This window comes from Pseudopipra pipra, chromosome 1 (genome assembly GCF_036250125.1).
Source record: "Pseudopipra pipra isolate bDixPip1 chromosome 1, bDixPip1.hap1, whole genome shotgun sequence".
Taxonomy (NCBI): domain Eukaryota; kingdom Metazoa; phylum Chordata; class Aves; order Passeriformes; family Pipridae; genus Pseudopipra; species Pseudopipra pipra.
In genome coordinates this window covers 25,786,396-26,053,383 of record NC_087549.1, presented here as the reverse complement: position 1 = coordinate 26,053,383, position 266,988 = coordinate 25,786,396, and the positions used below count along the sequence as shown (strand labels likewise).

At 38.5% G+C, this 266,988-nt stretch overlaps 3 protein-coding genes and 1 long non-coding RNA gene across 12 annotated transcripts; 3 read left to right on the top strand and 1 right to left on the bottom strand.

Moving 5' to 3' along the window:
* Positions 1-86,814: 86,814 nt before the first annotated feature.
* On the bottom strand, positions 86,815-159,012 carry LOC135411609 (uncharacterized). Its single transcript, XR_010429225.1, has 8 exons — positions 158,620-159,012; positions 138,285-138,575; positions 127,287-127,427; positions 126,472-126,666; positions 111,343-111,469; positions 110,950-111,060; positions 106,683-107,003; positions 86,815-93,172 (listed from the first exon to the last, which is right to left on the bottom strand). It is a non-coding gene; the product is annotated as an uncharacterized LOC135411609 (long non-coding RNA).
* Positions 159,013-159,325: 313 nt separating this feature from the next.
* Positions 159,326-180,696, top strand: RIPK2 (receptor interacting serine/threonine kinase 2). Of its 2 annotated transcripts, none has more exons than XM_064649333.1 (11): positions 159,326-159,516; positions 162,363-162,516; positions 163,706-163,861; positions 166,154-166,311; positions 170,372-170,421; positions 170,771-170,932; positions 173,799-173,884; positions 174,065-174,154; positions 174,574-174,679; positions 177,553-177,735; positions 178,888-180,696. In XM_064649333.1, exons 1-11 carry the CDS (start codon positions 159,326-159,328, stop codon positions 179,211-179,213), a joined length of 1,662 nt encoding a protein of 553 aa, XP_064505403.1. In that variant the 3' UTR covers positions 179,214-180,696. The 2 variants fall into 2 exon arrangements, with proteins under 2 accessions (XP_064505403.1, XP_064505413.1); XM_064649343.1 differs by lacking the exon at positions 178,888-180,696 and adding an exon at positions 178,547-178,854.
* Positions 180,697-184,567: 3,871 nt separating this feature from the next.
* Positions 184,568-207,905, top strand: LOC135411587 (Y+L amino acid transporter 2-like). Of its 4 annotated transcripts, none has more exons than XM_064649382.1 (11): positions 184,568-185,792; positions 191,808-192,088; positions 192,269-192,786; positions 195,897-196,022; positions 199,125-199,269; positions 200,157-200,280; positions 201,024-201,127; positions 201,438-201,534; positions 202,442-202,591; positions 204,838-205,021; positions 205,755-207,905. In XM_064649382.1, exons 3-11 carry the CDS (start codon positions 192,285-192,287, stop codon positions 205,844-205,846), a joined length of 1,524 nt encoding a protein of 507 aa, XP_064505452.1. In that variant the 5' UTR covers positions 184,568-185,792; positions 191,808-192,088; positions 192,269-192,284; the 3' UTR covers positions 205,847-207,905. The 4 variants fall into 4 exon arrangements, with proteins under 4 accessions (XP_064505452.1, XP_064505436.1, XP_064505443.1 ...); XM_064649366.1 differs by having other exon boundaries at positions 191,805-192,088; XM_064649373.1 differs by lacking the exon at positions 191,808-192,088 and adding an exon at positions 186,537-186,578.
* Positions 207,906-244,391: 36,486 nt separating this feature from the next.
* Positions 244,392-264,290, top strand: OSGIN2 (oxidative stress induced growth inhibitor family member 2). 5 transcript variants are annotated; one of them, XR_010429211.1, is made up of 7 exons: positions 244,392-244,611; positions 247,418-247,572; positions 251,467-251,603; positions 253,547-253,738; positions 254,414-254,505; positions 256,434-260,614; positions 260,675-264,290. XR_010429211.1 is itself a non-coding variant. In XM_064649308.1 (6 exons), exons 1-6 carry the CDS (start codon positions 244,568-244,570, stop codon positions 257,479-257,481), a joined length of 1,668 nt encoding a protein of 555 aa, XP_064505378.1. In that variant the 5' UTR covers positions 244,392-244,567; the 3' UTR covers positions 257,482-264,290. The 5 variants fall into 5 exon arrangements, 1 of the variants encoding a protein (XP_064505378.1); XR_010429215.1 differs by lacking the exon at positions 244,392-244,611 and adding an exon at positions 245,016-245,138; XR_010429216.1 differs by lacking the exon at positions 244,392-244,611 and adding an exon at positions 245,050-245,142.
* Positions 264,291-266,988: the final 2,698 nt, after the last annotated feature.

The following is a 266,988-nucleotide window of genomic DNA, read 5'->3' as shown; positions in this document are numbered from 1 at the left end:
TTTTCCTTTCCTTTCCTTTCCTTTCCTTTCCTTTCCTTTCCTTTCCTTTCCTTCCTTTCCTTTCCTTTCCTTTCCTTTCCGTTCCCCTCTCCCCCTCCCTCTCCCCCTCCCTCTCCCCCTCCCTCTCCCCCTCCCTCTCCCCTCTCCCTCTCCCTCTCTCTCTTTTTATCCAGAATTTTTGCTCTGGTCTGCCAATATCAAGTTTTAGCTGAACATGAGTCCTTAACACTGCCCATCTTTGTGAATGTACATTTCTTGGTGGACATTGGCCCTTAATCTCTATTCTGATAACAGAAGAGGCAGAGCATCATAGGATGAATGCAGACAGAAACCTGTCAACAGCCCTCCACTATGCACTGACATAATTATCAGAGTTTACATTAGAATTAGAACTTCAGACAGAATAAAAGGGAGGAAAGAACAAAGAGAAGGCTGAAGGTGATAATAAAAAATGAATGTATACCACACTTATTTTTTAGCTGCTAAAAAATACACATTGACTTAATTAAGAGAAAATAATATTCTTTAGCAGTTGGAGTCTTAATCTGCCATTGTTTTATTAAAATGCAGCATGAATATTAAATAGTAGATGACTTCACCTTCCCACATTAAGAGCAAAGCCACTTGTTTTGAACTCTTGATATGGTTTATTTGCTTTTTATTTCATATGTGTGTGTTTTCTCTGTTAACATTATTCCTGATGCTGTGAGATCTAATAGAGAACTGAGATTCACCCTGAGTGGTGGTGTCTGATGTCCATTTGGAACAAACTCAAAAAACCTAAGCAGTCCAGGGAAAACTCCAGCTTCTTTGTGATCACCACCTGCCAGGAAGCCAAGCCCAGCTGCAACAGAATATTGAAGTTTGGCAGATCTCCATCACAAGAAAGGTATGATTTTTCTCAGATTTATTTAACTCTTAAAGATTCTGGCAATGTAAGCAAGCTGATAGGCTGCTTAGAACAGAGAAGATTCTATATGACCAGTGTCTAGGAACAAAAACATAATTGATGAAGTATTTCAAATTACCTTTTGAAAGATCAGGTAGGTCAGTTCAACTGAATAGAGGTACTTTATTTGAAATACAAGGATAATGCAGTTGAATTTCATTAGAATTTACAAAAGACTAGTTTCAAATAACATGTGTAGCACTACTTTCAGCCTTGACTCAGCAGACCTTTAGGTTCTTATTTAACTTAATGTATGTACTTCAGTTCAAATGCCGGACCAAGGCCCTTGTGAGCTTATATGGACTCCTAGAAAGCACCTGAAAGAATCATTTTTTAAGATGCTGAGGCAGATTTTAAATGAAAGTTTAGTTCCTGGTTAGAGTAACTACAGACCAGAGGGTTAAAATGTTCAATGGCTTGACATGCTTCATTTCTACTGGCTTCTTGCAGCAACAGTGGACAATGAAAATTATAGTCTTGGTCTGATCCCTGATGAATGCTTGCCCACATAATTGTATTGGCTGCAAGCCTGGCCCAGCTGGGAGACAAATGACAATGAGAGTTAGAAAAGTGCAGTTGCTGTAGGTCAGGGCTGATGTCTTCACATGGCACTTGCCTACCTTTTCTTCCCCGTGATCACTAGAGATTTCTAACCTACATAATCCATATTTCATGGGCATACTCAGACACTAGCAAATAAAAACTCCCTTTAGCCATAGGGTTAATATGAATGTTTAGATGTCAGCTATTGTGAGCTAAGCTTCTCAGCTGCTACAGGTGTCTTTATATTGACATTCACTTTAGTGGTTATGTTTTGAAGTCTAAAAAAATAAAGCCAATCACCTCAGTTACAGAGTCTTTGTCTGAAAATACATTTTCCGTGCCTCCTGCACCTTCTGATCCAGAGCAAGAAAGGTAAACATCTTAAATTCACTTGAAATTTTATCGAGGAAATCTTAATTTAAATGCAATGACCTCTTGTTTCAATATTGTATATGTATGGCTGACTCCTAGCTATCTTGTAAGCTTCTGCAATTGGAAAAGCAAACATTTATCTATTATCTGTATAATTGGCTTCTTCTTGCACCTCTCATATTGTGAAGTGGAAAGGGTTAGCCAGTCTTTTATCCAGATGTGACGTAATCAGTGCCTTACAGAGATAACTTTCCATGTGGACATTACCACCTCTTGAGATGCAACTAATTAGTTTCTCCAAAGGAGCTATTGTAGTGCATGGGATATGTATAAAGCATAAATTCCCCATAGACTCCTATTTGTTGCAGCAAATGATACATAATTCTCCTCTACTTAAAATTGAGTGCGATGTTCATATCAAAATCCTCAACATTTTATTTTCTCTTATGTATATGACAACTGTGGTCACGCTCTTGATTTAAAGTGAACAAAAAAATTTCAGTAGCTGGGTGTGGACATGCAGATTGAGATCTCTGTAGCTGGAACTTCACAACTGCTTTACTCCAACATAAGGGAGAGTTGCCTTTCACATCGATGCGCTTTCTCTCTCTCCTAATCTGAACCACACATTCCTGCCTCTCCTTTGCACCCATGCTGAATGTTAAGCTGAAACAAGAAACTAATCAGGATGGAGGGAGGTTGAGAGACACATATTGGTTAATTCTTTTCATACAGATTAGTTCCCTGAACCAGGTCACTCACTTCTTAAGTCCCCAACAGTGGACATGTCTGGAAATGGGACAGAGGGTAGGATTGCTTGTCTCATTCCATTTAGGTTGGCTCTAAGTGACTATGTAATTGCTATCTTAACTAGATATTAAAAATAGCTTTTTTTTTCTGTAGCTTATGATTGCTGAATTGGAATCTAACTTTAAGTTTCATGCTAAAGCAATTTCCTAGTATTTTTGTTTCTTGGTTGACTTCCTAGAGTGTCAGAGTCAGGGGAACTGTTCTTCGTAACAATTTCACTTAAAAATATTTAAGCATTTTAAAGAAAATATTCGTTGTTGCTAGGAAATATTGTTTGTGACCTTTTTATTAAGCAGCTACAGCACCTCAGGGAAGAAAAAAGAAGCATAAGCTTGGCAAGGAGTAAAACTCCAGGTAAGATTTGTGTTTTTATTATTCCCGAAAGAATTGGACTTGATTTAACTAAGTTATACAATATATAAAGGACTCTGTACATGGGCTGTGGAGTATATGAGACGATAAAATCGGCTTATTCTGCTGTTCCATTAGTGATGAGACCAGTGGATATACTGAGAATGATATGTCTTGATGCATAACGAAGAATAGGGCACATTAAAGAGGATGGAGGGCTCCAAAGTGCTTTCCTAGCATAATGGAAGATAAGATGCAGTTGTAATTTCCTTCTTCATCCTCGGTGGGAATACATGTGAGAGCTTAACATATTGTTGTAAGGAAGATATACCGCTCTCCAAAGGACACCTGAGAGATCTTCAGAATCAGCATTTTTTAAGTCATTTTGCTTTTTGTATTGAATAGATGAAGATTGCGAAGCCAAACTCTGTGGGAGGTGGATAAACAAGACAGGGTCATGCCTGGATGGTTGCATATATTGCATGATACATAGTGTAGGTCTGTTATCCAGACACTATATGAAACAGGACACATTTTTTCATCCATTTTTCTTCCATAAATACTTTCTAAAACAACCCTTTGAAACCAGCTGAGCAAGCATTGGCATGGCAGAAATGGAAACTCAACATGTTATTCCTAAGGTTGCCTGTCTCACCTTAGTGGTGGCCATTTGCACATATTTGCTGCAAGGAGGCATTTCTTACATTCAATCACATTGATTTTCTCTCAGAAGAAGAGACATGTTACACAGAAATCCCCAAAAGCTGTATTTATATCTCCCTTCTCCTCCTTCAAAACTCCCAGATTTCATGCCATTGTTAGTTCTCTGCTCTCTTCTTGTTAAATCATCTATGTCTATATCTTCACAAATATTCTCTTTTTTCCTTTTTTCCTAAAAAATTGTTCAAGTTTATATTTGTCCTCTATATTAATCATATATTATTCTATTGTTATCTAATTAACAAATGTTATCCTACTTAGTGCACAGGCACTAAATTATGCAGTCTCCTTTCCATAAGATAACTGCTCTCTCCGACCTACAAGCACAACTGCTCCTTAACCTAGTTCTGTCAGAATAATTTGATTTGTAAAATCCTTGCAGAGGAGTCTTTTAGTAGGTTTTAAAAACCAAATTCTTTTGACAGAATCAGGTTGGGGGCAGCTACATGTGTAGTTATATTAGCAAATTTGAGCAGGGGTGGTAACCTTCGGGGAAGCAGAAGGGAGAGTAGCTGGTGATGAGCCATCTACATTATCTCCATGTTTACATTATCCACATATCTATCAACAACCCTACCAACATCTGACTGCACCCTGCCTATTAAGATTGTCATAAATTTTTCTCTTTTGTCCAAAATATCTGTCATTGCTGACAGACCTGCAACAAAAAACCACAAGACTCTTGCTCCATTACACTATCTGTCTAAATCTGAATTTTCATCTCCTCAGCTGATTTTCCTTATTCCCTTTTTTCCTCATTCTACTGCCAATTTCATTAATTTCATTAATTTCATTATTTTTTATAATGTCCAGTTCTTCTCTTTAAAAATTTTGGTCGTCATTTACATCTCTCCTTTAGTCCCTTTCTCAAAGCAGATTTTTTCCTCAAATCTTATTAAACATCCTCTTTCTTGTTTTAATTAGGTTGTGAACCTTTAGGTCAATGAACATGACCAAAGTGTACAAAATGCTGTTAGTTTGCTGGTCTGCCAAATTATAATAACAGCAATAGTCAAGAGAATTCTGAAATTTGAACACAAGATAATATGTAATGCTTCAGAAAGTAAGCTGAAACAAAAGAATAATTATTTAAAAAGTTTTAAAGGAAGACAGCCTGCAGCACTGAGCAATTTAAAAAATTCAGAACAGCCAACATGGAGTGGGCAAGGAGAAAAGACAGGTCAGTCTCAAGACAGAAAAGAAACTTCACACCCAAAGCGCCTGATGATTCAGGCATAAAAGTATCTGCAGTTCAGGAAACTCCTAAAATGTTGTAATCGCCCCAGAGCGTACACAGGATAAAATTCCACCCTGTCTTAATGACTGCGAGCTGCTATATGTATGGAAATGAGTGAGCTCTGTGACTGAAAACTGGTTTTAGGAAATGAATATATTCCTAGACAGGAACTGGTGAAGACTTTTTTGATACCTGAAAGGCACAATCCCTCTCTGAGCAAAGTAATTTCTGGTGCTGTTTGAGTAGGAGCAAAGTGATGGAAAATGTACTGCATGATGTTTATCTCTGTACACAGCCCATGACAGACCGAGCTGGTAACCTAGAAAATGCCTTGAAATAAAACATGGAGCAAGGGTAAAAAAGTGGATATGTATGAGAAAGAGAGAAAGGGACAAGAATAGTGAAACATAATATATAAGTATTGTTGAATTACTTTTGTATAAATAGACTATTGTATAAATGGAGTGTCAATCTGTCATTTCAGTTCCCTCCCACATTCAAATCTGAGCCCTATTTCTTCAGTTCTCCACCCTGCTTATGTACTGATACACAGCCATCTGCCAGGTGGCTTCCTCGGTGAAGTACAGGTTTAAAGGCAGTCCTGATTCAAGACCCATCACTGCATAATGGAGTTTCATGAGGCAGTACTGAGTAGCTGACACTGTGAGGTTTTTTTGTCTCTCACTCTCCTGTTCTCTACCTCACTGAGAACTTCTTAAAAGCTTAAACCATAAAGGTCCTCTACTTTTAATTTTTTTCTTTTTTCCCTTTTTTTCATTTTTTTTTCTTTCACCAGGACATATGAATGAGTTTGAAAAAAGCAACAAAAGGTTTGGCAATGGAGCTCAGCAAACAGTTGAACAATTGGCTTTGGAAGAGGATTTAGACTATAGTGGTAAAACAATGAGTGTTGACCTGGAAAATCAAGATACACTAGGTATTTCAGGGCAGGAGAGGGAAGGTTATGCAAGCTGGTCAGGTGGAAAGAGATCTAGTGGTCAACAGCTTAGTGACAAAAACAAAAACAACAAAAAAAAAGGAAGGATTTTACTAAAAAAAAAGTTTTGCAGAGAGGAATGTACGGAGATATTAAAAAAGAAAGAATGTGGCAGTCAAACCAATGAAAGCAGTATCTCTTCAAGGTTCAAATTGACTGGAAATAAATTTATCAGCAACATAGAAATTAACTGTTATATTCAGGGCTCAGACTAGCTAAGAATGGGATAGGAATCTCACAAAATAGAGTTTTATCACTAAAAATTGTAAATATATTATTGGGAATTTTTTTAGTATAGTTTATGCATGCAACTTGAAAATAATACATTTAATAAAACTACATTTTACAGTATAAAGTTCTCCTTGTTGTTTTTCCTGCTGCCAGTCTTGGGGAGATCATGCACAGACTATTTTGTCAGGCCTGCTAGTGATGGAGACTGATTACATGGAATACACATTCCTGAACAGCAGCAGATGGGAGCTCTCCAGTGAGGAGAGTGAAGGTAGCTCCTTAAAATCTCCAGATTAGGAATAAACTGCAACAGCGTAACAAAGATAGATAACTCTCTTTCCAGAGGGATTTGTTTGATCAAGATATTTCTGAGTGTGAAGGCTGTGATGAAGATAATTGAAGAAGCAGAATTTAATACCTGTTCAGGTGGAAGAGGAAAATAATACCATAGATCCAAGTATAAATAATCAGGAAAATGAGTGTGCATATTTAACTGTTCATATACCTGGGAAATATTAGGTTCTAGCTTCAAAAATATATAGACAGGGTGTAGATGTCCAGCTGTCATTAAGGCACATAAGCCCAGCCTCAGCACCTGCTATCTAAGTAGTGTTATTTAAATGAAAGCCAGTCACCTTGTAGCTCCTGTCCAGAAGCATTAGCATTTCTAATAGGGCTCAGCAAATTAGCACCAAGCCAAAGACTATGGACCTGTCAGGATCCACAAGCACATTTTTTGGAGCTGTGCTGAAGTACTTCAGTTACTCAGTCAAATATGCTACTAAATATACAAACAGACCCAAAACAGCTGTAAAAATACGTAATTCTGCTCAGCTCCCTTCTGCTGTTGAGTCTTTCCCAGGATCATGCCACTTCTCTTGGTCTTGATGAGTAATTCTAACACCATACACCCACCAGACTTGGACCACAAAGTTTCCAGCCATGTAAAAGCATGCATTTTCAGCCAACTCTCTACCAACTCTCATCTTCACCAGCCCCGGCAACAGCACCAGCCAGCATTCATTTCACCACAGACATCTAGCTATGTCCTCCTTCTTTCTACTTCTGGCCTCTTCCCAGACACAATTTGTAGAAAACAGAGGTTCAAACCCATGTGCACTGTGGTGTGATTTGAGCTTGTACATCTTTTCTTCTTTATATTTGAAATGTCAATCTATACAGAAGCTTGAAATGTTACATATTAGTTGTTTGTGGTAAAGCATCAATTACAGTGATTTAAAGCATTTATAAGATTCCCCCTGAACTTTTTCAGGGCTAAATATTCACAGATATCTCCTTGTTGTCTCAGATTCTCTAAGTCCTTAATTATCTTCATGGCCCTTTGCTGGACATGCTCAAATATATTCCTCTTTCTCTTGTACTGGGGAACCAAGAGGTGGGCACAGCTGTCCAGGTGTTCCTCAGCAGTTCTAAACAGAGGAGAAGGATCATCTCCCTCAATCTGCAGGCAACATTCTTCCTAATGCAACTAAGGGTGCTGCTGGCCTTTTCCTGTGAGGGCATATCACTGTCTCATGTTCAACTTGCCCATCAGGCCATTTTCTGTAAGGCTGATTTCCAGCCATCTGTCCCTCAGCCGGCACTAATGTAGAGGGATTTTCCACCTCGGGTGCAGGATTTAGCACTTCTCTTCACTGAGCTTCTGACATTCCTCTTGGCTCATTTCTCCAGCCATGTTGAGTGAATCATCTTAGTGGCAACACAACACTCTGACACATCAGCCACTCCTCCCAGTTTTGCATTACAGCAAACTTGATGGGAGTGGGCTCTCTCCTGTCATTCTGGTCATTAATTAAGATGTTAAACAGCATAAGGTCCAGTGCTGACACCTTGGATACAGACCTACAAACTGGCTTCCAGTGGTTCTGAGTTATTACTGGGAACTAATAAATTCAAGCAGCTGGACTTCATGCTATTGGTCACAATCAGTTCAGTCGAGTTTTCAGTCAGTCTCACTCTCTGTCTACATATCCAGCAGTTTGTCTATGAGGATTTTATGAGACACTGCAACAAAGTCATTCTAAAGTTGAGAGAAACAATAATCAGGTGCCTTTCCATCTTTCGTCACACCAGTCATCTCATCATAGAGAACAATCCAATTCGTTATACATAATTTCCTATTCATAAATCCATGCTGACTCTACTCAGTCACCTCCTTGTCCTTCATATGTTTGGAAATGTTTCCCAGGATTATTTGCTCCATCACTTTTGAAGAGATTAAGGTGAGGGTCACAAGTCTGTAGCTCTCCTGAGCCTCCTTTTCAACCTTCTTGAAAACAGAAGTGACATTTGCTTTCTTCTGATCCTTGAGAACCTACGCAGAGTGCCATGACCTGTGAAAGTTAACCAAGAGTGGCTTTGCAATAACATCAGCCTCCTTCCTTGACCTCATGCACCCTAAGGTCAGTTCTTCCTTGTTTTGCAAGTGCAATGTCAAGCAGAACATCTGCCTTTGTCTGCTTCTGGATGACCTGTGCTGTGTTGTCATCAACATACTCCAGAAATTTCCTGGATCACTTGTACTCTGCTGTGTTGTCCCTCCAGAGATATCAAGGTGGTAAAAGACATCTCTAATAACCAGGGCCATTGAATATAAGGCTTCTTCAATTTACCTGAAGTCTACATCAACTTCATTTTCTTGATAAGGCAGTCTGTAAGAGACATCACATCACCATCCATGTTGGTCTGTCTGATAATCCTAATCTATAAATTCTCAACTTGTTCTCAATCCATCCTCAGGCAGAGCTCCAAGCATTCCAGTTGTATTTGCATATAAAAATTAAAATGCTCATTAGTTACCTAATTTCAAATCCAACTGATCAAATCGGTTCTGCCTTTCTTCTTTTTTTCTTCTCTTTTCCCACTTCTCCATAGAATTCATACCAAAGTCAATATATGTTCCTGTGCAAGGGAAAACCGTTTTAATCTCTCTCTCAATCTCTCTAATGCTCTGTATTGAAAGTACAAAAGAGATGGAATGAGAGAGTTAAATGATTGCTCTTATAGCAAAAAGAAATTATGGAGGAATAAATTCACACTAGGAGTTTACCTCCTAGAGTGTCTGACTGTTTATAGCATTGTAGAACAGATGGATAACTCACACAAATTTACTCCATTTTAGCTGCATGTGCACCTACAGCTATGAAAATTTCTTATTGTGCTTTTAAAAACCTACTAACTTTTTCTCCTTCACAAAGTTTAGAGGGAAAAATGTGAATTGTGGGTGAAATTTAGCAGATTAAAGCTTCAGATAGATCTACATTATGCTAAGCGTGAAAGACATCTTCAATTAATGGTTTGCTGTATCTTAGCTGGCATTACAAATCTTGACTAAATAACTAGGACAGTAATGTGTAGGATGTGTGTGTAAAGAATAGGCTGCAAATTCAGGAAACACTGCAGAATTTCCATGGGCCATGGTGCAGAAACCTAATGATCTTCTTCCTTTCATCAGGCACAGTTTGTAAATGACTTAGGCACAGAAATACATGCAGTACTTCAAAATAATTTACCTCTACTGCAGGACCCTTAATGCATTGACAGCATTGCTTTTTCTCACAATGCCTTAAAAAGTCCCCTTTTTCTTTTTAAATTCTCATGCCTTTTCCTTAGTATGTGATGCTTTAGTTATTGGGTAAATCCATTATGATCTCACAGCACAGTTCCTAGCATCACAAAGGGTATGCACAATGAAACAACTCAAGCTACAGCAAAGTGCTTATATAAAGATTGCTTAACCTAAATTACTTCAGTGTTCATATTTCTTTATCTGCTTTACACTTGGGGCATTATAGTTTTCATTTTCAACCACATCTTGAATTAGAATTAGATTTGAAGAACAGAGGCAAAGATACTTCATATTTAAATTAAACAATTGAACTGTAATTGTTGAAACAATCAGCCACATAAAGAAAAAGCATAAAACAAAAAACAGAATTTACTGTGCAGAGATCAAAATAAAAGGCAAAAGATGGTTTCAAGGGACTTCAGAAAATGAAGTAACAGATAATATAAGCCTTAAAGGATATTCACAAGGAATTTAGCATCACATTGTGCATATGATATAGGAATTGTCAGTAGGTGCCACTTCACACAGAGAGTGTGAAAAAAGAGTTCTCAGATGTACTGGGTAAATAAACATTCAGCCACAGAGTTTGGATGAAAGTCAGAAAGCAACATGAAACTATAGACCAGAAACTCAAAAAATGAGTCTCTGATTTGTCTATGAGTATTCAAATCTAAATATATCACAGAATCACAGAATATTCTGATATGTTGTGCTAATTTGGTATGCAGAGTCAGAAATCAGTTTTTGACCAACTAGTCCACATACATATAGTTTAACCACTCCACATAAGCATTTCTTAGGACTTTGGAGTTTGGACTTCACATGGTATCATAAGGTTTTTAATTAAGAAATAAAATCAGGTCTTCGGTGATAATTCCCATGTTGCATATTGTCACTAATAATTAAAGACAGGATGCACAGTTCCAATCCTAAAGTTCTCTCAGCTTCAGATTTCTGCAGGATTTTTTCCACTTCACTCTTATGATTATGATGGAGGCCATCTCTTATGTAATGCAGTGCTTTTTTTCTCAGATTTGTTAACTGGAAAATCTAGAAATGTCACATCAGAGACATGGGAATATCTAACCTGTTAAAGCTTCACTCATGCTACCATATATATATATTTTTCAAAGTTATGGTTATAAAATGCTGTCTTTCTTTCATGGATTCTATCAGGTGATCCCCTCTTGCAGAGGCATTCTGTACACCTTGCTTTTCTTGGGTGACTTAAATGAAACTACTCCCTCAGGAGTAAACTTAATCCCTTGAAAAGTGAACCACCACTTAATTTACACTCAAATCAAAATTGTGGATGGAGACAGCTGGGCAACAAACCTTGCTAAAAGGGAACAGGAAGGTCTCCATCTAACTCTATTTTTTTAATAAATCCCACTTTTTTTGATACTTCATACATTCTGACTGTAATTACTCTGCAGAACCCTTTTTCAATCTGTCTCATAACGAAGTCAGACCATATTGGCATGCACTTTAGGCTTGCCACAAAGCAAGAGATGCCTTCTTGAAAGAATTTGAGAGGAAAGTGACCAAGAAAAATTAATAGATTTTTTCTATCACAGAAGTAATAATGCTGAGATTTTTCTTCCTGCATATGGTCTAGTTTTGTGGAGTATTAAAGTCAACTGCATTATTTCTCAGGTGTAGTCTTTACTGTGGGTTGGACAAGTCTCTCTGTTCCCTGAGGCTCATACATTTCAGACTATAGCACCTCAAATTCTGCATGTGCAGTCCAAAGTACAGTACCTATGACACACCAAGACTATATTAAGCATTTAATAAGTTTATTGACATTGATAAAATACTCTGTTTGGTATTCCCTTTAAGTATAGCTGATTTAACTTTCATACTGCAAATAAAATGCACTTAAACTTATCCTGAAACAAGTAATCAGCTAAAGCATAGGACACATCTTATGCATTCAAAGAAATATACTGAATCTGTTGCATGTGCTTTACCTTTGCATGTCTGCTTCAGAGTGGGGAGAACGCATTTACAGCAATACTGAGCTCAAAGTGCTCTAGGAAAAGAGATAATATCAGTCATCAAATCTGGGGGAAAAGTGAAACAGGAAACTTTCTGTAGTCCCAGAGTCTTAACTTCATTATAATTAAATTAGCAACAGAGTGACCAGTGACCCTCTCTAGAACAACTACCACTGTTCTGCTAAGTGCAATATTTGATTGACTGGCAATTTTCCAAAGTCAAAATAAGGCAAAACAATTCCCCCAGTTAAATTCAATAGACACTTCAAAACTAATGACCATAAAGTTCTGAAATGAAAATAATGCTATTGTGTCCTCAGTGATAACACTTTGTTCTGAGAAACTGATTGGATCACTCACTGTGACAGATTTGTTTTCTCCCAGGACACAATTGAATAAAAGCTTTAATTTCCTGGATCCCTAAACCAGATCTTTCCCTGCATAGGCATGACAAGCATATAATCTTTTTTAAAAATAAGACGTTAATGAAGAAAATTTCACTGTGTTGATAGTCTTATAAAACCAGTAATCTTAGAAGATTGATCTGTGTGTATGTCTCCTGTTATATGTCAGACTAGGTAAGGAAGACACCATTTCTGACATACTAGGGACTAGAATTATAATTAAGTGCTTTAATATTCAGATAAACTTTAGTGAACCTCTATAGTTTTTATCACACTCAAAGTATTTACCATTTATGTAGAAAATTAATGGGCTATATTGTAAAGATAGATTACATTTTTTTAAATATTAAAAATTAGATTCAGAATATTTTTTCTGTTATGCTCCCCTCTACTTAACACTGTACTAATCTGAGCCCTCTTTTTAGCATAAGGAAATAATCCAAGTCACTGAAGATATCCTATGGGTAGGAACCGCTAACACGGAGATCTTTCAATTTCTATTGATTTAGGTGTGCATCAAAAAACTGATTCAAATAAATTAGTCTTTTTATTGCCTGAAATGGATTTAGGAGCAGACCTTTACATGACAGCTGAGTGTACGCAGCACCTCATAGAACTAAGGTTCCCAAAACAAAAAGTTGAGCTCATTAATGAAAAATCAAAATGCTTTCATTAGCAGTGTTTTATATCTTTGCCAGAACAAAGTCACATTATGTGTGTCTGAAATAACTACTTTCACATTGGAATGAACATCTTATGAATTATTTAATTAAATGACATCTAATGTACTTTTCTCATGGACATTCAGGAATTCTTGAAGGGGTAAACTTTTTAGACTTTTTTAAAGTGTGCAAGAAAACAACTATATGAGAGGGAATAGGGATAGCAGACACATCCTTTGGACTACTTAGAATTGGTATATTTTCCTTTCAAACTATATCTGTACATATATCCACATTTTATTAATTAATTTTAAAATTTAAAAAAAATTTTTAATTATTTGGCACTATATATCAAACATAGCTTTGAAACATATTTACCATTAATTTTTGTTGTCAGTTTTCATTATCTATTCATATATCCAACATCATGGTGGAACTAGAAAAATCCCAAATTTACTATGAAAACAATGTCAAATATGAACACATAACCATCAGAAAATCAGAAAATTCTGTACTGAATAATCGATCTTCGAAAACAGTCAAGACAGCAATATTTCAGGGCCCATACATTCTAAAGTAAAGGTAACAAAGCATCAGATATTGATCTTTACTGGGGATTTCAAGTGATTTCCTAGGTACTTTCAATTCTTTTCAATATCATACCTAAAATATTTTACTAGTTTTTTTCTAATGTGTCATTTCTACACAGTCCCTTTAAATTTAGCATAGTGTGTTAACTCCAAAATGTTTGTTTTGAAAATGACTTTCTGTGTCATTTATCCTTGTGTTTGGCAAGTATCCCTATTTTCCAGCTTCCCATGCTTTGGCAAAATAACTCACAGAATCATAAAAACATGGAATTGTTTAGGTTGGGAAAGACCTCTAAGATCATCAAGTCTAATCATAAACTTATCCCTGCCCAGTCCACCGCTAAACTGTGTCCCTAAGTGCCACATCTACATGTCTTGTAAATCCTTCCAGGGATGATGATTCAACCACTTTTCCAGGCAGCCTGTTCCAGTGCTTAACACCTTTCTGGTGAAGTTGTTTTTCTTAATATCCAATCTAAACCTCCCTCAATACAATTTGAGGCCATTTCCTCTCATCCTGTTATTTCGGGGAAGATTCTGACCCTCACCTAACTACAATCTCCTTCCAGGTAGTTGTAGAGAGTGAGTGATAAGGTTTCCTCCAGGTTAAACATCCCCAGATCCTTCAGCCGCTCCTCATGAGACTTGTGCTCCAGATCCTTCACCAGCTTTGTCGCCCTTCTTTAAACATGCTCCAGCACCTCAATGCCTTTCTTGTCATGAGAGGTCCAAAAGCTGAACACAGGATTTGAGGAGTGGCCTCACCAGTGTCAAGTCCAATGGGATGATCACTGCTCTGGTCCTGCTGGTCACACTGTTTCTCATCCAAGCCAGGATGCCCTTGGCCTTCTTGGCCACCTGGACACACAGCTGGCTTGTGTTCAGCTGCCCATCAACCAGCACACCCAGGTCCTTTTCTGCCAGGCAGCTTTCCAGCCACTCTTCCTCAATTCTGTAGTGTTTCACGGGGTTGTTGTGACACAGGTGCACAGCAACTTTGCCTTGTTGAATCCCAAACAACCAGTCTCAGCCCACCGATCTAACCTGTCACTATCCATCTGTAGAGCCTATCTACCGTCAAGAAGATTAACACTCACACTCAACTTGGTATTGTCTGCAATTCATTACTGTTCTGATGAAATCTTATTAAAATACTAGAAATATGCTTTGCTATCCGAATGTGTTAAGTGCTTTTTGAGTTTTAATCTCACACACATTTTTGGTTGTTTTTTTAATGGAAATATTATTTTTCTTTATTAACTGTTGGACTGAAGAATTTCTATTCTGTAACATGGCTTACTTTGCAATCACTCACCACCCCTTGACTTTCCATTCCAAGACTACAATTGACAAAGATAGGCAAGAAGATCAATCTCACAAATATGCAGTCTTCTTCCTGATTCTCACAATATGGAAGAAGAGAAGGAACAAACGGAAGGAAGAGAATAAAGGAAGGAAGCAGGCAACCCAAATAAACCTGCAAATGTCAGAGTCAACTCGGAGCAGTGATCCATGTGGGTCTCTTCCAACTCAGCATATTCTGTGATTAATCTTCAGCTTTCCTAACTCCTGCATCAGCTGCTTCATATGGTTATATATTATCTAGTCCAAAATAAACATTTTATAAGAAAATTATAAATACTGTAAAATCTCAGATTTATAGGGTATTCATGGTTTTTTTTTTTTTAAATAAGTAATTGGTCTTTGGTTGAGATCAGGAAGCCCAGGTCTTTTGATAGTCTGGTCCTAGTTACAAACACAGGGCTCTGCGAAATTTGATCATGAAGACTGAGCTCTGAAATCTTAATAGCCTCATAGGAAATTATGTTAACATTAAAATCTTAAGCCTATGAACAACCTTTGAATAAAAGATAAGGGGATTATTTTGAGAAACTAATGACTAGGTTTATTTCTGATGTGGTGACTTAGGAAAGAGCTTGACTTTCCTTACAAAGGTGCTAAATATGTCAGTATATTGTGATTTTTTGTTTTGATTTGATTTGTATTTTACTAAGGCTGATATGGTTTTAAGAATTTTGGAAAATTGCCATCAACATCCAGAAATACATAAAAGATTTAGAGAAGCATAGAACAAGTGGCTGAAAAAATCCAAAGGGACCATGGCCTTAAGTATATTTTCCCACTAAGGTAATCATGTTCCCTGAGAATAACTCCACTGTGCCGCACTCTCACCAGCCTGTGTACAGCTGCATTAATGTTGAAGCTTAAGAGCCCAAGTTCCATTTTCCATGTAGCACAGGGCAGAAAGGATAAGCTAGCTGGCACATTACTGTAGCCCAGTGAATCCTTGTGCACAGGTAGACGCTCAGGGCTTCCAAGTGATATTCCCAGGACGCTGTACATCTATGCCTGTGCTTTTCAGTTGTATTTTCACAGCTATGTTGCATTCAGTTTTGAAGCTTACACGATCACTGCAGGCTTGGGGTTCCCCATACTGAATTCTAATATTAATGGTACATATCAGTTAAAATTGCTTTGAAAATAAATATATATGCATATTTCAAAATATTGAATATAACCTAACAAAGCTATCCGTTTAAATCCATATGAAGTGTCTATACTTTAGGTATCTCCATAGTAGATATCAATCCACATTCAGTGTAAAGTCTAGTCACATCCATTTTCTTTCAGAAATATGCACAGCCTTTAACATTTTCATTTGAACTGCTATTGGGAAGGTGACCTTGGTCAGTTATATAACACAGTAATGTGGCACTGCATTTGCTTACTGAATTTAGTCTGGTCTGAAATCTGGCAGCTCCTTTTCTCCAACCCAAGCCATTAAACTTTCTTTTCCCCTTCTTTATTTCTATATCTCATCACAATAAATATGTGGGGAAATGGAATGAATGCACAATTGTAGGTAACAAGCTGCAACTGTTGTTTCTTTAATGTTAAAAATCACTGTAGCAAATTCTATTGGTTTTCACAATTAACCTTCAGAAACTACTGCATCTATTGTGTTTCTTGATCATTGAGACAATTTCAGTATTAAATACATGTGCAATAAAGGAACTGAATGACCTTGATGTAGTTTTAAACCAAAACATACAGAGTGATATATTCTGATTATTGAAGCTCCTTAAGAAACAGGAGAATATTGAAATGTATTGCCTCGCGTACTTTTAAATAGTCTTGAATGTTTATAATAAATATTTATAATAAATAGGTTGTCATACATCAGTTGGAAATGAGCTGAAAAAAGAATTCAATGTGAATATAATACAGGAGTTTAGTGGAGGACTTATCAGACACTCGAATCAAGAATCACAGAATATGCTGAATTGGAAGGGACCCACAAGCATCATTGAGTCCAACCCTTAGCCCTGTACAGGACTATCCCCAAGAGTCACACCATGTGCCTGAGAGTATCATCCAAATGCTTCTTGAACTTCAACAGGCTTGGTGCTGTGACCACTTCCCTGGGGAGCCTGTTCCAGCAACCCTCTGGATGAAGAACCTTTTTCTAATATTCAAACTAAACCTCCCCTGACACAATTTCAGGCCATTCCCTTCGGTCCTGTCACTGGTCACCACAGAGAAGAGACGAGTGTCTGTCCCTCCTCCTCCCCTTATGAGGAAGTTGTAACTGCAATGAGGTCTCCCCTCAGTCTCCTCTTCTCCAGGCTGAACAGACCAAGTGACCTCAGCTACTCCTCATACGGCTTCCCCTCGAGGCCCTTCACCATCTTCATTGCCCACCTTTGGATGCTCTCTAAGATCTTAATATCTTTCTCATATTGTGATGAGCAAAACTGCACACAATCTCTTTGGCTTTCAAGTTTGGAAGTGTTTGCCTAATTATGCAAAGCTAATTCTCTTAAATATGCTGATTCAGAGTACTTCCATTGAGGCATTCAAACAATTCAATATGAAACGGTATAATTAATTAAATTTGCCTGCACACAAGTATTTTTATAGAAGTAGATAGATTTACTTCAGCATCACTGCAAATAGTAAGACAGTTTTTTTTATTGTTATTATTATTTTAAGGGGGAAATACTCTGTCAAAATACATCCAATAAAGCATATAATGACTTTACAATGAAAAATTAAAGATGGAATTTGGAAACACATAGTTCCAAGTAATCTGTAGAAATAGGAGAGCCATTAAAAGTTTTAATTAATTCTTTCAATAAACACCTAAAAGGCTGAAAACAAAGGAATGAACTGTTTCTTCTAGTGTATGTCCTACCTTTTTACATATATCATTTTAAAAATAAAATATTAATAGTTTATATCAAAGATTATTGAATTGGTAAATAAAATACTAATAACCTAGCTAATTTGTAACTAATATCGTATCTGTATTTTGATATGTGGCAGCTACTAATTTCATGGCCACATACATTATCTAAATTCCTTGAGCTGAGATCTGTGCTCTAGAAATCAAGAATGCCAAGTCCATATTACATCTTTCAAAAGGTGCAGCAACCTATCGCTGCAGTAGGCAGCTTGCCATAAATACTAGCTAGAGCTAGAGCAAAATTCCAGGAAATGAAGATTAAAGGAAACCACTTTGAAATTGGCTGAGCTGAGCAAATTAAGGAATTCATGTACCTCCTAATGTTGTAAATCAACTTACGATGTACAGTCCCTGGCTATTTAATTAACAGCTTCATATTCTGCTAGCAAAGGAAGGGTCACAAGGACAAGATATAGAATGTGCAGTAATTTCACCAAGGTCTGCATTACTTCTAAGGCCAAAATTCTGGGTTTTTTCAATTAATATAATTCCTGAGTTATAATCAGAAAGATGTTTTTCAGCTTCTTTCTTCTTTACTATTTATTTAATTCCCTTTACCTCTTTATCTGTGTGTTCATACCCGCTTTTCATGTTCCTTTATAGACTTAGTCCTATGGTAGCTGATTAGGTCAGCAATTCTTCGGTTTAATGTACAAAGCTCAAATGAGTGCAAAGTGTAATGAGGCCTGACAGCATTCAAAATGATAGTTTTTAAGCTGTAACAGCCATCAGTTCTCTAGTTAAATGAGTACTTGCAAATGGAACACATAAATGTAGATGTTTATTCATGAGAGCTTCATGTACAAACAAGGATATTTTTGCACAGTAGCAAATGTGCAATAAACCTTCACAGAAATATCAGAGGCTATTCCAAACCCCAGAAATTAAGCTGTAGTTCTTCATTCTCCCTAGAAAACAGTATTCAGAATGAAAACTTCAGATTGTACATAAAAACAAAACTTTGAAAGTACTGGGAGAATTTAAACAGTGAATGTTGAGCTTACTAAAAAAAAAAGCTGACAGAAAAACAAAAATGGGGATTAATAATAAGAAACAGTACAGTGTGATAATTCATAGATGGCAGTTTGGGGAAGTAGGGATTTATAGACCTGAATCCTTCCACCCATCTGAAATAATGGACTCTGCACAAGTTTTCTAATCATTAAGAGATAAAAGGAAGCATATTTTCTTCCAGACATTTTCTGGGAAAATATAAATTGCAGAAAAAAAACTACCACCACCACCCCCCGTCCTGTCTGGAAATGAAGTGGTGTTCTCTCCAAGTTTAAAGTAAAAGACTAGTATTTTGCTGTTACAGTTTTAGAAGGATCCTAATCTGAATCAAGGAACTTGATCTAATTTAAAACAATTAAATATTTTCACATATTTGACAGCAGTTGGGTTTCCAGGAAATTCATTCTCGTTATTGCTTTAGCATGCTGTGATTGTTAACTGCCACATGCAGATGGTGATATGGAAAACTAAATTTTCTATAATTCTTTATTCTGAATTTTTATCTAAAATGGAGGTACTCTGGACTTCCTTAACTGCTCCACGAAGGTGTTTTTTACACAGTTAAAATGGATGCAAAATTCATGTAAATAGATATAAAAGTATAGCTTGCTACTAATAATACACCATCAAGCACCCATAAATTAATATACAGCCTAGAGCAATGCATGTGGCTGAACACAACTGAATTAATCAATTGTTCAATCATTCTACAGCTTTAGAATTATTTATAGAACCCTTTCCTTACAAAATCCTTTTTTTTCTCTCAGTATTTCCAGAATATGTATGTAAAATAATCTGTGGACAGATCTGACTATGAGAAAATTAATAAAAGAGAAGAAGAAATAATTTTCTATGATTTGAAAGAATAATTTCTGTATCAGTTTCCTAGTCTTTAAACTAAAGCAAGAGATAACTGGGTTTCTGATTTTTTATTGTTACTACTATTGACAATTAAGACAACTTGCTTAAGAATGAACTGAACATCAATAAGGCATCAGTGAAGAAACAGAAATTTCAGAATGTTCTTAAAAGGTTGTGGGAAATGAGATCCAAGTGCACTAAAGTCTTCTTCACGCTGTTTCCTCCTAGTTAGGTATCTGTTACCACTATGATTACTACAGTCAGGGTCCACAGTGAAGTTCGGTGCAGCTGGAAATAATTTCCTGAAAAGAAAGCTGACACAGAAGGAATATCTAGATACTTATCTGCTGGCTCCCTTTCTAAATCAGTAGTAAATTACATAATATGATTTGACTTCAGCCCATGGTGAAAACAAGTTTTTACTCATTGACCACCCATGGCAGATATGAGAGAATATCATTGTCCCGATCAAGGCTAATAATTTTTTCATGTTCTGATTCATGGAACATGTTGGAGGAATGTAGTCCTCTTCTTCCCTGTAGAGTATATATGTATAGTCATCTTTTCCCATCCTTCAGAAGGTCATTCTCTTCAACAATATGTTATTATAGAACTAATACTTAATAAAAAAAGATATAATGCCAGAAAGCCAAAAGACTTCGGTTCACGTCTTTTTTGTTTTATTTTAGTACAAAGTATACCATGCCGCAGGAGTTGGAAGACAAAGAATAATGAATTATCTGTAGGAACTGTGCCAGAAATCTGGTTTGAATGTTTATCACTATGTTTTATCATATGTTGATATATATAGATTTTCTAAGATGTCCCTCAGATTTACACACATTCTAAAGTAAACAAATCTGCAATGAATGTAAGCGAGTTGGTCCCCTCTCATTTTTGTCCCAGTATGGCAGTAATAAAAAATCCATTTCACAACCACTAAGTATATTTCTAAGTGCTACTGAAAATTGGTTTCCATGTGAAAACATTAATTAATGAAAAATAGATTTTCAAAGAACCTATCCAAAAGTCCAGCAGAGATTTTCTGATATAGAAAAGACCTTAGCTAGTAATTTCACAATCCAGGGCATTTATATTGAAGTTATAAGGCTCCCTTTCATGTCAGATATTATTCAAGATAACAATTATGTACCACATTTCCATTGTTTTATGAGCATGAACTTGAGTTCACCACAACCTATTAGTTTCTTAATATATATCAGACACTTGATACGCTATGAATGATCAGTCTTCCTACATGTGCTTATCTGTACTGTTTCTTATCTGTTTGTCACTTATCTGTCTGTGGGTATATGTTAAAAAAAAAACCAAAAACAACAAACCTCAAAGAAACCTAGATTAAAGAAATTCCCAACCTTCAGGATAATATTTCTCTATCAAGACCTGTGTTTTTAACATGTGGGAAGAATATTACCTGCTCTTTTATTGAGATTCATAATTTTCTACTCTTCTAAGTTAAAGTGAATTGTTTTATCTGGGTGTTGTTGCTTATGATCACTGAGCAAGTTCCCCAGAAACTTACTGATGTTAGTGTCATTACAATACGTGCATCCACTGCAATTTCAAACCTCATGTGGCATCCGAGATCCTCATAACCATTATCACTTTCAAAAAGCACTCTATTAAACATCGTCATTAGTGGTCCTCATTTTGTTATTTCTAATTTTAAACATTCAAATAGATGACATTCCAGATCCATACACAACACACAGTGCATGAGGTTACAAATTCACTTCATGATAGATATTACATATGAATCCCATTTACATGTTAAAGCAGAACTGAATATTTAACTGGGAAGTTACTCTGCATGCTGGAATGCACATGTTGACTTACTTCAAAGAGAGTAATTTCCCTGCAAACATAAGTCATGAGATATTTAAATGACAGAATTTGTTTTCTGAGTCAGAAATTATCAGGGCACTCTGTGCATCTTAAAACAGACTTTCCAAGTGCAAAGATAGAGAAACTCAAGTACCACGCAACGATGCTTTTACACGTTTACATGTATTTACATGTTTGGTTGGTTGTGTAACCTTGACCTCACTGACCATAATGAATTATGTTTCCCCCAAAAGGATCATAATGGCTATCCAAGTGGAAAAAAAAACCACGAGAGATGAAATGCAGAGTTCATCAAAACTAGCAAGTAATTTCTGTGGGATATATATATCTATTTGCATTATGTAAGGATGTACGAGGACTAAGTACGTTGTCCTTATGGTAATGTCCAGTACTGAAAATAGATTACTACTATGTTTGATTGTGTACATATTTTTATACTTTTGTTAGTTTTATCAGAAAAAAAATAATAATCTCAATGCATGGAAATTACTTCACTGAAAAATTTGATTTCTCACTCCATCAAAACTCATTGAAGAAAGGTCCTTTTCACAAAGAAAATGGAGAAATAGATAGGAATTGCATTTAATCATGTAAATATGATGTGCCTTTTCATTTCAAGTGCTGTCATATCTTCTCCCAGGATATTTTTGCTTCATTGCCTGTCATATTTTAGACTTGAAATATCATCTGACATTGATCAACATCCAAACTGAAATCTGAGTATCATATAAATCATATAAAGGAAGGTAAAGGAAGAAAATTGGCTAATGCCAAAGGACACTTCTAGTTTCAACATCTTTTTATTATCAGATTTCTTTGCTTTTCATTAGGATCCCTACAGATTTATGTGTCTGTGTGTATATTTCTTGAGCTTAAGTAGACTTTGTTGAACAGATCCTTATGTGAATATTTTCCAACTCAAAAGCACTGTATTTCTGGAATGTCCTACAAAATACGTGATAGACATGGTACTGAATGCTTGAAAAACTTCTAATTCACATGCAGGTGATCTAGATTAACAATGTACTTTGACTTCCAACGAGGTATTTCAGAAGAGTAAAATACAGTCTGCCTCAGCTTACACAGTTTGAGAAAAAGTGTAGGAATTTTTGTTATACTGTTTTTCCATTATCTATTTTGTAACTCGTGTAAAAACACAGTATAAAAGACTCAGTAAAATATTAAAAGCAATGAGCATAAATTGAGTACTTGCTTCATGATAAGTGACCCTGGGGAAATAGTAGAAAAGAGAAACAACTTTTCAGACAAAGGCTTGTTGTTGTAGTTTTGTATATGAGCACCAAGAGTTGGGAGACTGCCAGATGAACCTTCTGAATGAGTTCCCAACACTGCTCACACTTACTTCTTTTCACCTTTCTTCTTTGGATTGTTCATCATCTTTTCACCCATAAGCCAAAGGTACATGGTATCTGAAACAAACTGAGTATACTAACATTGAAGAAAATGCGTGAGGAGTATGAGGACAAACTGGAGTAGGAATGGGGGTGGAAGTGGTGCAGACAAGGTCCCTCATTTAGGTCTTGCTGAGGAATGAGTCGATTACAGGCGTTCTCAAAAAGAAGTTGTGATATGCAGGCAACCTACAGGCTCAGGTGACTGGTCAAAAGTTCTACTACCTCTAAAGAAAGCTTCTTAAACTCTTCAGAAGAATTTCTGTGGTGATAACCTGTGTCAGTCTACTAGACTTCCTTGACCCTCAGTCCAAGTGTCATGGTACTTGTAAATATGGATGCATTCTATTTTCCCCCAAACTGAGTAGTTGTATCCAAAATGCCTATGGTAAGTTCCACCTGTGACATGTTCTCCTCAAGTTGTACCTTCTCATGGTCCGGCACTGTCTGGTACTAATGGAGATTGAAGTGTGATAGCAGTTCAGCAGATCATACTTTGACAGTATAGAGGTAGCATCTTTGTCAGCTGTTTTTTTGCAAACAGTGCCCTGAGAAAATACATTTCTCTTCTTTGTTTATTATGTCCACAAGTGATCCTCTGATTCCCAGCCTTATCTACGTAAGTCTTGCAATTTATTCAGTATTTGAAAATAGCATTTCCCAGGAGGCAGGTCACCTCTCAGTGAACTCTTACCTTTTTATTTAGAGGCACCACTGGGTTACCTTCCTTCCATTTCTTTAGCAACTCTGTTACCGAATCAAACTAACAAATACATCAAGGACCCATCTCAGTGGTCCAACACGTTCGTGCCATACCTATGGCCTTAATTCATAACTGAGTTACCGATCCTTCACCACTCTCGTCATTGTTTCTAACATTGAAACAAGGCACTTCCATTAAAATTAACACACCATTTGTATGAAATGTCCTCCCTTTGCAGCACTCAAGAGTGCTCAAATAATAAAAAACATTAGTTCTTTAGTATTTGAGTGTTAGATACGAGGCATTATAAGTCCCATGAAATTTAGTAATAAAAATGCAGTCATGACAGAAAGATCAAACTTAAGCCAAAATCTCCAGTGTGATTTGTGCCACAGAAATAATGAATGCAGGATGCACCTGATGCTTTTCCTTGTCTTTCACAGCTTTCTGTTTTTGGAGGAAGGAGAGGAAACTTGTGTTTACACATTCTTTATTTAATGAGTTATATATTTTCAATAAAGACATTTATCAAAATAGATGCCTAAGCAGAAGATTCCACATCACTAAGTATTTAGAAAATCTGTATTATATCATAGCTGTGCATATGCTTCAAATTAAGACATGGTTCTCATCAGTGTACATATGTTACCAGATTAGTGTAGTTAATATTTTCTCACTGGAAGGGACCGCAGAATAGCAGTGATCAGGATATAAATATGTTCTGACTTTGCTATTTATCCAGAACCTCTTCATCTTCTCTAAAAAAAAAACATCAATGAACTTCAAATCAGATGCAAATATTGCTGCAGTAAAACTGGCCAAACTGCAGTATTAGTAACTGCAGTTACTATAAAATTTTTACTCCCATAAAAAATAGGAAGAGACTTTGAAAGAGAATAAGTCTGATAGTCTTTAAAACAATGCTTAATCATAAACTTAAAGATGCTGAACTTGCAACTTGGGAAAACAACAGAATTAATTTTGACTACAATTTCCAAAACATATTGATTAAAAAGAATGCCATGATTGGGATATTTTGGAATGGAATGGCTTGTGAAGTGTGGCAGCAGCAACAATACTGGTTTCTTCTTTTTGTAGGAAAAAACCCCCATGACACTCAGATGTTATTTCAGCAACTATTATCTAAAATGTAATCATTTTCATCTGATGTAATTTTATCTTTTATTTCAGAGTTTCAGAGAATGGAGCTAATCAATTCTAGAAGTTAGTGTAAGGTTACAGTTCTCTAAATAAAAAATGGAATTGTATCAAATTATATTATGAAGTCTAAGATTCATCTTAGATTCTTAAAATCTAGTATTAGCACATTCGCAGTCACTGTTGATTTGCAAAAAATGAGAGAGATTAACAATATATTTGCACACAGATTTGGCAGCACAAATATCTTCATAAAATCATAGGATGACTGAGATTGGAAGAGACCTCTGAAGGTCATTTGGTCCAAACTTCATGGTCAAGTTGGGACATCTATAGCTAGTTGCCCTGGACTATGTCCAGATGGCTTTTGAATGTTTCCAGGGGTGGAGATTGTGCAACTTCTCTGCACAAACTGGTTATCTTCACAGTAAAAAAATGTTTCCTTATGTTAAAAGGGAACTTGCCATGTTTCAGTTTATGCACATTTCCCTGTTTTTCCATAAGAGAAATTACTTTTGAAGGAATATGATATATATCAGGCATATGATGTCAAAAAACCCCCCAACCAACCAAACAAACAAAAAAAACAAAACAGAAGCACCTTAACTATATTAGATGACCTAAGTTTTGAAGAAAGATTACCACAGAAAAATGCTACTGATCTCTACTATCAACATGCTAACCTCCACCTTGTTTAAAATACTGTTTTCTTTAGTCATACACATTAATATTATTCTGTCTTCTGGTTACTAAAAAAATTATCAATTTTGTGAAAATACGTCTTAAATAATTCAATAATAACCTTTCCTCTGACCCTTAAATATAATTATCAACAAACACAGAAATTCATTTTTTGTTACTTCAAAACATATATCACTGTGATTGTCCCTCTGACAACAACCAAGTTTTGAAAACAACAGGTCAAGGTCCATTGCACATCATACCTTCTAATTACAGAGCAGCTAACATTTCAGACTGTAATTTCCAAAGGAGGTCAGTGTAGCCAGCTCTTCTGCTTTCTGGCTTTCCTCAGAGGTCTGTTTTCTAGCAGAGGTCAGCTTCATTTAGAATGTAGGTAAGGAAATGATTTTATTTCACAAACATACTCGTCGACCTTTACTATCCTTAGTTTTCCTTAATAGAAAGGATGGGAAAGTACTAGTCCTTCTTTTTTTTTTTTTTTTTTAAAGAAAACAAAACAACCTTATTTGAACTTTTAAAAGATTTTTCTCTAGTGAAAACTTGTTAAATATTAAATTGGTAGGCACGAAAACTAATGCAGCAGTGGTGGTCTAAATCAATGAAAACAGAAAGTCCTTTTTTCTATATTCCCACCACTGATTATGGAAAATTCAGAAACTTTCAAAAATATTGATGCCAATTTTATGCCCCAAAACAAGGCGCGGAGAAACTGCTCAGAGACAGAATTTCAGTCTATAAGCAGGAGGTATTTATTTCACGGCCGGGGAGCAGCCAGGTCGCCCTGGACAAACTGCTCCAACTCGAGAAACACACAATCCAACTTTTATACACTCCTTGCTAAGCAATTACATCATATATTATGAATATTCATTACATTGCAACATCTACTTTTAATATTCATAACAGGTGGAGTTGAGGCGGAGTTAGAGGCGTGGTCCTTAATTTGGGGAGAACTTCGGTGGGAGTTCCGGTCTTCCTTCATCATGAACCTCGTGTCCTTTTCATCATCATCCTCCTAAACTTTTGAACCTTCCCTAATTTGGGTAGCTTCCTTATGAATTTGGCAGAGAGTTTCGGTATTTGGCACCAATACCTAATTTCTTGGCATGTCCCTCTCTTTATCTCTTTGGTTTCCTCCCCATATGTCTCTTTTTGTGTGTACTAGCATTTTCTGTTCATGTTTATGTTCTCTTGTGTCAGAGCGACCCGTACCTCAGTGAATTTATTGCCTCCGCTTTCTTAATGCTGAATTCTATGTGCCTTGCTAAAGCTTGCTTCTACATTTTGTGCTTAACTCTTTATATTGCTTAAATTCGCTTTTCAGGTGTTACCTGGCTTCATTTCCCCCCTTTTCTTAGAACTTACGAATTCCTTCGTCAAGTTCTAATCCTAAAGGGCGTTGATATGCTTTTATCATTGCCCAGATCATTTGGGTTCTCTTGACCATGGACCTTAACTTACACCACAGGCATATGTTCATGAGGGTTAACAAGAGCATGCCTATAGCTATAATCAATATGGGGTGTACTAGGTAGTGAAAGACTTGAGTTGCTGTTGGAGAGTACCCTGTGAAAATGTCCCACCAGTGATGTTGACCTACTTGTGCAACTTTCGTCAAGATATTCTTTATACCTTCTGAATTATGCTCTACTTGCCACACCATGCGTTGGGTCGTTTGATTCACCTTTTGAGCTAACTTTCTTACCTCAGGATGCATAAGCATTTCTTTGAGAAGCTTAGTATCCATGCCTATCTGTAGTTTGGGTACTTCATGATACAAAGTGTACTCAGCTTCGATTAACTGCTGTGTGGTTATGGGTGCAGTATAGCTAAAGTCACAACCTACAATTTTGGTGAAGTTACATATACAAAAGTTAGTATCATTAGTCACTTCAAGACAATTATCTATTACTACATCAACACAAGGGGTTCTAATACAAGCGCATCCATTTCCTATATAGAATACTTGTGATCGGGTTCTATTGTGCGGAAGCATTTCAAAAGTGCATATACTGTCTTCAGCATCTAAGCATAAGTCTTCAGCTTCTACTATGGCATTTTCGCAAATATAACCTAATTGTCCTTTAGGAATACATGCTTCTGTGCTAATTGATTGCCACTTATTCTTAGTGTTGTCATAGTTTGCCCAGACATTATGATCTACAGGTCTGACAATGACATCTTGATGTATAGTTCCTAATGTTAGAATGGGGAAGATAGCTCTCTCTTCTGCAGCGCTGATGGTGAGGACATAGGCCTCAACATGTTCTTGTTGTGGATCATAGGTAAAATTAACTAATTGCCACCAAGCCTGGTGGTCTATTTCAAATCGTGTAGTGGAGCTATCTCTTAATATCGTTTCTCTTATTTCTTGAGGTAGTATACCTGACATCCCTTCTCTCAATATTCCTGCCGCTACTGACTGTATCCATTGTTGTGTTTGAACGCACTGGATAGCAAGTGCAACTTCTTTGCTAATATCTCCAGCGTAATCAGCAACCTTGACAAAATCTTCAGCGGTGTGGTCAGCTATTAGAGCCATCAATTTAACTACTAAGGATTGTGTTTCTGCTAAAGTTAGCATAGATGAGCTTAAAGGTACTTTAAGCTTACCTAGATTGGAAGTGACGGTACTCAACTTATTTAGTATTACCTCTTGGTCTATGGTGTTCATTATACCAAACCCTGTGCCAATCCATCCACTTATATCTCTTTGTGTTCGTTTGTGAAGTGACCTAGTCGCTAACCAGGCATTCCAGCCTTTGAGACTTTGCTTTAAATCACCTTCGAAAGGTAGTTCTATGTAAGCATTAGACCACGGTCCTTCAGAGGTAGAGTTTTGAGATAAAACTATACTTATCAGAAGTCCAATGATCAATGTTGAAAGAGCCGGATTCATGATGCCAGGTCTTCTTGCTTATCTTCCGGAGCTTTCTTGACTCGAGAGTAGTGAATCCATGTAGGTCGCTCCTTGATCCTAACCGCGGTGAAGGTGGTCAGCAGCACTTGGAAAGGTCCCTCCCACTTTTCTTGTAGGGGTTTTCCTAGAAGATTCTTAACATACACCCAATCACCGGGGTTAAATGGATGCAACTTACAGTCAGGTTGCTTGGGCTGGTGTTCTATTACTACTGAAGCATTTTATCAAAATGTTTTCCTACAGCAATTACATAATCATATATATATTGATTGCCTATTTGGTCTACAGCATCACTATTTACAATTTGCATAGCATAAGGTCTACCGTACAGAATTTCAAACGGGCTCAACCTTTCTTTTGATCGAGGTTTGACCCTCAATCTAATCAGAGCAATAGGCAGAGCTTGATACCATTGTAAGTTAGTTTCTTGACATATTTTAGCAATTTGTTGTTTGATGAGATGATTCATCTTTTCCACTTGCCCACTGGCTTGTGGCCTGTAGGGCGTATGCAATTGCCATTTAATTTGCAATGCTTTGCTTATTGCTCTCACAACTTTTGCACAGAAATGTGTACCTCTGTCTGAGGATATACTCCTTGGTATTCCAAATCGTGGTATAATTTCGTTTAGCAAAACTTTAGTTACCTCCCTCTCCTTGTTTGTTCTGCAGGGAAATGCTTCAGGCCACCCAGAAAATGTATCAGTTAGTACCAATAGGTACCTATACCCCCCTTTTCTTGGGAGTTCAGAGAAATCAATCTGCCATACTTCACCTGGGAATTTACCTCGATTTATTGCTCCCTGATGTATCTTGGTCCCTGTATTTGGGTTATTCTTCAGGCATCGTTCGCATTGGGTTGTAACTTGTTTTACAGTAGTAAATAATTTTGGCCCTGCTATTCTAGTTTGCAAATACTGGTAAAGCGGGTCTAAACTCCAATGTGTTTTCTCATGTTCTGTTTTCACAAATTGCCACATTAATTTCTCTGGTATTATTAATTGTCCTGTTTCTAATTGGCCCCATCCATTATCCAACAATTTACCTTTGTTCTTTTGAATCCACTTATGATCTGAGTCTTGATAATTTGGTTGGAAATCAGTATCTAGTTCCCCTGGTATTAGAGCTGTTATAACCACTTCTTCAGTTCTTGCAGCAGCTAATTTAGCTTCTGCATCAGCTCTCCTATTTCCTATTTCTGGAACAGTGTTACCTTTCAGGTGTCCTTTGCAATGCATTATGGCCACTTGTGTTGGGAGGCTTTCCTTGTGCCGTTTCTTTTAATGAAGTTTGCACTCTCTGTTCTATTATTTCCTCCTTTTTCATGTCCTGCCTTCCACCACCATCAGAAATGTCCCAATGGCCTTCTTGAGTGGAATAAATCTATTCCTCTCCCTTAGGACAACTAAGTCCCAGCCTGGTTCCCCCTTTTATTAATTTTTGCTACCCATAGTTGCCGAGAACCCGTGTTGCAAGTGTTCAGTTGTCTAGAGCCATAGCAGACTTTGTTGACAAATGAATGGTAGCTTAAGCTTTGAATCATACGGCCTTTATATCGTGTAACTTGGTAGCATTTTGCACACTCGTCAGACAGGGCATGAGCCCAAAAGCAGCAGAGTATCCAAAAGGGTCCAGCATAACTTAAGCCTCCACGGCCCATGCCCAAACGGGGTTGCATCCCGTGGCTGGCTGTCAGTGGCAGGTTCAGAGGTTAACCTGGTCTTGCCCCTTTTAGATTTTCTAATTTAATTAAGGCCCAGTTTTTTCGTTTCTAGGTAAAGGTTCGCTTTATCTCACAACAACGGATTCTGTCAACAAAATTATTCCCACTAATTAGTCAATATATAAATTGCTAGCCATTGTGACATTCTTTACATGGGATCTATAAAGTTAAAGTCATCCAGCAGGCAGTCAATTTGGGCTGTTTCTTTCCCAAGTCTGATTCTAAATCAATATCAATATATTTCCTAACGGCATCTTTCAATCTGCTCAAAACGTCTGTGGGCTTTTGCTTTTGCCTGGTTTCATACATTTTGACCCGACTTATTTCTCTTGTCGTTTCCTCTACAACAGTACAGCCCGCGACAAACTTCGGGGTCTCTCTTGCACTTTCTTACACTCTCTTGCACTCTCTTACACCCTCTTGCACTTTCTTACAGCTCTCATATCAGTAGCGTCACCAACAGAATCAACTGCCTGAGCACTCATCAGTGGTGCTGAGCTACTCGTTCTCAGAAACACCTCTACATTTGGGGCCGTCGCCCCCCCCTGGGCTGAAAGCGGCTTCAACAAAAGTTGATTTCACTTGCACCTCTGTGCGTACTCCAACTAAACCGACAGGACTCACTCCCGCTGGACCCGAGCTAACTTCTCTAGAGGCTTTAATTTGCCTAATCCCTCCCGGTGCAGCCAGATCCACACCAGGGGGTCCTTCAATGGCTCCTTCCTGCTCAGCCAGAGCCGGTCCAGGAGGAGTAACCACCACCCCGGCAGTTCCAACTCCCCTCACCGCTGCTGCAGCAGGGAGTCCGATTTGTGGAACTCCCGGGCTACTCTCTCTCTCGTCAGGTGATATCAACATATCTAAATCATCCTCTCCCTCCTTGTCCTTGGTTCTCCGTTCAGCAGTCCTGGTACAATATGAATAGCCAATCCCTTCCTCTCGATCGTTCTTTAAGCTTTCGGTATCTGTTTTATCCTTATGCTTTCTGTCCTCTTTTCTTTCATCCCTTCTTGGTTTCTGGCAGGCTGCTTTCTTTACTTTGCTGGCCTCCCATTATTATCGTAGGGCCTGGTGATGTAGTGATAGATAAGGTTTGTGAGAGGTAGGGGCTTACCAGACAAACTTATAGGGTGCTCTTCCAGATTTTTCTACTATCTGTGCGTCAGTAATATACCAGCTAATCTGGGGATCGTGTTCCCAAACGGGTATCCAACCAAGGAACTCTTCCAATACTAGAGGATCGTATCCCAACCTCCCACTCTCCTTTTCTATTTTTCTTATGAATTCCTTTACGTGATATTCTATTATGTCAAGCAATTCTTGTCTCTGAATTCGTGCTTCTATGTCCAATCGGGCTAGGCTTCCACCAATGTGTTCACACTGTGTAGCTTTCGGTATGTCAGTAAATTCTACTTTAAATCGCAATACTTTCCTTATCCTATTCCACCGTCTTAGAGTATTTCTGATTCTGCCCCAATACTTCATGTACGCAATCTCCAATCGCTTCGTCCGTTTCTGGCCTGGCTCCTCGCGGAGAACAGGAACCGCAGAGCGGGACTCCCTCTCGCCCCGCAGCAGAGCCGCGTCTCAATCACACTTGCATTCACACTTGCACACTTGATATAGGAAAACTTTCCTACCTTCTGGTTTCTATCTGAGCAATCTTGCGTTACCAAGCTAGGTCGCGAGATGGCGCCGCAGACCGAGAGATATGGCTTTGCTGTCGGCTGTCCGATTTATGTTACCACAAACTCACAGGATGTTGCTGCAAACTATAAAACACACTTCTTACAGAAAATGCAACCAAGATGTTACAAATACCTGTCTATGAGTATGGCAACAATAAAATCTCACCCACTTAGTTTCTGCCAAATCCTGATTTGACCAACAGCGTATACAGTAGAAGGTAAGGGTACGATTGAGCGCTATTTCTTGTGTTCCTCTTGGACCCAGAATATATTTACCACAATTGTTACACAAAGCTCTAACATACAGTGAACAATAACAGAAAGGACAGATTTTAATCCTAGGATTTATACGTGCCGGCAAGAGCTTATTCACTTTTATAGAACTGAGATTGCAATCATTTCCCATATAGAGTTAAAAAGACGTCTTAAGAACTATACCATATATGAAAAACACAACATCTAATTTTTTTTTACAACAGACAAACAAACTGCTGCAAGCAATGAAACAGCTTATTTTAGTTTCGTTTTACTCGTTGACAAAAACCAAAACATTTAGCAAGAGAAACCGCATTCCAAGAATTCTTTGCTAGTACAAGGAGCTTTCTGGGTCCTAAAGCTCCTAGAAACTCTCAAACAGCCTCGGAAGAATTAAAAATGGTTAATTTTCTGAATCGAGCACAGTTTCCAATGCATTACCAGACAATATCTTACACAAAACAAACAAACAAACAAAGAATGATCAGGGTAAATTAGAGCAAGAACATTTGCAAACAAGACACAGAAACATAAAGGGTGAACACAGCATTACAAAGAAAAGACATTTACACTGCAGTGCCGGGACTCTAACCCGTTTAGGGACTCTAACCCTTTCTTGGCAGGACTCTAACCTGCTCTCTTGTTTACACTGCAGTGCCGGGACTCTAACCCGTTTAGGGACTCTAACCCTTTCTTGGCAGGACTCTAACCTGCTCTCTGTTTACACTGCAGTGCCGGGACTCTAACCCGTTTAGGGACTCTAACCCTTTCTTGGCAGGACTCTAACCTGCAACTTTCAATACCTGGGACTCTAACCCAGCTTTAGGGCTAATGCTGAGGCGTCCCCCAGCTCCCTTTTGGGCGATAGCGTCCTATCCCCACCAACTTAATTACCTTCTTTTATAAACTGCAGTTCAAAACATAAATACCTCTTAATTTGAAGCAGGAGGTTCTTGTCCACCGTTGCGCAGATCCAAGGGGTCTGGGAGACTCTGCCGACAAAAATTCAGTCGGGGGGCCCTGAGAGCGTCCCGGCCCCTTGGGTCCTGGCTCAGGAAGACCCCCGCTCCTGCCTGGCTCGCCAAATTGATGCCAATTTTATGCCCCAAAACAAGGCGCGGAGAAACTGCTCAGAGACAGAATTTCAGTCTATAAGCAGGAGGTATTTATTTCACGGCCGGGGAGCAGCCAGGTCGCCCTGGACAAACTGCTCCAACTCGAGAAACACACAATCCAACTTTTATACACTCCTTGCTAAGCAATTACATCATATATTATGAATATTCATTACATTGCAACATCTACTTTTAATATTCATAACAGGTGGAGTTGAGGCGGAGTTAGAGGCGTGGTCCTTAATTTGGGGAGAACTTCGGTGGGAGTTCCGGTCTTCCTTCATCATGAACCTCGTGTCCTTTTCATCATCATCCTCCTAAACTTTTGAACCTTCCCTAATTTGGGTAGCTTCCTTATGAATTTGGCAGAGAGTTTCGGTATTTGGCACCAATACCTAATTTCTTGGCATGTCCCTCTCTTTATCTCTTTGGTTTCCTCCCCATATGTCTCTTTTTGTGTGTACTAGCATTTTCTGTTCATGTTTATGTTCTCTTGTGTCAGAGCGACCCGTACCTCAGTGAATTTATTGCCTCCGCTTTCTTAATGCTGAATTCTATGTGCCTTGCTAAAGCTTGCTTCTACATTTTGTGCTTAACTCTTTATATTGCTTAAATTCGCTTTTCAGGTGTTACCTGGCTTCAATATGATGTCACAGCTCTTAACAATTTGGCTAATGTTACTGATTATTGCTTGATTCTCTAAAATAATACTCACATAAGTGCATTATCTTATTCTAAGGCTCAATAAGCAGGTGGAATTTAATTCAAAGAATTGGTTATTTGCAAAGTGTGAATGTTCCTGAGGATCTGGAGTTTAAACTTGCTTATTTTACATGACCACAATGGAGTTAGATACTGGAGTTGCCCATTATGAGGTTTGGTATGTCTTAGTGAAACTATCTGATGGACTAAATCGGTCTGAACACAGTAATTCCACTTGTAGAAAAGGGTATTATGGATTCATCCCTCTGAATCGGTTTGAGATCAATGCAGTGCAGACAAAATAAAGTACATAATCAGTTACTGTCACATTGCTGTTTTGTTCTGCTGCCTCCCAGCATTGGTGGTTGCACATCATGCTGAGCTGCAAACAGCTGGGTACTGGTGATGTTATTTCTGAGAGTCGTCTATCTGCCTGCCATAACAGGATCATCTTTCCACAAATTACTTCTGTGCATACTTAAGAAAACTAACAATGACTTTCATTTCTCAATGCAACTTCAAATATTCAGAAAGTTCCCAATCACATTTAATATATTTTTCATTTTCCTTGTAATATTCCCCAAGTTCAAGATGAAAGAAATTGCATATCAATAGCAAACTAACAAGTTTATAGTTGGCCATATTGTTTACCTTATTTTTGCAAATTGTATGCAGCAGACAATTCAATGACCTCCCAAAATCCCAGCCCACTTTCTCAAGTCCAATTTTACATAAATCATCTCATATTTGTTGTTTCCTTCCTATATGAGCCTGTTTCTCATTTATTCCTGCACAATGCCCTGAATCTTGTCTGATATCACGTGTCTTAGCTGTAAAGTTGATAATTTCCTTCTCTGAGAACAATCAGAATTACAGCTGTTTATGTGACTGACCTGCTGCCTTTTATAGTCTGTTTTAATTGGTTTAGCTTTCTTATTGAATAAGCTTTCCATCCTTCTCTACTAGCACTATTTGACAGTCTACCACAGATAGTGACTCTGTTAGTTTCAAAACCATTGCATATAATATGAAATAAGCATAGTATATTTTATAATGTATATTGTATTTTTCTGTATACCTTGTAAAATAGCAAAAATTATACTATTGTGTTGGGGATGTCGTCAGTGCTAGCAAAACCAAGAGTGCTTTTAATTCTGTTTGAGAAAGTTCTAATCAAGTACAACCAAAAATATCCCTCTAAATCATCACATTTAAAATAATATTGACTATTAGGAAAATAAAATTAAAGAAGCATCATTTAAGAGTGGAATAGATATCACTTGAGGATAAAAAAAAAAAAATTAAAAAGTAAAAAAAAAAAATTAAAAAAAAGAAAAAAGCCCCTCAGTTTTACTAAAATGTTTATTCTGGATTAAATTTTAAAGAAGCAGGTGAAAATTTCTGGAGTATTTTTACATTGTAATCCATGAGTCTAAACAGCTGTAAACCTGGTAACAAGTACATAGCTCAGGGCCTGGTATGAACCTCATCTGTCTTTGTTGCCTTGCTAAAGAAAAAGGAAGAAAAAGTATAAGCTGCAATCATACTTCACACCATGTATCTTTTTACTTCCCAGAAAAAAAAGACAGAGGTACAATTTATTGGCAGAGATGTAGTCTAGGCCCATTAAGAAGATACATGTTCCCTGCAGAAATTCTGAATTTCTGAGTTCACACTAAAATGTGAGCACATTCTGAGTCTTTCCTGATAAGTAACTGACTCCTTTTAGTAACAGTTGGCAGAAGGAAGCTGTTAATACTTATCAGTTCTTGGTTCAACAGCTCCCAAACTAAATCCTGTCTTTTTTTTTTCAGTTTCGTGTAAGAAAGCACTGTACTATTTGGAATGTACTAAATAGCACAAGGCATGAAGCTTTTATAACAAAGACTGGTAAATGTAAATAAAATGTTGTTGTTCTATAAAATGGTATTTTATTATATATCAGGTATTATTCACCTATTTTATACTATGTAATATGTATATTATGTATAATATATTTTATATTCTCATTGTATTCTATGTGTTATATGCTATTATAGTATATAAATTATTGAATTGTGTGTATATATATATATCTATATACCTATTAAAAAATGTCCTTCATAGGGCTGGAGGACAATATAAAATGCTAGAAATTGCTGTTTAGGAGTTTTAGAATGCTGGAGTAACCTCAATGTCGACTTAAAATTGATGGGAGGCATTGGAGACGTCTTAAAATTCTTTATGGGACTGAGGATCACCACACTGTAGAAGATGACTAAGTCTCATTTCTTGCACTTCTAAACTGAGGAGCTAGTTTGAAAACATTGAGGCTCAATTGGTTTGTCACCCATCCTTGGAGAGTATCTCACTCCCTGTTATTTCAAAGAGCAATTAAATAACAGCGGTGGCAGACAGACGAAAGTATCAGGACTGAATATGGAAGAGTACCCTATGCTGCTCTGCATTGAAAGTTCTTTGCACTTTTGGGTTGTAGTACCTAAATCTAAACTGCTGTAACTAACACATAGAAACTGCAAAAAGGTATATATTCATGAAAGGCAGAGTTAGGCAGTTGGAGTCTAAGTGGGTATAAAAAAGTTGTATTCAAACTGCTTACATGTTCTTAGCCTTTGCAGCTGTAATCATGCTACATCAGAGATAAACAGGAAGAGCTCAGTCCACTTACTATCCATCTTACTGTGGCTTCCTCCCACTGAACCCCCAAAGCCACACAGAGAGAGGAGATCTGCACACAACTTGCCAGGGACCCCTCTGACACTGCAGGATTTATTCCTGCCTTACACATCTGCCCTCTATCAGAAAGGCATCAGGTGGAGCAGCCTCCCTGTTTACCCAACACGTGAGGATATGAGTCCTTGAAGGATCTTGTAACCTTCTTTGAAAATGCACTTAACTTTTCAGACCTTCACTACTGTGCTGAATTAGAGAAAGCCTGAGGGCTTCCCTGTAATCTCTATGTACATGAATTTAGAAGAAAAAGGGGAATTCACACAGCCCATTGCTGTTGTTGGGAAGTCCATTAAACATTTGATGAGCCTAAAATAAATGCAACAACCTATGATCTATTAAAACAGGAAGAGTTAGATGTTGGTTTCAAACATTTGGAGGAACAATTATAGAAGTAAAGCATGTAAGGAACCATGTACAGAATGCGAAGAAGAGAATTGCCTTAAGGTAAGTCTTTCTCTGCCATTACTGGACAGTGCACATTTTTTTCTGTTATCGACCAACTATATGCAATAACTTGGATGCCTTAAGGAATGTAAAATTGTGCTAGAGGCCCATGTTTAGGTTATAGACACCTACCCAAAGCGTCGTGAAACTCTTATTCTAGTTTTTACATCTGGATTTGTCATCAAAACTTCAGAACAACTGAGGTTCTTGCTCCAGTGTTCTATTTCTCCCAAGGCAGTATTACTAATATATTTGTTTACTCCTATATGTACTTATGGCTTTTATGTTTACTGCTGAAACTTGAAAGTGTGTCTGAAGATCTCCCTTATTTTTCTGCTCAGTCAAGGACCTCAGCATTCTCATGTAGTTTTAGCTATTCTATGAAAAAAAAATGCCTGTGTCAGTAACTTTCTGAGCTAATAAGTCTGGAAATATGACACCCTTCCTATTTACATCTAGTCTCAGGAAATCAGTTGACTTGTGAAAAATGAGCAGTCTGAATACAAAGAACACTGAAAGAGAGTCGTTACTTTGAGAGGAGAGATTTCATCTCTACACCTTTTCCTCTTGCTTCTGCTTTTGACCAAAAAAAAAAGGTCAATGGCTATTGTATTTGGGTGGAGTGGAAAATAATGTCAAAAGTTAGGAATTAAACTAATGGAATATCCATCCTGTGTATAAAAAAAATATATGCAAAATAAGGGATAAACATGTATAAACACTTTCATATGCGTGATCCTTCTGTGAACTCTGTGCGTGTAGTACTTATTTCACAAGAAAATGCATAAGTATTCCTTAAGCACTACGGCACATACCTACATAGAAGAACACGAAGAACTTTTCTCTGTGGAGGAGACACTGCATCAAGTACACACTGACAGATTGCATGTCACCTCGCTTAGAGTGAGAAGTGTGTTTGACTACATTATAAAAGACTTCAGAATGTTGGTCCACTTCAGTCTGCATCATTGTGTGAATTGCATTACTGCCGATGATATACAGAAAGGTGACAGGTAATTTTATAAAGCTAGACTATCATTTCAAATCATCAATAATCTCACTCATCACTGATTGACAGTGAGAAAGTGGACCTCTGAAGCTACACTGTCTGATCCACTTTACAACATGAATATTAGAGTGGCTGGGACAGAGTTGAGCACTAGATAAGAGAATCAGGGGTTAAAGATGATGACATTAACAGAAAGACAAAAGTGTACCAGGCTGCTGGGGCAACACAATTTAGCCAATAAAACTGTCTTTCTTATCTAAACAAATATAATTATCTGTCAGTGTTAATTATTGTACTAGGGTCTAGATTAATGGAATCCTATGATGTAGCTTTTGTCACCTATACTTCCATCTTGTTCAAATTTTATGTAAATCCTCACCCCTATGTATAGAGGAATGCTGTCAAGATGTGGTTTTAGTTTGAAAGAACTCATGCATTTATCAGGAATGAGGTCACTAATAAGTGTTCCCAATTAGAACACTTCTCATCTAGGATTTAAATATATTCCTGCTGTGTTTGGAGCCTAACTATTGCAGTGTTGTGACGCTGTGGGTGGAGAGCCTTGTGCTCCCCTCCTGCAGATAATCCAGGACTGACTCTGACCCATCTGTTTTATTTGTCCTTGAGGACAGAATTAGAAGATAAACAAATCACCATTAATGATAAGAGATAATTTGGCTTCAAAAAGCCCCTCATTTATAACAACTGGAGATGTTGCATTATGTAAAAATATATATATTCTAATAGAAATTTTTTTACCTTGTCATTGTCCCTTTAATAATATGATGGTAGCATAGCAATGCTCAAACTCACTCTTTCTTTGCCAGCAAGAAAATATAGAATAACTCCTAAATGTACTGCAAATTCATTTTTTTACAAAAAAAGTCTTGCAAGTGACAGACAAAGAACACGTGGAGGAGGTAAGAGACTACATGTAGTATGAAAATTGTGATTGTCTTGAGTTCTTACTCTGATTTGCTCTGCCCTTGTCGCCTTTGTTGGTTCCTGGTATGGTGAGCAGGGGACAAAATTCAGAGTGTAGCAGGTCACAAGGAGTGAACTCCCCCCATTTGTACAAGGAGAGGTTGTTACATAGAAGGAGTTCATTAAAAAAAAATAAAAATAAGAATACAAATACAGTGTCACTCAACAGATCAGAAGCAGAACACAACCAAAACCTCACTGTTCTGGCACATCTGTACTGAGTTTATCGGTCCAATTTTTTGATATCCACACTTATTTAAGATGTTTAATCATCCTTGCCCTCAAAAGTTGCCTCAAAACCTTGATAAGAACAAGCCCTTGGGCATGTCCTATTTTTTTCCAACCAAGAACATACAGTAATTTCTGTAGTCTTGTGCAATTTAATAGGCTTCATAGAAGTCTTCTGTGTGTTTATTATCACAAATATATGACTAATTTATTTCATTACATTTTGAACAGTTTGAGAAAGAAAATAATGCTATGTCTTCTAGCTTAAAATTTCCATGACAAGATGTGTTTCTTAGTTTTATCTGTCCCAAGAATATGGTATCTACCCACAGTTTCATTTGTTTCACATAAATATCTTGCCCTATTGAAACCTTGTTTAAAATGAGTCAAACAATGATTTTTTTTTTTTAATTCCAGTCATTCAATAAAGTTTCATCCAGAAATTAAAAGCTTTTGAATTCTGTCTTCTTAAATCGCAACAGCCAAAGGGGGTCATAAGGAGCTTACTTCCAGTTAAAGTACCAAGTTAGGGACTCCTGGAAACTGAAATTATATCTTAATTGAATAATATCTTAATTCAAAAAACCTACAAACATTACAGTTATTTTATCTACCATTTAATTTTCTAAAATCAGAAAAAGGAATCTTTACAGTATATCCAAAAAAGAGAATGGGGTTTATTCCACGTCTGTGAAATATGATGGGAATAGTCTACCATGCATATATTTCAGAAGAAAGCAATGTTTATGGGATGAAATAATTTGGGATCAACTATCAAGTCTGTCTTTCATTTCCTATTCATTCAAGCAAACCTCTAAATTATAAAACTGGAGAATAATTTTGGTCAGAAAGGGACCTCTGCAAGTCCCTAATCCAACCCCCATGTTCAGAGTAAGGTTAACTTTAACTAAATGAGATTGTTCAGGGCCATGTCCAGCTGAAGTTTGAAAGTCTCTAGGATGAAGATTTCATCACCTCCTGCTCCAATATTTGGGAGTTTTTTATCTTGTATCTATCTGGAGTTTCACTTGTGGCACCCTGCCTCCGCTGCCTTTTGATGTTTCACTGTACACCTCAGAGGGGTATCTGGATCCATCTTCCCTAGAAATTCTCTAAACAGTGGTCAGTTGTGATTCAACATCCTCCAAGCCCTCCCTTCTCCTGGCTAGTCCACCCCAGCTGCCCCACAGGAAACAGGCTTAAGGCCCTTCACCACCTAAGTGACCGTCCCCTGGCTTCTCGCCAGCTGGATGATGTCGTTTCTGTTACAGGTAGTGGGTAATATTGGGCACTACATCCTGCATGTTGGGTTGTATTCCAGTCCTCACAAGGGATGAGCAGAGGGATCCCGCTCAGTCTCCATCCTTGGAGGTCTACAAGCCCAGACTGGGTAAGGCCCTGAGCACCCTGGTATCACCTCACGGTTGACCTGATCCCATGCTGAATTATCCTATGTCCCTATGAGTAGTGATCTCCCTTAACCAGATGTCTGCAATTCTGCTGGGGCAGCCCAGTAGGCAATTAGCCTTGGTCACTCAAAAAGCACATCTTATTCATGCCTCTGCTGTTCTTGAGAAACTGAGATAACAGGAGGCATAATATGCCCCTGTTTCACTTGGAGTACATTCATTATGTTTGAATAGTGAACTACTTAAATCTAAGTGTCAAAAATGTAAAAATGACTGGACAGTGCAGGTTAAATATGACATATGCAACAATGAGGTTATTTATTTCTCATTAAAAAAAAAAATTCAATTTTATTTTCCTGTCAACATCTATTAAGGTGAAGATGATTCCACAGCATATGAGTGACAGCTTATTTGTCTGTAACAAAACAGCTCTCATTCCCCTTCAACCATTTTTTTCTAAATGAAAAGCAAATCACAATTTTTTTTGCAAGTTTCTGACCTTTCTATGACCCTATATTTACTTGCCAAACACATGTTAAGGTAAAGTGAAATCGCTTTTATTTCTGATATAGAACTACACTCTCTGTGGCCAAGTACTTTGCTAAGAAATAGTACCTCATCCATTTTTCACTTTTGTAAAAAGAACAAAGAATCTGTTCATTTTACAGAAAGAAAAAAAGGACCAGGCATTATTTATAACATCTGCCAAAACTCTGGCCAGGCAAGCACCTGTAGCAGCTCCGGAGGAAGGGTAGTGTTGGCTGTATTTTCTCAACTCCTCAGTATACACATACTGGAATTTCTAAATGTATTGATGGCTTTTTGCATATCAGTAATAAAGAACAAGAGAACAACATAACAATTAATGATGTTATACAGTCATGCACTATTACAAGGCTGCTAAAAAATTCATTGAGTGATTAATCAGCTGAATGATTCATTTTCCTTGGAGATCTAATGAACAATTAACATTGATTAATGAAGCTGCTTTTTTTTTTTTTTGAGAAAATATAAATTGAAATGAACAAAAATATTGTCTGTCACCAGGTTGTCCCTATGAAACTAATAAAAAATACAACATAATAATGGAAAAAAAAAAGAGATAAATATCAGTGTAAGAGCCGGAGAGGGAAACGTAGCAGCTCTCTTGATCTAGAATCTATACTGTTTTAAAAGGCATCTCTATATTTCAAATTTCTAAGCATATTTAAGACATACAGTACCTTGCTGGCAACAGTGGACCCACAATGGCCATTAAAACTGTGATGTGCATCCTTGCTTTATGATTTGAAGGACTCCTGGTCTTAAAGAAACATCCCAGAAAAGTGTGAGTTGTCCTCAAAACTGAAAGATTGTCACAGAAACTGGTCTGAAATCTACAGAAGAGATGAACAGTGGGATATCTTCTATTTGATCACTTCGAAGATTCCTGTAGGTCCCTGAAGCAATAATATTAAACTCCATACTGTCCTTCAACACACCCAACTTTCTTACTATTTTTTGTTTACAGAACCATGATATTTACAAGGCCAGACCACTGGTATTTTATACAGAGCAGTGGGTACATTCTGATTTAATTACACCCCTTTTGAATTAACTCCCTCTCCCACAAAAAGGGACTCAATTCCAGGATCCAGGGTGAAACAACTTTCAACCTAGAGATGGCATAAGGAACCAGAGAATACTCTCAGGTAGATGCCAGTTTTCTGATCTCTGGACTCTAAGGGCATGATTGCTTCTTAGGGGGATGGCAAATTTTGATTGGAACTCTTGGAGAAAAATCAGACAGATCAAATAATTTTTCCACAACTCTCTTCTACAATGCAAATAATAAATATGTTTTTTATTTGGATAATACATTTCCTATTCTTTTAAGGGTTTGCCATGTTCCTGTGATAGAACAACTATTGCTTAAGTTTTACCAAATACTTTGATTGTTGCAATGTATCTATCAGAACCACGCAAAGGTGGTGATTATACTAACACTTCTTACCCTCTGGACAAGAAAACAAGGTAAGATGCTCTTTACAGAATGGTAATTTTGTGCTGCTACTACAAGAGCAAAATACAGGCTAAAGAGAAAAACCTGGGGAAAGAAACAATTTAGGAAAAACAGCTCACTGGCTGGTGAAGATTTTAGCGCTCTTCAAACTAAATATTGCTGCTTGGTACACATATGAGATGGTGCTGCCTATCCAGGGCCTAATTTTGAACTCATTAGTGAGCTTAAAAACTCATCTTGCTTTTAATGGTTCTTGCCTTCAAAGACATTCGCGTCTGACAAAGTATAACAGTAGTATGTAAATAAAGAGAACTGGGAAAAGTAAATAGGAAGGAAAGAAATGAAAAGGTGCTTTATGCTGCTGTGTTAAAGTCAAAATACAAGGGCTTCAGCAGCAGAAGTAAAGCATAACACATCAAGGTTTTCTTTTTCTTTTTTCAGTTTAGTCCCTTGTCTTCCCTCCAGCTCAACAGCTGCCTTCATCAGTGTTCAGAGGTAGCTGTGCCCCTTTCGGGTTCAGTTCTCGAGAAAAGGTCAACAAGAGGCAGGAGAAAACATTAAACAACTCTTTATTTACCTTTTCTCATCAAATATAAAGCTAACACTCTCCTGGTACCCACAAATTTCTGGAGACCATAAATGCAGGAGGTCTTAGAAACAGAGTTAGTCAGAGAAGCTGATAAAGGAAAAAAATAGCTACAACAAAGGGATCAAATGAAAACATATCAAGTGCACAAAGTTTATAATTTTTTTTATTTATTTATTTTATTTACATTTTTATTTATATATTTTATTTATTTATATTATTTCCCAATTATTTTCTATCTTTTCTCTGTTCCTTTCCCAACAAAAGAGTCGCCAAAACAAAGGCTAAGGCAATGACATATGATAGAGTTTTTTTGTTAAAGAGCAACAAAACTTTCTGTTTACACTGGAAACAATTGACTATGCTTCTCTGCTATTAACACACCAACCACAGTACTGTGGGATGATTAGTATATGTGTACTGACTTCATACACAGGCTTTAATCTCCTCATCACATACCTGGCTACATATGCCCTGACTCAAGTCTGGTGCAAGCCTACCAGCTTTTTGGGATGAGAAACTTGAACAAGAGGAGAGAAACACAATGTCACAATGAAGAGAACATGCAGAATGGCACCACCAGCTCACACCTTTGCTGTCCAGTGATTTGGGACCCATCTTAAGCAGGCCCTGCTCACCTAAGGTTGTAGAGATGCAGCTCAGAAGTGTGATATGACTGGAAGCAATCTACTTCTGCGTGGCCACCACTTGCCCCCTTTCAGACCTTCCCATTACTTCTGCCCAGCCCGTCAAGAGACCTCGGCTCCCAGACTTGGTCTCTACCTTGCTGCCCCCTCTTGCTCATGTCACAAAGTACAGGTGGGTGTTGACTTCAGACTCTCACACCGGCAGGGAGTGTCCCAATGATACCCTGTGTAGTTACCCCTTTTCAGAGTAGGTAGGGAGGGAGAAGCAAATAACAGCATCTCCTTGCCCCAGGGTAAGAGGATAGATGGGTGTTCCCTGTCATGCCTCTTCTCAAGATAGGTTGAACAGGGAGATATGTTCAAAAAATTTATTAGAACTATTTTGAAGTGTGTTCTATTCCTTGAATATCCAGGTGGTTTATTTGGGAAGAGTTTTGTTCATTGTTGGATGTTTCTGTCTGCCCTCTCAGGTCTTGGCAAGATATTTATGTTTTCCTTACAACCTCTTTATCTAGAAGTTAATAATGGCTTTTGGCATCTGTTCTTTTCCCCTGTTTGGAAGTACTAAAACAAATAATTACATAATTAATATTCTTCCTTGGTAAGTAACTTATTTTTGTCACTCAATTTTAAGTCCCACAGTCCTCTTCAGGCTTTTTTGAATCCATTCTCATTTCTACAGAAAGCTCATGTACATCCTTCTTTTCATCCCTGTGGTTTGATTTCTTTTTGCTTTGTTTTACAGTCTGAACTTTGATCTGCAATTCTTTTGGTTTTCCTCCATACTTGAATGATTTCCTGCATGAATCATACAGATTATGAGCTAGGCTGAATGCTACAAAATGTAGAAATATAAGATTCCTCCCATAAATAAGGTCTGCTACAGTTCTGTAGTTGTAAACTAACATGCCTGAATTACAAAACCATTGGCTATCAAGTGCCTATAAAAGTGATGCCACAGAATATATGCATAGGCCTCTTCTAATTTTAGAGAAAGTCCACAATACTTGAATTATTCAGAACAAGTTAAGCCTCATTTTTTCTGACTCTTAAGGTCCAAGGATGCATAGTCTGTGAATTAGTTTGATAACAGTATATTTAAAGGGGTACTAGTCTTTTTGCCACAACTGTGTTGCTCTTTGAGGAGATAAGCACTGATTTACAGAATCACAAAAATGCCTAGTTGGAAAGGACCCACAAGGATCACCCCCCTGCACAGGACCACCCCCAAGAGTCACACCATGTGCCCAAGAGTATCATCCAAAAGCTTCTTGAACTGCCAGGCTTGGTGCTGTGAACAATTCTTAACCTTGCATTTATTCTTTCCATTCTCAGAATTCTTATTTAAAATCTTCACATCCCACCAGAACTGATGGGAGATGTATTTCATTGTATTTGAAATTGAGAGGGAATATACATCTCTAAGCTTGCATTTTTAAAATATCTTATGTTAAAAAAAATGTTTGCTGGCACAAATTTATCGTCTGTTATCAAATCTAAATCAATAATGTAGGTACAAAAGCATAACATAATTAAATAAATAAGAAAGAGAAGTCAGAATATTTGTGGCCACTGACTTCCCTCTTCTTCTCTCTTTTTAGTCCATGACAGAGAAAATCTACTGATCTTTTGATCGTTGTTTCTGGTTTATTTGAGTGAAAGTCTAACTTCCATCTACTCCTCTACTTCCAATTCATGATGTCTCATATTTGCTTTCCATCACAGTTAAGTACCATGGTTCCCTTTTTCAAATTCTTCTATGCTTCAAGACATTTGAAATTTGGTTGCTGTCCTTAAGGGGACTGAAAGGTTTGCTGTAATAAGTCCTATCTTCAGCCTTCGTCAACCTGAAATCCTTCACATAAATGAACAAATATGGCCTTGGTGTTTTAAACATAAAAAAATTCATAGCCTGGAGGAGGTTTTCTAACCTATTCCACACTGCATGGAGTAGTGGCAGTCAAGATTTGAGCAATCTGGTCTAGCAGAAGGTGTCCTTGCCCATGGCAGGGGGATTGGAACCAGATCAACTTTAAGATCCCTTCCAACCCAAACTATTCTATGATTCTAAGCAGCAAACTTAACTACAAACAGACACTGAATACAGAAGAAACCAGTTACTGATAATGACACAAACCTTTTAAAGCAACCTTAAATACTGCAGAAAAACAGCAGACAATCAGTTTACATTATGTCAGTTTTTGACCCCCATCCTTGAGAGCTCTAGTATTTCCTAACACTCCCCTAACAGTAACTTTGATGAGCATCACCACAATAATAAGTCAGGGGTGAAAGACAGCAGGAGAACTGATGTTCAAGAAGTATATTTAGTGACACAATGAACTGCTGTCATAAAGAAAATCAAGTGAGTGACCAGAAGAATGCAGGAACTTCTAAGATGTCTGAATGCAAAAAAAAAAAAAGTCTGTGACATTTCACTGAGCAGTCTCTGTTAAAATAAGTTTAAAAAGTGGGTAGCATTGTGTTAGATGACGTTATCTCAAACAACTTTCTAAATTTTAAAAAAATAGTGCGAGATTGCAGTGGTAGGATTGTACACCACCTGAAAGACGGTGGGAGGATTCTCCTTATCCTTGGTGGTGCCTTTGGTAGCATCTGCAACAACTAAAATTCAAAAGGGTGAACAAAAATGAGTTTGCATCGTGGATCTGCCGTGAGTATAAAATGGACCAAGTAGAGAAGATACAAGTAGATACAAGCAAGTGTATAAGAGTTTTAAAGTTAAAAAGAAATCTGCAAGACTACATACTAAGAAGCACCTATGGACATAAGGAACATCTGTAATACAGCACCAGGAAATAAATCCATTTGAACAAGAACAATAACAGCACAAAGTGAGGCAATTAATCTGACAAATGCTAATGTGGGTACATATCCACTCCCAGGTGGGAGCTAAGAACACTCCAGGTTATGGTACTAGCTGAAAAACACACAGATGAAATCTCTATGGATTTGGAGAGCTAAGCAGAAGAATGCATCATCTTTGCCTCGCAAAAGGATTTACTGACCTTTGTCTTCATCCTGCACTGGCAGGAAAGCCCAGGGACGGCATAGCTAGCTACCATCCCTTCCTCCCCACAGAGCTCCCAGCACTGGGAAGAGGAAGGGTTCAGGGCACTGGGATTGCATGTCAAGAAGGGGCTGTAATTCAGAGTTATGCTTGAAAGAAGGGACATAGAGAGCCACAGAAATTGTGAGAAACTGCTATGCAACTTCCAGTGTTGTCAGCATTGAAAATACACCTTAGAGTCCTTTATTTTTGAGTGCTTGCACTGTGAAAGATATTTCAGATATTTCAGATATATTTCAGATAATAGGTTCTCAGTGGTTTTTGAAAGTCAGGTTCTTTGATGTGCATTAAAATGAACACCAGTATTTTGAGGCATTTAAAGTACCAAGTCACTTGTGAAAAAAGTTTTTAAGCCTTTGTCTCCATATATACACACTTAGCAACCCTTGGACGTTGGCTACAGAAATGATTACAAAAGCCTTAAGCACTTTTAAAGCCCTGACTATCAGTGACCGGAAAGTTTATAACCTCTCTTGAGCCTTGTTGATGGAAATGTAATGAAATACTGCTCTGGTGCACAGCTGACATTTTCAGACATTTGGATCTTGAGTTTCCCCAAAATCCTTGATTTCTACCAACAGAAAAACTTGCTGCAAATCCTTACAGAATCTTTCATTAACTCTTTTATAGTCTGCAACATTAGTTACTGCTGTTGGATTTTCTTCACCTTCTTTGAGGAAGGGGTATCAGCTTAAAGCCTTACCATGGGCTTTCTGCTTCCAGTCTGGCTTGCAATACAAAGTTGCCTTTATTGCATTATGCCATGCATCACTCAGTGTATTTGGTGAATTAAAGTCACAGAACTAACAAATTAGCAGGAAAAAAAGGCATAATAGTGTTACTGTTCAATGACAAATGTGAAGAATTCAGCTCAGGCATATGAACATCTCTTAAAAACTAGGAGTGAGGAGGGAAAAAGATAGCAAAGGAATGTACTGAAGCAGATTGAACATCTTGGTTCTTTGTAGGGTGATGTGGGCTCTCCTGTGTCCCAAGAGGTTGAATAACAGCCATGCTGGTTCTGAGCAAAATATTCCGGTAAGTAATTACTATTTCCTGGAAATGGATGGAGCCAAGAATTCCTGGAGCAGTTGCATGAGTGACATCTAAAGCAGCAATAACAGCAGGGCATGATAAAATCCAACTGTTTATTCAATTCCATTCTGCTTTGTTCTGTTACGAGCCCTGTTGAAAGCTGCCTTTCAAGTGTAATGGAACACAAGAGGCATATATAAACTTTGATTTAACTCATGTGAAGGAGATAAGGGAAATGCTCACTTCAATTTAGCAAAGGAGAAGCATTCGCTCTTTCATCCTCATCTCACTGGTTTAACACCTGTAATATTCCTCAATAAATGACATGCAGCACACTCATGCAATTAAAGCAGTGTTATAAAGATGACCAGAGAGCTTAGTGACTAAGCAATGTTATTTTAATTATGTATTCCATTACTGTCCATTGTTAAACAGAAAGTATCATGCAGTCATTGAACAGGAGCAAAACATTTCAGATGAGAGGCAATACGTTTTAGAAGTGGCAGGATAAAACTGCAAAGACATAGAAACACTGTGAATTGTTTCTCTGAGGTGTAGGGGCATGTGTCCTTATATAATAAGGAAAATACACACTCCTCGTGGGGTGGTAAAACAAACTTGGCACTGCTTTTATCCCTGAAAACCATGTGACTTCTTTGACCAGTGAGGTTGTCTATGTCAGTGCATGCTCCCTCGGGCACTCTTGCCCTGGTACATCCCCTGTACTTTAAACACTCCCCCTACACCAAGGCACTGACACAATCAAGAGACTAATATTCCCTGAAATTATGTGTAATGCAGGCAGATATCTATGAAGTTACAGAGGGAGGACTGTGTTATTCACAGATCTGAGACTTTGGAAAATGTGTTTGGGAAAGCACTTTTTCACGTGTGTGTAGGAAAGGACTATGTAAATAAGAGATTGAAGATTTTTGTAAGTGACTGGGCTTTTCCACTCTATCACTACCATTCCTCTTCAAAGCAAGACAGAGGAGAAGTTTCAGTGATGGTTCTACATCCTCCCTTCCTCTCTTTGCAACCAAACCATTTGAAGTCCTGTTTAGTGAGATATTTGCAGCTTGCAATAGGCCATTTGAGTCATATTTCACTGAGTTAAGTTAGGAAATTCATCAGATTTCTAAAGGGCAGAAAAGGCTGCATGGTCAAGATGCAATAGCGAGTTAAGAAGCTTGTAGACCTAAATGTCAACAGAAGAAGGCAGTAAAATAAGGTGAAAAGTCAAACAGCAACTCTGGAAAAAGGAAAATATTTTAGTAAATATGGGTAAGTTGTATGAAAGAGGTTTATATGTGTCAAATTGTCACAAGGAGAGTGGAAGGCTTTTAGACAGAGTTTATTAAAGAAACCCTGCCATTGAGTCATGAGGCGCAGAAAGAATCCCTTCGCTTTCTAAAATCCTTTTCAGAGGCAATCCAATCTTAGCCTCAGCTTTTGTCAACAGTTAAAATTCAAGGAATTATAGAAGTGTGATTAAATCACTTTGTCCCACAGGTTTTAATGATGACAAATCAGACATATTTAAGTAAAATGAATTATTAATATGACAAATGAACAGACAAGTGAACAGACTGAAGATCTTAATCATAATTATATTACTGCACAGTGCAAAAACTAAAACCTACTAGTGAAGTACATGATAGCATAAAATAGTATAGTGCACTGTATCAAAGGAATTATATTAAAGCACTAGTATCAAAGCTAGCAAAAAGAAACAATCAGAGAAAAAAAAGAAACTTAGAGATTGATGCAACTTACCACACAACAATATTGGGCAGATCTCTCTCTTTCACTTAACTGCTAGGGAGCACCCATGACGAGGCATCCCTGCTTCATCGGAGAAGCTCTACAGACTTCAAGAAATTATGTGGAAGAATCTGCCATATGAAGGTTGGACTGGGCTTTTATAAAGTGATTGAGTGCTAGTCATGTATTTACAGGCCAACTAGCAGCTTATCTGTCCAATCCTGCTTCAAAAAGCAGGATGTGTGTTTGAAGTTTTGTGAACCAGGCTGGTTTTAGCACAATCAAACACTAAAAACATTACCATGGTGTCAGCGGTAACTCACCACAGACAGCTTGCATTGTTTGAATCCTCTGACTGGATTCTAGGCCTTACCAGGGTAGAACATCCTGCCACAGGTACCAAGTAATAAAATGCTTCCAGTACTTAAAATGCAAAGGAATCCATAAAGAAACATTCAAATTAGATATTATCCTGTTTGGAAGCAGTGCAACATATAGAGCAAATAAAAATTCATTTGCTTTAGGAATAGATGTGTAAGTCTGTGCTTGAAAATAGCCATTTCAAGATGCAAGTCATTCGCTCCTCCAAAAGAATAAGCCATAAAAAGAAGTAGACTCTCCACATGGCTCTTCTGAACTCTCCTTCAAAAACAAAAGTTTGCTTCTCCAAAGAGTAACATATTCTGCTGCTGTAAAGTCATTACACTGGAATTGCTTATGGGAGGGAAACAAGGAAGTACTGAAGAGATTTAAAGCATAAACGAAAATACTTGCCCTTAAAAATTCTGTGTGTGTCTTGGAAAACTCCATCCCTTCCATTTTAGAAAAAAAAAGGACAATAATGGAATTATGGTAAATCCAATCTATCTGTCCATCCAAATTGGACAGGTACTCTTAGTTTTACATGCCTTTTCTACATGAGAATATTCTGACGAAAGAAATTTCTTTTAAAAAATTAGAAAAAATAATGTCAAGAAAATTTGAAAATCCAGAGTTCAGAGCCATCTCATCTCTATGATGAAACTCAGAGCCGAGAGCTCCTACATTCAGTGAAATTTTGGATGAGAGAAGAAAAATCTCAGAGGCATGTAGGAGACTTGTTTGTCTAGCTCCCATTGCAAGTCTCCTTGCAGACTTCTCACCTCCTTATATGTCTTTGAATTCCTCCCAACACACAATGTAGCAGAAATGTTAAAGTTCTGGTGGCCTTTTCTGCATCCAGTCATTCATATTTACTTTATTATGGGTGAAGGCAGAAAAAACAAGTTAGGGGACAAAGCGAATTACTCAGCAGTGCAGTCTAAGATCTATATCAGTGTCTCTGCTTTTAAATAACTTTGTTTTTATTTTTGAGGAAGAGACACTCAGTCTGGAATAAAAGTTCCTTTCTTATCTATTGCTCTGATCCAGCAATAGATACTGATTTTCACTCAGTAGGTGTTTCTATGTCAGGCAAGTTTCAGCAATCATGCCAAACTGATTTGTCTTTGCAATTAGATTTGTCTGGTTTCTACCAGACTGCCCAGAACATCTGCTATCCTGCGTCTAGTGTTTGCCAACACAGGAGAGCCTGTGTTTTCACTGAAGCAAAGATAATGTCCAAATAGTTCTATTTTGCAGTTCCAGGACATAGATTTCTAATAAAAGCACTTATTGCAAAGCCCACTCACATCAAAGAATGCATTTCAGAGGACTATGAGGCAGTTCAAGATTCAGATCCAAGATTCTCCACGGTGGCGAATGTTTCTCATTGTATATAAGAAGGCCACTTGTAAAATCGAGTTTCAGCTTAGATCTTACTTTCTACACAGTTTTTAGATCTTTGGTTTCATACTTTTAGATTAATCTATGCATGGGTCTTAAACATTACTGAAAAAGAGGCTACTGACTCTCAAAATTACACAAACCCTTTTCAAACTTGAAATTATCAGAACAAGCATGAGCAGTTGTTACTATCTTTCTAAGAGGAAAAAGTCTCTTGGATATTTCATGATAGAATTACATGATGTTTACTTACCTTAATATCTCCCTATTTCAAGGAGGTTTGTTTGTTATTTTAAAGAATGTTTACATATTTTATTAGCTCTGAAAAATCAGCACCATGTCTGGCAGGTAATTCCCATAATAATGCTACCATAGAACACTAACAAAACAAAGATTTAAGGCTTTGAGTGCTTTCAAAGATTAATCTAATTACTTACATTTGGTTTTTGCATGGAATTTAAGACCACTTCAGCCTTTGACCATAGTCTAGCAAAGCCATGTAACTTTAACAACTCACTACTGCTAGCAAATCAGATGCAATAAGAACTTCAATCTAAGTTTTTAAAAAATTTCCTTTTTCTATGTGTTTACTCCTGTTGCACACAGAAATTCTCCAGTGCTTATTCTGCAAAGCTGCCTATAAATATTCCCACAGAAATGACCACAGCCTTCAGGTCTGAAAAATTCACAGATTTTGAAGGAACTGTCAGATGCTCAGGCTTTCCTTAAGGAAAGTCCTTGCCATCTTCCTGCCACAGATCCTTCCATTTTTCTGGCACAAAGGTGTGCTGAGAGAGACTTCCCTTCCTGTTTAGAACAGTCATGAAAAGGCAAAATCCTGTAGTGACTCAAGTTCCTCCTATGTGAGGCATATCCAAAGTGTACATAAAGAGTAGTCCTGGCTCCACAGACTGTCAATAGACATTCCCCAACTATGCAAAATCACCCAGAAAGAGAAGAAAAGTCTCAGTCACAGCACTCTTAAATTAATTACACACTATGTTGCTCTAGAGAGGTATAAGCAAGCCAAAAGCACCACAAAATAAAATAAATTCTGCCACAGCATTTGTATATAGCTTGTAAACAAAAGCAAAATTTTTCTTCCATTTACAGTAAAACACTTTTAAGCTAAACTTGGGATTCAAAAGAAGATATTTGGACCTCAAATGCTTGTGAAATTTCTGCCTGATGGAGTGTGCAAGATTCAGTTATATCCTTCCATAAAAAGTGCTGTTAGGCTCTTAATTTTATGCTAGCATTACCCCATACCAATGCTAACAGGTGGTTCTGGAGCTCAGGCCAAGTGATAAAAACCTCCTTTTGGCTCTTGTTCTTACATTTCTGAAGCATATGACTTGCCCTGACCAACATCCTGCTACTTCAAGGAAGCCAAAGGCTCTTTTGGATTTACAGTTTTCCTTTACTGAATCTCACATTTTCATGTGAACACACCCCTCAGAATTTTGAATTAGCAGCTCCTAAGACAGAGGACTGGAGAACCAAAAATGCTGAAGAATTCCAGCCACAAGGGCAATTCCTGAAATGTGTATGACCACACATGATAGTCAAACTAAAGGTTCCCCAAGACAGCTGTTGTCAGACCACACATTGGCACGATTTTGGTAAGTGACCTCTCACTGTAAAGCATCAGGCCCATTGCTCACTTTCCCACAGGTCTGACATGATTTAAATAGGAGAGATGTAAAACAAATATGTGTAACAGAGCTGATGTACTAACTTATTAATCCTACCACAGGAAATCTTATTATTGATCTGCATTTTGGTTAGATTGCTGTTGACCAGTATCAATTCTAACAGTCATGTGCTTATGCAGTTGACAAAGTTGCTGATGTTCCCAGAAAGGATACAGAGAATTGGATTAGTCACAGAGGCTTAGAAAATGGAATATTGAATGACCGATTTTATTTTTAATAACCAGTCACTGCTTCTTCATATTTACAATTTTTAAAAAGGACTTGAAGGCACAGGTTCTGATTTTGCATATTTCCCTGTATCTCATAAGCACCAGTAACTCTACCCCCTTTTTTAGAGCTACTCCATATCACCCTATAAATATTAAAATATAATCTGAAACATATTTTTCTTTCATTTAATTTTCCTTGGAAATTTATCAGTTGTGTTTGCTATATGACTACTGCTAAGCACTAACATGTGATGCAGTGTGATGCTAATGAGCGATCTGAAAATATGGATTGCAACAGAGTACATATACTGTTACTCCAATGAATCGAACTGATTGTAGAAAGCCATTTTTATAGTTGAACTTCAGGCTAATACTGCAGTAAGTACAACTGTTGCTAATTCAGAAGCTTTGTTGTTCTTACGCCTGTGTATTTTTACTCAGCTAAACAATGATCCAAGTGAAAAATACATCTTTCTCATTTTTATAACATAAAAAAAAAATGTCTCTCTGAATGTCTTTTACTTTCCTGAAAGCTGATACTGACATATTTTGTACACGAGTGCAGTGAAAACTTACTAACTCTGGACACTTTGGTTTACTAGTCTTCATTCAGATGAGTAAAAATTAGCATTTGCATTGCTTCAGTATCTTCTTCTGCAAGTACCTACTTTTCACATTAATACGTCAGAGATTTTCAAAGAAAAAGGGAAAAAAAGAATCTTAACAAAAGGGGTAACAAAAGAAACAACTATTTTCAGGTTTGTGTTTAAGCATAAGAAATGTGGTCACAGACAGCTTCTCTAAGAAGGACAGAAAGAAAAGATTAAGGGGTTGAGCAATTGGTTTGGATTAGGATTACCATCATATTGAAGTTCCAAAGCTAAGTGGGCCTTTTCCCCTCTCAAGTTTTAGGAATCAAAATGTTCAGAGACTTTTCTGAAAGCTTCTAAGCTGACTTAGGGTCCTCTGTAGGTGACAAACTTCCTCTCTAAATGACACTCTGCTCTTAGGACTACAGGATGAGTGATGGGGTTGGCTTTTATCTCATCTTGGCTGTAAACCAGTGGTAACCCCTGGATTTCAGTTCCAATTACTTTTCACTCACAGTACTGTACCCATGAGCAGCCCCAATCATGGCACTGAAAGCATTGCTTAGTCTATATTTTTCCATTGCTTTCTCTTTGCTTTACTTACAAGGGATGACATGGATAAAAATTGCAGGAAAACACATTTCTGTTTCCTGACAGACAGAAGTGATTCTACATGAGCAACTGAGTGATGGGGATGGGGATTTACCAATACAAGGTGAAGAGAGCTGGGGGCCACTGATTTTGAGTAATAGATTCAGATGGGGCAAGGACTCAGAGCTGAATGAGTTATCTTCATAATCAACCATTTGGCACCTTATTACTGCTCCTTAGAGGAGATGACAGTTTTGAAAGGATAAGAAATATATTCTCTCAGTTAGTAGAAAAGGTGGGAAGATCTGTAATGCAGAAAGATAAAAAATTTTGTATTTTATACTGATAACACCCTGAGCAGATTTTTTTAAGATTTGGAAAAAAATAGGTTTTCCCCTTCTATCTTCAGTGATTAGAATGAGGGAGGAATTTTAACACCATTACAATATATAGCACTGGATTTTCACTTCTCAAAGGGAAAAGTAAAATTTGAATGTTGATATCTATAGTGCTCTGAATGACTATACAGCAGCATAAAAATTATTTGAATAAACAAACCAAAACCTCACCATAGATAAACTTGGATGTTAAAGGGCCTGGAAAGAATAGGATCCAGCTGAATGCACTGTGGAGCCAATTTATGTTCAACTTCCTGGACAAGCCTGCTACATCCAGAATTCATTTGAAATGATCTACATATGTTTACTATTTTTACAGTGCACCTACAACACATCTGCTATTCTCCAAGCTGCTGGACTCACTACACATGTCCACCCAAGCATTCAGATTTTCCAGACAGAGATATGTGATCATGTACATAAGTGAATTAGTTCATTAGTACCCACAGGGAAGTATCTGCGTTCACTAAAGATGCTGTGAATCTGCATATGAAAGTTGTAATGGAAAATACGTCAAATGGAGTTCCTGCCTCCCACAGTTCTTAATTCCATAAGAATGACAAGATAAATCTCACAAGGTCTTCTTATTTCATTATCTTCATCTTCTTAATAAGAGTTGGCTAAGAAGGAGAGGAAACTTGTGTATTTCAAAACAGAGATTCATTTCATCAGTGATTCAGAGAATCACTAATGAAAGTATTTGATGCCAATAGAAAATATTGCAATACATACAGAAATACATATATTAAATACATGCCTATGGTGTCACAAAGACTTTTCTCTGATAAACTTGCATTTTCCCAATTAAGAACAAAATTTAATTTTATGCATAAAGTCTGTGTGCACCTCTTTTCCTCTTCTGGCTTTGACATCATCCTGCAGCTCTAGTTATTACTGTGTAATTGTCTTGAAATGTAGTTATTGTTAGGAATTGTTGCAGATGTTCCCTGTGTAATTCAAACTAAATGAATATAGAATTAAATTACCACTGCAAGGCTTTACCCGTGCAAGTTGCAGCAGGAATGGTAAATTATTCACTCTCTTTAGAGGAAACTATCCAAAAATGTAATGGGATGTTAAGTAAGCAGTATTTCTTACTGGGTAATCTAGAAAGATTCAAAACAGGATGTCAGAGTTAGTGGTGAATAGCTTAACATATTTTCCCCATGCAAGAAGTGATATTGAAGTACCATTGCGCTATGACTCTGATTTGGGAAAAGTCAATAAAAAAGCACCAACAGCTGCCTCAAAATTTATTGGGACTTGGAATATTACTGTGGACTGGAGGAGTTTGTGGCTATTTTATATTATATTCTATGGTGTCTAGGACTTTCGATTCTCTTTGGGCAAGATTAAAATGTGCTAAAGAATCTGATGACTGTATTTCCCCAGCCATCAGACCACAAAGAGGTAACAAGTATCAAATACATCATTTTGAAGTGAGAGTCTAGATCACCAGACCCGTAACTCAGACCAGCCACACTGCTTACAATTGAAAAGATGTGTATTAATATGCAAGTTATGTACAACGATGTGGGAAACATCAGCATTTCATGGTGCATTTCAGAGCTGGTGTTCTGTTAGCACTAATCATGAGTGATACTTCCATTCTATAACTATTCAAAGGCCAATACAGAAATGAAAAGAGCATTTGATGGCCTTAAAGGAGGTATAAACCCAAAACTATGGGTTCAGTAGAGAAAGTGCATCTGCCAACAGCTTTCAGACAAATGCATGTGGATTAGAGTACTCAGAGAGAATCATTAATGATTCCACAGCTGCGAGGAATGAACAGCCCATGAATGTCTCTGCTCTACCTTATTAGCATCACTTTCTTTCTCTTTACAAAACAGACAGAGGCCATTCAATTCTTATTTTTCTGAAAATGAAGTGTCATTAACATTTTGGACAACTTTGGACCCTGAGTGGGACCAAATAGCCTGTGTGTGGGAAATTCAATGGATATACCAGATGAAAAATGTGAAGTTACATGTATCTGAATGAACTTTGGGCTGTTTCAAACAAGCTGGGTTTTTTTCTTGTTTTGCTGTTTCCCATGACTATTCTGTGTTTCAAACATTTAAACCATGCTAGAACTGACACGTTCAAATAAGTCTTTATTTTATGAACACAGCTAATATAATCCATAAAATCTGGATTTTTTCCAATCTATTCCTTTTATTCCTGTAGAAGTGATAGCTGTAACAGCTTTCCAGGCTTCCACAGAAGACAGTGAAAAAAATCCCATCAGCTTTAAAGGGTATAGATTTTCCTTCTCAATGGAAGTGAATGTTACTGGGGTTTTGCTTTGTTGTTTTTATTATTAATATGCATGATTCATTACAAATTTAAGCAAAATCTGGATTCTACATTAATCTCTAACTCTTTTTAGAAAAAGCATCAGGAGTTTTGTATCCAAACTTGGATTTATGCCCAAAGCAGAAACTAAACTTCTTCTGCTTCAAAATCAGGTTCAACAGATGTTACAGCAGATACCTTACAAGCATGAACACTGAACTATAGACTTGCACAGACTGATTACTCGCATGTAAGAGAAGCAAAATAGCCACAGAGTTTGACTTGAGTTAGATCATTAGTTCCACCATTAATCCTTTGGATCAGTCAGTGTATAGGGAGAGAAAGCATATGTTCAGAGCATGAACTTGGATGATGCACTTTGCCTCTCAAGTTCTTCCCCTCAAGCCCCATGAGATACGTGGAGCACTAACTTCCAAAGCTGCTCTTTAGCACCTAACCTATTCCTTAAGACCTCAGCCTTGTACTTTCTTGTCTTTTAAGCAATGCAGAAAAATGTCTTCTGAAAACATGCTCAAAACCTTAAGGTATATATTAAAGCTAAGTGCTGGTTTTCTCTGAAATCAATTTATTTAACAAAATGTATAGGTTTATAAATAAAAATGTAACAATAAATAGGTTAAGTACATAGATTGGAATAGGGAAATGTAACTTTATTTTTGCTGAGTTTTAATGATGTAATTTTACTAATTCAGCTGTTACTGAAAAATATTTTTGAAGTAGCATATGTAGAAGATAATAAATGTTATTCTAGGCCATGATTCTATAAAATGTTCTGCAGAGATCCTCTAACCTTCCTGTTGTGGTAGTTTGAGACCCTCAAAATCCAATTCCCGAGTCCAAGCCCCCCTCCCACAATTCACGCCAGTGTGAGATGGGTTTTTCCAGACACGACACAAGACTCAATATGGGAGAAAGGGAATTATATTACAATCACTACACAAATAAATATTATAATACATTATATATATAATCCTAATTATCTTCCCTATGATAAAGCAGTATTTACAATGGATCAAATCTCTTCTCCCTCCAATACAAGCCCAGAAGGGAAGAAGGAAAAGATCCTTTCCACGTTTAAGGCAGCAGCCCCTCTTCTTCCATGCAGCAGCTGGATCTTTTTCCATTACACACAAGGGATCTCCTCTCACCCCTTCTCAGCCCTTCGACTCCAATTGAAGGTCTCTCTCTCTCCCGTGGGCTGCGTAGCAGGGACAGGCTCACTTCACCACGTCATATCACGATGTGCAGGGGGTCTTTGTGACGGTCCCTTTCCTCAGGGGATTTACCTCTAAGTGAGAACGTCTCGGGCAGCTTTCAGTTGAAAGTCTTTGCCTCAAGAGTTCTACCAGAGCTCCTGTGCTCTGTCTCAGGCTGCCAGCTTGGCAGCAGCAGCAGGGGAGCCAGGCCATTTCCCCGCATTCCTTCTGGCTGTCCCAGTCCAGCTTCAGGACATCTGAGCTTCTTAGCTCCTCTTGCCGGTACTGCTGCATTCCAAGACTCCCCTTAAGTGGGAGTCCACCACCCCTCCTCTCCAGGAGGTGTCTCAAAAGGGGCTTTGGGGGTTTTTGGTTCAGTTCTTACCCCAAAATTCTGTCCGTAGAGCTTAGTTCTCTCTCTCTCTCTCTCTCTCTCTGTCTCTGTCTCTCTCTCTCTCTCTGTCTCTCTCTCTCTGTCTCTCTCTCTCTCTCTCTCCATTAGAGATCTCTGTCTCTCTGCTTAGCTGCATGCTTGTTTCTGCTGCTTCTTATCTCTTGGCTTTCTGTCACAGTTCTTTGCTCACTGCTGCTTCTGCCGCCGCTCCTGCTGCCCACTCACAGTGGAGAAAAACTCCCAGCTTCTCAGTTACAGACCTCAGTCCAGTTTAACACTGTTTCTGAGTTTCTGCAACTGCCAGCCGGGGGCTGGGGGGCCTGGGCCCCCCAGCAGGGCTCCTGCCCCTTCCTCATGGCTTCACAATATGGCCACTCTTCTCTTCAACTACCTCATCATCCAGTTTGGTGTGATATGTTTTAATTTTGCAGGAGCGCTGATTGGGTCAACACCAAGAGAGACACCACCCCCTGAGGGGTTACCATATTTTTAACTCTGGGGGAAAAAACACTTTTTTTCCCCACCACACTGTCCAGCATAGGCTGAGTGAGAAGTACAGCATGGACTTCCAACGACATGTGAGGCCACTTTCTTACATAGTTTCAATATACAATATGCTGTTGAAGCAAATCACTTCATACCTATTCAGTTTATTAAACTGTTTGAAAATTAGTTTTGGTATTAGTATTTTGCATCTCTCACCTATTCTCTTTCCAGATTACAACAATATGCACAGCTTTCTTGTTTTCATAGGGGGTTTTGACAAACTTGCAAAAACACTCGTGTTCTCCTGAACAAAACTTTTGAATGCCTCTGCTGATATAACATTTATTTGCAAGTTTCTTTATTATCTGTTGTCCTTTCATTTTTTCATTTCTTGTTATAAGCATCATCCTCTGTGCCATTAAGATCTGAAAGATGAGTGATCATGTTCAACTTTTTTCCTTCTTTACTATTTCCAAGATGCATCCAAGTCTTATCACTTCTTTCTGTCAAACATTAAAGACTTCAACCTCTTGTGTAGGTCTTAATAATCAAAATAAGCTTTTAGTTGTCTCTACCTTGATGGCTCTAGCCTTCAAATATCTCTTCTCTGGTGGTTTTGTTTTTTTGGTTTTGGTTTGGTTTGTTTTCCGAATGCTGCCAAAGAGATCTTTCCTTTGCATAATTCTGATCTTATGTTTTAAACACACATCTTGAAAATTCAAACATCAGCCTCTTTCTAATCAATCCTCTCTGCTCTAGACCACTTTTTCTGATGACCCCACCAATTAAAAACATTACTTTTAGGATGTCCTCAAGAAATTATTTGGGTGAGAGAAACTTATGATGAGTAAGACTTCAGTTTAACTCTGTTTAACTGTGCCAAACTGCACAGAGCACTTTCAGTAACTAGTGTTTCCATTAAGGCATGCTATTTTGGTATCTAGCTGAATCAGAGTCCAAATAAATGTAATTTTAATTTATCTTTGTGTAATACATCAGATTAGCATTTCTAGACTACCAAAATCATTGTTTGTGCTAAACAAATAACACTAAGCCAGACTGCTACAAATTTTTACCGTGAAGTTTTGCAAGTGCAAAATATCATCTGTCGAAAGATTGCTTTCAAAGCACTTTACAGACATTAACTAATTAGACCTAATGACACTTCTCTGGAAGTAATGAAGTGTAATTAATTCCCTTTTGTGAAAAGGGAATTTAAGGCACAGAGAGATCAAATGATTTTTCCAAGGTCAAGAAGAATGTTACAGAAGATGTGGGAACAGAACTCAAATGGTCCAGTCCTCCAAGACTGTGCTCTAGGCAAAGAAATACAGCCATCAGCTGTGGGAGGAGGACAGCTCTTCCCTTCCTTTCTTTGTTATTACAGAAGTATGGGAAATTAATTACTGCACAGACATGGTTTCATTAATTCCATACTAATGGCCGCCAAAGTAACAGTCCATTAGGAAGGAAGCTATCAGCCTCCTTCAAGTTCTGTGTGTAAACTGTGGTGAAGAAACTGTGTATTTCCAAATTATCATTCTGCCTAGGACAAAGTATTTTTTGTGTTATCCATTTTTATTGATAATGTCATTTTCTATTTATTGTAGAGTCGTGTTTTTAATCCTGAGCATTTGTATTCCTCAGAATTAAGTCTTATGGTGACAAGTAACAGGCCACAGAATTTAAATTTATATGTAAAATGTTATCTCAGTGACTTTTGTAGATACGTAAATTCATGTCTTAGCTTTGCTATAAGTTTTAAGGATTCATTTTTTTTTTTAATCTAACCGTGTTGATGGGTCCTTGGGAGGTCTTGATACAAGTAAGGGCACCTGAGTCCCACTGGATGGAGAACAGACAGGGAATGAGTAGCTCCATAGAGGCATATCCTTTGATTTCACACGAACTGTGTGCCTTGATGTTTTGGTCATGTCTTAACCCACTCTAAGTAACATTGATACAATGAAGCATAAAAAAAAAGCGAGCTACTGAGCAGAACCTGTCTGCCTGTGTCTGCAACTGCTCTATTGAAAGGTTAAGAAAATGAGAACTTAGTCTTTGAAGATTTGCTGATGGGAATTGATTGACTGTAAGTTGTTGGGAGAATAGAGATTGTGTGAACAATTTCTGTTGCATTTCTGTGAGCCTTGCCTTGGCATAACTCGGTGCAGACAGTAAAAAACAACTACGTAGCTAACATGGCTACAGGCTTTGAAGTTAGAACAAAGAAGGCTCCTTGCCAAGGTTAAGGTGGAGTTTCAGGAGGGTGAACATGTGCCCTCAGCTCATATGGACACCTGTTGTGGTCCAATTAGCAGTGGACAACAAAGTATGTTTTCCTTATGTATCCAATGCTGTGTGAAGAAGAATCACACGTCTAGGTGTAATAAGCAGTATATAAAGTATCTTTCTTCTAATAAAGCCGACATATTGCCGACCATACTGGCCTGTGAGCAGTCTGTCTGTGCCCCTCTGCCAATAGTAAGTTTCTTTTACATACTTGTTAGTGTACTTGCAATGTTAACTGGCTTACTGGATAGAATTTTCTTGTAGTTCATACTACAAGGTAACCAACATAATCACTGGAAGCTATAGCTGGACTTGCTGAGAGAGGATCTACAGGGATCTTTGTGCTAAAACCAGTAAGACAGTGTCTTTCCCACTCTCCTGTATAACCTGATAGGAATTTGCACCTCACTTTGCACTGATAAATCACTGATCAAAACATATAGCTGTGAACAAAGAAAGCAACACCCCTGATGTACGCAAATGTACTTTTGTTTTAAATAGCCACAGATCTTTTTGCTGTATTCACCATGATGGATTTAGCAGCTGAATCAGGCAACAAACAGTATATGAACCAAAAGGCAGTTTATAAAAGGTTTCACATCTGGACATAATTTTTTTTTCTATAAAATAAGAATTTATTTTATGACTTTATAAATTGCAGGTCTTAAACTCTTCATTGTAAAATCATCTATAATCTAACCACAGTTCTTTTAAAGACTACAAAGAAATGTTTTATTTTAAATGGATGCCATCGACTTTCCCCCACACTGACTTCTCTTCTGACAATTATTTTCCACTGATGCTGTAGCTATTAGCAGTGTGGCAGCACTTGGAACTTGAGATCAAGGTACAGTACATTTGCTGCTGCTGTTGTAAAGCTTTGCTGTCCTCAGTTTGAACCTAGGTGAGTGAAAATGGCTATTTCAGAAAACTAGAGATATAATCTGCAGGATTCCAGATATCCAGCAAGGCTGTTACAGCCTAATATTTTAGTATCTAATTCCAAGGGTATGCAGTAACAGGCAGGGCTCAGAACAACTCCCATCTGGCAGTGCTTCTAAAAGAAATCAGATGTTGTCTTAACTGGGTTCCAAGTTTACAGATGTAATTGTGTACTGATGGCCATGTGGGTTCTTAAAACATAACATCTAAATAATGGACATTTAACATGTACCTTAAGGTTATAACACTAACTCCTTTCTCTCTTTTTGCATCAGAGCTGTCAAGTCCTGATCCAAACAATTATGTGTTTGCCTATCTTTTCACATGGCCCAGGTGTCACAAAACATCAGTGATTTCTTTGTCTAGTTGTATTATGTCTTCAATTTCTCCCAGTACATTCCACACTCACTTCAGTTTTCTCAGCTTGTACCTTGACCCCGCAACTAGTCATCCAACCCCACAATAAGCATTAATATATGAGAGAGCAACACTGCAGCTCCTCCTTCCTCTGCTCCTTTCCTCCCAGACTCTCTACAAGGTCACAACTCTCCTAGTTAAGGCTGGTAGTCCTACTCACCCAGTCATTGTTGAGCCTATAACCTTTCACAAGATGCTCCACTGGTACATATGCATCAGCTCCTTCACCATTCTCACCTGGTACAAAGCAGGTACAAAGCCTGACTATTGGTAACCAAGAAAGAGTGGAGAAAGTATTTTGCTGATCATTCAGAAGATCTAGGAGGTACTCTAAGGGCCTGAGGGAAAAATTCTCTTCTGGTGTTTCCTGAGAGTAGTCATCCCTCTGTTGTACACAGACCTCCACATATGAGAAAAAAAACCCTTGCACGTGGGAGAGGAAGTCACAGCCTCTGGTCCAGTGGTCATATCCATCTGCCAGATTTCTGCCCCCAGACATTTCAAGGACTAAAATCCTTCATCCTTGGAAAATAATTTCTTTATTTTTTCATTATACTTGTATTAGTCCACAACATATTTCAGACTGTCTGAACAGTTTGTGTAAAATCCATAGAGACCAATGAGTTAAATATCCGTTCAGAAATGTGCAACCTGAAAGCAGAGGCTTAAAAATGGAGACAGTTTGTCAGCAGTCTCTTCACTGCCTCTCACTAATAATATGATTGCATTGTAGCACTTGTAGCACAAACTCTTGTAATGACATTACCAGAATTGCTGTGGAGGCATAATATTTTAAGGGAACATTTTTGATATCCATAAATTTGCCTGTCAAAGTTTTCATGACGAACCTATTTTTCTCCTAGCTTATGAGAGAAAACTAGTAATTTTCTGGTGCATGTTTATGTTTTCTTATCTCAGAAACAGATTGAATTTCTCTCTAGTACCGTAGAATTTGAATTAATTTCACTCTAATAATGTAGAATTTGAATTAATGCTTTAGCTTTAATTTACCTTTCCCGTGTGTAAAATAGGAATATTTATCTATGATTCATTTAATATCCATCTTTCAAAAATGCTGCTATAACAATACACAACAATTTGGAAAAAGAAAACAGAAGAGTCTCCAAAGTGCATTTTGTTTAGAGGATTATGCCAAAACACATATCACTGACAGAGCTACACTAAAAAAAAATTGATTAACTGCAAAACCAGATTAAAAATTACTTCACTGGCCCATACTGCTGTGCCTGATTTGGGCAGCATTCAAAAATCATGCTTAGTAAATGACCAAATAATACAAAAAACTTCTTTGTACGTTTGAACTATATTTGAATCAATCTTCCAGAAAACCAGAGGCCACAACAAAATGATGATGAATGGATATTAAAGAAAAAATGCAAATTAAGCACTATAAATAACTGATAGGTCTGTGTATTGGTGGGATACACCTCATTTGTCTTCAGCTTACTCAGTTAGTTTGAGACATGTAACTGGTACCACTAGGCTGCTGTTTACCTGCCTTATTTTAGACAAGTACCTTAGGGTGGGCTGAGCTGCCTCTGAGACTCATAAAGAAGGAACCTGGCACACTAGTTTGGAGTGTATAGAATAAATTGGGATTAACTGTATTTAAAGGCCTGTACATGTAATACTGATGGTGTTTTTTCTGTAAATTCTAGGGAGACCTGACCACCTCAGTGTAGTATGACCAAATCAGAGGTCTAATCAGGAGACTGGTCTAAATTTGAGAACAACTTTTCATTATAAGGCAAAATTCTCTAGTTCTCAAAGTGAAAACTGCTGCCAGAAGTGATTTTCAGCTTTGAAATTATATCTGGCAAGATCTTTGCCCAGATTTCAGCTAATTATACAGTGAATGTTTAAAGGCAGTTTTTAATTCCATAATGGACCCACCACAAGATTTTTTTTCTAGAAAAAGTGCTGAATATAGAGTACATGCCACTTTTCCAGAGAGATGAGTGTAGAAAAGACTATAGCTGTCAAGAAACATCTTAGTTTTATCCAAAGTAATAACTAACCAAATTCAATTTATCTGCAATAAGGTTTTTTTCAGAAGTGCTAATAAACTTAGAGGGAAGAACTTTATAAGGAAAGCACACACACAGATACACCCATATGCATAACAAACCTACAGACATCTATATGTCTTCTTCAGAAAGCATACATTAAGCTAGACAAACACAAAACACAGTGTACTCTTCTGGATGAACAGCTGGACAAGCTGGACAAGATGTTCTCAAATAGTCAAGTTGTGTGAAGCAGATTATATGTTTCCATCTTTAACTCAGGATTTGCAATAAAACCATACAGAGGGACCACAATCTTATCTTTTGTTAAACAATTGTGTCTCGAGGCCAGTTCTTAGCCTGTGCCCTCTGTTCCCTTAAGGCGCCAATTGTTTTTTTCAGCTACCTGCTTCTTCTGTGTTCTCATTGCTATGCTTGTACCAGTTTTACCCAGCTCTCAAAGTTGCATTTATTGAAGGATTGCTAACTTGCTTTCAAGGTGTGCCCATATTTCCATTTTTCTGTGCTATTTTATTGAGGATGTGCTCCACAGGAGAGCAGAGAACGCCTGGTTCCATGCTCCGGTTCACACACGATCCTGAAAGCTCAGCCTGGTGACACGTCTAGCCAGTCATGGTTGCAACTTCCTGTTAAGATGAGGATTTTGAACAGCAATGGCTAATATTACCGGACCATAGGGCAGTAAAAGCAGTTCTTCTCTTAGTCCTAAAAAGCCTATAAAATGACCTGCTTCAAGGAAAAAAGAATGAGAAAGCATACAGCATAAAGATAGGTATTTGCCCATGTCAATACTCTTTTTTTTAATCCTTGCTCATCTCAGAAAGCTATGCTTGCACACAGTGAAAAAAATGTCTTTATTTACTTTATTACCATATCAGATTGATGGATATGTATTTGCCGCTTTTCATGTGATCTGAACGTAAGCATCCCTCAACCTCTTGCTGTCAATATCAGCCTTGGCAGGGCCTGGGCTGTGTCCTGATGGTCTTTACGAACCACCCTGTTATCTAAGATATTCCCTCAAACAGCTCCATAGGGTGCCAGTGCTGACTTGGAAACCTGGAAGTTTCTCTAAAAGAGTTCTATACTTTAATTACATCTACTTTAATTAAATCTACCTAGGCAGTTCCTGAGCCAGGGCCTCATTTTCTCACACAATAAGGGGTGGAGAAAGTTTTCAGAGTGGAAGTCATGAACCTCTCCCTTTCACTATCAGAGTCTGAGAGATGCCCAGTAGCTTCTGTGACTCACTCTAATATTATAAATCAGTGGGCTGTCATGGTATTTTCAGATGCCTGCTGTCAGGAACAGAGGAAAAATCTGTATCCTGCCTTCAAGCCAGGAAAATAATTCAGGAAATGAATGCTGCATTTGTGAAGAGTAGAAAATGTTATAGAGTCAAAATTTTCATTTCCTGCAAATCTTTAATTAACGTTCATACATCAGGAACTAGCACTCACATCCAAGCTATTCACATATTTTTTTTATCTTTTCAGTGCAGTTGCACCAAAATCAGTCCAGTTCCTCTTTCTAGTTCTGAACCTATTACAGAGAACCTGCGATTCCCTTCAGCAGCTCTTGAAAACCAAGGACACTGGTCTCATGTTAAGCTGGTCATTAAAAAGAACACAATAGAAATAAAAGGATTCCATGAGATTTGAGAGCTTTCTTTAGGGAAACGTTATCATAATGACGCTGTATTTACCCAAACTTACAAAAAATACATGACATAGGCACAGAAAGAAGAATTCCTTGAATAGACCTTCAGGTAGTCAGTGGGCTACCTCCTAAACGACACATTTAGGACTCTCGGGCAATCCAGAATGCAGAATATGTACCAGTTTTTCTTTCTTATCTGATAGAAATTCATATCAGAACACAAAAATATCATTTCGGCTTCTTAATTTGCATAATGTGGTCATTTGGAAATAGTTTCGTTCATCTGTAATCTTTGTAGAGGAGGTTAAGAAGTATAACTTGGAACAATAAATTATCTAGAACTGATAACTGCATCAAAATTAAAATCTTCCAGTGTGTAGGGAGAAATAGACTTTGAACTCAGAGACATTTTAAACCATAAATTACTTACAAAGGTGCACAGGATCTGGTCCACACAAAGTCCTCCTGCAACTTCCTTAGCAGAGTCTATGGAAAAGAAGACATAAGACCGTATATTCCACATATTTCCATATGTTTCCTCTGACAAGAACTCTGCTGCTGTTCTAGCCTCAGTCATGGTTAGGAGTCTCATGCTCTACCGACTGAGCTAGCCGGCCTCTAGCCTCAGTCACAAGAGATATAATACGGATCTTCTGTTTCCATCAGAATTAGTAGGATAAAATGTCCTCTGACCCACAGGTTCCATGCAGTGGTCTCCCTTGTCTGGAGCTTGGGAAAAACAACAGTATCACATTTACTGAAGTTGCTGGGAATTTTGACCCTAACATCACTGTTAACTATCTCGTGTTTACCATCAGATCCATTTCATGGCCTAAGCTAGGTCATGGAGTCTGAAAACCTTTTAAGACAAACATGTTCAAATGGGTTTCTATCCTTAGGATATATAGTCGTAAGCAAACATATGCGCCAGCAAAACAAGTGTTCATCTAGAGATATGACTCATCATACACCTGTGGGACTAATAGGTGGTTTCAAATTTTGTATTTAATCTTAAGAAATTTTCTGTGCAATTATTACCATTATAGTCATTATTAACATTGGTAGGGGATCTCTATAGCTACACAGGACTATATTTGCTGCTTCTGGCAGAGCAAACAAAAGCACCGAGTACAGTGAGTGTTTTTGGGAACTACATTGATGCTTCTGAGCAGAGTGTTGCTTTGTTTTGTTTTGTTCTGCTTCATATCTCTACCCCCTGCTGCATCCTGGAGTTTGTTTTTCTATATTCTTTCCTTCCTTGTAGTTTAATTAGGTGAATTGAAGTGAACAAACAAAGCCTCACACACTTGTAAATTGCCATTTACAATACTAAGCTTTCAACATCCATGGAAATTGCTTTTTGCATATTTAATTTGCAGGCTGTATGTAAGAGGAGCATAACCAGAGTCTGTTCCATGGAATTATTAGACAGGTGAAAAATAAGGTGCAATAATATTGGACTAAATAGAACAAAAAAGCAAAAAACAGCTAGTGAGAGCAGATTACTTGGTGATAGTTATATGCCTTACAGCAAGGAGCACTATTCTGATCCCCCTTGAGCTGGCAGAAGTGTTGGCAGGAAAAACAGTGTTCGCACTTGAAATTGCAATACATTGGGCAAATGTCTAAGATAAATAAATGGACCCAAGCATGTCCAGTTAGTGATTAGTTGCCTTCAGTGGTTTTTTTCAACTCTCAGCTTTGGCAGTTAGTTTGTGCTAACAAAATCAAAACCAGTCTTTTATTATCAAGTAGGGACATCATACTCGATAATATATTATGAATTAATACATGCATTATCAAGAATGGACATCCCTGAGTATCATATGATCATTGTAATCATGACGATATAAAGTAAATTATTTTAATCTTCCATATGTAGATAGGAAAAACACACCAAAAAAATTATATAATTCTGTCACTAGTGTATGAAGGACTCCTAGTATGACAATGGTTAAAGGAAACGAGAAGATGGAGGCCTGTTCAACAGACAAAGGATCAACAAAGCTGTATATTTGTGCTGATAAGGAACATTTGAAGCAATAGAAGTGCCATGCCACATGAAATCACATTTCAACTCAAATGCCTTGAAAGATGATTGCTGGTTCCTCAGCAGAAAGGGAATAATTTTGGAAAAATAAAGCTTTCAAAAACCTGAAAGCCCAAAATGTATTTTCGCGCCTGACATAATAAAATCTTTATTTAGTTTATGTTCTCTGACCTGCCCTACTCCTGCAGACAATATAATAATATTGTGGAACAGCTAACAGGAATTAAAAGACATTTTTTAAAACCTCTGGAATCCTAAAATTTTGATGCCATTTACTGGTATTTCAGTAAACTCTTATTAGGCACTATGAATCTGTTTACTGATGCCTGAAATCTGGTTCTGCGACAATTATTGCCCTTTCAAAATGTTATCCTGGTTTCAAGAACACCTGAAAAGCATAAAAACCTTGTTTTTCACTTGATTCTTTTGACATTGTCTTCTCACTCTCAGCTATGACAACTTTGAGCTGTTACCTTTCGAAAAATAAGAAATTTTAATCATACTTTTTTCAGAATTCCTACTGACAATCTCTTCCCCACATTTATTAACACTTATTATTTCAGTCAGTTCTGCATCTGCTTACTTTCTAAGGCAATATACAGTGCATCCATTCATTAAATCTCGGGAGTCACGTCCCTATTTAGAAACTGATACTGCCAATGCAGACATCCTATTGTGAGACATTTATTTCTTCCAAGATTGATTATGGCAATTTTTATTACATAGATTTCCTAAAGCTGTCTGACTCAATTTATAGTTCCTGATGGTTCCACTCTTCTTGTCCCTAAAGCTGCAACACCTTGCTACCAATTTGATTTTTATGAAGACAATGCTCTGGTAATATGTGAGTGAAAACCATACTTTCTTTCCAAGGTTTCCACACTAGTTTCAATCTTTCACTGTTTTCCAGTTACTGGCCTGGCTCCTTGTCCCCAGATCTCAGATCTGCCTAGGGGCACAACATTCCTTCATTTCACTCAAGTGTGGAAAATTCTTTCTGCTGAGTCACCAGGTTCATAACACCATAATATTAACATTTCAATCCCAAAGACTCCCATGAATATATCAGCCTTGATGCTGATGCTGTTAAGGTCTAGCAAATACTTCTAGGAGAGTCCAAAGCCAGTCTGAAACGTGACCTGGTACCTTCGACTAGGTCTACATTAGAAAGGAGCCTGGTCCAACAGAAGCAGATTTGTTTAGCAAAAAAGCCTCACTGAAGTCCTCTTTTGGAGGAGTTGAGAGGTCTGCCTTCAAGTCAACGGGAATATAAACTTGGAAATGGCTGGACTGTTTTCATCTGGCAACTCCTGTTATTTGCTGATAATCATTCATAGCAAACTCTTGTCCCTGGAAACCCTTCAAAACAATGCTCTAAGGAAATCTTCCTGGTTGTCCCTGTTGCCAGGCGTGTTCTCTGAGAGACTTTTACCTCTGTAGATCTTGTCATGTTTTTCTTGGCTTTAACCAGGTGTAAAAGTGTCAGCAGAACTTTTTTCTTTGAAAGGTGCCAAATAGGTCATTAAGCTGGTGTTGAAAGAAGTTCTGTGGCACACACAGTCAGGTATCTCTGTCCTTGTGGAACAACATAACAATGTTCCAGCTTCTCTCTGTGGAGAGGCCTTCAAACTGCTTTCTTGTAAACCATCTGCTAGTGGTTGTGTCAGAGTTGTTGCTTTGCATGTTTAGTTTTTTACAGCAAACACCACAAATGTACTTCTGGGAGGACCTGAGTTGGTTTCATAAATCTCAAAGACTGAGAGGATGCTCCCAAGCATCTGGAAGCAGGAAGACCAGGTCTGCCCGTGGAATCACTTATGTCAAAAGGAACTCGCTAGCAGGAAATACACTGTGAAGGTGACATGTTTGGATAGGCAGATGCACTGGTCTACTCTCTCATCTGCACCTAGTGTTCTGGCCCTGTCATTTTTATCCTCCACTTTTCTCAGTGTCTAAACTGGTTTAAGAGCCTAAACATCTATTTCTTTGGTCTGTAATATGCAAATGATATTGTGTTTACTTGGGCATTTTCTAACACTGGTTAATTTCTGCCTTATCTCATCTGAGAATAGTACTTACCAGACTAATTTCTGAATTATAGATGTAACCAATGAATTATCCATGAAATTATACCAGAAATTAATTTGGCCCATTATATTTAAAAATTTATGTGAATATAGGCTCCATCCCCCTCATTTAAATATTTCCTTCTCTTGCTTAGATATACAAGATCTGAGGCTGAAAACAGCCTGATTATCATTGTACTGGAGTACAGTATCAATTACACTTAGGCCCCCACAGAGAGGAAATCAGCCACTGTAGGGGATTCTTTTTCCAAATTGGATTTATTTGAATACAGAAAATGGAAAAATACATAGAAATCCATTATTTCAAACATCTGTCTGTATTAGAAAGCCTCCACTAAAATCACAGGATGTGTCATAATTAAATGGCTTGAAAATAATTTCTTGAGTGCAGAAATTTTATATTCAGTCATGCATAGCAGTGCATAAGAGGCTTTCCCCTCAAAAAGCTTCTTTGCATTTCGTTATTACACTCTCAAGAAAACAAGATCCAGTATGAATCCAAAACAGAATTAAAACTTTTGAGCATTCAAAGGTTTTATTTACAGAGATGGAGGTAAATAACCTATAATTTCCTAGGTTCCAATGCCTGAGAGTTCTTTTCTTTCTGCACTGATGCTTAACTCACATATAAATAAAATGCTTGCTGATCAACTGAGTAATGGAATGATGCCTTAAGGTCCATCTAGTTTTTTGATTTTCCTAAGTTTTATAAGCTTTATAAGTAGTTATATAGTAGAAGTAGATTTAGAAGCAGCAGCATTTATTCCTTTACCCTTAGCATAGTAACTACACACATTCCCCAACCCTATTACCCCATTCCATGCTCCCCATATCAATTATCCCCTGAATTCCATTAGAAAATGTTTAGTCTCTTGTCAAGGTAAGCCTATTTTATTTAGAGAACACTTGTATCCTGACCTAAACTGGAGAGTACAGTCAAACTCTGGGTGACTGTGTGCCCTTTGTGCTCTGAAGAAGATGATGGTTGATGAAGAGAGGGTCCCAGAAAAACCCCCAGCCCCAATTCCCAGGGGGTGAGATGGGGGTGGATCAGGGCAAAAGCCACAGAGTGGGAAAACCTCGGATTGGACAGGCAGCATTATAAATTGTAACCTCTGAGACACAGGACACACGCGTCTTGTAATCTTATGCCTAGGCACAAATTAAAACCCTTTCCTTATCTCATCTCCAAAACTAATTTGCCTCAGAGTTTTTTTCTCCCTGAATTTTCTTTTAGGCATCAGAACAAAGATGAGTTTGAGTGGTAAGAATTTGCCACCGCTCAGACCCTGAGCAAAGGTTTCTTCTACATGAAGAGAAAGACCATGACTTTCCTTGTGTATCCTCACCCAACACACCAGAGGTGGCTGCAGAGAAAGTGTATCAACAAGCATTCCTAATACGAATCTAGATTTGGGGATGTGAGTCAGGGGCCTACATACATGTTTTGCAAGCAGTGCATGAGGTCCTGAACATCTGACACTTATGTAAGTTATAATTCCACATTGCTCCCTCAGGGCAAAAACCTTGCATTTCTGTGAATCCCTGTGAAAAGCAGTATTTCTTTGCAAGATCTAGAGCTAAAACCAGAGATGAAGGAATCAGGAGGAGCCAGGTAAAATGTAATTTAAAAAATAACTTCTTGAAGTTGCAGTTTACAGTGATTATGGATGGAGATCAACTAAATATCTTGGCAGAATGACACTCAGTCTATTTAAAAGAAGACACAACTCTTTTGTGAGTAAGTGGGAATATCATATCACAATTGTGCAACAACATACTTAGACTAGGCATTGAAGTTTCCCTCTGTTCCAAAGAGATATTAATCATAGCAGGAAAAAGGAATGTATTTGTCTGTCATCCTTAGACAAAAGTGTTAAAATGTATAACAGTTTAAGCTTCACATGACATCAACACTGTTTGGCTGAAAACCTTCAGATCTTTCAGTCCTGTATAAAAAGACATCAGTTTTTGAAATGTACATGCTAAAAGAAGTGCAGGGATATGATGGTTGTGAATATAGAAAACTATTTGTACACAATCAAGTTAGGTAATGGTGCAAAAAATTGCTCTATAAATCAATCAGCCCTCTATACTTGTTTCATTAAGGAATAATATAGCTCTGATATCATTTCACTAAAGTTGGCTAAGCTTCTCATATTTGATTTCCATCCAATTTTTTTAGTCAAACTCAGCATTTTAGAAACAAAGGAAAGAAAAAAATCCAGTGCAGATGTACATTTTCATGATGTTTAATGCAGAACAGCAAGGTTGCAGTACATTAGTCATCATGGCAAAAAGCCTATATGGAATATTAACTAAACTTTGAAGAAAAGCTGTATTTGTTCTAAATGCCTATACCGGTGTTTGCAGAACATTTGAATATTCCAAAGTGGGTGTGAGAATTATCATTAAGTCAGAGTTTTCCTGGCTAACCTCTCCCTACAAACTGTTGCAGCTCTAACTGATGGCAATATGTAGCCATACACTCAGACCTTAAGGCAATTTCAGCCTAATATTGCCATCTTGATTTGTGCAAGTTTATTCTGAAATGCTGTGTACAGAATGAGAAAAACAGCCATTGATATTTCCTGGTTCATGAAAACACCTCATTCCTGATCCACCTTCTACACATTCTTCTCTTGATCCTGTTAACAACCCACAACTCTTAGAAAAGGTGTTAAGCTCCTTCTGTTACCATTTAGTTCAATGGGGTGACAGGAGATTTTGACCAAACGTGTGATCATGTCACATTGAAGATCACTTAACTTTTGAGTGAGATGAGATCATGTGGCTCCTTATAATCAGCTTGTATCAAGTTTAAAAGGATGCATACATTTCATGCATACAATCATTAGTCATCTGATATATTAAAAAAAACCCCACCCTTAAAAATATCAGCTTACTCCCAATCCTCTGCTTTGATGATTTAAAGTAAAATCCATCAGACTTACTATCCTGGAGGTTCTGTTCTAAATGGTAAGCTACAATATCTGTTCTAGAGTGCTCAGAAGTCATACTGATACATAATGGATAATTTCCATTTCAACTCTTGGATACATGAAAAATCATGCAAATAAGCAATTGTCACGATAATGTGCTTTTAGTGCTGAACAAGCTAACAATTGTTAAGTAATTTTTGACACTGATACCACGTTATTTTGTAAGTTAAAGAAATAAGATAGGTAAATGCATGTTTTTAAACATTTTTCTTTATGTAATCATATTTTCACTCCATTACTGATCTTTATGTCTGTATCCTTAATCCATTTCAACAACATAGTTTTTTATATTTTGTTTTTGTTCATTCTTATAAATTTATTCACTTGCATTTTTACTTGCCTTTTTCCTCATGCTGAGATACATTTCTCCCTCTCTGTACATCATGATGAACTTTTTCTTCATTGATCTGCTGATCTGAACAGAGCTTCTTCTCTATCTTGACCTATCCTTATTTCAGCCCACAAATAATTAGGTTCCACTTAGTTCTGAGGAAGGCAAATCTCATCTCGGAAAAGAATTCTCCAAGTAGTAAATAGATCATGCAAGAGTTAGCAAGGTCCACCCCATTTATCAGAGACTCCTGAACCAACCAGCAATGTACTCCTTCCCATGCTCTCCACTACATGATACAGCAAAACCTGGCTATCTCCACTCCTCAGAGGCCCATCTCCTACAGACAAAGATCAGTGTAATTTGAATTTCATGTGTTCATCCATGTGCCAAACACTCACATCCAGATTCCTGGGTCTGTGTCCACACTGCCTGGTTCACATGGCTCTTTCAGACTTACTATCTCCCCCATAAATCCTTTCAGCTCTTTGAAGTACATGGCCCTGATCCTCAGACTTCAAAGCATATTCCAATCTGAATAAACACATACTGCCTAAATCAATCTCCCTACACTCTGCAGTTTTACTGTAATGAATAGGTTTGATTTTTTTTTCTTTTTCCTCTTCCCTTAGTGGAAGGCGTAGAAGCAGGTGTTTTGCTGATGAGAAAAGTGAAAAAACATTATGGTTTTTCACGCCCTCTACACTAGGTCAATCATCATCAGAGTCCAGCTAGCAGAATCATAACCCCTAATGCAGCTACCAGAACTGCAGTGAAATACATATCAGTTTAGCTAGATAGGAGAAAGCTGGCATGCAGATGTAGACATGGCTTATAGGTAAATATGTCAAAAGAAGTGTGAAGCAGTAGTTGTTGTAAAATAAGGCAACAGGAGGAGAACAGCTGACAACAGAATATAGACAACGAAAGTGAAAAAGGAGAGGAAGACTGAAGCTTTAAATCTGTTGAGTTACAGCAGAAACCCCTTTTTCTTCATGCCTTAATCAAGCAGAAATATTCTTGAATGGGAGGCGCACCATGCCTTTCTCATACTAGGAAAAGGGGTAAAACTATAATCTAATCAGCTCTTTGGATAGTTAAGGTGCTGCCCTGTGTTTAGGGAGACGCAGCTGGAGTGAAGATTAGATTGGATCAAACCAGAACAAGGACAGCCTGTAATTATTCCAGTCCTCTGAGCCCAGGCTTTTACTTTCCATGGGCAGCTGCAAGACAGCTAGACAGCTGCTCTCTACCATTAACAGAGAGATAAGTGATTTTTTTTTAATCCATTTCCAAAATCAGATTGATCATTGATTGACAAGCATCCAAATCTTTCTGTTTCATCCTAGCTGTGTCTAAAACGGAGAGCAATAAATCTGATTAATAAAAAATCCAGGTACCTGTGATATATGCAACCCAGACAAATATTAAATATTCTGATTTCCAGCCAGTCAGTTTTACTCCAGGCTGAAGACATTAGCACCCAGAGAGAACTGACAGCATGGGTGACTGCTTGAAAAGGAAAGAAAAAATCGTGTGGGTCTACCATTAAAATATCTTTCCAGGGCAACCTTTGAATCAAGATGGCAATGGATTGATCTTGTAGACTAACAACTGATAAACAGGTCTGAAATATTCTGTGAAGAGAAAAAATAGTTTAAGGCCTTTTACTTAAAGAGAAGGACTTACAACCTACTAGGATCAAAAAGGATTGACTTTGCAGAAACAGTTTCAGATTGGGATGAAAAGAGTAATTGAAAGAGTCTTAATTTCCTTTTATGGCTCAACAGCCAGAGTTCATACCGACAAAATAGATGAGGACTATAAGGGTTAGAGAAAAAGGTGCTGAGTTTGTAAATGAAGTCAGTGTAGAAACCATTTCTTCCTACACATTTTTTAAAAAGTGAACGGACAAAGAACAGGATAAATCTGTTTTACAAATGCTAGAAACATATGTAACAAGATTGTTGTATTAGAAACATATGTTGAGGGAAAACCATGATTACATTGGAATGACAAAGACTTGGTTAAATCAAGCTATCAACTGGGAGATAATATTACCAGCATATAAAGTTTTCAGATGGATGAGGTAAAACAAAAGTAATGAAGGAGGGAGAATTTGCATATGGGGAGAATATCAAATAAACAGAAATAAATGACACTAGGATTTTGGCTGACACAATAGGGACTATTTGAAGTAAAGTGAAGAATGAGATATGGAAAAAGTTAGTCCTTGAATCTCAGCAGAGAACCTCAGAAACGAATGAGAAAGCATTATCAGGAAATGTTTTTACAGATGAAGGAAGTCTGTATCAAACTTGGTGTAATGATCATGTTGGGAGTTCAATTGCCGAGACATTTCCTAGGAAAATATTAGTGAGGAAAAAGTAGGAAGGAAGCATGATTATGAAAGTAATACAAGATTGTTTCCTGTACAGGAAAAGGGTAATGTAGATATAGAGACTAGAAATAAAGCAGATATGATGAATAGAGTCAAAGCTGGGGAGAATAATACAATAATTAGTGCAATACCCAGACTGAAATGCCATGAAGACTGTAAAAGGGTAAATAAGAATTGTATTTTAGTAAAATCAGATTCTGAATGAGTATTTATAAATTAAAAGTAGCCCGAAAGCATCCAGCTCTGCCAAAGGAAAATTCAGAAACACATGTGAGATGTATTTAAGAAGGATATATTCAAAATACGAATAATATATCAGGAATGAAGACAGAACAAGCACTGCAGTTGTGTCACGGAAGAATAATGCACTATCTACTTCTAGTAACAGGACAAGTATAGAATGATTTTGAGACCAGTAATGAAAGTTTTCAACAGCTTAAGTGACCTACAAGCTTGTGCCAATCCATTGTGTTACCCCTGCTGAAAGAAAAGCAGGAGAAGGAACTAGAGTCAAGCAGAAGAGATTGGATGTGAAGAGGGAAATGATAAATATCTAAGTGTATACTCACAAATTTTCCCACTTCTGGGGGATGATCCTCACAAATGAGCTTGGGTGCCACGCACAGAACCTAACAGTGATCCTCCACTGCACATTGCAGGGGAGCACTCATGTTTGATACGGAGAATCTGGTTCAAGACTATGTTTTGCCTAATAGAGGAGGACTCAGTTCTCCAAGGAACCTATTTTCTCATGAACAATCAGGTAGCCTGGGGCAAAGCGCTTTTGTCTTTTCATTCTAAGGACAATACCATTGTATCACTAATACAGCATTTGCTGTTAGTTGAATATTGGCTATTAAAAGGGTGGTAGGTGATTGTCTGAGGAACGCCAGGGTGTTTCAGTACGTGGAATAATTTCATCCAGAACTGTTGAGGGAGTCCTAAATTTCCTATTGCCTCGCAGTTAGTGCATGTGTCCTGCTCTGGAGACAAGAAATTGAGTTCAATCTGCTATTCCAAGTCAATGAAGAAATGTGAAGCTCAACTTGCCACACATTGGTCATGTTCTTCAGCCTTCCATAAAAATCTTCCTTCACCTTTGGCTCCAAAGGGCGACTGGTGAACCTCCTTCTTTGTTCATAGCTCTAATTTTGTTTAAACTAACAAATGCATTGCAAATTCTACTGGAACTAGATTTGTTTAATTTAATACATACAGAACTCTTTTTTTTTTTTTCACATTATCCCAGATTACTTTTTTCCTATCAGAATTGCCACAAAATAATGAAATGGACAGAAATTATTTCTATCTACAGGCTGTCATCACAGTCATTCAAGGAAACTATTTTTTTCCCATTTTTGAACAATGTTCAGAGCCAACACACTTGTGCTGATCAGTTCAGCCAAAATCACTTTGCGTTCCTGTCTAGACACAGGACTAGATTTTGTCTAAGGTAACCATTTCTAAAGCCACAAGGAATCCAGAGGAGACCTCCTGGAGTTACCTAATAGAGAAGTGGACAGATAGTCTGATGATTTCCCATGTGAAAGGAGTACACTTCTCCCTCAGAAATACAAACAGGACTCCTTAGGGTAAAATTCTCCTAAATATTTGTCCATTTTGTGAAAAGTAATGACTTATTTATTTTTCAGGAAGTTTAAGTACATGAGAATATTCACACATGCAATGAGTAAAAGTCAGACTGAACCTTGATTAAGCAGTGGCCTTAGTCATAACTCTAGGAACTAAGAACATGTACCTCAAAATTAACACATTCTTCATCATGTGTTTATTCTTACTGACTTTATTCTATGGCTCAGTTGTTACCTGTTCTCCAATCCTCTACAATTGGTCTCTTGGCAATTGACCATTTGGGCTATTTGCAAAATTGTCCACCAATGTTGAGGTTTGAAAGCCCACTGTTCTAAGGATTAAAGCATACTTTTAACGTTTTGTATGTACCTTGACATTCATGGATCAGTGTTAGAAGGTTGATCTCACAGCTGTTTTCCTCTGAGTTTCTCATAATTCTACACATTTCTCCTTTCATTCACAGCAGCTTCACACTTGCATGCAACAGACTAGTAGTAGCAAGCACAGGTCCCTGCTGTGTAATTATAAGACAGGAAAAATCTGAGAAACATTTTAAATGGATACAGTTGAGTTTTGTAATTATTGTAAAAAAATATGGGTAGAAACATTTAAGATTGTACCTGTGCAGGAAAAGTGATTAGTTCCTATTTCAAACACCACTTAACACTAAGCCAAAGCATTAGGAAAGAAAAAAACACACAACTTTCATGTATATTTCTGAAGAACTGAACAACTCATCATGTGTACTCATCGCTCATAAAGCAGTGCAGTCATTCCCTCCAGCAATGAGAAAGAAAAATGGCAAAAAAGTTGGAAAATAATCTTTATAAAACAGAACTTTTGTTGAGGTAGTTGGCTGGTCTTGTGCCTGAAAACCATCAAATCTCAAAATACAGTCTTTTTTAAAGCTTTATTCCCTACCTCTGGAGAAGTATAAATAAGTGACATAGGCACTCCTCAAGCTCTGAGCACAATCACATTTAGCAGTGCTTGAGTCACAGCACCACAGTGCAATCTGCCTGAGTAGACCTGTTCTCCCACGTGGGCTCTACTAACATTAATAGGACCCCAAGAATCTGCAAGATAATACAAGAGGACATCAGAACCTTAATTATTCCCAACTACTGCTGTATATTTATATTCTGAAGTCAAATTGAGAACTTCATTTTCTGCTTACATTTAAATGTGGAAATTAATCAGTTGGGATTGTAATTATACATATGATGCTCGGGGAAATTATAATAACATCCAAAGTACCACAACTTTAGCCTTCATTTTGTCTTAGACATGTTAGACAATGCTTAATGAGGCATTTTATATCCTATTAAAGCTTTATAGCACACACTACCTCCTACTAAAATTTGTTATTCAGTACCTAAGTGCAGCTTAAAATCAGATACCCTTATAAAATATAAACATATTGTATAAATTTCCTGCATGTTAGAGTTAACACAACTTAGTAGAGAAGGATAGAGTTCCAGGCAGTGCAATGCTCCATATTTGGTGCAGTACTCACAGAAATAACTGCTAGTGATAATATATGCTAGCTGGAGATTAGGTAGCATTTGTGAACTCTTACATTGCAGCGACCAGAATCTTGATATATGACTGAAAATGAATATATTTAAATTCATTATTTCTTTAATATAAATCACCTAGTTGTAATTTCTACTAATAAATGTTGGGGGGGACTTGACCCTGGCTGGATGCCAGGTGCCCATCAAAGCCACTCTATCACTCCTCTCATCAACTGGACAGGGAAGACAAAATGCAATGAAAGGGTCATAGTCAAAGTCAAGACACGGAGAGATCACTCATCAGTTACCACGACGGGTAAAACAGACTCAACATGAGACAAAAATTAATTAAATTTATTACTAAATCAGAGCAGGATAATGAGAAATAAACCCAATCTTAAAAACACCTTCCCCTCATCCCTCCCTTCTCCCTGGGCTCAACTTCACTCCTGATTTTCTCTCCCTCCTCCCTGCCAGCAGCACAAGGGGATGGGAAATGGGGGCTGTGGTCAGTTCATCACACATTTTCTCTGCTGCTCCTTCCTCCTTAGAGGGAGGACTCCTCACACTATCCCTGGTCTAGCCTGGGATCCCTCCTGCAGCAGGCAGTACACCACGAACTTCTCCAATGTGAGTCCTTCTCTGGGTTGCAGTTCTTTGATGAACAAGAACAACATCATTTCAAACAGGTGAGTAATGATGATCACTGAAGAACAGGACAGATATCAAATGCGGACCCAACTTCTTAAGCACTTAGCTAAATCTCACTGACATTAGTATGGCAACATAATTCATTCCAGATAAAGGCAAACATAAAAGAGAGAAGGGAGGGAGAGATCTGTAGAGAAGATGAGACAATTACACCAGATTACACATGTTAAAAAAAATCAGTATTTTTGTCATGCCATAATTTTCCATTTCTGTTTTAAAATTTACAATGAGAGAAAATTTCAATTTTAATTTTAGTAGTTATCTGACTGAAGCAATTCGTTCTAAAGATATCATCAACAATTGTGATTTGATCAAATTTGAACTAAGGGTAAGAGCACCACCCTCAACACTAGAGAAACCCACTGCTGAACTCCAAGTCCTTGCTTCAAGCACTGGTTTTTTTGAAGCACAGCTGGGAACAGTTCCAACCTGGAAACAGTTCTTCTACATCCATTCTTGCAAAATGATGAGCTGAAACTTTCCAGACATTTGAGATAGAGGCAGATTACTAACATAGCAAGTTTCAGATTAAATTATTAAAATTATAAACAACTACAAGGTTCTTATAGTATGATGATAACCATGGATGTTGTGACATTATATATCTATTCTCCTGGAAGAAATAAAATATAAAGGTTTACTACTATCCTTGCCATAATTGTAGTAATAAATGGCAGAAATCCCCACCTAGTCATCACAAAATTCTCTTGGTAAAATTCTCCAGCCATAATGATGGAACCTCCTGCCCATCTTAGAAATTAAGGCAAAAACTTTGAGAATGTTTAATGATGGTCCTAATGAAGTTTCATCTGTAACATCTGGCAGCAGAAGAGTCTCAAACCAAAAAAGATGTTGTAACAGGGCTCTTAATGAAGACAGAAGGATGGTGGTTTTGTGTTTAATTTCTCTGTCAAAAGTTATTTCTGCTTCAGACCTTCTATGTCTATAACTCTTTGAGCATTCAAACTACAGAATTCATGTAATCGTATCTACCACTTTTACTTTTGAACTGCTGTTCCTCTTCATTGTCTTCAGTGCCTCTGGGATAATATATGTAAGAAGTGGAAAAAAGTTACTATACAGGAGCAACTTCAGCCAGAGAAAAGCAGAGTGAGAATATGTGAGAACAACAACTCTGCAGACACCAAGGCCAGTGAAGAAGATAGGGGAGGAGATACTCCAGGTGCCAGAGCAGACATTCCCCTGCAGCCCCTGGCTGATGAAGCAGGTTGTCACCAGGCAGCCCATGGAGGTTCATGGTTGAGCAGATATCCACCTGCAGCCCCTGGAGGACCTCATGCCAGAGCAGGGGTGGATACCCGAAGGAGGCTGTGACTCTGTGGGAAGCTGGCAACGGAGCAGCCTGTTCTTGAAGGAGTGCACCCCATGGAACGGACACAGACTATAGCTGTTCAGGAAGAACTGTAGCCTGGTGGGAGGATCTCCCAGTGAAGTGTACACAGGCCTTTCTCCCATGGGAGGAACCCCATGCTGGAGCAGGGGAAAGAGTGAGAGGAGTCCTCCCTCTCAGGAGGAAGGAGCAGCACAGACAATGTGTGATTAACTGACTGCAACCCACACTCCCTGTCCTCCTGTGCCTTTGGAGGGGAGGAGGAAGAGAATTCAGTGAAGGTGAACCTAGGAAAAAGGGAATGGGGGTGGGAAGGTGATGTTAAGATTTGGTTTTATTTCTCATTATCCTGCTCTGATTTGATTGGCAATAAATTAAATTCATTTTTACCCCAAGCCAAGTCTGTGCTGCCCGTGACAGTAACTGATAACTGAGCTCTCCCTGTCCTTATCTCAGCCCACGAGCCTTTTGCTGTGTTTTCTCTTCCCTGTCCATTTGCAGAGGGCAGTGACAGAGAGGTTTCAGTGGGCACCTGACACTGAGCCAGAAGCGACTCACCACAGCAAGTTGTTATGTTTCATTCATTCTTTCGACAGTAGAATAAAAAAAGGAAAAAATTCTCCAATCTTCAGCATTTTCTTTCCAAAAAAAGAAAACAGAGCAATTTATGTCAATGCACAGTCAATCATCGTAATAATAGTACACGTCAGCTTGAGCAGATCAGAATGGAAGGGTAAAAATATATTTTGCCTTGATAAATGTTTTTTTAAAGGACAGGAGGTTTTTTTTAATATAGATATAGAGAACAGGGGGAAGAAGGAATGGAAAAAGAGATCCTCAGTAAGAAAAACTGGGCTTAGGGTCAGAAAAAGGAACAGAAATGACAGTGTATTTTGGTTCCCAGTTCTGCTGAGGCTCTGGTATACACAAGAAGTGTTAAAATAGATGAAAACTCATGATCTTTTGTATCTGCTTACATTACCTGAAATATCTTCCTATTTTGTCTAAAAGTTTTCCAGGTTCTTATACACAAGGGAAAATAGGTGTTTCTCTTTTATCTCCAACTATCTAAGTAAAAGCAAAGAGACACCAATATTCAGCCCATTTCCCATAGCAAGATCTGGAACTAAACCCATCTGTAGGAGAAATAAAGATACTACCCACTTCCATGTGAGCATACTACCAGCAAACAGGTGTCCTGGACTGCCTCCTGCATGCACCACATCTCGAGCATCCCATACAAACCCTGCAGTTTACACAAGGGAACTTGATTAATCCTCTATCCTCTATCCTTTAGTTTCCAAACACTCATAATTCATGCTGCTCTTCCTCCCTCTCTTCCTTTTTTCTCCATAACTGGTCCTGGTCCTCCTCCTCTCTCCTTCTTTGCTCTGTAGATGTACCAAGAGGATGCGGTGCAGGTGTGGTTAGGGACTGCAGTTTGCTGCCTGGCCCCATGGACTGTGCAGTAGCCACTTTCTCACTTGTTTGTTGAAACAGAAGATACTCACATATAACACAACATCTCAGTCCTCCTGTAGTTTAGACATCAGTTTTCCTCTTTGTAAAAAAAGGTTAAACGTGGCCATCATCTGGAAAGGTTATACAATGTCAAACGAAGACGCTATAATTCCAATGTGTTACATTGGAGTTGTATTAATTTCAAACATTAAACTTATTGTTTTGGGGAAAAGAGACTAAGATATTAAAGATCAGTGATATTACAGGAATATACATTATGTTCACAAAAATGTGCTTCATGGCTCTAGGCTTTATTAGGATTGTTTAGGATCAGTGACCCGTTGATCACATTAGTGATGTTGATCCCGTGGGTTCAAACATTTGACAAGTTATTGTCAAACTTTTCGCATCAGTTTCATTGAGTGAAAGAACAAGATGTTGATCTGAATAACTGATGTGGTATGATACATTTCTAAAAGTAAATCTGCACTTGTTTCCTTCATTCTTTTGTGCTAAGTACCCAGTGGATCATTATTTTACCCAGAATAGCTCCCATCTCTATAAATTACTCCATTATTATACAGTAAAATGAAACAGAAACTGTTGTTTTCCTGGAGGGCTTACCTATTTATTCTAGGTTAAACAAAATCCTCACAGATCACAATGGTTCTAGCTGTGACTGAATTAAATGAGGCCCCATTTTCAGCCAATCTCTGACATAAATAGCCACTCTTGACAAAGCTGTAGAATAACACATAATTCCTGTGAACTTTTTGCCTACTAAATTATCTCTTATGCGACCATCAGAGTAAATCAAACTAATGAACTGCTTAAAAAGAAACGAAATATTACTGATAATTTTGTTTTACTGCAGTAAAATTAGTGATGAGCATGAGGGTTATGATTTGGACTGTGAAGTTCCTTTCACAAGTTAAGGGGCATTTGGAGCCAGGGTTTTGATTCAGATCCTAGTCTTAATTAAAGTACTTCATTATTAATCCCTGCTACTAAATGAGTTTGCCTTATCATTATGCTCCTCTGTATTGTAAAAACTGATAATAACAAATTGCTGCACTCTCTAGGAGACATCTGTCTCTTTTGATCAGAAGCACTTACAAAGGAAAAATACCTTTTTAAAATTAGCAGTAGATGAGCTTTTGCTTGTCTGAGCCATTTAGTTAAAGCATTTATATTTCATTTATGAATTGCAAGAGGTGAGTTGCACTGTAATTTTCATGGTGGTCCATAGAGCTGGTTGGATAAAGTCTAGTAGAAAAATTTCTATGAAAATCAAAATTTCAGGAAAAGACTGATATTTTTAAATTTATTGTTAATGTTCCGATTTAATCTCTCCTCCACTCCCCTTCTCTCCCCTTCTTTCTCTGCTCTTCCCCCTCTCCTTGGCTTGTCTCAGGGGTCAACCCATAGAGCCCAGAGTATCTAAATTCATAGGAAAATCTTATTTTTACAAGACCACACAGGAACTTCCAGTCAAGACAGTCTTCTTTGTGACCATTGATAGTTCATTTCCACATCTTCCACTAGAATTTCTCACCCTTAACCTTTTCAACACCACACATACAGTTGTCCTTTAAATAGAAACATAAAGCTTGTCCAAAGAAGAACCTGAGATGTTGTAAAGGATGGACTGTGAGATAACAGTGATTGCAAAGTCTCCATCAACAAAAGTTGCCTTCCAACTGCATGTTTTCAGAATGTTGTTTACCACTGAAATATCTTTTTAAACTTCAAAATTTAGACTCTTTATTCTTACAGGTTTTTGGTGAAAAATGCAGTTTACAGCTTTATCAGACTTACTGTGCAATGATCCTGATCTAAGAAAGACGCTCCCTCTCCTTAGCTGGAAGTTTTAAGGAGATAAAGGTGGGTGTGATCCAAGCAGTTTGATTCTTCAAGCCAGATTTACTGAGGAACTAATGCATTCTCATGATTGACTTGAGATGTCTCATTGTGTGTGTCTATGCTAAAAGCCTCATTTTCCTCAGTTCCTCACAGCAATATTTGTTATCTATATCTACATTGTTCCTATTCTCCATGTCATCTGGTTAGATAAGGAGAGAGACATCACTCAAAATGTTCAATCAAATGCGTTGGTATCCTTGTATTTTGTGTCCCTACTGGGTTTGCTGAGCTCTAAAACAGGTTTCATTACAAGCCCAATTCAAAATGATCATCATTTTAAGTCGCTTTTTGTGATACTAGTTTTTTTATGGTTTTATGTCACATTAGTTTTTTTTTCATTGCCTTAATCAGTATTTCTCCTTTTCATTCAATAACCCCTCATCCTTTACCCTGTGTTTTGTAGAGGAATAAATAATCAATATATCACTTTTCACCAACATTACTACCACTCCTTTCATTTTAGCAGGAAGTTGATTGCTGTTAAATTTCCATACTTGATAAGTTAAAAATTTCATGCACCTTTCTCCTTAAGCTGGTTCAATTGTTAAAAATGCTAAAATCAGTACTGGAACATATATTTCAGAAAAGAGGTCGTGGTTGAGGTTTTTTGGGTTGGTGGTTTTTTTTTTGTTTTTTTTTTTTTAATTATATTTTTCTCTTATTCACAAAATAAGAAAGAGAATGGGAACCTTTTTTTAAAAAAATCTTTTTCTTTCTTTTCTGCAAAAAATGGAAATCGAGGTAAAATCTTATCCCACTCAATGTTGGTGAGATTGAGATGGGAATTAACTTTAAAGATGAATTCTGACAGAGTATTTACAATCCCAGATCTTTGAGACAGTCTTGAATTACCTCTTCACATGATAACATCACAGAGGAATTATTAAAATGTGGCTCAGTGTTTCCAGGGTTTGGTTACTTATCTGAAGGTAAATAATACTTTAGACTTAAGTAAAGAAAGGCTTGTCAAGTGAAACCTCCTCTTCTGTTAGCCCAGATGTTATGGACCACTGCTGAGTAGTCAAACATAGTGTGCCCAGGAAACCTGATTGTAAATACAACTTTCTTATTCAATCTCAGACCCTTAAAAAAATAAAAGAAAGGATTAGCGAAAAGCTGGTATATCAGGAAGGTTGATGAATTAGGTAATGCATTGCTAACGTTTTCAATATCGTATGATGTCATTTTTTGAGACCAGATGCAGTAGTCATATAATTGGGATGAATTTTTCAACATAGCTTGAAATAAAAGGACAAGGAGAAATGTATTTGCTTGACTGAACTTGTGTGATCAGAAGAAATAGGAAGGAAAAGAACTACCAGTAAAGGGAAGCATTTATAATCATTCTTTTGCTTTCTGTCTGGGAAACATTCTCATTTTTCTGAATAGTATTCTAGACACTTTGATTCTTTATGTCTGCATAACAGCTCTGCTAAACACATAATGTTAAAAAACTATTTTAATAAGAATAAACAAATTTTACTTTTATTCTGCAAGCTATCTTTAATTTAGATTTAGTTTTTTGGACAAACCAAGTATTTAAATTACACAGTCAGCACCTTTTGAGAAATCAGTGAAAACAATAACTTTAGGCATATGATGCCTTTAATTATATTTCATGCATCTGTGAGTCACAGTTTCTGCTTTATGACTGCTTAAGAAAGACACAACCCCAGAACTTCTTCATCACATTAGCAAAATCACATATATTAGCTCAAATCATACAATAATAAAATAACTGAGTTTGGAAAGAACTTCCACACAGCATCTAGACCAACCTGTCAGTCACGTCTTAACCCACCCAAGAGTCTGTATTATTTCTTTCAAGGTGACTGCTTTTAGATGTTATTGGAATTTTTATGAGACAATAGGAACACACTGAAGCACGGAAGGTTCCCTCTGAACATCTGGAAACACTTTTTCACTTTTTCACTGTGAGAGTGGCCAAGCACTGACTCAGGTTTCCCAGGGAGGTTCTGGAATCTTCGTCCTTGCAGATACACAAAAGCCATCTGGATATGGCCCTGGACAACTGCTTTTAGGTGGCCCTGCTTGGGCAGTGAGGAGTTGGACCAGATGAATTCTCTTCCAACTTCAGTTGTCCTGTGATTCTGAGATTCTGCAATCCTGGATGCCAAAAGACTAGAAAGCAGCTTTGCAGAAAAAGGACTGGAGGTTAGGGCATCTTTCTGCTATAAGCAGAAGCTCGGCCCATATGACACCTCCATAGAGCTGTTTCAAAATAAATTTTTCTCTGTTTCTATCATATTTTCATTAAACTTTCAAAGAATAGGCTGAAATACATCCATCAGTTTTCTATTGCTGCATTGAGGAATGATAGCAGTTACGACTGGAGAATAATTATTGTGTAAGTACCTGAGGTGAAACTTCAGAAAATTATAGAATTGCAACATGTAAAACAGACTAGAGCCAGGCATCATACTGGTTCTGGAACAAACCTTGGCATGCTTTTGACCTACGCCAACTAGCACGCTCCCAATTTATTCCTAAGCAGGGGACAATACCCAAAGGCAGTCCACATGCAGCCAACCCGCTATGGAGACAAGTAGGGTAAGGGAGTTCAAGAATACAAATAAGGTTTATGGTTCATTTGCCTGGCAATGAGTTTTGCTTATGAAGAAACTATGCAAAAGTACAACCAGGGAACCACAGGGTCACCATTCAAGGTTACTGTGTGTGGTGTTACATCAGTTTTGCTCTGTCTATTCATCAGAAATCAGCGTGTGCTCAGAAAATAATCAAGTAGAAAAACCATCTAGAATACAGACATGCATCCATGTCGTTGCCAGGAAGTTGTGCATACAGCTCAGACTGAGCTAAATGGGCGTGATTTCTTCTCTGTTCCTGGTTCTGCCTGGTAAGCATAGGCAGTAACTTTCTATTCCAGTCAGTCTTTTTGATGAGAGTGTGCAGCTTGCTTTGAATACAAGATTTTACCTTCCTGAAAGGTGACAAGATCCAGTACCACTTCAGTCCTGTGCTGAGGTGAGACAATTTCTAGGTCTTGTGTTTCCCAGCTCCATTCTTGCTTGCCTATTTATCATTCCCCGATAGAAATCTATCCCATCCCTTTCTCCCTTCTCCTCAGCTTTGCAGCCCTTCCCCCTCCCTTTGACCAGCTCTGGCTTCTGTCAGGTCCTGCCATGTCCTTGGAAGATCACTTTTATTCATTAACAGGGCACAAAATCATACTGTCTAGTTTTGCTTTCTGCAGCTTTAGCATGTGGAAGTGGCTCACAGAGGGAAATGGTACATGTTAGGGTCAGTACAAAATAAACATCAGGTCTGTGTATTTGGGAGTGAGGTAGGGAAGAAGAGAGAAGAACAAAAGATGCCTCTTTTAGCAAGATTTCTGTTGCTGGTGTCTGAATTTGTAACACTGTCTGAGAAAATTAATTGTGATTGTCTAGTGGCTGTGCAAGATGCTGCTAATGCACATTCTGTTCCTGTTTTTCAGGTGAAGACGACCTTTGCATAGTGAAAATAAAAAAGTATATTCATCTGCCACCATGCTACACAGAGGAAGTTGGCAGTTGGAATTTACTCTCAAAAGAGAATAAAAAAAATAAATACATGCTCTTCTTTCTTGTGCTGTTTTTCTTTGTCCTTCATTTGCTTTTATTCTACCTGGTTTACTTCATTCATTCAGAGTTTACAGCCTGAATAGCTCCATGAAATGGACAAACAGATTCAATCTCTCTGTCAATTGAGAAGTCTCAGTGACTATTCATATTCATTTCCCTTCCTCATTCACCCCTCTTTCCCTTCAGATACTGTCAGACATGGGGTTTAATTCAGGTACTTTCTATTTTATGCTTTGGAATGCATTATTCATAGTAGTGCCTAGGTGACACTAGTATATGAGAATTAGTCATCTCTTATGCATTGGTTTGCCAGTAATTTGTCTGACTCTCAGACTGATTTAAGAAAGTATCTAATTATCTCAGAAAAATTTCTTTGAAAACATATGAATGGATTTTTCAGTTCATTAAAACTCTACTGTGGTTTTTTTATAGATAATTTTTCCAATAGATAATTGCGATCTATATTTAAATAATGTAAATCTTTATAGTTTGCTAGAACTGCTGGAAATGGCTGAATAGACCCCAGGGATTTTCACAGAAGCTAATTTTGGTTTACTAAAGCTCATATTGCCAGACTGTCTTCAAAGTCACTGAAGAGGTAGGCTTCCAAGGACAACTCAGAGTAGGAGGCTTCCTTAGGTGGTCAGATCACCCACTACATTAGAAGTCTGTTAGGTCTGCTCTTCCTTTGGTAATAAGCTCAGACACTTAAGGGGAGGACTCAGAGTTTTATCCTGCACAGAAGTTTAAATAGACTCTCTTGCACTTTACTGGGTCTGGGCAAGTAGCTATCTTGCATCTCAGGTATCCTATGTCATAGTCTCATTTACAGTACATGAAAAATTACTGGGCAAGTTACTAACATATAGAGAAATTTTTGGGCCAGTATTTGTTGTCCTCACTGTGCCTCAATCCGTTTCACTGCCATCCTATTATCTGCTGTGGCTGAGAGGGTACTGAGCCATTAAGATCACTTATAGCACAGTTTGAATCATAAAAAAACTGGTGAGGGAATTCAGAAAGTTCAGAGCCTTACTGTGGAAGATGATCTTAGTCCATAGAGTCCTATCATCTTAGGAATGGGTACCAGTACAAAGGCAATGGGTGTGACAGTCTGAAAAGGTGATCTCATTGGCAATACATTAGAAAAGTAGTCAACAAATTTGAGGTCATGATCTGAAAAGATGGGAGCCCTGAAAGAATAACATATTCAATGCCAAAATAAGAATTGCTGGACTAGAACAGTCCAAACAAGCCCCTAAGAGAACATTTTTTCCCTAAAAGGAGAAATAGAATACAGGTGGGGGAAAACTTCCCTGCTACTGATACGCAACACTGGACATCAAACTTTGGGCTGAAGAAAGCAAGGGGAAAGCAAGATTCTCATCTCAGTCCTCTGTGTCTTGGCATGTGTACTGAGAGGAGCAAGGGCGTCAGCAAGCAGGGCAAGAAAGCACAGTATGGCAATCAGTGAAGACAGAGCAAATATTTCCAAATAGGAGAGGTGAATTGGTGACCTCCATGGGAGATACAGACCCTCACCAATGGACTGAGAGTGGGACAAGCCTTAAAGCAGTTAATTAATAAAGGGATAAATTACAGGCTCTTTCCAGGTGGATAAAAATGACTTAAGCCAGGCTTGCTCCTGAGGATGAAATGTGGAACAGAGAAATACAAGCAAGAGAAAAACATTTGCTATTCAAAAGGCTCAGAGGTGCCACCAGCTGCAAACTGGGACTCTGCTGTGAGTGGATTTATGTATTTATACCTGCTTTGTCCAGATGTATTGGGGAACAAACATGTTCCAATTATTGCCCTTGTCTGTTCTACCCTCTCTTATTGTCAGTAGCTGGAGATCACCCTTCTTCCTTTCAAGTGAATGGAGTCTCCCAGCTCTGAGCATTCTCAACTTATATTCAAATAGAGCACTGGGGACCTAGTGGAAAGAGAATGCTGAAACAGAAGAAAAGAAAAAAAAAAAGAAAAAAAATCTATCTATCTCCGTGAGAAAGCCCTACAAGTGGTGTTCAGGGTACTACACATGCCTTGCCAAACACTTGCTGTCTCAGTAGTTTTGCACGAAGACCACAAATGGCAAAATAGTAAGTTATATAATAGTAATCCCCTCTAAGGAGTTCATGATAGTTGACCACTTAGCATCAGTGATTCCAAGTCTGCTCTGCAGCTGAATACATGAGGAAATGTCAAATCCTCAATCTTCCAGAAAACTTTAAAAATAGTAATTCAGATCAATGTTTACATATTAAATTGTACTTAAGAATAAGTGAAGTATATCACAAACCTGTCAGAGTGAGAGACTTGATATAGTCACTCTTGAGGCTGATTGAGAGTTCTTTAAAGGTCCTGTAAAATTTACTTTTTTTGTTAGGAAGTATTATTTTTCATTCAGATCTATCTCTCTCTTTTTTTTTTTAGCTCTCAGCTGCTTGGAAATAAATCATGCTATTACTGAAAACTGAAAACAAGGTTTATCTCACTGGGGTATAATAAATCTTAGCTAAAATAGAGATTTATTTTTTTAATGTAATGATTTTATGTTTGAAAAATGTTAAAGTTGTGACAAAAATCAACAAAAGCCAGGAAATTCAAAGTTAATTTTGAATTGTGTTCATAAAGCACCTCATTGTATCCCATGTGGAATCATACAGTTTCCAGAGACATATGTAATTGTTCCTAATAAAAGGGTGTATTAAGGACAGAATCAGTGGATGTCCCCAGTCCAGCAATAAAATAATCCTACTGTTCATATGCTCTGTCATCCATGAAAGGTAGTTCCATCTGGACCTAAGCAGTGAAACACTGCTTATGGTAATCTGGAAAAAAATTAAAAAACCCCAATAAAAAAAACAAAGCCTTGAGTTAGGTATCAAGTCAAGGCACATGGGGGGAAAGCTCCATCGTCTTCATCCAATAACAATTTTTAAAAATGACTTGTTGATTTAACATCAGAACTGTTTGCATACATTTTGCTGAATGAGTTTCTTAATTAAAGAATAAATTTTATAAAAAAATTATCTCTTATAGCAAGATCTCAGTCATCAAAAATTCACTGATCCATAGTCAAGTAAGGGCTGAAGCCCTCCCAGTTTTCCTGCAGAATCACAATAGAGTTGACAAGAATCCAAATGCTTCCAGAGTTTGTAGTTTTAAAGTAAACCCACTATATGCACTCCCAAACCATTGCAGTAGACTTTTAAGAGTTCTTTGAAGAGAAAGTCCCAAAAATCCCCAGTACAAGTCTTAAGCTTGTATGGGTTTTTCCGAAAAATGAGATCTTATTTTTTGAGGGGGAGATAAAATAGGAAGATTTGAAATATGAATGTTCTACAATTTCCTACCATACACCATGTCTCAAACACATATAATTTGAGGTTTGAATTTCTTTTTTTTTTTTTCCTTGCAAAAGTTAAATTGTGGGGGAAAAAAGCCTGGTTTTTCTTTGTTGATGAAACGTGCAAATGCTGCGTAGCTGTTCTCCCACCCCTGGGAGTACAGTCCAATACACTAACTAAGCAGGGAGAGGTACATTTTATTTTATTGCACAAAAGGGCAGCATAAAATGGTTTTATTTTCAAAACTTTACTTACCTTGCTGTGTAAAGCATCTGGGAAGTCTAAACCTCAAAAAGTGTGCAGTAGTCTGCAGTGATCTCAGACAGGTGATGCTCCTGAGTCCTGCTGATGGGCAGAATACTGAGTGTTGGCTGATGCTGGGCTAGGAGGAAGGACTGTGAAGTCATGGGCCAGAGCCACAGCCACAACATGGAAGCCAACAGGAGCTGTTCTTCTTCATGGAAATTTGGGGACTTACTGGTCTGAGGAGGCAGGGTTGAAATGAGCCTCCATATGCTGAGCTGGAGCCAGAGTCCATTCCGGCAGTTCATTCCTTGAGGGCAAGACTGCTGGGATGCCATCTTAGCTGCCAGAGGGAAGAGAAACCATTGGAGGAGTGTGCTGGCCTGGCAGAAATCCCAGGGGAGAAGGCAGAACCAAAGGAAAACAGGTACGCTATTGGCATGAAGGAACTAACTGAATGGCTTCAGAAGGACATGGACAGGAGCTCTGCAGGAGGAGAAACCTTCTGTTCCACCTGTATGGCATGTGATGGAGTAGGCAAGGCATAATTTATACATATGTACCTGAATGCTTGAGAGTATCTCTATACAAAACAAAAAGCAGCCAGGCAGAAACAGCTCAATGTTGTCACTGCAGAGGACAATGCTCATACCATGCTTGGTGAATGCAGGTAACCAAACCACACTCTTAGAATGCTTTTAGAGAAAAAGGAACTTCAAGCATGGTGGATTAGACAGCTTTGAACTGGATATCTGTTGGAAAAAGAAAAAAAAAAGATAACCAGAAGGAAAAATATTTTTATTGTAAGATCTCTGAAAACCTCAGCTATTATACCATTCTCTTTCTAGAAACCTGGGAGCACTGCAATATTCCAACTTCCACTGGAATTGTTTCTGTTCAGATCATGCATGTGTGAGTGTGACTTTAGGGATATTTATAAGACTCTCCGTGGGGATTCAAACAATATGCTGAGCAACTGCATTCTGATTATCAAGATCCATTAAGCTGTCTCAAATCAGGAGCCCCAAAATTGAAATATCAAAAATCATCAGTCACTTTGAAAATTTAGGTCATCTTTTTCCCTGTCATTTCTCTTTCTCAGCTAGAGTTCTCTTTGATCTATGGCCCTTTTACATTTTTTTTCCTAGCTAAGTGAGATTAAGCTGCAAGAGAAGAGCCAGATCTGATTTAACTGTCACTCAGAATCAGCAGCTTCAGGGCTACAAAGTGTGCAAAGCTCCTTTGAATTGACTGTTGCAAAGGCATTTTTAGGTGAATAGACCTATGTTTGTTACCTTAATGTTTTCTCAAAGAATATCATCAATGCATAAGCTTTTTTTTTTTCTATGGTATCTATAAACTAGCCTAACCCGAAGAGAAACATTCCAGGTATTTTTATGTTGTTATTGTCTTTATTTTGATTCAAGAAATTTGTTTTACATTGTTTGGGATTTATTCCACTAAAAAAAAAAATCAAAAACACAGTCTCTGGGTACCTGTAAATAGTGTACCATGCCCAGATTCAAAATAGTTTTGTTTACACTTGGAGTCTGTTGGCACAACCTTACAAATTGATTAGTATTATCAGGTGAATTAACACATGCTTGGCATTGAGGTACTTCTTCAATTCAAAGCTCATTTGCCATCACTCTTAACATATATTTAGACATGCTACACCCCCACATTATATCTCTTTTGACTTCAAGGCATTAAGCAGGACTTAGGCCGTGTGTAGACACCTAATAAAGCAAACATGTTCACCCCTTAAGGTGCTGCAAAGCTCTGAAAGCCACTAGTGCTTCCCTCCTTAGACTAATCATTTCCTACTTTTTCCTCAGAACTGCTCTAGATGCAATTATTTGGTACTTTGATCTTGCTTAAACTTCACTGAGGTTTGGAATCTCAGCATCTGAGTTCCTCAGGGCTATATCCATACCTGGCTGCAGAAAAATCAGGACCAAATTCCAGTCTTTGGACAATGTACATCCACAAACCCAAATTCTCCCCTTCCCTCCCAACATTTGGATGTCAATGTCTAAACTGTCTCTTGGCACTGTTTCTAATGAATGCCATTCCTCTGGAAAACTGTGCCAAGGAACATGTTACTAACTAAACAGTCTACTTGACTGCAAGCAAGTGCCTCTGTTACTGAGTGGTGTAGATACAGCCTTAGGCACCACTTCAAGGGGGCAGACAGGTGTTTAAGTGCTTAGTTTGTCAATCCACACTTTTTTCAAGGAAGCCATTTAATGCTTTGTTTCTGATGAATAAATCAACGAGTGCACTTTCAAACTGCTGGACTGTATGAGTCACTTAAGCTCACTAGTACCTATCTAGTATCCTGATTTCCTGGTTTGTTCACTCCACAGTCTCTGGAAGAAATTTTCATATAGGTACCCATGTTCATTCCAGTTTGTTAGTGGATGGCTCAAGTTCCTTTACTCATTCACATTATGGTCAGCATGTTTAAAAATAATCTAATTTTCATTTTAGAGACTAAACAGTTGTGGTTTAACCCCAGCCAGCAGCCAAGTGCCATGCAGTGACTCAGTCATTCCCCCACCAGCAGGATTGGGGAGATAATCACAAGGGTAAAAGCCAGAGAACTCGTGGGTTGAGATAATGACAATTTAATAGGAAAAGGAAAAGCCATGCACAGAAACAAAGCAAAACAAGGAATTAATTCATTGCTTCCCATGGGCAGGCAGGTGTTCAGCTCTCAAGGAGAGCAGGGCCTAGTCATACGTAATAGCTACTTGGGAAAACAAATGGCATCACTCAAAATGTCCCCCCTTCCTCCTTCTTTCCCCCACTTTATATACTGAGCATGAAGTCATATGATCTGAAATATCCCTTTCGTTAATTTGGGTCACTGTCCTGGCTGTTTCTTCTCCCATCTTCCCATACACCCCCAGTTTCATTGCCAGTGTGGCAGTACAGAAAGCAGAAAAGGTCTTTGCCCTATGTAAGCCCTGCTCAGCAATAACAAAAACATCTTTATATTATTATCACTGTATTCATCACAAATCCAAACCACTGCCCCATACCAGCCACTGTGAAGAAAATTAGCACTATTCCAGCCAAAACCAGCACAACAGTGAACCAAATGCTAACTTCAGGTGTATGGATTTTAATATTTTGATCACTGCTGTCTGTCTTGACAAGTTCTTGACAAAAACACTATGAATTTGTCCTGCTGAAGTAGCAACATGACAAATAATCTTCTTTTTTCACATGTCAGTGCCAAAATGTTGAATCTTTAGAAGGAAGTACTAAGGTAATTATAGCTATGTTTAATTTTTATTAGCTTAATCTGAGATTTAAATTTTATTGTACTTTAAAGAATGTTCCATTGTGGTTAAGCAACAGTTAGATAATAAGAGCATAATCTTATAGAAAGGTACTAGGAAAAGCTTTGCAAGTAGGAATGATTGGAAGATTTTAAAGTATATAAAAACGTCTTTGTCCTTTCAATACGATCTCAAATCTTGTCATTGCTGTACTATATCTGTGATGACAAAAGCATTTCTAGAGAAAGGGCAGATGTTACTCATTTAAAATACCAGCAAAACCAAAGTATTCTAAATTTTGCAAGCATTATCATTCCTCCCTTACTTAAACTTTTGTATAGATCTCTTCATTCTGAAACTGTATTCCACCCCAAAAGTAGTTGCATTTTGATGATAGATGAAACAAGCCATTAGACAGTTCAGTGTGTTAAAGTGCTCTGAGACCCTTTGGGAAAAGTTATTATATATATGTACCAGAGGTACTATTTCAAGGCAGCAACTCTGCCAAATGTTAAACTGAGGCTGAAGCCTTACAGCTGAGTTGTTAACCTCTGGAAACAGGAGTTTAAACTGCAAATGTTGATCTAACCTTACCTCTGGGGGAGTAAATGGTAATATTGAAAAATTATGCAGCTTCCACCTCCTCTCCAAAGACAAAAACAAACATTTTAAGCTTTATTTTATAGTTTTCTTCTCCAGCTAATTTAGACAAGCTTGTTGGCAAAATAATAATTCCTGTGCTTAGTAAGCAGTATTTCAATCTTCTGAATCCCACTCAGAAGGAAATTTGCAAGGGTGGATTGCTTTCATCCTTGGTTTGTAAGAAGAACTGAATTCTGCTCTCCGCCTTTTCAGTGCCCCCAGAGAATAAATCAAACACACAAGGTAAATGTGCCAGACCAGTGGGTTCCAACGTATGAAAGCACAGGAACAGGCAAGCTGAGGGAAAAATGGAGGTGAAAGATGACAGTAAAAGTATTATTGCAGATGTGCCATCTTCAGCTGTTATGTATAAAAGACAGGGGAAAAAAAGAGAAAATACTCTGCAGTTATGTAGAAGGTCATAATAGATAGAAAGAGGAAACATGTTCTCCTTTGGGCAGGCATGGAGGAAGAGAAAGCTTGTCCTGCTCCACTCAAAACAAATCTTTACAAACTCTTGGAAATAAATGTTGCAAAGAAGCCTTAAATGGCAGGCTTGTATTTATTCATAGAAAGTGGTTTGCATTGCATGTAATAAATTCTTTATTCCTTCTTCTCTAAGTATAGCAGGATGTTACTTACTTACATGCCTTAACTATTAATTACTGAAATAAAAGAATATATGCAAGGAAAAAGATTATTCAAATTATAGTATTTATCATGCTACTTGAACCCCCTCTGAGATTCCTCTACAACTAGAAATTGGATAGCTTGAGAAGATGAAATGTGACCCTTTTTATTTTCAGATAGTAGAAAGCAAAAAGGAAGCAAAATAATGCAAAATAATCAGTACTGCACCCTCTATGAGGTCTGTCATCCTATTAGGTTCACAAAGGTTCTACATGGAAAAGCAGTTTTCTCTCCCATCTTGTCTTCCTCATTAGCTTCAGAATGTGAAAATTTTCACTTGGCCCCTTTCAAGCAAGTTAGGACACCTTCCCACTGTGTCTTTGGCTAATTGCTAATGCAGTCCATATTACTTTATCCCCCAAAAGCCACAGAAGGACCAGGACAAGGGTAAAAATTAACAGCTACAGCCACAAATAGATACAAGATGTAGAAAGGAAAAAAGAGCAATTCTGTGCACTCCATTCCTGTTACTGCTTTTTCCACTCCCACTACCTACAGCATCCCTACAGTCAGCCCCTCAGCCTGCCCCACTGCAGGTTGGGAAAGCTGGGGGAAGATTTCAACTTCCAGCTGTGCCAATTCAGGAGATAAAGCTCTTGGAGGGAGGGTTTCATGGTGGGAAGAAGTGCAGAGGGTGCAGAGGTTTGAACGTGCCCAGTTACCCATTTACCAGTGTTTATTTATCAAAAACAATCATAATGATTGGGGCTGAAAGGACCCGAAAAATCATCCAGTTCCAACCCCCCTGCCATGGTCAAGGACACCTTCCACTAGACTGGGTTGCTCAGAGCTCCATCCAGCCTGGCCTTGAACACTTCCAGGGATGGGACATCCACTTTTCTGGGCAAACAGTTTCAGTGCATCACCACCCTCACAGTAAAGAATTTGTTCCTGATATCTAATCTAAACCTTTCAGTTTGAATCCATTTCCCCTTGTCGTGTCACTACATGCCTTTGTAACAAACTCCTCTCTGGCTTTCTTGTAGGCCCCTTTAAGTACTAGAAGGCTGCTATATGGTCTCCTCATAGCATTCCCTTCTCCAGGCTGAAAAGGCAAGTTCCCTAGATAAGGAAAGCATGCCCTTTCTACCAGTGTGTGGCAACAACTGGGCAATGGAAGGCAAGTTTAGCCTCATAGGTTGGTTGATATTTTCCATCACCAGTCCTCAGGCATGGATGTCTCTAAGATGCCTGTACTCATGTGTGGAAGTTGTGGAAGCAAATCGTGGTCTGCAGCTGGTCCCCGGAATAATGTCGCTTCCGCAGTGCTTTCACCCCTAATTCAGATGTGAGGGCGCATAGTGAGTGGATGGTGAGAAGCTTGATGCCTCACAGTGATCCATTTACCACAAAAATTTGGGACCCACTGATCTAAAGTGATCTGTTAACTTCAAACTGTTCTCTCCCGGAGCCTATAAACCAAAAATCAGAATTCTTGATTTAATGTACACCCTGTCCTGTTCCCAGCAAGTACACAGAGGCTTCATGCGTTTTCTTGGCCAATATGCAACCATGTTATTGGAATGCAAATGAAAATCAGAAGACAAAAATTATGAGTATTGAAGGGTAGAGACATATAGTTCCAGTGGGAAAATAACCTATAGAGATCGTACAGTTAAAGACTGGAATCTATAGTCAGAGGCACCCTAGAGGTGTACTCATGAGAGCTGGAAACATTTCAAAAGCCTTATGGCATTAAAATAACAGTTTATCTAAAAATGCAGCTGTTTTAAACAAAACACAGTGAGGAAGAGGTATGAAGAGTCTCAATAATTCTGTAAATATTCATATATGGAGAATATATTTTTTTCTCTCTAAAATGATAATTCTTTAAAAATTTGCCTTATTTTACTGCTCTAAAAGAGTGGTTGCAATTGCAATGCAACTTTTTCTTGAGCTGGAAAATTTTGAGAGACATTTCGCAGAAGATCCAGAAATATCTGGTTTTTCTTCTAAGCCAAAACAAAAGGAAATTTCAAAATCTCTGCATTTCTTGTGCAATGGATGTTGCAGATCTACACAGCTGAACTCATGGTTCAGAATAGTTTTTCTCCATGTATGTTTATGTGTGATGGCCTAATTTTGCTATTAACTCATTTATTATACATTTCCTGTCTGTAGAAAAAATGCAATGAACATTCTGCATTTTTTAATATTTTTTGATAATTTTACAACATATGAAGCTATCTCATAAATATTTTTGATAAAGAAGTTTATCAGATCTGAAAATAAAACAATCAGAAGATCATCCATGTTAAGGGGATGACTTCTTGATATTTCCTCTTCATTATTGTGCTTCATAATGATATTTCTAACTTATTGTGCATGTGTGCATTTGCTGAAATATAACTAACCACTGCATCAGAAACAGATGCATTATTTCATATGCTGTCATTGCCAAGTTTTTCTATCTATATCTCTCTATATATATACATTATTTTTTGATGCAGAAGGCTAAATTTCTTCCAAATCATGCAGAAATAAATCAAGGCATTGTACTGCATGTGCATACGAAAACGCATAAAAACATGTAAAACTAAATATTTTTAATGGAAATATTAATGCATGTTACTGTGGGTGTGCAATGAACTTTATTGGCCACACAAATTGACTACCACCAGTAGGTGTCTTAATAAATACTGTCTCCTAATTTTAAACAATAGAGAGAGGCACAAAATGCTTATGCTTTTTTATTATATGTATGATACACATGTAGGGAACAGAGAGCATGTTAATGTGCTATTAAATATTTTACATTTTTAATTCTGGTATTTAATAATGCCTACAAGTGGTGACTGTACACGTTTAAAGTGATCTCACAGGATTTTCAATAACTTCTGTATATTTGACTCCACCGTGTTTACTATTAAAAAAAAAAAAAGAAACTGAGCCATTTATTTTCAGTGGCCAAGCTGAATAAAATGGAAAAAAAAAAGAAGGGCAGAAAAGAGTTTAAAGTAAATTTAATTTATTCATTTATTTCAATTATATGGATCTAGGTTATTGTTATCTGGGAACATAAATAATAGTAACAATAAAACTAAATTATCTAAGGTGATACATTTTTATATTGCCAATCCAGTCATTGCCCTGAACAATTTCTCCATCATGGAAAGTCAGCTATCCTGCCAATATGTCTATATTAACATCTCTGCTAAGGCAGGATACCAGTAATAGATTTTCCATACATAATCCAGTTATGAACCCACTTTATTGGAATAAGATACTTTAAATCCCAGTGGTTAGGAAGATGCAGAACTTTAAAGTATTCACTCTTCTCAGGCAAATTATTACCTATATTGATCTTCAGGTCAGTAAGGTTTGGTTAAAAAATCTGTACTCAAGGAAAGTGAGAAAAATATCTTCTAAAAGGAGAGAAGATGTTCTATGCTTGAAGAATGTTTTTTATTTTGGCTGCTTTTATTATGTGTTTTTAATTGGTGCTGGAAGAAAACATTTAGTTGACCTTATGACAATTCATTGCAGCTACTCAGAAACTCGAATATCAGGGGTAAGCATGGCAGCAAATCAGTAGAGATTATTAAGCAGATCTAATTTGAACAAAGTCAATATGTTTTCCCCGTTTTTTAAGGAGTTAAAGCAGAAAATAACCATCATGTTAGGATGCTAAGCATGTCAGATCTACAGTATCTGAAATGTGCCAGAAAGTGTAAAATCCTTCTTGGGAGCTCTTCCAGCTTGCAAAGAATCTGTGATCAGGAAGATTTCTCCCCTTCCTTTGCTACTCAATTCTTCTGACTGTTTCCCACAGTAGAATTCATTAAGAAAACTCAGAAATGCCAGGAACTACATTTTAAAAGGCAGTAACATCTTTACTAACTCTGACTCTGTTCCCATCACAAAGTATTTCTTTGCTTTGAAAGAGGACTGTATTCCTGTTGGCTGCATGCAGAGAAAGGAAATGGAAAAAAATCTGCTTGCAGAAACATCCTCAAGAAATACATACATTGCACAGATCCCCAAAAAGACTTTCCAGTTATTCAAAGATTTGGTCAATGCCCACTATGGACATTTGTGTCTGGGGTATCCTCACACCCTCAGCATGTTTAGCTACTTTACTTGGACCTTTAGTAGTTGCTAAGCTCTCAAGAGCTCAAGATCCTCAAACAAGAAAGTTAAGTGTTCCTAGTACTATACAGAATTGAAGGGAATAAAGATAAATTGCTTTTTCTCTCCCACTTCATATGAGCTAAGGTTTTGATCCTGATTTGTTCTACAATCACACTGTTAAAGCTGTTTGACTCCAGGCAGTCTAGTCCACTTGCTGGAGAGTATACTATGGCATCAAAGTGATCAGTGGTAAAATAGACAATAAATTGTAAATATCAACCTTTCATGCAGGTTTTACACTTGGATAAGAGCTGAGATAGTGCACTGAAATAAAATTTTTCTCCTTCTGCACTTTAGCATTTTCAGTTTGGAAAAGACTAATACATTTCAGGTCATATAGCTTGCTCCCTAAAGTGAGATATTTACTAATTTAGGAGGTGCTATCAAAATAGCAAGAAAGAGGAAATGAAAGAGAGAGCAAAATAGTGATACCTTTCCTGGCACAATAATCTCTGGGTCTTTGACCCAGCAAAATATCCTCTTTGCTAAATCTTGAAGGTGCTGGCAAGAGTTCCAAATAAGATATCAGGAAAGGCAAACAGATTTCTGTGCTGGAGGAGATGGTATTAACCTATCGCCCCTACTGAAATGATTACTTTATTTGGAATGATTCTTCCTTAAAAGCCATAGTGATTTTGTGTACTAACTAGAGAGGAAGATAGAGCATCAATCATAAATCTTTTGGCAATATTATCATCTGACAGGTTGGAATTAGACTGTGGATATGACATGGTTCAGGATTCTACTTTTGTTTCCCTTTGGTGTAAGATTCACCTATTAATCATCCTGTATGCAAATAAATGTGTTTTAATCATATTTGAAAAAATGAATGTTGTATTATGTAAGCACTCAGCTGTGAAAGCACTCAGCTGTCTTATGTAAGGTATTTTGAGATAAAATGGCATCACAAACATCAACAACAACAAAAAAGACAATATATTTTAAAAAATGTCTTCTCTCGTACTGAAGACAGTTTGTAACAGAAATGCTCACTCCTCTGTGCTGTTCCCATACACAGTAGTCAAATAAAATATGCAGATTTTTACAACAAAGTTTTGCAATTTTTAAACAATTATCTCGATTTTGAAATTGTTTCTGATTATAATTGATATAAGTATTCTTTTCCTGTTTTTTCTGCTTAGTTGTTAACCGACATTACAGTGCTGTAATCAGAAAAAAAATAAAAGCTTGCTGAATGGCTAATGTTAAATATACATGTATTCCTTATTTGTGGAAAATTATATTGAGGTGAACGTACTAATCCAGAAAGCAAACTTGATGCAGATTCCAAATAGGGACAATAATAAAGACAACTGCTAGTGTTAAAAGAAGTACTGCTGGTAAGAATTTTTGCAAGATGCATCACTTTCCGTTGTAGTAACGTTGCGTCCAAATATGTCTTGGGCATATAAAAAGTGTATCCTGGTTACACACACCAGAGCCATCTGAACATGGCTAAGAATATTAGATCCAAAACACTAAGAATATTAGATCCAAAACACCCTTTTTTCAAAAGAAATTTTCTTGTATCAGAACTTGTATAAGTAGACATTCTAACTCACTATTTAACAGAAAATAAAATCCTCAGAGCTGTACTGAGTATGCCATGGAAGTACTAATGTACCATTTCCTTTGAAAACATCATGAATAAGCATTTCACATAATTAGAGAGCTTGTCTAAATTCACTTTGTTTCACCCTGCAAACTAAAGTCTGTTTTCTACCTTAGCACTGTTTTTCTCGAAGAATTAAAATATGCTGAAATTCTTGAAGCTGAAGCACTTCCTTTTGGTCTTAATTTAGAAACTGTAGGATTAGATGCCTGAAAATTAACCCATTAAAAGGTAATGTCTTGATTACAATCGCTTAAGCTCCCATGTGTATATGGTTTCATCAGAGATTCTACAAAACGAAGGAAGTCCTGGAACAATCCATCGTAACAATATTCACTTGCTAAAACAAAAATGGAGATCTGTAGGAACTGTTATGTGAATTTAAAAACATTGTTCACCTTTGTTAGTAACATGGGATATGCATATACGTGTTTATACCTTGACAAACTTCTAGCTCTCCTATTCCAAAGATAGTTGACTGCTGTGCTTTCTGCTCATCATTCACCATATTTTGTGTCCATCTTCTTCTTGACTTGGTCCACAGATCACTGAAGCAGTTAGCTTCACTGTCTTCCAGGAGACAGCTGGTCTCTGCAGCAATCTAACCTATCCTTCCTTCATTCTCCCCATTCCCAACACTATAGCCTTGTGATGGAGCATCAAAGAGCTGTTGCTACATACATGGTATTTTCTTTGATATTGTTCTCCATTAAAAAAGAAAAATTCTAATTAGACTATGGAAAACATGCCATCCCTGAGAGCAAGATACTACACCAGAAACAAAGAAAATCTCAAGGAACCAGTGAAGCTCAGGTCCCACCTTAGGTAATTTGGCCATTGTCAAGTTGCAGGAGCCAAGTATCTGAGCTCTTCTAGATTAGAGGTGTTTCTGGCCTTCACCTCTGACCCTGTAGATTTAGTCCCTCTGCCACTGCTACTTTGCATTTTCTAAAAAAATGAGCAACTGTTTGCAAATTGTCTTCCATAGGCAATGTTTGGGTAATGCATCTCTATTTTATATGAGGTATACCTAGAGAGAGAATATAATGAACTATTGTCCTGAGGCATTTATCTTTGCAACTTTGAGAGGGATAACTTAGGAGTGATGTATAGTAGCCATGAAGACAAATAACACTTCAGGGCACAGTATAATTTATAAAATATTCTCAGTACTCTAGGTTCCATTTCATTATTAGAATTTTAAAAAGAACTGGTTTTTTGGTTAGTTTCCAGAGCTAGCAGTCACAGAGGCTAATTGCAAATTGCTTGCGGCCTTGGAAACAAAGATGTATTTGTGCAAACGCTGCCTTAAACAACAATAAAAAATGTGAGTAGGACCCACTCAGCCTTGTAAGTGAATTATATACAAGACAGTTTTTCTCCTCACAAAACTCCATCTCCCCCCAGTTTTATCATGCACCAGCATTTACAGGATGGCTTTCAAAGTGACAAAACTAATAAGGAAAAAGATAGCTAACTGAGATAGACAGACAGACAGCTTCCTATGGTGAACCCTAATTTTGACCAGCATGTGCAGTCCTTCCTCTTTACCTATCTCCAATGAGATCTCTCTCAGAGTATATTCAGGAAGGATGTGGATCAAAAGGAGGAAGCCCAAGGCAGATCAGCAGGAATGGTTAGGTGTGTAGGTGTCAAGGATTGAAAGAATTTGGGTTGTTCAACCTGAAGAAAAGGTTTCTGGAGAGAAAGCATGGCAGTTACTGGTATACAAATCACTAGAAAAATTTGCAGTAGGATACAGAATAAAACATTCTTAATAAATAGATTTTTAAAAGACAGTGAGGGAAGTTCAGGCTAGATACCAGGAAAACCTTTGTAATGTAAAGTTAGTAAAGCAACAGAATAGGTTACCGGAAATGCTGTGAAATTTTCACCACTGGAAGTTTGATGTGCATGTTTATCTAGAGACAACACAAGTACAGTTAACACTGCTTTGGATCTGGGAGACAGAATGTGCAACTTTCTAAAACCCTTTCAGATCAAGGATTCTGTGGTTTGTTAAAAAATGCTACATAATAAATACATGCCTCAATGTCAGCAATAAAACAGCACAAATATGACATTAATCATAATCATTCAGCAGTGCATCTTATCCCAGAACTGTTAGCCTTTTTTCTCTTTTAGATAATGGCACCAGTTGGCAATTGCATGATAAATTATTTAACCTAAGTTTAGTTAGCTTAGACAAATTAGTTATTTTATGGTTAATTCAGTATGTAGACTTTAGACTTTAAGCCCATTTTGAAACAGATTCAGTTATTTCAATTAATCACTTGCTCTCCCTGCACACTAGTCTTTCACTTGCAAGGAGGACAACATCTTTTCCAGATTTTAACTAGTTCCTGTAAGCATACATGGAATGAAGAATGGAAACCAGCCATTTCTAGGAGTGGTCAGACACTTTCTTTAGATAAACAAATAGTAGTAGACACTTCTTTTAATCAGGCAGCATAAAATGAAGCTGAAGTGATCTGTAGATATCATTAGGAATAAAAGGTCAGCCTTAGCATAGGTATCATTTTATTACTGTTCAATAATTGCCCCAAACAAACAAAAAGTTGATATTTCATCTTATGGGCAGCATTATAATGAAGATTAATTCTTTAATACTTCAGGACAGTAAGCATAGCAGATGTAAAGTTATTGAACCTTAAAATGTTTTTTGGACCAAACTACTCCAACGGCCCTTAATTTGCTATGGATTATTTTTTTCAGTCAGATATATTTGAGTTTATATGTACTTTTTTGCTGAGGTGGATGAGAATTTAAGAGCTGCGTGGAATAAAAACAAAGCTTTTATGCCTCTAAGGAAAACTCCTGCTGAAATGGTCAGAATCACAACCCTATAAGTTCCCAACTGGCTCTTTACTCACGATCACTCAGCACACAAGCTTGCCAAGCCAAAGTACGTGCCTTCCACCAGTGTTAGACTCCCACTACCTAAAGACTGTAACAACTTATTAATTCCTCAAGTTCATTCACCTCAAAGTGCAAGTGTAAGAACTGAGTCTCTCTCCCCCAGGGGAGGAGGTTGTACCAGGAACTCAGCTCAGGCTGTATTTGATCTTATCTGCAAGGTGATTGAAGTACAGCACTCTGTACAGGTGAGCGTTGCCTCTGTACATCCTCCCTTGGCTCTCCTGCGCACAGCAGGCTCTGACAGTTTCTCGGTTTGGTTTGTGGTCCCATGAGCTGAAATTGGCCCTCCTCTTACTTTTGGTAGTGTTAAATGTCAGTTATTTGAGGATTTATAGTCGAAACGTGCCTTTTAGACTGTTGCTTTCTCTCACTTATGGTTAGAGGAAGTGGTGTATGTATTTTTAACTAGGAGCCATAAAACATAAAAAGACACAAAGCTTAACGTTTTAGCTGAAATACAGTGAAAAAAAGAATCTGTCTTAAGACCCTTATTAAGAGTTCGACCTATTTTTCTAATACAAGATTACTAATACAGTAAAATATGCCTGTTTGTGAAGTGTTATCCAAAAGAAAAGTATAATATTTTTAATAACTACATTCGTCTCACTTAATCCCTCCCTCAAACCAGCAGACTCTCTTCCCTGACTTCACAAGAAATAAAAAATAGAACACTTCTACTTGACTGAAAAAATTTATAACTCGTTCTGGTTTTGACAGACTTGCCACTTATGGCTTTCACATTAAGTTTAACATGTTTCAGGGTGTCACTATGAGCCTGACATATAGAACAGATACAATAATTTTCTTCCCTGATGTTCAGTCTTGGAGCGCGTTCAGTGACTGCTGTCATAGCTGGACCCATGGTGTGAGGTGGATCATTTTGCCTGTGTCACAAACGTGCACTCGTTCCTACGTATGTGCAGAAGCCAAGACTGTGAAGAAGGATGGATGACTCACCTCAAGTGCTTCTCTTTTTTTTTTGCCAGCTAGGTTGGATAGAGGGGCCTCTTTGTGCAAAGACTTCCAGGATCATCCTCCACCTCTTCTCTTTGTCAAAATCTCTGTATTTTTTTACCCTATATATTATTTATTTTAGACAGTTCATAAGTCCTTGTTTCATTCCAGTAATGTGTTGTTTTTCATGCCATCCTCAAGGTATGTTCATACATAAATTGATTAAAATGTCTTTTGGTAAAGTGAGGCAAAGAAGTCTGGTTTACTCACTGTCTGCATGTGACAATACCAGAAGATCTAGATATTCTTCAGAGATAGGATAATCTGTTCAAAGAAGAAAAAAAAAAAAAAAGAAAAAAAATCACAAAAACCAACCAAAACTTCAATTAATATCCATATATGAATCTTTATATAATGTAGTCTTTTCCCAATATTTCTCAAGAATTTATCACTATAAAAAATCGTATTCTGTGTTGACAAAAATAAGAAAGAAAGTTGTTCCTATTTTACAGTCTAAACAGGCTGAGGCTAAGAGAAATTCCAACACAAAATCTGATTCAATGGATACTGTTTTTTCCTGTAAGTTATTGCATTGAAACCCAGGGAATTCAATGGGAAAACAAATGGTATTATAACATGCATAGATATTCCAGAATCAAGAACATAACCTATACCCATAATCTTCACTTTTGAGTCATAATTTACGTCCATCCATGTAGCTTTTTTATTTCTCACCATTAATTTCATATTCTTATAGGAAAATACACAAATCAAATATGTTTCCAATTCAGAAGACCTAATTTTACAACCTTTTGAATGAGTATGCAAGTATAATTGCCTTTCTTTTTGCTTGTTCACTGTCAAGCAATCTTTTGGTAGGTGTCTCAAGGCATATTTCAAATAGTTTCCTACAACATTACATATTTTTGTGGTACTTGAATATTAGTTGTGAAATATTATTTTTTGTGTGTTTACAGAGTTTTTTTTCTCACAGTGCTTCAATACACCTTCCTTGGCTTAGCTTTTTCTGCAGGATGTCACCAACATCTGCGTTTAAGAAATCTTTTGACAAGTAAGATTAGAAAGGTATTCTTTTGTGTGTTTTCATTTGCACATTTGACAGAAGAAATGTTTTATGTGACTAAGAAAATTAGGAAACAAATAAAAATGGTCATCTGATGGCCTAGAGAAGAATCAACTGAAAGGTGTATAAAGACAAGGTAAATTGTGCATCACAGTTCAGACAGTGCTTATTGCCACAAGTTTCATCAAGTCATTGTCTGTAGAACTATGATATTTTCCAGGGCTTGATGCGTGGACTCATCAAAAAATTCAGGGAGGTCAAGAATACAAAGAATATTTGTATATTCCCAGCTGGTACTGGGAAGTCATAGAAAAAGAGATTGCGTCTTCCTAGGAAATACTCTTTGGAAGAGACTTAAGCAACCTAGGGGGAAATGCTTAAAAGAATGAAAATATTTCTACCTTAAATACAGCTTCTTGATTATGGCTTTCAGACTTTAAATTGCCAAATATAATCAGCACATGATATGAGAGTAATGATGACACCATGAACTCTAGCATGTTACTATGAAATCACTTGATTTAACAAGGGACTTAAGGAAAATACATGATGGAGATCTTTTAGAGACAAGTTGTCAATCACATTTTATAAAAGATGAGCTACTTGTGGGAAATCTTCAAAGTCTCTAAGAGAGACCTCTGCAGATGAGTGTGCATTGGATTGCAATGAGCAGTCAGCTATGTGATCTGATAATGCTTCAGGAACTGGAGAGCCTCTTGCAGTCCTTTACATCCTTTGATGTTGTGGCTTATGTAAGGCTGTGGAGACCACTTCTCAAAAACTTTCCCAATAAACAACCTTCCCTTTGTCTTCAAGTAAGAACCTATTTCCTCATTCACTCTTCTTGGTTTCTGGTATTACAACTTTAAAAACTGTGAGAAATTTTGAAAAGCAAAATTACTGAAGAGTTGCTCTACAATACTGGGTTGCAATTGAAAACAGAAAGCAAAAGTATGATCCAAGATGTCCTTCAACTGAGCTTGGAAATGGAAAAATTCTTTGCAGAAACATCTGGAGCTGTACATCACAGTGGTGGATCGCTAGGAGATAGAAGAGCAGATAGTAGAAAAGAAGGCTGAATCTTGCTGAACTGCAAGAACAACTAGAAACCAGTTCTGTATGCAGCTTTGTAATCCACACCAGTTCTGATTGTGGAACTGTTGCCTCTACTTCGTTTCCCTAGAACTCCAAGATTGGCCCAAATACACTGTCAGAGCAGGCTGGAAAGTCAGTAAGTAAGCCGGGGTGGCTTAGGGCTTGCCAGGATCTGTCGAGTATTGAGAAACTGTGCACTGCATTGCACAGCGGAGAAGTGAGATTGGACTTGTGGTGGGTTGACCCTGGCTGGATGCCAGGTGCTCATCAAAGCCGCTCCATCACTGCCCTCCTCAGCTGGACAGAGGAGAGAAAATATATTAAAAGGCAGAAGGAGGTAAGGGATGCCACCATACTGTGGCTGGGGTAAAACGTAGACCTCCCCACCACTGAATACATGCCCTCACTCTGGGAATCTACCTGCAGACAATAATTTAGAGGAGAAATTTCAGCTATACAGGGTGTTACACTTTCGCAGGTGTATCACTTGATTGAAGAACTGCTTGTCTGTACACTGACAGAAAATAATGAAAGCAAAATATGTGAGTTAGTTATACTTTGGAAAGGTACTTCTAATTCATCTCCTTGAAACACAGCCATAGGTGTTTGATTTCTGAACACAAAAGGCAATCACATCCCAAAACCAAGAGGAACGTGTCTCTTTATTTCTAACGTGCAGGTGCTGAAATGTTTCTCAGTGTAAATACAGAGTGCCTCAAGTACAGCTAGTCGCAGCAAGTTGATGGACACCAAGCAACACAAAATGGTAATTCATCAGCAAAGATGGAGACTCAAGGTAGAGCAGCAGCTGCTAAGAGGTGCCTTACATTATGCACCATTATTTGTGTTCAACCTCTTCCCATTCATTGCTGAGGAATGGAAAATTTGATGTTACCACTCTCTGCAACCTTTTCACACTTAAATGCCTGTAAAGGTTCTGTTACACTCAATGTATGCTGGACTAGAAAGTACAACACAGGAGCACAGGTGCAGTATTTGCTGAAGCAAGATAAAAAAGGACAGAAAGTTATACAAGCTATGAGGTAGGTGCGGTTCATCTGTCACAATGCGGACAGGTCAATGTTTAACAGAAAGAAAGATGGTTGTGGTTTCACATGGCCAGAGATGACTCACTGTCTGAAAACACAGACTCTAATGGGGTTTTCTGTGAAAGAGAGCAGAGGAAAACCTGTCTTTGTCACTGGCTCTGCACTAAAAGCACAAGATGAAATGCAGACATTACCATATACTGCTGTGGACTTCAGCAGGCCAATTCCTCTACAAATGAAATAGCAGCTACACTTTTTAACCCAATTTTATTTTTGACTTACAAATATTTGTCCCTACACTGTTCTTGACCTTTAAATAAAAACAGTACAAGACAGAAAACATATCAAAGAACCAAGGAGGACCATAATAAATAGACAAGCATTTTATTGTGCGTTTGTTTGTAGTTTGGTTTGGGGTTTTCTTTTTGTGGTTTCAGATAGGTTATTAATGCTTTTTTTTTTTTTTAAGTGAAATACATTTCGTGAAAGTTCTCTCTGTTTACACTGCCCTAAATTGGGAATTAGTTTTATTACATTAAACATTTCTTTGGTGGTCACACAAAATGGTAGTGTGTTGTGTGGTTATTGGGCACCAAAGTAGCTCAGGTCAGGCCACAGCTGCACTTGCACTGCTTCTTGTAAGACTTGCCCTCCACTGATTCAGGTAGTTCTTGCTACAGTACTCCCTATAACATGCAATTCAAATCATTGGTTACCACAGTTTAAATGTATTTCCATTACAATCTCCACCACTGGTCCCTTTGGACCAGACCTTAGGGTTTAACATTGCAATGAACTCCTCTCCCTTTCGCTGCTCCAGCTTGGGCTTATTCACAAAGTGTAGTCCCTTGGGATTGTACTTGCTCTAAGCAGAGCCCTATCTATGAGCCACAGTCTCTTCAGGGGTATACCTGATGCAGCATGGACTTATCCACTGCCACAGAGGCTTCAAGGTGGACATTCTCAAATGTGGATTTATCCTCGGGCCACAGTCCCTCACAGGTACACCTGCTGTGGCATGGATGCAAGCACAGAGACACACCTCCTCTGGAGTGGGCTTATTCATGACCAGAGACGCTTCAGGGTGTCCTCTCACATGGGTTCATTCACAGGTCACAGATCCTTCGGCTTAGGTTCACACTGGAATTCCATCCTGTCCAATACAGCAGTATAGAAACAGCAGTGATGCCCTGGTCATTGACCAGACCAGGTGCATCACTACTGCTATTATCAAAATGTTCCCAGGCATAGGTAAGGTGATAGGCAGCACAGAACTACAGCAAGCAGCAAAAGTAAAAAAAGCAGCCACCAGGAAGCACTAGACTACCACAAGGGCAAGCAAGTCTCCTAGCAAGCATAAAAACCTGTCAATTCATAGCTAAAAAGCAATAACAGTTATAAATTTCATCTAGCTTATTCCAATCAAATCTCTTACCTCAAAACCTTCAAGCCCCATGTTGGGCACCAAGAGGATTGTCATGGTTTAGCCCCAGCCAGCAACTCTCTCACTCCCACTGTAGTGAGATGGGGTAGTGAATTGGAAAAGCGAGAAAACCTGTGGACTGAGATAAATACAGTTTAGTAGGTAAAGCAGAGCAAAACAATTAATTCATTCGCCACTTGCCATAGGCAGGCTGGTGTTCAGCCATCTCTAGGAAAGCAGGGCTCCATCACATGTAATGGCGATTTTGGAAGACAAACATCATCACTCCAAATGTTTCATCCTTCCTTCTTCTTCCTCAGCTTTATAGACTGAGCATGACGCCATCTGAACCCTTTGGTCAGTTGGGGTCAGCTGGCCCAGCTATGTCCGCACCCAACTCCTTGTGCACCCCCAGCCTCCTCACTGATGGGTTGGTGTGAAAAGCAGAAAAGGCCTTGACTCTGTGTAAGCCCTGCTAACCTTCAAAAAGTCAGGAGTGAAAAGAGATCACTTAGCTAAGTAGGAACAAGCTGCATGAAGAAGCAGTATAAAGCGGCCCTCATAAATATTGAACTCTGGTAGGTTTGGTACTGTGACCACTTCCCTGGGGAGCCTGTTCCAGCACCCAATCACCCTCTGGGTGAAGAACCTCTTTCTGATATTCAACCTAAACCTCCTCTGATACAACTTCAGGCCATTCCCTCAGGTCCTGTCACTGGTCACCACAGAGAAGAGACCAGTGCCTGCCCTCCTCTTCTCCCTCACAAGAAAGTTGTAACTGCAATGAGGTGTTCCCTCAGTCTTCTCTTCTCCAGGCTAAACAGAACAAGTGACCTCAGACACTCCTCATATGGCTTCCCCTCAAGGCCCTTCACCATCCTCGTTGCCCTCCTTTGGACACTCTCTAATGGCTTAATACCTTTCTTATAATGTGGTGCCCCAAACTGCACATAATATTCAAAGTGAGGCCTCCCCACTGCAGAGCAGAGCGGGACAATCCCCTCCCTCAACCAGCTGGTGATGCTTTGTCTGATGCCTCCCAGGACACGGTTGACTCATATTCAACTTGCCAATGACCAAGACCCCCAGGTCCCTTTCCACAGCTCTGCTTGCCAGCATCTCATTCCCCAGTCTGTACAAACATCCTAGGTTGCCCCATCCCAGGTGCAGAATCTGGCAGTTGCTCTTGTTGAACTCCATATGGTTGGTGATTGCCCAGTCCTCTAATTTATTGAGGTCTCTCTGCAGAGAAGGGTCTCTCTGCCTTCAAGGGAGTCAACAGCTCCTCTAAGCTTTGTGTCATCTGCAAACTTGCTTAGTATCCCTTCCAGTCCTGCATCCAAGTCATTTATGAAGATGTTGAAGAGAATAGGACCCAAGATGGAGCCCTGTGGAACCCCACTAGTGGCAGGTCACCACTCTGATGTCACCCCATTCACTGTTACCCTCTGTGCTCGACCCATGAGCGAATTGGTCACCTACCACATGACGTGTTTGTCCAGCTGTGTGCTGGACAGTTTGTCCAGAAGGATCCTGTGAGAGACTGTATTGAAAGCTTTGCTGAAATCCAAAAAGACGATATCAACTGACATCCCCTTATTAGCAAGGTGGGTTACCTTGTCATAGAAGAAAATCAGGTTTGATAAACAGAACTTTCCTCTATGAACACTCAGCTAGAAATCTTATCATGTAAGTCCTTTCCTATTGTCATGGTTTGAGATAGTCCCAAAATCCAATTCCCTAGCTCCATCCCCCCTCCCACATCTCAACCTAATGTGAGATGGGTTTTTCCAGACAAAACACACCAGACTCAAAGTGGGGAAAAGGGAATATATTACAATGACTGTACAAATAAATACCATATCACATTATACACATGATCACAACTATCTCTACCATGACATATAGTATTTACAATGGATCAGATCTCTTCTCCCCTCCAAATAAAAGTCCAGGAGGGAAAGAAGGACAGATCCCTTCAAGTCCTTAAGTAGCAGCATCTTCTAAGGCAGCAGGTTCTGTCTCTCTTCTCCACATGCAGCAGCTGATTGCTGGCTTTCTGCCAGCACTCACGAGGGAGATATCCAAGTCTCTCTCTCGGCCCCATCGCCTCAACCGAGGGGTCTTCCGTGGGCTTCGTAACCCCAGACAAGGTCGTTTCACCACGTCATATCACGAAGACACAGAGGGGTCTTCGTGACGGTCTGGTATCTCCAGGAGACTCAGCTCCTTGCTTGCAGGGCCTCTGTGCCCTGTCTCTCAGGCTGCCACCATGGCAGCAGTGCGAGGGGGGGGAGCCAAGGTCAGCTCCCCCCGCATTCCATCTGGCCGTCCCGGTCCAGCTCCAGGACGTCTTTTGAGCTTCTCAGCTCCTCTCTCTCTCCGGTGCTGCATACTCCAAGGCTCCTCTAAAATAGGAGTCCATCTACTCCTCCTTTCTCGGAGGTCTCAAAGGAGTTTTGGGGGGGGTTGGTACAGTCTTACCCCAAACTCTGTCTCTCAGCTGCTGGCTCCCTTTCTCCCGGCTCTCCTTCCAGGAGTCCTTTCTCTGGTGCTGCATGTTGCTTCTGCTGCTCCTCTGGTTCAGGTTCTTATCTCTGGCTCTTTGCCACCGTTTCTCTGGTCAGTGCCGGCTGCTGCTCTGCGCCCATGGAGAAAACATCTCCCGGCATAACTACAGGCACCTAGCCCAGCTTTATGCTGTTCCAGGTCCCTGCAGCCCCCCCAGCCAGGGGCTGGGAGGCCCCAGAGGGCCCAAGGGCTTAGAGCCCCTTCCTCGTGGCTCACAACATGGCCACCTCTCCTCAACAACCAAAAACCACAACTCATCTCTTCCGGTCTGGTTGTGATATGTTTACATTTCTGCAGGAGCGCCCATTGGACAGAACTTCAAAACTTCCAGGGGTTTCCACCCCTTGGGGTCTACCACTTCTCTTAGCCTCTGGGGAAAACAAAGTCCAAACCACTACACCTATACAAGACTAGAATTTCCTATTCCTGGAAAGAGCTGTTTCTTGTGGACAAAATATTGCAGTTGAGTCTCTGAATATCTGAGTTCAATTCTCAGATATCTTACAGATAGATCTTAATTGAAGACTTATCAGAGTTATTCAGCTTGCTGGTTTCAGTATAGACTTCCTCAAATGACAGCTATCCAGGCTTTGAAATAATACTTGAGCTGCTGTGACCTCATTCAAGTCATCTTCATTTCTATTGCACTGAGGTAGTACCTTTGCACAGTATTAAGTTGAAGTACTCTAGGAATTGTTTTCCAAAGAACTACCAGTGTCTTTGTTTGTGCTTCCTAGTTCCTTTTGGAACTATTGGATGCTGATGGAACAGTACAGGCATTAAAGTGGCATTTCTGTGCTTGTGTTAGTGCTTCATTTGTGATTAGCCTATACTACTAAACAGTCAACTATTTTGAACTAATAACACCATGTTATTTGAGTAAAGGGATGTGCTTGGGGGCATAGGATCCTAGGCTGAACACAAAGTCATCTCAGTGGAACAAATCTAATAGTGAAGTCTCAGACAATTATTAAACCTCTTATATCCTCCTAACTCCATCTGAGAACTGGAAATTCTAATTTCTCTCCACCACACTTTACATGCCTGACCTGTTCCAATCTCTAAAAGACCAAAAAGTCAGCTGGAGTAAATGGAAGAAATTTTCTAGATCACTTCAGCAGTTTTAAGGTCAGGTTTGGTGACACTGGCTCTTGTGTGTGAGACAACAGTCCAGTACATTCAGACCTGGATATTGATTTGACGTGTAGGAGCTCATGCATTGAAGACAGTAAATCATCTTCACAAAGAGGTACAAAAAACCTTTTCAAAGTATTCTTTATCCTTCTTCAATATGGCTTTTTCACTATGTCCATGTAACAGGAACCACCACATCAGTTTTAGCAATGCTCCATTCAAACTATCTCCATGAAAGGGACTTCATTCAGCATTGAAAACTGCTGCTACACAAAGTGTGCTACAAGAAGGCAAACTTATTTGTGTCAGTTCAGTATCTATGCAACTGAAAAACTGCAGGAGGGAATTAGTAAGCACTGTTTAAGTGAAATATATAATACTTTAGACATATTTGACTCTGGATATTGGGAAAGTTAATGCTGTCCCACTCTGAAAATCTTGCAAATTCAGTAAATAAGAACACTCCGTCTAGCCTCACATCTCTATCTGCCATGCAACAACAACATTGACAAACAAGGGCAACCAGAGGTGAAAAGAGAGATCCAAGTTCAGAATGTACATATTATTTACATTGTTAGTGGCTATTTATCCATTCACTGACAAAATAGCTGTAGTTTGTAAGATTTTACCAAATACACATATAGTCAATACCCCTCAATCCAACTCTTTCACTTCTTTTTACACAACTGCAATTGAGCCACTTATCTGTCAAGCTAATGATGACTTTTCATGTCAATATTACTCAGCTCTACACCTATGCTGATAACAAATTAGAGTTACTAATGATTGATAAACATCTCACTGGGGTCCATGCAAGACTTGTGTTGACAAAAACATCAGGTTTTTGACTCTTCTACCAATGACAGCTAATGAACACCATCCTACAGAAGAAATTGCTCTTATTAAGACTCCAGGGGCATCAGTTTGTACTTTGTGTTCATTTACTTTTGAGGACATGGCAAGATTACCTTTAATCTCTGCTCCGTCATTATTGTGTAGTGGACTCACTTATGCTTTCCTGTCTTCTTTTTTATTTATACAGCTGAATAATCTTTTGCTATTTGTTTAATTTCCTTTACAAAGTCTGGCTCAGACTGGCTTTTGGCATGTCTCACATTACCACCATACTTCTTGATCTCCTAAACATAATTGGATTGCTGAGTGGGACTTTTTCCTGTTCCTGGTAGGGTGTCTACTTACCCCTGCGATTTGCTTTGTGGTTTTTATTCATCCAGTGGGATCCAGAGTCCTATCCTGAAATCTCCCCTAGAGTTCAGAATATAAATTGGTTTTTACACAGTAAGATTTCAAGCCTCCAGTTTTTAGTCCTTGATCTTTTCAATGCAACTGACTTCTCAAATCTTAACATGCTCATTCACATCCCAGATGTCAACCACCATGATACTTCCTCAGTCTAGAAAACTTCTGGCCACACAAGCAATCCAGAGACACAGTACCATCTAACCCTCTATCACCCAGACAGCTCATCTTCCACCATCAGCTTCTTTGTATTGCCCACTTGCCCTAGTCTTAGGTGACTTGCCTAATAATATTCACCCCAGCTAGCCTGGCCTCTTGGCTACTTCTAGACAGCTCTCACGACTGTCACTGTTCAAAGAAGGATCCACAGACCTATAACTGAATTCTTGAGAGATCAAATATATAGAAAAGTAGAGTTCCAAATTTTGTTCTGTGATTCTGTGATTAAATTAATCTTCTCTAAGAAATTAAGAAATAATATCTCCCCTCATGTTTAAAAAAGTTTGGAACTCTCCTTTTCTAGACATTTGATCTTTCAAGTATCAAATTAATGTAATTTAGGGTTTCAATGTCCTGTCAAAAATCTATAAATTTTAATGATTAATTCACGTCATCAAATAGAGCTCTTTCTATCCCTATATATCTTATCTGCACCCGAAGGACAATTCATCATGTCCACAAGCACCTGATTCATTTTCCTAACAATCTCTGGGAAATAAGTTATTAATTACGTTTTAATAGGTCATATTAACTTAGGTCATGTCAGGGGAAGAGGTCATATTAACCACCCTTGGATACCCACAACACTATGACTTCTTTGCATGCACACTCTGCCATGCATCAATGTTCTGATGGAGGTGACTGATTCCTTTTCAGCCAATAGCTGCTTCCTGGCCCTCTAACAAAAAACTTCAGTTGTAGTAAGCACTGCTCCCTTTTGTCAATGCCATTTTCCCTGAGCACTGTCACCTGTTCTTGGTTTCATAAAGGTCTCCTTCACCTCTTCACACTCTCTTTTCACGCTTTCAAACAGAAGTCTTTATTTTTTTTATATGGAGGGTCCAGTACTTGCCAGCTGCCCCCTTGCTCATTTCCATGCTCCCTGGCACCACTTCAACACCAGTTAACATTCTTTTGGCAGCTCACCCTAACATGCATATTGGTGAATCTGTCTCACTCCCAGGAAACAGTGAGGCCAGAAATTATCTTGGCCACAGTCAAAGCAATATACAGAGCATCCAGGAGTGAATTGACTCTTGATTGTTTTAAACTCCATGCAACCTGCACAAGTTGATGCTTTGAAAATGGATTGCACATTGGTCCATATGGTGAGGGGCACTGGAATGACAGAAGCCACTCATTTAGGAGGGAGAAGCACTGGAGGTTTCAAGGTCTGGGGGGCCACAGCAAAGGTATATGTTTAGATGGATTGAGAGAGCTCATGTGCTCTATAATTTATATAGAAGGATATACTTACTCTGATGAAGAATTAGGCTGCCAGGAGGAGTAGCAGTGGCCAGGAATGCAAACTTCACTTCTATAACCATTCTATACCTTCAAGGATATCTTAATTTCTCCAAATAAGTGAGTCAAAGCTACAAACCAATACAGTTGTTTCACTCTACAAGAAAACAGTGGAAATAACAGCTGGAGAGGTGTCCATGGCACCAAAATAAAAATTTTATAAAGCATGTTTAAGAATTCTTCAAGTGATGCATACTGCTGCTTGGCAAAAGTACTGAACAAATCTTGCAGCCAAACTTTGTTAAAATGTCACCATCTTTAATACAAATAAGTTTACTTAGCACACAACTTCAGAAGAAGGTGGATTATTGATTCAGAAAATAAACTTATTAAGCTTTAAAATGCAGTAAAGATATTAAAAAGATATTAAAAAGAAAAAAAACAAACAACACTGTGAAAATTTCACTAGAAGCAGTACCTTCTCAAAATATAAACATTTTTGGACAGTAATTACTGCAAATCTTTCATTATCAATACCATTCTTATTGTTTATGCTGTATAGAAACTATGAAACTAGAACTTACATGAAAACTATTCAGCAAACCCATTAAAACAGCATCATTATCTGAACAGCAAATTCTAATAATGCATGAATTTAAATCTCATAATAATCCCATAATAGAAGAAGAAGAACTATTATTTCAGCATATATAGTGCTGGCTTGGGGTGTAATTTAACTTGAATCTCACAGCTCTGTCAGACTAACCAATGCCCTGGGTGCCTTGATAAACTATGAGGAGCAGATGCATAATAAGATAACTCAGACAGCTTGCTAAAGTTTCATCTGCCAGTGGGACCTACTTGGTACAGCCAGAGCTCTTCGCCAAGTCTACTTTCTCACCCTGTATAAATGGCATTTCTCCAGTAGCAGCTCTGATCTTCTATCCAGCTGCTACACACAATCTCAGAAAGAGAACTTTTATTATACATTAGTTACAAAGTCTTACAAAGAAAAATAGGACCTAGCCACTACTCCTTAGCAGGTGGTTCAGCATTTTTAAAAGACCAATTTTAAAGCCCTAGAGGTGACAAAACTCAATTTAGCTACAGAAATGGTTCAGGGCAAAGTGGACCTCGAGCCTAAAAGAATGTGAGGGCTCAACACCAGAAAGCAGGCTTAGGATTTATTAAGCTCTAAATTTTTGATAGAAAACTCTGACAATGTAGAAATACTGATTTTCTAACATGTAGTTCTTAAAATCATTGGACTTCCCAGCTATGATATTGCAATTTTCTTTAGAAGGGTTTCTTCTGTATGTACATTTCCATTGCAGGGGTTTAACTCCTTGCTTGAACTGCTCTGCTAAACCTAGTGAGTCATGCTGCAAGGACTCATCTGAGCTTCGAGTGAGTCAGAACTGCTGTCCTTGGTCATGTATGTTTGTATGATTCCTAGGACATTCAGCATTCCATTAGCTTGGAGATTTCTTTCATTGAAAACAAGATAAATAATGTCTTACGAAGAAATACTGGTGTAATCATTTGTAAATTTAAATAATTCTCAGTTTAGGTACCCAGATGCATTAAACTGTCTGGTCCATATTTTGTGGCTTGGGTTTTGTGAAGCTAACGTGATAAACTGGATATAAACTGTCTGCCTTTTATAGACTGTGAGTAGGGCAGGGTTTTTTTTGTAATGTGATTTCTATTGTAAGGTGAAAGACGATGCCCTAATGAATTTAGTGAAAATTTTGCTCTTTTGTAGTGAGCGTGAAGTCAAGATTTCTGGATTGTGGTCTTGGATGCTCCTAGATTATGCATAACTTTTTATGGGATTTTCACCATTACAAGACTGGATTATGGAGAAAATTAATAATTTTCATACCACATCCTTCAAATAAAATACTGTTCACTAAGTCAAAACTGAGATAATTTTCCATGCAATCTCTTCAATCACCTATCAACAGACTCCAGAAAAACAAGTTTTAGAGCCCAAATATCAATGAAGAAAATGTTCAGAAACAGTTTGCGAAAAAAATGTTTTAGCATAGGATTTTTTCAGTACAAAACCAGACGTCAATAATATTTTTATGTCCTTTTTATAGTAAGTTGCAGAATGAAGCCAACTGATCTGCAAAAATTGTATATGTACTGTAAGTCAGCAAATATTCCTCCTATTAACTGTGCTGTTTGATCTTACAGTCTAGAAGAGAAGCAGAACTATATTTAATGACTCTCACAGCCAGAATTTCAATTTAAAAAACCATCTCTGAGCTGTATTGTTCTTTGAAATACGAAACCCTCATCTCGTTTTCCTGTTCAGAGAGCTTGAAACAGATGATGGCAGGATTCTTCCATTAAATTGCTGACAGGTCGCTGTCTGCCAGGATTCCAGCCGGGAGCCAAATTCACAGGGGTCAGGGGTTGAGGTGAATGTTATGCATCCACAGACAAGTCTTATAATAGCCAAGTACAGAAAAGAAGGCTTTTGAGTACCTCCAAAAGGATGTCAGAAGCAGCTATTAGGGAATGGGGAAAACATGCTTCAGCCCCTTGCACTTCCATGGTAGGTGATGAAGTCTCTAACTGAATGCAGTCTAAGGACACTGTTAGGGGACAGAAATACTGGACATATTTTGTCAATATGTTGATTACCAGGTCCACAAAAATGTATTATTCATGGGTTGCTCCTGTTCTGTGTCACCATCACAAAACAGTTTTGTTAATACTAGCTTTACTGTTTCATTTCTTGGGCTGAATAGCAGATTCTTCACTCCCACAGGAATATTCACACTTTCTGTTTTAAAAGAGAAGCTGAGGTTCATCACTGTAACACAAGTAGCATAAATATTACTTCTTCTGAAGTTCTGTCTTTACCTATGCAGAAATAAAGGAGTGTCCTTGTATATTCCTATGTTATGCAAGTGAGAAGTAAGATAATATAGAAACTAAAGCCCCTTCAAGTGCTCTTACCTCAGGAAAGTTTCACACAGGTTAAGGTGCTATTAAGGGGGTAAGATGATAATGAAAATAAGACAACTGAGGCTAGAACAAGACCATTGCCAATAAAGAAAGAGTAAAATTAATAGATTTTGTAGGCACTGAAAGGTGCATTAGGGAATATGGGTATCTACAGAAGCAAAGCAGGAGAAAAGGGCAAAAGCTTTCACCAATATTTTCTGCAAAACAGTGATACCCACACTGGGGTGGAGCACAGTAACACTGATAATGAGTTTGCCTACATTTCCTATTTAGCATTCCTCCCTATTTTCCTCTGCTTCATATTTTTGTCCTTTGAAAGATAGGTGACACCAATTTATACTAGCTTGAACTTATTCCTGCTTCTTCCACTCTGCAAGTAGCTTATTTAACTTGAAATGCAAAACCATTTCACATTCCAGGACCTAAATGCAGATAGTGTAAGAAGTAAGCCCTTTGCAGTTCAGATGCAAAGGTTGCGATTTCATAAGCATTTAGTGACAGGAAAGAGTTTGTATATATTCCTCTCCTCATCAGTCATCTTAATTGAGTTTAAAATTTCAGTTATAATATTCTTTAAGTATGGACATCTCTATTTCATAAAGATAAACTTTCTTTCCTGACAGTCCTTAGTGAAGCACTGTGTTTTCATAAGTGAGGTATGTATTTTGATTACATTTGCAAAGCAGGATTTCTGTCTCTGTCACATTGTAATATAAATCACATATCATGTATGAATGCATCATTTAAAGTCACACAGGTTTATGTCATACTGTGACAGTTCTTTCTCTTTAGAGTTTAATAATGGTCTTAGACCTTGACATCACTGCCTTTAGGCAATTGACCTATACAAGACATGTACAAGCAAATTATATTGACTTTAGATAAGGTATAAAAAATACATGACAAAGATAAACCTTTCTTACTAACAAAAAAAAAAAAAGTGGTAAAAGAAAGTCCTCAATTACTGCTGTACAGAGAACCTGAAGAACCAAAGGCTGTTTACAGTGAAATGGCAAACTGCTGATGGAAAATCTCTTTGGCAGCATCTGAGGAAATGGAGAAGTGAACAAAACACAAAAGAAACAGTTCATATTAAACTTCCTGCCTGCATAAAAATCCTGCATTGACCTTCCTAGTTCTACGGAAATTGCAAGTTAAATATTTTATTCCTCAGGTTTATTACTTTTAAGTGCTCAAAATTTATAAAATGTTTCCAGAATTGAGTGGTCATTTTTGCTAAAAGGCCCACAGCATGATGCTAATATGAGATAAGGAACTGCAGAACTGCCATTGCAACAAGGCATTGCTAAAGGTGTCGTTTGAAATATCATGTACCAGGTGGTCATTTATACTCAAAAAAGATAAAATTGAACTGGAAGAGAAGCAGAAACAATCTATAGCAATGATTAAGTAAAATGAGAACTTGCAGAGCTTGGGTTGTTAAACCAAGCAAAAAAAGAGACGGAAGAGGACACAAAGACTCTAGAAATAAGTCTTTGGAGAAACAGAATGGCTCAAGCTGAATACACACACTAATATAAAATCAAATTACTGTAAACTGATTGTGAATAAATCTATTCTGTAAATTCCTAATAACTGAGGAGCAAAATTTTAAGGGTGTACACATCGGCTATAGGAGAAAGCAAAGCTAAATTTGTTTTAAGATTAACTTAGTAGATAGAGGTGTACACCTCTCTTAGTAGAGAGAGGTGTATAATAGAGTATGAAAATGTCTGGGACTAGGAAGTTGGTGGCTCACTTCAGTCCCCTAGACAGCAGCAACCAGTGCCATGTCCTCAAACACTGCTCCTGGCCTCCAGCTGCCAGTCCAGAAAAGTTCTTCTACAGGATCTGGGTAGTATTAGCCAGAACTGTGTAGATTTTTCAGCTAAGTTATAGCATCACAAATGGCATGAGTTGACCACGTTCAAGCTTCTGAGTCAGGCTGTGAGGATAGGTAATCAGACTTAGGTATATCATGTGCCATGTAGGCAGAAACATACCCTAAGTACCTGGACCTTTATGAGCTTGTATTGAATTATAAAGTGTTCTCAAGACTTTTTACTTGTCACATTTGGAGATCAGGGAGAACTTCCCCAGGTAAATGCTCTAGTTTCTAGGGGAGGAAGGTTTTTCTTTCAGTTTTGAAGCTAAAAGATATCCATCATAACTGCAGGGAGGAAGTTACAGAGATATATTTGAGGGTCACAGTGCATTACATATTCAAGCTGATGCTGAGGGTTAAAGAAGTTATTGATCAAGAGATGTTTTTTCCTCACAAGTTTGACTTAAAAGGTCTTTTTGCTTTTTCTGTATAGAGAAGAATGTAGTCAGGCTTTGAGTGATTTTAGTTGAACATATACTGTGCTATTAAAGAGCCTAGAGATGTTCTGTTTCTCATTCATGCTTCCCATGGCACAGCTGTGACACTTAGCCTGTGTAAAATTATGACTTCAGTACAGGGTGATGGAGATGTTTTGCACTCTAGGGTATTAGTTACTTGTGGAGTGTCTACTGCCTTTGGAACTAGAGATTTTTCCTTGGTTACCCACAGCTCTGAGTGTTCTAACCTAGATGAACCAGACTTTCTACAGATCATGACCTAGACTGTCTCTTTCATATGCTTCTATTTTTATGTCCATATTAGCATAATAATCAATTCTGAATGCTGGAAGAACTTACATTATGCTGTCCTGAATTTTCTGTGAACCCCAGCAGTATGTATTTATATACTGATTTCCTAGCTCCTGGACATCTTTTCCCATGTGTCAGAATAAAGAGATGCCATTTTATTTTAGATTTTCAGTGTCTTTGCTGTAGTCTGGCTCTTTTCAGGAAACATCTCAATGTGACGGATTTTTAATTTTAATTTTTTTTAATAAAAGTCACATACATATTGGATATATTAGAAAAATTCCCAGGAAGGTGTGTTGCCACAGTTTTATATTTGGAAGTATCCACACAACTGTAAGTATAAAATAGCACTGTCCACAGAGAATGTAACCTACACTATACTAAACTGTGAGAATTGTGTGTGCCATTTGAGTATTCAGTTGTTTTACCAGAGGCTGCCATGTGGTTATGAGGAGATAAGTATAAATGGCCAGGTAGAAATAAAAAGCAAGAAATAAAACATTTAGATATACAATGTGCTTGTAAAAAAACAAACAAACAAACAAAAAAGCCTAAAAACCAACCAAAAAACCTTCAACATAGTATCTGGGAGATTAATGGAAAAATGAAAAATGTGTAACTGATGACTTTCTCCCAAGAAAATGAAAACTGATGTCTCAAGATCGCAGTCCTCATATTCAAAAGCCCCCTTGGGAGAGATTTTGGGAGAAAAATGGCAAAACTACCTCCTGAAACAGCAGCTGCTTCAGGAGGGGGCTGAATGAGAATCCGAGTTGTTACAGGAATGCAATGCTGAGTCAGAGTATTCTGATGGGAAATACCCCAGACTAGGATGGGTGTCGGTTCACCAGGGAAAGTGAGCCAGCACGTGAGCCATGACGCTGATCTAGCATCCTCCTCTCCTGGACATGAGGAATCAGATCAGGATCCCGGTGCAGAGAGCTGTAGTTATTCTTTCCCATATCTCAGTCGTTAGTCATAGCTGCCACCTGAGACCTAGTAGATGACTCCATATGAATCAGGCCAAAATCAAGAGGCTAGCTACAATCACAGAATGTAGGAATATATTAAAGGAAGCAGGAATTACACTACATATCACTTCTTATATTTTAGTTTATTGCCCTGTCACTGAGAATAGAGGCTGCTGCAGCTGAAAGCAGTGTATACAGGTACAAATCACAGAATCACAGAATCAGTTGGGTTGAAAAAGACCTCTGAGATCATTGAGTTCAAGCAATGAATTTGGATACAAATTTTGTATGTCAGCAGGTTTGTTGATGACTGAACCCAGGGCTAAAGTTTAGTCACAAAACTATTGCAAATTCCCTTGATACAGAGGCAGGGCAGAGGAAGTCTGAAGAAGACAGTTATGCTTGGCTGACAGCTGGACAGTGCTGAACTGTGTGTAGGAAGATTGCAGTGTATAGACTATGGATCCTTTTATTGCTGTTTTCTTATGGCATGCAGTGTTACTGAAAACAGTATTTTGAAAAGGCTGTTGAGTCACCGTCTGTTCCTGCTTACAGCTCCCAAGAGCAGAACAGCAGGTAGAGAACATTACTCAGGCTTGTTGAAGCAATCCCAGTTTAGCAAATGAGCATCTGATATCCCAGCTCTCTTTTAAAAGTGTAAGAGACACTGGATTCAATACCAGGCAAGTAACCTCCTCTAAAGCCGCATTCAGATCAGGGAGTGGTATGGATGCAAAGATTATATACTTTATTTCAGAGGTCCATTCAGCTTTGTCTTAGCAAAAGACTTTGAGGGAATTCACAAACTTGCTCCTCATTCAAACTAGAATATGGTCCATAGATGTGTCTGCCTTATATTTACAGTGTCTACCCAACTGTATATTCAAGGGCATTCACATTTGTAAGACTACGGTCCCAGTCTCCTTCACTGCAAATATACCATTATTAAGGTATTATAACCCAATAGCTCTTACATTCTTTTACTCTGCTTTTATGGTAACCCATAAAACAGAGTTATATCTTCCTTTCTCTTAAGGGCCTGAACACCTACTGAATTCTGTGAAAGTCTTTCTCGTAACTTCAAGTAAATGTGGAACAGCCTCCAGGTAACTGCTCACTCAGTTGCTTTGAGTTAGGTTTTTAAGTGAATTTGATTGTTATTCAGTAGTGATGTCCTCCAGTGCAGGACCTATTTTGTATTGACAGGAGCAGAGATTCCTCCTGCTGAGAAGACAAGAGATGGTGCACAGTCAGCTACAGCTTCTGTAGTTCCAGAGCTTTTTCTTCCAACACCAACACCTTGGCAGCTGTTGAAGCAAAGTCTGACCCTCAGCACTGTATCAGTTTTTACATCCACTGCTCTCTGCACTAACATCTTTTTTTTCACTTTTGCCATAACTGGATGTATTTTGTATTGCCCTTTTTCCTCTATTAGCCCAAGACTGACAACAGTGGAATTTCACAGCCAATACAAATACTATTTACATTTAAGAAATAGTCAAATATTCACCTGTATGAAAACCACAATTATTCCATGCTTTGTGTCGGTCTGTCTAATGCTTTTCTTCCCTCTACGACTGTATTCTTACACCATTGCATCGTGAGGCATGTAACACAGTAAAGTACAGCCAGCAAAACCCACATCCCTGTCCATGGAACATATCCCTTTTCATTCAGCAATTTCTCTGCTGCAACGGGTATGGTTCATTTCCTCTAACTGAAAATCAGGTCCCTAGAGGAAAGTGTCTGCTGTGCATGAAAATACACTGTCAGGCAAAAATGATGCATTCCTTGGTTTTAATGTTTAATGTGATTCCATGATGACCCTCAGCCCACACAGCAGGAACTTCTAACCTAGATGATGTTGGGCAACTGAGAGAATTAGTTAGACAAATGTTCTTTTTGTTCAGCAAGTCATTCCTGATATGTTCTACCACTGAGCTTTTGTATTGCAAAGCCAGTTTGTTTGAAGTAAAACTGGCAGATAATTTTGTGATTAAATAATTGCTTGTCAGAAACTGTTGATGTGTCCAAATAGAAAAGTATTGCTGAGAAGCACTCACTCGACTTTTAAAGGACAAAACTTAACTGGTCAAATTCAGATGGAAGACAGATGTTCACTGACCTTAAAAGAGTTTCAGGCAGGTACGTGGGAGTAAGAATCCAACCATGACGTTCTTGCTTTGTGTATTTCAGTCCATGGATCTGAAACTCACACACCCACATACCCAGCAGGTTTTCTGCTTTCTGGACTATTAAGTCATCTTTCCTTATGCTCTTTCCAAACAGATGATGCAGTTATCCATGTGAAGTGGAGTATCTGCAATAGGAAAGACTGATTTACTCAATAATATGATTCAGGCATTTGATTAAAATCTGCCATTCCAGGGTTCAAATATCTGTTTCAGCAGTAGCCTAGAGAAGGATAAAAACATCAGGTGAAATGTAGACAGAAAGAAATACAGAAGTTCAAATCCTTTGGCATATTTGGACAGAACAAAGCCTTTAAAGGATGTCTAGATTTTTAGCGTGCTAGCTGTCAAGATAGTACGTAATATGGATTAGACAGGTCTGCCTTTTTTATTACTAACTTTGAAAAGTCCTAATGTTATTTCAATGTATAATATACACACATACATACCAAAACATCAAACCGGCACAAAAAAGATCACCAGGAAAAATGGAAACGATTTTTTTTTTCTCTGAGCCTAATGCAACAGCCTGTAACACAGGAGTGGAAGAATCAGTAATGCTTTGCACTCACGTGATCCTTTGAGAACTCATATTCTGTTTAAAAAGTTAATAAATTCATCTTCATGGATTTCTTGAGGTAGATACTGTGAGAAAAATGTAGTATCGAGTTAACAGGTTCTCCATACCAAATAAAGATTCATTGGCAGAACTGCAAAGGGAACATAAACATATAGCCCTCAGCCTTACCTATGACATTATCCTTTTCCATAAAGTATGCTCCCTTCCAAAGGTATCACAGTCAGAGTTGAAGGAAAAGATGCTTTTTCATCTCATCTATCCTGAGGTTTTTCCTTTTCTCCCGTTCCATGAGATGGGTTCAAGTACTGTCTATAAGGGAAGGGAGAATTATTCCAATTGCCCAGTCCTCTGTACTTAAAGCATATTCCTAATCAAAGGAGTTTGAAGTATTTTGGCCTTGGATCGCCTTTCCCAATGTTGAACAGACTCTACTGTACACTAGAGAAATTATGGTGTAATTTTTTATAACAACTTTTTTATTAAAGCATCACACTTCAACAAACTATTTCAATGAATCACTTTCTTTTTTCCAATGAAAACACATTTTACTGAGAAATTTCTAACCACTTGACTTTCAGAATCAGGTAATAACCTAGACCTAAATCCTGAATTCCTTCCTGAGGCTTACTTCATCTTTCAAGGGTTTGATCTGCCAAATAAAAAAAAAATTGAGAGAGGTACTAGAAATAACAATGTTTTATCATTTGTATTTTGTTAGGAAAGCAATTTTATTCATATTGAAAATCTCCTAGGAACTTTCTTTTGACTGCAGTGACATCTACTGGTACTCAGAAAATTTTCTGGATATGAAGTAAGAATAAATATATCCAAATGACACTAGGTAAGGGGCCCAGCATTTCGACATTTTACTTCTGAGTAGGAGAGCAGGAAAAAAGTAGATGTTCCAGAGTTCGGCCATGTATCCTCCCAAGGACTGCAGGCTTGCTCATCTTTCTTGATGTAAGAATAAAATTATTCAAGTGGAGAGAGCGCAAATTCAAGTGTTTTAAAAGACAAAGGAACTAGATCACCCAATATATAAGAAGTGGATCATTGACCACTTTCTATTCCAAAGTGAACAAAAGAAAGGAAAAGACTGCAAGGGAGGGAAGAATTCAAGAATGCAGAGGGGTCTATAGAAGCAGCCATGCTGGCAGAAGTAACAGAAGGGTAATGGCTTGAGCTGCCTGATATCTCCCTCTCTGAGACATTGAAATGAAGCACCAGCACAGTGAAACCAGCACAGCAGTAAGCTAAGAAACTGCAATCCTGTACAGAACACCTAAGGGCATCCAGACCCCATCCCTGCTTTCTTCACATGGTGCACAGTTAATTAGTGCCTGTACCCTCCAGAAGACTGGATCCACAACAACAATGGGGATGTCTACATCTTCCTGCTCTTCACTAACATAATCCTTGCTTTGCCTTTACCTTTCAAATAGATAGTGGGTGCTTAAGAAAATACTGTAAAAGAGTTAAGGATTTTTATAAGATACTCATATAGGTATTTTTCATTGTAAATTCTCTCCTTCCCTGTTTTTTTCTTTTTGTGTTTGACTGTAAATTCATAAGGAGAAGCACATAACTTATACTACACTTATGAAGAATTGTCAAATATGCCTTTGAAGCATGTTTGTATAGTAATACACTCAAAAGTTATTTATACGTAAGGGTTCCCCTCATTTTATTTTTCAAACAAACAGAAAATCTTGTACACTTTAGCTGAACTCTATGTGGAAATATGCACAATGAAGAAAGTACTTACAAAAGTGCCCTTTCCTTAATGGCATATGAGTGTTTTGAAAGTCAGTACTGAGCATATGCAAATAGCAAATACTTACTAGGTATTTCTGAAATGACTGACAAATATATCAAAAAATATTGCCCAATGCCAATAATTTAATGCTAGTCAAAGTCAGAAAGCTGCCTTGTTTAATGCATTCAGCTACTCTGTTCCCCTCTGCCTTTCAGTTAAAATCAAAAAGACATATGTTAATGAGAGCCACCTCTCTGGACTTTGCAAGTTTCCACATTATCTGTGAATCTATCCTGTAGCCATTTGGAGAAGCACTGAGAGCAAATGAGTTGTGAGTCATGGGAAGAAAAGAAAGGCATGTCACAAATATTGAAATTAAATGCAAAGGGAAATGACAAGTATTGGAAATATGAGCTGCCTAACAAGCAACAAATAGTAAAATAAGTCAAAAGCTGGAAATGGCAAATAATACAAGAAGACAAGTACTGGGAAGAAAACATAATAAAACAAGGGAATGAAAACAAATACAGAACTAATGGCATCATTGATCCTAAGGACTCCTGAAAGGGTAAGACAAAAGTACTGAAACAAGCAAAGCTTTAGGGAAGATGCTAAATTAAGGCACAATACAAAATAAGAGATCAAAAGATTCACTTAGAGGCTTGATCAGAAGCATCCAATTTGTCATTGATGGGCTTTCTGACTTTGTCCTTTTTGTGATTGTGGTGGTGGTGGTGGTGTAACTCCGGTATATTCTATTTCTTTCCTGGAGTACAAAAAGTAAACACAGATACTGTCTTCAGGAGCGTGAAAATTTTTTAAGATCTTTGGTCATTTGTTTTAAATGTGGTCTTCAGACTTTGATTTACACCTTGATGCAAGTCTTAATGACTTGCAGAAAGTACACTTGCTAAGCAAGGCAGAAATTTCTCCAAGCTTATTTATTGATTCTAAAGGAAGAAGAAAGAAGAAAGCACGAAAATAAAGATGAAAGGCCACAGTTTCAGCTGAGATATATGAGTGTAGTTAGATGAGCTTCTGATTTATATTACTTAGGAAACTCACCTTGAGGCTCTGTCACTGTGAGACAACTTCTGAGGGTGACATCTGCTAACAGGGCAAGATCTAGAGATTTGTAATTAAGAGCATTATTTACTCAGCCTAACCTAGGGCACCTCCATCAGGCATCTGCTCTTGAGTCACACTTGACTGGACACTCTCTGTGAACTGACTTTACATGGAACCAAGGGAAGATACAGCAAAACTGAAAAGGCTTAGAAGTAGCTACACCAACACATTTATGAAAAAGCTTACCAATATGAACTTAATACATGAACATAAGAGTACTGGAGATCTTAAGGGAAAGGTATCAGTGAACTTCCCTATCTCTCATGATTATGGTTGACATCAGTATAACTAATAATGGGATCAAATTAAGAGTGAAGCTTCCACTCTTTAAATGAAAGTTGGCAGCACTGTAGAGCCCAGCTGATTTTAGGGGATGCTCATGAAGCATCCTGAGCATGATGTACAGGCATTAAACTAAACATTTGAATATGTGTCTGATGGAACAAGACTAGGAATTGGAAATTCAGAGTTTTTATCACTTGCATAAAAATTATTTTACATTGTTGGTTTGTATTTTCAAAGGGCCTTCAAATGAAGACTATCATTTAAGTGAATTAATCACCCACAATACTGGAATATAAATGAGTATCAGCCCTAAGCATAGCCTACTAAGAAAATGTATCTATTTTACCCTTGGACTCTATTTTACAAGGAGTTTTAGTGTCTTGATAATACAATTTGTAAGTTGAAATGTAATATTTATCAGAATATTTACCTTACTAACTTTTATGGGACGTTTTTAAAAGTTGCAAATTGCAGGGTAAAGGGCTTAACATAAAATGTAAAATGTTTCATATTAACAGCAACTTTAACATAAATACAAAAAAAAAAGTTCTGAACTCGGAGTTAGTTGAGACAACTATCGTTATTAATTCTGCATTATTGGTAAACAGGTCTTATTCAGAGAAACAGATATGATGGGAAACAGAACAGAGAGTAAACTTGGAATATACTTTTACTTAACAAGACTATGGCTTGAAGAGTAAAGACAGAAAAACCTTAAGATATTGAGCTACACCAAGTATAGCTGCAATTTAATAGGTTAAATATTTCTGCAAAAGCAGAAGAGTGCTTCATTGAGGTGGAGTCTGCACCTCTAACCATGGGGGAAGGGAAGAAGAGTCTTTGGATGTGGTGGTGAAACCTCAGACTCTACACAGCAACAGCTCAGGAGCAGAAGGGGGATGTACACAGGTCCCACACAGCAATAGGACTGTGGGATAGGACCAGGCAGTGGCCAAATGTCCTGGGACTGGACCACACCAGTGCAGAGCAGGGACCCCAGACCCCCACCAGACCCCAGACCAATTTCTGGAAAGCTCAAGTAAAGAGGAAGACGCATCCCTGGCCAAGACTGAACCCAGTCCATGGGGGCGGGAACCAAAAGCTTTAAAAGACTTGGTCCTGGATAAAAGAGGGGGGTCTAAGGGCAGAGATACCCTCCCACCCTCTCTCCCTCCCTTCCTTCCTCCCTCCATTCCTTCCTTTTTTTTTTCTCTCTCTCTTTCTCTCTCTCTTTCTTTTTTTTTTTTTTCCTCTCTTTCTCTCTCTCTTTCTCTTTTTCTTTCTCTTTCTCTCCTCTATGAGAGCAAACATACGTTGTTTGGATAGTGCTGATTGCTAACTTCACCCAGGCTTAAACTCAAGTCAGTTCAGTTATTGCCAACAAATATTGCTATATTCACAAAGATGTCTGGATAATCGCCATTATCCCAGTCTTTATCACTCACAGATTCAAAACAACCTACTCCTTTCCCACCAAGTGGGATGGGACACTGACAACTATTAACAATATAACTCCAGATCCAACATTCTGCCTTCAGCAAACCAGAGGTGCTTTTAGGTCACACAACAGGACACAGAGAATTTATAAAACCCATATAACAGAAATGATGTGGATAGCACCACTTTCTCATAAAGATTTTTTACAAACTATGTACACTAAAATTATTGTATACTATCCTATACTAAAACTGAAAACATGGCTGATTAGGGAAAATTATACTTTTTTGTTTAATTTGACTTATTAATTTTAAAATTCCATACGGAGAGTAATTAGAAAACCACAAAGATGAAAATAAATTATCAGGCGGGGGAGGAGCGAAATTAAGTGACTAAGTATTTTAACTAATGCTCGCAAGAAATATATCAGAGGAATATGCACACCATATAAAGGGTTTCTTGAATGATATTTAAAAAGCATCTAAGAGTAAAGATTAATTTAAATATATAGAAAATTACACAGCCAAAACAAATAATATAATAATCAAGAGCCAGAGTGATCAGTTCTAGACTTGTGATTCATGAAGGTTGACTTACCATGCCTTAAAGATAAAGTTGAATAAAACAGTGAAACTTCTATCAAGAGAAACATTAAAATTATTATAATTAAATAAGAAAACTACAAGTAGGAAGACTAGAATTAAAATTCATATTCCTAATATTAATAGATTTTTGTTTGATTTTTGCTAATATAATTGCTTCCTGAGTCAATAAGTCACCAAGAGAAGTTTGTAAGTTGTATTGTCACAGTCATGGACTCTAATACCATGATGGCTCCAGGGATAAGAGGTCAAGAGATTATTGAAAATTCAACCTTGTTTCACTGAATTTCATAAAATTTGTTGAACTAGTGTGTTCAGAGGGGTTATCTTCAGCACTGATTTACCTTCTACTTAGAAAAGAATTATCTATGATCACTCAAGAGATGAATGTAACATAAAATTGCAGTGGTTTCAACCAATTCCACAGTGCCTTAAGCATCCAGATACTGTGAGAGTACTTAAATCACAAGCACTTTTTTTCCCCTAAACAATAATGAAACATGGGCTTAATTGAGTAGGGTGATTTCCAAGATGAAGTATTTACAAGTTTGCATAAGGAATGAATCATATAAAATTAATGCTGAGCCACAGGATTCTTGAACACATAAAACTTTTCGTTATCTGCTGAGTTTGCACAGCCAGATTGATGTACATGGGACTACCTGCTTACACTCTGAATTGTATGATTTATTAATAAATACATAACCAAACATGGCTTCAGTCATGGCTAAGTGTAATTCTTACAACTTTCCTGCTGCACAAGCCTTTGAAAATATATTCAGAAAAGAAAATGGGAATATTTAAAATTACTGAAAAACTACATCTGAGAGCTTGCTGTAGTCTAATATGAATTTTTGCTGAATTATGATACTGATTATTTATTTCAAGGATACACTTTGAAGGGGATAAGAAAACTATTAACATTAAAATACTAATATTTTAAAGTGAAAGAGAAGGTTACTACAGCATTTCAGACCACTACTAATACTCTCTCTCACATGAAAGCTAATAAACCCAAAACTTACAAGCCTCTATGTACTTATTTGTGGTTAAATCCACATGCAGAATTAATGCTAACCAAAGGTGGGATGTCAAGACAAAAGCATTTGTATTTCAGTCTTTCACTATTTAGTGGTGGAAATAACAAATTTCCAAGATCATAGTACTATGCCTTTTATCCAAAGATCTTGACGTGCTTCATAAACTTTAATTAAACTTCACAGCATGACTATCACTCAGGTAGAAATCCTATCATTTTCAGAAAAAGCATGGCATGGCCTTCATTCCTTGCACAGCTGCTCTGATTACATATTGCATTTTCTCTGCTGTGTTTTACTGTGGAAAAATATATAATAGCAAAGCAAAAGGCCCCAGTGTGCCCAACCTTTATTAGCTTAATTTTCTTACTTATTTCTTCCTTTGTTGATAACACTTTTCGTTAAATGTTGCATTTTTTAGCTTTACCACTGAATTTATGTATGTGTTCCTAAAGCAAACCACCACTTCTTCAGGACAGATTGAGGAAATGAGAGGGATATATTCATTAGCTCTTTTTCTAATTGCAGTTGCAATTTTAGTGGTCCTGTGCTACTTCTGACAAAAACCATCTTCAGCTGGATACGAGCCATATGAACTGAAGTTTGATATTATGCCTATAAATAAGAAAATCACATTTACGAAATGATGGATTTAAACCAAAGTGCAAATCCTTTGAAAGAGATACTAAATTATGAAAGTGTATGCAATCAGCTTTCCTAGGTACCTATGGTTCAGAGCAACAATTAAAAAATATGTGTGAAATGTAACATATGTAGCTCAGTCAATCAAATATAAATCAGAAGAAACACTGTGCAGTACTAAAACTTTGCAATAAATTGTAATACTTGAAGAGTTAAGGAAAAATTCCACAGGACTATTAAAGCCTGGAGATAGGAGTAATTGTGCAAAATTTAAAATATAAAGCCCAAGAAAAAGACATTTTTGATGAAGAGGTCAAAGAATACGCATTGTCTCAACTTATTTGAGGTACAGATGATGTTAGTATTTAAAATTTATGTGGAAGGCAATGCTTTCTTCAAAGTCAAAACAAAATAGAAACTGGTAGCATGAAGTAGCTTCTGTTTTAACAGACCAGTTTTTCTCAAAAGGATAGTACAAATAATACTATATTCCCAGTTAGCACAGGATCTATTCATGAGCTTCCCTGGCAGAGCATGGTCAGTACTATCAGGTTCACATGCAGGCAAGGAGATGTCTGTATCTGTGACCCTCTGTGGTGTTATTCAGTGATGAGGGGAAGTCACAAAAAGCTCTCTTTCTAATCATATATTTCTATCTTGATTAAAAAGTTATCTGTAAGAATTTTTAGCTTGCATGTAGCTACTGCAGTATCTTCTGAGAAAGCACATGTATGCAGGTCTGTGTCTGTATGTTTGCTTACATTATTTTTTCTGTTATGAACACCTTATGACTAATAACTTTGAGCTATAATTGCTAAATTTTCTTTTAATTAAAGAGGTTATCTATAAATCTATATATTCGTAGCTTAATCACACAAAATTTTTATGTCAGAATATACTTAATCTCAGTGTCACTGAAATGTAACAATATCTATGAAGTATAAAATGTTAGCAAAGGAGTGAATCTGTCTACAAATCTACATTTATAAATCCCATTACCTACAAAGTTTACTTTATAATGGAGCTCATGGTTGCCTCAAAACGTCTTTACTGCCCTTCTCCCTTTGGGGCGTACCTGCACTCCGATTCTGGATGGCGCTCCATCAGAAGTGTCACTTTGGGTTATGCAGCTTTGCTGACTGGCAGGAACTCGTTCCAGCATGAGACAGCCGCAGTGAAATGCCGCCTAATTGGGAGCATCACTGCAGAGGGACAGCTGATGGGCTGAGGCCTGCCCAGTGCAAGGTAAGCAGCTCCCAGCCCTGCCACTTGCCGCAGCAGCCAAACCCTGCCAGGCTAGAAACATGCCCAATTCTTCCTCGTCTGACAGGCTCGTCACAGGGGTATTGACTGCTTGCTCAGCTGCTTTGCTAATGGAAAGGATGAGTTGGCAGCTGGCACCGTGGCTGTGCCAGAAAGGGGAGTGTGCTGTGCTGGGCTCCCAGCAGGACTTGCATTGGCCCAGCCCTGTAAATGCATCAGCACGAGGCTGTGCCCCAACACATCAGCCTTTCCCTCCCCTGCTGCAGGTAGCAGTGACGCTAAACTGGCAATTAGATAAGTGCCATCATCTCCCTTTCAGTATTACCTGCTTTCATACTACTGGGGAAAAAAAAAAAAAAAAAAAGAAAAAAAAAAAGGAAACAGTTTTTCTGAGTCTTTCAGTTCTTTACTCTTATGACATGAATGTTTTCTGCCTAGATGTGTTTTGTGTTACATAATATGGTTTGCCAAAATATTATTTTATATGTGAGTATCTATCTTATTTTTAAATTCTTTTGCATGAAAACCTAAAAATTAAGCTGATTTCTTGCTGTCCACAGAGTCTGAACTGAGAAATCTGCATCTCCAGATTCTAGATCTATGCTATATACCAGCTTAGCCTCTGTACAATTTATTTGACCCTCTTAAGACAGTTTGGCTGCCGAAGAGATAATAAGAAATCATTAATATTTTTATAATCTGCAAATTTTAGAAGTATTTAAGAACCTGCTGTCATGGCAATAACTGCTCAAGATAGCAGCTCCTAAAAATACTCCTGAATTTATTACATGATTAGCATATACGTGATTCCCAAAAGAACCATTTCATAGAGTAGTACTTTTGAGGGCCTACTGCCAGTGCATTAATGTTTTCAATGCTGTAAAATCCCTGGAAGAAAGTTTCTGTTATGAATAGAGACATTTCCTTTGCAGTGAAGGGGATTTTAACTGATTTCCATGATAAAACCTTTTATGGCTCCTTGGAAAATCTGGTACCTCATAAAATCATATAGTAGAGGTAGTTCCCCCACTGAAGTTTTTTATCAGTAACAGTAAACTTTCATCTATTTCCATTAACAATATATTTAAAATCGGGTCAGGCATGGTTTCCAAAATGGTAGATTCAGCATTTTACTCACAATACACTTAGTAATAACATTCAGGGAATTATGCTGCTTTATTGACATACAGGATAAAGAAAAAATTTGAGATTTCATTTAAGAATTGGCCTCCAAAGGGGCATTCTGATGTTCACCTGGAGGAGCATGACATAATTTAAATGTGATTTTTATACGCAAAGATAGAGTTTCAAGGCAAGGAATATAACTCCTTATTAAATCATCATGAGTGCTTCACTTGTAAAAGTTGCTTGCCTGAGCATTCTGTCAGTAGCTTAGTTATGTTCTTCTGCCTGACAGATGTAGAATAGTGTGTAACAATAAGATATTGATGCAGCATAAGCCTACTCAGCACTTTTCTGGTGGCAAAGTGCATTAATGGCAGAGCTGTCACAAAGCATCCAAGAGAAAATGGAAACTACGGTTCAGAATAGCACAAGATGCATCCTACTGTCTTATACTGTTAAATAAAAGTAGTACTTCAGACAACTGATTAAATATCTCACAAGATTTAACTGGAGAAAACGAGATATTTTCTTCATACTTCAGAGAAAAGTAAGGCTTAAATTTCAAACAATATTTTCTTACTCATCAATCTAGGACATCAGCAATCATAATTGCTAATCAACTGCTTCCAGAACAGCAGGGAATGGCACAATCCCTTTTGTCATAGGGTAGCTACCACAGCAAAGCCACTGTTGTGTTTCACTGAAATACAATACAGGGTCCTGGAAAATGTGTCTTTGGAAGGCAGGCTACAGACCTTCCAGATGCTGCTAAGACATTAATAACCAACATAACTAGCAGGTTGTCAGTGGGCTATTTTAAAATCTAACAAGCCCTTTTACATTAAAAATTAGGAAGAGGACCCAATCTCATACAATTTAGTACACCAAAGGCAAGAGCAATCATCTACACCAGCTGTGGAAACAACACTCATAGTCCACTGCAGGTTGAATTATTTCACAAGCTGTTTATCCCTCCTGTAAATTGTTTGAATTGGCATTGGGTAACAATTGACTTAATTTACAATTGTACAGGTAGCAAGAAGTATCCTACTTTGGTATTCAGAAAATTCAAATTAAACCTCCTTTAAGCTCAGAGTAATCCACAAACACTCCCTGCTTAAATTTTCATTGCTTTCTTGTCACATACTTACAGTTATTCACCCACCAGAGAACATCTTGCATGAGTCATATAGTGTACCCATGAATCTGGAATGACACAGATTTAAGTCAGGATTTCTCTTTATCTGGAATATGGTATCAGTGAACTGTCCTCTATCTGGAATATAGTACCTCTCTTCAACAACAGGTAGAGAACTGATACCATTTTTTCACTAAGAAATGCTCGATTTTTACTTCCTTTTGGGCAAAAGTCACTGCTAGAAACTAAAGGCTCAGACACACAAAAAAAGCACTGGAAAAAAACACAGGGTAAAACCAGGAAAAAATCAGTCGTTGCCATTACAACACTGAACAGTTAAAATCCAAATAATTTAGCTTAGGAAACCCATCTTGCATCACAAACATTAGGACATAATTGTCCTATTCCACATGTCTCTGGGTCTACACTGCTTAATGTCCAGCTTTTTAATTTAAGCTTCTTATTACGGGGAAGACACAATACAAGAAAAAAAGAGTCAACAATTGTTTTTCAATTAGGCACTGTCTGAAAAAGAAAACCTGCAGAATTAAAAAAACAGCAGCTGTAGAAAAACACGAGTTTGGCCAGCATAACTAGAGGGGCAGCACCATTGTGCAAGAAACACTGTGTGCTGACTTGAGAGAAACACAACAGAAGTAACAATGGAATTCAAGAAGGCTAAAACCTGAAAAATAGTGTAACTCTCCTCAGGAAGAAAAGAGAGCTAAGTGACTTGTCTGACCTTTCACTTACCATTTGAACCACTATTTTCAGAACTTCCATCACTTTGGCAATCCGGCATTTCACTCTCCTCTCTTAGATCTGAATGTTCAGGAAGCACAACACTCTTCTTTCCAAAGGAGATTTAGCCACAAGGATCACTTATTCTCTTTCATTTTCTGTCCCATTTTTTCTGTCGTTCTTGAAGTACATTTTCACGTTCTTCCATAGGAGTATCCTCAGAGGACACAAACTGAACATTCCTCTTTGTTGCTGTGACTCTTGTAGAGTTTCCATTCTTTTTACATTTTCTTTCTGACTTATCTAGAAAGAGATATAAGAAAACATAATCCAAAACATGACTAAAACAGTCCTTCCTTCAAAATGCAGCATCCTCATCTTACTTGACTTGCAAGGAAGACGACCACAGAAGCTCAAGTACCGTTGTCCATCTCCCTACATATGTCTAAAGAAAAAGTTGCAAGTTAATTAGATGAATTTGATATTAGATATATTGTAGGCAGAGAAGGGGAAAACACTGTTTCATATAACTAAAAACTAATTGAGTATTCAAAAACTGCCATGACAACATTTTGGACTTCAAGAGGTAGCTATGTAGGAGCCATTAAAAGCCAGCTGAGCCATCAAGGCCAGGGTCTTATAATGTCAAGCAGCAACAATACTTGAACTCTATAACCACTCTGAATGAATGACCTCTGGATTTATCCCACATTTTGAAGCATATTTAAAAAAAATCAATTCCTCTGGCATGAAGAGCCAGCAGCACAGGAATCTCCCAGGTCACAGGAACATAGGAGGTAGCAGTGACTTAAGCACCTTCTCCAAGAAAGTCTGAACAAAATTCAGCTTGTTATTAGAGATGAGTGTACTGGCATCCACAGGTGCTGATGGCATTTTTGGTTTTTCATTACACTTGGGTATGTTTTGTTCATCCAGGAACAGAGCCCTCCTTTGGCATTACATGGATGTAAGAGGAAGCATAGTCTGAAGGATTACAACCTTGCAATAAAGAAAGAGCAAAGAATTGTGCCTTGCATGGCAAGTCACAAATAGTGAGACAAATCTTACAATGTTCAGTGCTAAAAAAGTTTCTTTATGAGATTCTATAATCTCTTGGCAGCATTGTTCAAAATCTTCATCCATTTTGTGACTCACTGTGAAATATGCAGTATCTCTCAAAGCACAAGCACTGTGCCTAGGGAGACAATCTGAAATTTTACACTCATTGTTTTCTACCAGATAATGAAACCCTTTATTTTGCTTAGAATGATTTTGTTGTTTTCATAGGTAGGTTCTCAAAGGTTATCTCAGTGAATATTTTCATCACAACAACAGAAAAGTTCACACAGAATCACATAGAATATGCCGAGTTGGAAGGGAACCAAAAGAATTATTCGAGTCCAGCTCCTGGCCCTGCACAGGATGATTCCCAAGATTAAAGCAAAAGTAGTAGTTACTGATCAACACATTGATAACAATTTCATGCCCAGTTTATTTAATGCTACAACATTTACAGCCTGGCAAGAAATACTCTCTGTAGGTGTTTAAAATTATCTAATCCCATATCTACTGTCTATAGATGACATTTATGAAGTTATACATTTAAAAATTTTCTAAATTTGTGATAAAAATACATCCTCACCTTCAGGACCCTAATCTGGGTTGTATTCTAAAACATTGCTACAGATTAGATATATGTCCTTCAGAAAATCTCGTGCAGTTAGGTACTGGTGCAATCTTGGAGAGAACTGTTCAGAGGTCCTTTGGCTGTTTAATAACAGCATTATGATCAGGTGCCTACAAATGAAATATTCCTGCTCAGAGATTTTACGCAATAGCTAGCAAAATTAATTATATTCACAAAGTCAAATAAAGGACTTCTTAAAAACACCAAATATTTTTGAAGCATCCAAAGATGCAGAAATTAACCAGTTAGTTTCCTGAAAATAGAAGGGCTATTTCAGCTGGCTTTGAAGAGACAGACCAGAAGAAGCAGAAAAAAAAAGAAGCAGGAAGGTAAGAAGCATGTGTGGGGCAGAGAAGGGAACAGGCACCCAAAGTGGGATTCATATCACTTCCTTTCAGAAAATCACAGCAAAGAAACCTGAGATTTTCTTTGTTGTTGGCAGCAAGAAAAAGGCTGCAGGAATTGAACCTTTGAAGCACCTGTCCTAGTCATCTACTTTAGAATGAAACAACTGGACACAGAGGTGCCAATTTCTTTGTACTCAGACCATAAAAGGAGCCTAATGGCTAGTTTAGATGAGAACATCTATATTTGTCTAGGTTATTCACATCTGAGAAACTACAAGGAAAGGAAAAGACAAGTCAGTGGATGCTTAGCAGAATGGGACTGAAACACAAAAGTCTTAAAATTACAGCTGACTTTGAAGTATGTGCCCTAGCTTAAACTTATTCAATAAATTAAATGAGAAGTGTATGGAGAGTGTACAGGAGCAAGACAAAAACACACAATCCTTATTGTTGATCTTTTACCGAGGAAAGCAACAGAAGAAACAGGAAAAAGAATCTGGTAATTTATTTGACAAACTCCTGCTTGTATTCCTCTTCTTGCAGAAACCATTGACAGTCAATTTAAGAGCTTTAGGCTTTATTAAAACAGCCCTATAGGTATTGGTTATGACTATAAGGAAAGAGATCTCTCTGCTTTTCAGTGCTGTAACATGCCTACATATCCAAGCCTTTTCATAGGCAACCTTTGCTAGTGTTTGGTGTAACTGGCACTTGGACTAGATGATCCTTGTAAGTAACTTCCAGCACTTCCAATGGATGCTACACTTAAACTAATCAGAAAATTTTAGTCAATTGATGCAACTGCAAGCACATTAAAAATCAAATGCCATCACATGAAAAATGATTGAAAGAAAATTACCACCAACCCAAATATTGTATTAGCTGCTAACTGACAGTAGCAAAGTTTTATCTGTACAATATCCTCACCTGCATTATTTTTTGATGCAGGAGTTTCAGCAGCTTCATAACAGTCCTCAAAAAAAGTCTTCTTTCAGCACAGGTAGGCCATGGGATTTTGCAAACCTCGTCATGATCATTATTAAACAATGCTTATATCTAGAGCATGAGAAGAAAAGATATTTCAGATATAAGACCACACAATTTTTTTATAATCTCTTCCAAAAAGATGAGTACCAAAATTAAACTGAATACTCATCTGGATAAGACAGGCTATGAAAAGTTATCTTCTTGGTCTTAAAAAGTTATAGTATGGCAAAAATAAAATACCTTCTCTAAGAAACACCTTTTAGAGTTTCAATTCCATGAAAAAAATGTATGATAAACTAATGAGAAAGGGATGAGATTCACCACCCACATGGCTGCTTATTTTGTTACCTATTTTGTTGTCCTTTAACTTGAATCTTTATGGCAGCTAGAGAGGGAACAGGCAAGGCTCAGCAGAAAAGTGCCTTAGTCTGCCTGAAGAGACGAATCACTCACAGCCTCTCATTACCAAAGGATCCACCAGACCAGATGACGTGCCTTGGAAGATCACAAGCCACTGCTTAGAGATGGCACCTCAATCACAGAAGAGGACCTGAATGTACTGCATGAGGGAACTGGCAACAATCCTTTTACATGGCAAATTTCTCCCAGCAGCCTTTCAGATTAACAATATTCAGGGAGTTCCTGTCACCAGATGGGAAGCACACATGCTGTATCCAGGCAGTGATTACACAGGGTATTTATATGACCATAGACGCAACCATCATGTATCAAAAAAAGAATTGCTCCTCCTATATGACAAACAAGTATCCAGTCATACAATGTGTCTGTCCTGACCTGTACAGCTCTCAAATGCTGCTAATAAAAGTTAAAATACTTTTATACAGTTGTAAAGTAAGATACACGTGGGTATTCCCCAAAAATACGGAGGCAGTGGAAAGAATTCAAAAAGGTTTATTTGAAGGCAAGAACCCCAGAAACTCACAAAGAATATTCTGCACCAGTAGTGAGAGCGCTGGGTCTGAGAAAGTAATGCCTCCTGATCTTTTCCAGGCTTCTTATCTTCTCTAGCCTCCCTCCTCCAGCCTCTAGGCAGGCACAGCCTGTAACGCTGTGAGGGTTTATCTCTCCTCAGACCAGAGGGAGAGAGACTGCTGCTTCCTCTCTGGGGCACAGGAGGGAAAGAAACACTTCCCTCATCCTTGAAAAAGGGGGTTCTTCTTAGGCAGAAAGTCTCCCCAAGCAACATTTAATCAAGCTCTAATTTTCCCATTACAAATTCATCTGAAAAGGGGTACCTACAACAGTTTTGCCAAACAACGAAATGGACCCCCTAGAAGTAAAAAAGGAAAACAGCACTAATCTGCTTCTATTTCATTTTTCTAGCTAAGGAAAACAGACCAATGTACAAATCTAAGTGTTCCATGAGTTGTAATGCTTTTACTTCATGTTCTGCAGCAGTACAAGCTGTATATGTACATGTAAAAAAATTAACCCTTCTTAACAGCAGCACCTCCCATCTTCCCAAGCTGCTGACAACGTCCTCCCTGTTTCATTTCAAATGGAAAACATGAATATATATAAAACATCGTTATTCAGTATCATTCCACCTAGAAGAAAAGTGGATTTTCAGACAGAAACAAACATAACAGCACGTTCAAATCAGGCCACCTCCATTAAGAGTCAATTTTAATTTTTTTTGTAAATAAGCTCCATATTCCACCAAATAATAAACTGGTCTGTGATCAGGAAGGCTATCAAAGACTATTTTCTCACAAACTGGTGCCATACCTCTGCCAAGAAATCTTGCCAGTCCCCAGCATTCTGCTATTCCTTTGGCTGGGTTGAGTAACAGCTCTCGAATCCCATAAGAAGGACTGTCCAGTCACATACCCAAAGAACTGGTCACTAAACCAATACAGGACAGAATTGCAACTGTCTCTCAGCACAAACCAATCTGGGTCTCTTCACATACCATACAGAACCATACACACACAACCATTTTCCGTGTGTCTTGACTTAAATCTCCACACCTGTCAAGATTAGCTGAAATTTGGCCAAAGTTCCTGGAGGTGGCGGGAAGGAAAAAGCCAAACAGCATTTCTAGGAAAAAAAATTATGTGGACACTGAAACACACATTAGCTGTATCTGAATAAGCACATGATTGGATTGGTTTGTTGAGGAATACATTCAGTGCAGGTAGCTCAGGGTGCAGCTCCAGTGCCAGCTGCAGATTGAGCTCTGGGTGGCGAGACCCCAGGAAAGAGATGGTGACCTGCCAACCCTTTGCATAACAAAGGGCCTGGGGACCTGTGGCCCAGCCGGGTGATCGGACACTCAGAGACATGGCAGGAGCCAATGACTCCCAGACTTTCACTCTCTTAGACTTTAAGGGTATAAAAGTCCAGGATGTCTTTTTTTCAGGGTCCCTCCAGGGAGGCAGCAGCTAGAGCTGTTACTTTTTAATTTAGTTATTGCACTAAGATTAAATTACTTTAAGGATCGAGACTCTGCTATAGGAAACCTGGGGTAGAGCCGGTAAGGAAGTCTGGTCTGAATGTGTGAGTGTTGGGTGTGTGGCTATGAAGTGGCTTCGGTCCTAGCCTAGGTAGTGTAAGAGTGACTGTCACAGTGGCTACTGGATAGTCAGATACAGAAATTTCCTTAACAGGTTAAATTACAGCAGTACACTAGATATGTATAAGATTTATATTTATTTAATTCAGTCATTCTAATGGTTTCATCTTTGACTTGTGTATTAATTTCCTAGTAATCTTGCTTTACTAGCATGAAACTTCACTAGCTGTGAAGAGATCTGTGGTTTTTTCCACCGCAATACCGTTGTACCTTTACTTGCTGAAGTCAAAGATCCTAGACACCTATCCAAGCTCAGTAGGTCACATTTTGTGGGCATCACAGCAATAGAAAGGGAGAAAAATAATTGACCAAATAGTGACAATCTACTTTTTGAACTGTTGGCTAACAAGACTTCCACAACTAAAACATCAAAAGATTAACATAAATGCAGTAAATGCACAAAATACAAACATTGGTTAAGTTTTTCTCACAATGTTTTAACAAACCATTTCTCAGTTTTGTTTCTGATATGTAATTCACTCCTGGTTCAACATTTCTCAGCAGGTTCTTCAAGTAAGTTTTCTGATGGCTTCAGAGTGCAGTCTCATGTGTGAATTTTGAAAATCTCTTTTCTCACCTGAAAACAAATTTAGTTTGCCCTAAGTTTTCTCTAAAAAAAAAAAAAAAACACCAAAAAAACCCCAAAAAAACCCTGCAACACAAAACCCCTCACAGTAATACAAATACTTTTCTTATCTGCTCGACTTTCAAGTATTTTAAAGGTCAGTTATTATTATGGTCTCTGCTTCAAGCAGGAAATTTAAAAATTCTCTACTTGTTATATTAAACTTTTGCTAGGAGCTGCAGTCAAAGAAAAGACATGTACATCTTTCCTAAGAAGTGAGTTTTCACAAGTGTGAGACCTAATGATCTTGAAGGAAAAATTGTAGTAAAAACCTTATTTACAAACAGAGATTTTTTTGTCAAAGAAAATTCTCTTAATTTGAGTGAAATTTCATGGTGATAGTCTCATTACTTCATCAAATTTATTTTTCTGCCAGTTCATTCAAGGAAAAGAATCCTAGCACTCCATTTCAAATTGCTACAGTTACTACCAAGAAGAACAATAAGTATGACTCAAACTACTGACACTCATTCAGAAAATGTGAAACATCACCTTCTCCTCATCTCTGATCTTAGCAAGACTTACATAAAAGTATTTCCTGATGCACAGATTAATTATGGCAAATTCCTGGAATTCTGTTACAGTAGGGAATCATGTATTAGATCTGTTTTACGGCACCTCATCTCCTGTGCCTGAGAAGGAGTGGTTCATGTGGTGGAAAGAAATCACAGGAGATCACTGCTCCAGGACTGCATCTGCCACCTACATAATATGCAACCTTCAGAGGCAGAGGCAGATGTCCCCTGAAGATATTTACAAACTTTATTCTAGGTAAGTTCTATCATAGAAAAACAACACAATTCAGTTTTTCAGGACTGGCTAATCACAGTCCACCTATGTGATATTCCTTTGACATGATCCTCAGCCTGCTTTGTTCATCCTGGGTAGATGGAGTTGGAGAAGAAAAGGTTCTGCCAGCTGCATACCTGCTTATGTGAAGACTGCTGTAAGACAAGTACAGAGGCTATGCAATGTGTGCAGGAGGAGGTAATACAAGAATAACACAGGCAGGGACGCAGAACTCAAACACTGACATTTGTACTCTACTGTAAGACCTGGCTCTGCCTGAATTTCAGACAGTCCTCATTTGACTTCTGAACTTAAAGTATTCATTTTTTCCAGGCGTCTGGAGAGTCAGAACACTGATTTTGACTGTGTGCCTCATCAGGAAGATTTGTCCTTCAACAGATGTGTTTCATCAAACTGCCACAGTACTTAGCACCTTTCCCTCAGTGGTTGTTCTTGTTTTGCAAGCCTCTGTGGCTTCCAAGCTGTTCTGCCAGTGATCAAATAAAACAGAAAATGCACAAAAAAATATCCCACTCTTCAGGATATGGCTTCTTTGGCAAAGGTAGCACAAACTCTCTCATACAAACTTTGGCACTAAGGCAAAGAGAAGGACAAAGCCTTCTTCTCCACAGCTAAATAAGGTTTCCAGGAACTCAAGCTATGCTGCAAGAGAACAATCTGTCTTGAAGACTTCATGCAGTTTCTGAGGAGGCCATAAAAGAAATACCTGACTCAGAGAAATGTATGTATGTACAAAATTTCTTCACCCTTTGTAGTCCATGCTTCTTCAGGGCTTTAGACAATCTTTACTAAGTGGCTCTGTCTTTCTGGCATTTCCTCCCCAGGTTTGAATACATGAATACACCAAATGAGACTTTTTTTCAGTCTCCTTCTTGACCCCTTAGGCCCTCTGTGCCGGTCTGAAGTTAAGAAATACAGAATACGAACAAGTAATGAGGAAGCTGCATCCATCAGCATTTACTTTGATTCCTTTCAAATGCAAATTAGATAATATACCAGAAGATAAATAATATTGGAGCAAATATTTAAAAATACTTTTCACATCTTCTAACTCAAATACAATTATCAATAGCAATTTTGGGCAAATAGTTACCTAAGCTGATAATAATTTTGTCCAGTTGCTCTACCAAAAAGTCACATGTTCTCCTCTAGCACTGTAAGATGTACATGAAAACTTAAAACTGCATCAAATAAACAGCTCTATAAAAAGAAGAATACTGAAAGATCTCTTGAAATGTTCTTGTGTATGAAGGATAATCACTAAAAATATACCAGCATGTAAAAACTATGCATAGATTTGTAATATAGATGGTACATTGAATTAGCCAATCTATATTTTAGAGGGATTCTATGAACAATAAGAAATGCAGATCACACTACTTTATTATATTTATATTCTACAAGTGCTTGAGGAGCAGAAGAAAAATTTACCCTCAAGAGTGTTTTAATATAGCTAATTATTTATACAGCTATTTCAAAAGATGTGCCATGCTGCTCATCTAAAATGCCATATTCACATTCTCACCAATATCAAAACACAGCTAAAGTCTTTTCAAACATGAATTTGGATTACAATAGTGACATCAGGTGGTCATCGTTGTTAATCACTGCTGTGTATTGTCATGAAATCCCTGCTATGATGGTAATGCCCATGTGTATACTTCAAGTAGTGGTAAATCAGCTAGCACTGCTTGTACAGCAACTACAGAGGTGAATTCGCTACAGATTGTCAATGTGCAGTTTAAATTCACAGTCAAACATTTTAAATATAACCCTGTGTACAATGTAGCACAGCCCATGGTACTGCCAAAAGTACGAGCAGAATACAAAGGCAGAGCATCCACCACAGGATGGGCTGCACCCTTAAAAGGCTGGCATCAAAAGCCTGAAGAAGATCATCTGAACCATACAAGCATTGACACAAAGTGCCAGACATTTGAGCAGCATCAAATTCTGTGGCTAAATTCTGTCTCCACAAATGCATCCACACCACTTAGTCCTGGTACTGGCTCTGGCCCTTACTCAGCCTCTCTGCTGATAATTCCACTTGTGCCCATGTGTTCTTGCTCCTTGAGTGCTTTATAGCTGTGCAAAACTATTTGTATGTACAGGCTGGATGGGTGCCAATGCACACCCTCCAACCAGTCCTCTTATTTGGATAATCAGAGAACCAGCACAGAGGCAAGTGCCCTCATGCCTCAGAAGCCAACTTTGTTGCAGCAGATGAAGTCACAGAGACTTCAATTAATCATGTACATAAGGGCTCAGCTGGCTGGAATCAATATGCTTGGCTTTTTGGATGGCTGAGAGGACTTCACTGGACAGCAAGAGAACAAGGATCACTGAGTAGTCAGGAATGCAATGAATGACCATGTGCTTATTTTTGGTGCTTTCTGAATCCCCATTATGTTCCTAATATGTTGTTTCTTTCTTCACTCCCTTCCCAATGCTCATGGCCACAGTGTGACAGGAGTTATCCTAAAATTTCCCATCCTTTTCACTTCTTTATTTTTTTTAATAATTTCTTTAATTTCTACATTTAAAAGCAGCATTTCCTCTTTACTGCCCTTGCTGCTTACACATTAAAGCTGTAGCCTTAGCTGTGAGGGCAGGCACCTTCTGGTAGCGACAACATGTAAGAAATCACTGGAACTCTTCACAGATTTGGGTGCAGACGTGTAGCTCTCATCCAGAGCACGTCTCAATAATACATTCTCTACTCAAACATACTTCCACCAGCAACGAGGCTGGTGAAGGGACTTGAGCACAAGTCCTATGAGGAGAGGCTGAGGGAGCTGGGGATGTTTAGTCTGGAGAAGAGAAGGCTTAGAGGCGACCTCATCACTCTCTTCAACTACCTGAAGGGAGGTTATAGCCAGGCGGGGGTTGGTCTCTTCTCCCAGGCAACCAACAATAGGACAAGGGGACATGGGCTCAAGCTCTGCCAGGGGAGGTTTAGGTTAGATGTTAAGAAGAAATTCTTTACAGAGAGGGTTATCAGGCATTGGAACGGCCTACCCAGAGAGGTGGTGGATTCACCATCCCTGGAGGTTTTTAAAAAGAGATTGGACGTGGCCCTTAGTGCCATGATATAGTAATTGGAGTTGGATCAGGGGTTGGACCTGATGATCTTGGAGGTCTTTTCCAACCCAATCTATTCTATGATTCTATGATTCTATATCATGCCCTGCATCTGCAGGCCTGTCTCAGTTTGATGAGACTGGAATGTTTGCTAAAGAGGATGAGTTATGAGACAGACCAAACTCCTCTCTCTCAGCAATTGTAAATCCAAAATTAAGGGGGCTCTAACTGAGGAAGTGTGGAAAAAAAGAAGAAATCACAACCCTTTATTAAAAGATATATATGTATGTTGGCAAGAACAGTAACAGAACACAAAAAAAACAACTAGACAATAGTCCTATACCCAAAAGTCCCCTTCAAACAAAGGAAAAAAAGTCTGAATACTTCTCTGTCTTTTAGCGCAGTCCTAATCACGGTTGGCAGGAAGCGCTGTTGGATCACTGGAGGTGCAGAGCCTGCAGTGCTCCGTGGTGGTCTGCAGGGGCGCTGTTGGATCGCTGGAGGTGCAGAGCTTGCAGTACTTTGTCGTGGCCTGCAGGGAGCGCTGTTGGGTTCTGGTGGTCACCACGTGGGAGGGGGGTCTGGGGATGGTCTCAAGTTGCGGGAGAAGCCAAAAAGAAAAAAACGGGGACCCTTCCCCAATAGAAGAAGGGCAGAAGGAAAAACAGTCCACCCCCATGGGACTCACTGTTCTCAGATGACAGTGTTTCAAGGCTCCTCCTTTTTTCTCCCAGTGGCCATATGGAAAACCAACTCCTTTCTCAAATTCACACAGTGTGCACAAAATGTCCAGTTTCATTTACTAGTTGTTTTCTTGTTCTGATGTCCCCAAGTCACTATTCAGTGATGTGCTACATTGGAAAGAAATTATTTCCATAGCACTTCTGTAAAAAAAACAGCACAGGAGAGGGAAGATGGCTCTCAAGCTCCCAAAGAATGTACAACGATGTACAAGGGTGGCAGATGGACCCAAAACATTTGGAGGAGTGGAGGAGGCCCATGGAATTGGAGAAAAATGAGTAGCTGTTAAGAGAGCTAAGATAGTAGTTAATGAAAATGCATAAATCAGTATGTTTGGTATAAAGATGGTTTAAGTATGCAGTATAATCTGTGTTGCTAAGAAGGGATTTCAGTAATGAGAATTAGATACAAAAGGATGGCTAGAAGATGTTTCATTGTATTAAATTATGTGGGACATAAGCAGGATGCAAATGGTGTAGGATAAAGCATGGAGATTGTATTGTGTCTAACTGAGATGGAGTCAGTTTTCCCATAGAAACCCTCACAGTGATGTTCTTTGTAGCCAGAAAGGTGTTGATGAGACACTGCATTTTGGCTACTGCTGAGCAGTGCTGCCCTAACATCAAAGCTCCAACACCAATCTGTCCAACATTTTTCCCATCCCTAAAGGGCAGTAGGCTGGGGGTAGGCAAGAGGCTGGGAAGGGACAAAGCCAGGATAGTTGACCCAAGCTGAGCAAAGAGATATTCCATACTAAATGATATTGCACCCAGCAATAAAACTAAGAGAAAGGAGGAAAGGGAAGAAGGGCATTCCTCATTAAGATGTTTGTCTTCTGGAGCATCCATCATGCATACCAAGGCCCTACTTCCCAATTATTGGCTGGACATTGAATCCGAAAAATCGGTCCAAGAAACTGCTCAGGGATTTTTTTATCTTTAAGCAGCAAGGTAATTGTTTATTCAACGTTGGGAGCAAGCCAGCTCACGCTGGACAAACTTGCTCAAAGGCTTCACACAAAATCAGCATTTTTATACAATCTTCAGATGTGATTAAATGCATATTCAAGTGATTACAACATCTATCTATGCATATTAATAATAGGTGGAGTATAGGTGGAGCTCAGGCGGGGCTTGGGGCGGTGCTTCTCTTGGTTCCCCATTTCAGAGGGGAGTTCCCATCTTCCTCCATAGGGCAGAGGGCTTTAACTCATCTTCCTCAGCTTGACCCTTCTTCTTTTCCATTGTTCTTGACCCGCTCACTGAAGCTTGGAAAAAGCCCTGGCTCCAGGCCTATTTCTCCTATTCAAATGTCTATCTGATCCTGTTATATTTCTAATTTATTGCTTCTAGGCCTATTACATGTTCTTGTACTATTCTCTTAAGCTTTGGTCCAGTAAGTAGAACAGAACGAGCACAGATCGTCTTGGATGTTGGTAGCTTGTTAGCAGGCCCAAATCTCTTAGTTAACTCTTTTGGGCCTAGCCTCCTATATCAACATCACCTGCTAATGGGATGATTAAACTGCCTTCATCTCAAGTCCTGAGTTCTTTTTCACCTTATATTCTTATATCAGGTCCTGCTAAGGAGGGGAGTGATAGAGTGGCTGGTTGGGCACTTGGTGAACAGTCAAAGTCAACTCACTACATCTTTACACAGAACAAAACCACTAAGTCAGCTCTTCCCTATAGGAACATTACACCAAGGTGCTTCTGAAAGGACACAGTCCAATTACAGCCCAATTTTTTTTTCTCTGTGTGTCTTTCTAGGTGTCCCAGCCATTTCCATCAATAAAGCAATAAATCATCTGTATTATTTGTGCTTTACTTGACACCAAAATGAGACTGCTGAAAAAGTATCCAAAAGCTTAGCAGGCACTTAGTGCTTAGAAGCACTCAATAACAGAATAAAAAGAAAATCTCAACTTGTACTGTGTTTTTCAAAGAAGTATGGGACACTTGGACACCAGAAGAGGTTCATAATTCTTTTTTAATTGTCAGGCAGACACAGCACATGAAAAGCAGACACTTGTAGAAAAGCAATGTATGATGACACGTATTCATAAACACAGAAGCCTTCAGAGAGTTTAACATCTTCCATAAGCCAACCTAAAGCTACTATCTCCTTCCTAAGCCTAAATTGCATAATAAATGAATAATCAGAAATCTGAATGATTTTTTTAAAATATTGATTATATAAAACCCATGTAATCTTACCTGTCTTTGTCCTCATTATTTTCTGCCTCCTTCCCATCTATTCCTAGAAGAACTTTAAACTCTTCCAGACTTACAGAAGCAAGTTAGACTCAAATTTCCAATCTCAACTTGTCTCAGAAGTTCTCACTCAAGGAAAATTTAAGTGGGATTAATTTCCCATTTTGTCACTCAGGAAAGGTGCAACAGCAGAACAAACTTCTTAATTTTGAAACTGCAATATTTTCTGATGCATCTGTGCTGAAGATGAAAAGGATTTGCATCCTGTATATTTCCTCTTTTATCTTTATTTTGCCTATAAATACAGCACAACTACTACAACATAAATACCTTCAGTTTGAGGGTCATGTTCTAAACTACTTTGTATTTGATGCTCTTAAAAGTTACTCTTCAAAAAAATTTTGAAAACTTAGTTGTGATAAATTTGCTGATATATGCATCTGTACTAGTGATTTTCTCTTTTGGAAATATTTACACAGAGATGTATTTCTGGTTTACAGAACCAGATGAAATTTCTTTTTTTCCTTGAAGACCACAAGGTGGCATGTGAAACATACGATAAACATACTTGAAAGAATAGAGTATAAAAGTTCTACCAGATGAGCGTTACCTGAGTACTCAGACACTTTTAAAAAGCAGTCTAAATTTTTGGGGGAGGTTTGCCTTTTTCAGTCCAAGCTCTTTGCAATGGAAAGGGAATTAGGTGTGCAAGCTTTTTATTAACAAGGAGGGATTATTCTTTCTAATATAAAAGTATATAATGGCATTCTAACACAGACACTGGGCCTTGATACCCACTGAGTAATCAGTGTAAACTTCAGAAAATTTCTTCCATGATTTCCATTCAACAACCAGAAGAACCAGACGAACATCCTGCACATGGCTGTGGTGCTAAATCTTCATTTAATGAAAACTTAATTAAGAGCTTTTTTAAACATTAAACTCTATTTTAAAATGGAAAAATATGGCATATGGTACTGTTTTGCTACACCATGGAAGGTCTGAGCATGTTCACATTGATGTTTGAGTACAATGAAAATTTTTTCACTTATCTCACACACTTCCAAATTCAGCAGATTCAGCAGATGCCATTGGGATGCCTAAAGGACTCTGAAGCTGTAAGGATGTTAACTGCTATGAGCTGTTTGTTGGGGTATCTTCTTTTCATGCACTCTCTCCGAGATGATAACATTACATTTTTGCCATGGCCAAGAAAGATTGCATCATGTTGATGTGTCCAATTTTCTAAACTGCACTCCAGGGAAACAACTTCGCTCCTCAGATCACTTCAAACACATTCCAAAACCCATCTCTGCCCCATCCCAACTACCACCTCAGCCTGTCTGTGCTATTCTCTCCTGTACAATGGGGAGCTGTGGTAACTCAAGGCCTGTTAAATCTTTACAGGCACTTCATATATTGACCGAATGTCAATAAGTTGATTAAAAACACCCACAGAAGAGCTAATACTGATGGGCATTCAGACGAATTGAACCTGCAGGAGTGGTCTTGGCACATGGACTAGAAAATTAAGCCCTCATTTGATATAGGATTTGCACATATATTGTTCATGAAAATATTCCAACTTCATTTTTGTTTCTGCTTTTTTTTAAATTATATTTTTCTGGAATTTACCCTCTCCCAAACTGTTACATTTGAAAGGCTGAAAATATGCCTTACATTATTCCTAGATGACACATGCTTATTACTTTTACAAAGAGGAAGAGAGGGCCACGTGTTTATGGACAAAAAAATGATTAACATGGTTGATTCATTTTGTCTTACTATAAACTACCTTAAACGTAAGTACTATTGCTAAAAGGCATAGACTTTCAGCAGAATACTCATCAGGAATTACCTGCTCCTAAATGAACAAGAATTAATTGCACTTACTAACAAAATGACTCAGTCTTGGATTCTCAGAATCACAGAATCTGGGCCAGATTTGACCTTGTTCAAACCAGAAGGTTTTCAAACCTGGAAACTGGAGCTATTGCTTCTATTGAGCATTCAGCCTTGTACTATACTAAGTATCTTGAGTTCCTACAAGTCTTAGCTCCTCATTTCACTTACAGATAGGCTGCATCTTAATTTGATTTCAAGGCACATAGGCGTTGTCAAATAAACATGACAATTTTTTCCCTTACAGAAATGCCAATACAAACCACAAAACAAAAAGCAAATGCAAATGTTTATCATTTCTAGCTCCTTGATTTGACCACCTGATTCTACACATCCATTCGATTACCTACACCTCACCTTGCAGTCTTGTAGCTAAGTAATGAATGTTGTTATCCTTTATGACTCTGTCATGATTGATAGCTTGACAGGTATTTGGAAAGAATTGTAGCTATTCAAACTCCAGGACAGAGATCCAACAGATTATGTACTTCTGGGAACTGTAATTATAGACCTAGGAAATTTGTGACATTCTAGGAGGTGCTTTGAATCATAGAATTATAGAATGGTTTGGGTTGGAAGGGGCCGTAAAAATCATCTAGTTCCAACCCTCCTGCAATGGGGGTTGGATCTAGACCAGGTTTTTTAGAGCTCCATCCAGCCTGGCCTTGAACACTTGCAGGGATGGGGCATCCACACCTTCTCTGGGCAACCTGTTCCAGTGCCTTACCACCTTCACAGTAAAGATTTTTTTTCCTAATATCTAATCTAATCCTACTTTCAGTTTTAATCCATTCCCCCTCGTCCTGTCACTACATTCTCTTGTACATCTCATACATCTTTCCTGTAGGTTCCTTTTAGGTACTGTAAGGCTGCAATTAGGTCACTCCTAAGCTTTCTCTTTTCTAGGCTGAACACTTTCAATTCTTTCAACCTTTACCTGGAGCAGAGGTGCTCCATCCTTCTAATAATCTTGGTGTCCCTCCTCTGGATTTGTTCCAACAGGTTTATGTCCTTCCTGTACTGGGGACCCCAGAGCTGGACACAGTACTCCAGGCAGGGTCCCAGCAGAGCAGAGCAGAGGGGGAGAATCAACTCCCTCAATCTGCTGACTTTGCATCAACCTGCTGCACCTGTAAAACAGTTTAAATTTAAGAAGAGAAAAAGAAGGAAGAAAAATAAATTTTGCTCTAATGCACTGCTGAAAGAAAATTTTTCAGCTTTCTCTCAGCTGAAATAATTTTGTGGGAAACACCAAGAACATCAGCATTTTAGACATTTTAGAAAACCAAAATAAAGGTTAAAACCTAGAAGTAGGGTGAAGGGGGAAGCTAAAGAATTTGAGGAAATACCCAGCCTAAAAAATGAACATAGCCTAATCCTGAATATAGTAGACCACTGAACACCTTATACTACCTGCCCTTGTAAAGTCAGAAGTGTCAGGGAATGCTCCTAGGCCTGCCTGGCACTCATCTGCCAGAAATTAGAATTCTATTAGAATAATCCCTTTTGGCTCATGAGAAATACCACTCTTCTAAACAATCTCCATGCTTCAGGAACTAAAGCTAGGAACTATTCATAACAGGCATTTCTGATACAGATTCTCTGTTTCGGGTGGATGACTGTCATCCTGTGCTAGTTGGCCTTATTGCTAAAAAATGATCCAGCACGTGTTTACTAGATTCAGCACCTAGGATAAACCTGGACTCCACATGGTCCCAGAGAATCCAAGTAAGCACATGTTGAAAAAGGTACAGAAGAGTACCACAGTGTTATTTTGTCCAAGAAGAACCTTTCAAAATCTCATTTCCTTCCTCCTTCTCTGCTGAGCATTTCCCTCTGCGTTACTTCCACACAGAGAGGTTCACTGTGTTCATGAGAAGCTGGTGGCTAGGAAGAGGACTAGCTTCATTAAGTTGCCCAGGTCCCACAAGGAAGAGGAGAACAGAAGAAGCTCAGTGAAAATAGCAAATAAACACTGAAATGATGCAAGTGTGGGTTGGCTTTGTTAAACTGCTAGTGCTGAAAGGAAATGCCATTTATCTTCAAAAGATAAATGAGAGAGACATTATCCTGACATCATACTCATGACACGTCACCACCATATGTGCACCGGCAATAGCACAGCATGGAAGTAAAAACCCAGGTGACTCAGAAGCATCATACCCCAAGCACTTCCTCGCTCCCTCCAAACTGCCAGAAAAGCTCCCAGCAGCTCTGCCCCTTGATTCTGTCAGCTGGGTAGCGTCAACATGTTGTAATAGCTGGATACAAGTACTTTCGTGTACATCTCTTAATAAAAAATTCTGTCAGCAGATATCTAAAACAATAGGTAACAACTTCCAAAAGAATCCAGATGTTCAGGAATAGCTCACCTAGTGTGCGGCACACGCTGACAAGGAGGAGTTTGTTAAAGCTGATAGGAGACTACACTCATGATTGCAGAGGGTGTTGGTTTCTAATAGATATAGATCTGAGCAAGTGTATCATTACATTATCAGAGTGACAGCAGGTAAAACAGGATCTCAGCCAGAATCACCTGATGTTTTGTTTCAGACAAATATCAGGATGGAAACGATTTCACACTGGTAAGAAAAAGCACAATTGAAGAGGTTGCTACAAAACTCCTTCATTCCTGCAATATGGATAATAGAATATATTGAGACAAAGTATTCCTTCTAAAAAGGCTAGTATAAACCAAATACCCATTCTCTTTTTGTTTAAAAGCTAAGAAAATCCACAAAATGAAAAGCAAAGACAAAGGCATTGTGCTTACTAAATAAAAACTCATTTTCTGAAACAGGATCCTTTATACAACTCTAAAGATACAACTAAAATTTAAGAACTATCAAGAGTTGAGAGAAAAATAATGCTTTTTCCCCAAATGTTTCCGAATATCTAATAGGTAACAGGGTCTGTCATGTTTAAGTCCAACAGTAAAAATACAGTAAAATTGTTCGAGATACAAAACAACTAAATATGTAAGTCCACGTTCTGACTATTGACATGATTCTATATTGCTTCATATGATCACATATAGTTTATCTAAGTATTACAAATTAGCGTATTTAAGACTAGCATTTCCCTGTCCTCAAGGTAGTCATATCCAGTAAATGCTGATAATGGATATTAAATGTTATATGATCACAGGAAATTAGTGACTTAAGCAAATGTTCAATTATCTTTATGAGACATAACCACTTTCGCTACTTGATTTTAATCACTTACCATTTTTTTTTACTACTTTGCTAAAAATATGACAGCTTGTTATACAATAGTCCCAAATTTTATGGGCAAGATAATAATTCCATCTTGCTGGGGCTGTTATTTTAAATTATGTCATAAATAGGATCCTACTTGCAAAATACCTGTAAATATCACCAAAAAGAAGAAGAAAAAAAAAGTAGTCTGAAAAATGAGGCAGGACAGATGCTGATCATCACAGTAGAGGTACCACTGTTTCATGGGAGCTATTAGTATCTGTCCTCTCTGAATATTGTGTCACTTTGTATGGGAAGCACAGCACCAGAAGGCAAGGTAGCTGAGGTGGAAGAATATGAGATGGAAGAAGATGATACACAGGTAGGTCTCTTCCCAGGTCTTTTCCAAATTGGTCACAACTAGGTGACACATCCAGACTGAGATCCATCCTGGATCCCAACACACAGTCATAGCTTCTAAACATCTCTGTGAATACCTGTTTACAGCAGAAATATAAAAGCCCTTTCCAGCTTATACTGCCCACAGGGAAGAATCTCAGAAAGCAAATACCACCTCAGTCTGGAAAATGTGTTTAATTTCAGTTGTTATTTTATTTGATCTTTTAAAAAGATACAAGGAAAGAAAAGCATTTTACAAGTCTGTATCATCATATACTGATCACATAGTAGCCGCCCTCCCAGATTTCGCAAGCTGAAGACTAAGCTCACTGACGTAGCTGTCACACTTTCTGAACCATTCATTACAACCCCATCAAACCACTAGGAATACTACACACACGAAAAGTATCCTCTTTGCTGTGGACCTTTGCTTATCTCATTATCAGTGGAGATCTTCAGAGAATTCTCCTGTGAAAGGAAGAGTCAGACCAAAGACTTCTTAACAAGAATGAAAAGGACCGTGTGGGAAATCTCACAAGTTAAGAATTCAAAGAAGAAACCAAGAGGCAGTTATTTATCTGTCACATGATCTCAATACTGTTTCCATCATTTAGAAACAGTATTTAACAAAAACTTCTGTTTTATCAAAAGTCTGATCTACTTTAGGACCTCAGCCTTGCCGCCAAACTTCTGTTAGGGATAGGGCTTAGGGAGTCACAACACCTACAGTTCCAGGAACACTGCATGCCGAGGGAAGCATGGCACTGCACCAACATTGCTGCCTCTACATCCATGTTTTAGAACCACAATAACTTCCTTGGGGTTTAAGTTAGTATACTTAAAACTATATAATATACATTAAATCAACACAGCGCATGGCAATAAGGTGCAAATAATTTTTTAGTATAGTGACATAATATCTTAATGGGAAATATCATAAGCATGTATTTACACATTGGTTTTGTAGTGTATGCTCACAGTAATTGTCCGTTGCATAATATTTTCTTTAGGAAACAAAATCCTTCTTATATATCAAAGCTGAAATGGTATGACAAATAGTACTACCAACATGATAAATACAGAGAGGGATATGCATAAACATATACCCAAAACCTGCATATTGCAAATATTGCCTCAAAATTACAATTCTGGGAAACCATCTAGTGGATCTAAAGGACACAGGCTAAGTGAAAAGTAGAGTAAGTCACCACTTGCTTTATATGGCTCCTCGGTATGTTCGTAATGCTGCAGCATTTGGAGGATATAAGTCATCCAAGATACAAGCAAACTGGAAAAACAGCAAAGCTACTAAAGTACTAGGACCTAGACAGAATGGAAAAATAGTTGCCATGCCTTAAAATGAATATTGAACAATGTGAAATATTGAACAATATCATAGTCTGAAAACTTAGCTCCTTTCCCTCATTCTAACCAATCCATATGTCTCACCATCACTGGGAGAAAAGAGGAGACGTGAAAAGCCACAGGTGCTTTGGCCCTGATCCACGCACATGGAAAGGTGATTTGCTGTTTACCTCTATTTCATCCTGTGGAACTGTCACTCCTTGTGGAAAGCTACAGACCTCTACCTCTAAATTAAAGCATTTTGTTAGTCTGTGAGAACTTGACTTGGTGAACAGGCCTTACGAAACCTTCCTGCGCAACCCTCATGTAAAGCTCTCATAAACACCTCAGTGTATCAGGCAGCTCGCCTTGAGCAGGGGCAAGGGTGAACTCGCACTTACTGGAAATTTCGAAATTACCTTTTTGAAATGCCGCTATCCTTAAAAATCTTCCTAATACAGACAGGAGATAAGCAAGTGCGTGAGATAACGCTCTTCTCACTTCACCTGAGCAGTGAATATAGCTGGGATGGGGCACTGAGCAACCTGGTCCAGTGGAAGGTTCCCTGCCCATGGCAAGGGCGCTGGAACTGGATGATCTTTAAGGTGCCTTCCAACTCAAACCATTCTATGATTGTATGGAGTGAACGAATCACTGCGGCGATCTGCGTTCGGCTCTGGCATCCTGCATCATCTTTCGGAAACAGAACTAACACGTCCCTCGTCGCCCTCCCGGACGGAGGGGGATGCTTCCCTCTCTCCCCCTCTCCAGCCTGAGTAATGCCCCCCGGATGGGGTGGGGGGATGTTCCATCCATGGCCGAGGGATGACTCCCGGTACCTGGCTCCCCGAAGGAGGAGACTCCGGCCTGGCGCCGCTCTCCCTGGGGTCAGCGGGGACCGGCTCTGCGCTCCCTCAGCTCGCTCCTCCCACCGACGCGGGAGCCGCGGGAGGCCCTTTCCGTGCGGAAGGGAAGTGGCTCCTCCGTGGGGCAGAAGGAGGAGAGGATCGCCGGCACACTGGGGAGGAGGCTGGCCGGGGAGGTGTGGGGAGAGGCGGGGAAGCGGAGTGAGGGGAGAGGAAGGAGCGGCGCTCCTTGCTTTCCGGGGCCCGGTGGAGTGGGAGGATGAGCGGCGGGGACGGCGGTGAGGGCCGGGCGGGCGCCATCAGCTACGCTCTTCCCTCCATCCCCTCCAACAAACTCCCGGACTTGCGTTTCATCAGCCGCGGCGCTTACGGGACCGTGTCCGCCGCCCGCCACGCCGACTGGAGGGTCCCAGTGGCCCTCAAATGCCTGCAGGGGCCGCTGCTAGACAGGTAACGGGGTGGGGAGGGGACCGCCGGGATGGGGCATCGCTGGGGGGCGGCCCGGGGGCAAGGACCGAGCTGAGCCCACCTTTCCCTAAACTAAGCAAGGGGTCCCACGAAGCCAGAAAGGAGTCGAGGGGTCGGCGAAGATGCCGGCGTGGGATTCTCAGGTCGGTGAATCAGTCCTGGTGTTCTGGTAGGCAGCGTTGCATTGAATCCCTGTGAAGGGGATTCCCAGGAAGAGTGAATCGGCTTGAGCCACGAGAAAGCACGTACCAGCCCCGGAGCTTCCTCTCTTTCGATTGTCGGAAATGGGTGGTTTCGGTCTCGATCAGCGGGACTCTAATTAGGTTGTTTCTTTTAGAGGCTTTTTATTATGCAGTGTGCGCCTTGGTTCCTCAAGGTGAGATTGGCACAGTTTGGCTTCTTTCTGGGCCTGTTGGTTACTGACCGTTTTGTTGAAGTATCAGGAGGGTGTTAAAGTACAGTGATTACTAATAGATTTGTAGTTTACAGAGAGAGAAAGAATATAGAGGATATAGGGAATATGCACTTAAGATTGCTTCTAGCTCCTAGAAGACACTTCTCTGACACAATGCACAATTATTATTTTTCCCCCAGATCTCACAGTAACGAGAGAAGCTGATTTAAAATACTAGGCTTGTAGGCCCCCATGTACAACTGATATTTTCAGATATTTTAGTGCAATCATATTCCCCAATTTCCAGGAACCCAAACAGCAGCATGTTTATTGCAGGAGCTTGCTCACTCCACGTAAGGGGGCAGCAAGTTATAATTTTTCATCCATCTCTGTCTCATTCAATCCCTATAGTGCCAGGATTTTACTATATCAATGCAAATTTGCCTCTTCTAGGCTGTCTGAAGCCTACCTGACTGCAAACCTGCCTCTTGAGTCTTATCTCGGTATCTTCCAACTTTATTACCTCAGGTTTCTCTGATCTAGTACTATGCCTTTAGGCAGGGTAGCTTCACTCAAAAAGGCTGCTAGTCTTGTAACCCAATATACTAGATTATGACAAGTTGTTTCAAACTCTTTTGCTTCTTATTCCACAGGTACCTATACACAGGCTTTATCTCTGAAATCTTGCCTGAAGTCTCAGTTATGTTGCGTTCTCTGGGGGAGGAAGGGGTGTTGTGGTTTTAGTGGTTTTGTTTTTTGGGGTTTTTTAATTTAAATGCTTAAATCCCTGCTAATCAGGAATACAGTGTTTATCCTCAGAACTCAACTGGGGAAAAACATCAGATGTTATTTTTGGCCTTGCAAGAGTTTGGATTAGTGTGACATCTTACCTATGAAATTATGATGAAAAGGGAAAGCAAGGTAATCAAAATAATTCAGTCACCTACCATATATCATGCAAAGCTCCGAAATGCTATTAGAAGACTGAAAACTGTAAGAAATATGTTTTACCCGAGTCTCTGCAGCAAGTGATTTGTTGGTTGTATGGTATAAAATGCCAGCCTGTAAGTGCTTTGAAGAAGAATTCATGGTACAGTTAGTGCACCATGTCCTATGCATGTCCTATGCATGCCAGAATATGGTGTGTGACCAGCCAAAGAGCAAAGCCAGCTGGGAAGCTGTTGTGGGCATGTACTCATTTAGGCATTGCTCAGTGCCCTTCTGGTATGGAGCAGACAAAGGTGAAGTGACTTACAGACCCAGGAATAGACTTTGGTATGTTGCAATTTGTTTCCCAGCTACAGCTGAATCCCATGCAAATGTGTCTGGGAAAACCCCTAGTTTCCTTCAAACCTAGTCTTTTCTGGAGAGAGGGAGGAAGGGATATAGTTGTGTGTTTTCTCCCATGCTTTTCTCAATGGCTGCGTTCCTAGAGTTTCCTATAATAAAAGTCTTTTTCTGTCACATAGATAAGGACCTCGATTTCACATCCATCTAAAGTCAAAGTTTTCCTATTGTAAAAGCAGCAGGCTTTAGTTCTCCAGGCTTCCTCTTTTCCCTGTATGCCCTGACAGCCTTTTCTTTGTGAGGGCTGGATCCACATCTGTGGGTCCAGACTGCCCTGAGCTCAATGGACACAAGTGGCTCTCGCCCTGCAGCTGTGTAGCCACATTAACAGGGAGCTGTGCTGAACAAATCGTGACGGGCATAGCCCTGGCTTGTACACTGCTGTGCCCCAGCACAGCCCTATTGCTTCTGAATCAGACTGGTTAATGTCCAAAGGATCAGTTTTAAATGTGCTGTAAATGTCCTGTATTTGGATATTCTGGGCAGGTACTTCTACCTGTACCAGTCTCTGCTGGTGTGAGATCTAAATCTTTTTTCTCATGGCCCAAATATCCTCATTGTCAACAAACCCATTTTTTTCAAGACTATTTGAGATATAAGGCATACCAAAGAGTTAATATTTTTAGGGATAGAAACATACACAAATAAAACTTGAGCTTCTCGAATCCACATGCTGCAAGGTCTGAATTTGTAAAGACACATTAAATCCAAGTTTTTGAGGAGTTCTGAGGTAAAATAGGACAAATGTGGCTGGTTATTACCATCATGGTTGCAAAGAATGGTGGAAGTTGGGAGTTCTGACTGTATCCTTGTTTATTGGAAACACAATGAAATGTGTGATGGAAATAGAGAGATTTGTGTGGTACAACAAAACCAGGAAAGCTGTCTTGTCTTTGCATTTGCAGATTCTAATTGATCTTATGCTGTTTTATTATCACAACAGCGTGATAGAAATCAAATAGTGAAAGGTGGTGGTGCTGCACACAGGGATGTAATTGACAGAGAATATAGTGAACGCAACGTTTGCTTTGAGTTTTCTAGTATTGATATGGTAATGTTTTTTGTTTGTTTGCTTGTTTTCTTCAAGTGATAGAAATCACCTTCTAAAAGAAGCAGAGATATTACACAAAGCCAGATTTCGTTACATTCTGCCAATTTTGGGAATTTGCAATGAGCCTGAATTTCTGGGGATAGTAACAGAATACATGACAAATGGATCATTAAACCAGCTATTACATGGGGTAAGTAAGTATACTTACAGTCTTTAAATAGATACCTGGCTGCTTCAAATAGATTGCAATTTCCATACTTAATTAGTATAGTAAAGTGTATTATGAATAATATTTCATATTGAAAGACAGTAATTATCATTAGTAGTTTTTGGTGTTCTGATAGACTTTTCTGTATCTCAAAAAGACAACCTAACTCAGTAGACTTAAGTTTTATTGAACTTTTTCCTTTAATGTTGTGACCTATTACTAACTTTATGTTGAATTATTATGTAGAGTCACTTTAAAAATCTCTATTGTTCTCTAGTTAGGTGCTGAAATACTTATGTGTACTTCAGCCTGGGTTTCAGAATTACTGCCGATATAAATATTGAGGGTTTTTTCCCGAATTTGGGTATTTCTAAAAAATAAATTGAAGATTTTGACTTTAGTTTATAGAAGCCAAATGTTGCTAATCTAAACAATTATGAATATTTCTACCAGATCTTATTCTCTAAGTTCTCCTATGTTGAACTCTCAGCTGCTCCCATTAGCTTGGCCTGAATATACAGTGTTGCTACTGTAAAGCTCCTGCAGTTGTCTCAACAGCACCTCTTTTGTACCTTTAATCAATACGAATCTCATGCATTAGAGAGCTCATCTGTGGGTTTTTCATAGAGGCATTACTGTCAATATAAATTTTAAGATTTCAGTTGAGTTTTACTACCTTTTTCTAGGTGTATGAATATTTATAAAGGTAATATTTTGTGCTTAGTTTCACCACAGCTTTTTTTTTCCCCCAGTGTCTTTGTGTAGTACTGCCTTTGTGTAGTACTTGGCTGCCTTTGTGTAGTACTCATAATCTGTGGTTTGCAAGTTTCATGCAGAAGTTCATCTGTAATTCATATTTCCACGTGAATGAGTAATGTAGTAAAATGCTCTATATCTTGTATAGCAGTCATGAACTATTATGGGAATGCCAGGGGATGGAAACATAACACTTTTATGCAGTGTTATTTATGCATGATTTGTGCATTTGTTTTAACAACTAATCAGTCTTAATGCTCCATTACAGTTTTTTAAGGAGTTTGTGTAATGTATGTTTTAAAAAGATTGCTGCTTGCCCAAGTCACTTTCTTTTTCTCCTAAAATAAGCCTTTGTGTTGTGCTGTTAGATCAAAACAGAGGATTATATTCCGGGTTTGTGGTTTTATCTTGGCAGAAAGACATATATCCTGACATTCCCTGGTGCCTGAGATTCCGCACTCTTTACGAAATTGCTTTGGGAGTAAACTATTTGCACAACATGAATCCTCCACTGCTGCACCATGACTTAAAAACCCAGAACATTTTGCTGGATGATGAGTTTCATGTCAAGGTAGAGTTATTTAATTCTTGTGTTTTTCAATGTCTAGAATGAGTGAAAGTCTTTTAATTAATTTAGAGGAGGAAGAGTGAGGTTGTGGCAATACAGAGAGGATGTAATTGTATGCTGGACTTTTTCTTCTGTCCTTGCAGACAGAACTTCTGAGTTTTTCTTTTTGAAAACTGCATTGCTCAAGTGTAGATTTTATCCATCTGAAAAGACTAGAAAGACAGAATTTGGGCTGTTTCTACTATAGCTGTGGATGATACTCAGTAGTAGTGATGCTCTTGTGTGTCAGCCTTCCAAGGGTAGCTACATCTGGCCCTTTCCGAGAAGAAAATAGAGAGTGTACCTGTCTGAGATGCTCAGACAAGTTACTTTTGGAAGACAGTAGGTCAAATTCAAATGTTAATACCCCACTGGATATTTATCATGCAATATGTACTTATCTATTCTCTTAGTTTAGTATAAGAACATGTAAAACATAACTGTGAAATCGGGACATGTTGGAAGATGGCTTTTGTGACACGTCTGAGAACAAGCAAAGATACACAGAGATGTAACAGTAGTTTAAAACTTTAATTCTGCCTTTTGAAATATCACTGCCATGATGTGAAAAAAAGACTAAAAGTACTTCTGACAAAATGGTTAGGTGCTTCCATAACTGCAAGAGTTGGGTGTGTTGCTTCTTGTTTGTTTTTTTTTAAAGATCCTTTATTTTTATAATTGATAGAATATATTATTCAAGTAAATGGAAGAGCTATTTTGCACTGAATTTATACTTGAATGGTGAATGTTTCAGTTTTTACCATGAGACGAATCTCTGTGAGTCCTTCAAGCAAAGATCCAGTGCTGCTTTCTTTTCTCTGTTGCCCAGAAATTTTTCTTGGCCGCAGTGTGCCTCACGCGGCTTTGTCTCCACTCACACCCTCAGCAGGTCATACCTCCTCCCACTCGGTTGTGCTGGTATTGCCATTTCTCGAGCTTCCTGATAAACCTGATCAGGGGACTAGCCCAAGTAATTTTTTTATCCACTCCATTTTTAATCCCTAACAGCACTGGTGTGGTTTGGTGCTCTGACTGAGTGCATCTGAACAATCGTTTTGCTGGAGCAATGGAAAGGAATAGCTTAACTCTTGCACACTTGCCCTGCCTCCTGTAAGGAGTGTCTTAGGGTTCTAAGTGTCTTTTAGAGGTAAACCTAGATTCTCTAGAATTAGGAGAGCTGACAGGAAATGCAAGGAAGGTTATCACCTATGCTAAATAGAAGTATTGCGTATGTATAAAAGTAACACCACTAAGCGCTGCTTACTGTCCCTGATCTATTGAATGAGCAAGAATTAAGACAAATTACAGTGAGGAAAGCTTGATGAGAGTGAGTTGTAGAGAAAAAAAGGTTACTTTTCGTTGGATATTTTGACCCTACACTCTTCAGAAAGCTTGTTTTTGATATTTTAGCTGCCACAGTGCTTGCACAGGCATCTTCCTGGAAAATGATTTTGCTCTTACACAAATGCTGGCCAAGTGCAGCACTTGTAGCTGGCTGTTTGTCTTTCTCCCTTGAATGCCAGGCACTCTCCAGCTCAGCCAGCAGGTGTATTTTGCTGGCTGTTTGTGTCCCTGTCCATAACCTAGCCTGATGACATCCATGCTGGCTCATGGATGTCTGAGGATGTAAACTGAAGTCAGTTAATTCTTTATGTAGATGTACTGTAACCTGGAGAAAGGGACCAGGCTCCAAGTTGCACAGTAAAGAAAATATTCAGCAGCTTTTTGCAGAACAGAATTTCAGAATATCAAATTTATTAATTCAGGATTAATATATCACAGTTTTGTGAGTGAGATGAAGTGCCCTAAAATTTTTCTGAGAGAGGAACTGCCTCGGCATATTGGCAAGCTAAGTTACATAGAGCTATTATGATTTATACTAAACTTGTGATTTCTTCATAACCGGGGAGCTAGAAGTAATCAGTGATTTTTATTTGCTTTTTTTCAACACAAGAAAGTGATTTTTGTCATAAGGTACAGATTTCTATAGCAGATTCCCCAGCCATAGAGTATATGAGTTCTTCCTTAAAAGAACAGCATAGAGCAGTGCTAGAGGGATAGCGTGAGTCATGATCTGGGAATGCTTTATGAAGTGGAGTTGATGTTTCCTGTTGCTAGAGGAACCACGTACTCTTTGTATGTCAGGTTAAGGACTTTGGGTGACCCCTTCTTCCAAGCATACTTCAAGAATTTTTAACAACTGTCAACAGATAAATCCAGTTTTTCTTCTACGAACAACTGATTTGACCTTTCCAGATTGCAGATTTTGGCATGTCCAAGTGGCGTGTCATATCCATGTCACAATCACGAAGTGAATCCTCTTTGCCAGAAGGAGGGACAATTATCTACATGCCACCTGAAGACTACAACCCCAGTCAGAAAACCCGGGCAAGTGTGAAACACGATATCTACAGGTAACTCATGTTCTCAAGTGCGCTTTGAAATTTGAATTCAGATTTGATTTTCTGAACCTAGATTTTTAACATATTCTCAGCAATTTTATTATTTTCAGTAGTAGTAGTATCATATGGGTATAGGCAAAATGAATTGGAAAATAAAAAATAAAAATGGAGTGACTCATTTCTTGTCACCGTGACAAGTGTAATGCTTCAGAAATTAGGCTGGGACTAGAGAAGCAGGTAGAGGAGACTGGTTTCTCTAAATGAGTGTACACATACAGACAATGTAGGGAAAGAAAAAAGCTATTCACAGCATTAGGTCAATGCACATACTCTTGTAATCTGTGCAGATCAATTAACATAATTTGCAGAATGCACTCAGGGAAAAGAAGAAAACATGTTTTTGGAAAAGGAGTAGGTAAAAACAGGTTAATGGGGTTGGAGGAAGTATTTAGAAGGATCTACTCAAGGAATAACTTACCTTACAAAAGTTCAGGTAGTTTTGCATTGGTCAGTTCTGAGTAGAAGTAATAGAATAGTAAGGAGCGTGGTGGTGGCCCTTATAACACAATTGCTCTGAGGATATTAGAGTTACAGTTAAATTGTCTGAAATGGTTTGGAGAGCTCAAAGATTACTTGAAGGATTTGGGGGGGAGTTGTCATGTAAATGGAGATCGAGGAGGCATAAAGAGGCCAATCACTGTGACAAAGTCCATCTCTCTGCTGCAATCTTTGATAGGATTGTATCTTGGTGAGAGATGACCATTCTTAAGAGAGTCTTAGTGACTTATAGGGAGACTGCTATTTATCTTAATTATCCCTTACCCTTAAGGGGCACATGAAGTTTCTTGATGTTCCTGTCCAAAAAATACAGATGGCAACATACCTGCTCTCCTCACCCTTTGATGAGAAAATACACACTAGGAAAACACTGAAAAAGGAAAAATGGTATATTATGGGAAAAAAAAAGTATGACTGGTGTCTTAATGAGTGAATGGAGATTAGGAAGACAGATGATGTTAGGAAAAAAATATGTGCAGAGGAATAACAACCAAATGGGAGAAAATAAGACAGAACACATCAGCAGAAGGGCATAGAAAACTGATAAATTAGGAAGGAAAGAAACTGTGTGAGAAGGAAGAAAAGAAACTGAGACAACATTAGAAAGAAGGATGACAGTTCATGCAGGAAGACATGAAGGTGGAGAGACAGTGAAGGACCTCCAGAAAGGCCACACAGGAAGATCTGTGCTCATGTAGTGGGTTGGCCCTGGCTGGATGCCAGGCACCCACCAAAAGCACTCTCACTCCCCTATGCAACTGGGCAGAGAAGAGAAAATGTAACTAGGAGTTCATGAGTGGAGATAAGGACCAGGAGAGATCACTCATCAAATACCATCACGGGCAAAACAGACTCATAGTGGGGATATTAATTAAATTTATTACTAACAAAATCACAGCAGGATAATGAGAAGTAAAATAAATCTTTGAAACACCTTCCTCCCTTCCCCAGCCTCCTTTCCAGGTTCTACCTCCTCCCCCCCAGCGGCGCAGGGAGACGGGGAATGGGGGTTATGGTCAGTTCATAACAGGTTGTTCCTGCTGCTGCTCAGGGAGAGTTGTCCTTCCCTTGCTCCCTGTGGGGTTCCTCCCATGGGAGACTGTTCTTCACAAACTGCTGCCACGTGGGTCACTTCTCCATGGGGTGCAGTCCTTCAGACACAGGCTGCACCAGTGTGGGTCCCCCACAGGGCCATAAGCCCTACCAGGAAAACCTGCTCCAGCATTGGCTCCTCTCCCCACGGGTCAGCAGATTCGTGCCAGGACCCTGCTCCAGCATGGGCCTCCCATGGGGTCACAGCCTCCTTTGGGTATCCACCTGCTCTGGAGTGGGTCTCCACCACGGGCTGCAGGTGAATCTCTGCACCCCGATGGTCCCCCATGGGCTGCAGGGGCACAGCTGCTCCACCATGGGCTGCACCACGGGCTGCGGGGGAACCTCAGCTCCTGTGCCTGGAGCACCTCCTGCCCCTCCTGCTGCACTGACCTTGGTGTCTGCATTGTTGTTCACATATTCTCACTCCACTCTTCTCTGGCTGCAATTTCATCTGTGCAGTAACTTTTTTCCTTCTTAAATATGTTATCACGGAGGTGTTGCTGTCATTCCTGATGGGGTCAGCCTTGTCCAGTGGTGGGTCTATCCTGGAGCAGTCTGGCTTTGGCTCTGCCAGGCATGGAGGAAGCTTCTGGCAGCTTCTCACAGAAGCCACCCCTGCATCCCCCCAACTACCAAAACCTGGCTATGCAAACTGAATACAGGTCACTATCAGAAGGAGATTCTATAAAGCAGAAATAAGAAAGAAAAACAGGAACAGTGTAAAGGGGAATGCTTCAGTGTTGTAGAACTGAGAAAATAATCTTGAATTGTAGAGAGATTCCAAACTGAATGAAAGGCTGGATGTCTAGTTGACCACAGCTGAATGTTGTTGAGATATTTAAGCTAATTTGTGAGGAAGGATCTTTCTTAAAGAAAGAAATCATTTAAACAACAGTCAAGCAGCATTAACTCTTATGAAAGGGACAAAAAAATCAGCCTACATAAATTTATCAGGAATGCATCAAAAAGCAGACTTTCTGACAGGGAGGACTGCTTTTATTAAAAATTACATTAATAAATTTTATCACTGATTAATGTTAAAATATGAACAGAATAAGTAGTTAGGAAAACTCAATTTATATGATTGATTTTAAGCACCAGTTATTTCTTTCTTAAATTTTTTGATTCTTCTTAATTAGTAGCCATCAGATGCTTAAAGGCAATTACATGTATGCAAAATGTGGTATTTCTTAGTGATGTAGGAAAGTAGCTTAGTATATTCACACCAAGAGTGTGGAGCAAGCCTTGAGAGCAATTTACTATGGTGATTATTATCTGGAACAACACTGTGATAATGCTTGTAAAGACTTGGCCCGGAAGCATGGAACTACACACTTGTCAGCACCTTGCATTTATTCTGAAGTTACAAAAGCACTGAAGCTTTAGCCTGGATTATCTTTTCTAAATCTAGGTAATGGAACCAGATACTTGAGTAATATGGTAGGATTAGTATTCCGGGATAAATCACGGAATAGAGCTTTATTCACATGTGGTAGAATATGCCAAGAGAAAATTGGAGAGTGTCATAAAATGTAGTGATAGCTTTGATGAAATTTTTGATGTGCATCTGAAAACAGGACCAGAAATGGAATGCTTCATTGAAATGAAATCATCTAAACTGGTTCAAATTACAAAGTTGTTTAAAGTTATCTTTTTTAATATACCCTGATGGCTGAATAGAGTGACTAGTCTGCTTAAGGTGGAGCAAACTTGTACTCACTGAACCACTTCCCTTTCATGCTGATGTGAATGGAAAGAAAAGGCCACCAGTTTTAATAAGCAGATGTGTGTTCAGTCTCCTAGCAGTAGTTCAGAGTGGTGTTCCCAAGAGTTGCTTTTGGGAAGTGAGTGCTGTGTGCAAGTGACATCTCTTCCTATAGAGAAGATTGCATGTGTTGAAGGTGCGTATATGGGAGGGGAAGCTGGAGTGTGCATCCTGAGTGGAAGTTCATACCTTAGGTGTGCGTCAAAGCCATCCTCCCTGCTAACACCCAGCTTCCCTCAGGAATGTCAGGGAGTGTCAATCTGGACTGGGGAAATGCCACAGTATTCCTGTTAGGGCAGAGCAGTTGGGTCTCTGGGACTCATTTTAGTTTATGTGCTGAGATTTAAACTGCATGTGCATAATGCACAACATATTACTAGAGGAAAGTTAATACAAGTTTGGAATAGGAGTTTATATGATATGTACCTTTTCTGTATTTAATATTACTAGCTAGTTCTAGTTGAAATTACTGGTTAAAACTCCTGTTAGTTTTCATATATTCAGCCATCATTGTAGTTAGCTACAGACAGTCCCGTGTGTGTTTACAGGACCATTTACCAAAATGTTTTACACAAAATATAAAGCTGAGCACATTGTGTTATTAAGTGTTGGTAATCTAAAATAACACCTTCTATATTTTTTTACTTTAAACAGTTATGCAATTATCATGTGGGAAGTGATGTCAAGGAAACAGCCATTTGAAGGTAAGGCCATGTCTTCCTTTAATTTATTTTTCCCACCTTATGTAAAGGTTAAACCTGAGACCTGGGTACCAAGGGACTTCATTTTAGAGGTTACTTTTTAATGATTCAATTTGTAAGCTTGTTGAAGAACACTTTGAGATACTTTTCAAATTAGACTCTTTCTTGGTATTCTGTTTTTTTTTATTACGGTGTTGTTTTATAAATTAAAAATACATTTTTTTTAAAAAAGAAACACGAACTTATTTTGATGAACTGTAAATACTATATCTGCAAACTGAATTATTCCTCCTATAGTAAGCTGTTTATTTTGCATGTATTTCTAATGACTGCATGATATCTGTTTTGACAGAAGTTATAAACCCCTTGCAGATAATGTACAGCGTGTCACAAGGACAACGTCTAGACTTAAGTGAAGAAAGTTTATCAATGGACATTCCTCATCGAGTGCTCATCATAAGACTGATGGAAAGTGGATGGGCACAAAACCCAGATGAAAGACCATCATTCTTAAGTGAGTTTGCTTTGCGTAATGAGAAAAGGTTTTTAAATTACGAGATTTCTGTTGGACGTGGTTATTACAGACCAAGGTTATAGTAGCAAAAGGGAAATGGAAAGGACGTGCTTGGTCTTGCTGCTTATGATAAGGGTCTTGGCTGCTTCCATCATGTGTGTAAACAAACTTTTATGAACGGAATTACGTGTGTGCCATAAAACCATGTTGTTTGTTGAAGTCTTTTGCATTTACCATCTCTTAATTTAACTGTAAAAAAGCAGCATGTTTTGTTTGACTACTTGTGTTTGGGTTTTTTTGTTTGTTGTTGGAAGAGGATTTTGGTTTCTTAAGGTGGGGGAAGTAAGTACAGAATGAGTACTGTGGGATTTACAAGCAAGCTGGCGAACACACCAACAAACCATTGCACATCAGATAAACCATAGTAACTTCATCTTGTGTTTGCATCTCAGTATAAATCTTTTTCACTGAGACTTTATCTTTAATTGTTCCACCTCCTTTATCAAACAAGAACTAAACTTTTCATCTTTTCTATGTTCAGCTTTTTGTCCATGAAACCAAATACAGCTACGTTCAGCCTTTTTTACAATGGTTTGCAGAATTTAGAGAATAAGACTGAAGTGTGAGCTTGTAGAGATTAGAGTGGCAGAGTGTGAACTGGAAAAGTTGTGGTTTTATTTCTGAAAGCCTCTGTTTCAACTTAACCAGCACACTTTACTTGCATGAAGGTAATTCCATCAAAATTGGCAGAGAGGGATTACCTGTTTTCAGCTGTGAAATTTGCTCTTGCGACTGTTACTGTGGTCACATATGTCAGGGTGGTGAAGTGAACAGTGGTTCCTGCAGCTGCCTCGCTGTGCTTGTTTAATTTGCATGGGCTTTACAAGCTTTCAGCCTGCCCCTTTAGATGTGATTCTAATTCAGTATGGAAAGCTGTGTTGCCTTGGAGAGACTAAAATGTAGAGTAAGAGATTTACTGAAAATATTCAAACGTAGAACAGTACAGAGATCTGTTGCTCAAAGATGCAGTTACTCAAATGCCAGGGTTTTTTAGTTGATGCTTTTTGCTTTTAGGGTTTGATTTGATTTGATGGGGATAGGGGAGGGGGCATGTTTGGGTTGGGTTCATATGTTGGGTTCATAACTTTGGGTTTTTGCATCCATTTAGCAGAGGACAAAATGGGAAACATCCAAACACATACAACGTCTTCATGTTGAGTTCACAGTCCAAAATGAATTATATGATTTTTTGAGGCATTTTTATTTCTGCCTTAAGAACATTTTGAAATGCCAGATTATGTTGGAGTCTGATTTGTGTGTAAATTGTGGGTATATATTTTATTTTTTTCAAGCAAGAAAATATATCTATTTAGAATATTTTCTAAAATCAAAAAGAATAGACTCATAATCGTATTTCTGTATGTGTTCTTGCTTTCCTCTGCCAATTAACAAAAAAAAAAATCAATTACAGTCTGTGGTCACACTGAAGGGATAATTACCTGGGATATGTACTACAGTGTGACCAAACTTGGTTTCAGTTATTAGTGCTGTGCCTGTAGTAAGATGGTCTTTAAAAAAAACCATGCATTGCTTTTTCTCTACTATCGTAAAAAGAAAGAGGAAGTTACAAAACTGTTGCAAAGTTAAGGGAAGTAAAGCTCACTAATGGGGAAATTTTGCAATTACCATAGGACAAGGACACAGACACACACACAAAAACACCCAAACCCCCTTTTTTTAAAATAAGCTTTAAATAGAAAAGCTCAGCTAACCTGTCTGTTCCTTAGAAATAGAGGATAAAGACTGCTTATCACCATTGCTCCATATATACTGGGAATGTGTCCCTACAATTTAATTATAGTCAAAATTATAGTCAACAAAACTTAACAATACTAGTATTTGAGTGTGGAAAATGATATGCCTTTAAAACTGTGGTTTAACTGATACAAGAAAATAAGAATCCCAGTATTGAATGTATTTCTTGAAGATGCTAGTGGATAAAAGTTAATAGGGAAGAAGAGTGGTAAAATTATAGTAAAAAGTAAAAATATGTTAACAAGGATGCAGTGTGACAGGTTGTTAGTATGATAAATGAGTTCTGCTGAATCAGTGAGTTCATGGAAATGCAGTAGAATTCTGATACATATCATCCTATCCTGAGGTTTTGTTGTATTTGAGCACAGTTTCAAAGATATTTTTATAATATAGTCATTTCAAAATGTTCAATATTTAGTATTATAAACTTTTGGAAGCAAGAGCGCATGTGGTCATTTCCTTATTGTACTGTCCTGTACCTCCTTCTGTGAGCAGATGATTTTAGCTTCTCTGGCTTGCTGCATTTGGTGAGAATGAGAACAATATCATTTGGTTTCACTGGATGTGATAGTCAGTGCCTTGACTATCCCATCCTCTCTGGCCCTGCCTCACAGCATGTATTCTGGATAGTGCTGTGTTGGGGGTGCGTTTATTCCTTGTATAAATTTTTAACACCTCTTCTGGAGTGGGAAATCAGCAACCCACTCTGAGGTCTCATGGTGTTTGGTCCCATTCAGCTAATCAGGCTTGATGGGTCTACCTTGAAACACAGCAAACTCACCAATCTGTCCATTCCAGGAATGCAAGAGTTGCAGCACTGTCCTGGGTCTCTTTTGTTACAGAATGATGAGGTGGCTAGATCTGGACAGGGTTTCTTTTAGTGGTGTGAACTGTTTTAACATGTGGGAGCAGGAAACTTCTGTTTAGCAGCGTGTGGTTTGATATATGTCAATAGACACATTATTTTTGTAAATGTAAGAAAGATGCTTTAGCAAAATGACAACTTGATTTCCACTTCAAACCATTCACAAAGTACTCTTTCTTTGTTTAGAATGTTTAATAGACATTGAGCCAGTTCTGCGGACATTCGATGAAATAGCTATGCTGGAAGCAGTAATTCTGTTAAAGAGATCAAAGGTAAGTAGCTTTTGTTACAGTTTTGAATTGGTCAAATAAGTTGGTAACTTTTGCTTGCTAAAAGAAATGTGATCTCGTTTGTCATGTATCTAATCTTGTATCTGGTTGAAGCATGTGTTTGTACAGAACTGTCATCTTGTCTTATAGCAGAAATTTAATACGGGTAAATGTCTCTTCCAGTCACTATATGAATCACAAGGTATTTACAAGAGTGGAAAGAAAGCAAATGTGGAGCAGATTTCTCTAAATATACCTCTGAATCCCCAAAAGGTAAATATTTTACATGTTGCATTTGGTATGTCAGGATCCTGTGAGCTTAAGGAAGGGTTAACTTAGTAAGGGGAGTTGTTCTGCACTTTATTTTCCTGTGCAGTCAGGAAAGGCATAAAATTCATCACTTGAGCCAGAGTGTAACAAATGCATAGCCATATAGGGCTATTTTGATCCTTAATGCTTCTGCTTTTGGTTCTTGCTGGTATTTAAACTTGTATATAAAATTGCTGTCACCTTGGGAAAAATACAAGTATTAGGATTATATGATTTCTTTAGATTTACTTTTTTTTATTTGTGTTGTCTGTTGAGCATTTAGATAGCAGGGAAACACAGTGATGGGGAAATTCTCTGTAAAAAAATTGCAGCTTCATATTTATTTAACATGCATGTTCAATATACACCTCGATTTATTTCAGGAAACATATTCTGGCTCCATACAATGTGATGCACTTCCCCTTCGGAGCATCTCTCCAGATATATCAAAACTCACGTCTATCCCACAGTGTAATATCCTTTCATCAGGTGAGATACTCTTGACTTTGTGTAAATTTAAGTTGCCATTGCAGCTTTACACTCCCACTGTGACATTGCATTTACATAGTAGGAAATTGGGTCTCTGTTTATGTCAGAAAAGACATAAACAGAGATTGTCCCTTAATTGTCCCTTAAAACTCTTGGTGGCTTAGTTAACTGCCTTTTTTTTTTTAATGTGTGAACTACTTCTAAATATAAAAAGGCTACACATTTTGAGGCATTTTTGAAGCTGAGTAAACTCAAAGTTTCCAGTGCATCTCAACCTCTAGATCATTTTGAATTCAATAAATAAAAATGGCTTTAATAGATTGCCTTGCAAAAGTTGCAAGACTTGCACAGACCTTTTGTAGGTATCCCCTTTTCTGAATAAAAGTTGGCAAAATTCCCTCAGAGAACTCAATTTTGAAGTTTTGCTGACATGAGAAGCCAGAAAAATGCAATGGGACCCAGGTGGAGTAGCAATATATTGTGAAACTAAAACTGCATTTAAGTTTATTCCCTTGGTGGAATGCAAACATATTTCAAAAGAATGGAGTATCCTCTGGCTTTGCGGGGACCAGTAATGTGAAAGCAGGCAAAAAATTGACTTCAGTGCTATAAAGTATGGACATAAAAAAGGGGTTTTTCCCTTCTGTAGCAAGCTTTTCTTGGGAATTTCTTTAAGTTTAAACAGCTTTTTTCCCTCTTCCCATTTCATTTCTGATTTAGAGAGTAATCCTTTCATATATTTTGTTTTGCTAGGTGAACTTTTGAAGTCCCTTTGTAAAATATGCTTCTTTATTCTCCTAGTATGCTACTAGTCCTCCTTGTGCATATTCTAACTTGAGTCATTAAACTAAGACTACCAGACCTCTACTTACTACTGTGAAAGACTTGACAAATGGTTCTTTGCCTTAAAAAAACGCTCTACTCAGTATACCTTAGAATTGTATTTTTCCTTTCTCACAAGACCCCTCGTTACAGAATAATCTACCTAGGGTTTTTTTTTCCTCATCTCTCTTCCAGTCATTAGACCTGCTTGAAGCAGAAAATTTAGATCTCTCATTTTCCTTCTGAATTTCCACTTCTTTCATTTCAGTCTTCTAGGTCAAGTAGGTTCTTTCTGAGTAACTTGTGTCAACCTGATTTTTTTTCTGAATAACGTCTGAATAAATCCCATTAGCATGTTTCTCTTTGAGGGAGCTGGAGTTGTTTAGCCTAGAGAAAGGGAGGCTCAGGGGAGACCTTATTGCTCCCTACAAGTACCTGAAAGGAGGTTGGAGCCAGGTGGGGGTCAGTCTCTTACCAACAAACAATATTAACAAGCAATAGGATGAGAGGAAATGGCCTTGAGTTGCGCCATGGGAGGTTTAGATTGAATATTAGGAAAAATTTATTCACAGAAAGGGTTATCAAGCATTGGAACAGGCTGCCCAGGCAAGTGGTTGAGTCAGCAACCCTGAAGAGGGTCAACCATTCAAAAGACATGTAGATGTGACACTCAGGGACATGGTATAATGGTGGACTTGGCAGTGCTGGGTTAATGGTTGGACTCGATGATCTTAAGTTCTTTCCAACCTAAACAATTCTGTGATTTTATGATTATACTTTTTATGCTGTGATCACTAGTCAAGGTCATTCTCTCATATCAGTAAAATCCCAGTAGTTTTATCTTTATGTTATTAAACTTGTGTGCCTAAGGATCTATAACAATCTATCCCAGCAGAGCTGCTTAAAACACTTCTCTTAAATCATCTTTCACTCACAGTAGTTGTCTCCTAATTCTTTCTCATTCATGCAGTAGATAATATCTGCTGCTTCACACTACATAGCTCTGCCCAACTTTCTCTCTTGTTCTTGAAATAAAATACTAGTTACTGTGAGTTCTAGTCCATTATTTTTAAAATACTTAGAATGTAATTTCTTCCACATTTTCCTATTCCTGCTCCATGTACTTATAGACATATTCTTCTACAGGTCAACAGTGAACTGGGAATACACCTTCAGATTCCCCCATTGGACAGGTAATCCCGAGTTGTCCATGGGGCTACCTCATTTTGTCTTTAGATGTTCATCTGAATTCTTATATCTGCATCTCTGGTTCTTAGTTAGCATCTCTTTATCAAGTGACACTGTCAAAGTCTGTAATGAAAACTGTTTACAGAATTAGGCATATGTCCTGTAGTATGTTTCTCATCAGCTGTTTGTTATCTCTTCTGTGAGTCATTCCTACTGCTGCTTTCATATCCATCATCCTTTTCTATAATAAAAAATCCTAAAACTAGAAACTATGAAGCTTCCCAGCTGATAGAAATACTTTTTCTCTTTAGTTGCAAAAGTTTACATGAAGCTTTCTTGAAGTCATATCATGTTTTAATGGACTACAAAAAGCTTCCATTGGCCTCCCACTGAATGTTAACATTGCTCCTCATGTCCTTTTCCTTCACCTGAATCTTTCTTTTAATGTTATCACCTTCGTTGTGCTGCCAAACTTCGTCAAAATCTGCTTTCACACTGACTTCTATGGAGAGTTACCTCTCCATATACTCAAAGGATCTATTTTGTTCATCTAGTCCCTACAAAAAATTTCTGTCACACAGAACTTTTTCATCAAAGTTCACATCTACTAGGTTTATACTCTCAATGTTTCTTTAAAATAAAACAGGACCCCCAAAACCATGGTCAAACCCTGGTACAATGTAAGGGACATAAAAGTACTCAGAACTTGAATATAAGGACTAATATGTTGTATATCATGTGAAAGTAGTTTGTTTATGAGTTGTTTTATGGAATTGCTCTAAATAATCTCTGATGGCTTTATTTTATTTGAACATAGAAGTAATACATCTTGCTCTTTTTTTTTCTCCTTTTTTTTTTCCAAGATGGAAATTCTGGGTGTCTATGCTCTCTCAGCAGCCAGAGCACGGATGACAATATCTCTGTAACTCAGAGTGCTAAACTTCTTGTGCATCCATGCACAAGTAATGTTCCCTCATCTGACAGGAGTATTTCAGATGCCTCGAAGTCTGCATCGTGTATACTGCAGTCGCCACTGATTCCTTCAGGTACGGCAAACACTGTTTAATTCCAAGACCCACAATAAGTGTTCTAACATCAAATATATGTGTGTATGAAATGGAAACTGGAACTGTTATCCATCTGTAAAATGAAAACAAAGTATCTGCAAATTAAGAACACAAGTAATTCTGTCCTTGTAGACTTAGAGTACAAAGTAAGCAAAACCAATGTAAAATGTGACCAAGTACACGTACCTGTAGGTCCTAGCTTTTTTCTTTCCTTTTAAACAGACTTAATTCCTGCTGCCATGGGTCTTCTTTATCCCATTCCCTTTGCTCATATTATTTATCCTATCCCCTACTGCTGTAACAATGCTGCATTCCAGCAGAACAGGAAAAAAACTTAGCTTGAACTAGTCATCTTTGTTGCCTGTCACTTCTCACTTTTTAAGCTAGTCAGTCTTCTGTTCAGTAATGGTGAGGCAAAGAGAAAGCAGAAGCTGTGTCAGCATCTCACACAGAATCTCTACTAACGTCTTCTGTGTTAGTCGAGAGCCCACTACATTATATTCCTATCCATCAAGTAACTGTTAAAAGTGTGCTTCCAAAAAAGTTAACAAAAAGAAACTTTAATGCATGATGAATTATTCAGAAATACATATTTTTGAGGGAACACACAGTAACATGCAATTTTATAAAGATTTGTTGCATCACCCTCTTCTGGAAATAGGAGAATCTACACCTTTTCACTGTGTGAATCCTCATCTTGAGGAAAATACCAGGAAGCTACAGGGATGTTTTCAGTAAACTTCAATAAAAATCCCCCTGGAAAGTGAATTTACCACCTCTCTCTTTTTAGTACCAGGTCGGGTTGAACACTGGAACAGGTTGCCCATGGAGGCTGCAGAAGTACCATCACTTGGAGATGCTCAAAATTCAGCTGGACAAGGCCCTGAGCAACCTGAGTTATGCTTGAAGTTGGCCCAGCTTTGAGCAGGCTATTAGACCAGATGACCTCCTTGAGGGTTCCTTCCAACCTAAATTATTCTGTGATTCAGATAGAAAAGATACTCTAACTGCCAAATTTGACAAATTGGAGCATTTTAGCAGCTCTTTCTCAGCTTGTTCTTTGTTCTATGGCAACATTTATTGACAGACAGTTACAATCCCTTTTTTTTTTTTAATCCTCTCCAATCTCAGATTTTGTATTGGAAACCATACAGCAGAATGTAGCTCATCAGTGGATCCAAAGTAAAAGAGAAGAAATTATTGATCAGATGACTGAAGCATGTTTGAATCAATCACTGGATGCTCTTCTAGCAAGATTTTTACTCATGAAAGAAGATTATGAACTTATAAGCACCAAACCTACAAGGACATCAAAAGTACGACAACTGCTTGATACTTCAGACAGCCAAGGAGAGGAATTTGCCAGAATTATAGTACAAAAGTTGAAAGATAACAAACAGCTAGGACTTCAACCTTATCCAGACATTGTATCTAGTTCTCAAAGACTGCATCCTTAAATTTATTCTCTCTATATGAAACCATGTGAATATTTCTTACAATATGATTCTTGTTTCTATATAGTAGTTTTATATATGTGCTGCTTTGTCCTCACAATGCCTTTGTAGTCTCAGAAATGACACCGAGTTCATCTAGCCTGCATTTGGTGAGTGACCAGTTAATCAGTTGGAGTGCAATGATAAAGCTGAACATTTGGCACTCTTTTACTCACTTTTTTAAAGTATTTTGTTTATACATGACAAAGAAAAACATTAAATGTTTCCTGTTTTACATATTTGCTGTTCATACATAGCCTTTCCTTTCACCTGACAGGATTGAGACAACTCATCTCAACGTGCAGTATTTGTTCTTCTCCCTCCATCTGCTCTTTCCCATAGAGGAGGGAAATAATCTAGCTGCTCTATTCTGGGGTTATTATGCTGTGCATATAATAAATTTTCTTCCTTAAGCCATACAGGAGAAGAGTGATAGGTGGGAGGAAGTTTGCATTGCATTTTTACAGGATTTTTTTTATTGTTTTTTTTCTTTTCCCCATTTTATTGCCATGGCAAGCGCTTCAGACCACTGCACAAGAAGAATGTCAGTCCAAAGAGAAGCCTTGAGGGCAAGGAGGATATTATGCTTGTCATCTTTGTTCTGCTCAGAACTGATACATTAGAAAGGCTGCAGCTACAGCCTTTTACATTATTTGGTTACAACTGCTTAAACTTAAACTATTCCTGAAATCATAGTAGGATGAGATCCAGGTAGAGGTTATATAAGGACATCCTTAGTTAATACCTCTTTTACATTTCCTTGGTTAATACCTCCCTTACCTTTGTCATCTGCCACAAAATCATGTTACTAGATCAAACTTCTAATTAAATTTTATTTTTAGTATTTATGTGATGAGCAGTAGTTGGGTCTGTAAAAGGAACAACCATGCACTGCACTGCCCTGCCAGGCTGGAAGTGATGTGCATGGGTCTCTCCTGCCATGACCTGCCTTAACCTTCTCTGGACAGCATATCTGCCATCATTTTTTGTCTGAAGGATGGTGCTAACAGGTTGAGGCACAGATGGGGCCACCTGAAAGGAAAAGGTATGTGGAATTTTTTTTCGGCTCATTTCAGAACACCTTAGTGACTTTACCTAGTGACTTCAAAACTACTAAAAAAACTACTGGTTTTAATTTGTCAGAACACAGCACAGGCAGATTATTTTTGCAAGCACTAATAAATAATTTCAGTTTCTGCTGACACTGTATAAAATTTGATAAGTGATGGCTGTTTCAAAACCTATAGAAGCTTCAAAACCTATATAGCAGGAAGCCCCATTGCAGTGATTCAAACTTCAGTGTGGTCATTACTAATTGCCAACAGCATACTTTTTTCAATATCTTTATTATTTTGTGAACTGAATCACAAGAGTTCAATGTATAGTTTATTGCGTAGAAAAGGAGTGGTTTAAAATTCTATTTAATAAAGTAAGTTTTTGGCATAAACTGGGAATTTGCCTTTTATCCTGCTTCTCTTTGGAGGCTGGACAATTCAAACTAGAAAGCTGAGACCAGGATCATGGAGCAGTGAATGGCTGTGCTTTTTTCTAGAACAAACCTAATGAAGTCTAGCAGGGAGAGGTGCTGAGGAAGGCTGCCAGAAATGCCAGTGGGTGTTTGGTGGCAGAACTGTGTGTTTCACTGCATGTCACACTTTAAGCCACACTTGTTCATTACTAGAAAGCTGTGTCTTGCAAGGCGCCAAAATATAATTTCTTAGATTTGTGTCCAAAATTCACCATGTATTAAGAGCTTTCCTGAACTGTGATTTTAGTAACTATTAAGAACCGAGGCTTCTCTAGAGGTATATGATCAAGATGGTATCTACATTCGATATCGTACTGATGGAAGCCTATTCATCCTAAGGCGACTGAAGGCCCACACCAAGACCTTAAACCATCTTGTCCGGGAGCTGCTTTATGCTGATGACGCCGCCCTCGTCGCCGACACAGAAGCAACTCTGCAGCGTTTAACATCCTGCTTTGCAGACGCTGCTGAGCTCTTTGGGCTGGAAGTCAGCTTAAAGAAGGCAGAAGTTCTCTATCAACCTGCACCTCAGGAAGTCTTCCATCATCCCCATATCACCATTGGCAAATCAGAGCTCAAATCAGTCCATCAGTTTAATTACCTAGGTAGCCTCATCTCCTCGGATGGTAAGATTGACGGAGAGATAGACAACAGGTTAGCAAAGGCATATAGTGCTTTAGGAAAACTCCATAAAAGAGTTTGGCGAAATAAACACCTGAAGAAAAGTACAAAGATCAGTGTTTACAGAGCCATAGTGCTGTCTACTCTTTTATATGGATCCGAATCACGGGTCATCTACCGCCACCACCTGCGACTCTTAGAACACTTCCATCAACGCTGCCTCCGTACAATCCTAAACATCCACTGGTCAGATTAGGTGACCAATACACCTGTTCTAGAGCAAGCAGCAGTCACAAGTATTGAGACCATGTTGCTGAGAACACAGCTCCGTTGGCCAGGGCACGTCTCAAGGATGAAGGACCACCGCCTCCCTAAGATCCTGCTTTATGGTGAACTTGCCACCGGCTGCCGCAAGAGAGAAGCCCCGAAGAGGAGATACAAGGACTCCCTGAAACAACATCTCAGCCTTGGCCATATTGATCAACATAACTGGTCTACTCTGGCCTCCAATCCGGAGGTCTGGACACACACTATCTTTAACGCTGCTGCTTCTTTTGAGAACGCACACAGGATCACTCTTGAGAAAGACAACACAGAAAGAATCGTCTCTTGCAGAATATTCCACCTAAGGAGTCTTTCTGCTGTGCCTTTTGCAATCGGATATGTCTATCTCATATTGGCCTTTTTAGCCACCAGCGCGCTTGTAGCAAATGCGGGTAGAGCCCTTCCCAAATCTTCACTTGCAAAGCCTAGCCATGAATGAATATTCTTATAATAGAGTCTACATGAGTTGCAAACTTTATAATTCGTTATTTTAAACAACATGTAAGAGGGTAAAAGCAGTCCTGCTATGTGTAAAATGCCTTGGCCTGCCAGGTGACATCTGATGTCTCATGTCTGGGGATCTGCACCTTCTTGCCATTTCCCAACTCATTGAAAGCAACTTCTCCCTTAGAGCAAACAGAGCTTGGTCACAGCAAGATGCCATCCTTCCTAACTCTACATGCCATGCACAGGCTGGCAGACTGATCTGAATTTGTGATTTGTGCTGTTGGACCTTCTCGGTGCAGCTGCAGCCCCTTTGCAGTCACTGGCCTCTGTCTGTTCTGCAACCTGCCAGTGAGCCTGCTGCAGCTATTCTGCCAGAGCCCATCAGCTGCTCTGACCCAGAAACCATGTAAGGATGGGTGGGAGGGCCCTGGGGAACAATGGGGTAGATTCCAAAGCTATGCTAGGTGCTGCCAACTGTGGTAATTGCCCACCCTCCAGCCTCTTCATAGTGGTGTGGTGGGGAGAAAACAGACATAGAAGATGAGGACCTGCTCTAAGACACCTGAGTGAGGGCAAAGAGCATCCTGCTGCTTTCTAAAGGCTCCCCGCTGACTCTTGCTTGGCGGTACAAACTAACTTAGAGTCACTGAATAGTTATAAATATGGCCTACAGAGTCACATTCAGGAATGGGGCTGCCAGGCTGCTGTAATTGCTGTGGGCTGCTTCCCTTCATGTGCCATCACCCAGAGGTGGCACAGATGCAGGAAAAGTAATTTTCTACCCCCAGTCCTGAATATGCCCACATCTGTAAGGCTATGAGAGTTCTAACCAAAGCTCAGCCTTCCAAGGAAACCCTGAGGCCACACAGTTGAAAAACTCTACCCAATCTCCCGCTTCTTTTCTTGAACCCTGAGCCTCCCTCCGTTAGGGAGTAGAATCATAGAATAGTTTGGACTGTAAGTGACCTCTAAAGGTCACCTAGTCCAACACTTCTGCCATGGTCAGGGACGACATCAACAGGATCATGTTGCTCAGAGTCCCATCTAATCTGACCTTGAACAGATCAGGCATCAGATACCACCTCTTTGGGCAACACAAACCTACCCTCCCCAACAGGTTAGACACACGCACAGATTTCCTTGAGCGAAATGGGAGAGGAGGCAGCCACAGTTGGGACTTGAAGGATATAGATGAAAACATAAGGAGAATGCTTTGGGGTAGGCATGGGGAAAGGGAGGTGGAAGTTGTGTGCCTGATCCACACAGAATGGGAGAAGGGTGTGTGGAGATGGCAGACGTATGAGTCAACATGAGCCAAAGTCTGACAGTTCTCTTGTTTTACAGTTGTTTTAACAGTATTTTGTACACTCCTCACTTCTTCATAGCAATTCTTAACAGTTTTTCAGCTTTTTCACTCCAAGGGAAAATGCTGCTGATGTTTCAGACTAATAATACAAGCTTTTCTTTGAGTCACAACAGCTTTTTGAAAGCCTTTCAAAATGAGCATGTGGAAATGTCTTTTAACATGTACAAAGGGAAAAATAAAAACATAGGAACACACATATTAATTTTGCATTTGTTAGCACTAGATTTCGTATGCCGCTTTAGCACGTAGTCACTTAGTAGTGGCTGTTCCTCATGTTCTGCTATGTTCTGTCCTGCATCAACTTCATGGCAGAGTAAGTGAAGATATGATTTTACCAAGATGGCACAAGTGGTGGCCTTTGTTGGTCATACAGACTCTTGCAGCTAATGGTAGAGGGTGTTTGGCGGTGTGTTTTCAGTCGGGGTTAAGCATAAGTGCATCTGTTGTAGATGAGGACTGTAGGAGCTGGTGCTGCCTGAGCACTAAGGCAGAGGTAAGGAACTGAAGAAAGCTGAGGACTTGGTAGAGGTGCAGCTGAGCTCTTTGCTGCAGCTGGGCAATGGTAAGAATGAAGTGGGATCTGGAAATAATTGAAGGAGTCTTGTTTCCAAGACTCGTGCAGAGTATGAAAAGCCTTCCTAAGCAGTAATGGAAGTGTGGGCAAGAAACCAGAAAGTGTCAGAGGTTTATTCAGGCAAGCATACCTCACTTTGTTGTTCCATAAGCAAATGTGTGTGTATATGTAACTATAACACACAGAAGAATTGCTATGATCAGTAAGTTGGTACAGGAGAAGCCTCGCTGCAGAAGTTCTTGTTAAATCCTGCAAGATTGTAAAAATGAATAAGAAAAACTTGTTACAAAGGCAGTCACATTCACTTCTTTATGTTATCCATCCTGCTTACTTAAAATGTAAGATTAAGTGTAATCTTCCTTGGCAAAGGTACTAGATTTTGTGTTCACAGAAGAAATGTTCAAGAAAGAAATGTTTTTCATGCTTTATGATTGCTCAGTGTTGATTTATGTGCTGTTCCTGTAAATCTGTGGCTAATGTCCAGTAGGATGTATCCACGAGGGTCACACCAATAGTAATATGGGATGCATTCATAAAGAAAACATTGTTTTTCACATTCCAACATGCAGCTTCTGCAGAATTAAAGGGCTGAGGCTGCTTCAGGGGGGAGATATGTGAACAATATAAAGGTGGTATGATAACAGAGTCCCTCAGCATAACACACAATCAGAAAACAAGTTTTGTGCCTGAAATCAGAAACAGGACAAACTCAAGTTCAAATTTCAGAGCGAAAGTAATTATGCATTCTTGAAAATATGCATTCTGGGGTTTAGGCTATAGTTTGTTAACATTGCCTTGGCAAAAAAAAATTTAAGATGAGAGGGGCCCAAATTAAGGAACATGGCACTCAGCCCCTCTGTTTTTCCAGCAAAGAACAACATCCCTGCAAAGCAATCCTGTTGCCAAAACATTTCTTGCTATATTATAATGTGCATAACTACAGACTTGCAGGCATCTGGAGTTGTGCAATCTTTTCTGGCAGGCTTAGAGAGCTCCCATCCTTCATAGATACAGCTGATTGAAAGCTGTTTATTCAAAATATTTGTCATACACCTGCTTTTGAGTAGGGTTTTAAGAAAGCACAGCCATTTCTGTGTAAACATTAACTGTATACCTCTTGGTCTATCACAAAAAGCATGTTTGTACAAGATGTTACTTTAAAAAGAAGGAATAGGAGGAGCACTGGCTTACGATAGGAATATTTGTGTTGTTTTTATTGTTCCTTTGCGTCACCATGGGTTGCAGAATGGAATGTACAAAATAATGCAATGCTCCTGCTTGTTTTCTTGTTAGACTGCTGAGGCTCACTGGAGAGACCTCTGTGCTTGAATTCAATTATTTCACTTTCCTGTGTGGATTAGTGATCCACTCTGCTGAAGACCTGGTGTCTGGTGCCTCAACTCCAGTGACTTAAGACTCTTCACCTGCTAGATCAGCTCCTTCCAGATGCCCTTTGGCACATGAGTGCAAATTTTTTGCCTTACTACTGTGTTCTTCATGGAAAAGAAAAATCCCAGATTAGTGCTCTTGCATTCATTAACTTTTTGCTCTGCTCAGAAGACTTTATTTTCTGGATGTTTACTTGTTTCCGTAGATATTGTGCCGTGTACCATACTGGATTTGCAAAAGTATGTCATAGACGGTGCAACATACTGTTTCAGAAGACAAAGCTGAATACATTGGGTAAGTAATTTTTTTCCTTGCTTATTTTTATCTTAGATATTTTTAAAGCTTAATTAATTAAGATCTTAACACCAGATCAGCCTGTTTTGTGTCTTGTGCATCATGTCATAAATTATTACGAAAGCCACAGATCTATAATTCTGAAGTTAAGAAAAATAATTGAGTTGGTAAATATTTAGCAATGTGTAGATTAAACTTAAAAGAAAATATGTTAAAAAAAGAACAAACCAAAACCTAGAAAAATGTTAGGTTGTTTGAAATGAAATAATACCTATGATTTTCATTTAACTACCACTCTTTGCTAGTCTCCCCTCTCTGAAAGTCTTTCTGATTTGGCAAGTTTTTCCACCAGAATAAACATCTTTGCGTAGTGTTAGTAAAAGTCTCATTGTAGCTTTCTGAATCAACAGGAAAGAATTACACTGCATTTGTTTCACATTAACATCTGGCAAAGTGTTGTTCTTGGTTTCAGACGTGGATGAAGGACTTTTACTTTCCCAACCTTCCTTTTGTCTTATTCTATCGTAACTTCCTAAGGAATAGAGAGCAGCAGCTGCCTGCTTCTGCCTGCTGCTGACCTCAGCTGAGGCTGTTTGGAGAAAACACATTACAAGAGAGTCTTTCTTGAAAGCTCTCATTGATTTTAGTCTTCCTGCTACTGTAATAAAAATAGCAGCTAGAGAGTGTTAACTTACCCGTCCTGGTGAAACAGACGTGTTTATTTAGAGCACTGGTCTCTTACAGCAGTCTTCTGCTAAAGGAAGCAGGCGTATCACCTACCCTCTGGTAAGCTGCTACCTTCTCCTTTTAATACCTTTCTTAGATTCGGGCTCCAGTAGCTTCTCTCTCAAATATCCTCTGTGATTTGCTTTGGGGTGGGAATGGTATGCTGGGGGTAGAGCAAGTCCCTCCTACAGGAAAATCAGTTTATGACTGTAGTAGTGCAGATGGAGCATGTGAAGAAATATTTCATTAAATATTTTTATAAACATAAAATTTGAAAACCAAAAGGAAGTATACTTGTTTCCTACTGAGTGGGATATATTTGCTTCGGATGAGATCAAAGTGGATTTGTTGTTGTTGTTTGAGGGTTTTTTTATTATTATTTTTAAGAGTATTTTATAATGTTTCCTCATAATGCATAATCTTGTTTTGTTTGCTTTCCTCTCTCATTGGGAAATGTTCAACAGTATCCTCTTCCATGAATACTCCCCTTAAGACCTGTTGATGCTCATGCTCAAGAATAGTGTTTTGAAGTTTGATCTACATATTTTTGGTCATGTTGAAAACTGCTAGGTCATCTGATTTCGTGTTCCAGTAGTTATTAATATAAACTTATATGGTTGGGGTTTTTTTTAATTTTTGGTCAATCGGCTACAGGCAGGAAAAAATTGCCCAAAATGTACTTTGAGAAAATAAGAAATTGTTCATGACTTTTAAAATCCTTTCTACGCATATATTGATTTCTAATACAAACATAAATAAAATGTGGTAGATTTCAATTTTAAATGTTTTCTTAATCTCACTAATTTCCTAACTGAAACTAGAAAATATTGGGGGTGTATCAGTTTTCTTACCTGGTTTAACTTTGCCTGGTTCATTGATGGCATCATTATTGAGAAATTAGGTGGAGGTAGACAAAAATCACCAAAAGAAAAGGCCATGAAATTAAAGATAAATTTGATGTCTAGCATGTTCCAACATCTTTGATAGGAGATGACTTTCTAAAATGCCTCAGCTTTCAAGGGAATCTACTGAAGGCAACAGTATTTGATCTCTGAGAGACACATTGATTACTAATATTTCTTGAAAAGCTGAGAATTTCAAAATATTCTAGCAAATAGAGGCACCTCAGTCCCTCTAAGTCTATGGAGTAGTTCATAAGACTGCTTCATAAGTCTGTAAGTTCCTGTGAAAGTTCATAAGCACCTCCATAACCCCTGACCAAGCCTTGCTGAATCATTTGGCAAAGGTTAATTACCCCCTTGAGAAGGAGGCAGTCATTCTTGAGGCTGAAGACCCCTGAAGAATGGGAAGTGTCTGAGAAAATCCTGCCCTGCCAAACCGGCCCTGCAGTAACTTATGGAAAAACTGTCTTTGTTTTCAGCCCTGGTTTTCAGCTACTATCAAGCTGTCCCTTCTTCCTTCACTTTTCAATGTGACTTTTGGCAGTGGCTTGACTAAGAAATGACCTATTGAAGATTAGCTGTATGTGGTGTTATTGTTTTCTTTAACTTCTCAGGTGTCAATCTACAAGTTCCTTTCCATTGCTCTTTGCACATACAGCTGGGAGGTAAACAAGAATGCAAAAGATTCAGGACCATTAGGCCTGTCTGTACTCTCAAGGCATTGTGCTTTTTCTCTGAGAGGAAAATTTCCCTCCATTTGTTGAGGGGCCTCCTAAGGAAAAGCACATGCATGCAAACAGGGTTCTGAAGTTCTATAACAGAGATCACTTGCTGACACAAAGCAGAGGCAAGTGTTTGCAGCTGTTTCATTTAGCCTGCTCTGGCCTCTGAGCCACATTGGCAAGTTGATGCCTGTCTGAGTCTCAGATTTCCAGAGAGCAGTAGCTCTTTCTGCTTGTCATAGTCCATGGGGACCAAGAAAGTAGGGACCTTCCTTCATGTCAAAAAGCTTTTATGCCTTGCTCTTCAGCCTTCATACTTAAGAGCTACTAAAATACCTGTACTTATATTTTTGATGCCATTCAGTTTTATTATTGCAGTAGGGTTAGCCCTTAAACATTCAAACATGTTAGAGCAGAATGAAAAGGACCTCAGTTTTTTTATTAGTGCATAAATTAAATCTTTCTGTTCTCAGGAAGCTCCTCTGAATGATAGAAGATTCACAGTAAAGATTTCTTACCTATTATAATACAGGATTTAACAACTGAAAATGGCCATCCTCCTGTAAGAAATCAACTTGTTGTCCCCAGCAAGTAAGCTCTCCCAGACTGTAGTTTTTACTGGCTCTCACTTGGATTATGTGCACCCTCAAAAGGTGACCTACAAATGCCCAAATGATAGAGAAGAGCTATTGAAGCATTCTTGAACAGCTAGGCTTCTCAGCTTAAACTTTTTGGCACCAGTGAGAGACAGAAGCAGCAGTGGTTAAGGAAAGACTGACTGTGGGATTTGGTGCCATGGTCTAGTTGACAATGTGGTGTTAGGTCATGGAGCGGATTCAATGATGGCAGAGGTCTTTTCCAAGCTAATGGATTCTGTGAATTGAATTGATTCTGTGATAGTCCCAGAAAGGGAAGATGGTGGCATGAGGATGAAGTAACAGTGATGAGAGTAGGGCAGGACTACAGGCCAGGTTTAGTAGGACCAAAATAGCAGAAGCTATAAATGAGATAAATGGTGAGACTATGGCAACAGACGTTGGGCAAATCCTGGAATTGTTTTAATCACTGTCTGGATGTAACAACACATTTGACAAAAAAATATTCTTCTTTTGCTATTATACAAAAAGATCTGTACAGGAGACTATTTCCTATATTCTCCTAATTTTCTTGATAGCATAAAGACTTTGCTGAGCCTTAGCCTAGGACAAGTCATGACTTCATTCTAGACCTAGCCTAGCATGAAGACTTGTCCTAGCCTAGCATGAGTCTTGCCTCAGTCAAACAAACCTTGCTTAATTAAGGAAGACATTATCCTAAATAAAGAAATCAGTAACGGCTTCAACACTGTGATGCCACTGAATGAAATTAGTGTACTGTCAAAGCTAATGGGAATACTGTTGTTGGCTTGGGTGGGGAAGGGACAGAGAAAGGCTGTTTAAAATATTTTATTCTAAAATTGCTACTTTCTTTCAGACTTTCAGCTGATATAAATTGGGATAACTTAATTAAAGTGAAGCTACCCATTTTGGTTATGGAAACTGAATCTCTTATCCTTGAATTCTCAGGGTATACCTATTTGTGGACTTAGTTCAGGGTATGGTTAAAAGTTTTGCTAATCTCTCAAGTTTTGACATCTCTCAAAAGTACAGAATTTTGAAATGGTTTCATTCACAGTCACTTATTTATAAAAGAAATATTTCCCTACACAGCTCTAGTTACGCATTTTTAGCAATCTGAAATAGTCTTTTGTTAGCACAAGAGATATGAGAAAAATACACAAAACATTGTGTTACTTAAGAAAATACCTTTGTGCTGTCATGAAAGCTACAGATCATAATAGTGCTACTAGACTTTAGTAGCATTGCCAGTTTAAATGCTCAAATTCCTTTAGCTACCAGGACTAGGCATCAAAGTTCAGGTCTGATACTACATACACAAGTTACCTGTACTAGTGACAACCTACCAGTTACTTGATGTATCCTTTTTTACATAAAAACGACTTTATCTCATTTATTAGTGACACTTCATTTCGGGAAAACTGATATTCATTGGTTTTGATCACTACTTGCATAGCTCCACATTCACATCACCTGGGGAACAACTGTATTTTAAATTCTCACAGCATTTGAACTGTACCCACTTAAATATTTGTACATTTTGGCTCACAGGCAAAGCTTACATTTTTTTTTTTAATTCTACAAAAAAAATCCTAGATCAGGTATAAAAAGCACAAGATGATTTTTAACTAGCTCTGCTGACAAAGTGGTATTAATAGAGAGCTCTGCCCAGATTTCTAGCATGCTGCTGTCCTGATGAGCTCTCTGGACAGCTGCCATCACAAGAGGGTTTTTTGCCAACATTTCACATACCCATGGAGACTAAATACTGAGACAGAGGTTCTGGAAGTATTGACTCGTATTTCAGAGCAGGAGTGTGACTTTTCCCTTTGTGTCACACACAAGGAAACTGGGAATGCTTATCAGGAATTTAAGGGAGATACATGACTGGTGTTTTTGATGCTTGAAATTCCTCCCTGCAAACCAGGATGATGTTTTTTATTCATAGGGGGACAAAGTGAGAAGTAAGAGGAGTCACCTCTATGTGTGCGGAGGAGATCAGGAAAAACGTGGGAGACCGCAGTCATGCTTGAACACTTACGTCAAGAGTTAATATTTAACTTTATTCCAGTGTTCCCACAGTGTTCCTGCGGTTAGAAAAAGTGCCAATGGGATGAGAAAAGCCTTTAAAGAGAGTTTGGCATTTTTTAATATTTAATACTTATCAGGCCTCATTTGTTATTTAATCAGTTAGGAAACTGAGTTGCATCAAAAAAGCTGGGAAAGAACACAGAATTGTGAAATATTCAGGGCTGCTAAAACAGGCATACTTTACAAAGGAAGCAAACCTTTCAGGAAGTTTGGGGAGGGCAGGTTGTTTTAAACTGGCCATTGACCCACACTTTAAAGACATACATTTGTGAATCAAATGTAATGTATAAATGTAATGCTTAAGCATTTGTAATCAGATGTTTTTTGCCAGTGTTGCATGGATGACCTTTGTTCTATTCAAAAAATTTGGCTTTAGGTCATAGGATTTTGAGGAAGTTTTCTTTGGAAGTGTTTTAGAGTGTGTGTGGAGGTAGGAAGGGAATGAGAAATAAATTTCTTTTGAGACAGGCACCAAAAATTAGCCATTGTTCTAAGTGTTATTATAAGTCAGCAGGACACAAGAACTGAGACAGTCACTGCAGTCCTGGCATCCTCATCCCTAAGGACCTCAAACCCCAAGCAGTGCAATGTGTGCACAAGGCCAATTATCGATGCAATTATGCAGTAAGGTCGTCTATCCCAGCTCCCAGCATATTTGGATCTTGCCCTGCGAGCACCAGAGTGGAATGCTTTTATAGTCATGCTTTGTTGGACTCTCTTATACAGAAGTGTTCCAGGGATAGGGTGCTCAAAACTCAATTCATGTGCATGCTAGTGTCTTCTACCGAGAAGTCAAGTGAGGTTAATAACTAAACAAGCTACATTATTCACTGCAGCAGCAATCTCACCTCTAGGAGCAGCTAAAACTCTTCTCTTTATGCTCATATTAACATTTACCTTGTGACATCAGAGGTTTTGAATATCTTTTTCTGTCTTTTCTCTTGTGTTCCTCAGCAGATAATGTTCAAGTGGATGTGATTTGATGAAACAAATAATAATGAAATAAAGTTCTTTCTGGAATGAGATTAAAATTTAGGGAGAGTATTCCTATAGAGGATGCTCCAGCTGTATTAGGACGTGTTTCCAGGGGTTCAGTGTCTCCTTCTTCCCTGAAATATCTTCAGTAATGTAACATAAAATTACAATTCAAGACAAATAATAAAAGTGAACTGAGAGTTAACAAAAGCTTCAGGATCTATAACCAAGGAACAGTGGCCTCACATTTATCCATTAAAAAGGTATGGAACAGTGAAAGGTAGTGAACAGAAGTTCACTAATTTGTGTGTTTCCTGAACTGCAAGATAAAAGCAGGCAAAACAGTTGTTCTTTGTACTGTTTATGCCTTGTATGCTAATTATCTTATGCATGTCTCTGATGTCATGTGCATTACAGAAGATGTTCTCTCCTCTTGTTTTCAGGTAATGTGATTTGAAGATGCCAGCCCCCTGGCAAATATGCTGTGATAAAAAATCCAGAACTAAGAATGGAAAAGCTGAAATGGACCATATGGCAGAGGCGACTGAAAAAATGCAGATGAAAAAAGAAATCACATTACTAAATGGAGTTTCTTTAATTGTAGGGAATATGATTGGCTCTGGGATATTTGTATCGCCCAGAGGTGTTTTAATGTACAGCGCTTCCTATGGACTCTCACTCCTCATCTGGGCACTTGGTGGGTTATTTTCGCTGTTTGGAGCTCTGTGTTACGTCGAACTGGGGACATCCATTGTGAAGTCTGGAGGCAGTTATGCCTACATCCTGGAAGCATTTGGTGGCATTGTGGCCTTCATCAGACTCTGGTCTTCCTTGCTAATTATCGAACCAACAACTCAGGCAGTGATAGCAATCACATTTGCGAACTATATTGTTCAACCAATTTTTCCTCATTGTGAGCCGCCATATGATGCAGTCAGGTTGATTGCAGCTGCATGTGTATGTAAGTAAAGTTGTGGTTGCTGGAAGTTAAGAGCTATAGTTGTAGGTGCCCAGGTGAATTTCTATTTCTTTGCCTTCTGTGAAAAATAATTATTACCTACCTAAAACATGTTGTTAGGAACTAATAATCTTGTATTCAGATGTATTGTATTTGGGGCTGGGATTACTAGAGGGGAGAGGAGAATTACAACAATGTGGCTGAAGGAAGTTATGGCTGCTGATTAAAGGTATATGTATCTCTATGGTTCATTGACCTAACTGGCAGCCCTTATTTGGTCCATGCTTTCTGTCCCATATTTCTTGCAAATCACAAAAAATGAACATTCATATGGAATTACAAATACTCTGCCTAACAGCATTGTCTGTAGAGAAGTTGTGTAGTGTAGTCAGACACTCTGCAAGCTCCAATCCACTTCATCTTGACTGTATGTCTTGGGTGAGCACAGGGATAAGTAAATCCATCCTCCAGTAAGTACACTGTACTCAGATTCTGTTCTTATAAACATGGATTTTCAAGCTAGGGTGTGTGTTCCTTTGAACCTGTGCTGTAGCTTGTGCTTTTAAAAATGGTTTTAAGTTGTACAGCTCAACAAAACTTCCAAAAAAGATAGGTAGTTTTAATTTAAGATAAAATAATGTATACTGACAATTCTGGAAAAGTGTTTTCTCTGTAGCCCTGACACACTAGTGTGGTGCAGAGGAAGTTCACCTCTAAAAAAGGCTCCATGGTATAAGTTGAGGCCATCATGACCACTCAGCAGTCTAAAAAGTAACTAACCCTATTCCAAATTACTTTATCAGCTGAAATTCTGCACTTGCACAGGAAAGCAGTTATTTATTAGATCAAAATTTCTTTCCTCGGTGTACTATGTGCTCCTCATGAAACCCTAACACTTAGGAATAGTCTTCAAATGCTGACGTTTCTCTAATGTTTCACTTTTCTTAGTTATTCTTACTGTAGTCTTGATGTGAATCAACTGTGTGCTCTCTGGTACCTCTGATTTCTGAGCTGACTTACGTGTGTTCAGATTCCTCGAGTGATCATGAATCTGATCTTCTCTAATAGTGGGACTTCACTCCTATTGACTAAATCCCTAAAGAGCTGGAAGTTTTCTTTCCTAAAATTCAGGGTCCTGACTTAACTCTTCACCTGACACACATCCCTCAGGACTGCGAACTCCACCAATGCATGATCACTGCAGCCCAGGCTGCCCCCAGTCTTGATGTCCCCAATTCACTCACTTATCTTGGTGACTATCAGGTCAAGTATCACATCCCCTCTGGTAGGGCTGTCTGTTACCTGGCTTATGACGTTACTCTCCATGCATTCCAGGAGTCTCCTGGATTGCCTACAGCTCATGTTGCTGCTTTCCCAGCAGCTGTTGGGGTGGTTGAAGTCCCCCAGCAGGACAAGAATGCCTACAGGAGTGCAATGCCTCCTGTAGCTGGAGCAAGAAGGCTTTGTGATAGGCTCCCCTTGATGGCAGGTGGTCTGTAGCAGAGACCAGTCACAAGGTTCCTTTTGTTGCCTGTCTCTGATTCTTACCCTTAAGCTTTCAACCTGTTTTTGGCTGTTTTTCAGACAGCTCTTCACACACTATCCATTTCTTGATGTAGAGGACAACCTCTCTTCCTCTACAGACTTTACTAGAGCAAGGTTAGTCATTCTATACAGACATGTTTAAAATTATAATTGAACATGACACTAGGCATGAACAACCACTGTATAATCTATTGTCTTTTTATTACCAAAATAAAGATAAAAAAATTTTGTGATATAAAGGATATAAAGAAATCTTACCTTTTGTATGTGTCACATTAAAAGGGGCAGAAAAGAATAATTTTCTGTCCAACCTGTCTTAATTTATTTTTTGTCTATTAGTGTCTCCCCCAGGAGATCAAAGCCTTTTAATGTCCAAAACAGTCTGTTAGTGTCTCACTTAATGAGACCATTCGCTTAACAGATTTGCTGAGATGGACAGAACATTTGATACCTTTTTATATAAGGACTACACTTAATAGTGATGGAAAAACCCCTCAGCAGGTTTCTCCTGTGAGTTATTTGGCTGTCGAGAAAACCATCAGCACCTGAAAACAGACTCTCTCTAACAGTTCATGAAATAACATGTTTATTAATACAAATTTGTGACAATTTGTTGTGTCTGGAATAGGGTCTAACTGCAAAAATTACACTTAAACTATATAGTAATAATAATAAAAAGCATAGGCACACGTGCTAAAGCAAAAGCAGCTTACAAAGAAGTAAAACAACTTACACTGAATACTAATGCTGCAAAACCTAAGCAGAAACTCTAAAGCAAAAGCCACTTACAAACCTAAAGGAAAAACTAAAAATACTATGCAGCAAAAGTAAGCTCTAGTTATTTAGAAGCAAGTAATTAGCATGCATAAGATACATCTCACCTTCCAGGTGTCCCCAGAAGTGGAAGGAGAAAGGGTAACTTATTTACCTCTGCAGAGTTAATGGAATTTCTCCCCCATTTTTGCTTAGGTCCAATCTATTTTTATACCTTTTTTTCTTTAGGCAGTTTTAGTGGTGGTAGTCAATAAACAAATTTTGAGGTGATAGCCAGATGACATAGGCTCAAGGGTCATTTTCCTGTGTTTCTGTCTGGCAGAATGCTTTGGAAAAAAGGCCTGCTATCTCCATATCACTCCTTTCTTAGTTTAATTGTCTTATCACTTTCTGGGAATGTCTCCCCAGGTGCTGGGGTTTCCCGAGAAGCCACCAGGAGACTTTTTTCTCCTTTTGTGTGGCCTTTCTATCACCTTACAGCATGTGAGCAACTCTGTTGACTTCAATAAAGTTTAAATATTATCTAAAAGTAGCAAGAGTTAGTCCTAAAATTCAAAACCCAATGTGTTTTGTCTTACCTACTGTCATGAAAACAGAATCCTTCAGAAAACCATTGTGTAAATCTTAAAGCAGGTATTTCATCTTAACAAATGTAGGTGGTCCTGAAGGGGTGAAATTTGAGTCAATTTTACTCCTTGAAAGTGGGGTGTCATCTAGAAGGGTGAATTTAAAATATAACTTCAATGATGTAAAACATCCAGTGCTCCTTTCATGCGTATTTTTCTTCTCTGCAGGTTCCTTAACATTTATTAATTGTGTTAATGTGAAGTGGGGAACCCGTGTGCAAGATGTTTTCACATATGCAAAAGTTATGGCTCTTATCTTGGTGATATCTGTTGGCCTTTACAAAATTGGTAAAGGTAAGAATAAATTGCACTTACTTGAATTCTATGAAATGAACCATAAATGAGTTTCAAAATCCATGCAGGGAAATCAGACTTCTTAAGACCTATGTATGAAGCCTTGTTTATTCTGGAAAAAAAAAGTCTGCCATAGGAAGATCAGAGGATTTTTATGGCTTGTTAAGCAATAGGGGGTTAGTTATTCTTCTATCCATTGACAGCCAAGTCCTGTGTTGCTTGGAACAGCAAACACCAACTGCTAACTAGTTTAAAGTCAGCCTCAGTGTCCCTGACTCATGCATTGCTACCTATCCTATGACAGGACAGCACAACAGAATTTGCATTGCTCCTCACACCTCCCCCCACCACCATACTCCCCCAGCCCACACACACAGCCCTGCCCCAGAGCACCCTGCCAGGGGAGGGGACCAGGGAGGGGGTAAATCATTGGTGGGATTTGTGGGAGGGCATGGTTGTTCAACAAGGGAGAAGACTGTAATAGTGCAGTTCTGTGAATCACTGTGGCATTGTGTTAATATAAGGCATCACAGGACAGATGAGCCACCTCCTATCAGCAGTAACTGGACTGAACTGAATGCACTGAAAAGCTGGAGAGTAGTTTATTCCAGTAATACATCTGATCTTTGTATATGACAATAGATCTGATTTTATTAATTTGGGCCTGTGGTACAGTGAAGTCTCTTCGAATTCTAGCTCTGCTGCTTAGGTTACTAAGGTTTCTTCATTTTAATTTCCTTTGAAATTCTTAAATTGTATCTTTATTCAGTTGAAATAAAAATGGTTTCCCCTTCTCAGTTTAGGAATTATCTTTTTCTCCTGTTAAACTAGCTTATATACCTAATGAGCATGCTTGCTTTTCCATGTTTGCTGGCCTTTCCTTGGCTGCAGTTGTATCAGCTGTTCCACTGTAAAGCTACACCAGATTTTGAGAAAGCTTTTTTGTTTAGTCATTATCTGTGCATGTCAGTTGTCACTGGTTGGTTCAAGTCTAAAGAAACCTAGAAACTGAACCCAGTCCTAAGGGCAGGAACATCAAGATGAGGAAAAACATTGCTTAAGGGCCACAGTTGTGTGAAGGAGTAGTTCCCTTCATAAAACTGCTGCGGTTTTACAAACGTGTGAGTCTGTGATGTCACCTCTGTATCAGCTTTGCCACTGCTCTCAAATCACCTCCTTCAAAACTCCCAGCCTGCTGTGGTGTGCTTTTTGGCCCAGGGACTGTTCCCTCTGGTACCACATCCACACAGCCCACTGTGTTTCATCTGCATTGCTTTGAGGGGTCAGGGAGGGTAAAAGTGGAAAGGAAACATGATTGCAAGGAGCACAAAATGCTGAGAGCTTTTAGTGGTAGTAAAGGTCTCATCTCTGCTTTGTTTAAGCAGAACCAAGCACTTAAATACAGGAAGAACAGGAAGGAGGAATGATGTAGGCTTCTGGAGGAAGCTGTGATCAGGTCAATGACTCTTTTAAACTCAGCAACTGTTTTAATGATGTTTTAGCCCTGCTGTATTCCTTCTTTATGAAGTGCTTGGATACACTTCTCAGGTTAAAAGACTCTCAATGTATCTGAGTTTGAATATCAGCTATCTTTAAAAAAAAACAACCTTGCAACCATTTTCTTCCTCAAAGTGTGTGTACATCTCATAACTTCCTTTCTTTGGTTTGAACAGTCTCCTGGTAGTGACTGCTTTGCCAGAGGACTGAATTGCCAGAGGGTGAAGTGCTTTAATTTTACAATAAAGGCCTTACTTCCTTTCCTAATTGGGTTTTCAGCATGTTTTTGTCTTCCTTAATATTTAACCCACTTCCATTTGCATTAGGTAGTTGACTTTCCTTCTGCAAACTGAGTAAGGCCTTTCTTCCCCTTTTCAGAATGGCAGTGAAGGCTCACGCAGTTTCATTAACATTTCATCTATTTTGCAGCATTCTACAGGTTTGTCATCTCAACTGATTGTGCTATAAATTACAGGATAATTTTGACAGGAAAGATATTTTAAGTCTTGTCTCTTAATTTTGGGGAACACCTTTATGGGGCAGAGAACCATGCCTCCAGAAGGTCCCACTCCAGTGGCCACTGATTCACCTGGTGAAAACTAAAGTACAACTATTAGGAAGAAATATGAGACAGATTCAGGAACTGAAATTGGGTTTCCCCAGTACCTCTGCCTGGCTGACAGTGTACTACATGCCCTCAGTATTGTAGACTTGTCAGTAATGCCATGAGATGAAGACTCCATGAATTCTGGTCGAATTACACAAGTCATCCAAATAACAAACAGGGGAAAATTTGTTCTACTCTCTCCCTGTACAAGTGTAGTTCTCTGAATGTCTGACAGAAATTCTTCTGTTTGTCAATTAAAAATGTAAGCTGTGCACTTTTAGATATAGTAATAAAACCTTGATGCAAGGGGATTTTATTTCCTTTTGGTTAGCTGAGACTTTCAGTGTATCACAGAATCACAGAATATACTGAGTTAGAAGGAACCCACAAGGATCATTGAGTCCAACTCCTGGCCCTGTGCAGGACAGCCCCAAGAGTCACACCATGTGCCTGAGAGTATCATCCAAATGCTTCTTGAACTTCAACAGGCTTGGTGCTGTGACCACTTCCCTGGGGAGCCTGTTCCAGTGCCCAGCTACCCTCTGGGTGAAGAACCTTTTTCTAATACCCAACCTAAACCTCCCCTGACACAGCTTCAGGCCATTCCCTTGGATCCTGTCACTGGTCACCACAGAGAAGAGATGAGTGTCTGTCCCTCCTCCTCCCTTTATGAGGAAGTTGTAACTGCAATGAGGTGTCCCCTCAGACTCCTTTTCTCCAGGCTGAGCAGACCAAGTGACCTCAGTCACTCCTCAAACAGCTTCCCCTCAAGGCCCTTCACCATCTTTATTGTCGTCCTTTGGATGATCCCTAATAGTTCAATATCTTTTTTATATTGTGGTGCCCAAAACTGCCACAATATTCACGGTGAGGCTGCACCAGTGCAGAGCAGAGCAAGACAATCCCCTCCTTCGACCGGCTGGTGATGCTTTGCCTGATGCACCCTAAGTCGTAATCCTTGAAACATAACAGGCAATTGGCACCTGCCGTTTGTACAGGGGAAACAGAAAACCTGAGAGCTCCGTTCGAGGGCTCAGCAACCAACCCAGGGATGATCGCCCTGGCTCTCTACTCTGCCCTCTTCTCCTACTCAGGATGGGACACGCTCAACTACGTCACTGAGGAAATGCAGAACCCCGAGAGGTAAACATATGGTTTTGCTTTGAATCTCTGACGGGTGATGGCAGGGCAAGCCACTCTGTATTTGTTTCTGATTGGAAACTAGTCAAACTATTTTCTCTGCAAAATCCTTGTTCTTTTCAAACAAAGGAATGAGAACTCTTTCTGGTTATTGTGCTCAGTCATCAGTTGTATCTCACTAATAAATCACTTGCCTTTACATATTTTACACCGTACACTTCAGACTAGGATTTTTCAAGGGGGACAACAAACCCCTGCTGAAAGCAGGGAAAAGCATGGATCTGTATAGCCCTCTAAAATTCCCTACTTCTTTTCAGTTGGACAGAACAATTATTTTCCCAGGACTGGTTTTGCCACTGGTAGAGTAAGACTGTGTCAGGTTTATGAGTTTTATAAGCTAATCTTCAGCATTACTGTTTATGGGCAAATACCATCTCCTCCCCTCTGTAGGGATGTCAGCCCTGTGGGAGTTGTATGTGTCACCTACTCAAGCTGATATAGTCCAGCTGGTCTTGGGACATGCATAGGTTATAAGTCAGGAAAAAATGCCGCAGTCAAGAAAATACCTAAGTGTGAATTTAAATTTCATTGTTTAGGTGCTCTCTTAAATTGCTTCATATAAAAGACAGTATATTGAATTTACATGTATGAGTGTACATTTTATTTTTCTCTAAACCTTGTGACAGACCCACAAGCAACAAACTAAGCTGCTTATGGAATTGCTCCACACATGGCTGCATATTATTTTGTAACCCTGTGATTACAAAATGATGGATTACAAGCTGTGGTGGAGGTATCCACTGACAAATGTTTGAATCTGGAAATAATCTTCTATTTAAGTATTTCTTATTTAAAGAATATGAAATAATTTTTCCATTTTCCTTTTGCAGGAACCTACCTCTTTCTATTGCAATTTCAATGCCTATTGTGGCTATTATTTACTTGTTGACTAATATAGCATACTACGTAGTGTTGGACATGTCAGATCTGCTCACAAGTGATGCAGTGGCTGTGGTAAGTTGGGAAAAATAACTAAAACAAAAGACACTGCAGAAAAATCTCAGGTAGCATACTTCTTGGCAAATTGAAATAATAACAATTGAAATAATTTCACGCTGAAGGCTTCTGCTTTGGTTAAAACACTTTTTTCCATGTAAGAGTACCAGTGTATTAGAAGGTGCATGTCAAGAATGTATCCAATAAATCTGCTCTTGAAAAATCCTCTTGTATACTCTGTAAATCATGCTCTTAACAGTACATCATTAGAAGGATGCTTTTGCCAGGATCAGACAGAGAAAGAGCTATAGAAAGTCTGAGTAGTTGGAGACTCAGGGTTTTTTGTTATCATTCTAATGTGCAGTGTGTGATGCAGACCTACAGCAATATTTTCAAAACAAAAATGTTCACTGAAATGCTTTCTTAAAACCTTATTAATATTATACAGAAGTAAAATGAAAATTCACAGATTATTACAGCTGGGATTTGTCAGAATAGATTAAAGCCAATACATCTTCTTTTCCCTTATTGACTTGATCTACACTTAGAATTTTTTTAATCTTTTTTTTAATATATCTACCATTTTTATTTTGATACTGATCAGCTTTTCCAAATTCTAATTTCCCAAGTCATTATTGGGTGTCATAAGAAAGCATGGGCTATGACACGACATTTGGGATGGTGTGTTTTCATGAGTTTCTCAGGATTGTCCATATGCTTAACGTAATACACCTCACCGTTATTTTCATATTCTGTTACAGACATTTGGCAATGAAACCCTTAGTCATGCTAAGTGGATAATTCCTATAGCAGTGGCCATGTCTTGCTATAGCGGCTTAAACTCGTCAATTATCGCAGCATCTCGGTATGAAATACAAGATTTATTTTAAATAATTGAATAGGAATAATTTGTTATTAATCTGCATTCTTTATTACTGCATGGGAGAAGTGATACAGTTAATTTTTGCCATGTCAAGTTGTTTATTTATGATGGAGGAGTTGTTACGATCCCATAGGTCTTCTCATGACCAACACCATTTGATAAACTAAAGCCACTTGAGATGAGAGCAGCATGTACGGCAGAGTAATGAAAGAATTATTTCTTTGTTTTGTCAGAAAGCAACAAGCTATTCCTTGGCTCTCTGTCTGGTTGAGTTTTCTTATTTGTTTTTTAGGCTTTTTTATGTTGGAGCCAGGGAAGGACACCTCCCTGTCAGCCTGAGCTTGATTCATATAAAGTGCTTCACGCCAGTCCCTGCTCTCCTCTTCAATGTAAGTAACAGCCCAGCCTCGAGCAAGCAGGGTTCAGACCCAGGGGTAAAACGCCTCACCGCTGCCCAGTGCTCTCACAGGCATCTCCTGTGCTGGACACATCTTCTGAAAATGTCCAAAAGTCATTGAAGGGGTGGGGATGGTGTTATTTTGCCTGATAGGGGTTTTTTCAGTGGAAAGATAATGGCTTGATTCACTTGCCAAACAATATTAGTGAGAAAACAGAGTAAATATGTAATGGTATAGACAGGAGCTGTTTAAGTCTGTTTAAGGCTTTATGTGAGCTTTCAGTGTCACTGGAGGAGAATATAGCAGGAACATCTCTCAGACCCTGCCATAGGCTCATATTCTATGGCTCTAGTTATAAAAGAAGTGACAAAGCACCTAAAATTAAATTTCTACCATTGGATGCCTATTGCCATTTCCTGCTGTCACTATATAAATGAGTCTTGTGACACAAAATTGAGGAACGAAAAGTTATAGAATTGGTGTAAATGATTTTCATAAATAAAAAAACTTTGCTTTCAAACTGAAGCCAACCATAACAGCAGAGTAAGCCTCTACATACTGAGAGCTTCTTGGTAACCTTCTCCATACTGCAGCAGAGTCTCGGACTCCTCACCTGGCCTTCTTGGGAGAGTTGCCTACTGGTGCTGAAACATAACTTCACAGACTCAACACCTCTTCAGCCAAATGTGTTGTTTAACATAGCCAAAATGCTGCATTTAACAAAGAGATGCCAGCATGTTTCACACAACATATTTGGAGATTTCTCAAAAGTTTCAGTACATCTTTCTTGCGAGGACCTGATCTCCTAAGTCCAGACAAATATGTTGGAAACAGGCCAGTTTATAATTTTGCTCTCTTTATTTTCACATTAAATGTTCTTTGCTTTTATTATCTCTAGGGCTTAATGACTTTGCTTTATCTCCTTGTGGAAGATGTTTTCCTCCTCATTAATTACTACTGCTTCAACTACTGGCTCTTTGTGGGTCTGTCTATTGCAGGACTAATATATTTGAGATATACTCAGCCACATAGACCACGACCTATTAAAGTAAGTAAACAAGAGAGGAACCAAGCCCTAAAAGCCAGCTAATGCACGCGTTTATGTGATCTTTAATACCACAACCACAACATTACCAGTTACATCATAGGCTATTTATAAGCCATAGAAATTCTTACAAAATAGAAGATGAAGGAGCAAAACCAGTTTCCACAAGAACATCTGTTCCGGTACTTTTGCTGTTATATTTTACCATTTGGTTTTCTTTCATTCAAACTGATAAATATTTTTATTTCAAAATAAATAAGAAATAAATAAATATCTGGGGTTCTTAGCCTGTGCTGGAAGAATAGCAGACCTCAATAGAGCTAGTAATGGAGGCTCCAGAGAGGTTAACACTCTGATCAAACTTACATGATTTAACAAACTCAGTAAAATCCCTCCAAAGCCCATAAATGCCCACAATTCTCACACAGAAGTTCAAAAGCTCACATAGAAGTTCAAAAGCTTAAATAGTCAAATATATTTTGATTGTTCCCTCCCATTGCATAGTGGTCATAGACAGCAAAATGCAAGTTTAATGATTGACTTAAAAGAGCATTTAACTATCAGTTAGGAGAGGGAGACAGCACCGAAACAGTCTAAAACTTGTTTCTAGTTTTAATCCAGTGGTTGTCCAGGAGGCAAGGATGGAAACACACAGCTTCCTGCAGGCACATAAAACCATGCACTGGCTCCTGTTTGTTGGCTCCATGACCTGCATTTTGACTCTGCATTAATACAATAAAAATTAAGAGAATTATAAATTCACACTCAACCTAAACATATATTCCTTATCACTCTCTCTTGCTACTCCTGCATCATTTTTGCGAACACTTTTTTTTACATTTAAGTGTAACATCCTTATTAATTAAAAAAAAAAATGGTTCAAACAACTAAGAGCCTACTGCTGGAAAAGTTTCCAGTCTTCCAGAGCAGACCAAATTTTTCTGAAGCATGTTCACATTTAATTTTCATACTATCCCCCAGCCTATGTGGAAGATAAAGATTAAATCTTGCCTTAGTGGTAGTTTTGTTTCTGATTCTACTAAAACAAGGATTACAGTCAGATTGTAGATAATGACTGTTTAATTCCTGTCAGCATTTGCCATCTTAGTCAACACCACACCACCATATACACTTTTTCCTATTCTGAAATGTAGCAACTTACATTTTTAACCTTTATAAGCAAAGAGAAGTAATTATACCAGTGAATTCTCAGAAGCTTCAGCTAGTATTCAAATGTCAACTCCTGGACTCTTGAGAAGGTTCACTACCCCAGACAGTGAAAAAAAATTTAGTGAAAAATAAATTCATGAAGAGGTTATTGCAACTTTCATAGAATCATAGGGAATGTTAAGGGTTGAAAAGGACCTTAAAGATCATCTAGTCCCAACAACCCCTGCCATGGCCGGGGGCACCCCTCACTAGATCAGGTTGCTCAAGGGCTTATCCAACCTGGCTTTGAATGCTGGGGTTGGGTCATCCACAGCCTTCCTGGGCAACCTGTTCCAGTGTCTCACCACCCTCACAGTAAAGAATTTCTTTCTAATATCTAGTCTAAATTTCCCCACTTTCAGTTTTTACCCATTTGTACCCATTACTCCTTGTTCTATTGCTGCAGTTCCTGACAAAGTGTCCCTCTCCAGCTTCCCTGTAGGCCCCCTTCACATACTGGAAGGTTACTATCAGGTCTCCACTCAACCTTCTCTTCTCCAGGCTGAACAGCCCCAACTTTCTCAGCCTGTCTTCGTAGGGAAGGTGTTCCAGTCCTCTTACCAACTTCATGGCCCAACTTTCCTTATTTGTGGTATAATATTTGTTAAATGCCCACACAAAAGGGTTGCAGATCAGTCCATTAGTTCTATAGCACCAAGATGGTCATTGAAAGTCTAGCTGAGTTAGTTCCAAATCAAAATTACCCTTAAAAATTTGCAACTGAAGTTAGAGGGAAAACTACGCATTACTGCTCAGTTTGAAAGCACTGCTTTCCAAGGTTGATCTTTTACTAATTGAAAGGAACTGAGCTTGTGCAGGCCTGAAAAAAAAATGGTCAGATAGGTGTGGTATAAGAGGGTCTCAGCAGTGCTCTTTGCTAGCTTACAAAAGCTAACAAATTGTGCTGACTGTAAGCAGTCAAAAGATTCAGTACACACTTTTATTATTGACATGTCTAACTTCAATCTGCAAAGCTTGGCATTTTTGTAATAGAGTATTTATTTGCATCTTTTAATTATTTTTTTTTTTTGTCTCCACAGCTTAGCCTCTTCTTCCCAATAGTATACTGTTTATGTTCCCTTTTCCTGGTCTTAGTTCCTCTCTACAGTGACACAATCAATTCCCTTATTGGTGTTGGTATTGCCCTCTCAGGCATTCCTGCATATTATTTGGGAGTCTATCTGCCAGTTGAAAAACGACCTAAATGTCTACAGTGGCTCTCTGGTAAGCAAGATCATCCTGTCTACTCACTGTGACAAAACCTTGGTCAGAAGAAAGAATAATTTTTCTTAAAGTCCTTTTTCTTTATTAAGTTTTGCTATGCTTTTGGATGTGGCATGTCATCTGCTTCATCACATGGTCTTGAAAACAAAGCCATGCATACTTGTACAAACCCGTTCAATGTGCGGATGTTATATGATCATCTGATATCTGTGGTGTTGAGCTATTTCAATATGTTGGCTCAATAAAAGCCATGTAGGATTGTGAATACTAAATGAGTGCTTTTTAATACCCTGGAAGGCAGACATACCAGGACACCGTTGCTTCACTTTCTATCCAAGGAATGGAACATCCAAGTCAGAGGACTCCATGAATTTTCATAAACAGTGAAATAATTAATTATTGACCTGAAGGGTATTGACTCCTCAAATTCAGGCAGTCTTGAAAAGCAAAACTTTAATGTTTTTATTCACTTTGAACTCATCTATCATTCTGACAATTCAATAAAATAAAATTCTGACAATTCAATAAAAATGTTGATGAAAGTCTGATTAAACAAGTCTTTCAGTTTAATTACTGAACTTTTCTTATTTATCTCTCTGCAACATGATTAATTCAATTGATTAAGGTGTTTTAAGATTTTCCTAATATCAGTGTATTGCTTTCAAATCCTCAAAATCGATATATTTGTCTAAGATCTAATATAACTTTGTCTTATTCATTTTTACTATTGCAGCTACAACAACAAAGTATTTTCAGATGCTCTTCTACTGTGCTCTGTCAGACCTGGACATAGACGTGGAACCTACAGCAGCTAAGAGTAAATAGAGTTGCCTTGACATTGAGAGTTGGGCCATGACATCTCCTCCTTGGAGCAATTTTTATCATCTGAAGTTCTCCCCATGTGTTCAGTCATACTAAAGCACTAATCACTGTACTGTGCCTCAGTTTGATGTCAATTAAGTTTTGCTTGTTAGCAAATTAGACTAATTCAGTCTTCTGAAATGGAAAAGACAATAACTGTTAAAAAAAAAAGCTGTCAGCCTTGCAACCTAGAACACAAAAACAGGTGCTCCAGCTCAAATATGGTTTGTTGATATGCAGTGCCATTTGTAATCCTTGTTGGCAAGTCATAGTTCCTTTCTGTATTTATATTTGCATGTAACCTACATTGTTTCTAATTTGAATTTCATCATTCCTCTTCAACTAAGGTAGTTTAATCTTATACAGGTCCCTGTACCTTGTAGAATTATCGTGTTTCATTGTTGTCTGCTCAGAGAAAGAGCAATGGAATAGGCAATTGTTGTTACTTACACCTCTCTTCATTCCCATCTCACACTATAAGGTCAGCTGCAGGATTGTAATTTCATGCATCTCCAACATTGTGTTTGCTGATAGGGCTCCTATGAAATCTACTATTTGCATTTCAAAGCCATCTGCAGTGGCAGCTTCCTTTTGGCAAGGTTTTCTTTCGATACAAAGTATGAACAATGAAAATGCAATTAATTAAGGTAAACGTGAAGATATTAGAGATGCATGTTTTGCTTTTTGGAAGCCACTGTTTTCGAGCACTAAAATCAGTTAGGTATCACACCTACAAAACAGAAAAAAAAATGAGACCGGGGATGTAGCTGCAGCTCAGAATATGCCCATGTACTCTTCACACACAACACGTCTCTGTCACAGTATAGCACCACTGTGCTCCTGCTCTATGACTGTAAAGAAATATTGCATTTTCACTCCATGTCTTATGAAGCGCTGGTTAGTGACAGAGCTGCAGTCCCAGATTGTATCAGGGCACAGAGACAGTACAAACCCTACAAGCCGGTACCAAACTAAACATGACAGTCTTTGCCTCCACGGAGTTCAAAGTCATGCTTGATGCTGAGCCACGTGTCACACCAAGACACCTGAGGTGATGTCTCAGATGGTAACAGATAGCAGCGTTACAGGTAGTGTAATAAGGGTATGGACTAAGACCACGTCCATACAAAATTCTGAGCTGAGAAACTTCTTTTGTTGTCTGTTCTTTGCTAAAATCTGTTTTTGTTTGTATCTGTGTATCGCGTTTGGCCGAGATGGAGTTCATTTTCCCCAGAGCAGCCCCCACAGTGCTGTACTTTGCATTGGTAGCTAGAAACATGTTGATAACACACCTGTGTTTTGGCTACTGCTGAGCACAGCATCAGCACTGTCTCCCCAGCATTCCACCCCACATCAGTAGGCTGGGGGTGGGCAGGATCTTGGGAGTGGACACAGCTAGAATAGCTGACCCAAATTGACCAAAAGGATATTCCATACCATGTGACATAAGCTCAGATATAAAAGCTAAGAAAAGAAGCAGGAAAGGGGGGCATTAGTTATTTACAAAGTTTGCCTTCCAGAGCAACTGCTATGTGTGCTGAAGTCCTGCTTCCCAGGAAGTGGCCGGACATCACTTGCTGATGGGAAGTAGAGGATAAAATTATTTTTCTCACTCTTTGCTTGTGCACATTTGCTTTAGCAAACTGCTTTATCTCAACTTTCAAGTTGTTTTCCATCTTATTTTCTCTCCCATGTCCAGCTGAGAAGGGGGAGTGATAGAGCAACTTGCTAGGCACCTGGCATCCAGCCAAGGTCAACCCACCACAGCCTGTTAAATTTCTGGGTATGACCCACAAGCCTTCACTTTCTTTCTGGACAGAAGGAAAGCAGTAGTCAGATGCAAGGTTATAAATGTAAATAATGTCATTGAAATTCTCCATGGACATTGGAATCTCAGATATGTTAATGTGTTTGTTGATTTTTCACTTCTTACAAATAATACATGTAAGTTATTGCCAAATATCTAAAGTAAGTCATAGATGTTGCAAGTGTTCAAACAAATAAACATTTGAGCCTTGTCAAATGCTGTAGTTGTGTGGTTTTAAAACATAAAAATAGTACTGTGAAAGAAATTTGCCCTGCCTTACATCTCTCAAGTTGTTTTGCCAGGAGAGCAGTGAGACACTAAGACTCTTGTGTTCTCTGTCACACAATAAAATAAGCATTTATGGAAGGAAAAATTTTGAGTTGCTCTCAGATGGGACATATGAGCAATTCAAACACTTTCTTGCTCTAAGAGTTAACACTGTTTTTTACATTATTCACAGATGCTCAATTATGCAGTGAGACAATAAACAGTTTTGCTTTTTCAAAGACAAGTCTTAGCACCTAGGCTAAGTATCTCATCCTTACATTACATAGGACATCTGGTTTGCCTACTGACATGTCTGTGGTGGAAGGGACTTGCATATGGATAACACTGGAAGCCTCTGAAAGATGCAGCCCATCGAGGTGAAGGCTGCACTGCAAAGAATAACAGGAGCCTGGCAGGCCACAGGGACAAGAGACCCTGGCAAATAGCCCATATGCAGAGCTGGGGAAGGGTCTTTCAGGGGCAAAAGCTGGGGCAATACAGTACTTGAGGGTAATACTAGCTCTTCTTTAGGAATTAGGAAAATACCATTCTTGCTTTTTACAAAGCATCACAGTTCTTTGAATAAAAGCAGGAGAAGAGAATTGGTATCAGATTCAATTTCTGTGTCAGCAAAGGAAAACAGAAGCTGTTGTTGACAGAGGAAAGACTATCAGCCATAGCAAGTCTGAAGATGTCTGGGCTTTGCATGAGCCTGAAGAGCTGTAAGAGCAGTTGTGTGTTCCCTGGATACAGAGGTAAGGAAATGCTTTCATATGTCAAGTAGGATGAGGATATTGAAATGTGAAGCAACCTGAGAGACACGAGACCTGGCACTGGGACAGGTCACAGCTCTGTTACAGGATGAAGTGCCTTCAGTACACGTGAGACTTGAAACTGAAGACATTTCCTAAATACCTTTTCTTGAAATTTATGTTCACTGTGTAACAGGAGCTTTAGAAGTATTATTGCACAATCTTTCAATCTGTAGTACTAGATTTGTCAAGTCCCTGTTCTGATAAGCTATCGGGTTTTACAAATCTTCCCATTTTCTTCTGCAGGACTGATTTTTTTACTCATGAGAAGTGGCAGCCAAGAAACTATGTGAAGTGTATTTTGCAAGTGGCTCAACAGCTCTAGAAAAATAAAAAATAAGTGAATATGGGAAATAAAATGCAATCCTAAATATGATGCCCTAAATACTCCCCACAGTAAGGGGAGAATTAATTTCTTTGTCTTTTACATCAAGAGCCTAGATTATTACTACAAAAAATTATAAATACTTTTTTAGGAACACACATTTAATGTAATGGATGTCACTAAAAACATGAAAGATGAGCTACTGAAAGGTCTGGCTACCTCGAAAGGTCAATATTAGAGTCAAAGGAGTGGAGTGGAATTTTGGTTACATGACCATGGATTTGAAACAGGAGAGATCAACATTAAAGCAAATGATCTTCTTGTGAAGAATAAATGAGAATGAATTGGTTCATGCTACAATTCAATAAGAAAACCACAGTAGAAATTAGTAGGTGTTTAAACAGCTGTTCACCCAAAATGTGCTGTCTATCAAGCGATAGAACTGAATACAGTTCAGCATACAAAGAGATCAATGCAGCAATATATTTGCGTAATGCTCAGAAATGTTCATTTCACAGAGCCAAAAACAACTGTGAGCCACACCTGCTGGAGGGAGGGAAGGCAAAAAGAGTTTACACTGGAAGAAAACCCTCTTGGTGATGTTTAAGAGCACACCACCTATATGCAGATACTAGGAAAAAAAAAAAAAAAGAAAAAAAGAAAGGAGCAAGCACTGTTTTAAAACTGTGATAAATCCTTCCATCCTTCCTCTATATAGAAGAGCAAAGAGTCATTTAGAAACAGAAGAAAGGCAAATGATCATAAGTTCAAGGACAATCTGCTGAACAAGATGCCTGACATGCTTCTATAAGAGTTCCAAAGGATTTCTGAATGGTTGCAATGCACAGTGTGTGTTCAGGTCAAAATAACTCTTTATGGTGATATTACCCTATTTCAATTACCCATTGCTGTTGCCCATATCGTGCTATCACATAAGGAAATCTGCAAATTTTCTTTCTCTTATGAGTTAGGTCCTATCTGTCTCAGAGAGTCTATGGTCACAGAAACAGAATTTCAAATTTCCAGTGGAGTTACATTTGACTCCACAAGAGGGAGAACTCTGCTTGATGCTCTCAGGAAAGAAGGAGCCTGCTGACTTGGGACCTTCTGCTCGGAGCAGTAGAACCAGAACGATGTGTGTGTATATTCCTGCCCACAGCAAAAGTGCTGAGAAGCATAGGCTTAACTCCGGTGAAAAGTGTCAGCTATGTGTTCTGAATAATGCTGTACAACAGCCTACTGCAAATTCAAATGAGGATTAGGCTAAAGTTCAAACATTCCTCTTTCGATACAGGATTGCCTTAGTGTCTGCAGAAGCAGACAGATTTTTCTCATCTTGGCTGATTCCAATATATAACAGCATGAATGAAAAGGATCAAGAACATTCTCTTCAGAAGGTCACATTAAGGATAAATAATAAACAAGCGAATCGTAGCTAATAGATAAAAAATTAGCTATTTTATGGAAAAGAAAAAAATGTTCTGCTTGAATGTTTGAGCAGTTCTTCATCCTCATACTCTCCTTTTTTCTTCTTTATCTTCTTTTCAGATAAAACTTGTGAAATATCTAAGTCTCTCTGCTATTTGGTAGTGAACTATTTATAGACACTCTTTGGAAAATATAGTGCTTAGGTCAAATCAGTTTCTTGTTGACCTCCTGCCAATATGATGTCCGTACATGGACAGCTATGACCTTTGTTCTCTATATATATTTGTTATTTTTTCATACCACTCTGTTGAATTCACTTCTGCTTTAATTGCCTCCTACAGCAAACCCCTAGCTCTGCCCACTTAGTGGAATACCAAGCCATTCTTGCCTTTATCTCAGCTAATGATATCCATCTACTGCCAGTAATTCTCTTGATATATTAAGGTACTCTGAATTAGCTCCTGCCATTAATAGCTGCAACTGAATCATATGTACAGAGCAGGCAGGGTATCTGTAAGCAGTTGTCAGCAAAAGGTACCAAGAGGAGAAGAGCATGCAGATTTCATATTCCTTTCTTCATTTTGTTTATTTTTCTCTCAGGTAGAGCACCTGTATTAGTTGTAGTGCTTGCTACAAATCCAGACAGCAAAGAGATTTAGATTGGCCTACTGACCTCCCTCCACCTATCTCAACTATTCACTCTCCAGAATATGTTTATTAGTAGCAGACTTGACAGCATTCCCACTTTCCATTCATATCCTCGTTTCCCAGCTGTGCAGTTTCTGAGCTCTGCTAGGTTGCTTCCTAGGCTCAGCTAACAGTGTGGTGGCACTTGGGTCATTTCCCATAGTACCACCTTACATCCTTGCACTGCACGAGCCTTGCCCCTTCCTCCTGTGGGACACACCCTTAGGCAGGACTGTTTGGACCTGCTGCATCTGAGGAGGAAGTTACTGAAGTTGAAACAGTTCCAGTTGACCCAAAATGTACCTCGTCACCTTCTGGATGGCCTTGGCTGCCCTGAGCACATCAGCCCTGATTTCATATTAGCTCCTATTTAGCAACAGAGGTCAGTGAGGAAGATTTATTCCTAGTACTCATTGTAACTATTAGATCAAATCCCAGATATACTAAATATTGAATTGAGACCTGCAAGTCACTAAGGTGTTTCTGCTTTTTTGGGACAGTGCAGATTACCAGACTTCATGGTTATTTCAGTCCAAGAGAAATGTTCTTTCTTAGAGCTTTGAGGCCTTCTGGAGAGAAAGGTTTCTTCAGTAATCTATATAATCTGATTCTTGTTGCAGGTAAGAATTTGACTGTACAACAAACTTTCAGAGATCACTGGGCCACCACAGGGTCTGACCAGCCTCAAGTGTTGCTGTAAACATCATCTTTTGGAGGTGTTGGGAGAAGGATGGAATGAGAAATGAGGAGATAAAAACTCTCCAGAAAAAAAAAGAATGAAGATGTTTATTCAGCAAACAGTAATTATTTTCTTCCACAATAAAATGCTAACCCAAGATAATCAGATGACCACATTTATTTCTCTAAAACACAGGACACTAGAAACTAAATAAGATAGAACTGTCCAGGAGAGGATCAGGGAAGAAGAAATGTGGCTGTGATTTTATCCCCTCTCCTCTGTTATACTAAGTTGTCCTCCTACAGTTTGTCAAGACAAACTAGGTGAACATTTTGACTTTGAAAGTAGAAAACATTTACTTTTACAAACAGCTTCACAAGCAATCTAGCTGCTGTCGGGGGACTAGTCATGTAGTAAACTACTGCCAAAACAGGTTTAAACTGTGGGAGTGTGGGGCAGAGAAAAGAATCCAAGAAACTATTTCTTTGTAAGACATTTCATGAGCTGACTACATGAAGTATCTAGTTTAGTAAGCATCATAGTATTGGATGCAACCTGCAAATAAGCAGCATAAATATTGCTAAAAGCCATGCTGGCTTTACTGGAACTATTCCAGCCTTCTTCAGCCATGCGTATTCTCAAAGTGACTTGTTTTAGGTTTGGGATGAAATGTGCTGATGTACATTCACACATCAATATACCAAGATTTGTAATTAAGATTACATGAAGATTTATCCAACTTTTCCTTTTTTTTTTAATTTACAAACAATGTGGTCATTACTCCTAAGTCTTTCTGTGTTTTTTTTTTTTTTTTACTTCATTTCCAATGGACAATATTAAAAAGAGAATAAACAGCCCAATGTTTGTCTCAGAGAGCTTGGGTTTTTTGTACAGGCTGAGTGAATCTGTCACTGTTCTGTCACTCTCCCCAGTGGCACAGTCCTACCACCACATCTGGAGTGAAAGGGCTGGTGCTCTCTGATGTGTCAGATCTCAGGAAAGTGGACAAATTTGTTCACTTGTGACTTGATTTTAAGAGGTGACCTTTTGTTTTCCCCTGTTCTTTTTGCTGGTTCCCCTCATTTCCTAGTAATATGGACTGAGCAAGGTTTCCAGCAAAGTCCATCAACACAGGTCAAGCTCTTGATCATTGAAATTCCTGTGAACTGCCACCCCTACGTGGTGTTACACAGAAATCAAATAAGCACAGCTGAATCCAAAAGAGAGTCATAAAATGTATATAAGCACAACTACATATTGCAGCACTGAATGACTTTTGGTGGCTCCTCAGAGTCCTTGCTGAACTCTCCAACACTTACAAATTTTCCAGTGTGCCTTGGATGCCCTGAGAGTCTATAAGAAGAGCTTGGTGCATGTGCACTGGGAAGTGCTGTGATTATCAGTCTAAAGAAAGGCAAGTGAAAGTTTACAGTATCTGAGCCAGCAGTAAACACTCACCACATAAAACTATTCAAAGTCACATTTTAAAGGTTAAATACAGGAACAAACCTGCTTAATTTCTACTTTTATATAGATTTATTTTATATAGATTTATCTGGTTTTATATAGATTATATACAGATTTCCACTTCCAAATGCTGACCTGATTTTATATATGGTTCACACACCACTGAAAGCTGTCTTACTTAAGGAAAAAAAACTCAGAACATAATAACTCTACCTTCAGGGCAGAATGAAGCATGAAGCAGAAAGGGAAGAGAAACAACACACAGAGATGCTGATATTTGACAGTTTTATGACAGTTTACTTGGACACCTCTCAAAGTGCTTAGAAACCAAACCCAGTAAGTTAAACTTTCAGATGGGAGTCTGTTGGAGATACAGTCTGCCACAAAGAAATTGTTCCTGAATTTCAGTTACTTTTTTTCTTTCCCTTCTCTTCAAGTCCTGCCTCTTTATGTTGTATGCATTATACTTCCACTGTAAACATCATGCAAAAAGGATAATCTCAGCCTCAGTACTGACTTCAATTTAATTTTCACCATACTGACATCATGGGATTCACCTGTCCCAAAGGAGGAAAGGGGTCTTTGCTTACAAGTTAGCATGCCTCATTGACAGAGTTTTAAACAAGACTTGAAGGAGGAGAGGAAAACATCAGGCTTGCCTGTGACAAGTTGTGGGATGACATGCAAGGTTAGAGGGACACAGTGCTAGCAAGGGTCCTGTTGCTCTGAGGTGTGCCGGGTACCCTGCACAAACTTCAAGCTTTACAGAGATGAGCCAGGAGCTCCTGAGGTAAGAGGAACCAGCAGAGAAACACTGATGAAATACCTCAAAGGAATTAAGATATATTCCTGAAAGATGGTTACATGTCTAATAGCCCAGCTGAGTGCCTCTGCACAGAGCATGGCCAGCAAATAGGAGTAGTTGGAGGCCACCATGCTGATAGAAAGCTATGACCTAGTTGTCATTACTGAAATTTGGTGGGATGAATCCCATGAATAGAGTGCAGCTCCGATGGCTACAGGTGAGAAAGGAGAGGCAAAAGGGTTGTCCTCTACATCAAGAAATGGAAAAAGTGTGAAGAGCTGTTTCTGAAAAACAGCCATGAATGGGTTAAAAGCCTGTGGGTAAGAATCAGAGACTGAGAAAACAAAAGGAACCTTGTGGCTGGTGTCTGCTACAGACCACCTGCCATCCAGGGGAGCCTATCATGAAGCCCTCTTGCTCCATCTACAGAAGGCATTGTGCTTACAGGCTCTTGTCCTGCTGGGGGACTTCAACCACCCCAACATCTGCTGGGAAAGCAGCAACATGAGCTGTAGGCAATCCAGGAGACTCCTGGAATGCATGGAGGACAACATCCTAAGCCAGGTAACAGACAGCCCTACCAGGGGGGATGTGATACTGGATTTGATGTTCACCGGTGTGAGTAAACTGGGGACATCAAGATTGGAAGCAGCCTGGGCTGCCTCTGATGATCACATCCTGAGGGATATGGGTCAGGTAAGGAGTAGAGTTAGGCCCCTGAACTTCAGGAAAGCAAACTTCCAGCTCTTCAAAGAGTCAGTCAATCAATTGGACTCTCCTGGGAAACAGTCCTTGGGGAAAGAGGAGCAGAACAGAGCTGGCAGATCTTAAAGGATACTTTCCAAAGTGTGCAGCAGCTCTCACTCCCCTGGTGTAAGAAATCAGACAGTGGCTGAATCAAGATCTGTTGGTCAAACTAAAGGACAAGAAGGAAATGCACGGGCAGCGGGAGCAGGGACAGGTATCCTGGGAAGTGTACAGTGATGCTGCTGCCCAGTTTTGTGGGGACGAGGTCAGGAAGGCCAAGATGCAGCTGGAGCTGAACTTGGCAAGGGGCACAAAGAGCAATACAAGGGTTGCTGGAGTATGTCATCCAGAACAGGAAGATCAAAGAAAGCCCTGTCCCTGGAAACTCTCAAAGATCAGGCTGCACAAGGCTCTAAGCAACTTGATCCAGTTGAAGATGTCCCTGACCATGGCTGGGTGGTAGGACTAGATGATCTTTAAAGTTCCCTTCCAACCCAAACTATTGTATGATTCTAGGAGACTATGATTCTTTGCTACAGCTACATTGCCTTTCTTGTTTAAGCCAGTTTTGCTTGTAAGGTCCATGTCCAAGTTAAGGATGTATTTTCATCCAGCTCAAGCACCCCTAAGCCACCAGAGGTGCTTTTGATGTTTGGGGATGTGCAATGAAAAGCAGTTTATCTACCTCTTTCTAAGTCTCAGCTCTTTAAAATTATGGTAAGAGGAGTGCTTTATGGGAAGATTTTTTAAGCCCATACCCGAATGATGCCTAGATATTTCAACAATAAGATTTTAATACATAATATTTTTAGAGCTGCACAGTCTGTAATACATCATCCAGACTTTTCTAAACCTTCATATAATATTAAAGATACAGCTTTGCATTAATTTTTTGAGTGACAGTCTGCTGCACTATAGAAAGACTGTTCATTCCCCTTCATTTTTATAATAGTAGAGGTCCTTTTTTCACACTGCTGAATATTTCTAAAAGGAATTTGAGATTTGGGGAACCTAGAAAAGCAACTATAATTCAGTACACACACTGCCTCTTCTGTCACTATGTAAAAGGATGTGAAAAGATATGTCTCAGTACAACACAAACGCAGCACTGAAAAAAACCAGTCCCAGACCTTTATGCTTTTGAGGACATTCTGACAGCAATTGCCTGGGCAATGTAGGACAAGGTGTGGGGATGCTTCTCCAAGGCACAGTGCTGTGCTGGCAATGGTGGAGCTGGGACCATGAAGGAGAGCACAGGATGCAGGAGCAACATGGGATGTGGGGGACACGCAGATGGGAGCACAGGGCACTGTGCACTGTATGTTTTTCATCCTGTTGACAGCCATGGCACTGTAATATTAAATTCCAGGTTAGAGAAAGGATGTGAACTGACAGCAGCTCAGTCTCTCGTGTGACTGGGAAGATGTATCAGCACAGGCCAAGGTAGGGGTAACACAGCCTCCTGAATACAGTGCAGGCAATCCATTTCTGCTAATGGCTCAGGGCAGGGTGCTTTTGCAAAATAAGGTCCCTAGAAACAGGACAGAGGGCAAAGATTTTTGACAGTGAGTCACCTTTGTGGCTTCAATACTGTAGGGTCAAGCCACACTGTTTTTCACTTGTTCTATGGCTCTACTACATTGCTTTAGCAGAATGAACTAGGCTGTAGCACAAACATGATCACCAGAAAATAATCAGTTGGGAATTACTTCTTTGTGGGAAGTAAGGCCAGAATATATATTTCTCACCCCAAATGCACTACAAGGCACTGTCAGAGAAACGCTCTGGCTGATCACGGGCACCAGAGCAGTCCTGTGGTGCAGGGACATCTCAGGATAAATGACAGTGGCTTGAGCACAGCTGAAGAAGAGAGCTGGGTAGACCAGGCAATAGTCGTGCAATGAAGGTGGGCACAAGTAGCTTTCTGCAAAATGGGATAGACACTCAGCATCCTACAGCCAGAAAAGGAATATTCACATTCTGACATCTACCAGAATATAAATAATCCTAATTAAGTAGCTCTCTCATTGGTAGACTGGAGGCTGAGGGTCCTTAAGCGGTGTGAGCCATGTGCTTGTGCTGTTCAGCTCTGACAGAGCCAGCATGGCTGAGCAGTGCCCGTGGAGGACAAGTGAGGACAGCTGTAGGTACTCAGGTTCTCAAATTAATAAACCTGGAAAACTCCCATGAGATCTAAAATAGCAGTGTTGAATTATTTTCTGTCAGGACTTTTAGTTTCTCTGTTTATTCTTTACTTGCATTTCAAACCTTTCACTGCAATAATGAGGCATGAAAAGGGTATTTGTTTGGGTAGGTTTGTTCTGTTATTAGTTATTTCTTGGTTTTTTTTAAAGGAGAAAGTACTACAGAATCAAAAGGTTCAAGTTAGGGTTTAACCAAAAACATGGAACAGTTTAAAGTGAGAAATGCAATTAACAGATTTCAGAGTGCAGAACTAGGGAAGAAATCAGCAACTGGTGTGGAAGAACAACACCAACCTTTCTGCAACAGCCATGCTAGCAGAAAACACACAAAGATTTTATAATGCCATATACCTGGGGTGTGTTCCCTTTCTCCCTTCACATGCCAAGAGTTTACTTCTTTTCAATTTCTTTCCCTTGCTTTTTCCCCCTATTCTTTCTTTCTTTACTATTTCACTGCCATAACTAGATTCACTTGAGAGTGACTTTACTTTGTAAAACAGGACAGTGATTTCTTTGCATTGCCTCCTTTTTTCCCCTCCTTCTTCTCCTCAAGATTTGCTTTAATAACTTGTCCTAATTAAGTTTGAACAAATTCTTTATTATGCTCTCAGATTTTCTGTGGTGTGATAATTTAACCTGTAAATTATAATTGCGGATTTGGTATCCATGCAGACTGATTATTTTAATTGGCACCTGCTACCCCCCTTTTAGCTTTCATTACAGCTTTACACTCAAGGAATTTAAGACAGTTCAATTTTAGGAATAAACAGGATCCACTGTCCTAAAAAAAAAAAATTGTCTTTCAAATGCAAATGCTCTCATATAATGTCTTTAACTTTTAAAAAGAGAATCTGTTGAGTGCTATCTGGGTGTGGTAAGAATTAGACCACAGTTTGAAAAACAGTACTTCTGAGCACATTAGAAATGGACCAAAATCAAACCAACGAAGCTACTGAAGCTGAAAATTTGATCCAATATATTTTCAAGAGGCAGCTCTGCCTTGCCATTGCATTGGTAGATCTAGTCTTTTTCACTGAAAAGATGAGTGATGGATGGCACAGGCCTCCTTTCTGTAGCTTAACTTCCTTATAATGTTCCTTATAGTATTCCATATAATGAAGAGATCCATTTGAGACCTGAGCTAGTGATTTCATAGGAATGTCCTGCAAAGCTGAAAAAAATCAAAACCAATAGATTTGAGTTTGCTCTAGGAAGAAAGGATGACCAGAAAAGTGAAAGGCTGTGGAACCATCAAAATAGGCTAGTTGACAAACACCATTAAAACTGTCACTTCTTTTTCAGAAAAGTCATGCTTCTGTAAAAAGTTTCAGACATGAAAATCTTCACATTAACCTTCACAGAACTTGGCTAAAGTTTTAATTGGTGAGCATTTAAGATTTTTTTTTTTCCTTCATTCACTCTAAACTGGGGTAAAAGGATAGAAGAAAAGTTACTGAATTAGAAAATTATTTTAAGTTGTGATATATTTTAATTATCAGCACATCACTGATGCCAGGTAAAAATAAAATCACATTTTCATCTGCTATAAATGGGAGTAGTTTATACAAATTGACATTGCTCTATTGCCACTTAATAGTCCAACCAAGACACGAGGATTTAATTTATTTTTTTTTTTTTTGTCTTTGATTGCTTGCAGTATCTCTTGTTCATTACCATCTCATTCCCAACAGCACCTAGAAACCAGCTTAAAGGTTTTAAAAGGTATCTGTATCTTTATTGACCTAAGTCAATAGTCCATAGACTTTTTGCTCTAATTTAATTCCAGACCTTTAATTTATCAGACCCTAATCCAATTTTGCTCTACGTTCTCATTCCTGAGGGTGTTCTATATTTCTGTCTGTATTCACTCTTATGACATCCAGATTTGCCAATGGAGTGGAGAGCTGCAAAGGCCTCCTGCAGCCCTCACTAATACATCATCACCAGAAGCAGGTTTCCCTTGCTTAGTTCTGTGCAGACTTGATTCATATGGGGCTTTTCCTCTTTAGGAAGGAATGATAGAATGATTAGAATGATAGAACCATTTAGGTTGGAAAAGAGCTTTAAGATCCCCCACTGTCAAGTCCACCATTAAACCATGTCCCTAAGCACCATGTCTATTGTCTTTTAAATACTTCCAGGGATGGAGACTCAACCACTTCCCTGGGCAGCCTCTTCTAGTTTAATCAAATTAAAACACAATGTAAAATATATAAAATTATTAAAAAATATAAATAAGAACTACACTACTACAAATATAGTACTGACTCTCTTTTCAAAAGGGAGATTTAAATAAGATGTAGAAAAAAATTCAGACACTGTTATTGAGAAAGGTAATTAATCCTGCTGGTGAAACAGTTCTTGGTACCAGCACTAGATCTGCCCTATGGCCATTTTACGGAGTGTATTCTCAGGCTAGTACAGTTTTCCCAGTGCAGACATAACAGGGACATTTTGCAACTCATCCAGCAGAGCCCAGCAAAGCAGTACTCTTTTCTCCCTTCCATATTTCCTTTTCTATCCAGCTATTCCCCTCCCTTCCTATGGAGCTTGCTGTTTCTCCTTCCATTCCCTTCTTGGTTTGCTAATTCCTCCTTACTGTTGCCCTAATGATTGCAAGCTGTCACATTATTCTCTATGCAGCCGAATTAAAGCCTTCGTCTGTCCTTTCACCCAGTTTTGTTTATAAGCCCTGCGGGATGTGGAAGTTTTTGCACAAGGTATTGCACTTGTGATTATTGGTGATTTTTGCAAGCCTATTGTTTATAATGCACACAATCATCCTAAGCTATTTGCAAGTTCTGAAGTTCACTATATTGTTGCATATTTACAAACTTTCAGCTAAAAAACATTCCTGACTGTTGTTGTAACCAAGTATGACCATGTAATTTAAAATTAATTCAAATACAACTTAATAAAACTAGACTTGTGCCAATAAATGGTAAAAAATGGCTGAGAAAGGCCTGATATCCACTTGTCTACAGTACAGTTTCCTTCAGAAAGAAGTAGGCTGCTAGGTCATGGAGCTTGGTTTACTGATTGTATTGATGCTGGCTTACTCAACTAATTAAAATCCTCATTAGCGATCTTAACTGAAAATTTGCTATTTTCAGGTCAGGCTTCTGTCTGCATTCATTTGTCTGATCCAGGGGTTAAGGAGCAGGGACTCAATAGCAGAAAATAGCTTTTCCCAGCTACCTCACTGTCTTCTGGTGCGTCCTTGACAAGAGAGTTAATCTGTTTGACTTTCTTTGCCAGGTTGTAAATGTGAAGGCAAGAACTTCCCACTTGTCAGACACACAGAAGCTGATTTCCCAGTCTTTGGAAAATTAGATGTCAGATAAAAAGGTATTGGTTGCATTTATTCAGTCATATGTCTGAGACATTTGAGAGCATACACAGGGTGACTGGGTAAGTACCCAGAAAACTTTGTGTTGCAACAGACTTTAAGCTGTGCACACAGAAGTTGTTAAAGCACCTCAAAACACCATGACTGAGGTACCTAGCAGTAATACTGTTTTGTGCAGGCAATACAGACTTGCTTGATTAAAAAGGCAGAGTGGAGGACTTGCACACAGGTGTACAGGATGGTACATGAACACTGCTGTAAGTCAAGTATACTGAGTCATCCGTTTCCCCTAAAGCACACTGATCAAATTAGTTTTCCTTGGCTCACTATGTCTTTAAAGACCTGAAAGCCTTGTGTTCTTCAGGTAATCAGTTCACAATGTTGGGTTGATGCAGTGTGCTTCAGGATTTCTGCCTTTAAAGAAATTATTCTGAGCCATGTATACTAAATGCAACTGCTAAGATTCATGCTGTTTTGAAATAAATGAACCTCTGCTAAATAAACTGAACATAGCTACATAAACCAGAAATGGTACATTAGAGTTTTATGCCGTCTACGTCCTCATTCTTCCATGAACAAAAGTTAAACTGGGTCTAAGAATATTTGCAAAATTTGCTTCTGTGGTGGAAACCCTGTTATGTTGTCATCAATGATGTTTTGCAGTTTGTTTCACCCATATTTGAATATGTGAAATCCACAGTTGCAAACACAAAAAAAATGAAATAGTGAATAAATCTTCCCTTGTTTTTTGTTGTACATTATTTGTCTATAATGTACAACATATCTTTAAACATTGCTGATTAATACTTCATTTTCTAATTAAGACTTATTATCAGTTCCCTCTTGTAAAAAAGGGGAAGTGCTAGTGTAAATTGTAATTTAATGGAAAATAACTTTTTAGCTGTTGCTTTATTGAAGAAGAATTGCATAGTACTCTCAGCTAATAACAAAACTACATGTTTTCTGTTGTTTTCTAAACATGGGAAAAAAGTTCTTTTCCAGATGACAAATCTGAATACTTTATAACCTTACATGGGTCATCCAGAATTAAACCATCTTTTTATATCTCAGGTAGGATATAATCACACAGACATATTCTGAATCATGATTTGAGAACCTGGAAGAAAAAAAACCCTGAGCAAATAGAATATGTCATTTTTTGCTAATTTAAATGATACATTAGATAAATTATTTTCAAAATAACAACTGAAATGTTTCTTCAGTCAAATATTTGTATTTGTATATTTCAAGAGTTCTAAGTGACAACATTAGCTTTTACAAGCTGTATGGTAGCATTAAAAATGTCTATATTCTGTTTTATTTTCCCTACTGAGTATTTTCTACCCATAAGCCCAGATAAAAAAACATCAATACAGCTGCATCAATCAGCCCAGGGTTGTCAGAGAGGCTGAGTCACTGGGCAATGCAGCCATACCAGACATTTCATCATACCCACGAGAGATGAAGCCTCACCAGTGCAGCAGTGCTCTGAAGCCAGTGACTGCTGCGTGCCACGTCTTGCAGGGGAAGCTGCTCCTCCACTCTCAGTCAAACCCTTGGCAGAAACAGCCCCGTGTTGCCCTGGGAAGGGCCACCTCCAAGCTTTTGGGCATGGTGGTTACCGAGGGCTAGTGCAGTCTGAGACAGACAAAGCGTGTGGGGAAGCTGAGCATCCCACACAACCAAATGGCTGTGCCTGAGTGTGCTGGGCAGGAGAGGTCAGGCCTGTGTTCTGCACAGAGTGTAACCACATAACACGGCAAATTCCATGAGTGTAACCACATAACACTGCAAATTCCTTGAGATCTGGCATCTCTGTTGAGACTGGAGCATGAGCAATCCCCCACAGCATCAGCCCAGGTTCTGAGCTCAGAGTCCTGCGTGAGGAGAAGGAGAGGACCCTCAAAGGTGTCACCCTGGGAGAGCCTCTTCAGGTATATTCTTGGTTGCTGCTTGTTTCCAGAGAATTTGTCTTCCAAAAAAGCACTAAGAATTTATCTCATGTTATATGTTGTATTAAACATACATCATTAGCTTTACAAATGGATTTCCACAATGTATATGTCTCTACTTGGAAAGAATGGCATGATTCTGGTAGAGCCAGATGAAAATTAGAGAAAATACTGTGAGAATTTTTGTCACAAAAGAAGGTATAGCTTTAAAATAAAACATATCTGCTCAATATTTTGAAATCAGACTATAAAGTACAGGTCACAAGAGCTTCTATTCTTAAATGAGTATTCTCTAAATGCTGAGAATACCAGTACACTACAATGCCATTACTAAATACCGGAGGCTTTTCCACGTTCCTTATGTTTTTATAGGATGAAAAAAAAAAAAAAAAGGAAAGACATTTTGGGAACATATTGTTTTCTAGCTGGAGATAAAAAAATTCCAGTATGAATTGCTTTGGATGTGTCTGGCTTATCGTGAAAAGTAGAAAGTGAAACAACTTCAAGGCCAGGAAGCACTAGAGATCAAGAACTGCTGCAACTCACCATGCTACTTTTTACTATTATTTTATTTTCCCATGGAGAAGTGTTATCTTTATCTTCTCAAAATCCACAGTTTGCCTAGATGTTACCATTCTTTTTAACCAAACAAGCCTCAGAAAAAGTGCTGCCCAAACTGGAAACTTTCAGGATCAGCAACCAGAGGCTGCTGAGATCATTTTCTCAAATGTAACATGGTGAGATCAGTTTCACTGCCATTTTCAAAATAACTACTAGCTATTTTCTCTTGTGTTCCACTAAGGAATATGACCACTTTGTGGAAGTTCTCCTACAAATCACTGTCTTCTCCAAATTCCGAAGAATTACGAGTGCTCATGTTACATGTTACAAGCATCACAAAGGCAAATTACCCACCTCTACTATGTACTTGATGAAACTCTAAAGATTTCACTCTTGTGGAAACCTTGGTCAGGTAAGGGCAGAATATACATCTGGAGCATCAGGGAATAAGAATTTGAGGAAAACATTTGGCTGAAAGAGAAGACATCATGCGACAACTTTACGAGAAACCAGAGAGAAGTGGATTACAGATCATTACCCAAATAGAGGAGGCATTTCTTGGAAAAGGCCAAAGTAGTATATACAGTTGTCTGGTTATTTAGACACAGATTGGGTGGCCTACAGTGAAGAGGACAGTGTAGGCTGTTCACTTAGTATTGACACTGTATTTCAGCATTGCCAGAAGTCACCAAGAAGGACCATTGGTAGCAGAAGTGAAAAAGGTCGATGAAGATGAGGTTAACAAATATCAACAATGCTCATACACTGATCATCATGCTGGGCTCCTAACTGAACAGAAAGATTTAGGGAGAAGGTTAAATGTAATACTACTAGTAGCAAATCCTCCCCCACACAGTGATTCAGATGGTTGCATAAATGTTTTTTTAACCATAGTGCAATCAACATACTTGACACATGGTGACGCAGACTGTATAAAAGCTAATCTTAGCATCATTTATTCTATTTTCTTGCTGTTAGGACCTGTTTTTTTAAAAGGCAAGGGCATGTTCTTTTTGTTTCTATGTATTAATATATTTTATCCGACTGACTGCTACAAGTAGAAAAACAAGACAAACTGTTGATATGCACAATGTCGAAATACTGTAGAGGTATCAGATCATCAAGTCCTTGCACATTCTTCCCACTTGCAATTTCATGTACTGCAAAACACATACAAGCATTGAAAGATTTATCAGAAGACAATCCTGTTTTGAAATTGGATTATCCAGAACCACCCTTCTAATTACGCTGGCCTCAGCCTCACTAAACCCACTATGAGAGGCAAGTTGCCTGTGGCCAAAACAAACTACACGTATTTAGGCCCTTCACAAGTACGAAACTTAACCAGCATCTCTCCACAACCAGCACAATAAATACGCCTTTACACAGAACAATCAACTCCTGTGCCTGTGCTTCTGGGTATATAATACCTTTCATCAGGTGCATTGAGTGCTCTTAGGGTAACTATGCAGGTAAAACAAAGCAACTGTTGGGCACCAAAAGGAATGAACATACACAAGCTGTAAAGGACAGAAGTTTCCCAGTTATCAGGGAAAGAGTATTTCTCAGAAAATAATCATTGCATTTTGAATATCTTAGGCTGGAGCCTCAAGGAGTCCTGTAACACTTTCCAAACAAAAACTTGGCTGCTTTCACAAATTTGCTGGATAACAAAACCCATGAATTCACAGACAGTGCTTTTGTGAGATTAAAATCTCCCCCCCACGGCCTTGATGTCACTCTTCCTCAGACTCCTCTTCCTCTCTCTGTTCCTTCCTCTAACATTCTCCTTCCTTTAAAAACCTCAGCTACTTTCCCTTTGAGATGCTCTGAGGCACAGCTAATGTGATAACTATAAGACAATGTGCTCAACTTGTACTTAGCTTTGAAGGCTTCTGCTTCTATTTCAGACCTGAAGAAGGACTCACATGCTCAAAAACTTGTCTAATTTTGCCAGTGATACAAGCTAGTCTAATAAAAGATACTGCTTCCACCAACAAAATATGTCTTGCTTATGTCTTTAGGCTGTCATAACAAGAGCACCACCACCGTTATTCTTCATGTGACAAAGTCAATCAGTAGATATTTTATTTTTTATCTTTCCATAAGTGATCCATAAAGCTAAAATAAACCAGGCACTGGATTTTTTCTTTAGACTGATGGAGAGAGAAGGAGAGAGCACTACAAATAGTACTCCAACCAGCAGAGCCATAATTCAGACAGAAAGTGTGTGTGGGAAGTGAAGGGGCAGGGATGGGGGAACTTGTGGTTTAAGAAGACATATATAAACTCCTGAATTAAAAATTTAATTTCAGATACAAAGTAAGGTGAGAACAGAGAGATATGTTCAACCAATGACATATGAATGACAAATAAACTCATTAATTAGATCATTGTTATTTGTGGGAAATTTGAGTTAAACTGAACACTATTCTTCATCAAACATTGAGGTTGAATACTTTTGCTTCCAGGTTTCTTTTTCTCCTTTTAAAGGCTAACATCTATCAGGAATGCCTTTTTGAGGAGAAACAGAAGGGAAAACAAAGCTGTAACAAGAGAAGGAGATAATTTGTCAAACAAATACAGGAGAGAATACAAGCACAGAGTGAAAAAGGACATAAGCAAAATAAGGCTGCCAAGAGAGGCAGCCTGTCAGGAGTGTTTGCATAAGTACACACTAGGGAAATGGAAAAGGGAGGAAACAAAGGCATGCAAATATTTTTACTAGATGTACAAAAAGGCAAAAAAAAAATACTGACTCTTAGAAACATGATGTAGATCAAAAGGACCTAGTGAAGGAGACAGAGGGGAATGACACACAGCAAGCGAGGAAGATGATTCCTGTGGCAGCATTGTAACCTCCATACAAGACCACATAGCAAAAAGAAACAGAAATAATAGTTTTACTAACCATGCATTAGAAACAGAAATTTAAGAAACTGATTTTTATCCACTGTTTTCACGTAAATTCTGTTAAAAAAAATGTTAAAATTTAATCTCAAACTTACAGCAGATATTATGAATCTCATTTGTTTCTAGACCTGATAAGTGTTTCACATATTCAGATTAGTTTACTTTATTAAATGCCTGATCTGCTAAAGGTAAAGCAAACACTGGCACATCAAACTTCTTTCATTGACTACAGTATTTCTTTCAGTTAGTAACAGCAACCTGTTTCCCAAGAGTCTATTTCCTTGAATAAGATGACTATTTAAAGAAAGGCGTGGGGTGATCTTCACACGTATTTTCAGACTTCCAGCTTGCATCCATCAGAGTTTTAGATGCACATTCATTCTTCTGCCTTCTCTAAAGGACAGTCATAACAACTAGACACCTGAATTCCAGCAAAAGCATGTATCCCTACTGAGCATCATCTTCCACCCAGGTGCAATTGTACTCAATGGTCAGTGTTATAAAAAGAGGATTAGTCAAAACAATTAGTCAAGAATGCCTGTTACAGTGCTCCACTCCATAAAGACATGGAACTCTAAACAAAAGCTTCGAGATATGCATTATCTATTGTATTTGATATACCAATTTGTGCTCTTCCTGAGGATATCTGAGACATCAGTCCTGTCTGAGCAGCAGGAAGGTGGCAGGTTTTCAAAAAGGCACTGAAATGACCAGTGGGATCATAGTACAGTCACAACATTTTCTGTATTAGTTTTCCTCTGCAAGGTAATGCTCCTCAGCTGATCTGTCGGAGTTTCTTTTCTCTGCTTCAGGTACCTTTGTCTTTGAACTACCAGGAATTCATTTTCATTTCTCATTTATATTTTAAAATACAAACCATGCTTGCTAACTCTCTTGTATCCCATTTACTTTTTTAAAGTTTACAGTTCTCCCGTTAAAAATAAAACCCCACCACATTAAAAGCATACAGAATACCTCAGCCTTCATGTCACATGTCCAATTCCTTTTGTTTCACCTCTCCAATTTCACACCACCTGCAAACCACTGCAATGCCTACCTCACTCTACAACCATAGACGAGTCCCCCAAAACCTAAACTTTGTGGATTTGAAACGTGTCAAGTACTGTGTTAATATAAAACCACAAAGTTTTATAAAACCAAGGTCTCACCTTGTGAAGCCTCAGCAGCCTCTGTGACTACTAATCCTGAGTTTTATTGTCCTGGGGCATCGATAACATCAGGAGAGGGCCTGCTGAAACCCTACTGCATGTACATTCATTTTTTCTGTGCTTATTAGTAAGTCTCACACATCCACACAGAGAACTGAGCTAACTACACCAGTGGGTTAATACAAATCCCTCAGGTTTTTTCTCAAGAGGCTCAACAATTGCTAAAGATACTATGTTGCAGAAAGATCTCTAATTTCCTAAAATAATGCTGCTATTTCTTGCTTTGTGGCCTATTTATCTACTGATATATCTTACATGAGTATTCTCACAGGAATTCCTGTTGGATTTTCTGGTCATGCTTTTCATTTTCAGTTGATGTAATCATATTAATGAATTACTTGGGCAACAGCTTTCCTTCTCAAGAATGAGGTGTCAGCTGAGTTCATTTGTAATCTGAAGTATGTCCACTTAGCAACCAAGCTTAAAAAATGCTTTATTAAAATTCCAAAACCTTGTATTCAAAATTACTTCCAGAATTCAGCAATCGTATCAGCTTACTACAGAAATAGGAAGTCTGACTGCAAATGTGTGATGTCAGTTTAGAACAAAACTATTTTGGGAAATTTTTTATTCCAATTCAGACAATTTTTTATAAAGATTTCATTGTAGGTTTTCTCAAAAAAGAAAAAAAGCAAATAAAATATCAATATTTTTGATTTCTAGTGTTTCTATGTTAATACTGAACATCTATCTACATGTTGAACAGTTCTGTAATTTAATATTTATGGAAATAAAAGTAATATCTTAATAGTTCTGCCAATATAATAAACTTTGTTCTTGCAACATTTATTTTTATGATCATTTTGATCTCTAAACTGTGACATATGATCCTTTAAACTCTTTTAGTAGCTAAAATCTGTTTCGGTATGAGCTCTTTCTTGACTGACTCACATTTAAGCAATTATTGATATGCATGCTTGTAGTAAGACTACTATGCTCAGGTAACCAAGCCACAATAATGAATTCCCTGTCTTTACCAAAAAAACAGATGAAAGTTTTTGAGGTTTTTTGCAAGTAGTGTCTGTTCAAACAGTCATAATGTGGGACCTGATGAAAAGACTGTTCAACTAATTCTGTGATTTGCAGTGGAAACCTACTGCAAAAACAAAAAAAAAAAAAAAAAAGAAAAAAAATAGCCTGCAGTGGAATATGACCCCGACATCAAAATTCATCACTTTCTGTTGTAAAATAAATTATTAGTAATATTTGCAGAAGAGACTTCTAAGTTAGAGCTTTTTCTACTTTCATTTTGATGAATCTGTTGGTATGGAGTCTTACAAAAATAAGATTTGTGGACTGAAGTCTGAAAACATTTGCACCAACAGCACATTTAAGTATTAATGTTTGCACAGTTGCCATCGTATTCCTGTTTCTAACCATAGGCAAACTCTGCAACGATGCATCCACCAATTATATTTCTTATTTGAAACATAACTTATGATTAGACTGTGTTGATGGATACAGGCTTGTTCCTACTTGGCTGTGTGTAACTTTTTTACTTAAGGACTGTTATGTTTCTGCTGACAATGTCTTCTGGAGAACAGTGCTTAAACAAAGCATTTAATTTATAAAGCTGTCCTGCTTCCAGACCAGAGTAGAATTAAAATCTGACCACCATAGACTACAAGTTACCAGCTGCCTTTCTGGATTTACCATTTTATTGTTCTACAGAGACAGGAGATGCCTTACGTAAAATGCATGCTTGGGGGTTTCTTTTCCAGGTATTTGGCAAAGTATAAAACTGAGAATCAGTAAGGTAATATTGTAGTAACTTCAATAAGGACATCTTTTGCAAGCGTAATAAAAAGTAAGACTCAAGAGGCTGATAAGGCTGAGAAGACTAAGAATTATAAAGATGTATTGCTTAGACTAGCAAATCTGATATGGACACAGTTTTTACAACATATCTCAGGTTTGCACAAATAAAAGAAATTCTGGTAATATTTTTCACCTAACCAAGAGTGACTTTTTTCACCTTCAGCACACACTTTGTATCATGTACACTTATCATCTGATTGAATAAACAATTTAAGTTATATACTAGTGGTACTACATATGAAGCTATAATTTTCCACTAAGCTGAACTTGAATGTCATTTTTTTCCCATTGCTCTTTCTTTCAATTCGATAGCTCTTCTGAGCAGATGGCATCTTCAGAAAACAACCAAATTCCAACTGTTGCTACTAAAAGAAGGTCTGGATTCAAGGAAAAATAAAAAGTGTTTGCTAAATGCCAGTTACTACCAACTCCAGATGTGGTAATTTAAGCTGAACTCAGATGACTTGGATGAAACAACAAATTGACTTATGGGCAAGAAAGAATTCCTGTAAATCCCTGCTCCCCAGCTGGCAACTAAAGTAGGATGAACGGTTTGGTCTGTTTCTCCAGAGGAGGGAAAGGGAAGTAAAAGGAGAAGGAATTATATCATTTTTTTCACATAAGCCTTCCAAAAAATGCTTGAGATTTAACATATACAGCAGAAGTGGTTTGAGCAAAGTATGCCATGATTTATTTGTAAATTACCACAGATGATACATAATGTGAACCTAGATTTAATAACAATGTCTACACGTTGAAAACATAGGTGTGCTGACGACACCAGGGAACTGAAGGGCTTTAAAGTGTAATAAAAGGTACACAAAACATGAATGACAATGTATGTTCTACAGTTGCAACTCCACTGCAAGTAAGATGTTCCAATATATCCCAAGAACCTTGGAAACTAAAAAAGTCTCCTCTGCTTAAAAATTATCTATTACTTTTGCAAGTTTGGGGTTTTTTTTTTGGTAAAGAAATTAATTGAACATTTAATCAAGTGTGGGAAGTGTTAAAATGCTATACTAAGAACACCCCTCTTATTGCCAATTTGAACAGTATGCATTACTTTGTTTTTTTCTTTCGGGGCTAAACACTGCTTTGCTTACAAGGTGAATGAGTGGTACTTGTGGACCAGTCAGTTGAATAGCCCTGTGATCATAAGACTATGAGATTTTCCAGTTATTTGAGTCACATTAGTAACAGCTCAGCTAATTAGCAATTTTAAAAGGATCAACTCACTAACAAATTAAAAGAAGTATCTGTACACAAAGAGAGATTGTTCGATTTGGCTCCAGTCTTGATAGTAATAAATAAAAGCATCTATTGTGTGAAAGCAGGGAAATGTCTCATCTGTAGTGATAGGGATTCATTTTGGAATGACACAGTCGCAGTTTCTATTTTCTCAGTGTTTTGCAGGGTATGTTTTGGTTTCTGCTTATTGAGAGTGAAATTTAAGGTCAGAGGCTAAATGATGTCAAAATGCCTTCCAATCATTTGATGTGACAAGGCAGCTGAGCTGGTCAGGATGTGTCCCGAACACTACAAATATGTGGCAGCATTTAAGGGAATAGTGTTGGTGGGCTTACTGCTTCTGCTTGAAGCTTATTTTTCAAAAGTAAAGTTAACAAGGACATCTCTGAAAATATTGCCATATCCCTCTAAAAAATGGAAATGCTTTTATTCTAACACAAAGAGATTGCGGTAGAAAAAGTGATTCTAGAGGCATTGGCTGGATGCCCCATTGCCCCAAGCACTGTGATGTCTTTTATAGATGCTATGAAACATTTCAGTTTGCCTTGGATTAGGACACTGGCAGTACAGAGCATGTGATCCCAGCCTCAGCAAAGCATTCTTTCTCTTCAGGATACAGCTATGGAGTGATTTTTCCTAGGAGATTAGATGAATCTAGCCCGGGCATCTGCAATACTTTTTTCTCTCACATAATGGAAAGCTTTTAATCAGAAAAGCAACACAAGCCAGTAACAGCAGCCCTTTTGGAGTTTTTTTAAAGCAAAAGCAAAGAAATCAAGCCAAATAAAAACCTCCAATGACCTTAAACTAGTATCCTAAATATGCAGCAGAGAACACTTATAATTTGGAAAAAACAAAAATACACATGTTCCAAAAGGAGATTGCTACAGCAAATTTAAAAATTATTCTAAAGGCAAACATGCAAGCTACTTGCTGGCATAACATTATCCTTGCATTACAACCGAAAGCTTGTTAAAATAACTTCAGAATTGCTAGTCTGAACATACCAGGAGTACTATGAGCACAGTGCTCTGACTTTCAGGGGGCTGGTATCAGGCACTGTGGAAAAAATAGATGGCCAAGGATACAGGGCCTTAGTCTGTAACTAGTAAGTCAGTCCATTTTGTAAGTGAATGCCAGAACAAGACACACAGACCATAGCTTGGCAATTTCTGAGAGAAGATTATGAAAATACATTGCTTTTAATGTATTAAAGACTATGGTGATTTTTCATTCAAAAAGCTCTGTCATGATCTGCCAACTCCTGAGGTGAGACCTTTCTGTTGTTTCATACTGAGAGCACTAACTGGCTGCTGCCATCAGTAATACTGCACTAGAAAAGGTAAAATTTTGGCTAGTGGATCTCCAAGGATTGATTTTAAATTTCCCAAGAAGACTCCAAACACAAAAGAGTCCTGTAGGTTTTTATTGTAGTTGAAATGATGTGCAGTTATATATATTCTGCTAAGATAGACAATTTCTTAAGGTGATGGAATTTCGTTGTTCTCAGTTGAAGCATTTCTAAACTCTGTGAGATAAATCAATAAAGCAAATAAAGAAAAGATATTAGCACGAAGGAGTCCTGTAGGAAAAGTAACAGTTCAATAGAAGCAACCCAAACACAGACATTCATGTGCTGGTGGCCTGAGGGAAGAAGGGTAAGAGAAAGGGATTGGAAAAATTAAAATTGTTCTAAAGCAAGAGGAGGAGGAAAGTATATCTGACATCTAAAATGAAAACAGTGTCATAAGCATCTTCAAGTATTTAAACCAAAGGCATGAACAGCTGAGGCTGAGTGGAATTATTTTATATAAAGAACATAAGAGTGAAAATAAACTAGTCCATATTAGAACAGGCAACTTTAGGAAGATAAAAATCACATAATAACCATATAATAACCATGGAATCAAGAAACTAAATGCAACCAAAAATCTGGTTTTCATACTAAAAATTATCAAGAGGAATAATTTTAATTGTAGCAACTCGAAAATTAAAATCACAAAAATGAAATTCAAAACAAACCAAGAGTTGCTTTTCTCCTTCACATGTCTCTAATTTACTTTACACCAGTTTTTAAATGTAGCATTTACAAGCATGACCAGGTCAAGGACCATTTACATCACAATTCGCTAAAAATTCTTCGCTCATTCACCAATGCCTTTGCACCCAGAAGAACTCCATAAGGCAACACTCAGCAGGAAAGATGATGATTTTCACTAAATCAAGTGGCAAGCAGACCTGACTGGCTCCAGCTCCACTGATGCAGACTGCACCTAACTGGACTCTGCAGGCAGCAGCTAGAAATTGCTCCTGATTGCAGTACCAGGTGGGTTATAGGAGCTGCAGAATCTCACACATTCCTTACTCTTCTAGTCAGTGTAAAACGAGCAAGCCTACATTCTGTCTGAGGGTCCCTGGCGTTCCAGAAAATTTAAAACGATATCTTCATTTTCATCTGAATATGTGACAACAAAATTGAACAGTATACAACATGCAGTTTTCCAAAGATGAGGTCACCAATATTGATTACAACAATGTGTATCTCTGCCATTTGGCAGTGTGGGTGCATCAGGGTATGTATTCAGATCCCACATTCCCAAGCAGTTCGGCTTTATGTGTACTTAAATGCTAAATGCTTGCAATTGTTTGCAGTAATATGCAAAGGCCAGTTGGCCAGCATGTAGAACAGTTAAGCCTTTATTGTTACTAGACTTAACATTTTAAGCAAGGTTGAAAAAAGCTATTATCATTGAGACTCTCATCTGTTGTTTCAGTAATATAGGATGGGGCTTTTTAAGCAAATGCTGAGATCTATGCACATTACTGAGGCTGAGCCCAAAACAAAGTCATACCGAAACATTAAGCCACTTAAGAACATGCAAAATTAAGAGCCTTGTCTGCTTCTGTGTCAATTGTTCACAGCAACTTGTCCCCATAGAGTTTCATGAAATACTGCTGAGTAGCTACATGACTTTACTTCCAACATGCAGTCATTCAAAAATACTCTTCGAAGATACAAATCAGTATATCTGGTCACCAGGAAAGTATATTTGATTACTGGAATAAATACTTTGGGGATGTAACAACATCTGCTTTTATCTGGTACTGAACGCTGCTTATTCATTTAAAATATAATTATAAATATGCCTTTATATTGTAGTATTCCCAACAATTACAATCCAGACTACAGTATACATGCTGAAGAAACAAAGAAGAAAACATGACTTTTCCCTCAAATTCTGTAGAACTCAGCACTGAAGTGACAAAACAAAGGACAGAGAAGATCATCCTGTAAGCATTAGGAAAATAGAAACATATGTCATAAGCATTTTAAAGCATTATTATTAAATATCCCTTAGATATTATTTCCCCACTTTTTCCATCAAACTAATTGCTATTTTTTTCCTTCAGACATAGCTAAGGTGAAGCAAGTCTTACTGCTGGGTACAGGTAATGCGTCATGGTTCAATTTGATGGTTTTGATTTTCTTATCTAATTTCATCTTCTCTGTGTTAGTCATGCAGATTTAACGCAAAAATCAGATAGTCTGTTCAGGGTGGGGTTGGTTATTTCTCTTCCACTTCTCCAAAAGCGATCTGCACTTCCACAGTTGAAGACTCCCTAAAGCCATAAAAAGCACACTATTGAAATAACAGGTTCCAGCCTCAAAACAGGAGTAGGAGGTAGCCAAATGTTTAACTTTGCTATACAGCTTGCTGGGAAAAAAAAATTAAGATTTTCAGTGATGAAGCTGCTAATTTTGACAGACTGAAATGCTCTTGGAGGAATGAATGTCCTTATATAATACTGACCTTAAAGTATCTAATAAGTAGGTTTTACTAAGCTTTCTTTATGAAATTAATCACAGATATTATAGGTGGTCTGTGACATGGTCAGTCTTCTGTTTCAGAAACATGAGCTTAGCAAATATTTCCTACTATGCTATTATAGTCCAGGAGTTGGACTCAATGATCCTGATGGGTGCCTTCCAACTCAGTATATTCTATGATTTTGCATTTGTCTTATGGGTTCTCTAGTTTAAATTCATTTGCCACTCCTCACCTCTGACATTAAAAGCCCTTTGGTAAAAAAAATTATAACAACATTGGGTCACGTAATTTGCTTGGATTTTAACAGCTGTTTTGAAATGTGAAAGCTTTAGAATAAAATTTTTAAATTGAATTATGAAAACCCAAATAAAAATAGTTCCAAAATATATCTATACCAAAACACATCAGATGTATTCATTATTTAAGCACATATATATATATCTATAAAATATATATATATGACTTTTTTAGAAATTCTGATGGAAAATTTTACTATATAAATCTAAGAAGAGAACCTGGCAATATTTAGATCCAAATTTTGATATCTCCCAAGGAGCAAAACTGCATGAAAGAAATTGTGGCCCTTAGCATTTCACACCAAAAGGTCTGTCTTTACTCTTAAGATATGTCCTTGAAGTTGTAGTACATTCTGCATTTCTCTAACGTGAGGTAAAGAGGAACAAGCGCATTGCAATTCATTAAATACAGAACATTTTATGCAAACTGCTACTACATTTACAGCAACAAGAGAGGAATAATCATATATACAGGCAAATAAGCCTTTAGTCCATGTACAAGGAAATCAGAGAGACTTAAAAAAAAAAAAAGAAAGATTTTTGAATAATCTATTTACTCAGACAGAAAAACATATAGTCAGTACTTATTTATTTACGTGTCTTTAGCTACACATTTTCTCAAAATGGTCCTTAAAAATGCCCATCTAATACACTATGTATTTTCTTTGGACAAACAAAGAAGCCATGAGAACAGTTATTACTGGCTAATGCTTCAAAAAATTTTGCCAAGTCACCACCCAAGTCAAATCCCATTCTATCCTCCAACACATGTAAAACCAAGTACAAGCTGTGTTACACTCCTGTGGTCTGAAAAACAAGACATGATGCAAACCAAAACACTGGGTTACAAAAGAGTGAGGAAAGTTATGGTTAGGCAGGCTAGTAAGAGGTTTGATAATATATTTGGTACAGAAGAGAAAATTCTGTTGTTTCTAAAGGTTTCTGAAATACTTGTTAATTGGCTGGTTTGTTTTTTGAACTGGATTTTGTAGTTCTTTTAGGTCACCTGTGTATAGTTAAAGCACACACACAGGCACATAGATCATGTGAACACCCTTTTGGTTCTCTCTCCTGTAACTTGCAGCCTCTGCTTTCTACCCACTTATCCCATTACTGGCTGGTCACACCTTATTTCACTCTTTAAATTCCAGGGTTTGTGCAGTCTTATGCCTTTTACAGACCTGAAGGAGTTAACAGATGTGACAATTAAAATAGTTTGACTTGAAATGATGAGGCACGTTCATATCAACTGCAAAGTGTGGTTAAAGTGTTGTTGCTACGGAGGTGCAGCTATAACCAAGCTGTCAGTGGGTACTGGGATCTTAAAATATAGAAATCTAACATTTAAAGAGATAAAATGTTTTGGGGGGCAGTTGTTTTGTTTCTTTTGGTGCTAATGGAAGGAAAGGCAGAAGGTTTGAAATAAGCATATGGTAAGTGTTGGGTACTGTGAAAAGTGACTTCCCCTACTTTTCAGCAACTGCATCTCCCATTCTGTGACAAAGTTGCAAGTCACTGACAAGAGAGGAAAAAAAATCCAGTATTTGTCACTTTTAATTATTATCAGTCAACTTTAGGAAATGAGAGTGTCAGAATAAAAACAGACTAGCATTTTGATCATCTTGCAGCAGAATAAAAAAAGTACTGATGGTCTCAACTACACTAAAAGTAAAATTGACTGTGACACAAGTGGTTATAAAGTTTAGTGAAGTGCCAAATCAGCAATAACTGTGCTTTTCACCAAAATATTTTGTTCATCTAGTTTTTTCCTTTTATTTTCATTCTCATTTACTGAGTTTGGTTTGCAACACAAGCCAAAAGGCCTAATCAGAAACAAGGTTCCAGAAGCAAACACACATCACTCTCCTAAGAACGGGATAAAAAATAAAAGGCTACAAATAGATGTGGCAAAAGAAGCAGCTGTTATTCTATGACCCGACAAGTAATTACAATGCCTAGTTCAGTGAATGAAAGCTTCTCTTTTCCTTTTTAATTAAATATTTTTAAGAGCTATTTTTGAATGCTCTGTCTTTCACTAAAAGTCTTTCACAAAACTTGATACTGTTGTTTTGATGTTTCTGTCCTGAACTCTCCTTCACTCCTTGCTTGGGCAATACAACAAAAGTGTGATTTAAAGAAATGTGTGAAGTAGCAAACGCAATAGGATGCTTATGACAGCTGGATTTCGAATAGATTAAAGGAGGGAGGAATGCAGAAGTGTCAGAGACTGAAATGGTTAATGATTTATGCATTCCAGGAGTTTGCAGGCTTTGACTTTTGCCCTCAAAAGGCAAGGAGATACCTCAGATGGGTAGTTGGGCCCATCCCTCCAGTGCTAAGCCCTAAAAAGGCAAGAAGATACCTCAGGTGGGCAATTGGGCCCATCCCTCCCTCCAGTGCTAAGTCCTAAAAAGGCAAACAACTCCTCATCCCAGGGAGGTGCAAAAGCATGCTGAGGGTATATAAACTGACTGGTGACTTTGGGACTTTGGGGTTCTCCTTCTCCCCCACCGCCTGCGAATCAAGACCATCGCTCTCAAGTATCGCTGGATCCAGTGGGGGTGACTATATCCATTTCTTTTGCACTCTCAGCTTCTCTTTTCCCTTACTCTCATCCTGTTTTTCCTCTCCCCTAAGCAGTTTCTCCCCCCCCAAAAGTTATCCCTATGTTGCATTGTTGTATGACAACACCCAAAACACTAGCATACTTGTTGATACAAAATCGTTAAAATAAACTTTGTTTTCAGACACTAATTATTTAGTGTCGTTTCACTTTAATCCACCCCAAGAGAATTAGTGATAAAAACCTGAGTTACTCCCCCTTCCCCTTTTTCTGGGGCGGATTGTAACAAGAAGCCACAACAAAAAACCCCAGTAGGTTGGAGTGCAATAAGCTGCAACCTATTGTAAGTGAACAATTTCAGCTCTTTGACCCCTGGGGTTTTGTCCGTGTTCTGAAAACTATTGTTATCATTCTTTATAATATTCTTCAAATCCCTTGTGCCTTCATAAATGCCAGTCTTGACCAGTCTGCTTTGCACACAATCTTCTCCTTGTCCTTTTCAAACATCCATGTGAGTACAGAAAGCTTCCCCATGGATCTGGCACTATCCCTAAGAGATGCAACGTGACTTTCAGAACAGGCAGGTTTGGCAGTGGCTGGGAACAATCTGTGTTTCAAAACAGAAGAACTGAGAAACATGAAATTCACATGAAGTCAGTTGCAATTTTGACATCTTTAGAATTATGTTACTCTTTTACGCACATCTCCTATGACAATTCTCAGCCTCTACAGTGTGCCCCACTGACTCTCAGAAGGCAGCACAAAACATCCACTGGATACTGTCCAGAACAAGCTGTACATTCCCATATTTATATAAAAATGCTCTTAATATCACAGTGTTACATCTAAAAGAAAGTAAAGCAACACAATAGAGCTACTCCCACCTATTGAAGAAATTATGAATCGGACTTATATAGAATTGAAATTAACGTATGTTTAAGGAGTGACTTTTAAGGAAAGTGGTAAGGACTGTTTGACAGCAAATTGTTTAAAAGCAAGTCATCAGTCCACATTTCAAATAACACGAATCCATGACCACTTTCACTCTGCTCTGTTCGTTTTGAACCTGCTCCTGAACTGCAGCATTTTGTATTTCAGATCAGATACAGAATGGTTTTTAATAATTCATGTCTCTGATCAGAATATTTTGTCTTTGTTTTATTTTTCCTTAATATAAGACAAAAAAACCTCACAGAATTGGAAGAGCAGATGTTCATTTGGGTATATAAGCACTGGTATGACTGATATTTTTCTTGAAAACAGTATCTTGTGCTCATTACCAAAGGCAACTGAAGTTGCAACTCCATCTAGGAAAGATTCAGAGCTGTCTTACTGCCTACCAGAAACAGAGTGCTTGTATTAGTAGAATAATCCATATATTCAATATTTTCTAATAATTACTAGGCCTAGGTTTATGTTAGAACTCTTAAAAACAAAAATTCATTACAGGCTGTAGCTAGCTAAATGTCTGTATGTATGTCAGAACACAATCTTTACTTCCTTGGACATTTATTCATGTTACTTACCATGGATAGTTTTGTACACGAACTCCAGAGTAAAAAGTCACAAATCCAAAGCTAAATACAAACTGTACAAAAGATTCACTTGTTCTGCTGCTGAAACAGTTGCTTCAGGGATAAAACTGATTAAGTTTACAGAACAGGTCTAGTATACGCATAGACTACATCCCCACAAGGTGTTTTCTACACACATATGTACTCTAGCAAACAAATCTGTGGCAATTTTGAATAATTTGCCTTACTCGGAAATATGTTAAAAAGTTTTTTTTCCTACCTTACAACATGTTGACTTCACACATTTGTTGAAACCATCAAATTCACCAGTTGCCCAAGGCTGTACCTTGTGACCCTACCACTTCTCACGAGTCTTGCAAGCATGGGAAGCTGCTTGCTCCTTTACACCCTCTTTCCTGGCACATAGCCCCTTCCCAGTCTCTCCTAACAGTAACTATGTCCTGGTTAACTATTCTCTCTCCCAGCAGTACTATCTTTCAAACACACTTGAAGTGTATTTCCCATCGTGTCAAAACAACAAAAACCTTCGAATGCTCAACAATGACAAAGAATATCCAGCTTTCCGTGATAACTAGTGCAGGGCCTGAATGTGGGTGATTTGACAGGCTGGAGTGGTCCCACTCAGTACAAGGGCAGGCAGCTTCTCCTGTGCATTTCAGCAGTAGTTTGAGAAGAAGGTAATAGCTGCCATTCCAGTAAGCACAAAAGGAGACTAAGCTGTACTGTCTGTAATTGGAATTATATTAACAATCATAGAATCATAGAATCATAGAATCGATTGGGTTGGAAAAGACCTCCGAGATCATCGAGTCCAACCCTTGGTCCAAATCCAGTCCATTTACTAGATCATGGCACTCAGTGCCACGTCCAATCTGCGTTTAAAAATCTCCAGGGATGGTGAATCCACCACCTCTCTGGGCAGCCCATTCCAATGCCTGATTACTCTCTCTGTAAAGAATTTTCTCCTGATATCCAACTTAAATTTCCCCTGGCGGAGCTTAAGCCCGTGCCCCCTTGTCCTATTGCTGAGTGCCTGAGAGAAGAGACCAACCCCCACCTGGCTAGAACTTCCCTTCAGGTAGTTGAACTTCCCTGCATTTTTGTCCATCCTTCTCTCTAGGTATTTGTAATTGGAAATTTTTTATCATCTAAGAGATTTTCACAAGTGTCTATACTAGCACGTTAGTATTTATATTCAATTGCTTCTGGAAATTGATGTCCTGACACTCCACAACCATCAAGAAACTCCAAGAAGTTTTGGCATCACTCCTATTTCTTCTACAGTCAGGTAATACCAACTCTCAATTACCTCACCATCATCTAATGTCTATTTAGAATTCTATTCCTCTACCTTGCAAATGACAATCATGATTGAATCAGAAGCACACACTACCTGCTCCCATGAAAGGTTAGATCTACGTCTAGAAGACTGACACCATCAGCAAACTTCAGGCGGTTAAACCCTTCCATGTAAACTGTTTTCCAGAGATCATTTATGCCTCTACCCATCTGTCACACCATGATCTCTCAGGTTTTCTCCAATTTGATTTTATCCATCTGTTGAAGCAGTGCAGTTCGGTGCTAGGGAATGCCGATTCCTTCCACATACTATGATAACATGTGGTACATACAATGATGCTATCACAGCTATGTAGTTTACCACTGGCTATGAATTTTTACCGGGCATTGGCATAATTCTTCTCAAATCCTGTTGTCCTGGTTTTGGTTGGGATACTACTGCATAGTAGCTGGTACAGTGCTGTGTTCTGAATTTAGGATGAAAATAATGTTCACAACACCCTGATGTTTTAGTTGTTCAGGAGTAACACTACATTAAAGATTTTTCAGCTTCTCATACTGCCCTGCCAGCAAGGAGGCTGGGGGTGCACAAGAAGCTGGGGGGGACACAGCTGGGACAGCTGACCCCAGCTGACCACAGGGATATCCCATACCATATGGTGTCATGCTCAGCATTTAAACTGGGGGACTTGGCCAAGGGATGGCAGGCCACTGATTGGGAACTGGCTTGGCACTGGAGAGCAGGTGGTGAGCAATTGCACTGTCCATAATTTTTGTATGTTTATTATTATTATTATTATTATTATTATTATTGTTATTGTTATTGTTATTATTATTTTCCTTTCCTTTTCTTTCCAATGAAATTGTATTTTTCTTAACTCATGAGCTTTACCTCTTTTCCAGTTCTCTTCCCCACGCCACTGCAGGGCAGTGAGCAAGTGGCTGTATCGTGTTTAGCTTCCCGCTGGGTTAAATCATTCTTCACCATCATTACAGAATACTACATAGACATCTTTTGGGATATTCAGGCAAATTGTTCTCTGAAGTGAAAAAGGCCAATAAAGACCCTCATGTCAATACTTCTATACTATTCAGACAATTCTTTGAAACAGAAATTGTTGCATCTTTATTCTCCAAGCAAGTATTATTTAATTAGCACTTAGTAGCATCTGAAGCGAGCTGCTGAAAACAATTTTATTTACAGATGATGAAAAGATTCCAGGAACCTGACAGGCCTGCTCCTTCAAGCTTGTTTCATAATTATCTTTTCTTTGTCCCTCTTGACAATTATCTTGACTTTCTGTCAGGCTCTGTTATAGCTGCAACAGAACTGCTTGGTTGAGATCCTCCATCTTTACAATTTTATTTTTTTTTTTAACTTGGCCAGGCAGAAAGTTGTTTTGCAGCTAGATTTCCTAGTTGCCATCTTGCTTAACAGTATTGAGCAAATAAACTCAAGCCTTCCTAATCTCTCCTGGCCTTTCTTCAGTGCCTCGTGCTTCAGGCTCAGAGCCATAGGCTTGTGGCAAACTTTCCGTTTGTTCATCTCAGAAAATGTTTCACTACGTTGTCACTTGCTGGGCCTTGCAGTTCATACATCTTTCAGAGTCATTTACTGTTACAGGGAACAAGTTTGTCATTGAAGAGACATCTGTCCTGGGCAAGCCCCAGCACTGGGATACTGCATTATTCATCCAGACAGTTATCATATTCCTGTGGTGACATCTGAAGCCTTGCAGGTCTATTTTCTACTTAGTTTGCAGTGGGTGGAGGCATGGGAATCTTACCAGAATGCTGCAGTGTTTTTCCTTGTTTCCCATGCTGTATTACAAGGTGCAGGTTGCATTCAGCACACAGCTGGTGTCATCCTTCGGTTACTCAGTGACCATTTCGCTTCTACCCAAGAGGATGAAGCCCTTTTTTTCCATGCTATGTATGATGGCTTGAGACAACAGTCTCCTGCTCTGATGCTCTCACCTTATGCAGGACTTATGCATAAGAACTATGCAGCGTCAAATACTGGTACTAAACTTATTTATTTATCAGTCAGTTGATCACAAGAAGCTATAAATATTGTTAAAAATACATTTGTGATTAATAAAAAGCTATCTGTTTAATGTATTTTCCAACATCACTGGTTGAGATAATGACTTACTGAACATTTGGGGAAGAAATATTTTTCCATTCAATTTTAGAAAAAGATAATTCTTGAACAAATGCACAATTTTATTACCTAAATTAGTATAATGAGTGTTAGTGAAAGAAAGGAGATTTAAATTAGCTATTTGGTTAGCATGATTTAAAATGTAAGGATTTTGACTATACCTAGCAGCCAAAAACTCCTGAACCTGTTAACATAAATGAACCCAACAGGAAATATAAATCTCTTTAAAATGTGATTAGTGTATGTGATTTGTATATGGGAGGAAGTGTTTGCTATCGTTTGGTGTGTTTTAGTCTCTTCCCATTTGTTCCTTCCTTAGTGTTAAATAACTAATACAAAGGTACATCTAAAGAAAATATATTTTATCATGAGACACGGATTTGAAATAAATCCTAACCAAAAAACTAAGACATCTGAAAAACCTAGGCTAGAATTAAAAGGAACAGAAAATTTTGCTTCTGGGAGAAACATTTAATTAATTGTAAATCAGGACATCTACACAGAATATCATTTCCAGAGAAGCCCTGTTAGTATTTTTTCCAAACTGCCTTTTTATATCACAAACTTAAGGTCCAGTATAACTTTTTCAATTTTAAATGTAAAAACATGCTGGGGAAATACATGTCCCAATCATAGGTGTGGACATAGGTATGGTTGTTTTTCTTCTCAAGTTTATGTCCACAAAGATAAGGGCACAAACTAATAATAGTACCAGTATAGCTGAGGTTCTGTGTTATATTCCAGATAACCAGATTTGTTTATGGGAGGAAATAAAGGTCATACTTAAAGCCAAATATGTCCTTAATACGTTAATTTTTAAGTCAGTGTCATCTGACACTGCCACCAAATAGCTAGTGGAACCTGGAAAACTTTTGCTTGATTATAGCTAGTTTCCTTGAAGTGTGAGGTCCACAGACCTGGAGGTTTGTGTACAGCAGGAGGCTGTCCTGACTATGAGCAAGATATTATGTGGGAAAAAAAATCAGATTTCCTTTCAGTTTGTTTTGTAGTTTTCCATAACTCATTGTAAAGGAGAATGCAATTTAATAAAACAGTATGAATATTCAAATAGCATGAGTTATCTGATCAACATACAAATTTTTCATGGAGTTTCCTGAATTGAAGGCAGTATTTTGGGGGACAGCGCAAGCTAAATGCAGCTTCAGGTTCTAAATTCTGGTCTAAAGACATACTAGACCTGGTGCTGGGTATACTTGAAGAACAGTGTGCTTAACTGAATTTGTTTCATCCTTTGAAAATAGAAATTTTACATCAATATTCTGTATTTCCTCAGTGATATAACTCAGGTCCTGTGTTCTTTTCCCTTAAGTTTTTTATATCTAATAAATATAAAGCCATCCTTTCTACTGGATCCAGAGCAGGACTATTAAGCAGTAATTATTTGCTGACTACAGACATGACAGTCTGTTCAATGAATAACCTTGAGGTGAACTGGACTGTCAGCTACCAACAGCCACTTTCAGACACAGTAACTCTACAGCCTTTTAAGATCCTGCTATTGCGGATTTATGGAATAGATTCACAGAGAAGACATTTCTAATTGTCAAGTTTAACCCTGAGTGAAAGACTGTAATTGTTTAACAAATAGTAATAGATTTTATTGGCATTCACCCTTATTGCTTGGTAGACTTTGAGAGAGAAAACCAGTGTAAGACATGGGGCTCTCACATAGCAGGCTGACTACTATGTGCAAAGTCTGAGAAAGCTGGGACTGTTCAGACAGTGGAAGAGAAGAGTTAGTGGGATCTTAATCCATGTGCATAAATACTTGGTGGGAGAGAATGAAGAAGAGTTCATCAGAAGATAGTAGGAAACTCAGTGGTTCTCTAGGACAGGATGAGACTTAATGGGCACAAACTGAAATAGAGGAAATTCCACAAGAACATAAGGAAACACGATTTCATTGTGAGGGTGGTCAAACCCCTGAGCAGGTTGCTCAGGGAGATCACGAAGTCTCCAGCCTTGGAAATACTCAAAACCCAAGTGGCCACGCTCCGGGGCAGGGGGTTGGACGGGATGACCTCCCGAGGTGCTGCCAACCGCAGTCACTGTGGCGGGGGAAAGACTAGGTAAGGAATGCTTTATCGCAAATGAGCAAACCTGCAAAATATTTATAAGAAGACACAATTTAAAGCAACTAACTGATCACATATGAAGCATTGTTCCCGAATAGGCCAAAAGGTTAGTCAAAAGGTGCATCAAAAATTTTTAACTGGCCACCGCAGGTCGGTGTAAGCCGCCTCAGGAACCGCAGCCCCCTCCCCGGCCCAAGGAAGTGTCTCCCGCCGCTGCTTCGCCTTCCCATTCCCCCTTCCACCGCGCCAGGCCGGGGCTCCCGTCCTTCCCCCCCTTCCCGGGGAGAGGCGGTGCATCCCGCATCCTGCTGAGGAGAGCGGGCGCGCGGGGCCGCGGCGAGGCCGGGAGGAGGAAGCGGCGCTCTCCCATCCTCTCGTCTCCTCACCCAGCCCGTCCCTCCTCCCTCCCTCCCTCCCTGCCTCCCGGTGCTGGCGGCGGCTCCTCCTCCCGCGTGTGACCCGCTGCCGCCTGCGAGCGGGGCGGGGGGACGGCGCCGCGCGGGCCCCACTGTGGCGGCGGCGGCTGCAGGAGGCGGAGGAGCGGGATCCGGGGCGCGCTGTCCCCCCGCAGCCTCATCGCTGGGCCCCGCCGGCGCTCCCCATGCCCGTGTGGTGCTGCCGCTGCTCCCTGGCCAGTCACTTCAGGTGAGGCGGCGGCACGGAGCGGGCGGTGGGTCGGGGCGGTGCAGGGGAGCGGAACGGGCGCAGGGGCGGGCGGGGAGCGATGCCGCGGCCTCCGCGGGGCTGCTGCGCTGCCCGGCCCCGCACGGCCCCTCGGCCGCGGGAGGGGATGGCGGCGGCGGGGCCCGGGCGGGCGCGCCGTGACCTTGGGCAGCGCCGGGCGCAGCCGGGCCGGGGGCTGCCCGCGCCTCCCGCGGGGATGGCAGCGCGGCACCGCCGGGGATGCCGGCCCTGATGGCAGCGCCGCCCGGGCACCTGGAAAAAACCCTGCCGTCTGACGGCGTGAAATTCGCTTCCCGAAGTGTCAGCTCGAGGCCAAATTCAAATTCCGTTTATATAACGAGTTTTTCTGTTAACCGCCCATCACAGTCCGCTTCTTTCTTTTTTTTTCTTTCTTTTTTTTTTCTTAAAAGTACGTAGGGAATTCTAGGATCCTTCAAAACTGCTACCTGAAAATGGCACCACTTATTTCAATAACCTGCAGCTAATTAGTAGGTATTAGTAAATAATTATTATTACCTTTTTCAGATGGGAGAGAAACTGTTATATGTATGCTGTGATTTTCCTCTTAAAGGTTTTTTCACATTAAAAAAAAAGGATTCACATTTGCACATGTTTAGAATCCAGGCAGTTGACAGAATGTAATTCTCGAGGTTATTTGGTGTGACCAGCATAAGATAAACTGAGCATTGGCGTTGGAAGTGACTCATCTTGTGCCCAATTGCATCTCGGCAGGACTAGAGCTATAGATAATTGTACCCAATCCCCACCACTGCAAAGCTGTCTACCATGAGTTTATCAAGATTAAAATTTCTGGTACTTGGTGGCTTTCGGTGTTGTTCAGAGGTTAGGAAGATAGTGGCCCCTAACTTAAGATCTTGCTGGGTTCTGATATCATGCTCTTGCAAAGGAGAAACATGCTCCTGACAACAGTCCTTTGTATGCACCATAACCGAGAAACTGCTCGTTGTATGAGGATGTTTCTGTGCAAAATTACCAGTTTGGTAGTTTGTGATGCACTGAGCTACACAGAAGCAACATTTTTATTGTTAAAAGATTCTTTTGTAGCCTACAGCATTGTGCATATAACCATAAAAGAGGTTTTGACATGTTTCTTTTGGTTTTATATTCCATCTGGCACAGCAAGTATGATAAAACCACACTAAAACGTGCATGCTTCCTTTAAGCCCGTCTTTCAGGTATGCTTGCCTGAGTTAACTCTAAACAAAGGGTGGAAAGTAAAATATTCTACCTATGCCTATCTAAAAGTGGAAGTGAAAAAATCAGTATGATAATTAGATATCCTCTCTCTACCATCTTCTCATCCTCATCTAACTCATGCTGTTTGTGTGTTAGGAGTCTTCAAGAGCTAATGTGCAGCTGTACTCAAACAGTAAGCACGTACTTTGCAAACTTTTTTTGTTGTACTGCAGGGAATACAGATACCAAGTACTTTCCAAAATAAATGCAACCTTAGAATAGCTCCCCGCTCTTTTTAACAAAGACGTGGCCATCAGAGAGATGTATTGCGGAGTGTACTAGCGCTGTTGTTACTGTCCAGCTCTGTCTCTAGTTTACTTCAGACTTCCCTGTTGAGGAAACAGAACCTTCAGTGCCGTGGGAGTTGAGGCAGTATGGAGTCTATGTGGCTTCTTGAAGGCCATGGGAATTAGATAATTGTCTTATGATTTTGGTCCTGTGTAGAAAATAATTCCCGAAACACTAAAATAACTTTAAGATATGCAAATTCTTAGGAAATAGATGAGTACTTTTATTTATTGTTAATAATTGCAACTGTTTGTAAAGAAAAAAATGTTTAGAACTGTTGATTTGGATATTTTTAATTAAAAATTTGTTGCCTTTATTTGGAAGACTTAACTGTTTTTGGTTTGCCTCTGCCTTTCTACCTAAACTAATAGTGTGTTCTGTTTCAATGTCCTGGAAAGGATTCAGAAAAGACTCCTAAATAATTAAACAGAAAACAGTATAAAACGAGTCTTCGAAGTCTAGAAGCACATTTAGATGGTGAAGAGTTATGAGGGAAACCCAAGTAGATGTTGCTCAGAGAAAGAACTGAGAAATCTAGGAAAACGGCTAGGGATGAAAGCCGTCTGCTGTGCAGGAGCTGACCTGGCTGCATGGCAATTCCTTTTGTAAAGGCTTTTCTTTTAACAGTGGTAGGATGGGTTGTGTCTAAGCCTTAAAGGGGTCGCTTCACAAGGATCCATCTTCACACCATCGCCAGCTTTAACCAGCATTACTTCTCCCCGAATGGAAATTTGCTGAGGCGAAGTCCTGTGTGCTGCTCAGCCGGCGGGAAGAGACACGAATACCTTAGCAGCTCCATCAGGCTTTGGCTGGCCTTAATGTTGTTAATTGTCTAGGCAGTGTGTATCTCCTCCTTTGATAAGGATAATGAGGAATGAGTTCTACTGTGTGCGGGATCAAAATAATGCTTGTGGTTATATTTTGGCTTTGTATAAACTGCAATTAGAAATATGCATTTCTGCAGAGCCATCTGTGCCTTTTTGTTATCCTTCTGCAGACTTGGTAGGAGAAAGTGGACTTTTAAAAAATCTTCTGTTAGAAAAGCTGTGCTGCAGAGTAAAATTTTGTAGATTGGGTGAAACATATCTGTTTTGGTCTTGATTTTGCCAGTTTCATAGCTTTTAAAGTACAACATCAAAAGCAACTTTATTTTTGAAGGGACTGTTCTGACAACAATTCACTGTTTCATTTTAGTTTTCTCCCATCTGTTCTTCTTAATTAGAACGTACAGCAGCACTGAAACCGAGGGACAGCTTTTGAATTCCTTTGTCCAGTATTTTGGTGACAGCCTTGGGAGGAAGATTAAAAGAATGCCTTTAATTGAAGAAACTGTTCTGCCTGGAGACTCCCTCCTTACTCTGCCTGTAGTAATAATAGGTGAGTTTTTTTCACTTTTTTAAAGATTCTCTGTCACTGCCATTGGCTTTAGACCTGCTGCATGCAATAATTTATCATTAAATAAGTGATGCTGAGCGTCCTTACAGTGAAGATGTTTGTTAGAGTAATACAGTTGTTGTGATTAACAACAATAGCATAAAATTATATTAAGGGACTTGTGGGAGTATATTTGAATTCAAATTGTGCTTTGACAAGATGAACTGTGTTATTTGGCAGCACATATGGGAGTCTTAATGGAAGAACTCTACTGATTCTAGGGTTTGATTAATGTGATGTATCTTCTTCAGGATGCCTGGAGGTTGTTGATGGTACACTGCTAGAAATTTTTGGGGTCATGGGACAGTGAAAAGCATAATGTGAAGTGTGTGCTGTGTGTTGGTCAGGTGCTACCTTCTCATTAATTGTCTTTTTCTCTGTTTTATCAATCACTAATGTCTAAGTATTTCCCCATCTTTTCCAAAATGAATCCGAGTCAACTCAGCCAGTTTAAAACAATAAATTGTAGTCTTGATTAAACACTTAAAGGCTAGTACTTGTAAAATGTTGCTGAATGACAGGATAGCAGAGGGAGCAGACTCCATAGGTACATAGCTTAATTCAGGGTGCCAGGGTGATGTGTATTGGACCAAGGTTTTTCAGCAACAGCTGGTCACTAGCTCCTTATCACCGTGACTTCATGAGGGGATAAAGAAAAGATCTGGAGTAAAGAAGGTTTTCAGTAATCTAGTCCAAAGCTGTTGGGACTAGAGCAAGGACCGGACCTACAAACAAGCAGAGATTGTGGAGATTGATATTTCAGCATAATCGTGTTCACAGTAAGTTTCCACAACTTTGAAAGACTGATGTTTGTACAATGCCTGTTCTCAAAGCTCTCTTCATGATAGTTTAAAATAGACTTAAGTGGATGTGACAGACGTGAATCACTTGATAAGTTCTGCATCATAGTTGAAGAGCAGCGGTTTCCTGGCATTTTGTCAGCCCTAGTATAGGTTTGCCATATGGTTAATGACTCAGTTTTCACTGTTTAGGTTTGCAAATCTGCTTTATGCAAATACCTGTGCTTAACATTTGTTTTGTCTAGAGTGCCTTGCAAGATGCTGACACCAAACACAGCTGCCTTGACTATTTCTTCTTGAAAAACAAATACATTGCCCCAGTGCTTTTTCACAGATATATTTGAACCACTTCGCAAGCTGATCTTCTCCATTGGCAGCCTACTATCACTAATTCATTGCCTCACCAAAGAGCTTTCACAGGGATATAAAAATGATTTGATGATGTAGTAGAAGAGAATGAAAATAGAGTTGTCATGCCCCCCATATACAAACACACTGTGTAGTAGTTTAATAACGTCTGTGCAGTACCTGTCTCTCGGGAAGAAATGGTCCATTCCTTTTGAATGAGTTGAGGTTGAAGAATTTCATGCTGGAGCTGTAAGTTTGGAGCATGTTCTGCAGCTGAACCTTTATTTTTTGTGTTCTTGACAGCGTATCCTCTAGGAAATTTCTTTACCTTGGACACAGTCTGCTCAAAGAATAGGAACTGGGTTTGGATCAGCTCTCTGGATGGTCCCACGGAAGTTGCTAGGGAGCTCAGTGACAGTAATTCACCTTAACATAATCCTACCCTCAATAATTTCCTTGTCTTTTGCTAGCCTTTGTGTTTGCAACCTTTTTTGTCTGTTTGGTTCTTTTTAGTCTTCTCCAGTAGAAATAATCTTTAGCATGACATGCTTGGATATGGAACACATTTTTCCATTGTGGACTAGCTTTGTTTATGCCCCAGTAGGAAAAAAAAAAGCTAGCTATGCACTTGTAAAAAGATAGAAAATTCTTTACTGTGCACAAGTTTATAATTCTAAAAACAGTTAAGAATTTACTCAGTCGTGGGAATGCTTCTGGACTATTTGTGTGATTACAGTGTGTTCATAATTTCATATGATTTTGTTATGGATGGTTTCACTGTATTGCTAAGGTTCTCTCACTTCCATCTCATGTGGCAAGTGGGTGACAGGAGGGGCTTGTATCAGCTGTAAGCTTTAAATTCCTGAACTAAAGCATACCCAGCAGATCTTTTTGTGGGAGGGCAGAATAGTGTGAGAGTAAGCAAGACCTTTTTCACTGTCTTTAGATTCTTTATTGGCTTTTTTGTAAATAGCAAAATAGAAATTGAAGTGGTTTGGGAAATAATATAGGCAGGATCACCAATATTTAAACCTTCTATTACAGACTTTTGATTTAATTATCTTATAGTATCCAATGATGGAAATCGACAGCTTTCCTAAACAGTCTTTTTCCAGTGATTTATGGCCTTTGCAGTAAACAGACACTCTAATGCTTTTATTTTTGGCTCCATGCTTGGATACAAAAACTAAATTGTTTGATAGGAGCCACTGTGCACTCTCACATGCTCACTTGGATTCTAGGCCTTTGCAGAAAACGTGCTTATGGAAGATTTCTTGTAACTTAACAGTCTTAGCCTTTGAAGAACTCATCTGTAGTGAGCCTGCTTGATTTTCCTGTAGGCCATGGCTGTGACCAATCTGTGTGCACTGCACTGTAATAAACTGTGGGATATTCTGCCACTGAGACCAGATGAGGGTAGGCTGGTGGAGGAGGAAAAAGAGATCCAAGGTATGAAGAGAATGAACAGGGTCTCAGCAAACTCATAGGGGATTTAGGAACTGAGAATAGTGTGTGCAAAGGTGCTGGGGAACAGGAAATGACATATGAACTCTTGACATCAAGAGCTGAAATGGTTGGAAGTAAGAGCTAATGTCAGACAATGAGTACAAAAAGCATGAATAAATTAGTAACTTAAGCCCAGAATTTGCATAGTGTGTGCTAAATACCATGAGTGCCACTCTAGAAGGCAAACAAAGACAAAATACTGATGAGTGCCTCATTAGGAGAACACTGTGCTTTTCATTCAGTTAATGAGGAAGAGGAGCTATGGAATTAACAATACGTAGTCAAATATTTAAATTCTCTATCATAGCATGTACTTTCCTGATTTTTGTTTTGCATAGCTTTCTATATCTGACTTTGCAACAGGAGTGTTCCTTCTGTATTTGCATGTGATAAATATGGTCTCCTACTTTGTTTAACGCTAGACAAATAAATAGAGATGTTTACTTTATGGTAATGTTTTGGTCCTATCTGTTTTATACCTTAGTAACATTTTAAAAATAAGTGTCTATTAAAATTGCAGCAATGCACATGTACAGATTATAAAATGCTACAAAGAGGATAAACATGTTTGACTTGATATTTTTGCTGAATGATGAATATGGTCTTACATGAGTTTCTTGTACTTTACCACTTAGTGACTGTATCTGTCTTCACTTAGCATTTATGTTGCTGTTTTACCATGTCTGTAACTTCTCATCTGACTTCCAGTCTTCAGCTTTCTGCTTATCTCTTTCTTCCTTTCATTTAATGGGCAGACCTGAAGAGCATATGCTCTGAATTGTCTTTCTGCTCTGTATTGCTCAGTGCCTGTGGGAATACAGAGTTGTAAGATGGTAATAATATTCAGATATCACTGTGATTGACAGGCAGACTGTTATCCATTGGGCCACTTTAACACAAGAATAATGCATTTGATGTACTAAATTATGGAACTCCTTTATATGCATTTTGTTTTGTGATGTAAACAGTTATACAAAGGTTCTTTGTTAAAGATTTTGCTCTCTTTACTTGGAGGACAGTCCTATGTAAGGCTTTATTTTACTGCAGGGTTTATAAGATGCTTTGGCTCAGGACAGTATGGCTTTATACTACTTCAGTGTTATTTTGTTGCTGTATATTTTGTGACTTAGAAACTATATATTATTGAAATTTTTACTAAAGCAGTAACTTCTTTCTTTAATAGGAAATGGACCTTCAGGAATTTGTCTTTCTTACCTGCTCTCTGGATACAGGCCATATTTGTCTCCTGAAGCTATACACCCAAACCCCGTTCTACATACGAAATTAGAAGAAGCTCGACATCTTTCCATTGTTGATCAAGTAAGCCTTGGTTGCCATCTTATCTGGCTCTTTTCCTTCTGCAAGCAGGGTTATGAAACAGTGGGCTTTCTTTAATGACCCTGTTTAAAATGCTTTTGCAGCTTTATTAAGTAGTGCCATAGACAAGAAAAGGCTTAATATTCTCACTCCACAAAGAATTAGACCACAGTAAAGCTCAGTAACTGTGTGGCCTCAAAAAACTTTTGTCTCTTGGCCTCTTTTTTTCCTACTTGTAAAATAACGAGCAGCATATACCTTCCTCAGTGGCTTGTAACAAATTACATGTAGAGAACTGAAGATGAAAAGAATGGATTATCCAAAAACCTTCTGCAGATTGCATCATGAAGAATCAGCCTATTTACCTAGTCACATTTGTAATGCATTTGTAAGGTATTTTGTTGTTCTGCTAATTGAAATAGAATCAACTCATGACTATTAGATCCAAACCTGTGGTGTGTGGGTGTTTTTGTGGTGTTTTTTGGTTTTACAGTCTGCCCTTTGTTGTGTTTGTACTGCTTGACAGGAGTGTCTAAAGTTACCACTTGGTCAGTGAGCGGCTCATGCCGGAATTCCACCTTTCATGTCCTGGGATGTTTGGGCACTGTCACCAAAGAACACGTGCTGCTAACACACTTCAAATATACATAATTCAAATTAAAATCTTCCCAAATACTCCAATTCTCATTAAGATTTCAGTTTTAGTAATATTAGAGACATATATCCTCTGTTAATACAATATATTTTTCCTTTGAGAACAGTATGCGTCCTTTAGTGTTTGTGTTGTACTAATAGTTGCTCTTGTTCTGTATTTGTTACCCTTGTATACATCCAGTTTTTCTGCCTGATTTGATAATAGTTAAATCTCCTCCAATGTTTTTCACTCCACTTGTCATGTTATCATTGTTTTCTACTTGTTTCACTCTACTCCTGATGGATACTGACAATGCTGTCACTAACTGTATTGACTCCTTTGTGACTAATTTATTTGAAATACAAACATGGATTTGTGTTTGTAGGGGGTAAGTAGGGATTTGTTTGGCTTTGGATTTTGGAGGGTGTTTTTGTTTCAGTGCTGTGCTGTTTGCATGTAATGTTTACATTAAGTCTCAAGGTCTTTTTTTTTGGCAGGAGAGTAAATTGCCTAAGCTTTTGGCTACAGATGTTTCATGTACTTCATCCTCCCCTGACCCCCTGATATTTTGCCTAATTAGGAAGCTAAACTGTCCCATCTTTGTCAGCAAAAATTGGCCTTATGGCCAATTCTTCCTTCAAATCTCTATTATCTCTCCAAATATTTGCTATTGCATCATTAATTTTTTAGACCATGGATTGTTAATAGATACTGAAATGTGAACATTTTATAAAGTTCTAGAAATTTTTCTCAACATTGCCTGCTTTATAAAATAATCCTAATTTTGATGTTTAAAAATAATATTATAATACCTCGATTATTTTAAAATATAGTAAAGTTAGTGTTGGAACTAGCTAAGAGCTGTCAAAGGAGCTTTTCTACTTGATGTTTAAAACTTAATGGTTTTAGATTCCAATTTTGCTTGATCATAATTGCTAAAAATATTAGCAATTCTTTCTTAAAAGCAGTCTGGTATATATATATATATATATATATATATATATTACTAAGTTGCTCTGATCTCTTAATGTTTGTCCATTGCTTCTTGTTCTAAAAGAATTTCAAACACTGACTTGCCCAAATATTACTGGTTTATTAATATGTAATTTTTAAATGAGTGAAATGTATTATTCAGAGTTACAGAAGAACTGAATAATAGCAGTTATTCCTGAAAAGTGTTTTGATTGAATCTCTCCTTAAAATGCAACTTGGATTAATTGTGCTTTCTGTTTCAATTCAACTTCTGTATGCCAGAACAGCATGATGAAGAGTAGAAGTTGCATGAACATGTCACATTTTTTTCATACTTCAGGACCTGGAGTACCTGTCAGAAGGCCTCGAAGGACGCTCCTCAAACCCGGTTGCAGTTCTTTTTGATACGTTGCTCCATCCCGATGCTGACTTTGGGTATGACTACCCACCTGTTCTGCACTGGAAGCTGGAACAACATAATTATATTCCCCATATAGTGCTTGGTAAAGGACCACCTGGTGGGGCTTGGCATGTGAGTAAAAATTTCATATCACTTCTGGGGTAACTTGATAACTTTGTGGTTTGGGATTTTTTTTACTGTCTAATTTTTTTTTTTTTTTTACTTTCTGTTTTTTTGCTATCTTTTACTCTCTGTTTTAGATGGTAATGCCAGTTGTAGTTTCAACTGCTTGTTTACCCAAGCCCAAATATGTTGCAGAAATAAGAAAGGAAGGAAAAAATTGTCTTTATTTGGGCATATGACTGCTGTCTTATATTATTGTGGTTTTTTACTAGTTTAAATTTATTGAATTATAAAATTATAATAAAGAATATTTTCTCTAACCTTTATTCTCTTGTCTGCATTGTTCCCAGATGATTTTATATAGAATCTTGATGTCTTTATATGCTTCTGGTTTCATGTTTTTCTTCCTCTTTTGTATTTTAAATAACTTGCTTTTAGTTTCCCTTTCACATGCTGTCTCTTTCCTTTCTTCTCTATTAGCTCATGTAGTTGCTCATTCAAACAGTATGTGACTGTAACACAGAAGTAGTTCATCAGTGCTTCATGTAATGTCCTGGTCTTCTGTTGTATTCTAGTATTTTATTGCTCTAAATGAGTGTACAGTGAGAAGAACTTTTTTGTTTTTTACATAAATGTATGCATCTGAAATGTGTCTGGTCATGCATCTTCATTTTTTCACTACAGTCCATGGAGGGCTCTATGCTAACCATCAGTTTTGGAGACTGGATGGAATTGCCTGGCCTCAGCTTTAAGGAGTGGGCAGCTAGCAAACGCAGGTAGGGATATTGCTTAATCTGCTTGGGAATCCTAGTTGCTATAAAAATCCAGATAACATTATTTGAAGAACTGGAAAACATTCAAACTTCACTGTTCACAGGAGGGCTTCTTGTTTTGTTTGTTAAATTGCCTGATGGCACTGGAAATACTTTTGGTGGTGTGTACTCTGATGGAAAAAAAATGGACAATGGTCAGGCAGAGTAATTGCTTGTGAGTGCACCGAAAGCATACATACTAGCAGCATTTCACAAAGAGGCACTGTTACTGAAAGCAGTTCTGATAAGAGCTGAGGGAAGATGGAGGAAGGAATTTCAAATCTACAGAAGTATTGCAAGTTCCTCTTTCAACACAGATGCAACAAGTTGCTATGGACACTGGCTTTCTTGTAATTCAGGAAGTTGTACATTTCAGTATTTGCTTTTACAGACAAAGCTGAACAACATCTGAAAAGTTGTTATGTATGAATTTTAATTTTAATGTTATTTTCTGGTAGTAAGTTTCTTGAAAAAAATGAGAAGAAAATTTACTTCAGTTATACAATTAGTTCATAAAGGTCTGTGTCAGCAAATGAACCTAGGAACACTCTATGTAAGCTTTTTCTAAAATTTTAACTTTTCTGACTTTGTTCTATCAAAATAAAAGACATTTTTACAGTATTGTGTATGGGAAAAGAAGTAGAATTACTTAGGCATATGTCTTTAAGGGCAGACTGTTACTCATTTCAGGACACCACTTACAGTGAAGAAACTGTACCTTTGTTCTTTAATTGTTTTCTTAGATAACCAAGTAATCTTGCTTCCTTACTAACTGAAATCCCATAAGCTGCTTATTATCAGAAGCTAATTTGTTTATTTTATAGTTTTTGACAGTGCTAAAACCAGAAATGCTGACCTGTTATACTACAATTAAACAAACATATTTAAAAGAATTGATGCTAGTGAAAATTTCTAGTCATGTAGTTTCCTAAGTTTCTTTGTAGGAGGTGTCACACTGTCATGTTATCCTCTTCAACAAATACCTCATGAGGATTTTCACAGTAGTAACCTGAGCATTTAAAAGTACATATGCTGTTATCCTGTTAGACTATGAGAATGAGTAGTTATTTATAAGATTTTAAGTGTAATTCAGTGTCAGTCCTGATGTTCACTGTTGTTTATTTTGCCTTCTTCCTAGAGCTTACTTCTAAAGAAGCATCAAAATTCATGCACTCGTTCCAAATAATTATACTGTCAGCTTATTTTTTTATAAATGAGAATGCAATAAACATGAAAAAAGCATAGATGTAATACCGAGGTTACAGTGCAAAAATGTTTTTTATTGGACACTTCAACATCACAATCCTGTTTGTATTGTTGCAGTAACACTCTGAGCCATACTTGCTTTATGCATTCATGTGATATGGAACTACTTCATTTGATACTTAGTGAACTTAGCAAAGGAGAGGTCTTTTGCAAACTACAATGAAAAATACCTGGCTCCAGTAAGGTATTGAATGTAGAGTTTCAAAATTAGCACTTAACTATGATATTTTACTAATTACATCCTAAGTAAGTGTATTCTCACTGAGCACAGGTTTAGCCAGTGTTGTATTGTTGATAGTTGTGATGTTAAACTGTCTTTATAAAACATTTCCATATGGAGCTACCATGATGCTGCAGAGCTTTGTTATACCTGATTTGTTAATCACCATAGCACTTTACATTGTGTAAAGACTTTTTAACTATATAAAAACCCACTACCTTATATTGTGTAACAGGAATCAAGAGAACAAATAAATCAAATGCATTTAAAGATACTGAACTCAGTGTCAGTTACACTGACAGATTTAATCCTCGTAAATTTGACTTGTCTTGTGGCATGTCATATATGATATTCAGATTACCAATAAGGTCTGTATATTAACTGGAATGATTCAATTTTGTTTCAGAAATATAAAGAGTGATCGAGTAATGCCAGAGGAAATAGCTTGTTATTATAAACACTATGTTAAAGTCATGGGCCTCCAAAAGAATTTCAGAGACAACGTTTACATAACATCAGTGTCCAGACTTTACCGGGGAAAGGAGGATGAAGATAGAAGTCAGCGAAATGAAGATATTTCAACACAGCATTTGGAAATGGAAGATGGACAGAAATCACTTATTAAGAGAAACTGGGAAGTCAGAGGTTATCAGCGAGCAACAGATGGTTCTCATGTGCCCTTCTGCCTCTTTGCTGAGAATGTGGCTCTTGCCACAGGAACCTTTGATTCTCCTGGCCGATTACAAGTTGAAGGAGAAGACTTTCCTTTTGTCCTCCATTCCATGTCTGACTTCGGAGCTGCAATCAGCAAAGGAAAGTTACGTGGGAAGGCAGACCCTGTGTTAATTGTGGGTGCTGGACTTACAGCAGCTGATGCAGTACTCTGTGCCTGTAACAACAACATCCCAGTAATCCACGTGTTTCGTAGAAGAGTTACTGATACAAGCCTAATTTTCAAACAGTTACCTAAAAAGCTTTACCCTGAATACCATAAGGTGTATCATATGATGTGTACTCAGTCCCATACTGTGGACTCTAATCAACATTCTGCTTACACTAGTTTCCCTGAACACAATGTACTTTCCTTCAAGCCTGAAATGAAATGTGTTCTTCAGAGTGCCTCTGGACTGAAGAAAATTTTGAAGTTTTCTGTAGCCTTAGTTCTGATAGGTTCTCACCCAAATCTTTTCTTTCTAAAGGACCAAGGACATAGCATAGGTCGTCACTCTAATCAGCCCATCACATGCAAGGGGAATCCTATAGAGATTGATCCATACACTTATGAATGCACTAAAGAAGCCAACCTCTTTGCTCTGGGTCCTCTGGTGGGAGACAACTTTGTACGGTTTTTAAAAGGAGGTGCACTGGGCATTGCACGATGCCTGGCAATAAGACAGAAGAAGAAACATGAATTGATTGAAAGTGGGGATGGAGGAGGTGATGGGGTACCATAAATGAGACATTAGAAATTTTCACATCCAGGATTACAGGTGTAGTCTAACAGAACAGTCACTGGCAGCGAAAGTTGATAGCAGTCACATTTCTGTCGTGTACAAGTAACCTGCGCTTGTATTGCTTGGTAAAAGGATGCTGATACTACAATACTTCACCCTTTCAAAATAGAAAAACTTGATCTGCTATTTCAACTTATTTCAACTGGAATTACTTCCAGATAAACAGAAAATGAGACTAGACTAACTTATATTGACCTGCCTGTCATCTCCTGCTCAGCTACAAGAGCAGATTTCCTTGGGAAAAGCAATGCCTACCAGAGTGGCTTTATATTTTAGTGTCCAATGTGACAAAAGCACTCTTACCATGAAATTAAAGTAACTTCTAAAAGCAGAAAGCTTGCTTAGTACAAGGTGATTCTTGGTCCCAAAGCAAATTTGGAGCCTTCTGCTCGAAACAAGGATTCTATTTATTTGCTACAGTAATACTTGGAATGAGCACTTAGTAAAATGGTTTCTGTTGTAAGAACGCTTTCTGTAAGCAAGTATTTCTCAATAGTTTTAAGTTATCCTGATAATTGGAATAAAAGAATAAGCATTCCCATTTAATCTTTAACAATGATTTGACACAATCCATTAATGTTTCTTCACACTATGCCTAGAGTTGGTGAGTGCACAAAGACTACCATGACATGTTCCCCTACAGTGATATGTACATTTCTGAGAATACGCATTAACATAAACAGTAATAAAGTACTGATGTAAGTGCTCTTATTACAGTGTCAATATAGTGAATATCTAGTGTACTATCAAGAGTTAAGTACATGAGAAAACTAAAGATTTTTTTGCTTCCTAGCTCAGGAAGACTGAAGGGGATCACTTGGCGGATGAAGGTGGGCTGGGTGATAGATATTCTCATCTCCTGTTTGACCAAGGATTGTTTTTTTCTTTTTTTATAAAGCAGCACATAATTGTAAAATATTTTATCCTGCAGTTTTTGAAACTTAAAAAAGGGTCATTATCTCACAGCCAGCGAAAAAATAAACCAAACTCAAAACAAACGTGCCATAGTTTCTTTAAATCTTAGAGCTTGTCATGAAAGACAAAGGCAACTTGCACCTACCTCTGAATCCAAGTTTCACCCTTCTGCTCCATTATGTAAGACCTAGATTTCATTTGCTGGATTTTAGAGTATTTAGTTTATCTAAACACACTCAACCATAGTGAGGTTAATCAACAGCTAGTTAGAAAAGTGAACTTCCAGAACTCTCAATAGACAAAAGTGCTTGGGTTCAACTGATTTATTACTAAACCTTTTAATTCAGGTCCAATGTGATGGAATAGATGTTTTTTTTGTTTGGAGCTTTTTTTGTGTTAAAGAATGTCATGTTAGTTTAAGGTATTGTGTTTGCATGATTAAAAATCTTCATATTAGAGCCTAGACAGATTTAAGAAAGGAAATAAGGCTTAGGCTTTGTGAAACTGCTAGTGCTTGCTGGTTTCCCAGCTGTCTTAATTTTCATAAGTTATATATACCTGTATTCAATTCATGCCTGCTTTCTGTGCCTGCTGAATTAGAGTTCTGTGGCTACTGCAGGCCCTTACGCATCTGAGTAAGTTACTCAGACTTTGGACATAGAAATTGAAGGTACAGTATGTAAGGATTAAAATTACTTACTTTCAGTGAAGTCCAAAGCAATTTATGACATGATACTACTACTAATAATTTAAGAGCCACTTAATAGCATTAAAATAAACACAAAGGAACATTTCCATCAATTTCTGCATTGCCCACATGGTTGGCTTTAATCATACATTGTCGATACTAGTTATGAAAATTTTTTTTACTGATATTTGAGCTGGTTTTCATTATGCTAAATTCTAGGCTTAATCAATTACTCAATTCTAGGCTCATCTCAAGTCAATTGAGATTGTATAATTTGCCTTCTTTGGCAGAAACTGTATATATAGAAACCTATTCTAAACCTGTGATATCTAATAATTTTAACTGAGAATTGGTTACAAGTGCAAAGTACTTGATTATAGAACTTATTGGGACTACACCTGCACTGTGATTAAATTCCTTCAGTTTTGTGTCAATATAAATATCCAGATACAACATACTGTGACATTACTGCTTTTTCATTTGTCATGAGACATGTAAAATGCCAGCAAAACAAAGGAAGAATTTACTTAAAGAATTATTTTGCAAAAAGGGGAGGAAAGCTTCAAACAGCTGGATTTCTAGCTGCAGCTGCGAACAAGCTGTGTGTGTTGTAGTGGCAAATTTGTAGCAGAGATCTGTGACCTGTGACTTATTATTACAGATTATTATCTTTCACTGCAGTCTTAAGGCACCTTGAGGTTTAATTGCCTTTTTCTTTTTATCAGTCTTAGTATTTTTGAGATAAAAAGTTGCATGTGAGACTGCTTAGGTGGACAGAGAAATTTTCTCAGTGTTAATGTTTATTAAGCCGTTATAAAGATACTTTTTTCAACCAAAGCTTTACCAAAAGATCATCCTCTTTCTTCTAGGAATTGCTAGATTTAAAATTGTAGCCAGACTTTCTCACTTTTGTATTTCTTATTTTGAGAAAAATTTGTGTCTCTCTCCTCTTTGGTATTTTGAGGGACTAAGAGATGCAAAAATTCAAGCTTTGCCTTAAGATAGTTTTACCTAAAGCGCTGCATTTATTGTGAATTAGATGTTGGCACTGAGTTGTTGTCTTTTGGGGAAACACCTTGTTTCTCCGATTTAAAAAAAACACCACAAACATTTGAACTTCTGTGTTTTAATAGTTCCCAGAAGGGAGATTGCTTCTTTCAGTTCTTCTTTCAGTGAGAAAGATAAGCTTTTAAACATCCTGGATTTTAAAAGGATGCTTCCTACTTAAGCTTTATTAATAAAATACAGACAGGAAGAATATAATTTAATTTGAATTTAGAGAATTTGTGAAGCTGTCTTAACCCATACTGTGTATTTGCTAGTAGGTTAGTGGAAAAACATCTCTTACATTTGGATTTGGTTCTTAATGCTGTGACTGTGTTTGAGAGTTAAATTATTGCTAAGATTATTTTAAGTAGTATCCAGCTGTTGAACTGGGACTAAGATTTGTCATAGCAGATTTCCTTAACAGTCTTCGTCCTTTCTGGTGCCTCTTTTGATTGAATTCTGCTTAAAACATTTTCCAGAAAGGAGTAAAGCTAAGCTTAACTCGGATGAGTAAACGCAGAAATCCTTTTTGCAAGTAATCCAGAGAGTGGTGACAATAACACCAGAATCTTTCTCTCAGGAAAATGCATTGCTTTGGACTAGCAGCCTGGGCTTGCCAGTGAATGCATGGAATGTGTATGGCTGTACACCGAGTAAGGGACACCAAAGTGCATCCCACAGCTCTAGGTCCCTAGTCGGTCCCTAGTCCTCAGCACTTTTGTTGGAGGAGGTGGCTGTAACTTCTTTCTCTCGCAGCTCAAGAACTGTGAAAAGGTTAGAGCTAGAAATGCAGAGTACTTACTCAAAGCTGGAGGATTAAGACCCAAACTTAAGAGGTAAGCCCGAGCTGCATATCCAGTTGAAAGAAAAGGCCATTTTTAGGCCAACTGCTCTTGAGAAAGAATGAAAGGCTGTAAAATTTGCAAACTGCTAGTGAGTATTCACTGATGACGAGAATGACGAGTGAGGAATGATGGGAGGAAAGCTGCAAAGAACCTGTGCAATCTGAACTGCAGACGTAGGGGTGCTGAAGTGTGTCCACACAGCTTTGACAGGCTGGTGGTGTCCCATCCTCTTGGCTGAGGATCTGTGTACTGTGACTGCGGAGCTCTGCACCGCAGCTGGTCATCCTACATGTTGCCATATTTGTTTAACTGGCTGTTAACTGAAGTGCACTGAAATGCAACATACAGACTAGAAGCAATTGTATTTGCTCACTGAGCTGTAGGACTGATCAGTAAGGTGGTGTGCCAAGAGATAAGGCTTTGTTGCTCTGCTACCGTATTTTCTACCCTCTGAGAAAGCAAGCAGGTATCTTCATGTAATAACAGGATCTGGGGGCTGTACGGTGCACCCAAACATTTCTAAACAGCAAGAGGTAATACACATATGCCTTAAACTCGATTTCATTATTGTCCATGTAGTAATGATTAATTCTAAGTAAGTTATGGAAAAAAAAAATGGAACAAAAAAAGGTTTATACTGTTATATTTTAATTTAGAGTATATTTTAGAGTCTTACAATAACAATGTTCTGTCCATTTTCCATTCTTATTTTTAGGTGATAGCAAGTTGGGAGCACTCAACTGATGTGAGAGCTTTTTGTACTTCCACCATTTCCCCTTGCCCAACCTGAAAAAAAAGTCATACTTTGTTTGAAATAACCATAATAGTTGATTCTGTTTAGCAGAAACAATGGATATTAAAACATCTTTGACAGAGAAAGGAAGGCTTTGGTGGCATTAGAGGTAAAAATTTGAAGTGAGAATGTTGAATTATAAACAGCTCTTTTTCTGCAAAAGAGTGTATTTTGGGGAATATGTTACACTTAGGTGTTTCACTTAATTTCTGAAGCCTGAATTACACAGGGAATTGTGCAGTCAAGGATGAATTTGGTGTAAGGAACAAGGATTATGGGGAGAAAATAATTTATAGTATAATTTAGTCACAGTGAAGCTAAGCACTGTTGTAGAGATAGCTTTGTCTTTGTAGACACTGGAACATTTAATCTCAAGCAAACCTTGAACTTGAGTTCACATTATACCTGTCTGCATATTAGCTCATTTTATAATGAATGCTTTTGTATTTTCAGGGCATAATAAGCCAACTCTTAAAACTTAGTGGTCCTCAGTAGTCATCAAAACCAGGAAATTACTTGTTCTGGAGACTACATTATTCTAATTTGCACTTTCCTCTCCCATCTCTTTATTCTGAGATCACTGGCAATGTGTAAGTACCAGCCTATGCTGCCTACAGTGGATGCTTCAATAAACTAAAATTCAGCTTCATGTTTCTGGATACCCTCTCTAGACTTACATGCCAGCATAAAGAAAATTAAAAGCTAGGTTTGGTATATATTCACAGAATATTACAGCATCCTGGTATTTTTAGGTTCTTTTTTAACTAGGTATATAGAGAAGAAAAATAGTTGTCCACAAAGACTAAGCTAGAGACAAGATGAAAGAGGTTTGATACAGTTCCAAGGGATACTCTGAGGAGAGGGAAATGGTTCATTTTTCACCAGTTTGGATGCTAGACCAGCTTCTATGTGAACATCAAGTTATTGCTGTTCATGAACTGATCCTGCTACCTTACATCTCCCTGGCACAATTTACAAAGTTGATACCCTGATCTTGCCTGTTTCTCTGTTAGTCCTGGTATGGTGGTTGTGGAATTCCAGTTCTAAATTAGATAAAGGCTTATATTCATTTACCTATATGCATGTTCACAGACAACACATCTGAGCTTGGAAATACTATGTAAAAGTCACTTCTGTGTGTGTCAGTGCTTCAGTTTTCTGCTTTTGCTGGAGTATGCTTGGGTTATACTATTTTATTTTTTCTAAGATGAGCAATGTAAATGTGTACAGAACTTTTGCTGTCAGCAGCAAGCAACTTGTGAGCAAAATCTCAGCTTTGATTAGACAACAAACATTCCTGAGGTTTGCATGCCAAGCTTGTTTTATCTTCATGTGTGAAAACTGATGGTGGACTGAACGTGCAAAATATTAAAACAGTTTCACCTAGAAGTCAATTATTTTGGTTTTGAGAAGTGGGGAACTAGTAAGTCAAAGGAAAGAACAAACTGGGGAGGAAGAGATTCATAAAGCTGCAGTGTTCAGGAAGAGGGGGAAGGCATTGGTTTGCATGGACCTGCTGCTGTAGCCAATGACAGAGATTCCAGCAGTCAAGGTTGTGACAGAGTGGTATGGGCAGTGCTAAAGTGGCAGGGAAAGTTGCTAGTTAGGGAGATCTGATATTGTGTAGCATTTTTTGTAACTATCTCACTGGAATGTGGTGATGGCTGTCAAAGATTCTAAGAGGAAGAGGAGGAATAATGGTAAGGAATATGGTTCATGTTTTACCACACTTGGCTTGAGTTCTAAGGAGATACCAGAACAACCAGAACACAATCGGAATTTGTGAATGAAACACCAGGTGTGGCCAAATGTGACTAAGGATCAATACAAGAAATGGAACAGAGCAGGTGAAGAAGGCGAAAAACTCCCTCCAGAGGGAGAAAAACAGGAAAAATAAGGACTGAGAAATCTCTTGCATAATATGGACTGGAGAGAGAGGTGGGAGAGGGTTTGAGGTAGGTCTATAGCAGAAGCTTCAGCTACTGTCTCAGGAATTAACAGGGGGCCTAGCACTTTAGAGGAAGTTGATGGGGTGGTCAGTGGATGGAAGAAACTGAAGCAAACACATTCCACATATGGGAACTGGTGCAATGATCCACAAGAGGCCAGCCCTGCTGCACCAGCCCCACTGTGGGGACTACAGGTAGGAGAAAAAAGGGCAGACACATATATGAATGGACAGAAATAGAAATCAAACTTCAACAGTGAGAATACTGTGGTAGTCTTGCCATAAAAAGGCAGTGGCTTCCCCAGCTGATGTGGGAAAGACGGGAAGTCAGCTGAAACTAGTATGAATAAGCTGAAAATTAAGCATGTTATTCCTTCAGGGATACAGCACCTATCCTTGGTTTTAGTGGTAAATGGAGTAATTCAATCTGCTTTAAACTGTTTTCATCAGCTAAGCTGCTGAATGCAAGACTGTATTATAAGAGCCTTGCTAATAAAAAGTATTTTTAGTTTATGTATTGTGTGCATCTCCTTCCTGTGAGCAGTGGCAACAAAGATAATAAATGTTATAAAAAACCCAAACCAAACAAACCCTCAAACAGCATTACACACAAAAATGCAAGAAATGAGATCTGAAGCGTCTGCTCAGATGTATGTTTAGGTGAAGAACATAATTTTGGCAAAATGGTGAGTATGCTTGCAGACTGTGGTTTGTGGCAGATAAGAGAAACCTTAGATATCATCTCTGAGTTACTGAACTTTTTTTAACCTAAAGAAAATAAACACCACACAAGTTCTCTCTGAAAACTGAACTGACTGTTGAAACCACAGGGTACAAGCTCCAGAGTGAAAACAGAGCATACAGCAAAACTTTCCAATTGCAGAATACAAAGTTGAATGCCCTTGCTTGTGTTCACAGCTTTTGCTTTACCTATAAAACTGTATCTCAATGCATGAGTTTTCCCACTTTCCCTTTTCTACTTCTATGATTCTCCCATCCTGCTGTGGGGGAGCATGTGAGTGGCTGCATGGAGCTTGGCTGCCTACTGGAGTTAGCCCACAACAGTATGTTTTATGAAATAAAGGGAACATTAGGTGAAGTTAATGCAATATCTCCAGGGGTAAGGCAAATACTGATGTGATTTATTGGATGTTCAGGCTCCTAAGACTTGGATCATGTATTCATGTCCTTTATCATCTACCTCAGAAACTTCAGTAACAGAAGGCCCAAACCAGTAAGCCAAGAAGCATGTTTCCTCTAATGTTTTGACCTGAAAATCGTGACAAAAGTAATTTAAAATGGAAGAAAGACTTCAGAGTTATGAATAGGACTTGATTTTGGAATTACAATTCAAACCATGGCTAAGGGGTAGAGGTTTCCATGTCTAAGTTTTTTTGATGCAAGCATAACTTCATGTTGAAATAGCAGAAGGCTCAAGTGTACTAATGTACAGGCTTCTCATCAACCAGAGAGCAGCTGCAACTGGATTACAAAATAAACTATCACCTACTAGGCACCCTCAAGTCAGACCCAAAACAGGAACATAAACTGGGTATGCCTTTACCCAACTGCTGATCCTAGGCTCTTTTTTTTCCTCAGCACTACGGTGGAAATCCCCACAATTCTCTACTCTCTAGAGACCACAGAGCTGCCTGTGAAAGACTGCAAAGAAATCTGATGTTGGAAATGTTGATACAGAGAAGACATCTCAAACTAGATCTATGAAGAAATCTACAACGGTTTGTGGATGCTCCCCATCACATCGTGGGATGAGTCCATCAGTCCTAGGACACAGAGTCACAGAATATTCTGAATTGGAGGGGCCCCATGAGGATCATCAATTCCAACTCTTAAATAATTAAAAAAACCAAAACACCTAAATTCAGCTGTCTGGGGAATTGGATTTGAAGAGTCCTAACTCATAAAAAGTGAACAGAAGAGTGCTCTCAGCTATGCCATCAGGGTTGCTTGAACCCTAGCAGACTGCAGGTCTGAGGAGCAAAGGACTTGGCCTTTACTTTCTCATAGAAGGCCCCTGTAGATTGTATGTTTTGTCATTTCACCTTGGAAATTCTCAAGTTCTGTTTTTTGCAACTGTAAACACAACCTTTCTGAAGAATCTTGTCCATTGATATTTAATCACAATAATGAAAAACGTTAGCAGTCTACAAGAGCTGCTCTGTGGGACCAGTGGGTCTTCAACCAGAAAACCTGGAGATTCTCACTGTGACAGTAGAAAAACTCACCTGAGGGTGCAACAAACTGCAGTCAGTCACCTCCTCCAGCAAGAATTTCAGCTGCTTAAGAACAGTCTTTTTAAAGATTTGGACAAATCTTTTTAAAGATTTGATGTGCCCTGATGCAAGTTACAATACCAAAATAGTGTTGTGGCTATTGCATAACTCAGCAGTATTGGTGTGCTGTGTAACAGTCACTGACCAGGACATTGCTGACCAGGTGATCAAAAAGATGCCAATTCAGACCTGAGGAAACACTGGCTCTTGAAGGCTAAATATTTTCTGCATGTTGCAACCATGTTGACTTCAGCATATCTGCTATCTTGATATACACAGATCTCACAGATTTTCAAATCTGATACACAACAGAGCACCTTCAAACAGCTCAGCTCATCTTGCTTGCACGCTCTGAGCTCTTGGCAGAGGAAGTAAATTCATTTACATCAACCAAATTACTTCCTCACATGAAGAAGGAGATCCTACCACCCTGCCTCTTGAAATGGATGCAGTGGAGCTACTGTTCATTTTTATCTGTATGTGATCACTTCATACAGCTGAGTAAAAGTCTGGAAGGGTTTCCTCACTGTACTTCCAGGGGAATTTCTCAAATTGCAAACTCTCGGATCATTAAAATGAGGTCTCGTAACCCAAGAATGTGTAGATGTTTTGAAGGCCATATCTTCACACAGGGATTGCAAAAAGTAAAGGCACAAGAGAAAGAAATGGGTCAAATAATTAAAATTCCAAACTGGAATGCAATACCTCTGGAAGACTTTCTCTGGCTTGCAAGTAGGTTTTAAGAACTGAACATTCACATGCACTGATTTAAAGTTGCAAATGAAAATATGTTTAAGCAAGAGGAAAAAAACTGTTTTTTCAGTTCCAAGATCTTCTGTAACAGTAACAACAGTGTTTGCTGTAAATCATGAACCACTGAGAAAGCTATCATGATCAAGTATCAGTTGCATTTCAGT

Coding starts and splice junctions, on each gene's coding strand:
- LOC135411587 (XM_064649382.1), top strand. CDS start 192,285: ATGCCAGCCCCCTGGCAAATATGCTGTGATAAAAAATCCAGAACTAAG. Junction 192,787..195,896: donor GATTGCAGCTGCATGTGTAT/GTAAGTAAAGTT, acceptor TCTTCTCTGCAG/GTTCCTTAACATTTATTAAT. Junction 196,023..199,124: donor CCTTTACAAAATTGGTAAAG/GTAAGAATAAAT, acceptor CCGTTTGTACAG/GGGAAACAGAAAACCTGAGA.
- RIPK2 (XM_064649333.1), top strand. CDS start 159,326: ATGAGCGGCGGGGACGGCGGTGAGGGCCGGGCGGGCGCCATCAGCTAC. Junction 170,422..170,770: donor AAGGAAACAGCCATTTGAAG/GTAAGGCCATGT, acceptor CTGTTTTGACAG/AAGTTATAAACCCCTTGCAG. Junction 177,736..178,887: donor GTCGCCACTGATTCCTTCAG/GTACGGCAAACA, acceptor CTCCAATCTCAG/ATTTTGTATTGGAAACCATA.
- OSGIN2 (XM_064649308.1), top strand. CDS start 244,568: ATGCCCGTGTGGTGCTGCCGCTGCTCCCTGGCCAGTCACTTCAG. Junction 247,573..251,466: donor TCTGCCTGTAGTAATAATAG/GTGAGTTTTTTT, acceptor TTTCTTTAATAG/GAAATGGACCTTCAGGAATT. Junction 251,604..253,546: donor ATCTTTCCATTGTTGATCAA/GTAAGCCTTGGT, acceptor TTCATACTTCAG/GACCTGGAGTACCTGTCAGA.